This window comes from Mesoplodon densirostris, chromosome 10 (genome assembly GCF_025265405.1).
Source record: "Mesoplodon densirostris isolate mMesDen1 chromosome 10, mMesDen1 primary haplotype, whole genome shotgun sequence".
Taxonomy (NCBI): domain Eukaryota; kingdom Metazoa; phylum Chordata; class Mammalia; order Artiodactyla; family Ziphiidae; genus Mesoplodon; species Mesoplodon densirostris.
This window is the reverse complement of record NC_082670.1, coordinates 14,411,472-14,681,960: the sequence shown is the minus strand read 5'-3', so window position 1 is coordinate 14,681,960 and position 270,489 is coordinate 14,411,472. Positions and strand designations below refer to the sequence as shown.

At 41.0% G+C, this 270,489-nt stretch overlaps 1 protein-coding gene and 1 pseudogene across 1 annotated transcript; one reads left to right on the top strand and one right to left on the bottom strand.

Moving 5' to 3' along the window:
• The first annotated feature begins 43,555 nt into the window (after positions 1-43,555).
• KIF13A (kinesin family member 13A) lies at positions 43,556-257,493 on the top strand. Its single transcript, XM_060111361.1, is given in 40 exon segments — positions 43,556-43,660; positions 43,928-44,018; positions 127,499-127,511; positions 151,117-151,177; positions 167,077-167,169; positions 168,022-168,202; positions 171,105-171,192; positions 179,211-179,345; positions 180,027-180,139; positions 190,888-190,999; positions 191,374-191,586; positions 193,676-193,786; positions 195,397-195,531; positions 204,076-204,206; positions 213,781-213,867; positions 213,966-214,132; positions 219,500-219,713; positions 221,363-221,525; positions 222,768-222,908; positions 223,676-223,825; positions 226,788-226,949; positions 227,467-227,640; positions 230,225-230,376; positions 231,416-231,548; positions 231,743-231,889; positions 235,156-235,194; positions 236,822-236,921; positions 238,445-238,571; positions 239,373-239,428; positions 241,270-241,394; positions 241,894-242,070; positions 242,792-242,884; positions 243,273-243,429; positions 244,382-244,455; positions 246,252-246,299; positions 247,399-247,504; positions 249,215-249,366; positions 249,881-249,985; positions 256,261-257,058; positions 257,060-257,493. Coding segments are annotated over 40 exon segments (5,499 nt in total). The 5' UTR covers positions 43,556-43,605; the 3' UTR covers positions 257,180-257,493.
• Positions 240,523-240,664, bottom strand: LOC132498072 (U2 spliceosomal RNA; annotated as a pseudogene).
• Positions 257,494-270,489: the final 12,996 nt, after the last annotated feature.

Genomic DNA, 270,489 nt, shown 5'->3' with positions numbered 1-270,489 from the left:
AGATGCACAGTTAATTGTTAAACAAATAGGCTAAAATGTTAACAGTAGAATCTAGGGGACAGGTATATAGAGATTAACTGTAAAGTCTTTCAATTTGCCTATACTTTTGAAAATTTTTCACAATCAAATGTCGGGAGGGGGCTTACTTAAAGACTGAGACTCATAATGGAATACAGGTAGCAAGTTAGCAGGAATCATGTTACCACAGTGTTAAAGCAACCTGCAAAGTAATGTGAGAATTAACTACACACATGGACTAATAAGTCTGTTTATACATTGCCGTCATCTAAAGACTTTATTGAGTGCTTATCCAACATGACCTTTGCTTTAATTTCTGACAGGAAATGATTAGAGTGTGCCAACCAAAAAACAGCAATCAATTGCTACTGAGTACAGGTTAAATTCTGTGCAGTGAAGACAAAAAAGAGCTTGTATTGCAAATTTTTCCCCCCAAGCCCAGGATAGTGGTCACAGGAAAAAGGTTTGGATTATAATTGGAAAGTATTCAATAATCTTAGATTGCAAGTGCTTTCTGTGGTCACTCAATCATTTAATTAATTGGACAGCTATTTATTGGAAGTCCACGATGGGTTTGCACTGTTCAAGGTGCTGAGGATTTTTTAAAAAGCAGTGAATAAACGAGTAAAATAAGACTAGCCCTTATGGAGCTTAGATTCCAGTGAAGAGACAAAGACCAAACAAATAAATAAAATATATATTACCTGGTGGTAAGCATGATGGAGAAGAATAAAGACGGGACGGGTTAGTGGGTGCTGGGGTGGAGATGGACCGGGGTGCGATTCCACGGATGGTTAGGAAAGGGCATTTCCAGAAGGGAGCTTTTGATCAAAGGCCTGAAGGAGGTCAGGTAGTGAGCCAGGTGGGAATCTGAGAGAGGAACATTCCAGGCAGAGGAGTCAGCCCATTGTAAAGGCCCTAAAGGGAGGACATGCCCAGTGGGTCAGGGAACAGTCAGGAAGCCAGGAGGCTGGTGTGGACTGACTGAGAGGAAAGTGAAAGGAGAGGACAGCGAAGTGGGAACGCAGACTGGGGAGACAATGCCCGTCCTCTGAAGCCCTCGTAAAAGTCACTGTGGCCACTGGAAGATTCTCAGCAGAACAGTGACGTGACCTGCCTGACATTAAACACTTGTTGACTACCGGTGCTGTTCTAAAAGGTTTGGACCTTACAGGCTTGGGAAACCATCAGACTCTATAAGTATAGAGCTTAGTCATGAGTATAAGGTTAATCTGAGCAGTGAGGTTTCATTTAGGTTTTTCTTTTCTTTTTCTTAAAATAATGTTTTATTTTTAATTGTCTTAAAAACACGTAACACATAAATGTTACTGTCTTCATCATTTTTAAGTGTGCAGCTCAGCAGTGTTAGGCCTATTCACACTGTTGTTCAACAGATCACAACTTTTTCGTTCTGCAAAACTAAAACTTTGTACCCAGTAAACAACAACTCCCTATCACTCCTTCCTTCCAGTCCTTGTCAACCACCATTCTACTCTCTGTCTCTATGAATTTGACTGCTCTAGGTACAGTCAAATTCAAGTGGGATCATACAGTATTTGTCTTTTTTCTTCTTATTATTCTTAATAAGCCAGTGAAACTGGCTTATTTCACTTAGCATAATGTCATCAAGGTTCATCAATGTTATAACATGTGACAGGATTTCCTTCCTTTTTAAGGCTGAATAATATTCCATTGTACGTATCTAGCATATATTTTGTTTCTCATTCATCCATTGATGGACACTGGGTTGCTTCTACCTCTTGGCTATTGTGAATAGTGCTGCTGTGAACATAGGTGTGCAAACATCTCTTTGAGTTCCTGTTTTCAGTTCTTTGGATATATGCCCAGAAGTGGGATTGCTGGATCATATGGTATTCTATTTTTAAATATTTGAGGAATCATCATACTATTTCCATAGGACTGGCATCATTTTACATTCCCACCAACAATGCACAATGGTTCCAGATTCTCCACATCCTCTCCAACACTTGCTATTTTCTGTTTTTTTGTTTGTTTGTTTGTTTGTTTGTTTTTTGTGGTACGCGGGCCTCTCACTGTTGTGGCCTCTCCCATTGCGGAGCACAGGCTCCAGATGCGCAGGCTCAGCGGCCACGGCTCACGGGCCCAACTGCTCCGCGGCATGTGGGATCTTCCCGGACCGGGGCACGAACCCATGTCCCCTGCATCGGCAGGCGGACTCTCAACCACTGCGCCACCAGGGAAGCCCTATTTTCTGGTTTTTTGATAGTAGCCGTCCTAATGGGTCTGAGATTTTCTTCTTTGTGTGTGTTTTTTAAAAAAATATTTATTTATTTATTTATTTGGCTGCATTGGGTCTTAGTTGTAGCACATGGGTACCTTAGTTGCAGCACACGCGATCCTTAGTTGCAGCACACGCGATCCTCATTGCAGCATGCGGGATCCTTCGTTGCGGTGTGCAGACTCTTCATTGCAGCTCATGGACTTCTCTCTAGTTGTGGTGCATGGGCTCAGTAGTTGCCCCACGGACTGTGGGATCTTACTTCCCTGACCAGGGATCAAACCCGCGTCTCCTGCATTGGAAGATGGATTCTTAACCACTGGACTACCAGGGAAGTCCCTCGTCTTTGTTTTTAATTGAAGTAATGTTTTCCAATTCTCTTCACTACTTCTCATTTTATCTCTTACACCAAGCAAACTTCCACTAACCTCTCTATTTCTACTTTTCTGGAACCAGTTGTAACACACAGGAGTCAAGCTGGAAAAATGAGGAGTGGCTGCAGTCCTTTCTTTCCCCCACTTCACTGCATTCCCTTTTGCTTGCTGGTTCATGTCAGGGGAACTAAGCATAAACTTTGCTTCTTTTTAGGTTCTGTGAACAAAATGCCATTTTTAGCACTGAATTTTAGCCAGATTTAACCACAAAACACTTCAGAAATCTGGGAGAGAAGGAATTTGATTTATAGTTCCCTTAAAGTGAAAGTGGAGTCTACTGCCCTCTGGGCATGACGATAGCTACCTGACCAGAATATGTTTTGGCCTCTGTCATGATTCATACTTAAACTACATCCCATTTTTATTGTTTGACTGTTAAGATTTATGTCTCCAGTTGATTAGATAAGGAATTCTAAGCAAGGGTGGAGGAGGAAGATGATAACATTACAGACTTTTCTCTTTCAGTTCCTGCTCTCTGAAGCTTGCCTTCATGCTCTGAATTTCCCTCAAGGAGAGCCACTTAGTAACCATGTCCTTGGCTGGTGTTGACTCTTGTTTGAAAGTTTTCTGCTTTGAATAAAAAGTCTTTGATTTTTTTCCTTCTGCCCTTAAAATAAAAATGCTGTAGTTAAGTGCCCTGGGTCAAATTCAGCCCTTAGTTACTATTTCTATGGCATTTGTATTGTACACATAAGCAAACCCTGAAGTTGATTCCATTACAAAGTTTTAATAACAACTTACGTCTGTGGATCATTTTAGATTGTAGAAAATGATTGCATGTACATTTGTTCATCTGATATATACACACACACAACTATGCAGTAGGTAAGGCAGAAATATTTAGTCCTATTTGACAGGCAAAGTAACTGAGATTCAGAGAGGTTAAGTGGCTGATTCAAGGCTACACAGGCATGGATGGGGCTCAAACCCAGACCTCCCAATTCTTAAAACTGTGCTAAGGAGGGTTTTGGTTTGCTCTGGTTTCTGATGATTATGGAATTACAAATACATATCCAAAGATAGATTATTATATTATTCCCATACAGTGCTTCCAAAAGATGTGAAAAGTGAGGAAGAAAACACAATTGAGTGAAAGTAACCAAATTTGTGACATGCAGGACACAGGTAAGAATCTTGAAGGAACTGTTTGGAAGGAATATGGTAGATTGCAAACTACTAAGGAGCAATGACTGAGGCTTATTTATTTTTGCATTTTGGATAATCCCCAACACAGCATCTTGCACCCACTGAGTACTGAATGTATAAAGGAATGAATGAGTACAATTACCTAAAGTCCTGGAGGAAGCTTGCCAAGGAATTGAGGTGGCTGGGAGAACTTATTGGAAGTTTAATGAAAAAAAAAGTTTAATGAAAATTTCATTAAGTTCTTCAGGAAAAAAAGGCCCAACTAGCTAACTGGAGCTTCTGCTTCCATGCAGCCAGAGAACAGGAAGACGGGAAGAAATAGATAAAAAGCTGGCCTTGATTTGCTGTGACTTTCATTCCATCCACCTGAGAATTGTATGGTTGATAATAGATGCAAAATAGAGCGAACAACTTGTGCTGAGAATTTCCTTTTTTTTTTTGAGAATTTCCATTTTTTAAAAACCTATCATCGGGCTTCCCTGGTGGTGCAGTGGTTGAGAGTCTGCCTGCCGATGCAGGGGGCACGGGTTCGTGCCCCGGTCCGGGAAGATCCCACATGCTGCGGAGCGGCTGGGCCCGTGAGCCATGGCCGCTGAGCCTGCGCGTCCGGAGCCTGTGCTCCGCAATGGGAGAGGCCACGACAGTGAGAGCCCTGCGTACCGCAAAAAAAAAATAATAACAAAGAAAACAAACAAACAAACAAAAAAACCTGTCATCATTTTGCTGTATATAATGACATTAATGACCCACCAATTGATCTGAATGTCTGGGGTCAGTTGGGGCAGCGCCTGGCCCAGAGCAGGTGCTCAGTAAATGTTATTGGAAGAATGAATGAAGGTCAGGTGTTAACCAGACAAAAGCAGCCTGGCAAGCAGGGAGGCCCTGGAGAAGGACCGGCCTAAGCACTCTCTTCCCTAATTGCCACTAAAGAGTGGGACTTCCAGGTTAGAGGAACAGCACCCCTCTGTCACTCTCTCCTTCAGACTTAGGAAGGGGAAAACCCCACAAATTACAAGGAGCTCTTTTGGCAAGAGCTGCTTAGGAGGTTGTATTCTGGTCACATCACCAGTGACATCCACTGGTGCTTCTGAGGTCAACTTTTCCAATTATCTATAGGGGGTTATGATGATTTATTTCACAATTTGATAAGGTAAACTGGAAATTTCTAAATGGATTCATAATTTAAATGTTTAAAGGAAAGCTGTAAAAATTATTAGGTGCAATAAAGAATAGACATACATACTTCAGTAAATTGAAGAATTCTTTTGTATATTTTGCACCTAAACTTACTGGTTTCCTAATTGTTTCTTTCATATTTCCAATTTTGTTTAAAGTCAGGTTACCTATATTTTGTAAATGTCAGTTAGGTTCAGTTGATTAATGGTGCTGTTCAGGTCAGCTATGTCCTTACTGATGTTCAGCCTGCTGGGTCTGCTAACTACTGATGGAAGGGTGTTGATGCCTCCAGCTATAATAGTGGACTTGTCTATGTCTCTTGGCAGTTTTTGCCTCATGTATTTTGATTCTCTGTTGTCAGGCACATATACAGTAAGGATTGTTATGCCTTCTTAAAGAAGTGACCCCCCCTTATCATTATGTAATACCTCTCTTTATCCATGATAATTTTCCTTATTCTCCAGTCTGAAATTCATATGCTACCCCAGCTTTCTTTTGGTGAGTGTTGGCATGGGTCTGTCTTTCTCCAACCCTTTACTTTTCACTTGTCTCTGTGTTTATACTTAAAGTGGGTTTCTTGGATCTTATTTTTTAATTCACTCTGAGAATCTATATCTTTTAATTGGTGTTATTTAGACCATTCATGTATAAAGTGATTATTGATACAGTTGGATTAATATCTACCATGTTTGTCACTGTTTTCTGTTTGTTGCATTTGTTCTTTTTAAAAATCTTATCCTATTTTTCTGCCTTCTCTAGTTTTAATTGAGCATTTTATGTGATTCCATTTCCTCTTCTCTCTCAGCATATCAATTATATTTTCTCAAAAAAAAATTTTTTTTGGTGGATGCCCTAGAATTTGCAATACATATTTGCAACTAACTTAAGTCCTCTTTCAAATAATGATTCATGGATAGTGTGGGTAGCTCTTTATAGAACAGCGGTTCCCAAACTTTTTGGCACCAGGGACCAGTTTCATGGAAGACAGTTTTTCCACAGACGGGGATTGGGGGGTGGGGGATGGTTTGGGGATGATTCAAGCGCATTACATTTACAATTGTGCGCTTTATTTCTTTTATTATTACATTGTAATATATAATGAAATAATTATGCAACTCACCGTAATGCTCATAGGAGGTGGAGCTCAGGTGGTCATGTGAGCGATGGGGAGCGGCTATAAATACAGATGAAGCTTTGCTCACTTGCCTGCCTCTCACCTCCTGCTGTGTGGCCCGGTTCCTAACAGGTTGGAGACCCCATTTGTAGAGTATTCCTGATTCCCTCCTCCCATCGCTTATAACATTACTGTCATTGATTTCACTGACCTATATGCTATAATCAGCTAATACATTGTTACTATCATTACTTTGCATGGGTAGATAAATTAAGAATAAGAAAAATAAAAGATCTTATTTTACTTTCATTTATTCCTCCCCAACATTCTTCCTTTCTTTATGTGGATCTGAGTTTCTGACCTGTATCGTTTTCTTTCTCTCTAAAGAACTACTTTTAGGGCTTCCCTGGTGGCACAGTGGTTGTGAGTCTGCCTGCCGATGCAGGGGACACGGGTTTGTGCCCCGGTCTGGGAAGGTCCCACATGCCATGGAGCGGCTAGGCCCGTGAGCCATGGCTGCTGAGCCTGTGCATCTGGAGCCTGTGCTCCGCAACGGGAGAGGCCACAACAGAGAGAGGCCCGCGTACCACAAAAAAAAAAAAAAAAAAGCACTACGTTTAGTATCTCTTATAGGCAGTTCTACTGTGAGGAATTCCCTCATTTTTTGTTTGTCTGAATAAGTGGTTTTTCTCCTTCACTTTCGAAGGATAATTTCACTGGATATGGAATTATAGGTTGGTGGGGTTTTTCTTTCAACACTTTAAATATTTCACTCCACTCTCTTTTTGCTTACACGGTTTCTGATGAAAAGTCAGATATACTTCCTATCTTTGCTTCTCTATAAGTGAGACTTTTTTCCCACTCTGGCTTCTTTTTTTTCTTGTTGTAAGGACAGGAGGGATGCCTTCCAAGCATTTTACATGTGGCACTGAAACTGGACCTCCCTATATTTAGAAAGACGTCTACTGATCTGTTTTTCCCTTCCTTCTTGGTAGAGTGTTGAGAACACACTAAAGCAGAAGGTTACCAAGGATGGGAGACGAGTGATGGGATTCAAGCTGCATCATTCTTAGTTCCTAACCCTTTATGCTATAAACTGTGTGCTTGTCAGATACACTCCTCCTTCCTCTTGACTGGGTTATGATAGAAGAAAGTACTATCAGGAAAAGAGATTTGAACAAGCTCTTCTGCTCTGCCAAGGGTTTCATTTAAACACAAACAAGTCGCATAAATCAAAGGGCTTCAAAGTCTAGAGGAGGGAGGTGTAGTTGCCTTGTTGAAAGAAAGCCATTCATGGAATACATGTGAGTGGAGACAAGGGAGGGGGAGTCACTTGGCTAGATCTCAAGGTCTGACCAAACCCACTTCAGATGACGAAGTTCCACTGTTTTCAGACAGAAAAAGTTAAACTCAGCAATTACCCTGATGGCCAAGTCAGCCTTGAGCCCAGGACATGGAGCTTGAAGGGAGAACAATGGGAGAAGAATCTGGAGGGTTTTATCTCTGGAATTCTCACACGTTTCTCTTATCCAGGCTGCCTTTCTCTACTTCTTGTGACACAACCCTCTCTTCTATCTCCCTGAAATATTCAGTACCCAATTTTTGAAAGTCTAACTCAGCTAGTGGTCAGCCACAGTAATCTTGACCTTCTTGCTTGCATCTTAGAACATGCAAAGGTATGACCTTCCCAAAGAGTATGCAAATTTTGACAAGGGGTACCTTAGCATGAAGAAACTTTTAAGATAGTAACCCAGGTTATAGAGAGTATATTTTTCAGGCAAAGGATCCTACCTGTACCTCTCATACCATACCCCCTAAATGGTTGTGTGTCTTCTCTTTTCATAAAAATTATTTACCCGTAATCCCTTTTATTAGTGGGCAGAGGAAAAGTTTAATAATCTCTTTAGAAAAAAACGTCATTTTAGGAACACAGGAAAAGTGCCAAACCAGTGCACCTCTATAAGAGAAAACACTGGAATACAGCCCATTAGTACCATACTTCTCCTTGAAAGGACAGCCAAATGCCATTATTCAGAGCATAAAAGTTTCATTTTGAAACTGATGGAGAAGTTTTTCAGAGAAAAGAGAAACTTGTGAAAAAAAATATTTAAAATCCAATGTAGAGTAACTTCCTAGTTTTCACCTTTTTCTTTTTCCCTTATTTCATTTTTCAAAGCAATACTCTTCTATATTTTGGGGAAAATATTAGAATCCAGATTACTTTTCTCCATCATGACTTTATTCTTGTCCACCTCCAATATGACTCTGAAGTGGAACTTCTGAATGTCAATCCTGGACAAAAGCTCATATTGTAAATGAAAAAAAAAATTTATTTTTAACAAGAGAAAAAATTCCAGGAATTTTTCATCATTGAGTAGGGAAGAACACCATGCATCTACAAGCCAAAACCTGTAATAATGCATTTAATCCTAGGCAATTCTTTTCTAGAAAGATAGATAGAAAAAAAAGGGTAATTCAAAGAGGAATAATGTCTAACAATATTTCAGTGATCGAGTTAAAGGAACATATTAAAAGACATTTTGGATACCATGGACTTATTTTTAGTTATTTAGTTGCTTTTTAGTTAGTTAGTTATAATAGCATTGTGGTTAAATTTTAAAATGTCCATAAATTCTGAGATGTATCCTAAAGTATATAGGGGTGAAAGGACATGATATTTGGAATTTGCTTTAACACACTTCAGAAGAAAGAGAGAGAGCGCAAAAGAAAGGAAGAAAGAGAATAGAAAAATCAAACATGAAAAAGTTGTGATTTTGAATCTGCATGATGGGTATATCAGGTGTGCTCATTTCCTGAGGCTGCCGTAAAAAATTAAACTTGGGGGCTTAAAACAACAGAAACTTATATGTTACAATTCTGGAGGCTGGAAGTCTGAAATCAAGGTGTCAGCAGGACCACATTCCTTCTGGAGGCTCTAGGGGAGAATCCTTCCTTGCCTCTTCCAGCTTCTGGTGGCTCCAGGCATTCCTTGGCTTATGGCTGCATCACTCCAATCTCTGTTTCCATGGTCACATGGCCTCTTTCCTGTGTCTGTGTCTTCTCTTCTCTTCTGTTTCTTATGAGAATACTTGTCATTTGATATAGGGCCTCCTGGATAATCCAGGATGATCTCTTCTCGAGATCCTTAATTACATCTGCAAAGACTCTTTTTCCAAATAAGGTCACATTCATAGATTCCCAGGGTTAGAGCATAGACATACCTTTGGGGAACATGGAGGCAGGGGCACCCCAAATGGAATGAGGCAGTCATATTTTCCACCGGCCTCTCCTGGACATGGCTGGTAGGACCAGGAAGGGGTGCCTGACCCAAACAGGTATAGGCTGTTCCTGGGCTGGCCATGACTTTTAGCCTGAACATGGCCAGGCAGATGCTCTCTGCCAGCAATTTGAACTAAAAAGCAGCAAGAAAAGGAGTTGGCAGCTGGAAGGACAGAAGCCAAAAAATGCAGAGACTGATACCCAAGGTAGCTTTGTGGCCATGAGGCCAAGCCAGAGATAAGAAGGACCGAGTGTCCCCTGAGAGACTACAGGAGGCTCAGGTCCCTGGAACAGCCCCCATTCCTGGCTCCTTTTCAGGTTTAGGGACAGTGCCTATGAATTGTTATAATAGCTCCCATTTTTCCCAAGGTAATTTTACTTTCTTGCATCCAAACTATCTAACCCAGAATAATATAATCTTCCCTTAACCTCATAGTATGCTGGATTGTACTTGCTTTTTCCAGCCTAAATTCCTGGCCGATTTCAGTAACATACAGTCTGTGTTCACTGGAGAGCATTTGAGACACATTGACTTATACCAGAAACAGGAGGTGTGCATGGCAGCCCACCCTTCTGGAAAATTACTGAGCTTCTCAAACTATACAGAACACCTAACCTCAAATCCTAACGCCTGGAGATCAAGACTGGCAGTGGCAAGCTGTGCAGGGCACCGGTCTGGTAGGTGTAGAGAAGCAGGAGCACCTCCCCTACCTGCAGCCCCACTTCCTCATATCCTTTGCCATCTTTTCCTTGTTTCCAGCCAAAACTCGCTGTCACTCACTAGCCCACCTTTTAGATCTTCTCTGTTACTCTTCTCCATGCTAAACGTGCAAGTGACACGTTTCACATTCTCTCCTCTTCAATGTTGTATCAACATTGAAATGACTGATAATTCCTTAATTCTTGGTTTTCAGACTGGAGGGAGAGGGAGAACAAACAAGGGAAAAGTAAGAGAAATAGTCTCTCTGTTATGAGGCTGCAGAGGCAGGGGTTGATTGCTGTTTGAAAGGCATATTAAATTTTTTTTAAAGTGACATGTCACTTTTTTTAATATAAATTTATTTTATTTATTTATTTTTGGCTGCATTGGGTCTTCGTTGCCGTGCGCAAGCTTTCTCTAGTTGCAACGAGCGGGGGCTACTCTTCATTGCGGTGCATGGGCTTCTCTTGTTGCAGAGCACGGGCTCTAGGCATGCGGGCTTCAGTAGTTGTAGCACACAGGCTCAGTAGTTGTGGCTCACAGGCTCTAGAGCACGGGCTCAGTAGTTGTGGCGCAGGGGCTTAGTTGCTCTGCGGCATGTGGGATCTTCCCGGACCAGGGCTCAAAGCCGTGTCCCCTGCATTGGCAGGTGGATTCTTAACCACTGCACCACCAAGGAAGCACGGCATATTAAATATTATAACAAACATTTATACTGGAAAAAATTTTAAGTAATACAAAGTCCCAGTGGTGAAGTTCAATTAATCTTGGCTGGTGGCAAAGCACTGAGTATGATAAACCCCAGGAGTCTATGTGAGAATCTCAGCTGCTACAGGATGGAGATGGTGAGAAATGGAAGTGGAGTTTTATCTAAGAGAGCAGAGGCTTGAAACGATCGAGAAACCCTACCTTAACCTAAGTGGTATAACTTAGATGTCGCAATGTCAAGTTTCAGTACAGTCCCAGGTCTTTCTGGCCTCTCCAAATACCCTCACATGGTGGACGCTTACTTCAGTTACTTCTGTGTGATGCTTTCTCTACACTTTCTTCTCATCTTGTCAGTTCTCTGAATCCTGACCCTTATTTTCCCGTATGGATGCCTTTCTCTTTGGCTGATATTGGGAAGCAAAATTAGGGCATCTGCACGATCTTTCTTATATTTTAATGACATTGATTAGTCTAGGAATGAAGTATTTGTCCAAAATTGCTTGTGAAGGTTAATAACAGAAGTTGGTTGTGACACACCCAAAGAGGCAGTAAAAACCCAGCATCTAGAGAGAACAGATAGTTTCAGCTGTCAGAGAAACAAGAACTGCGTCTCTCACCCACTGAACGAAGGAGTTGTCCTCTAAGTTCTAACATTTAGTGACTGGAAATGTCAGAACTCAACAAGTGATGATTCTCTTGTTTTCTTTTTTCACGTATGAATGCTAAAATCTAATTTATTTTCTTCCATGGTGAAAAGTTCCTCATCTTAGTCAAAATCAGGCTCCAAATGTGTGCACATTCATCTTTTTGCCTTAAAAGCCAAAGATGTACCTCAATTTATTTTTTAAAAAACTGGTTTTATCTTCTGAAAAAATCTTCTTTTTTTTAAATTAAAAAAAAAATTTTAATTGAGGTACAGTTGATTAAAATGTTGTGTTAGTTTCTGGTGTACAGCGAAGCGATTCAGTCATACATACGTATATATCTATTTTTTTCAAATTCTTTTCCCTTATAGGTTATTACAAAATATTGAGTAGAGTTCCCTGGGTTATACAGTAGGTCCTTGTTGGTTATCTATTTTATACATAGTAATGTGTAAATATTAATCCCAAACTCCTAATTTATCCCTCCCCTCCCAAATGTTATCTTCTTAAATGCAAATTCATGATGTTAATTAAAATCTTCAGGTATAGTAAAGAGACTTACTGGCTGTTTGGTTTGGGAAATTTTAATTTAATAACTTTTGATCCTCAAGTTTTTAATGAAATGTTTAGAGTATGACTTAGTCACAGGGCTTTGGTGAGACATAAGTGAATTTTCTTTGGTAGTAAATAGCACTGCTGTCCTTTCAGTTGTTCAGGCGAGAAACTTATGAATCATTCCCAATGCTGCCTGCTCTCTCACTCTCCACATTCAATCCAAAAACAAATCTAATAGGTTCAACCTTCAAAGTATATCTCAAGCTTTTCTACTTGTCTCCCTTGCTACAGCTATTATCGTTTTAGACACCTTAGTTTCTTACTGACTATTGCTCGAATCTCCTGACTGGTTTCTCCACTTTTACTCTTACATCCCCATTCTCCTTACCACATAGATGCATGGTTTTTAAAAGCGCAAGTTATGCCATTCTCCTGCTTAAACCTTTCTGATGATGGCTTTTCACTGTATTTTATTTATTTATTTATTTTTAATGAATTTTTATTGGAGGTTAGTTGCTTTACAATGTTGTGTTAGTTTCTGCTGTACAGCAAAATGAGTCAGCTATACATATATTTATATCCCCTCTTTTTTGGATTTCCTTCCCATTTAGGTCACCACAGTGCACTAAGCAGAGTTCCCTGTGCTATACAGTATGTTCTCATTAGTTATCTATTTTATACATAGTATCAGTAGTGTATATATGTCAATCCCAGTGTCCCAATTCCTCCCACCCACCCTTCCCCCTTGGTATCCATACATTTGTTTTCTACGTCTGTGTCTCTATTTCTGCTTTGCAAATAAGATCATCTCTACCATTTTTCTAGGTTCCACATATATGCGTTAATATATGATATTTGTTTTTCTCTTTCTGACTTACTTCACTCGGTATGACACTCTCTAGGTCCATCCACGTCTCTACAAACGATCCAATTTCATTCCTTTTTATGGCTGAGTAATATTCCATTGTATATAGATGCCACATCTTCTCTATCCATTCATCTGTCGAGGGACACTAAGGTTGCCTCCATGACCTGGCTATTGTAAATAGTGCTGCTATGAACACTGGGGTGCACGTGGCTTTTTGAATTATGGTTTTGTCATGGTATGTGCTCAGTAGTGGGATTGCTAGGTCATATGTAGTTATATTTTTAGTTTTTTAAGGAACCTCCATACTGTTCTCTATAGTGGCTGTATCAATTTACATTCCCCCCATTGTATTTTTAAAATGACGTCTTTCTTTTTTTTTTTTTTTTTGTGGTACGCGGGCCTCTCACTGTTGTGGCCTGTCCTGTTCCGGAGCACAGGCTCCGGACGCGCAGGCTCAGCGGCCATGGCTCATGGGCCCAGCCACTCTGCAGCATGTGGGATCTTCCCGGTCCGGGACACGAACCCGTGTCCCCTGTGTCGGCAGGCGGACTCTCAACCACTGCGCCACCAGGGAAGCCCGACATCTTTCTTAAGATTTGATTCACATACCATAAAATTCACCGTTTTAAAAGTATACAAATTAAAGTTGCAATGTGTTTTTTAGCATATTCACAATGTTGTTCACAATCACCACTGTCTAATTCCAGAACATTTCCACCACCCTGAGAAGAAAACCAGTACCCATTAGTAGTCACTTCCTGTTCCCTCCCTACCCAGCCCCTGACAACCACCAATCTACTTTCTGTCTCTATGGATTGATTTGCCTATTCTGGACATTTTATATAAATTGAATCATAAGACACAGGACTTTTTATGTCTGGCTTCTTTCACTTAGCATAATGTTTTTAAGGTTCATGTATCAGTAATTCATTCCTTTTTATTGCCCAACAATATTCCATTGTATAAATATAGCTTCATTTTATTTACCCATTCATCAGCTGATGGACATTTGGGTTGTTTCCACTTTTGGAATATTATGAATAATGCTGCTATGAACATTCATGTACAAACCTTTGTGTGGACATATGTTTTCAGTTTTCTCCAGTATATACCTAGAATTAAAATTGCCAGATTATATGGTAACTCTATGTTTAACCTTCTAAGGAACTGCCAAGCTGTCTCCAAAGTGGCTGCACTATTTTACAATTCTACCAGCAATGTATGAGGGTTCCAGTTTCTCCACATCCTCATCAACACATTATTATCTGCCTTTTTTATAATAGCCACAAATGAAGTGGTATCACTGTGGTCTTGATTTGCATTTTCCTGATGACTAATACTGTTGAACATCTTTTCATGTGCATATTAACTGTATACCCAACATTTAACACAATGCCTTGCTCAAAATGGTAATTCAATAAATGTATTATTGTATGGAATTAAAAGAAGGGATAAAATCAGAACTTAGAATGTATAAAATACATTTAATATATTTAAAATATAAAATATATTTAAAATATATAAATATATATATATAATATATTTTATACATTTTTATATTTTAAATATATATATATAATATATTTAAAATATAAAAATGTATAAAATATAGAAATATAACACATTTTATTATTATTATTAATTGCACAATACTATTTATGAATTTATTATTAGAAATCAGATAATGTCACTGTTTTAAAAACGTTGGATTTCTTTAATGTGGGCAAAAATGATGATGGTAGATAGAAGCCCAAAGAAAAAGTGCATCCTACTTAATGCATAACATTTTCATTTGGCTATTGTTTAGTTTTTAAGTATCTTGCAGTATTCTGGAGGACCTTCAGGCCCAAATGGCTTCGAATGTCAAAGACATTATTTCTTAAAAGGTACTTAACTCTGGCGTAGTACTTTGTACACAATGGGTGCTCATGAAATAAGTAAATGTTTATTTACTTGCATATTTATTGACATTTATTGAGTAGTTGGTATATGCCAGGCATTTGTGAAGCCCTTAAGATTCAGAGCTAAATATAAAAGCTCTTGACTTAGGGGTTTAGAGAATGCATCAGGGTTTTCAATAGACAGCAATGAGGACAGGGAGAGAGGTATGTATATAGGTGGTGCCAGGAAAGGAACAACAGGACAGATGAAAGATGACAATAGTCTAAACCAGGAGTTGCAAACTCAGTGCCTCAGGAGCCAGGTGGGCTTGGTGTGAGATATTAAATGTAGTGGAGTCTGTGGCCAGGGAAGATGGCATACTCGGTTTGAAGACATTTACATTCAAATTAAAAACAAAAATACTGTGGCAGCCAAACAAAATACTTCTTTAGGCTTCTTCTTTGGCCAACAGTCTGAGCCTAAGCAAAGCCAGTAGCAGAGGGAAAGGAGAAGAGTCAGAACCATGCTGCTGAGCTGGAGTCGGCTAGTACTAGCTCAAGAGGACTGGCTGGGCACGTCGCTTCCCAGCTCTGTTCTGTAACTTGGAATCAGTCATGACGGTGAGAGTATTTACACCACGGAAATAGGCAAATGCTGCACATCAGGACTTTTTCCCAACCCCCTTTGGAATAGGAGAGAAGGGGTGGTGGGGAATCAAAGCTGACTCCCAGGGGTGTCAGTTACTCTTACTCCTGTTAACGTCCCTAACTCTTAGAAACATAAATGATAAGAATGGATCAGCTGTAATTCCTTTACTTTTTTTTTTTTTACATCTTTATTGGAGTATAATTGCTTTACAATGGTGTGTTAGTTTCTGCTTTATAACAAAGTGAATCAGTTATACATATACATATGTTCCCATATCTCTTCCCTCTTGTGTCTCCCTCCCTCCCACCCTCCCTATCCCACCCCTCTAGGTGGTCACAAAGCACTGAGCTGATCTCCCTGTGCTATGCGTCTGCTTCCCACTAGCTATCTGTTTTACGTTTGGTAGTGTATACATGTCCATGCCACTCTCTCACTTTGTCACAGCTTACCCTTTCTCCTCCCCATATCCTCAAGTCCATTCTCTAGTAGGTCTGTGTCTTTATTCCCGTCTTACCCCTAGGTTCTTCATGACATTTTTTTTCTTATATTCCATATATATGTGTTAGCATATGTCCTTTACTTTTATTAGGCTATTGATAACCAACACTGAAAACAGTTACTTAAATGTTAAAAAAAAACCTAGAAATGTACTCCTATTTGAAGAAAGAATAATATTTTCACCTAAGTTTTAGAAACTGCTTCCTTCTTCCTTTAAAAATACTGTTATAAGCACAGTGTTCTTTATTTTGTTTGACTTGTGAGTGTATAGACCATTCTGATTCTAACTCTGGCCCTGTAGACAAGCTATACCTGGACTTTCTTTTAGTTAAAAAAAAGTTTGGGAGAAGGTGTAAGGAATGTTGAGGGAATTGAGAATAAATAGAATTGGAGAGAACCTCTAGGCTTCAAATGACCCCCAGAATTCAGGGCCCCAAATTCCTAAATCCTCTCCAGTTGAGCAGCTGTCCTCCCATTTGAGTTTTTCGAGGGACATATATGCACAGGTTCAGGAACACTTTATGAAAACGACTTTGGGTCCTGAACGTCAGTATTGTGTCCTAGTGAGCTAAACTGGACCTTGTTTGTTGCATTGTCTTATCTTGCTCCTCTGGCTAAGGCTCTTCCCTAGGCCAGAACGACAAATATCTCTCACATGCATAGCCACTCCCACTTCCGTGGCTGTAGTGGATACTGTGGTATGCTACCCAGATCTCCCTTTCAGGACCCATGCATGTATTCTCCCAAGTGCTAGGAGTGTTGGCCGCTGATGGCTTACAATTGCATCCTTCTCCAAGAATGGCCTTACCCAAGGTTACAGCCCTCCAGGGTCAGTGTTAGGGAGGGTTGGAGAAAGGGAGTAGTGTTCAAGCCTGTCACTTTGCCTGATTTGGGACAACCTAGGTCCAGAGATCCCCCCATGAAACTGGCTAAGACCTTTGTTGCCACTGCAACGTCTCATATTGCTTCCCTTATTTCCTTACAAGTGTTGTTCTCGAAGATGCTTCCTGCAAGCAACTCTCTGAATCTCAGACTTAGTTTCTGAGGAATCCACCTAGAACAGTGGCCATTTCGGAATATGTTACTAATCAATCATGTTGCTTGCTTTTTCTTGCTGAGCAGGGATAAATCTTAAGAGTCCTCAAAATAGCCCTCTACGTAACTACAAAAAAATGACTGGATGATAAACAAGTTGAAACCCGTTTATCATCCCTGCCCCAAGCCCTCATTTTAATATCAGTTCTCTAAATCTTAGTGTTATAGTGGCAAGAAGAGACAAGGAGAGACAAGCCTAAGGAAAGTGCATCAGTGAAAGAAGAGAGCTACTTGAATCTAAAGCCTTGAGCAAAACCAATCTAAATTGTTTTCCCCCAATTATCCATTGGGTCCCCCAGGTGGGAGACAGCCTCGAGCCAGTCAGCTATTTAGGGGAAACCAATCCAAATGGGTCAATCCTAGAAAAGGACCTGCCACTTACTTTCAACAGCTCTACTGTCTGTCCCACCAAACTTCCACTCCCTCACACCAGAGCCATAAAATAACCTTGGCCTTGACCATTCATACCAGGATCCAAGAACTCTCCCTTGAGGTCAACATGGACTAAAAATCCGGTGACCTGTGATCTATTCCCAACACTTCCAAGAAAAGCTGCTTATATTAGACTAAGACACTGGGTGCTAGCTTGCTCAATTTTAAAATATCTTGGTTAGACAATAAGAACCTAAATACTTGCTTCATTATAGGACCTTAGTCAAATCCTTTGGTATCTCTGAACATTGTTTCTGAATCTATCAAATGGACTGTATTTGTCAGAATGTTTTCATTGTGATGTCAGAAACACAACAGAAAATAACTTATACAGCCACCCCAGGCTCACATCTTTCTAGCTTAACAACTCCAGAGTGAAACAAGCTTCTGTCTCCAGGAGAGACTCTGAGTAGTGAAGCTGGGGTCACAAACCATCCCTGAGACAGTCACTGTGGCTGGATGGAGTCCATATACCCTTATAGTCAGGCAGGAGGGGACACGACCGCTAGTACTACACAGAGTAGAGTAGGGTGGTTTTCTTCAAGGAAAGATACTGGTAAATAAAAACATGTTTACTGTACTACAAATGTCCAACATAATAATGAAGATGATGATGAGGGTGATAATAATAATAAGGCCCACACTAAGGCACTTATTCATGAATCTTCTGAAAACTGGGGATAAAGGGAGGATTTAGTTAATTTTGGATAATTATCTTCAAATATGCTCTTTGCTGAGGATTGAGATGATTATGGTATGTTTTCTGCAAATGCTCTCTTCTCTTACTGAAAGCCATTATTATTTTCCTTCCTTTTGCCCTTTGCATTCTGCTCACCATAAAATAATAAGCCAAATCTCTTTTTATTTGCCAGCAGAAAATTGTCAAATATACGGGGGACTCATTCACAGAGCAGAATTCTCAAAGGAAAGGTCTGGAGTCCTGTTGCATGTTAGGTTGACTAAAGCAGGTAACAAACCTCAGCCACGTGATGCTTTTAAATTCATAACTCAATTGGAATATTTCTTCTTTTTTTTTTAAGGCGTCTTTTTTTTGAAAGGCTATTTTTCAAACCCTCTGATGAAAAAGCTGGGGAATATTACTATCAATTCTTCCCTTCCTCCCCAAGCAAATAGCATTCCTCTGCCTTGAACAGATGGGGCTCTGTGTGATAAATAACCCAGTGTTTCAGTCCAGCAGCGGATGGCACTGACATCTTGTCCCCAGTGTTTATAAGCTAGGCTGTCCCTCTGCTTTCATTTCCTCTGACTAGACTGGAGCAGTGTTTAAGAACTCATAAATGGCAGGGGTTAGTTCCAGCCACCCTCGCATGCCAGCCATTCTTTAGGATAATGATGAGAAGGGTGAGTGCCTTCTAGGAAGGATTCTGGAGAGGGTGGGAGGTGCGGAGGAGGAAAGCGAGTAGAGCCTCTCACGCCTGCACCGCCTTAGTGCTCACTATATTAATAGCTCAGGCACTGACTGTTGCTGTTAATTGCTATTCCCAGAGGGTTCAGCTGAGTTTCCATTTACAGAGGCAGCTCTAACAAAGAGGGCACACACATATGTACACCAGACACACACACACACACTGTACACACTACACACACACATGCCACCATTCCTGGTCCTCCAACTCTCTCCTGATTGGCTTCCTTGGAAGCCCTCAGACTCCCCGTCATTACTATAAAGAATGTCAATCATTACTGAGTGAGAAAATCACCCATCTCTTCAGGAACATCAGACAGAGTGTTTGCTGTTCTAATGATTTCACCTGCACTGGATGGAGCTTAGAATATGATTAATGTGACATCAAAGTCCCCTTTGTCATGCTCTTGCAGATAAGGGCAGCCTGCAGCAGCTACCTTCCAAAGGAGAAGGGATAGACTATGTAACAGTAAACGATGGAAAGAGAAAATAAATTCGGGAGCAAAGGGATAAGTTTACATTTCCAAACCTGCAATTTGTTCCTATGTTGTTGAATGTTCTTCAGAAGTATTGTGGGTTGGTTCAAAACCAATGATGTTTACATATTTCTGCGTATAAATACCTTTGGGTGCAATTTTCCTTTCTGCCTCTGTTTGACACTCATTTTAAAAAAACTCCATGTAATTAGGACCAGTTGCCAAATGCTTAATGCACATGATCTCTAAACAGTCAACCTCAACAAATCTTTCTTGATAGGCTCTGAGTGCTGGGTACAGGGGATTCTTGCCCTCATGGAGCCCTCTGGTCATTTAACAGCCTCATGAGTGTGGAATCCAAGTTGCTTGGGGTCAGAAGTGGGAGGAGCAGCTCTTTAAGAAAGAGAATATGGGGGGAATTCCCTGGCAGTCCAGTGGTTAGGACTTGGCTTGTTCACTGCCAAGGGTGCAGGTTCAATCCCTGGTCAGGGAACTAAGATTCCGCAAGCCGCACTGCGCAGCCAAAAAAAAAAAAGAAAGAAAGAGAATATAAATTTACTATGCCAAATATTTATTTAGAATGAATATAGAAATTATAAAAAAATGTAAACAGGCCTATCTGAGTGAAAAACCCATCTCAAATGTTTCATAGTAAATCCTCTGATGGGGAGGTAGGTAGTGTCTTATCTCAGTTTTACAGGTACAAAAAACTGATGTTGCATGAGCCAATGTCTGATTTGGGGTCCGTAAGATTAAGCATTCCACTGCTCCTCAATCCAAGGAAGTATAATCAAGGCCCGGAGGGTATCCAGGTGGAAACAGCTTTTCCTCAGCCAAGGCGCAGCTCAGATTCTGCTGGCAGGAAAAACAAGATACTGCCCAGACATCTCTGCTTCCATCCAAACCAGGGGACAGTATGACCCCTTGAAACATTTATTACGATCTTAGGTCTTGTTTTTCTTGGGGTTCAGGTCCTTGCAGTTTGGACATTTCTGACTTTCTCTGCGGTTGGGCCTGGTTTAAAATTCCATATCTGATGTTCTGTGACTTGCCTGTAGAATAAAGAGGATGACCCAGGTTATCTTTTCCCAAACTTTTCCTCAGAGCATTAGACCCACAGGATGTGTACAAGCATTGTGACAAAGAGGCACGTGGACACATTAGCTTGGAAATGCTGGATGAATGAAAGTGAAAACTGATTTCTTTAGTACTGGTCTCTTCGGGGGCTTTATTTCACCAACGTGCACCATTGCCCTCCAAGAGGGAAATATAGCATGCAGCTTTTCCTGAACTTACTCTATTTAACAATTATTTATTGAGTGCTTACTATGTGCCAGGCACTGTTCTAGATGCTGGGGACACAGCAGTGAGTGAATGACATGATACAGAACCTCTTCTCCCCCAGAGTAGCATACAAGACCAGGGTTTCATGACTCCATGTTGGGGAAGACTAGGCTGAATATTCTCTGAGTCCCTTCCGTTTCTAACATTCTGTGAACAGCGATAAGCAGCCATTTGGTCACCCCAATTTTGGACAGTGTTTCACCTACAGTCTCAGCCCCACCCAGTTCTTGAGCCTTAATTTAGGAGGTGCCTATTTCCTCAAAATAAAGCCCCCATACCCCTTTCGCTTTTGGCCTCCACCCACATTTCCAGTCTCATCTCCTCCTATGTCCTGTGTGTTCCAGCCACACTATTGTTTTTCGTGTTTCCAAACAATCCATGCTTCCTTGTGCCTCTGGGCCTTAGCATATGGTATGAACCTCCTTCACCTTGTTCACTCGGCAAATCTCTGTTCATTTTTTATTGGAGTAAAATTCACGTAACATAAAATTAACCATTGAAAACTATACAATTTGATGGCATTTAGTACATTCACAATGTTGTGAAACCACTACCTTTATGTAGTTCCAGAACTTTTTCATCACCCCAAAAGAAACCTCATACATATTAAGCAGCCATTCTACTTTCCCACCTCCCCTCAGCCCCTAGAACCACTAATCTACTTTCTGTCTCTATTTTGGATATTTCATGTAAATGAAATCATATAATATGTGACATTGTTGACTAGCTTCTGTCAATTAGCATAATTTCAGTACTTCATTCCTTTTATGGCTGAGTAATAGTCCATTGTATGGATAGACCACATTTTGTTCAGCTATTCATTAGTTTATAAACATTTGGGTTGTTTTCACTTTCCGGCTATTATGAATAATGCTGCTAGAAACATTCACATACAAGTTTTTGTGTAGACATCAATTCTCTTTGGTGTATACCTAGGAATGGAATTTCTGGGTCATATGATAATTCTGTTTAACTTTTTTGAGGACCTGACAAACTGTTTTCTACAATGGCTGCACCATTTTACATTCCTACCAGCAGTGTAAGAGGTTTCTAGTTTCTTTCTGTTCTATTTTTTCTTTTTTTTTTAAGACTCAGCTCAAGCTTCATCTCCATTGTAAAGCTCACCATAGCATCTTTTTTTTCTTGTAACAAGATGAGTTTAATAGTTATTTCATATCAAAAAATAGCCAGAAAGAGTATATAACACAAATATAGTGAGATCCATAATAAGTTTCCCTTACTTTTTAAGTTCACCATAGCATCTTTTGTGTCCTTGCACTGGTCACTCTGTATTTCTATATCTGTCTCGCACGCCAGAGATCTCCTTAAATGTGATACAATTACTTCCTCATATTTATATTCCCAGTATTAAGCCTTCAATCAAAACTTGTTGAAGAAATGAATGAATGAACTAGCAAATAATGTCTGAAATTAGTTTTTCAGTGTTTAACCAGTGTGTTGTGTGGGGCAATGCCTTGGTATCCTCTTGCTTAGGACCTGCTACTTCTCCCTAATCCCTATCTTTGTTATCCAGTCTGTAAACCTGGGTATTTTTGCCCTAGCCTCCTAACTAATTCCCCAGTTTCCTCTTGAGACTGAAGTCTGCCTGAATTTCAGTCCCCTTGTCTGATTCCTGAAAATGTAATGGATTTATCCAGCCACCACGATCCACTCTGGGGAGCGAGCCCTATCCCCATGCTTCCAGTCACTGTCTGGGATCCTGCTGTAACCCTCACGGGTCACCACACATGCAGACCTGTCAGTTATTAGAAATCCCTGTCACATTCGTCACACTGGCTCAAGATTATTCTCCCCACATTAGACATTACACGACACTGAACTCAAATGGCCACAACTTTTAGAACACCCTCTGCAGGGCTATGAGCGGAGGGCTATCACAAAGAACAAACCTTAGAGCCCAGTTCATTGGCTTATCTTCACCCCATTCCAGATCATCGTTCTTCTTCCTTCTCTTCTGCTTCCTCTTCTGCTTCCTCTTCTACTTCCTCCTCTTCCATCTTTTTTATTCCTCCTCTTCCTTCAATTCCTTCTCTCCTTCTACCTTCCATTCCTCCACCTCCTTCTCTCCTCCTTTTTCTGTCTCATCCTTTTTTTCTTCCTCTTCATCTCCTCATCCTCCACAGCCCTTTGTATGCTTTACGATCTTATAATCAAAGTTGTGACAATCTCTAGATTGTTCCATCTTCTACCGCTAACAAGGTCAGACTGTTCTTGATGATGATGTTGATGATGACACTTATCAGATGTTTCGTCTTCACGTATACCATCTGTCATCCTTACAAAGCTCTCTGTGAGCCTGACAAAGGATGTGTATCTTGCCCAAGGCCATACAATTAAAAAAATGGATCTGGGATTTCAGGCTATGTCTGTCTGGATCTAAAACCCATCCTTGTTACACTCCACTGCTCTAATTCCCCTGATATGAATTTCCTTGCTACGACTACCACAACCTTCTCCCAATTCCAATCGAACCGTGATCTTTTTCAAAAGGAAACTGCCAACAGCCTGGTTAATACCTCACACATGACATTCTTATCCCCAGAGCCTCCTCAGTCAAGACACAGCAGCCCGCTCCAAGCCTTTTGCCTGTCCTATGTGTTGCTCAAGTCTTGCTAATTTGAACTACTCATTGGCAGTTTATTACATTCTGCTTTATACTTGATAGCAACAAATATTTATTTATTTATTATTATTATTATTTTTTGCGGTACGCGGGCCTCTCACTATTGTGGCCTCTCCTGTTGTGGAGCACAGGCTCCAGATGCGCAGGCTCAGTGGCCACAGCCCATCCTCCCAGACCGGGGCACGAACTCTGTCCCCTGCATCGGCAGGCGGACTCTCAACCACTGTGCCACCAGGGAAGCCCTGATTTATTTTTTTAAATATATGTCATATGCTATTCATACTAATAGACTTGTAAACCTATTGTATTTTTTGGAGGACTGTTTGTCTACCTCTCAAAAGTCATTAAAATATTTACATTCTTTGATTCACTAGTACTATTTCTGCGAGTTGATCAAAAGGGAAATATGTTTTGAAAAAGTGACGTATAATGATGTTTATAGTGGCATTAATAGAATATATATTTTTTTAATGTTTCTTTTTAAAAAAACAGGGTCTTTATTTATTTATTTATTTATTTTGGCTGTGTTGGATCTTCGTTGATTTGCACAGGCTTTCTCTAGTTGTGGCAAGCGAGGACTTCTCTTCGCTGAGGTGTGCAAGCTTCTCATTGCGGTGGCTTCTCTTGTTGCGGAGCACAGGCTGTAGGCGCGTAGGCTTCAGTCGTTGTGGCACGCGGGCTTAGTTGCTCCACGGCATGTGGGATCTTCCCGGACCAGGGCTTGAACCCGTGTCCCCTGCATTGGCAGGCAGATTCTTAACCACTGCCCCACCAGGGAAGTCCAATAGGATATTTAAAAAATCAAAGACACCCCCCCCCCTACCAAAACCCTAGATGTTTAACAGTTCAGAGTGATGAAGTAAATTACATATGAATGATGGGATATTATGTAGCCCCTGAAAAGAATAAATGTGATGGTTATGTCTTAACACTGAAACTAGTAAAAGATGCAGGTTACAATTCTGTATACACTATGATCCAACTATTTGAAAGCGACATGCGTATATCAATACAGGTTGGAATGGATTTCATAGTTAGAAAATAGACGCAAAGTTAAAGTGGTGTGAGAATGGGTGGGGATTTTTTCTCTTTTTTTTTTATCAGAATTTCTTCTTTGCAACATTTTAAAATTGGCGAAATGGTGGACTGTTAAAGTTCTGAGACAGTTCTAGATGGTGGGTCTCTTCATTAATACTCAAGTTCATCTATAGGTGGCAATGGATCTTCACCCCAGTGAGCAGTGCTAGTCTTGGGCATGACAGCTCTGGCTTCTCAAGAGGTCTCATTCGGGGCCTCCCTGGTGGCGCAGTGGTTGAGAGTCCGCCTGCCGATGCAGGGGATACGGGTTCGTGCCCCGGTCTGGGAGGATCCCATATGCCGCGGAGCGGCTGGGCCCGTGAGCCATGGCCTCTGGGCCTGCGCATCCGGAGCCTGTGCTCCGCAACGGGAGAGGCCACAACAGTGAGAGGCCCGCATACCGCAAAAAGAAAAAAAAAAAAAAAAGAAAAAAGAGGATTAAGAGGTCTCATTCATGTCAAGAGTAACCTGCCAGAGAATTTTTTTTTTTAACATCTTTATTGGAGTATAATTGCTTTACCATGGTGTGTTAGTTTCTGCTTTATAACAAAGTGAATCAGTTATACATATACATATATCCCCATATCTCTTCCCATTTGCATCTCCCTCCCTCCCACCCTCCCTATCCCACCCCTCTAGGTGGTCACAAAGCACTGAGCTGATCTCCCTGTGCTATGCGCCTGCCAGAGAATTTAATTTGGGATGAATACATCCCATGGACATTGGAGTGTGAAGCGCCAGGAAACAAGAAAATGGGATTGATTTGCACATCATTTCAGCTAGAGTACCAAACTGGGATGGTCTATAAACAGATAGGAACCTTGGAGGCAAACTTAGTAAAAATTAGCAAAGTAGCCTAGTAAAAATTCAGGCTCTCCCCCCAAATTGGAGATTGTGTAATTTTCTCCTCCTTAAATGCTTTCTCAGATTAACCCCACCCATATGTTGCTTAGATACATTCTTCTCTGCACAGTGAAAGAGACAGGAATTTTAATGGTGATAAATTAAATGTCTATAACCAACACACTAGGATGCAAATAGTAAATGTTAATCAGAGCCGTTTAGTAAACCATTAAAAAATTCTTTTTCATACCAACACTTCATCAGCAATGAAATGGACATGACCAATCTAGCCCCAAAGACACTCAGAGGGAAGACTCACCTGCAGAAGTCATCTCAGAGACATTCCAAAATGATTGTGCATCATACAGGCCACAACGTGAAAGGATTTGGTCAGGCTTGGAGTCAGCAGTTCTTCTGGGAAGCATTTCATGCTTAAAAACTAATAACATTATCCTGGAACTCAGAGAAGGGATTAATAATGGAGGTTTAACCTTCAGATAACACTTTGTTTCTCCAGAATATCCAAATCCTTGAAGACAAAAAAGAAGAAGAATGTTTGCAGTCAAATCATAGCTTTGGAAACACTGAACTTCCTTAAAAAGGGCAGATGGGTGGATGTTGAACTAAATTCAAGGGTGTGTCTATTCATTGGGTGGATCAAGATAATGCATTAGTGCTGCTTCACCTACAGACAACAGGGTGATCTCAGACCCTAGGAACAGCTCTGTCCTCTGGGTACAGCCCCTGTGAAGCCCAGGTTGAAACTACTTCTTTGTATTATTAGTCAGCTACCAATTGTTTTTAAGATGAGTATTCCATTCATCCTTACTATGTGACCACTAAAGTCTGAAAGCCCTAACTTACTGCCATACAGATTTAATGATCTCTGTAGTTCAGAGGCAGGATGATGTGCTCAACTGAGAAAAGGAGTGATTCCTAATGCAAAACCAGAGACCAAAGCAGGAGGCCAGGAGACAAGGATCCAACATACAGCTACAGTTATAATGGGTATGGAGGGAAAGTACCAATACATACATTTCATGGCTATAAGAACAGGAAGCTCGTGTTAGTACAGGTGCTCCAAGAGTCACAGGTCAAATGGGGATTAAATATGCAAGGAGTTTAGCAGGAAAAATTCCTATGTGAGAGAAAATGAGGAGGAAGCCATGCAAGGCTCGTAGGACCATCAGACCATCACGCAAATCGAACCTTAAGGGAAGGCGAGAGGGAAGGGAGATCGGGTAGAAGTGTCCTCAACTGCTGTGCAATTAAAGGAAGGCTCAGCAAGCCATTGGGTAGCCCCAAACCACAGTCAGCTGTAGAGGCGTCCCCTGTATTGCAGAATGGCCTGCCTTAGCATCTTTGCTTCCCTCAGTCCCCGGCAGCCCTTGGGGGGCATCCCCTCAGCATACACACTTCAGTGGATTTCAGAGCACAGGGCTGGGGTACTTGCTCAGTTACACTCCCCAAAACCAGAAGTCTAGAAAGCCTAGTCTCAGAGCTCTCTCCAAGTTGCCTACAAATCAAAACCCCACTAGTACTGACGAAAGGGTGGTTTGGGTAAGGATACAGATTGTGAATATAGGCAGCTGATGGAAAACAAAAACAAAACAAAACAAGAAAACCAAGAACCAAGCTTTGGGAGAAAGTAAAAGGCGAGCAGAGAAATGGCAGGATCAATTTCTTACCTTAACTATGAGCATAGCCTACTAACCTGCTAACTTTACCCACAAAAACAAACAAAACTGACACTAGCCAGCTATTTTGCTATAGAAAAGTCAACATTCATTGACTAATACAGACAGTTGTTATGGTTTGGACTTTAGCCTCAAAAGACAAAGCAGATTGGATTTAACCAGATGTTGGATTTTAGAATATTTTCCCCAAAGAACAACTGATCTGTTGAATATATTGCTCTGGATAGAGTTGGAATAAATTTATACCAGAATCTTGGATATCTGCCTGTTTATTTTGAATAATACTAGACTAATAAAATACAGGCCAAAGCATCTCTCTGAGACAGATCAGTCAAATCAAATTAAATACATGGAAAAAGACCCAAGTGCAAATGAAAATTTACTACATGGTTAAGTTGGCATTTCTAATTAACAGGAAAAAGATAATTTGATAAATTGTGTTGGAACAACTGGTAGCCATCTGGAAAAAAGAATTTTGAATTCTTACTTCATATGTTATACCAGAATAAACTCAAGAAGGATTAAACATTTAAATGTTAAGATAAAATAAAAGTACTCTTGGGAGAATTTTAAAATCCTCTCTGAGTGGCAAAGGACTTTCAAAATGTGAAACAGTACCCACTTGCCGTGAAAAAATAGAAATATTAATCTGACAAAAAAAAGTAGTTTTTGCATGGGGAAAAACACCTTAAACAAAAATGGAAGACATAAGCTATAAAAATACTTTTGCAATTTATATTATACAAAGGCCCAATTTCCCTAAAATATAAAGAGATCCTATAAGTCAGTAAGAAAGACCATCAACCAATAGAAAAATGGGCAAAGCAGATGAAGAGCTATCTCATGAAAAAAATATATAAATGGTTCTTCAATATATAAACATGTAACTTCATTCATAATAAGAAAAATGGAAGTTAAAATTATGCTAAAAAGCGAAAAAGCAGAAGTTTTCTGAGATGCTAGTTTTTTACTGTCATACTGGCAGAGAGGAATAGCATGCTGCCTTAGCTTTGGTCTCCTGAGAAGCAGGGACCAAGATGGGATTAGATATGCAAGAGGTGGATTAGGGGCCTTCCAGTGAAGGCAAAAGAGAGTCTTAGCCCATGATGATGATCTGACACCTGGGAAGGTGAGAAGGAAGGAGGAGAGAGGGTTGGATAGGGAGAGTCTCAGGCTTCAGCAGTTCTAAGAGAGTTTGCCCAGGCTGATAGAGAGTCCTTGAGCTGAAGTCATCTACAGAGGAATCCCACATCTTGCAGGAATGGACCTTCCTTAAAGTCCTGGCTGCGCTTAGCCACCAGCTGGGAGGAGCCTATGGGAAGCCTGGCTTCACTGCACATGCAGTGGTGGATTCCAAACACTGCAGTAATAATTACATTTTCTGCAGCACGAAGTCTGAGTGGTGCATTTTCAAGGCCATCATGCATGCTTTGTTAGCAAAGGTAGAGGGAAACAGGCATTCTACACTGCTGATGGGAGTGTAACTTGGTATAAACTCTATAGAGGGCAATGAGCAGCACCTCTCAAAATTTTAAATGTACAAGCCACTTGAGCCTGCAATCCCACTTCTACGAATTTTTCTTAGAGACATATGTATGTTTGAGAACATTTGCTTTGGCATGGTCTGTAATAGCAGAAGATTGGTAACAACCTAAATGTGCATTCAGTAAGGAACTAATTCAATAAATTATAAAACACCATGCAGCTATAACCAAAGAAGAAGGAAGCTCTTCCTGGACTGATATGAAACAATCCTTAAGATACACTATTAAGTGACAAAGGCAAGGTGACGAACAGTACAAATAGTATGTGAAAATTTGGGTTCAGAATTTCTGGGGGGGGGTATAGATGTACAAATTTGCTTATAAATGCAGAGAATATCTCTGGAGAACACAAGAAACAGGAAACATTCCTTGTCTGGAGGAGAGGAACCCGGCTACTGGGGGCCATAGATGGGAGGGACAATTTTCACTGATTATCATGTTTTCCTTTTGAGTTTTGAATCATGTGAATTCAAAAAATAAACACAAATTTATTTGCATAAATACAAATTTAAAAAGAATGTGTCTTCCTGAGGATGCATGCTGTTGCTATCCTCAATAAATGAGAAGTGGATACTGTGTCCCTAGGGGATAATTACTCAGCATAAATTACCTTGGGTCAGCCTCCCAGCTACTGACATAGAAACTCCCCTCACAAAGTCTAAATACTTACAATTTACAAATCAATATAAAAAACTTAAATAAAACGTGTTTTAGGGCCTCCCTGGTGGCGCAGTGGTTGAGAGTCCGCCTGCCGATGTAGGGGACACGGGTTCGTGCCCCGGTCCGGGAAGATCCCACATGCCGCGGAGCGGCTGGGCCCGTGAGCCATGGCCTCTGGGCCTGCGCGTCCGGAGCCTGTGCTCCACAATGGGAGAGGCCACAACAGTGAGAGGCCCGCATACCGCAAAAAGAAAAACAAACAAACAAACAAAAAAAAACAAAAAAAAAGTGTTTTATCCATCAGCCTTGACAAATATGCCTTCACAATGGTCTGCAGTGTTCACATTTCAGAGTTTTGCATCCTTCAGGATTTCACTCAGGAATGTAATATTGGGAGTGACCTGTCCGGGGACCTCCCCCTTCTCTTGCCATGTCCCACTCCATCCTGAATCATGACCGCCCTCCCCCGCACACATGTGGACCAGTCTGCATATTCACAGTTCATTTACACCTCTGAAAACATTCATCCTTTGACCACCCCTCAGGGCAGCAGCATGGGCAGCCCAAAGAAAGATGGAGCCCGGAAAGGGATGCATATAGATTCTGGAAGCAGCATTGAGGCCATCTGGGAATTTCAAGGTATCAGGTATCTGGAGAGCAGACAACAACTGGGGTGGTGGATTTCTAATGTGTCAGGTTGGCTGGGCTGGATGCTATTTCTCAGAAGTCCCTTACCTGGGTGTCTTGTGGGAGACTTGGTAGGTGAAAGGAACAGCAGCCATTGTGTAAGTGACTTGCACTGTTGCTAGTCAGCTGCCTCAACTCATGCCCATGGGGCAGGAGCCTACAAATGCTGCATCTCCCCCTGGGTCCTCCTCAAGCTTCTCTGACTCCTAGTGCAGGTGTGTGTGTGTGTTTTAGCTCCGTGACAGGGGCCCTGGCTTTTGCAGGACACCCATACCATTAAGGTCAGAGTCAACAAGAACTGACATGGGTTTCAGTCTATCTTCATGGGGCTCCTGGGCTCCAGTTTGTCCTTGATCTTCCCACTTATGTCCTATCTTCCCTTCCCACTGCCTGCCCTGTGGACTTCAAGCAACAGCATCAGACATGATGACAACAGCCTTACAGAGGCTGCTTAATCACTCCCATTACTGTGCAAGGTCAAAGCCCTACAACAACTCTCTCTCCCTGCAACCCTCCCAACAAATGTGTGTGTGTGTGTGTGTGTGTGTGTGTGTGTGTAGATATGTACATCCCCTAGTCATTCTGCTGCTCAGGTTGAACCCTAATTCAAAGGTGGGGGCTCAGTGGTCACATCCCCTTGGCCCTGTGGACTTCTTGCCCTATGAGAATGGGCATGGCTGGAGCAGGGCCATCCTTTAAAGCAGAGCACGCAGGTCAGGGGTCTCAGGTGCCCAGGAATAAGGGGACACATCCCAGGGTAAGAGGACAGAAGGTGCCTGGAGAAAGGTAACTGTTTAAGGCAGATGGTCAGGGGTTATTGTGAAACATTTTGTATTGTTTTAACCTTCTGATTTCTTTATCATGGTCATGCTCCTGTGTTCAATACCATCATTGTGTCTGATCATGAATTATTGACAAAGTTCATTTAAAAACCTAATTTGCTTTGCACTAGGTTTGCAAATGACCTATTTTAGGTTCATTATTATCTCCATTTGCAAAATGCATCTACTTGTTTTGTGAGAAGTTACCTGTTTCTAGTATTAGAGGCTTTCTTTAGAAATTTTTTATTTGTATCTATTTTTATTTTTAGACTACTTTATTATGAAATATTCTTAAACATTATAAATCAAGAGAATATTATAATAAACCCCAACATAACAAGCACCTATATTAACTGACGTTAAGCCACTTCTGCATCATCTGTGATACATATTTGATAAAGTATTTAAAGCAAATCCCAGACATCATGATATTTGCCTTTAACTAGTTCAGCATACATCTTTTTAAAAAATGACATTAATTACATAACCAAATACTATTATCACTTCACAAAAGTAACAATTTTAAGCACATTTTACTTAATTATCTTCTAATATCCAATCCATATTGAAATTTCACTGACTGGCCCCAAAATATCTGTTCATAGTTGATTTGTTTGAATCAGGATCAAATGCTCCATACAGTGGATTTGGTTGCTCTGTTTAAAGGCTTTTACTGGAAAATTTATTGTTACTCCTTTCTCCTTTCGTCAAACATATGAAGATACTTGACCTTTCATAATAATGATTTCATAGACTGTGGAGGCAATAAATACATATGTATCCAGAGCCTTTTCAAGGTCAATAGATGCTTGAACTTCACTCAGCTCTTGTGGAGAAAGCATTCACATAACCAGCGAGGGTCTCAACAGCCTTACAAGTGTTGCCTTACAATCTATTTTTGGAAACACATCTGTCCACGGCCACTACAGTGCATTAGTTCCTCCACAGAAATGTGGGGTTTTCTTATTCAAAAGGGAACAGTCATTTTTAGAGCCATATTTCTTCCATTTGTCTCAGAATTTTGGCAAAGTCTTTAGGAAATGCTTTCTAAAATTACAAAGCTGTACCAGCAGCACTACCTGGAAAGCAGAGCAAGGGAGTAGGAAATAAACCATCCCTCAGCAAGGGCTTTGTATGGAAACCTGAAGTCCTCCAAGCTCCCATGAAAGCACCTTCCCTGGAGAAAGATTTTGCAGGTTATTCTTTTCTTTCCATCTTAAAAACCTTCTGGAGACAACTACAATCCCTGCCAGCAAAGATCTATAGAAGTGTTTAAGAGGCCCTAGGAGGTTAGAAATTATAGCCAAAGGAACAGACACATATTCTGCATCTTTCAGTGAAGGAAAAAGGGTTTTTTCACTTCCACAGGGAGGGAAATATTATTTCATTTACAGCTGCCTTTAATTGACTCCAAACAAGATTAGTTTGTGACTTTCCCATGGAATTTTCACTCATCTGTCTTTTTTTTTTTTTTTTGCGGTACGCGGGCCTCTCACTGTTGTGGCCTCTCCCGTTGCAGAGCACAGGCTCCGGACGCGCAGGCTCAGCGGCCATGGCTCACAGGCCCAGCCGCTCCGCGGCATGTGGGATCTTCCTGGACCGGGGCACAAACCCGTGTCCCCTGCATCGGCAGGCGGACTCTCAACCACTGCGCCACCAGGGAAGCCCTGTCTTTTTTTTTAATATGAAAAACTTGTATTAATTTACTCAAATATATAATTGTCACAATTCTAGAACAATTATTTTTTATTGATTTATAAAACCCCCTTATTATACATATTATATTTTAGTTTATATTTGACTCTGTTTCTTGCATTTCTATTCTGATCTGTTTTCCCATTCTGTTGGTTTCAGTGTACATGAATTATTGAATTTATAATACATATTTTAAATAATTACTATTATAATAAATATTATTTTATTATTTTAAATCACTACCAATACTTTATGTTTTAATATTTACTATGTATTAGGCACAATGCTAAGTGTTTTAAATGGATTATAACACAAGTTACTCAGGCCTCTACAAAGGGCATATTACATCTATCTTAATCAGTTGAAGTAATAACGGTTCAGAGAATGTAACTAAATTGTCTAGAATTGCATAGCTAACAACTAGTTGTCTGTCTTGATATTAACGTGACTAAAAGAAAACTTTTTTTTTTTAAACAAATATATCAGTGCTTGTTCATTGCCAAGAGCATCGTCTTTACTGAACATCCCAAGGAGGCAGGGGTTTGGGGGAGTTGGGGCCGGGGACAGGGTGAATTAGTATCTTTGGTGGCATAAGGCAAAGACACTGGAGTCTGACACATTACGGGAATTACAAAAGCCAATAGGAACCCTTTCTTCACTGGGTTCTGCAAGCGAATTAAGCCCAAGGCCCCAAGGCATCCACTGTGTGTACTGAATTAACTTTTCTCCCAGGCATCTAGAGCAGGGCTAGTTCTGTGCTAACCTTGGGAGAAATGATTAAAGAGTCACTGGAATCATTTTCTGTGTTCTGTGGTTCAGAGGAGGAACCTGGGTTGATGAAAGTCTACAAAGCATCAAGTTAAAAGGCGTGGGCAGAGCGCCAGGCAGAGGCTTGAAACAACGTCTGGAGTTGAGGTCAAGTAAGACCTTACACTCTCCAGGCCTGCAGCTTCACAGAAAAGGAGTTTTGAATGGAAAACCTGCGACTTGGCCAAGCGTTAACATCCTGAACGGTGTTAGAGAGTGCGTGGAGCCGGGGTGGACAGTCCCCTTCAAAGCAAGTTCACACATTCCAGTGATGACATGTTAGCACTCTGGGGTCTCATCTCTTGGAATTGCCATCACTTTCATGAGAGCAAGCAGACTAGTTTATTTTCACTTATACTTTGGTTTTGTACCAACCAGTATTACCCAGCAGATTCATGCATTTTACCTCTAGACTTAACTACAAATGACCTTAAGCTGTTTATGAACTGAAAAGACAACCTATGGAATGGGAAAAATATTTGCAAATCATATTTGATAACTGGTTAATATCCAAAACATAGAAAGAACTCATATAACTCAATAGCAAAAAACCAAATAACACAATTTAAAAACAGGCAAAGAAGCTACATTGGTACTTCTCCAAAGATATAAGAAAGGCCAACAGGCACATGAAAACATGCACAACATCACTAGTCATTAAGGAAATGCAAATTAAAACCACAATGTGATATCACTTTACACCTGTTGGAATGGCCATCATCAAAGCAAGATGAGAGAAAAACTGCTGACGTGGATGTGGAGAAAAGGGAACCCTTGGGCATTGTTGCTGGGATTGTAAATTGGTGCAACCATTATGGAAAACAGTATGGAGAATCCTCAAAAAATTGAAAATAGGGCTATTGTGTGATCCAGCAATTCCACTTCTGGGAATATAACCAAAGGTAACTAAAACACTAAACTGGAAAGATATTTGCACCCCTATGTTCTTAGCAGCATTATTTATAATAGCCAAGATGTGGAAATAACCTAAGTGTCCATCAATGGATGAATGAATAGAGAAGTTGTGGTGTATATACATATATATATATATATATATATATATATATGTATATACACACAATGGAATATTATTTAGCCATAAAAAATTAGGAAATCCTTCCATTTGTGACAACATGGATAGACATTGAAGGCATTATCCTGTGAAATAACTCAGAGAAAAACAAATAGTGTATGATCTCACTTATATGTGGGATTTAAGAAACGAAAACAAAAAACAACAACAGAGACTGCCCTGTTGGCGCAGTGGTTAAGAATTCACCTGCCAATGCAGGGGAAATGGGATCAATCCCTGGTCTGGGAAGATCCCACATGCCACGGAGCAACTAAGCCCGTGCGCCACAACTACTGAGCCTGCGCTCTAGAGCCCACAAGCCACAACTACTGGAGCCCGTGTGCCTAGAGCCCGTGCTCTGCAACAAGAGAAGCCGCCGCAATGAGAAGCCTGCACGCCGCCATGAAGAGTAGCCCCCGCTTGCCGCATCTAGAGAAAGCACGCCTGTAGCAAAGAAGACCCAATGCAGCCAAAAATAAATAAATAAACAAACAAAAAATAAATAAATGTATTAAAAACAACAAACTCATAGAAAAATAAATCAGACTTGTGGCTACCAGAGGCGGGGGTGGGGGGAGCGGGAACTGGAGGATGGTGGTCAAAACATCCAAACTTTCAGTTATAAGATGAATCAGCATTAGGGATGCAAAATGATGTACAACATGATGACTATAGCTAACACTACTGTATGCTATATAGGTAAGTTGTTAAGAGTAGATTCCAGGAGTTCTCATCACAAGGAGAAAATTTTGTTTCCTTCTTTCTTTTTTTAAGATTGTATTTATATGAGAAGATGGACGTTCGCAGAAACTATTGTGATAATCATTTCACAATACATGTAAACCAAACCATCATGCTGTATGCCTTAAACTTATACAGTGATGTATGTCAATTATTTCTCAATAGAACTGGAAAAAAAAAAATCAAGCCCATCTTCCTGGCTTTGTTACTGACCGGCTGTGTGACTTCAGTCACACCACCTAATGTCTCAGGTGCCAGTTTTTCCTAAGGCAATAATTGGATTAAATGATCTCTCAGATCCTTTCCAGCTGGAAAATCCCAGGACCAGGTGACAAATGAAGACCTGACAGCACTGAGAATGTTCACAAGAATGTGTCACAGCCTCTGAAGGGAAAAGAATTTAAAAACATCGCGATAACCTGTGCATTTACTTCCATGCTATTTTGCAAAGGACAGAGATCCCACTACTCAATTCATTCATTCAATGGACACCCCTGAGAAGATACTGGGTGTCAGGTTCTGTGCCATGGGCTAGCCATATTCAGATGAGCAGGGCAAGTTTTCTACCATCTTGAACAACAGTAAGAATAAAAATATCTACCTTTTACGGGGTTCCTTTGAAGTGCCCATCACCTCATAGATTCTAATTCCTTAAGGAGCTCACAATCCAAGAGGGAGACAAACAATCAAAGCAATGGATTGCAGATGCCTTTAACTGACTCCAGACAAGATTAGTTTGCTAATTTCCCATAGAATTCTCACTGCCTTCAGTCTGTCTTGATATTAATTTGACTAAAAGAAAATTGTTGCTTTTTTTTCAAACAAATGTATCAGTGCTTGTTCATTGACAAGAGCATTGTACTGACTGAACATTATTACTGATAATGTTACTAATAATGCCCCACCATAGCCCACTTTTCTATCTCCCATAGTATTTTATGACTTTTATGGAAGCTGCATAACGCATTAAACTGTAAAGCATAATAGTAACAGACTATTATTTATATTGCCTATCTTATTTTTTTGTGCCAGAAAAATATAGGTGAGTCAGGGCAAATCTATTATCCTTCTTAGGAAAATCACTCACATGCATGTTCCAATTTGTATGTGCATTGAAATCCCAAGGCCACCACTTCCCAGATATTTGACCTTGAACAAGTTACCTAAACTTTCTCTTTATTTTATTATTTTATTTTTTTCTTTTTTTTGTGGTATGCGGGCCTCTCACTGTTGTGGCCTCTCCCGTTGCGGAGCACAGGCTCCGGACGCGCAGGCCCAGCAGCCATGGCTCACGGGCCCAGCCGCTCCGCGGCATATGGGATCTTCCCAGACCGGGGCACGAACCCGTATCCCCTGCATCGGCAGGCAGACTCTCAACCACTGCGCCACCAGGGAGGTCCTTCTCTTTATTTTTTACCTATCATATAATGAAGGATAATAATAATAGTGTGTACCTCAGAGAGTTATTGCGAGAATTAAATAATATAACTGTGCTTGGGAAGTAGTCAATGCTGAATAAATATTCGTTACTGTGAGCTATTGTGAGATATAAATATTATTGTGGTAGATGGTTTGGAGCCCTTCTCTAAAGGAAGAAACTCACTTTGTTTTCCATCTACTCACTAGTCACTGAATCTGTCTGTACTCCAAATGTGTGGGGTTTTCCCCCTTACCAAGCAGTTCTCTAATTTTCAGGAGACACCAACTGTGTTTCCTAAAATTTAACTCATTTCTGACACTATCCACCTGGACGTAGCCTCAGATCCCACAGGTTAAGGGCTCAGTCCAACAAGACTGCTCTCCCTTCCCACCTCAGATATCAATACCAAGTCCAGGTCATCCTACATGTTCCCATGACCCCCTCCTCTGTTTAATAATTTGGAGAGGGGCTTCCCTGGTGGTGCAGTGGTTGAGAGCCCGCCTGCCGATGCAGGGGAAACGGGTTCGTGCCCCGGTCTGGGAAGATCCCACATGCCGCGGAGCGGCTGGGCCCGTGAGCCATGGCCGCTGAGCCTGCACGTCCGGAGCCTGTGCTCCGCGACGGGAGAGGCCACAACAGTGAGAGGCCCGCGTACCGCAAAAAAAAAAAAAAAAAAAAAAAAAATAATAATAATAATAATAATTTGGAGAGCAGCTCACAAAACTCAGGAAAACAGCTTACGTAACAGATTACTTGTTGATTATAAAAGGATACAACTCAGTTAGCCAGGTGGAAGGGAGGTGTGTGGGGAGCGGCACAGAGCTTCCATGCCCTCCACAGGTACACTACGCTCCCAGCGCCTCTATGTGTTCATAATCCTGGAAGCTTCCCAAACCGCATCTTCGTGTTTGATTCAACCTCCAGCCCCTCTCCCCTCCTCTGAGATAGGGGTGGTGGGGGTAGGTGAGCTTTAAGTTCCAACCTTGTAAGCACATGGTCAGTTTCCCTGGCAACCAGACCTCATCCTGTGGTTATCTTTACACAAATCACCTCATTTCCCCTTTAATGCTCTGGAGCTATTTCAGGAATGAAGGATTAAAACCAAATATTATAGTGAAAGATGCTCCTATGCTCTGATCACTTACATAATTACAAGAGTTTTAGGAGCTGTGAGTCAGGAACCACGATGAACACCAAAATATATATTTCTTTTTAAAAAAATCATTTTGCATTTTTGATAGAAAACGATAACACAAAAGATGCATTAGAATGGCCACACTTTTATATTGATGGCAATACATTTTTTATAAATTTCTTTTGGGAAGCAATTTTTCCCCAGGTATAAATACATTCCTATCTGGTAATCAACATTCTGGGAATCCTTCCTGGGTTTAATAATACAAAATGCAGGAGAAGGTGCATGAATGGAGATGTTAATTTATGTGTTTTTTATAAGTTGCATATATAGTTCTTATTATATGACAACATCACACCCGCCTTGGGGGAGAATTACTCCCCTGCCCCATCAATGCTAGCCTTGACCATGTGACTTGCTTTGGCCAATGAAAATTGAGAAGTGATATGCATCATTTCTGAGCAAAAGCTTGAAGAGCCATTGTGTGGTCTGCCGTCTTTTCCTTTCCTTCTGCCACAAAACTGGCATTGTCCCGGCTCAGGGCTGTTTCATTGGCCTGGGAGTGGACATGAAAATGACTGGGGCAGAGCCACAGCCGGGCTGTGGTGGACAAGTCACAGGAGTGAGGCATAAAGCCTTGTTTTTATAATTCACTGAGATTCGAAGGTTGTTGGGTTACCATGGCGTAACTTAGCCTAGGCTGACGGATACCGTTGTTAAAGTAGATTTATAGAAAGCTTCTTATTTAAATATTTGCCTGCACCATCATTACTCTTTGATCCTCTGTAGACTTAAGCCATTAGCAGTTTTTACATCGGCCTGGAAGCCCCCTTCTGGCTGAAATAGCTTGAAATCAGATGATTCCAGAGTCTGGGATGTTTGTTGATCAGGTGTCTGTCGGATCTTCAGAACCCATGGCATTTCCGGTTTCTAGAGTAAAGCTCTATTAACCAGCTCTTCCTAAAGAAGAGCATATGTGTAAAGTGCACAGACCAGAGTGGGTGGGGGTGGGCGTCTAGTGGCTCGTGGGTGCAGCAGCTGCATTCGTTGCTTAAGCTGAACTTTGGGGATTGTAGAGATGGTTGAAAAGAACATCCGGCCGCGCTGTGCTGTCAGGGAAGCCCTCCCAGCCTGTCCATAGCTCAGGCCCACGACCAGGATCTTCTCAGTCTAGGTCAGCTCTCTGATGAGGCTTTACTTCTACGCAGCAGGCCCGTGACCTCAACAAGCTTCCTTGTTCCCCTGAGCTTCTTTTTCCTCAGACTAACTCCAGAATGCCACACTGTCTGTCCGGTTCCCAGAACTCCTCTTGCTGCTGCTGGAGAAAAAGCACGTCCATCCTTTTATTAGCTTTTTTTTTTTTTTTTTTCCTGCTTACTTCAATTTAGTAGAGAGAGATAAGAAAAACAAAACAAAACAAAAAACTGAGCCTGGGTGCCTTAGAAGTGTCCAGATTCTTCTTAAGAAGTCCATCCAGTTAAAATCCCTGGTCTATGGCCTGTGGCGCCTTCTTAGATGGATAACCACTGGGGTTTCTGCTTGCCGAATGTCTGAAGTTGGGGTTCCCACAAGGTCCCCTCCCACCCTTTGGGACCTTCTTTCCATAGCAGGGCCCTGGGGATGCTCCCCCCCACCATCCCTTCATAGCAAATCAGCCTGAAGAGCCAACAGTGGCAGGACAACAGGTTCCCTGTGTGGACCTGAGTGGGTAATTTGTACTTTTGAGGGATTGCCACTTGCACGTGGCAGAGCTGGACTTTGAACCCGGGTTGCATGACCCCAGAGTGCGTGCTTTCACTCCCTGCACTGTGCTGCCTTTCATTCTTCATCGTGTTTATAATCTATGTCCAACTCTACATATTGCCCTTCTAAAGGGACTCGTGGATGAAGGGCAATGTCAGCAGTATTTTGCGTCATTTATCAACATTCTCCAAGCTGACAAAATACCATTGCTACTGCTCTATGAGCATCTTCTTGTCTTTTCAGTCCCACTGGCACTTTTCCCAGGTTAATTCTATTCTCACTGTGGAAGCTAGGAGCAGGAATGGAGCTCAGCCTTGATAGAGACTAGAAGCAGAACCTGGAAAGTTTTCAAAAACCTGAAAACCCAAACCCAAACAGTTCTCACTTCCCTAAGTATCCTTCACAGTGGCTTCTTAATTCTTCTTTTTCAGAGCAGTGTTCCAGGCCTCCCTGTGAGCATGAAGAATACAGCCTCTCCACAGCCCTCAGGTTGACTTCAGGGGGTGCCAGCTTCCACTTACAATGCTGTGATGAGAGTTTTGCTGGTATTAACTCACGTTATCCTCATAGCAACCCTATGAAGTAGGGACTTTTTCCATCATCAATCACCACCATCCTATTTCACAAATAAGGAAACTGATGTCCAGAATAGTTAATACAGATTTTCTTGCTCAGGAAAGGAAGGTTCAGGATTCAAACCAGATAGTTTGATTCCAAGGGTCACACCCTCAGTCACAACCCTATGAATCCCAAGCCCAGATTTCCAGGGGGAAGAATCTGATAGATCCAGCTTGTGGCAGGAATAGCCCTTGGGGTCCAGTGAACTGTATCAGGAATGTGGGGCTATGTATTACAAACATGGTAGCTGAGGCCCAGAAGCCAAGGGGTAGGGTGTCAGGGGAGAGGGAACAGTAGTTCTCAGAAAAAGTGGAACATTGTATGCTAGGCATTTACTCAGAAAGGTGTCTACTACATCCTGTGGGGTAGAAGTTCAGATTCCCCATTTACTCATGAACCAGCTGAAGATGGGGGGTGGGGTGCAGTGGGGAGTTCCAAACTTGTTCCAGGCTACGCATGAGTCAAATTCAAATACAGCCCATCTAATTCCTAAGCCTTACTTTATCATAATACACTTTTATAGGAGGATACCCAGGACAGTTGAGAGAATGCATTATGTGGCAAAGTGTATTTTCCAAAAAGGGCTGCAACAGATATCTCCCACCTCACATGATCTTACAAGATTAACTGTGACATTTGCCCCACTGAGATAAGGGGACTATAGTTCTCTCCTGGGATTGGAGAGGGCTAGTGAGACTACAGAAGTGACACTACAGAATTTCTAAGGTAAGGTCATAAAAGCTGAAAGAGCTTACATTGGTGCTCTTAAAATGCTCATGCTTAGAACCTAACCACCAGGCTGTGAGGAAGCTCAAGCCCGCCCATGCAGAAAGACCATATAGTACCTGAGAAAGAGAAACACCTGTCCTGCTCCAGCTGTTCCAACTCCCCATGCTCCGCCCCTGCCAATTCCAGCTCCCATCTGACTGCAATCTCTGCAATCTCATGATTGAACCAGATGAGCCCTTCCCAAATTGTTTTAAGCTGCTGATTTGGGGGGGAGGATGTGTTATATAACCAGAACAGCATATTCTTCTTCTGAGCAGAGGTCTTCACAAGAATGTGAGAGCCATCTTCACGTATCTGAAGGACTGTCATGTAGAAGAGGCGGTTGACTTGGAGTGGGGAAGCTCTAGGTGGCGGCACTAAAATCAACAGTTGGAATTTACAGGGAGGCCAATTTGATTCTTCACAGAGCCCTTCCCTAACTGTGGAATTTTAGAGCCATCCACTAGTGAGCACTCTGCCAGCAAACATACCCAAGCAGAGGGATGACCACTTTGGGGGAGGTTGTAGAAGGGTCCAGAAGACCCCCAAAAGGCACATTCCCAGCCTAAAAAGATGTAATTTCAAATGAGTTAAGGCTAAAACTGTTTTGAAGAAGAAACAGTTCTTCTTAGAAGAGGAGAGGACTAATCTGGGTCTTTAAAGTTGGAGAGGGTTGGGAAAGGTGAAAAGCAGAAGGACCACTCAGCAAAAAAAATAAAATAAAATAAAAATGGGGGACTTCCCTGTTGGCACAGTACTTAAGACTCCTTACTCCCAATGCAGGGGGCTGGGGTTCGATCCCGGGTCAGTGAACTAGATCCCACGTGCACGCTGCAACTAAGAGTTTGCACACCACAACTAAGGAGTCCACCTGCCACAACTAAGACCCAGCGAAACCAAAAAACAAACAAAACAAAAAACAATGGAGGGCTTCCCTGGTGGCATAGTGGTTGAGAGTCTGCCTGCCGATGCAGGGAACACGGGTTCGTGCCCCGGTCCGGGAAGATCCCACATGCCGCGAAGCGGCTGGGCCCGTGAGCCATGGCCGCTGAGCCTGCGCGTCCGGAGCCTGTGCTCTGCAACGGGAGAGGCCGCAGCACTGAGAGGCCCTCGAACCCAAAAGGGGGAAAAAAAAAACAATGGAAACTATTTAACCGGCAACACCAAGTTAATCATGGCCCTCTCACCTTAAGACCTATTCTTACCTGTGTATGGTGTGTTATGGGTCATCCTCCTCCCAGACCCTCTCCAGTCAGCTGCAACCCTCAATTCTCACATCCCAGTGGTTGCTAAGTCTTTCACTCTTATCTCCACAGTAAGTCCTGCCTCTGCTCTTAGCGTTCCATCTGCACTACCACTGGCTTTGCTCTAGTCATCATCACCTCTTATCTAGATGATATTCTTTTAAGAGTCAGGCCTAGGAATTCCCTGGCGATCCAGTGGTTAGGACTCCCCACTTTCACTGCCGAGGGCAAGTGTGCTGCGAAGCTAAAAACAAACCAAACCAACCAAACAAAAAAACACCCCAAAGAGGCAGTCTTGGGCTCCAAGACCAAAGCCTTCATTCAGTTCCCATTGCCTTTGGAATAAAGTTGACATTTCTTAGGTATTCAAGGCTTTCATGATATGACAGAGAAGGTGATGGTGTCAAGCCCATACTTGGCACCTGTTGGAGACAGAATTAAACCTCACAGCACCTGCCAGCAGTCTAGTCGTATCAGACACGGGGCTGTTTTTCCTGCCACAGAGTGTGTGTCTGTAGCACAGGATGCATGACTTTATTCGTTTTTGTGTTCTCCACAGCACTTTGCACACAGTTGGCCCCCAATACAACTTCCAGTGACCTTGTGAATGATTGAATTTCTACACTTAAGCAAATTGGGAAGATTTCCCCAGATCTAAACTTGGGATTTTAGACTTGGGTACGCTTCAACATGCCCGGCTCCCCGTAAGCGCCCAAGAAGCACTTGTTGAACCGCATAGAAGAAATCAGATTCCCCCGGTTCCGCCCTGGCAGGGAGGTGGGCCTTTGGCAGGACGACGGAATCCATGGCTATTAAATTCTTATGTAAGAGTGAATGACCCTCCAGCCCACTTGACAGCTCTCCCGCAAGAAAAGTGCAAGGGCAAGGGAAGGAAGCGAGAGCAGTCTTTGCAAACACACACTCTTTCGGTGGCAGAGGCACAGATTGATTTCCAGCCTCGGTTCACCACACGCATCTGAAAATGCAGCTGCGCGCTCCGTGCGGTGCCGGGCGGGCGGAGGGGGCGGCGTGCCGGCATTTCGGTTTGAGGCGTATTTCATTCCGTGGGTAAGGCCTGCCCACCCGGCACGCCCAAGAGCTCTGGGGCTGCGGTGACAGCGGCCCCACAAGGTGACTCGAGTTCAAGGCGGTGCCCGTGGGGTCCCCGCCGGCGCGGGTGCAGGCCGGGCCCGGAGAAACCGGGCGCCCCGCCCCGCACTGCAGCGGCCCCCAGCGCCGCGCCGCTCGCCGTCCCCTCCGGGTTCCGCTGGGCGCCGCGCGCCACCGGGCCGGGCCTCCCCGAGCCGCGGGGGCGCGGGCGCGGCGAGGCGCGGAAGATGGCGGCGCGGCCGGGCCCGGGGCGGCCGCGAGGGGCCGCGGCGCTCTGCGGTCGGCTGGGCCGGCGCGGCTAGAGCGGCGCCTGGGCCCGGGCGGCGCGGCCTCCTCCCCGCCCGCCGCCGCCGCCGCCGCCGCGCCCCGCCCCGCGCGCCCGCCCGCGCGCCCGCCCCTCCCCGGGCCGCGGCCGTGCCCCGCGTCGCGCTCCCCCGGGATGGCCCGCGCGCCTCGGCGCTGCCTTACGGAGCACACGGCGGAGCAGCGGCGGCGGCCGCGCTCGGGGGGCGCGCGGCTGCGGCTGCGGCGGCGCCGCGCGTGAGGGGCCGCCTGGGGCCGAGCGGGCGCCGCCAACATGTCGGATACCAAGGTAAAAGTTGCCGTCCGGGTCCGGCCCCTGAACCGACGAGGTGAGGAGCTTTCCGCTCATTTTCGTTTGTAGTCGGGATGAGGGCGGGGGCAACTTTGGAAACTGCGGGGCCGCGGGGCTGGAGCGCCGGGAGCGGAGCCGGAGCGCCGGGGCGGAGGCGGCGCCCGCACCGGCCGCGGGGACCCGGTGCGCCGGCTCCCGTCTCCGGGCTCGGCCGCCTCCCGGGGGAGTCCCGCGCGGCGTGCAGAGGAGGGCTGCGGGCACGGATGCTCGGCTTGGCAACGTTCGTTTTCCCTTTTGCTTTCAGAACTGGAACTGAACACCAAGTGCGTGGTGGAGATGGAAGGGAATCAAACGGTCCTGCACCCTCCTCCTTCTAACACCAAACAGGGAGAAAGGTAAAGCGGGTGCCGAGAGGGCGGGCAGGAGGGTGCAGCCCCGCCGCCTCCTGCAAGTTTGAGCCAGGAAAATGGGAGTGCTCTTGCCTATTGTTAGGAGGACAGCTTCAAGTTTGTCGCACGCTCCTGTCTGAAGCTGTTGCAAGTCCAAGTTCCTCTCTCTCCTCCCTCTGCCCCCCTCCCCCTTGTCCCCTCCCATCTAGAGCGGCATCAGGCAGGGCACCCCGGCCTGAACCAGGACCAGTCCGCTGTGTCCCCGGCCGGCTTCGAGGGGGGCCGGATGGGACCCTAGAGATGATTAGTCCAATAGCCACATTTTACAGATGAGAAAACTGAGGCCTGAGGTGAGCAAGTGACCACCCCAAGGCCTGGTTCGTGGAACCCAGTGCCCCTGGTTCTTTCCACCACTGTACTGTTTGCTTTATTTGGTAGAATGTTAAGGAACTTTGTGTGTAAAATGGGGGGTGGGAGGGAACACCCCCCCCACAATAAAGCAGAACAGTTTTGTACGATGCAGGCTCAGGCCTGGACCATTTAAGATCTATTTTTTTGTTGGTGCTGGGTTGAGATAATGCCTGAATGTAATGCGCGAATTTCGATTTTCAAGGAAACAAAAGTAGTGCCCGGAGCTGTGTAGACACTGGGGGGATGTTTAAAAGGGGCTGCATTTACTAGATGGCAACATTTGCATTTGAAAAGTGGTAACTGTTGGATCCTTATTAATTCTGCTCTATTCCACGCAACAGTATGGGAAAATGCCCTAAAATAATTTGAATATTTGGCATTTTTTTGGTAAGCCCCTGAGAAGAAAACGGTTGGAATTCATTTAGTATAGCAATGCAGTAGCTTGTAAAAATAGGAAAGAGAAATCAGGGAGATCTGACAAAATTAATTCCTCTCTGATGAGAGTTTGTGTTTCTAAAAGTCACCTGTTGATTGATGTGTTACAATTTAGTGATTTTGTTGTTGTTGTTGTTCTTCAGAGATTTTTTTCACTAAAGAGAGACTCTGAAGTAGGGTTTGTTACTTTATTGCTAAAGGAAACAACTGCCTTCATTCTATAATCATGTGGTGTTCAGGCATAGTTTTACTAAATTTGGGGGGGAGAAATTATCATGAGGTAAGTTTGGGGATTCTTTGCTTTTTGTGCTGAGGCTAGAAATATTTATCCAATGTGCAAACATTCTGCTTCCTGTAGCAGATTGTTATGGTGATTGTAAATAGCTAAGTTGTATTTAAATATGTCAAATACTTTTCAGTAATGGATGTATCTTTGAATAATATTTTTAGATACATTTTAGATATTTATAGGATTTTAGATACATTTATAGCAATGTAGTTGTGTATTTCTTAGTGATAGTAAGTAAACTCATTGAGTAAATTAAGATATTTACAGCTTAAATTAGTCACCCACATCACCAACATTTCCCTCCCCCACCAACCTGAATATTGTTTGAGAAAAAAATTCTGCTGGGTCTGAGTCTTCAAAGCAGTCTAGGAAGCAGGTAGAATGTTAACTCCTTTTATGTAGCTGTGGCTTCTGTTTCCCTTGCTGGTTTGACACCTGCTCCTTGTCACTCTTAACCGTCAGGAGTGTTACTGTTAGCTACTATTTAATGAAATGAAGCTTTGTCATTTGTGGGCAGACACAGATTTAGTGTTGTGGAATTTGGATAGAAATTACAACTGTAGACAGTTGGTTGGAACTACTAAATAATCAATTGATCATTTTTAGGGCCACCACTGCGGTTACTGATCAGCATCTTTTAAGTAATGATTTGAAGGGTGACTTGGGGATTTATCCATCTGCTTGCTTCTTGGAATAGCCCCTTATCTGGAACTATAAGAATAGCACTGAAACATGGGTGTTCTCTTGTTCTGACCTCCTGACAGATATGATTCTTTGAGTGGTGTATGGCCCCTTTCTGTGGGATTCTGCCTGGGTACCTGTCATTCAGTTTACAGACAAACTGGGAGGAGTGAACACAGCAGTGCTGCTTGCAGGTTAGGATTACTGTCTTTGCAAGGAGGGAGACACCAAATGCATTTTGATTTTCATTATGCAGCTTGGTTTTATGTTTCTCCAGTGGGTCTTCCCTTAAAGCAACAGTGCATTTAAAAATAGAAACAGTTCCTCCCTTGGGTTCTGGGTTGATTAATTGCAACGATGCTTCATGTTACCTTTGCAATTCATTTCTATCATTTGTTTTGGATAGAGCTCAGAGCAAGGCAAGACTATTATTTTTCTTACCTAGAAGTCCAAGGTTTGAAATGTAAGAAGTTTAAAATTAATATTGGCAAACCTGTGTCAGATTGAAAATCACTTTTTTTCCTGAATATTGCAAGAAATTACTAATGTATTAATCATGGTTGGAATTTTAAGTTACTGGGTGAAAGCTTCCACTCCTACCAGTAAAAACAAACAAGAGTGCATTGGTTTCCAGGAAAAGAAACAGATAGGCTTAGTTTTCATAATTTTCCCCCTTTATGGAATCAAAGCCAAAACTACATGTTAAGGACTAAAAGATCACAGGTCTTCTGAGGTTAAAGATGTTTGTTTTCGTTCTGAAATTCTAAGATTATAATACACCACAGAGGTCCAGGTTAATAGTTGATGTGTTTATCAATCACCATTCTGAAACATTAAGACATATATGAATGTATTTCTTAAAATACCATTGCATTACCATGCAGGAGACATTTATGAAGTTCAGATCATGTGGCTACCATGCTTATCTCAGGGGATCCAAAGATCACTACGGACCCATTGCCTGTGCCAGAGACTCTCACCTTTGAGAGAGGTGGGAAAACAGGGGAAAAAAATAATTAAAATATAATGTGGTGGATTATGTAGATTACACTTTCCCACTATATATACCCTATCATTTGGAAATTACCTGTTTGCTCTTCTGTCTCCTCTCCTCTCCTTGAGGCTTTGAGATCTGTGAAGGCAGGTACCTTGTCCTACTGACTTTTGTGTCCCATGTTTCCAAACAGCATCTGGCACATAGCAGGCCCTCAGCAAATGTCTGCAGTGTGATGGTTTGCAGTGTGATGGGCGTGCTGAGGAGGGGCTGTGGATGTGACCCGGGGTCCTGGCATCCTGCAAAGACAGGTGGCATTTGTGCCTGTCACGTGGGTGCTAAGAGTACAGGTTCACTTTTTCAAGATCGGGAGAAAGTCTTTTGTCAAAGTGAAAGGCATACCTGCCTCAAATTACTTCTGGGTGACTGTGTGTGCGTGCGTGCAGGATGTGGAATAGGGTGCGGAAGCCAGGCAATTCATGAAGGGGGAAGAGAATGAGAAACCCTAATTTGCCAAAATAGGTAATAGTTTTAAAATCAAAGATGTGCAGTGCAAAGCCTTCCTCTCACCCTGGTTGTCATCTCTACTCTTCCCATCCCCTCACCTGTCCAAAAAAAGGTAACCACAGTCATTAACTTCTCATGCATATTTTCAAATACACACACTTTATATATATATATATATATTTCCACAAATATCTTTTCTATAATTAAATACCAGTATATTGACTCCTTCATTTTTTATTTTTATTTTTTTTAATATCCTGTGTGGGTGGTAGTAGTAGTGGTTTTAAAAATATACATACCGGGCCTCCCTGGTGGCGCAGTGGTTGAGAGTCCGCCTGCCGATGCAGGGGATACCGGTTCGTGCCCTGGTCCGGGAGGATCCCATATGCCGCGGAGCGGCTGGGCCCGTGAGCCATGGCCGCTGAGCCTGTGCGTCCGGAGCCTGTGCTCCACAACGGGAGAGGCCACAGCAATGAGAGGCCTGCATACCGCAAAAAAAAAAAAAAAAAAAAATACATACCCATGTGTATATGAATCTGATCTTTATAACTTTTAAGAAGTGAAGCTTTATCATGAGAGTATAATGGAACTTGCTTTCTGCAGAAATTTTTGTTCTTATTTTAAATCATTTTAAAGTAAGTGAATTGTAGGGTAAGCATCCAAAGCAATGTGCATATATCAATATAACCTAGCTAAGTTAAAAGAAAAATTGGACTAAATTTAGCGTTTTAGTAAAAGAGCATCAAAGTTTTAACTTGCCCAATTTTTCCATACTGCACGGTGGGCAGTGTAGCTTTTAAAGTATATGAGGGTGGGTCAGTGGAAGAAAACTATACCTTGGTCGACTGCATCTGTACTTTATAGTTTATGCATTATATGTTGCAAGTTTTTTATTGTTTATTCCACCAGGCTGGCTTCCACTGCTATTCCAAAGTCTTCTAGGATGGTTCCTTCTGCTCGAGTATATCCGTAGACCGGAAATTTAAAAATTAGTTAAAATCATATAAAATGAGAAAGATCCATCACCTAAGAAGCAGTAATATTCCACATTATCTGATTGACTTTGAGTTTTATTGTGTTTTCTGTGTTGTTACTCTTCTCTCTGGCTCAAATATTACAAAGTTGATTGTAAGAAAGCAGAGTATTTAGATTTCAGTAATATAGGAGTGAGCATTCTTCATGCATGATATCAGTGGCATTTTAAAGAGTGTTATAATGGAATATTTTCATTAGCTGTCAACATTTTCCATTTCTTTGCTTTACAATAAAGATAGATTGTCATCTCTCACTTTAAAAAAAACAGGACTAAAAGTAATTATAATGCTGTGTAGATAGTAATTTAAAAATTATTTTGTTCACAGTTAAACATACATTTTACATTATGCACAGTTGTGTGTACGTATATGAAGGTTCATGAAAAAATTTACTATGTGCAATGTCTCTGTTATTTTCTACCACCTTCTTTTTTTTTTTAAAGGGAACTTTATTTTCATTTATTTATTTTTGGCTGCGTTGGGTCTTTGTTGCTGTGCAGGCTTTCTCTAGTTGTGGCTACTCTTCATTGCGCCGTATGGGCTTCTCATTGCGGTGGCTTTTCTCATTGTGGAGCACCGGCTCGTGGCGTGCAGTCTTCAGTAGTTGTGGCTCGAGGGCTCTAGAGTGCAGGCTCAGTAGTTGTGGCACACGGGCTTACTTGCTCCGCGGCATGTGGGATCCTCCCAGACCGGGGCACGAACGCGTGTCCCCTGAATCGGCAGGTGGACTCTCAACCACTGCACCACCAGGGAAGCCGGGCAGGCGGATTCTTAACCACTGCGCCACCAGGGAAGCCCTACCTGCTTTTGTTTTAATTCATTTTAGAAATGATGGTTGTGACTTACAGAATTAATTTCACAACCCGCTAAATGGTCATAGGTTTATAATTTGAAAAATACAAGTTTAGTGGCTAAGAGGTTGGGTTCTGCATACATATATTTGTATATATATTTTAAAATCAGTGTAATAGTTTGAAGTGTGAAGTAGTTTTATAATTTATAAAGGCTATGGTTTAAAAAGAAGAATCCTCTTTATTTTTAGTCCCAGAGGCAGCCACATATAGTGATTTTAGCTTATTCTTTTGGAATTTCCCTCCATATTTCTGAGTAACATGCTGGTAGTGCTAGTTTTTAATTCGTTCTCTCTGTTCTCTTTCTGTGCCTTATTTTCACCCCATCCCCGAATTCTCCCCATCCCCCATTTTCCCAATATAGTTATATAATGTATCAGTATTTAGTATTTCCATTACTTAAATGACTGTATAGAACATTATTTACAGTTGAGCCTTGTACTTTTCCATGATTTCTCCTATCATACAAAACTTTTTGTTTTCCCTGGAGTTAATAATTGTTTTTATTTTTTTCCTTTCTCTCTAATTTGCTTCTTTTTTATGTACTTACCCTTAATTCAACATTTAAATTATCTGTCCCTTGCCCACATCTCCTTTCAAGACATTCAGATATATGAAGTGCTCTCTTGATTTCATCTTCTTAGAGACATTTCTCCTTGACCCTTCTAACATGTTCCTTTATGAACTGGTAACCCTCTCTGCCTGATGTAGCTGTCATCCTGGGGGTTCCTGTCCCATCATTCTGAGAATTCCTTTTATTTCTCTTCTGTGTGGGATCTGTTTTTCTGTTTCCTTTTTCTTTCTTGGTTTACTGCCTCAGTTTTGTAGAGCATATCCTTTGGTAGCTTCCTGAGAAGGAATGTTTGGGAAGTAAGGGTTTTTGAAACCATGAAAATATCTTCATTCCACCTACTTACCTCGTTAATAGTTTGGATGGGTATCAAATTCTATTTTGAAGATATTGTTGCTTTAATGTCCTCTAGCTTCCAGTGTTTCTCTTGAGAAGTCCAAAGCTATTTGGATTTCTAATCCTTTAGACGTGACCTAGATTTTCCCTTTCTGTAATCCTATAGAATATTTTCTTCCCCATTTTTGTGAAATCACAATGGTGGGCCTTTTGGACCTGGAAACTTGCATCCTTCAGTTCTGAAAAAAAAATTATTGAATTAATTCATTAGCAAACACTTTTTAAAATTTACTCAGTTCTTTTCTGGAACACTTATTTGGACATGGGTTTTCCTGAACTGGTCCTCTATATAGTCGGTCTTTTTTTTTTTTTTTAGTGCATAGTTTTGTTGGTGTTGGTGTCTTTTATGTTAAATCTCAAATGTATAGATTTTGGACTTTCTCTAGGACAAGGGCTATATATGATTTATCTTTGTGTTCTTAGGGCCTACATTCAAGAATGCCCAGCACACAGAAAGCATTTTGTAAATTCTCTTTGTTGTTTTAAAAAAATTATTATTATTAAACGGTTCTGTCAACTCCCTTTTCTTTTTAGCTTCCAACAATAGAAATAAAAATGCTTTTCTTTTTCTTAAGAGCACATGTAAATGCTAGAATTAAAGGTAGTAGCTGCCTTATACAACTCTTAGCTACCCACATTAATGAAGATAATCAGTGTAATCAGTACAAAAGCTGGAAAAATTAGAAAAATCCTGTTTTTGTATCACTATTGCAAAAATTTTAGTTAGATTTTTTTTTGGTCATCATTAATTTTAAAATATGTATGCTTGTTGGGTTGGGGAAATTTTTCAAAATGATACCAAACTGGCCAGTTTATCATCCTACCACTTGGCTACTTCTGGCAAAATCTAGTTAGAAATAAGTGGATAACTTGGATTGTTTCCAATTTTCAATAAAATTACACATGCTGTGCACTCATATTTTAAAGAAATTTATAGGCCTTCCCTGGTGGCACAGTGGTTAAGAATCCACCTGCAAGTGTAGGGGACACAGGTTCAAGCCCTGGTCTGGCAAGATCCCACATGCTGTGGAGCACCTAAGCCCATGTGCTGCAACTACTGAGCCTGTACTCTAGAGCCTGCGAGCCACAACTACTGAGCCCACGCACCACAACTACTGAAGCCCGCACGCCTGGAGCCTGTGCTTCATAACAAGAGAAGCCACCACAGTGAGAAGCTTGTGCACCGCAGCAAAGAGTAGCCCCTGCTCACTGCAACTAGAGAAAGCCCGTGTGTAGCAATGAAGACCCAACACAGACAAAAATAATAATAATAATAAAAAAGAAATTTATAAGAAAAAGTCTTCCACAGATAGTAAGCTTTCTGAAGACATCAAGGTCTCTCAGTTATTCAACCACAGTTACCCTTTCTCAAATCTTCCCTGGAGCTATTGAGAGTTTAAAGGAGTTTGGAGAACATTACTGGCAAATGAAACGGAGAAACCAACAAGACGTATAGAAACGCTCAGAAAGAGAATTTTGTACCTTCACAACATAGGAAATGAAGTTTACTAACAACACAGCTGTCAATAAAGGAAGTATGCTAAAATTCACATTAAAACAATCAAGAGTTGATTTATATGGGATTCAAGAGCTATCTTTTCAAAGATTACACAATATTTCTGGGAATTTAGATTTGCAAATATAAGAAGAAAATATGAGAAATTCTTCCTTGGAAATTAGTTTATTTGGCATTTTACCACCCAACAACTATGTGGAAACTAAATAAGCATGGGAAAAATGTCAAGTTTTCACGTCTCTAAAATTTTATTGTAAAAATGGATAATTCTTATATTTGACTGTAAGATCTAAGGTTAAAAAAAGAAAAGTAGAGAGGAGAAATTCTTGTAGACTCTCAGAATTAGGAGGACAACAAGTCCAAGCCTCATCATTTGCTTGAATGCAGTCTTGATTTCATTTTACTATGAGATGAACAATTCAGTGAATCATTGATGAAGCAGTAGAACTGTTTTACCAAATCATTCTTGAAATGAACTTTTCACGTCAAAGCACAATTGTATCTTTTAAAAAGATTGCTTCCTTAGATACTCTAAAATGTTTTATAAGAAGCATGACAGAAATTTAAAAGGGGGGTTGGGGGCAGGCGGAAGGTGTCATTGTCTGGGCAAACCTAACAAATCCATTATTCTTATTTTTCTCCTTCCTTCATTTTGTCCTTGTCCATATAATATAAATATTTATAATTACAATTTTGTGTTTTGCTTTTCTTGCATTTATTTTTGTCATGCAACATAGTTTTCATAATTATAATTTTAATAATTGAGTAGTTTGTTGAGTTTCATAATTTTAAACCATATTTCTATATTTCTGGACCTGAAACTTGTTCTAACTGAGAGCATCTTCAAGGAACTTTTTAAGAATCCTTTGCTAATTGCAAGGCATTTCTTCCCAAGTAAGCTTGCTACCACAAAAATACATCTTTGAAATTGCATGACAGCATGAACTATTCCCTTATATTACAATGGAGTTAAAAGTTGATAATTTTCAGATTTAAGTATGAGCTAGGTCATGGAAAAAAATGATATTGTGTGGACAGTAACAACCCAGGGGTTCTCACACTTAAGAGTGTATCAGGGGACTTCCCTGGTGGTCCAGTGGTTAAGAATCTACATTCCAGTGAAGGGGATGCGGGTTCAATCCCTGGTCAGGGAACTAAGATCTCACATGGCATGGGGCAACTAAGCTCACATGCCACAACTACTGAGCCCTCCCGCCGCAACTACTGAGCCCGTGTACCACAACTAGAGAAAAAGCCCGCATGCCACAATGAAGAGCCCATGTGCTGCAACTAAGATCCAATGCAGCCAAATAAATAAATACCAAAAAAAGAAAAACACAGTCCCACCCAGAAGGTTCTGATCCAGTAGCTTGGCTTGAGAATTTGCATTTCTAACAAGTTCCCAGGTGATACTGATGCTGTTAGCTCCGGACCGAGCTTTGAGAATCACTGCTTTAGGCCAGGACTGTCCAATAGAATTTTCTGTGATGATGGAAATGTTCTACACATCTGCTGTCCAATATGGTAACCACTGGCCATTCATGATTACTGAGCACTTGAAATGTGGCTAGTGCAACCAAAGAACTGAATTTTAAATTTTATTTCATTTTCATTAATTTAAATTTAAACTGCAGGTGGCTACTGTATTGGACAGTAGGGACATGGTTCTAAACCTTGGTTGCACATTAGAATCACCTGGGGGGTTTTAAAAATCGATGCCTGGGTCCTACCCCCAGAGTTTCTGGCTTAACTGGGCTGTAGTGCACCTTAGGCACTGGGATTTTTAAACGCTTTCCAGATGTCCCAGTTACGATTGTTGTTTAACAAATCATCCCTAAAGTTAGTGGTCTGAAACCACCATTTTTTAATGCCCCTGGACTCTGTGGGTCAGGAATTTGGACAAAGTAGATATGACTTGTCTCTGCTTCTCAGCGTCTGGGGTCTCATCTTGAAGACTAGAAGTCTGAGGGTGTAGTCATCAGAGGGCTGGACCGGGTTGGATGTCAGAGGTGGTTAACGCAAATGGTTGGTAGTTGATTCTCGTGTAGTGAAGGTTGACAAACACTGATCTAGTTTAATAAAGCAGGTTTTAAAGCCCAGTTTCACAGCTTGTCCTTTGGTTTATTTTACCATTCTGATTGTGATCATGTATGCAAATTCTCATAACCATTAACGTTCTCAAAACTAAAGTCTGAAAGCCTCATAAAATCAGCCTAAATATTTACCTTATTAAGGTGACTTATGGAACTTTAATAGGGTCTTCGTATTATTATGAAAGTTAAGCCTCACAAAGTTAAATAAATTCTCTCCCATTTGAGAAAAGCCTCCTATTCTCTAGCCAGGTGTATTTAATCAAAATACCTCTTCTTATTTGTTTTTACTTAAATTGTGGCAGAGGGGGCTTCCCTGGTGGCGCAGTGGTTGAGAGTCCGCCTGCTGATGCAGGGGACATGGGTTCGTGGTCCGGGAAGGTCCCACATGCCGCGGAGCCTGCGTGTCCAGAGCCTGTGCTCCGTCCGCAACGGGAGAAGCCACAACAGTGAGAGGCCCGTGTACTGCAAAAAAAAAAAAAAAATTGTGGCCGGGGGAAGGAATTACCTCGATTATCTAGATGCAGGGTACTTGACTAGCCTTCAGCTGACTCCTCCACCTGACTTCTTGGGAAGCACAGGTTTCTCAGCTTTCTAATGGCCTGTGGACCACAGTTCTCTGCTTCAGGCCCTGGAACTATGTGGCAGTCCCAACCTCAACTCCTGTACCTTTGCAGAGCCCTAGGGACCCCATCTGTGTGGAGGCTCAGGACAGTGTGATGACTGGATGGGAAGTCTGGATGCTGCAGGGTCCTGCCACTAACGTGGTCTGTATCCTTGAGCTAGCCATTAACACTTCGTCTGTCAAACTGCGGGCTAAACTAGGTAACCGGTAAGGTTTTTTAAGCTCTAAAATTTAGATTTATCCCAACTATACTTACATGTAGAGTTGAATCAAATAGAGTAATAGGTAACATTTACAGGGGCTGAAATGGGTTGGGTTGTACTTTACTTCTTGTCAGAGTGTAAGGAAAACTGGGGAGGAAGGGTCACTGTTCTTGGGAGGCTCTGTTTGCCTGCAGTAGCTGATGCGAGAATTGAAGGTGTCAAGTGAAATAAGACAGCCACTAGCTCCAGATAGCTGAAGCCATTATCAGCTAGCCGGGGAGCCTGGGTTCCTTACAGACATTTCTACACGCCTCCTGTCTCAGCTAGGACAGCAGCTTTTATACGTGCCTACAGGGCATTATAAATCTTCTGATTTGGTCCTTTCAATTAGTTTTTATCTTGTACAGTTGTGTTCTTTTGGGGAACCAGTGATTTTTAAGCTGTTCTTGCAGGCATACAGCTGTTTTATGTGATAAGTCTGTATGGGGGTGGAGAAATGACATTTCCAGAGCTGTTAGGCTAAAACTTACTTGGGCAGTTTGTTTTGTTTCTGAGGGTTCTGTTATAACGTAACCAAAAGTATGGTTAATTTCCAATATTTCTTATCTTCAACTGTGAGATGAATTCTGTTTAGTGGGAAAGAGAGAGAGAGAGAGAGAGAGAGAGAGAGAGAGAGAGAGAGAGAGAGAGAGAGAGAAAGGGTGAAAGAGAGAAGGGGGAGAGAGAGAGAGTGAGAGTGTTTCCTTTCGGGTTTGTGTCCTCTTACCCATTCTTTTGAAAGCAGAGTGGTTATTGATTCTCTCTGACCCTTTAGAGTCTGGTCTGTAGGTGTGATGAGCTTTGCTACTGTTAGAAGAGGTGTGAGGAAAGCATCTGTGTGCAGTTGCCTTGAGGGAAGAAGTTCGGAGCCTTGTTTTTTAAAGGACAGGGAACAGGAAGGAAGGCTTTGAGGAAAAGGAAGCTTTACCCTTTGTTGTTGGCTCTTTGTGTTGTCTTGAAGAGACACTCCCTAGATTGTACACCCACCATGAATGACCACAACTATTCATGTTTCCCAAGCTGGGAGCCTCAGGGGAAAATCAGAAAGGGCAAAACCATGATGAACTGCTCAGGCATTCTGTTGCAGTATTGAGTAGATTTATCCCCAATTTTGGAAGGGCCATGCAGTAAACCCTCATGTAGTTTGTAGAGCAGATTAATAAGCCTTTAAATATACTTACATTTCATAGTTTAATAAAACAAGTCCTCAGAATTGATGCTTGGTGTGCCCACCTATCTATAATCCCAGCTCAGTAGAGAATGTGTCAAGATGTGTAGCTGAACTTGTAACTGTTCTTTTTTAAATTGGATAACAAACTGTTAGCGTTTTTTGTTTTTTGTCTTTTGTTCTCTATCTTTAATGACTTCTATTTATATTGTTAATTAAAGTTTAGTATTCCCTGTACAACTTGTAACAGGGGATGGTTACATTATTGTGTTAAGAAAGAGCCTTAAAATTACTTGTTTCAAGGGTCATGCTTTGAGTGAGGAGGAAGGAGTATGGTAGGGAAAGCTTATCAAGATAATGGTGTTAAATTTGAGCAGCCTTATCCAGTTTTAAACATCTGCCTTTTTGATCTAGAGTTACTGTAACAAACAGGTAACATTAGCATGGTAATGTAACTAAGTTTGTTTTGTTTTTGTTTTTGAAGCCTTTAAGTTTTGCTGGCTTTGATAGTTATCAATAGAATAGTATTCCCCTCTCTGCAATGACAGCTTAGTCTGCAGTTTTTGTGATGAATTCTGCAGTGGAAATAATTTTTCCCAATTTTTTTTCTTTTAAATACTGAACAAAGAGTCTTCCTTATTTGTGTGTATAAATGAATTTTTCTGAATGGCAGGGTACCTCTTTGCTTTTGTAGTTTGATACATTGAAATAACCTCACCCATCTATTTAAAAGTTAGCCCAGATAAAGTTTAAATGTTCATAAGTATGTGAATTACTTTGTATTTGAGCCAGAGCTTTTACTCAATGAAAGGAAATCTTTTATTTGCCTTTTGTGTGGCCATCCCTTGGGTGTAAATATCTAGTTTTGTAAAACACTATCAAGTATTGTGACAGAATGATGCAGTGGTGGAGAGCCCCTCAGAGGACTTGGGAGGCCAACTGCTTATATTTGAAACTGATTATGCAACTGACTAGCTGCAGAGTGTCCCGGCAAGTCCCTTAACCCTCTGTGCTAGTACTTCCTCATCAGTAAAATGGGAATAATAAAATTACAGACCCATAGCGGTTGTGAGGATTACCTGAAAAACTGGGTTCATCTCTTGGTGGGTGTCAGAGAGGGAGAAGGAGGATTTATTCCCTGTAGCAAGTAAGGAAAACACCGGGGATCTTTCTCAAAGCTGTGGCTCCCCAGCAGCAGAATTGGGGACGTTTTAAGCTAAGGGTACGTGCATATTCATGAAGGGGCTTGAGCCCAGGGGAATTCAGCATAGAATTGGGGCAAAGGTCAACAGAGTCCAGGCTTTAGTTGATTGAAGTCACAAAAGGTCAACTTCATCCTTCCGTCCTCCACCAGGGTGGGGACCTTATTTCCTACAGACTCAAAAATATGTATCCGATTACTAGGTATACCCCTTGAGGAGGAACTAGGACTCTGTTTTATCGCTGAACTGTGTTTCTTGACTGCTTTCCCTTTGTTCCTGCATCCCCTCGCTTCATTTAAGAGCATTAATTACTGAGACCTGTGCAAGGGCAAGCATTGTGGCCAGGCTTAGATCCCAAAATGGCTTAGGTCAAAATGGCTTCTCTTCTGTCAAGGAAGCCATGCCTGGTTCACTTCCTCCAGGGACCCCCTACCCCATCTGTTTATAATAGCAGGGTACCTTGCACAGAGCACACATTAAGTGTTGACAATTTAATGTTTTTATTAACACGGAACACTTAAAGCTTGTTGACCTACGCTTTGCTTCTCATTCCAAGTTTAATAAATGAAGTTTTTTTTTAACACCTAAGAAGAGCAATTAAAGAGGGACGTCTCAAAATTTTTGCTTTTAATTGTTGTGAATTTTCTGATTACTTCTGATTTAAATGTGGACACTTCATGCAGTATGTGGTGACACTTTGTGGTGTTACATCAGACACTTGCCATGTCTCAGCTGACAGACCACAGGAACACTGCTCTGTGGAGATGGATGTGTTGAATTTTGTTGAAAGGGAAATTCCTTCTATGACAGGTGTTCACCAGTCTGGTCATTTGGCAGTCATTCATTTGGGTAAAGAATATATGCCCATAAATTGTATGTGAACACATTGGGAAGTGTAATTTTTTGACAAAATTTTGACATGTTTGTAAAAGTATGTTTGGGAAGAATGGGGGGCTGGTGATGGGAGGGTGCACCAAAGCCCTGGGATAAGATCTGAGGGGGAAAACCGCAGTGCAAAGAGCTTGCCCTGGAATTTGACGCATTGCCAAACTATCTGAATAATAAGAGAGCCTGTTTGGAGACCTGCATAGGGATGGGACTGTAGCCCTAATTGTGCACCTTCAGCTCTGTGTTCCAGGTAGTGGGTGTCCCGTCCATTGTTTCCTTAGACACGGTACGTTCTCAGTAAATGTTGTGCTTGATTGTGTTTCTGTTAATTGGATATATGGTCACTAGGCTGTAGTTAGTATAGGAGATTTGTAGATGGTCAGTACTACCTAGTCATAGACTGACTTCTGAGGAAATGAACATCTGAAGCTACCGAAACATTGTATTCAGTAATATTGGGTTTCTATGCTTTTTTTTTTTTTTTCCTTTCTGAGGAACCTGACTTTGTTATCCCAGTCCCCAGGCTGGTGACTCTTGTTCCAATGTTTACCATACTGGAGACATGGACTCAGGGCCTCTCTATTAAAAATTCAAAATAGAGATATAGTTTTTCTTGTATATCTGGTTCTCTGGCACCCCTTAACTGAATATACATTATCCTGAACTCTCTTATTTATTTATCTGTTTGTTGGTAATCTTCTGGTTTTTGGTAGTCTTTCACTGACACACTAAAATTCAGAAAATATTTAGGCTATTTCACAGAAATATTTGAGTTTCCTTTGAACTTACTAGTCATTTTCTTAAACATTTTTTGCAAAAAGATATACAAATATGGAAACCTAAATGCATGCAGATTTGTGGGTTTTTTAAATAAGAGAGTGATGTACGCCTTCTCAGAAATTTTGGTCAGATTATCCAATTTCCTGTGTGCAGAAATACATGAAAACTAAAGAGGAGGATAAAGAAAAATTTTGATGTACTAAATACTTCGTACATTTACGTGAATGATCATCAAGTGTGTGCTTTGCTTTTCTCCTTTCTCCCTCTGCGTGTCAAACACCTCAGCCAACATTCCCAGCCTGTGGCTTTGTAAGTGGGGAAAATACAGGCGTGTTCCTCCCGTTTACCTCACCCTCTCTCAGCTGTGTCCTTTGATGTCTTCCAGGCTCTGAGAGTTTGGTGCTGCTGCCCTTGTCCCACCCCTGGAAGCAGAGAACTTGATGGGGCGGTGGGAGGAGGAAGAATTAAAGGAATCGAATTGGCCTGGGCCCTGACCTTCCTGGCCCTCGTCAAAGCCGTCTCAGTGATCTGGAGTCAGCATTAGGCTGAGACTGGGGAGACAGGGTCAGACTACATGCGCCCCATTCCATAGCTGGAATGTTTTAAAGTATCTGAGGTATGTATTAGGTATCTTCAATTTTCATTTGGGAAGATAAAGCCTTTTTTTACTTGATTAGTCAACCTTCATGGTTAAACGGCTGTTAATCGGCATGAATCAGAGCCTGTCAGAAAGTATCATTCCAGGTGGGACACTGAATGCAGAGGAACATTTTTATTTCAGGATTCTGAGACAGGGAATCTAATGACAACATGAAAGTGAAGCGATTTCCCATCAGTTACACGCTTACAGCAATTTGCCTGCTTCAGTTACCGGTGTGTGTCTGATTCTGATCAATTTCAATGCAGTCTTTGACTGAAAGTCTGGATCCTGGATAGGCCTGGCTCTGGGAACTCTCATTTAGTGAATTCTTTCTAGGGATGTCACTGATAGGTCCTGGTAGGAGTGTTGAGCAGAAATAGGTTATAGCCGTTAAAAGCCTTGAATCAGTTCCCCTGAGCATTCTGGTGCCCCCTCCTCCATCCATGTGGCCAAAACCTGTGGCCCTGAGTAAAGACAGAAATAAGTATTGCAGAAGGCCAGCTTGTTCACATGTGTTTGCCTACGGTCGGCTGCTGTGAACGTGCAAGCAGGTTGGCCCTTGATCTGCTTTGGAGTTGGTTAAGTAGGAGTAATGTGGTATTTGTGGTGGGGACTGAAACCTCGTTAGGATTTGAATGTGTAGAAAACCAAACCAAAGCTACCTCTTTCTGGCATCTCCTCCTTGAAATCACCAAGCCCCTGGGTAGAGTGAGGTGATTTTAGAGTATCCTCACTTGTAATGTTTGCAGTGCAAATGCTTGCCAGCCAGAGCCCCGTGGTCCCATTCTTGAAGCCACCGCTGCCCTGCTCGTCCCACAGGCGCCCCATGTCATTAGGAAGTGGCGGGCTGTCCTTTTCTGAGCAAGGTGGCATTGAGAGAAGCTGTAGTTTAGGAACTGGTGTGCATTTCGGGGCCTATACACTGGGAAAAAACAATACTGTTCATGTTTCTGGTTTTCTGAAAAGCTGCCTTTCGCGAAAGCTCTTCAGTTGCTTGTGGCTTCTCGCTTGCAGTATGTGGCCCTTTAATAAAGACTTGTGCTTTGACAGCAGGGTATCACATCAGCACACACAGCCACGTGGCACTGGCCTCCTGACTGTGAATATGTCCCTGTATGAAAATTGTCAGCGGGGGCAGAGGCCCTGGCCAGTATCTGGTGCCACCTGCTCTGGGGACTGTTGCGTGGAGGCCAGCCAGGTGGGAACTGCCTAGTGTCTCCTACACTCGCTCTGACGGGGTGCGGCAGATAGATGCTAACAGGGCTCCTTGCTGCTTTGCACAGTTTAGTGCATGATCTTTGGGGTGTGTCAGTCTTCCGAACTTGAAGCACTTGTTTCTCATTTTGGCCAGGCTCTAGCCTTGACATTGGGCTGGACTTTTGGGAAGAAGCTTGGCATTTTATATTTTAATAAACTGTCCAATCTTCTTTGTCTCTGTTGGTGGTTGGGGAGCTCTGTGGGTGGTGGAGAGGAGATAGAGCACATGTAGGCATCGTGTGGATACCTTAGTCCAAGTGCACCGACCACTTGCCACCTCCACCCCAAAGGTCAGCTGATCCCCTTGGAGGGTGAGCACATCTGGACAGGCCTGCTCTGAAGAGGCCGCCCAGGGATTCTGGTTACATGGCTCAGGAACCCTAGCTCTGTGAAGAGCTATTCCAGGCTCCTGGTCCTTCTCCACTAGCTTCTAGGGTGTTTTACAGGTTTGAGGCATGGCTTACTGTGAACATTTTGTTAGTGCATGTGTGCATGCTTGTGTACTTGCTTATTTGTTTATTTAGCTTATCTGCAAGCAGAATGATACTTGTAAAGTGCCTTGTGTTCATTTACTGACAGTTCATTATAGCTCTGTGAGTTCTGTCATGGAGTGCTGAGTAAATGTTTCCAAATACTTGAGTGGGAGATAATAATAACGAACTTCATGGCCCTGGAGAATTTGTGCAAATGGCTTATTGCCCCTTCTAGATGTAAACTAAGGGCAGAACCCCTGGTTTTATTTATCTTCAGTTTCTTTGTTCCTTTCCCCCAGTAGCCAGCACATGCCTTGTACATAGTAGGTGCTTCCTAGATGTTTATGATTGGATACCGTGAAAGATATGGATATGCATTTTACAAGAAGAGCTGTGCCTGGTACATGAGTCTATAGGTGGAGTGTTTTTATTTGATCCTCAGGCTGTGTCTGTCATGTCATTTGGGGTTTTGCCACTTCTAGTTTGGGCCCTATGAGACCTTTAATTTTTGCATTCTATTATTACATAGTTATAGGCTCTGCACTGTTACGTGATCTGTCTGTTTGTCTTTGATAATGGCAGTACAAATATGGCTCTTGAGCCTTACAGCTTTGACTACCACTGCTCGGGGCTGACAAGCGGAGGCCGTAGCTGCTTAGTATCACTTAAGTAAAGGTCGATCCAGCCAAGGAGTCACCCAGACTTTGACGAAGTTCACATTTTTGATGTCTGCTGTGTAACATATGTGGCAGCCTCAGCAGCAAGCTCTGTACAGGTAACTAGCAGGAGAGAATCCTGTCCTGGGCAAAGTCATGAGGTTAGGTATGTTTCACCTCCTATAGTGCTAGAGCTTTTGTCTGCCCCAGAGGTGGTATGCGGTCCCAGACTTGGGTGGATCCTAGAGCAAGCTGACTTGGTTGGCACTGATGTGAGTCAGTATGAGAAGAGAGGAGGTGCTATGGGGAGAGCCGGGTGGGGACACAGAACTGAGAGGAAGGGAAGATGCTGGGGTGGTGGGGAGGTGCCCATGCATCTTCCTCCCGCTTCATCTGGAGTCCGGTGCCTGTTACCCTGGGTCGGCTCCCTGGGTTTTAGGGGCTGCTGGCCCACTTACTCTTCTTCCTCCTGGTGGGTAAGGGCACCTCTCATCCTCTGGTTCCTGGGCAGTTGGGTTGATACGGCATCTTTTACTTGTTCTCGAGGCAGTGTTTTTGTTGTTGTTTTAATTCTGAAGCACACATACCAAATGATGCTCCTAAGATTGTCACTCTCCCAGGGGTTCTTTGAGGGTGGTGGGCAATTTGTAGCGTATTGTACAAGAATGCACATTGGAGTGGGAGTCATGTGAGAATGGCACTCAATAGGGATAGCTTTGAATCTGTTTTTATTTATATTTTAAAGTAAACCATTACAGACTTTATTAAGACTATACAGCCATTGCAGACTATTTAATAAGCACTTTATTGACAAGTTACTTTTGGTACATCTCACAGTGATTACCAAACATTCACTAGTAATAGTCCCATGGCTGAGCCTTGTTGGGTCCAGAAATCAGAGCAGGAAGGCAGAAGGCGCAGTGGGGAGCCAGCTGAGAGCAGGGGAGACCCCTGGCTGCAGGTCTTACCAGGGGGAGGTGAAAGGTGCGGGACAGTTTACTGGGAGTTGTTGCCAATAGTAGTTTGTATGGTAAGGTATTTCTTGACTCTGGAGAGAACCAGGCATCCAGCCTCCTAGAACCTGCAGGCTTCTAGAAAAGCTTTGGAATTTGGATAGTTTTCTCCACTTTAGGCAAGTTCAGTTTTCCCGTCCTTGAGCAACTGAGTGTGAGATGGACTCCTGCTATCTTTCCTTCTTCACAGCACTTTTAAAATGACAAAGTAACAAACAAAACAGTTCTACTTTTATTATTATTATTTTTTAACCCAGGGGTCTGTGTGGCTGACCATTTGGGAACTCAAGCTAACTTTTGCTTGGCTTAGGGCTTCCAAATGCAGGAAAGCAAGAGGCATATATCCTTCTTTCTCTTTTTGAAATCTTAAATAACTTTTTAATATAATTTTTCCTAATTATAAAAGTGATGCACATTCACTGTTAAACAATTTAGAAAATATTAGATATTAGAGAGATGTAAAATAAAATTTGCTCATCATCCTATTAATATTTTGATGCAATTCCCTTTTTCTTGCATGATATTTTATACTGCTGAACGAAGAACTTATTTCTTAAGGTTATGAAAACACAGCAGTTGCATACTGCGTCTAGGCTGTAACACTATCTAAAATTTTAATTTCTCAGAGTTATTTCATGGGAGGATGCGGTTGTCTATGCCTGATCTGTGTTGAAACAAACATTGTACCGTATTTGGATTAGGTCTAGTTTTTATTCATACCCTCCATTTATGTAAATGCTCAAATTGTCACATCTTGACCAATAAGAATCTTCTTAATTGTGTTCTTTCAGCTACTCTTCAGAACTTTTGAAAGTATTCTTGCTCACTGGCAAAATTATGTTCCAGAATCTTAAATACTTACTGTGTCAAGATATAAATCCATTTAGTGGAAAAGAACATTAGAGACAAATTCCAGTTGGTGCACCAGGTTATATCTCATATGTATTAAAGTTGCTATGTTAGGTCACTTTAGAGAGAGAATTAAAAATACACACATGCACATGTATAATTTTTATGAGTTGACATTAATAATTTTAATTTTAACCTTGCCTTTATCATACTACTTACCTATTTGAAAGTTTTTAACCCCACTGTTGTACTTCTTTTTAATTTGATGAGCTTGTGATTATTTCTTAATCTAAAATTGTGACTAAAGCTAATGTGCTCTTTATCACCACAAAGATAAACTTAAAATAAAACAACAAAGTCCATATCAATCCTGATACTAAAGCTACTAAATAAGTAACAAGATTTAACATCACAGATGTCTTCGATGGCTGTGCTCTGAAAACATCTCACTAATGAAGCACAGTTAAATTACTTTGTTTTGAGTCACTTGTAATAATTTTTTTTCCTTCCTGCTTCTAAAAGGAGAATGGAACTTTTGACTCAGTAAAAGCTATGTGAAATTTTGTAAGGACCAGGGAAAGAGTTTCTATGTCTGAACTGAGTTTCTCTCAATAACTGTTGAAATATTGACCAATAAAATGGTCTTTAGATTTGAATCAAATAGAACAAGAGCCTTATTTTTCCCCACCTATGATTTTTAATATTTGAACACTGTTCTCAGTCAAGTTTTAGATGTTTGTATGTCTAGCCTTAATGGAAACATTATCACCAAATTAAATATGTGGACAAACCATATCTAGAGATTAAACATGACCAAAACTTAAAACTATCAGAGAAAACTAATCCTGCATTTTCAGTTGGGACACCTTAGTTTCCTTTGATTTTTTTTTTTTTTATATATACCTTTCAGAATTCTAAAAACATTTATCTGGAATGAAATCAAGTCAACTTTGAAGATCTTCAGGTGGTGTTTACCTAAGTCTGTGAAAAATTTGCCAGGCTAGTATCATTTTTGTCCAATACACATTATTACCAAAAAAAACAACAAAAACAAAAACCCCAAAACCAAAAAATACCCAAAACTTTAAACTTCTGTGTTTCTTTTCAAGAAACCAGCATCAGGGTATGCTCAGCTTGACAGCATTCTACTTTTATTTTCTTCCTCCATGTAATAGAGACATTTTCTACTACTTTAATGAATTTGATTTACTTCCACTTTATTAATGATGGGCTTCAATACTTATTATCTTTGCTTTTTCTACATTTGAGGGCAATAGGGAATAAAGTACAGTTTCCAGATGTCAACTTTTGAGAACCACAGACAAGACTTATTAAAACATCCTTTTAGGCCAATGAATCATCATAGCTTCTGACAAGTAGGAAAATGGACTTATTTGAACATTATTTGCATTTTGCCTACCATTTTTCAAATGTATTTTATGAGAATTAGTGAGGTGGCTACAATATGAGCAGCTAAAAGAAGATGAAGAGAGTTAATGGAGCTGGTTTACTCTAAACTGAATGATTAGTCCCTGGATAACATTCTTTAAAATCAACTTTATTGGGGCTTCCCTGGTGGCGCAGTGGTTGAGAGTCCGCCTGCCAATGCAGGGGACACAGGTTCGTGCCCCGGTCCGGGAAGATCCCACATGCCGCGGAGTGGCTGGGCCCGTGAGCCATGGCCGCTGAGCCTGCACATCCGGAGCCTGTGCTCCGCAATGGGGGAGGCCACAACAGTGAGAGGCCCGCATACCGCAAAAAAAAACAAAACAAAAACAACTTTATTGAGGTGTTATTTACCTACAGTAAAATGCACCCATTTTAAGTGTACACGTTCTTGCGTTGTAATAACTGCATACATCTGTGTAACCACCACCATTAAGATCCAGAACATTTCCATCAAATAGTTCTCTTGGGTCCTCTTGCAGTCATTGGTAATATATTGTTCATATTGTAAAACTTTTTCTCCCCATGTGAATCCACATGCCACTCTTCCTCCTTCTCTGGATCCCACTTTTATTGGTCACAATGTTGAAAGGGAAGCAAAACCCTTTAATGTCTACACCCACTGGTCATATAATTATACTATATGGGATAAATGATTTTCCTTGTGAACTTGAAGTTTACAGTGCAGTAGGAGAGAGGACAGACAGACCTGCAGTCTAAATAATTGACTCAAATGCATAAATGTTAAGATACTTTGGGACTAGCTGAAAACATAAACTTCATCCTACTCATTGCTTTGTCATTAATAAGCCAGAACTAATTGGAGAAATCATATTTTGAGTCAAGCATGAGGAAGATTCTAAGTGAATGGAAAGATGTAGCGTGGCTGTGTTTATACCTACAACAATGGAGGCTCCAAGGACAGGGGGAGAAAGGGCCACAGGGAATTTGTCAGGTCAGATAGACGTAAGAGTCTTGAGCTCTCTGTGGCTGAGCTGTCTCAGGGTCTCATTCAGGGTACCTGGGAATGACCTCCAGACTCAGGTAAATGTTCATTCGGCTCCCACACCAGCATCAGCTTTTCCCTGAGGGCAGGGCCAGGGTACCACGGCTCCTCCGTCTGGCTCCACCTTCAGACTCTTGCCTCTTCCTGGCTCTGCGCATCTCTGTAGTCAGTGTCTTCTGTTTGTTGCCTCCATCCCCAGGTGCCTTCACAGATCTTTCCTGTACTCTTCCCCTTTATGGCCTTTGTTATGGCTTACTGCTTGCTTCTCTCCTGTGTCTCGGCCTTTGCAGGAAAAGCTTGACCTTTTACGGCTATTTCAAGCCTGTACTTAAGTTTATTACCATATTTTCTCTGAAACAAAAATGCTATCCATTGTACGACTTGTCAGTAGTGAGGTGCCACAAAAGAAAGAAAAACTGTTGCTAATTGAGCCATTAAACCTTGATTATGTGTCCCAATTCCCAAATGTTAAAATGTGGATAAAAAACAGTATCACCAACTAAACACTGAGCACTCCAGAGCACAGACTGGAACACAGGGCTTGGGGAGGATATCCAAGGTAAAAGGAGAAGAAGAGAAATAGTTTGAAACTAGGAGTAAGATGCCCAGTGTACATTGTAAAGTCTGTGTAGTTTCTGGAGGTGGACCTCATATTTGGCTGGAATATTCTAGAAGCCCATGCAAAAAGAAAAACACTATGAGTTATATGTCTAAAAGAAGAAGACAAACCAGTTGCTCAAAAGTCAAATAGCTATTGTTGTTACTAAGCCCTGGATGAAATATCTCCATCTCCTCTTTTTTTTTTAAAAAAAATATTTATTTATTTATTTATTTATTTATGTTTGGCTGCCTTGGGTCTTTGTTGCTTGGTACGGACTTTCTTTTTTAGTTGTGGTGAGCGGGGGCTACTCTTCATTGTGGTGTACGGGCTTCTCATTGTGGTGGCTTCTCTTGTTGGGCACAGGCTGTAGGCATGCAGGCTTCAGTAGTTGTGGCATGCGGGCTCAGTAGTTGTGGTACACGGGCTCAGTAGTTGTGGTGCATGGGCTCAGTAGTTGTGGCTCACGGGCTCTAGAGAGCAGGCTCAGTAGTTGTGGCACATGGGCTTAGTTGCTCCATGGCATGTGGAATCTTCCTGGACCAGGGCTTGAACCCATGTCCCCTGCATTGGCAGGCGGATTCTCAACCACTGCACCACCAGGGAAGCCCCGTATCCTCACACAGTGTCATTTAGTGAACAGTATCCTCAACAGCATCTTTACTATTAATGCAATCACGTTTCCCCCCCAGCTTTATTGAGATATAATTGACATAGGACATTGTGTAACTTTAAGGTATACAACGTGTTGATTTGATGCACTTGTATGTTGCAAAAATAATCACCACCTTAGCTTAGCTCACACCTCCATCACGCCACATAATTACCATTTCTTTTTTGTGGTGAGAGCACTTAAGATCTGGTCTCTTAGCAACTTTCAAGTATATGATATAGTATTACTAACTATAATTGCCATGCTGTGCATTAGATCCCCCAAACTTTAAATGCAGTCACTTTGACTGGACTGTTTTTGTCTGTTTAATTTACAGTAGTTGGTTGGTAAAATATTGTAAGTGCAGTTTGTCTCTCTTGGTCTGACCTAATTAAAGGATAATATAAAGGGCTTAAAATATATGTGGTGCTTGTTGGGCCAATTTTATGGTAATTTCAAGTCCCTAACTTGATTCCTGGGATTTGGTTAGGCTCATGTCTTAACTTGCTTGATTATCTCCACATCAGTTGCTACTTCCCACCTTGGTAATCTCAGCTCCTTATCAGGTCCCCCACTCCACTCCACTCCTTACCAGGTCCAGATCTTATGAAGTTGCATATTGAAATTCTTACATTCTTATCTTCTCCAGTCTGAAATGTCCTTTTAGCTTCCTCTCCACAAACTCATGTTCATTAGTTCTTCTTAGGTGATTCAAAATCCATTCTCCTTTCTCTGACCCTTGTTTTAACTTCAACCCCCCTTAACATTATTTAGATAATTTTAACTATGTTATGAACTTGTTCATTTACTTTTTTATAATTAAAAAACAAAACCCAGATTGTAAGTTCAGCTTTTCTTAGATTCCACATATGTGATATCAGATAGTATTTGTCTTTGTCTGGCTTATTGCACTTAACATAATGTCCTCAGGGTCCACCCACGTTGTCGCAAATGGCAGGATTTCCTTCTTTCTCATGACTGACTAATATTCCAGACACGCACACACCACACCACACCACACCACACATCATCTTTATCCTTTCATCCATTGACAGGCACTTAGGTTGTTTCCATTTCCATATCTTGGCTATTGTGAACAATGTTGCAATAATCGTGGGAGTGCATATTTCTCCTTGATATATTGTTATTTCCTTTGGCTATACACTCAGAAGTGGGATTGCCTGATCATATGGTAATTCTGTTTTTAATTTTTTGAGGAACCTCCATGTTGTTCTCCATAGTGGCTGCACCAATTTACATTCCCACCAACAACGTCCAAGGGTTCCCTTTTCTCCACATCCTTGGCAATGCTTGTTACCTCTTTCCTTCTTTTTTTTCTTTTTTTTTTTTTATCGTGGTGTGCGGGCCTCTCACTGTCGCGGCCTCTCCCGTTGCGGGGCACACAGGCTCCAGATGCGCAGGCTCAGTAGTTGTGGCTCACGGGGCCTAGCCGCTCCGCGGCATGTGGGATCTTCCCGGACCGGGGCACGAATCCGTGTCCCCCGCATTGGCAGGCGGATTCTTAATGGCTGCGCCACCAGGGAAGCCCTCTTTCCTTCTTGATGATAGCCATTCTAACAGGTGTGAGATGATACTTCCTTGTAGTTTTTTTTTTTTTTTTTTTTTCTTGTACGTGGGCCTCTCACTGTTGTGGCCTCTCCTGCTGCGGAGCACAGGCCCCGGACACGCAGGCCCAGCGGCCATGGCTCACGGGCCCAGCCACTCCGTGGCACGTGGGATCTTCCTGGACCGGGGCACGAACCTGTGTCCCCTGCATTGGCAGGCGGACTCTCAACCACTGCGCCACCAGGGAAGCCCTTTCTTGTAGCTTTGATATGCATTTCCCTAATGATTAGTGATGTTGGAAATCTATTTATGTACCTGTTGGTCATTGGGATACCTTCTTTGGAAAAAAATGTCTATTTCATTCCTCTGCCAATTTTTAAATCAGATGTTTGTTTTTTATTATTGAGTTATATATATGAGTTCTTTATGTATTTTGGGTATTAACTCCTTATCCCATATATGGTTTGCAAATATTTTCTCCCACTCTATTTTTGTCGTTTTCATTTTGTTGATTGTTTCTTTTGTTGTGAAGAATTTTTTATTTTTAATTTCCATTGACTCATACTCTTTTTTTATGATTCTACCATGTTGGTAACTTTTAACTCCTAACATTTCTCTACTGGTTGGGGAATCACAAATGCCATCCAGAATGAATGCATAATGCAGCTTTTCCTAGACTGTGACCACAGCCTCTTGGGGAGGGCATGTTAGTTGGTGGGAACTGAGAACTTTTAATGGCACGAGGAAACCTACCATTAGATGTCCCCAAAGTTCATATTCATTTTTGGGGTTAATGTGGCGGTTTAATAAGTATAAATTGAAAATGACCTATTTTGCCTGAAGAGGAGTCCCATCTACTTCAGGCAGTGTAGACCTCTATTTGCTGGGGAGAGATTACTGATACAAAAGGTGTTAGAATCATCTTATTTTAGGATTGTTTAGTGACTTCCTGTTTCCAGCCAGTTTATTTTTCTAAGAATACATTCTTTCCTCTCCTGCTTTCCAACTCTTGACTTGTATGTGTTCATACAGAGAAACATCTGGTATTCCGAGAATTTTATTTTTGGTGGCAACTGAATATTACTGTACTTGCATTGTATCTAGTTCCCAAGCATAATGGAGCACGGTTAATAAGGAGCAATTTGCAAATGTACATAAAATTCATGGTTCTGTATGAGTGTGGCTGAATATCCCATGCACGCTCTATGAATATAAATGAGAATGTCTCTCTAGAAGCTCTCATGAACTTCAGGCTTCATGTCAGTTTTACTTGTCATTGTGTACTTAGCACAAAGGCTTACAGTAAACATTGGAGGAATGATAAGATGTATATAGCTCCTAAACAGTGACTTGTATGCAGCGTACCAACATATTAATTTTTCATTTAGAAATAAGTAACACAAAACCGTTAGCATTGCCAAAATATGTTCATAATTGAATTTTTATCCATTCAAGAAAATAAATAGGGGATGAAAATCAGTTTAGTGTTGGGATGAATAAAACCATGACAATGGATTAGATGGAGTAAATGAAATTAAAATACAAGAATAAGTCATACACCAAGAATTAATTGAAAGTATCACATTATACATTCAAGGTGACTATGAAGCAGTTGAATAGAAGTTTGAAATTTGAAATACTGTGAGGGTAGTAGATGGGAAAAAGTAAATTGCTGTTAGAATATCCAATTGTCTTTGCCTCTCAAAATTCAAATAACAGCTGTACTACATTTATAGAGAATAGTCTTTACTATTTATAGCTTGAGAACCAATGTTATAAGCAACAAACTATGTATTAGGATATTTATAGACATTTTACTTCACAATTTTAGATACTCAGAATTCTGATGTATCTAGTTTTCACCAGATACAGGGTTAGATGTGCAGAACCCCGCTATGCAAATAAAGATTTTCTTAAAGAACAGTTGCAAGAAATTTCTCTGCTAAGCGGAGCCAGAGATAACATTTTCCAGGCAACAGTTTTTGCAAGCCACTTCAGTGGATTTAGAGTTTAGGGTGATGTGATGGATCATCTGGAGATAGTAGATGAAATCAGTATCGCTGAAGATAAATTACAGTTGATTAGAATGGGTGGTGACTGTGCTTTGGTTAAATCCCTCATTGTGCACAAGGTATAATTGTAACTAGATGAAAGCATAGCGGCTTGTAGAGGCAGGTGTCTATTATATAAAAAGCTTTCTATTTCTGTGTCAGGTTATCAGACAGAAGGCTGCTTCAATAGCAGGGTTTGGTGACATTTCATGGTTGAAAATTTTCTCTGTATTTCCTGGAGGAAGACTGTTGCAAGACTTTAGAGTGTTCTTTAAAAGCTTTTTGTAAAACTATGGGAGCCATTGTGATGGCCAGTTTCATGATAGTGTGAACGGGAAGGAAGAAACCTCTACCAGGCTGTTAGGTACTCCATACACATCATTTCTTCAAATATTGTGATAACCCTAATACTGCCTTCACTAATTATTTCATTTAGGCATAACTTGTCTCCCTAATTAGATTGTTGATTTCTTGAATATTGAGATCCTGTCTTGGATTTCATGTTTCTATCTTGGCTGTTCTTACAGTGCTAGGCAAGATGTAGATGATGGATAAGACTCTGCTAATTCATTTGCAAAGGGAGGACCACAAGCAGGTGGCACTCATAGCTGCATGGCTGACAGTCTTTGAAAGAGTGTGCACACTCTGGACTTTATGGACCTTCTTCACAATGGACCCGTAGAGCAATGGTTGTAGGCACAGACTCTGGAGCCAGACTGTCTGAGTTCAAATCCCAGCTTTTTCACGTACTGCTGTGGGACCCTGGACAAGTTACCTGACCTCTCCATGCCGCAGTTTCCTCATTTGTAAATGAGGATGACAGGACCTACTTGAGGTGGATGTAAGGATTACATGAGTTAATGCTTGAAGAGTGCTTAGAACAGTGCCTGGCAGTGAATCTACCTCAGCTTGCTTTGTTTCTCGTTTACCCTCAAATTGCTAGACCATAAGATTTAAAGTAACATTTACTTTAAAAAATTGTATTTATGATCTGAAACAGGTGGAAGTCATTTCAGGCAAATCTGTATACAAGGATAACAGTCACTATCAGTGGCATCATCTTTAACTGTAAAAGACAATAGTCGGTTGGTGTGATGAATAAATTTGCATGTATTTAAGCAATTATGTAGATGTGCAAACACCAAGTTGGTATAAATTAACTGTACAGGTTAATGCATGGAAACAAACTGTATTGATTTGGTATAACCTTTTCCTGGGACTTTGCAAGAAGTCACAGTAAACAGGGAATTGCCAGCTTATACATAGCACACAGCCTCTTTGGTTTAATAAACGTGACTTTGCTTTCAGCTGTTATCACATCCAAATGGCCACATCATTAAGATTAGTTCCACTGGTGTATTGAAGTAAGATAAGATAAATTTTGACCCAGAAATGGGTACTTTTTGTGTTACAGACAACGAGTGAGTGCCTTTTGTTGTGTTTGCTCAAGAAAGGCAGTTGTTCAAGTATATTTATGGAAATTATAGGGAAGATTTGTTTAGCCAGATGTCCAGATTGGTGTGCAGGGAGAAAAATCCACATGAAACTTTGTCCAGTCAGTTATTTATATACCTGAGTGGTTCAGAAATGAAAGAAAGCAGAGTGGCTGTTAAATGAATTGGTAGAATAGTTCTGTTATTGTAGTTGTTATGTTTAAATAAAAACAGGTGCTAGTCCTGGCTTGGCTGCTGACTGCCAGATCCTGGGCAAGTAACTTAACATCTGCAGAAACAGCCCCAGTTTGTAAATTGAGGAGGTTGGACCAGATCACACCTAAGGCTTCATCTGACTCTCATGTTCAGTGATTCTGAATTTAAAGAATTATATAAAAGTCCTTGTAAACATGCATGTAATAGCCAGTTGAACTTTGGTCATAGAATCAGTATAATTCTACCTGTTGTGAAAATGTCTTAAATGTAATGTAAAGGAAGATATAATATTGAAAAGCAGGCAAAATCAGGTAATTAGAATGAAAACTAAGAAAAGTTTTTCTGAAGAAGCCTAATACTGTATTTTAAATTATGCTGTATATTATACTTAAAATATAATACTGGTAGCATGTTTAGTAAGCTGCATTTATTGAGCAGCTGTTCCAAACCTGAGGAATGATGGGATTTGTGAAGGCCTTTGCCACCCCTCCCCCCAAAAAGGGGGGGAAGATGTTGTCCTTGAACCATAGGAGTTTATTACCTGTTCAAAAATACTGATCTAATTATTTAGTTTTAAGGAATTTTTTCAATTTCAGTTAAGTGATACCTATCATAGGGGCTTAAAAAATTTTTTTTTCCTTTCCCCCTGGTTATTAAGAGAATAAATGATAAGAAACCTCCCTCTTCCCTTTTACTTCCTAAGGGCAATCATTTTTAAAAGTTTGGATTGTATCCTTTGAGAAAGAGAGGGAAAATGGATGTGTATTCAGGCACCTATGTATATATGTATATGCATATAATTTTACCTAAATCAGATTATATGAAGCGTTCTCTAAGTTGCTTTTTAACTTAACAGAATAATGCCTTCCTTTCCCTGTGAATGCATATGAGGCTACCTCATTCTTTTTAACTGTTTCTTTTTTAACTACATTTCATTGTATGGATGAATGATACTTTATTTACTCATTCTCCTATTGAGGATACAGCTGGATAAGTTTTCACTATAAACAGTACTCCAGTGCGCATCATTTTTCCTTTTGTGGCCAAAAAATGAATTTATTTGGGGTTTGTTAGGACTGCAGCCCAGGAGACACAGATCCAAGAAGCACTTGAATTGTGTTCCACCAGACTACAAAATGGGTCAAGTTTATTCCAATGGGCATCATTATATATTTATCTTTGCCTTCTTATTTCTTTAATATAATTTTTTTTGAAATTTATATTAGGTAAAAGGATATGAGCATTTAAAATTTAAATACAGACTGTCAACTTGCTTCTAGAAAAGTTGTATATAAAATATTTTTGGAAGTTTAAAACATTGTTTAAAAATCTATTTTTAAATTAAAAAAAATTGAAGTATAGTTGAGTTACAATATTATATTAGTTTCAGGTGTACAACATAGTGATTCAAAAATTTTATAGATTATCCTCTATTTAAAGTTGTTATATAATATTGGCTATATTCCCTTATACTTAAAAAAATTTTTTTTAAGAAGGAAAAATTTGATGAAAGTGAGGCCCTGAATGTTCTACAGCTGATGACTAGATAAATAAAATGTGTTCTATCCATACAATGCAATATTATGTGGCAATAAAAAGGAATGAGGTACTGATGTGTGCTACAACATGCATGAGCCTTTAAAACATGATGCTAAGTCAAGGAAGCCCATCATAAAGGACCACATATTATATGATGCCATTTATATGAGAAGTCCAGACAGGCAAATCCACAGAGACAAAGTATGATTGGTGGTTGTCTAGGCCTGGTGGGGGGGGGGGTGTTGGGGGAAATGGGGAGACTGCAAATGGGTGAGGGATTTTCTTTTGGGGTGTTGAGAACGTTCTACAATTAATTGTGGTGATGACTGCACAACTCTGAATATACCAAAACCCACTGAATTGTACACTTTAAATGGGTGGATTGTATGGTATATGGATTATGTCTCAATAGTTATTTAAAAAAATGAAGTACATGGAGAATTGCATTAGAGCAGACATGGAAAGTAGATTCTGGCAGCGTGGAGCTCCTTTGGTGTGGGTTAGTGATAACCCACATACTTAGTTATTCACAGCCAATAGTATTCTTTTAAGATATTTGAAATTAAAAACTTGAAAGTCCTTCAGTAGTTAGAAGTTTTTCTAGGTGGATGGTTAAGGGATATTTATAATCTAAGTATTTTTTTAATGTTTCATTTGGATTTGGTTAGGTACAATTAAAAGTGTACTTGAGGATTATTAGAGGAATAAAGATGAATTCCTAAGATGGAGAGATAGCTATTGCTTGTGATTTTGCAAATGCTCAACTGTTGAATAAATAATGCTTTTGTTAAAATTCCATGGGACGCTTATCCAGAAAATAGGGTATAAGAAAGGGATGTGTTTGCCTGCATATGTTCTACTATCTGTTGGTCCTAAAGAATGTAAGAAGGTAAATTTGACCAGTGAAATCCATAATTACAGTGCTTTATTTGGTGATCCATTAATAAATTACTTTGTAACATCACATGTATTTGAGTAATTATATTTTTAATCTTCTGTTTCTCTAATCAGAAATGAGGTTTGCGCTCAGATTTGTTCAGATCCCCTCTGGTTTGTTAGAAGTGAATCAGCTTGCTCACAGCCCTTCTTTTCCTTGTACATTAGGAAGCAGAGATTTGTAATTTTGTATTTACAGAGATCAACAGAAAGGATCAGATGCCCCACACTCTGAGGCTCTGCCAGATGTAATTTACATTTGAACAAGGATTTACAAAAGAACAAGGATTAAGTTAAACAATTAGAGCAGTATGCTACAGACTATATCCTAGGAAAACTATTTGGGTCAATAGTTTTTGTTTTCAATAGGCTCTTGCATTGTGAGTGCCCAATAAATTGGTTGTAATTAATAATTGTCTTAGTGCAAGTCTTTGTTGAGGAAGAAGGGAGCTAGCTAAAATTAGTTTGTGACTGCATTTTGTAGAAATGTATCATTTTGGTTAATCAGTGAATTTTATTCAGTGAATCATTATAAAGCCATTATAATGATTACTTTAAAAGTCCACCAGTACTGTATTTGTCATTTCTTAACGGAGTTTAGTTTTGGCCTCTTAGTTTGTCATTCTTTAGGCATCCAAGCTTGAGTTGGTACTCTTTTTCCTCCCTCCCTCCCTCCCTCCCTTCCTTCCTTCCTTCCTTCCTTCCTTCCTTCATCGCAGTATTATGACAATCTGTGTTGTGCAGGGTATTTTAAACTGGGGTCAGTGAATCCCCTCCAGTTAGATGTAAAAGGGTGTGTTTATGGAGGCATGTGCAATTTCCAAGGGTGAGAGTTCATATCTTTCATCAAAATTTCAAAGATTTGCACAACTCTACAAAATTAAGAACACTGTTTTCAGGTATATTTTATGTTTGTGTTTAAAAGCATGTTTTTCTTTTCCTATCCTAACTGGTTTCCTATCCCAACTGCACTAACAACAGAATACATTTAGAGAGCCAAGGTCTCCAGACCTTGGTCACATTGTTGTTTATACAAAAGTGCTGAAATATAACAGCAGCTGCCTGTTATTTCTCTAATCTCTCAGTAGCCAGAATTAAAATGTTGTGGCTGGCTTAACTCATAGCAGGAATACCTTTGTGGTTACTTCATAAATATTAAGCAGGACTTTTTCCAAAAGCCATTGGTCACATGCTTTGTCTCACTAGTAATTAACTTATCAGTGAGCTATGGCACACTCTGGTGACTTTTCCCTAAAAGATTTATACTTAACAGCAGACCAGGGCATGATACATTTTTCTATGCAAAGTGCCTTTTTGACCCAGAGGAGGTTAATGTAAATTTCTAATGAACTATGATGTATGGTGGTAGGCGAGTTTCAGCACCTCTGTTGAGATGGCATACACCCCCATCTCATCTGGTCTTATTTTTCCTTAAGTCATGTTGTATATTGTACATTTGACTTGTGTATTCATATTGAATATAATATTGTAAAGCAAGAGGCTGTTTATCATTAGTTGAAAGGTATCTATTAGAGTATGGATTTTGCTTTCAAAGAGCTTATATTCTCTTCTGCACAGCCCTTCTGTACTGTGAAAGAGGACATGTGATTGAATATGTGTCGTTTGGGAACAGAAGCATTTCCCTTCAGTGTTTATGCAGCATACCTTATTGTACTTTAGAAAATCCACAGTGCTTGGACTTCCCTGGTGGCGCAGTGGTTAAGAATCCACCTGCCAATGCAGGGGACACGGGTTCGAGCCCTGGGCAGGGAAGATCCCACAGGCCGTGAAGCAGCTGAGCCCACGAGCCACAACTACTGAAGCCCACGTGTCTAGAGTCCGTGCTCCGCAACAAGAGAAGCCACCGCAATGAGAAGCCCGTGCACCACAACGAAGAATTGCCCCTGCTCGCCGCAACTAGAGAAAGCCCGCACACAGCAATGAAGACCCAAAGCAGCCAAAAATAAATAAATAAATAAATAAATTTAAGAAAAAAGAAAATCCACAGTGCTTGAGAGGATGAATTGATTTCTGTCACTGTTTTCAGAAGTTGGGAGACATTTGTCTTTTTGTATTTCTTAGTCCCCAAAGAAAGCAGTACTCTTTTTAAACAGAAATTTGTGAATCTACAGTGTCCTCTCGCAAAACACCAGCACTTGCGGTATCATAAGAAACCACTTTGCTACTGTATGACAGTTTTAGGCCAGGACCCTTTAATAGTGTACTATCGGATGCTTCAGTCTGGTTATTCCAGAACCTCTTCATCTGAGACCAGTGGGAGGGAGCAGGTAATGCAGTTCTGTGATTCATTACAATCCAACGTGACTAGAATAGGATAGAGGCATAAAAAGGGTGTTCTCAGTATCCAGTGCTGTTTCTTTTGCTGACTTTTTAGTCTCTCCTTGGGCAACAGTTAAAAATTTTTTTTAAATTTTGAAAAAATGTCAAGTTGCAAGAATAGCAAGCTTCCACATTTTAAGCCTTTGCTGCATTTGCTTAATCATATCTCTGTATATATATGACACATATTTTTATAAATATGTATATAAATTTTATCTTGGCGGAATTCCCTAGTGGTCCAGTGGTTACGACTCGGCGCTTTCACTGCTGTGGCCGGGGTTCAATTCCTTGTCGGGGAGCTAAGATCCCGCAAGCCGTGTGGTGCGACCAAAAAAAAAAAATTATTTTTGAGCTCTTTGAGAGTAGTTTGCATATATCATAGCCCTTTAGCCCTTAATATTTAAGGGTGTATTTTCTAAGAGGATAACCCAAATTAGAAAATTTAATCAAATTTTGGAATTTTGAAGTTAAGGAGGAACCTGGAAACAAAATAAAGTAGCTAGCCTTAATTATTATTTTTTATCACATTTTGCTAAGATAAATTTGTTCTTTTTCAGTTGAGCTCTCTAAAACAGAACTATTTACATTTCCTTTATTTAAAAAAATTTTTGAAACATTGCATATGTAACAAAGGAGTATATCATTTATATGTTTGGTTTTAACAGTTAAGAAAAAATTGAAGTACCCTGTATCACTACCCAGGTTGTACTTTTGAAGCCCCTTGTATGCCTTTCCTAACTGCTTTCATTTCCATTGCCCCTGAAAGGAAATTACTCTTCAGACTTTTGTGTACTTCTTTCTCTTAATTTTCTTTATTAACTTAACTACATTTACTTCTGTGTTTGCCTGGTGTTGATCTTTTTGTAAATGGATTGATTCTCTTTGCACTTTTTCCTCCACTTCATTTGCTCAACTTTTACGGGGGAGAACTTTATTGAGGCATAATTTGCATGTAGTAAAATTTATCCATGTAGCATACAGTTTGGTGAGCGTTGGTAAATGTATATCATCGTGCAGTCATCTCCACAATCAACTATTTTTTGGAGATATATTAGTCCATGTTGATGCATGTAGCTGCAGTTTATTCACTTTTTGCTGTTGTGCAGTATTCTATTGTATGAATATACTGCAGTTTATCCGTTTGTCATCAATGGCCATTTGGGTAGTATCTAGGTTTGGGCTTTTATAAACAGTGCTGTTATGCGCATTATTGCTGGATGTGTGCTTGTTAAACTTTACCATATATGTATAAAATTGTTTTCCAAAGTGATTATATCACCATCAGTAGTATAGGATAATGATGCTACTTGTGCTAATGATAGTGCTTAATATTATCCAACTTTAAAATTTTTATCAATTTGGGGCATGTGAAATACTATCTCAATTGTGATTTTAATTTGCGTTTCCTACATAACTAATAAGATGAACATCTTTTCATATATTTATTGGCTATTGATTTGCTTTCTGTTTAAAGTGCTTGCTCACTTTTTGCCCACTTGGCTTATTTTTTGCCTTTTTCTAATTGAGCCCTAGGAGTTATTTTCAGACTGTGCCTATTACTCTTTTGTCATATACAAATATCTTTTCCCCAGCTTGTGGTTTCTCTTTTCACTTGGTTTTAATTGCTTTTGATTTTCAGAAGTTCTAGTTTTAAAAATACTCACATCTATCCTTTATTTTTATTTAAGGTTAATATTTTACGTCTTGTTTTAAAAAGTCCTTTACTACCCGAGGGCCGTAAAATACTCTTTTGTATTTCCTTCTGCAAATTTTAAAGTTTTACATTTCACATTTAAATCTTTGATGTAACTGCTTGAAATCGATTTTTTAAAATATGGTGTGAGGTAGGGATTAATTTTCCCTCTATATAGATAACCTATTGCCCCAGCACTCTTTATTGACCAGCCCAGCTTTTCCCACTCATCTGCGATACTAGTTCTGTCATCTCAGGTTTCCAGATAACCAGGGATCACTTTCTGAGCTCTTGATTCTGTTTCAGAGCTCTGTGTGTCTTTCCCTGAGTACTCTGTCCTCTGTATTACTGACAACCATAGGGCCAGCTTCCCCTCTTTGCTCTGCTTCAGGGGTAGCTTGTTCCTTCTTATAGATTTCCATTAAGAAACTATGTTGTTGGGCTTCCCTGGTGGCGCAGTGGTTGAGAGTCCACCTGCCGATGCAGAGGACACGGGTTCGTGCCCCGGTCTGGGAAGATCCCACGTGCCGCAGAGCGGCTGGGCCCGTGAGCCATGGCTGCTGAGCCTGCGCGTCTGGAGCCTGTGCTCCGCAGCGGGAAAGGCCACAACAGTGAGAGGCCCACATACTGCCAAAAAACAAAACAAAACAAAACAAAACAACAAAAGAAACTACGTTGTTAGGTCCTTCTTATAGATTTCCATTAAGAAACTATGTTGTTAGGTCCATCTCCCAAGGCCTTGGAAATAAAAGCAAAAATAAATAAATAGGACCTAATCAAACTATAAGCTTTTGCGTAGCAAAGGAAGCCATAAACAAAGTGAAAAGACAACCTATGGACTGGAAGAACATAGTTGCAAATGATGCAACCAACAAGGGCTTAATTTCTAAAATATACAAAAAGAAATTATGTTGTGATCACCTTGGGTGTATAGCTCAATGTGGAAAGAACTGACATCTTTACCGTACTGAATTTTCTAATCCGAGAATATGGTATATCTCTGTTTCTTCTTTAACAATAGAAATTTTACATTTAAAAAGTCTTCATAAAGTTCTTACACAGCTTTTGTAAGATTTGCGCCTAGGTACTTAAAAAAATTTTTTTTTGGCTAAGTGGGTATCTTTCAAAAAACGTTTTATTGCAGTATATAATATGATATGTGCACTTTTCTATATGTATAAATGGACAGCTTGCTGAATTCTAAAGCTAAATACCAGCACCCAGATCAAAAACCAGAACATTAGCAGTTCCCTAGCAGCCATTCTCATCTTCCTTCCCCGTTACTGACATCCCCCCGAGGGCTGCCACTGTCCTGACTCCCAAAAGCATGGTTCAGTTTGGCCTGTTTATATACTTGTCATGTAAATGAATCAGAGAGTCTGTGCTCTTCTCTAACTGGCTTCTTTTGCTCAGTGTTATTTTTGTGATCATCTAGTTGTAGATTGTAGATTGTTCATTCTCATCGATGTGTAGTATTCAGTTGTGTGAATATACCACAGGTAGTCATTTTAAGTTGCATTTTCTGAGTTATTTTGTTGTAGCTTAGAACTGCTATTGACTTTAGTATATACTGATTTTTATAGGCAGTAACCTTGCTAAATTCTCCTTAATTCTTATATCTCTTGGCAGATTGTTTTGGGCTTTCTTTATAGTTGGTCATATTGTTTGCTAATAATGATGTACTGTTTCAGGTTGGTTTTTTTTTTTTCTGGTCCTCATATTTTTCTTTTGATCAAGATAAGAGACAAGCATAAAACAAGCCAGATGCAAAAAAATCATGGGATAAATATTTTATGAATAAATTAGACAGGTTTTCCTTAGATTTTGGAAGAGAAATTGATCTGGAATTTCTAGTGTATTTTTTAATGACTCTAAGGTTCTTCTACTGTCTAGTGCCTGTGCGGTTTGGACAGGGGAGTCTTGTTTGGGAGGAGTGATTCCAGGGGCAGTGTCTTCTTTGCCCTTGGCCTCTGGTTCACATGTGTGCAACTGGAAATGAATCTGTTTCATGGGATCTTGACAGGCTGTCACAATTGGTTAATCTCTTCTTGGTTTACCAGTGCAGCTGGAGAGCCAAAGGTTGTAGGGGCAGTGGTAATCTGTGTTCTAGCATATAAGTTTGTCACTTAATTGAATGAAACAGATTTGGGGCACACGGCACCCAGAAAGGCACAAGTAAGTTCTACTCTCCTGGGTCTGCATCTGAAAGACTCTAGTGTATATGGATTAATTGAAACTCCGAGAAGACAGGGTGAGGTTTTAAAAGAAAGTTAAAGTCACAAAAATCTTGAATCACAGGTTGCCATGTGATTTCTCAGAAGATGACAGTGATAAAGGCAGTAAGGCTCACCTATGAAGTCTCAACAGGGAATTTTTATACCTACAGACTAACACTGTATAGTAATATAATTATAGCTTGAGATGCTGAGTAGTGAGAAAAGTCTTTAATAAGTATGTGATGATTAGAAAAGCATATTTCTAGCTCGTGATTCTTTTCTCTTATGTGTTGAAGGTGGATGCAGGAAAGTGATAAGCCTCATCCTAATGCAGTTGAAGTTTTCTTAAGTGATCTCCATTTAACCAATTAACTGGTGTTCCCTGCTCTTTCTGTAACACAAATCAGCTGATGTCCGTGGTGGGTGGAATGTTCAAGGACATTCCAGTTGGATCCCCAGGCATTTCCATCCCTCCCAGTGGAGTTGTAAGGTACCAAGCATTAGTAGTATTTGACCTTAAGTTATGGAATTTAATTAAATATTATGTAAGTCAATGAAATACGAATGCAAAAAGATGAACTTCTATGAAATATAGAATCAGTGAAGGTGAGTTCTTAAAGTGTGGTTCCCAGATCAGCAGCATCAGCATCTTCTGGGAGCTGTTAAAAATGCAGATTCTTGGGCTTCCCTGGTGGCACAGTGGTTGAAAGTCCGCCTGCCGATGCAGGGGACACGGGTTCGTGCCCTGGTCTGGGAAGATCCCACATGCCGCAGAGCGGCTGGGCCCGTGAGCCGTGGCCGCTGAGCCTGTGCGTCCGGAGCCTGTGCTCCGCAGCGGGAGAGGCCACAACAGTGAGAGGCCTGCGTACTGCAAAAAAAAAAAAAAAAAATTGCAGATTCTTGGGCCCCACCAGATACCAAACCCTCCTGGTGATTCTGAAGCATGCTAACGTTTGAGAACCACTGTGCTAAAAAATATTGCAGTTGATCTAAGTACAGGAAGGAAGAGGGATTATAAAAATATAGGCAGCTTCTGCACTCAGATTGTGTTTCAAAGATCTTTTAGTTCTTGATTGTCTTTAAAGAAACAGAAACCAAAAATTGATAACGGGTAATGGTGTAGTTTACGTAGAAAAAACAACCAGAACTCCGTTCAGCAGACCATTTTCAAAGAAATGTCCTTTGCCTCACATCTAAAGATTGGTGAATGAATGAACATATGATATAAATTAACATAAAAGTGTTTAGAAGTACTAGTATCAGTTTTTATGATTCTCTGCTTTAATCTGTTTTTTCAACTTACTGTCCAACTGCTGAAGCGAGTCCATACGAGAGGAGAGCTTTGACTGTCTTTGATAAATCTAGTAACCAGGGCTGATAGGCATCCAGTATGTACTGGAAGAGCTGGTCAGCCAGAATTTGTTCTGAAACATATTGTGTCGTTTGATCCTTATCATAACTTTATGAAGTAGGTACCCATTTTAGAGATGGGTGGGGCTCAGATTTGAAGATTATGCAGCTAATTAAATGACAGCACCAAAATTTAAATTAGATTGTTCTGCTGGCGGCATAGTCTAAATATCAGTGAACAGAAATATGTATATTGATATAGAATACCTTGGATCTTTGAGAAGAAAGAGAACTAGTAATTTGATATCTATGGCAAGGCCTTCTAATTCTCACCATGGGCTCCCTGTGCCCCAGTGTTTCCAATAATAATGTTCATAGTGAATAGTATATACAACCCATATTTTCCTGAATCGTACATATAGGGAGTATAGTGAGTTTCTGCTGTATTTCACTCTGAATTGAGAATCAAGGCAAAAAACAAATGTGTTAGTTTGCTAGGGCTACTGTAATAAAGTGCCATAGACTGGGTGGCTTAAATAACAGAACTTTATTTTCTTACAGTGCTGGAGGCCAGAAGTCTGAAATTAAGGTGTGGGTAGGGTTGGTTTCCTCTGAAGCATCTCTCCTTGGCTTGTAGATGGCTGTCCTCTCCCTGTGTCTTCACATGGTCATCCCTCTGTGTGCGTCTGTGTCCTAATCTCCTTTTCTTATAAGGACATCAGTCATATTGGATTAGGGCCCACTGTAGTGACCTCATTTTAACTTAAAGACCCCACCTCCAAATCTACACATGTTCTGAGGTACTGGGGGTTAGGACTTCAACATAAGAATTTGGGGGAGACACAAGCCCATAACAACAACTAAGATGCTTTTGGTTAATTAGAGTTTTCCCAGAAGGTCAAGATCTTTTATTTGAGATTTGAATGTCCTTGACTTCTCTCTTTTTTTTTAAACATAATTAGACCAGAGTTCATGGAACCAGGCTAATTTGAAATCCAGGTGAGAGCAAACCAGCTTCTTAATGGGTTTTAGGAGAGTAATATATTTGGGTAGCAGGATGGATTCCATCCTTCAAAGACCAATTAAAGCTTCTTTGATGATTTAGAATCACATATGTTAATGCTAACCAATTAAAAGTTCGTCATAAAAACTGCTAACTACAGGAATTCTTGTTATGGGGAAAAAAAAACTTGTAGGACTTGAAATGTAAATAATCCTGTTTTACATCAGGTTACTTACAAAGCCATTACTACAAGTCCTGCCTTCAGCTGCATTTTACATATGTCCCTCCTGTGAGAGCTGCTTCTGAAAACATGTCAGCTTTGTCTGGTAAGGAGAAATGGGAGTTCTCGCTGAATTCTGCTGGTGCATCTTGAAAGAAGGGAAACAATCATTGGAAGGAAAAAGTATACGCAGTATATGATTGATTTTTGACCCCTAGTTAGGTTTGAATCTTAGGTTCACTAACAGTATTTTCCTCCCATGTGTAAAATCCGTTAAACAGTAATGCTTTCTTCATAGCAAATAATTTCTGTGCCCTCATCTCTCATTACTCAGTGTGATGGTTGTCAGAAATGTAGAATCTCAGCTGCCAACCCCAGGTTTAGTGAATCAAAACCTGTATTTAAATAAGATTCACAGGTAAGCTGTAGGCATATTCAAGTTTAAGAAGCACTGCTTTGGATGGTGATAACAACAGGACTTTAATGGAATTTTTTAAATAAAAGAATGTCCTACAATGTGTTTCGTCTCTGTTTCCGTTCCATTGTTATATCCAGTTGGTCTCGGCAGAATTCTGGAGGATTCTCTGGCTTGTTACCAGCTGCATAACCTTCTTTTTCCTTCCATTTCCTCATTTATAAAAGAAAATAAGACCTTAGTGTGGAAAGATTAAAGGAGTAAATGTATGTAGGGCTTTTAGAACAGTGCTGGGCACAGTGAGTTCAGTACCCAGCAACTTTTGTTGTTATCATTATTCTTACTAATTATTACTACCAGTCACTGCTACCACCACCATAACCAAATCAAACAGCAGTTATTTAGTCTAGTAAAATGCCTACTACAGAAGTAATAAATGTCACAATTATTTTATGAAGAGCAATTCCTACCATGAATACAAATGTCATACCAACCTATCAAATAATTCACCCAAACTTCTAAACCCCTCTTTGAAACAAATACAAAATGGCAACAAAATATTTAAAAGCTTGGTGGAGAAAAAGTGTGCATGAACCATCCATTTTTCTGTTGCCTGTCTACCATGAAGAAACTCAAGCTCGGTGTTTTGGTCAGGATTTCTTTGTTTTACAGAAATCGTTGTATCTTCATCAGAAAAGCTCTGGCGGCAACAGTCATTGGGCACATGTATTTGTTACAACTGGCAATCCAGAAACCTGGGCTCTGGTCCTGTCTGCCACTGACTAGCCGTGCTGACCTGAGCAAATTACATACATGTGAAATGAGGTTGGACTCCATCATCACTAGTTTTCTGATTCTGAGAATCATGTACATAACATGATTGTTACATAACATGTATGTATGTAACATTCCAGTACAGTCTGTATGAGACTCACTTCCATTTCAAATGGTTAGACTCTCAGACCCTGACAGCAAAAGAGTTGAATAAGCTTCTGCTAGAATGGCCTTGAGGAGCTATTATAAATAAAAACAAATCAAGTATAACTTGTATCTCTTTGTTATGTTATGATGAAGTATATCATCGCTGCTTTGCTGAATATTGGACTTCAGATGTACTAAAACATCTGTTACTAAGATATACACCAGAATGTCTTCCTCGCAGGAAATGTTGTTTATAGATATCTTCTGTTGTTTTAGTGTTAATACGTAGCAGATGCATGGGGACGGGGAAAGTATCCTAGAGCACCTTTGAGTTTTTCCAAGATTTAAATTTGGTTCTCTTTGAATTTTTATTCTATTGGAACAAATAATGGAGGTCTTAAAGAAGAAGGAATTTGTGCCAACTTGCTTGCGTAGCAATTGCGTATGTATTAGAGTTCAATGACTCTTGTCTTTATCATTGTGGGGTTTTTGACATGCACAACTATAAAATTTCACGTGATTGGTTGACTAAATTGAACTGGTTTTATAGAATGAGTAAATAAAAATTAACTGAGTACATCCTACATATTAAAACACTGCCTTTGCTGGTTAAAGATGTAGCCTCTGGGGCTTCCCTGGTGGCGCAGTGGTTGAGAGTCCGCCTGCCGATGCAGGGGACGTGGGTTTGTGCCCCGGTCTGGGAGGATCCCACATGCCGCGGAGCGGCTGGGCCCGTGAGCTATGGCCGCTGGGCCTGCGCATCCGGAGCCTGTGCTCCACAACGGGAGAGGCCTGCGTACTGCAAAAAAAAAAAAAAAAAAAAAAAAGATGTAGTCTCTACAGGAGTTAGGTTCCGAAGACTTTCAGTTCCAACATAATGGTTCAAGGAAGACCTACACATGGCAAGGAGATGGAGGAAAGAGATTTTTTTTTTTTTTAAGTACCATATTGAATCCAATTTAGCTCAGAAAACTAAGATACTAGTTTCTGACATTTCGGTGCAGCTAAGATACTAGTTTCTGACATTTCGGTGAGACTTAGTTGCCAGATTTCGAGGGAAAGATATTTCAGTTAGTGCTTCTTTACTCTTTGAATGGAATTTATTTTAGATCAAGTCATAAGTGTGTGTTTCAAGGCTGCCGTAATAGAATAAGCCCTATTCTTCATTAGGTGAAATGGTAGACTTACACATTCCCTCATCTTTCAGGGCCAGGGTATATATTCCATCTTCCTGAAGACCTCCATGATTTCTTCTGCTGGGAACAATGTCTCCACCCTCCAAACTTCAGGAGCACATCATCCCTTTCTTATTGCATTGATCACATCTTATGTTATTTTACCATGTTTTTTTGTATGCTTGTTTTATTATCCTTCCTTCCTTCCTTCCTTCCTTCCTTCCTTCCCCCCTTCCTTCCTTCAACAGGTCTTTGTTGAGCACCTACTATGTGTCAGGCACCCTGCTTCCTGACACATAGTAGGTGTGTCAATTGGATTGCCATCTGTTTAAAAGCAGGATAGGTTCTCATCCATTCTTACATTGTACAACTAATAGTCAAAGAAATATCAATGCTTGAGGTCCATCTCTAGAATTCTCTAATTTCACTTATCAAAAGCCTGAATAAATCACCCCAGTCCTCCACTTAAAAGGCACCATTGCTTCCCATAACTACATGAAGAGACCTTTTGTCACTTTTCCAAACAACACAATTAGACATACTGCGTCTTCAGGGCTATGGAGTAAGCTCTTGCAAGCTATGCTCAGCAGCTGCAAGAAACATCTACCAGGATGATGGAGTAAGGCAGTCAGAGGTCACTGCTACCTCGGAGGGTAATCCATACTGAGCGTGCTTTCACTAGGATTTAGGACCAGCCAGCAATAACAACTCTTGGAATTACCAGAGACTTCTAATTGCTGTTCTCGACTTTGGATTGTTGGTGGCCAGTGCAAAATCCAGACTCCTTATTCTTTTCCCCTAACAAATTTTCTAGTTGTCGCTGTTTGTTTCCCGCCCCCCCCCGGGGGAATGAGAACACATTGAAATGTAACACATAAATCTGCTTCATAGAAATTCTGCTGTGTGTCAAAATGAATGATATGTTTTTTAAAACAATACGTTAGTATTGCTCATTAATTTCACTTGTGAATACAATTGAGATTGTTGCCTTGCTGAATTTTAGGAGGTTTGTTAATTTTCAGGAGCCTCATCTATGAACTAGGGTAATAGTAGCGACATCATGGGATCACTGTGCACGGATGAAACAATATGTGTGAAATACTTGGCACCAGGCCTGGCACGTCATACCTTCAACTTAAAAAAAAATTTTTATTTGCCTTTTCTTCTTATAACATAGCTTGGGACTGTGAGGCATAGAACAGTGCGTAACACTTAAGCCTCTCAAAGATGTGAGGCTCATGTTTGGGGAGTGGGTGGGGTAGGAGGACATCTCACTGCCTTACTGAAAGTTTAGGGCAATGTGAAATAAGGAAGAATAAGAATCCGCCTGCCAATGCAGAGGACACGGGTTCGAGCCCTGGTCCGGGAAGATCCCACGTGCCGTCTAACAACTAAGCCTGTGCACAACAACTACTGAGCCTGCGCTCTAGAGCCCATGAGCCACAACTACTGAGCCTGCGAGCCACAATTGCTAAGCCTGTGCACCTAGAGCCCGTGCTCCGCAACAAGAGAAGCCACCTCAATGAGAAGCCCACGCACCACAATGAAGAGTAGCCCCCATTCGCCACAACTAGAGAAAGCCTGCGTGCAGCAACGAAGACCCAACACAGCCAAAAATAAAATAAATAAATTTATTTAAAAAAAAAGAAATACGTAAATATATTGGCCTTTGCCCAAGTTCCTGATACAGAGATCCTAAATCCCTTGGGATTTTCTAGGTGATGGGGACATCTTTTGTTGTAATGAGGCGACTCTTGGTGGGCCCCCGGTTGGGGACTGTTCACGAGAAAGACCAAACCATAAATAGAAACTTGGAACCTTCAGCCCCTTTCCCTTTTCTCCTGAATGGTGATTGGAAATGCGATTAATAATTGATCATACCTATGTGATGGAGCCGTCATAAAAAAGCCAGAAGTGTGGGGTTCAAAGGGCTCCCAGGTTGGTGAGCAAACATCCCTGTGCCAGGAGGGTGGCACATCTCAACTCCACGGGAACAGAAGCTCCCGCACTTGGGACCTTTGTGGACCTCTCCCTATGTACCTCTTTCATCTGGCTGTTCATCCATATCTTTTATCATACCCTTTATTATGTAATAAACTGGTACGTGTGTTTCCCTGAGTTCTGTGAGCTATTCTGGCAAATGACTGAACCTGAGGAGGGGGGTTGGGAACCTCTGGTGTATAGATGGTTGTTCAGAAGCACAGGTGATAACCTGGACTTGCAGCTGGCATCTGAGGTGGTGGGGGGCAGCCTTGTGGGACTGAGCCCTTAACGACGGGGTCTGATGCTCACTCCAGGTAGATGGTGTCAGAATTGCTTGGTGGGGAAACTCACAGATCTGGTGTCAGAAGTGCTGTGAGTATGAGAGTAAAGGGCAAACGGTGGTTGTTTTTCTAGACAGGCAATGAAGAGGTAGCCCAGCCCTCTCTCCTCTGCTGGCTGATGAACTGTTCTCATAGTGTCAATTCAACATGTACTTTTACATAAGTGATAAGAAGTCACGATTAGTTATTCATATTCATTTGAGTTGGTTGTGTAGGGTCTTCTGTGTAATTCTCACTGAAGGAAATTTCTGTTTTCATTTTAAAAACAACCTCTGCACAGTCAGTGCCCTAAGATGAAAGGTGGTGAGGTTTAAAAAATAAGAGTCATTGTGGTTTTAAGATCTCTTTAAAGCCAAGTAAAGCAGCAGATTCTGTCTTAACTCAAGAATCGGGTTGGGGCTTCCCTGGTTGCGCAGTGGTTAGGAATCCGTCTGCCAATGCAGGGGAGCCGGGTTTGAGCCCTGTGCCGGGAAGATCTCACATGCCGGGGAGCAGCCAAGCCCGTGCGCCACAGTTCCTGAAGCCCGCATGCCTGGAGCCCGTGCTCCGCAACGGGAGAAGCCCACGCACCGCAACGAAAAGTAGCCCCTGCTCGCCGCAGCTAGAGAGGGGCCGCGTGCAGTAACGAAGACCCAAGGCAGCCAAGGATAGATAAATAAATAAATATATTAAAAAAGAAAAAAGAATCGGGTTGGAAATGAGTAATTTATCTTTTTAAAAACCTCATTTATACTAATCGGTGTAGTAGAAACCAACTTTTGAATTTTGAAATGAGCCAGTTTTTTGTTATATTACCTGCATAAATCTAAGAAGATAAACATTTTTGTTTACAAGATAGTCTTATAAAACTGTCAGGGGTAGTCTTCCATCTCTCCCCCTTCCCCTCTTCTATAGATTAGGGCGAGAGTCCTGAATTTTGAGAGAATTGAAATGTCTTCTCCTTTTGGGGCTTGGTACTTGGAGGTTCATGGACCTGCTAAGGTAGTAATGCTCCATACCTGGCTACATGTTAAAATCACTTGGGTGCTTTTAAAAAAATATTCTGCATGGCCCATCCCCAGAGCTTCTGATCACTTGATGAAGACAGAAAGATACATGGCCAGGCGCCCTGAGGACCCAGCTTCCGGCGGGATTGTATGCCCAGGTTTCCCTGCACCCACTCCCCCCAACAGAGTTGCAGCTGAGCCAGGGGTCAGGGGCACTGAACTGCCCTCATTGAGCCCCTGAGCACTCGGGGTTTTTCTGCTTCCTACTGCCTTGGGTCTCAAACTGGCTGTCCTTAGCAGGAAATGTCTGCGAAAGACAGGAGGAGGTCAAGCAGGAACCTTTTTTTTTTTTTTTAACCTAAAGAGAATAAATGTTTCTTCAGCATCTGCTTGTGACATTTATTCAGGAGAGTGACTAATTTAAAAGGAAAGATTACTAAGGCGTTAAAACGCTCATTGTAGAAAATTTGAGAACTGTGGAAAAGCACAAACAAGAAAAGAAAAAAATATCTGCAATCCTACCTCCATGAAGGAGAACCACTGTTAACGTTTTGGCCTTTTAATTGCCCCTTCATCTTGCCCAGGTAAATTAGGAAAATGACAAAAATAGCCAAAATTAAACTTTCATTTATTGAATATCCATTTTGGGCCAACAAATGAAGTTGCTGTTGCCCTTAGAGTGGTAAGAGACCTGTAGTTCAAGGTGTAAAGAAATTTGCTTCAGGTGTTGGAGCTGATAAGCCAATACAGGATCTACCTGGTTGCAAGGTGAGGGGTTCTAATCCCTGGGAGATGGAAATATTTATATTTGTGTATTGCTTAAAAAAAATTGGGTCACATTCTACATTGGCCATTGGCCATATTTATGACATGCAGTTAGCACAAGAGTATTATTTTTAGGTGTTGTCTTTCCATTATGACATTACTGGGGAGTCTGTGTTTATGATATTAGAATATTGCCAGAATATCTCATTTGACTTTCTAGCCGCGGAAGCATGTTAGCATGGGAAGAGTTCAGGGTTCCTAAATTAGGAATGGGGCGGTGTTCAGCCTCCTTTTTCACTAGTAAGCAGCTGGCTGATGTTTCTCCCATGACCACCTGCCAGGGAGTGAGAGCCAAAGCCTGGGCTCTGCTCTGACCCCACCAGGGTCACCTAAGGATTTGAAGGAGGCCAGCACCCTTTGGCCATTAGGCAGTCATGACCAAAATATAGCCTCCTTTGTAATTACAATGAAAATCTGTCCTGGATTTTATAAAAAATTTTTTCCCTCTTTTTATTCTTTTCCACTTATATGCTTGTTTCCTCCATTCTTTAAAAAATAAAATAAAATTGACCCTAAATGGCATAATTTACATGGAACTCAGTTATAAAAAGCAGCTCTTTTTGTTTATAAGAGAAAGTATAACTCTAAGTCCTATGTTTCCATAGTTACATTGCATGGTAATAAGATAAAAGTCAGACTGAAAGAGAGATCCGAAAGGCACTCCATGCGTTGACTGAGACAAATGTGGTTATAAAGCAGCTGTACCAGGTTTTTAGTCAGGAGCTCGGCAGGCAGGTTGAACTGCCTGAAATCTCCCATTGGACGAAGGGCATTTCTAATGCTTTGTGTTTAAGGTAAAAATGGATCAAGGAAAGTTGGACGGTTGCTTCTGTGTTGGGGGTTTGTATTTTACCAATACTTAGAAACATGATTTACTAACTTTGTTCCTTTTGGAACTGTACATGGTATTTTTCCCCCATGCAGGAAATCAGTAAAATCAAAAATTAGAAGTCTAAGTTGCCAGCTTGATCATTCTGGTTTCTACTCCTTTTTAGCTCCCATTCATTTCATTGTTTTCTTTATTCCAAGAATCCTGGAGACTTTAGGCTGAGTATATATTTTACTGGGTTCAAACTTTTGATTTCTTTTATTCTGCCTATTTAAACGGCATTACCAACAAGGACCTACTGTATAGCATGGGGAACTATACTCAGTATCTTATAATAACCTATAATAGAAAAGAATCTAAAAAAGAATAGAGATATACATACATATATATAACCGAATCACTTTGCTGTACACCTGAAACTAACACATTGTAAATCAACAATATTTCAATAAAAGTTTAAAAAATAAATGGCATTAATTTTTTTTAAAAATGTTGTTTAATGTGCTTTTTTGTGATTAGATTACTTGATGAGACCCGGAGTGGGAGAGGGGTGAGGAAATGGTACATGGTCCAAAAAATCCATCAATAATGTTCTCTATTTGAAGCGTTTATTATTGTTTTTTAACAGTAAAACTAGTGTGAAGTCATCCAAGTTGTTTGACTTTTACTTCATTTTCTAAATTTAATAGGAACTGAAAAAGGGTAGATTCAAGATTAGGTATAAAAATTTCAGTAGTGATTAATAGTCTCCACTGTAGAGTTGTAAATTGCCTTTAACTCACTGTTTAATGGACCAGTGCAAATACACTGCTCTGAGAGTTGGTAATGCTCATTTGCATGGCTCTCAGTAGCTTATAGATTAGCTTATGCTGCTTTCTGAGATTCATAGAATCTCCTTCTGTTTGACGTATCACAGTTCAGCCTGCTGTGTTCAGTATATAAGAACGTAAAAAACTCTGAAGATGCTTTTGGAACTTGGAGCAGAACTTTAGATAGGCCATTAGTGGAATTTTACCATTCATGACGTTTCTGATCTCATCGGTTGTCATTTCCTTAAAAATCTGCTCGGTAGGAGAATAGTTATTCTAATTCACAAGAAAACAGACCCTGCTGTTTTTAAACATCCCTCTCCCCTAAGCCGGGGAAGGATACCATTTATTATCCATGTCATCAAGTTAAAAGGACATTTTAATAACATAAAATGTCTAAAGGTAAAAAATGAGGTTGAAAAACCTGATTGAATTACTCTCTTTAGAAGAAGACTATAAAATTTCTTCCATCCCCCCCCCTTTTTTTTCTGTGATTAATTTCAGGAAGTAGCTGCTTGGAGTTAAAACCAGAACTTTTCATCTTTTTCACATAAAATGTATTATAAACCTGGTTTTATTTTCAGGGCAAGGGCCTAATTACTATGGTTCCATTCCTTTTAACTTTCTGTCATTCTTTTAAAGCAGTTCTCCCTGTGGCCAATCTTGTTAGCTTTCTGCCCTTTTAACTGTGCTTGTGTTACCAGGGATTGCTACTGAAGGTTGTTTTCAGGAGCCCTCCTCTTGTGAACTGTGTATGTCATTTGTCTACTGCAGGAAAAACAGCCATTAGAAAAACGATTTTATTGCAGAATCAAATAAGATGGCTTTCCATGAATGAAACTTTTTTTTTTTTTTTGAATGAAACTCTTATGTCACATCACTTCCTGGTAAGAAAAGCAACCAAATTATGGATGGGGCAAACATTCATGAGAGAAGTTGTGTTCTGTCTTATGTTTCCTAGTTCCTTGATATGAGAAGTGATGGCTTCATTAGTTTTGGCCCCAGCATATAGATGCTGATACTACAAATTGCTATTATTATTAATACAGGTGACATGGTTAATTTTTAAAGAAACAAAGTCTGTAATTAAAGCAAAACAAAACATTTAAGACAGAAGAAGCAGAGCTATTTTTGTAACCCAAAGACAAAACATATTTTGGTGCATGGTTTTTGTTTTCAAGGAGGGTGACCTCTGAGCAAATCTGTGAATTCTGGGGTTTAGCCTGGGTCTGGTCAGTACCTCTCTGCCTCCTTTGGGTCATCTCTGCCTAATGTAGGGTGCTTTCACCCTCCTGGTGCCTGCAGATCGTACCTACACTCTTCCTACATCAAAATGGAAAAAGGGTGGATGATCTGATTCACTGTTTTTCCTCCTTCACAGTCATTGCACTTTCACTGGACCTTTTTTTTTTTTTTTTTTTTTGCGGTACGCGGGCCTCTCACTGTTGTGGCCTCTCCTGTTGCGGAGCACAGGCTCCGGACACGCAGGCTCAGTGGCCATGGCTCACGGGCCCAGACGCTTCACGGCATGTGGGATCTTCCCGGACCGGGGTACGAACCCGTGTCCCCTGCATCGGCAGGCGGACTCTCAACCACTGTGCCACCAAGGAAGCCCTGGACCTTTTATTTGAGGTATTTCCTCCCCTTTTAAGACAGCACCATTATTACTAACATTTATCGATCGCTTGTTGCACGGCTGTTCCTGTGCTAGGTGTATAACCGTCTTGTAGGGTGGATGAAAGTATATCATTTTATGAGATGAGGGCCATAAATCTCAGTTTAACAATTTGTTGGAAGCCACATAGCTCAGGAGTGGAGGTGCTGGGGTTTGAACTCGATTCCCTTCTGACCCGTAGCCTTGAGTCTTTTCTCTGAGCTACTTTGATCTCTACCTGTGGGTTGAAAAGTTGCCCTTTGAAAGATACGGCTGTAGTAAACGACAGGGTAGGTAGTCTCCGCGATTTAGGACTAACATGCTCACTTACCTGACCCAATCCATCATCAGCCTTTTTGGTGGCCCCAGGTCATCTAGGTACATATTTTATGGTTTCTGGCACACATGTTACATTTCAGTGGTACTTCCAGACCGTAGCTACTTCGTAGCTTCTACCTCTTAATAACAGCCAGTATGACTAACAATATTATTGATCATAATAATAGCTAAAACATACAGATAAGAAATTGTTTTATGCACTTTGCACAATCATTTAATCCTCACAAAACTCTGTTAATCCCATTTTCTAAATGAGCGAACAGAGGCTCAGTGGTGGGTGATTTGGGCAAGTCACCCAGCTGGTAAGTGGTGAACCTGGCACTCGGGCCTGGGCATTCTGGCTTCAGTCTGCAGGTTAACTGTTTCTTCACAACACCTTTCATCCTGTGCCTGTGATACCTTGTCTAGCTCTACTTGTGAAGTTTCTAACAAGAAGAATGTATTTGGAATGTATTCTTTTCTTTGCTGTTGAGGGGAGAGAGGGCAAGCCAAAAAATCTTTTACGGATGCTGCAAAATCTTATACTCGCACTGTCTTGGGTTTCCTTTGTTGCCATCACTTGACAACTCTTAAGGTCACCTCCTCCAATCGTATCACTCTTATAGAAGAGGAAACTGAGGCCCAGAAAGATTTAACAATGTGCCTAAGGTCACAAAGCTTATCTGTTTTATAAAGTAACAATGATATATTGCAGATATTCTTATCTTACCATGAACTGATTTTTTTTCCAGTTAAGTTTTTGGATAACCTTGAGCAAATAAAAAGCTTGACTTTTCCTCTGCTTTACTCTATCATGGTTTCCCTGGAGCTGGCAAAGATTTTCGAAATGTATATGTTCCAGGACTCGAGAAATAACTTGGTGAAACTAAGCAAGATCTTCGTGGGATGTTGGAGCTGCTTACTCCAGTTTTCTTCTCTTCCTATTCTCACAGACTTCCTCCTTGCTTCAACCCCGTTATCCCACTCAAGGCCCCTGGCCTGTACATAGGCTTCCAGCTTGCATTGCTCTTCTGGAATTTGTGCCGTAGTGGTCTGCTGTGGTAGGCAGGGGTGACACAAGCAAGGGTGTTTGGGTGACAGTTCCAGTGTGTGCAGACTGGTGGGTCAGGGAACTTGTTTCTGGCCCTGGTATGTTGGAAAACAAAAGCAAGGTTTCTAAGTAACCCCCAAATAGATTCATGGACAGGATAGAGAAGCTATTACAGATGTTCCTTATTTCTTAAAAAAAGATCTAAAAACCTTATGAAACTACTTAGGGATTTTTTTAAAGTGGCTTTTGATAGGTTCCCACGTTGCTAACTGACTTGTTTATTACTCAGCCATCAGTGTTTTAGTCTGGCTGACTCTGATGTTTAATTGCATTTGTTATATGAACCATTTTGTGATATTTTTCACTTTTACAGAAGACATTCAGGCATACAATAGAGTATGCAATATTTAGTTAATTTACAAAATATAAGCTTGGTGCCCGATATGAGTTTAAAATTTTAAACAATGTGTATGTCATGACCCCATTTTGGGGAGAGAAGTGTGTGTGTGTGTGTGTGTGTGTGTGTGTAGCATATGTCAGAGGTTCTGAAACTTTGTCACACATCAGAATCATCTACAGGTCTCGTTAAGGTACAGGTTGCTGTACCTTAGAATTTCTTATTCAGTAGGTCTGGGTTAGGGCCTGAGAATTGGCTTTTCTAACAAGTTTCCAGATACTGATGCTCTTAATTGGGGACCACATTGTGAGAACCATTGTGGGAAAGAGAGGCATAGAAAAAAGTCTACAAGTATACTGCACCATAGTGTTAACAGTAGTTACCTCATTTCTGGGTAATGGGATTACAAGGGCTTTTATTTTTACCTTTATGCTTTTCTGTATTTCCCCCCGCCCTGCAATGACTGAGTATTACAGATATCATCAGAAGAAACAGCATTTAAAAATTTTTTGGAAGTTCTAGTATTTCTCTTCTCATGAGCACATATAGTTTCTGTTCTCCATTGTCTAGTCTTATACTACTGTCATTATTTTAAAAAAGTTTTGAGAACTCAGTGTTTTGTGTCCCTTGTTTTTATTTTGTCTTCCCAAGATGTGAACATTTAGCAGGGTATATTTGTTACATGGAGTCTTATTTCTGTTGTGGTGCTAAACGTGATGTGTAGGTTCAGTAGGTTCTCAGTAGCTCAGTTAGTTAGAATATCGGATTCTTTTATGCCACATCACTTCTCTTGAGACCCCACGGGATCCTATTTCATGAATACAGATTGTATTTGATATGCCTTTGATAGAGGAAGGTCTCCTCAGAATCGGAAAGAAGAGTAAAGAATTTGTCTAAGGCAACCAAAGTAAGTCAAGACCAAAATGACAATCTAACTCTCTTGACCTCAGAATAAATCAACCAGCCACCAACCAAAAAAATCTCAGCACTGAACTATCACTTCATCATAAAGGCTCTCCAGAGTTCACCCCTTACAGTTTTAAAAATAATATGTGCATAACACCAAACATGAAAAATAAAACCTCAAGAATGCAGTGCTTTCCCATGAAAGAATAGCAAGGGTATTATGCATATATGTGAGTTTCATTAATATTTTAGGAAGGGCCTCTCTTAACTGAAAGTATGTTTAGATGTTGACTAGCTGAGAAACCACAGGACTTAGAATCCAGAGAACTAGTTTATAGGTCTATTAAATTTTAGGCATATTACTTAGCCCCTTGGATTAAGCCCTAGTGTGTCAATGGTAATATTGGCCCTCTGAACGCCGTGGGTTGTTACCGTGATCAAGTGAGTCAACTCTCAGAAAACCTGGTTAGAAATGTTTTACGGCTCTCAGGCAGTGGTGTGATCTGAGCAGTGATTTCATCAGTGCCCCTTTCTCTTCCCCAACCCTGTGGTCTCTTGTGGAAATTTACGTCACTCCTGGTCCTTGGGCTGTAGAGAACGTTGAGGCAATGTTTGGCAGGTCCAGGCTCTTCTTGTCCACCTTCCATCCTGCCCAGCCAATTTGGCAGGAACATGGATTAGCCTTTGTATGACCTCTGAAGTCAGACAGCTTTAGGAAAAGCAAGGCCTTTTCTGAAGGGTGTTTTTCCTGGTAACACCATTAAGTTCCTTTCCAATTAGGATGTCTCTCGGAAGTTAAAGTAGTTACAGTCTCTATGGAAATCCATAAATCTGTTATATAAAAAAAATGATCTCTCACCTGAGGAATTTGCTTAGTCACTTCATTGTTCACTGCCTCTCTTAGGGAGCTAAGGAACTAGGCCTTTGTAACCTCCCTTATAAGTTCTTATTGTTCTTCACAGTTCCAGCTAAGCTTACACTTAATCTGTCTACTTCCTAAGTAAATACCCGAGAATGGTTTGATGTGTACTGACGAAGATTTCAAAATAACTTGTGAATTCCTAAGAAAGGGGTGATTTTGTTCTGCATTCTGGTTCCCATAGCACCCGGACGAGTTTGGGGTACCTCTTACTTCATTTTACCCTTCGAAGAGTAGAAGGATAATACACTTCAGGAATGGTACCATCTTTTTAAGCATTGCAAGCAAACCGTAACCCCATGTATAGTTCCTTTTCTTTGCCTTAAGGGTTAGTGAGTCTCATGTAACAGTCTCCCCACTTGTCCGCTGTCCTTCAACTATATGCCGTTGACTGTTGTCTGTGGTCGTGGGATTGGTACTCTCATGAAGGTTGGCTAAGACATGCATGTGTAGTGCTTCATTCCTGCTGGAGAAGGAGGTCAAAAAGGTAAAACCAGGTGACTGGAATATGGTTTTTAGCCCAAAACATACTTTATTCTAATCTCTACAAAGCAGTTAATGATTTAGAAAATTAATTATGGGTGTCTTGCACCTTTTTCTTGAAGAGCTGCTCTGTTTGTTGGAGACATTCTTTTTGAGTTACTGCTTATGACTTCAGCTCGTTCTGGAATGCTCACATGATCAAATTATTTGTAATCTTGTGTTTAGGTTTTACCTTTATTTATAGTGTCTGTCATCTTACCTTAAATTCTGCCTCAACATTTCCATTGCATACTGGTCTTTCTAAAGCTCACCTTTAAAATATTAGTGTGACCCAAATTATTCTGAAGTTGAAGTTTAGGATTTGATGTGACCTCTATTATGTGTTTTTGCTAATGTCTTTTTAAACATTATAACTTTTTGGATGGTTATCTTATGATGACATTTAACACAGTAGGGGAGGAAAAATAATTCTCCCTCTACCCTCTTGAGTTCATGGCTGAGACCCCTGTAATAAAATATTAACAAGAGAAAAATACACAAGTTTATTAACATGTATACATGAGAAAGACCCAAGCAAAAATGAGTAACTCCCTGAGGGGGCCTAAGCCACCACCTTAAGTATCATCTTCAGCTAAAGACAAAAGAAAGGTAGGGGTGTGTGTGTGTGTGTGTGTGTGTGTATGTGTGTGTGTGTGTGTGTGGTGGGGCAGTTACATGAATTTACCAGGGAAAGAACAAGAACAGTATAAACAGGGGTAAGCGTTGTTAGATTGAAGTCCGTGCCATCTCCATTGAGTTTCTTGTGATTTAGAGTCATCCTTCCCTTCCTGGTACAGAGAGGGATGATATTACAATGGTTATTTCCTTTATAAATGTAGATGTCCCTTAAAAAAGAGTAACTTCTCTGTTTTCTGAGCTTCTCCAATATCTTCTATTTCTCAAATAATCCTTGCGCCGAAGAAACATATTTCCGGGTGGCATAATCTGCTATCCTTCAGCACACATGGCCTTACTTGGAGCAGGGAAATATTTCTTGCTTTGTACTGTTGTAATAGTAAGATGTCTTGGACAGCATGATACAGAGCAGCAAGGGAGAGGTATTTATAGTGAGGCTTTTACTGCTTTACAGTCTACTTGAATCATACGGATATGGAGGCCTGATTGTACTATGCCATTTTATATAAGGGACTTGAGCATCTGCAGAGTCTGGTATCTGTAGGGCGTCCTGGAACCAATCCCCCGAGGATACCAAGGGATGATTGTATATAGCAGAATAAGATGAACTCTGAACTGTCTTCTCCCTTGTGGTCAGTGAAGTAGAACTAATGGTGGCCTCTGTTTCCCAAAGTGTCCTTTGGGGGCGGCCTCTGATGTAGCAAGCAAATTGGTGTTGCCAGGTTCTAATTTGTTTCACCCAAATCCCCAGGTGTTTAGCTACCTGGACCTAGTGTCACCACCACCCCAGGCTTCCTAAGAGCATCCAGATTCCTGTCACCTATGCTGACTGGTGGGAAAAGATTCCTATGAACTTCATCCAAGACTGGTTTGGAGTACTTCAAACGTTTTGAAGAATAAGAAACTCCAAGGCGGGGAGGGGCAGTATGGGGGATTAAGAGGTACAAACTCGTACGTATAAGATAGCCTACAAGGATATATTGTACAACACAGGGAATAGAGCCAATATTTTATAATAACTATAAATGGAGTATAAACCTTTAAACCTTGTGAATCACTATTTTGTACACCTGTAACTTATATAATATTTTACAGCAACTATACTTCAATTTAAAAATATGAAACTCCAAGAGTACGTTTACATGAAATACCCAAGCTGCATATAGTATATACCTGAGGGGTGTTCATTTTGGTTCATCAAACCATATTTTGCCAAGTCTGAGAGTGAGATGAGTTGGCCCAGCTCAGTCGCTCCCTGATCTTGGTTTATTTTCATACTTAAACCAGCCTGGGAAATAGAAACCTCAACTTCGGCAGGAGATTTACAGCTTTCATATATTGTATTTTCTCACAGCCTGCACTTTTACCCAGTATACCTAATAGGACGATTCTGAATGGCTTTTCTCTTTAAAGTCTGACTTTCACATATCACCTGGCTGTTGATTATGAATAGTTAAGGTGTTGTCTCTCCTCTGCCAGGGTCTGCCCCCAGGGTGTTTGGGGGCTGGAGCTCCAGCACTGCAGGGGCGCACACTGCTTGTTGATACCAAGAGTCTTCTTGCCTGGGCCAGCCTCCCCTGGATTATCACCACCCTGTTCCTTCTAGGAGAAATCTTGCTTTTTTATCTGTCTCTGAACTCAGTGATGATGAAAGTAGGGAATTATCTAGACTCAGATTGTTTATTGTGGTGAAATAGACATAACATACCATTTATCATTTAACTATTCTCAGTGCGGTGATAGGTACATTCACAGTGTTGTGCAACCATCATCATTTTCAGAACTTTTTCATCATCCCAAACAGAAGCTTAGTACCCATTAAACAATAACTTCCCCATTACTCCTTCTACTTTATGTCTGTATGAATTTAAGTATTCTTAGTCCCTCATATAAGTGGAATCTTTCAATATTTGTCTTTTTGTTTTTGGTTTATTTCACTTAGCATAATGCCTTCAAGGTTCATCCATGTTGTAGCATGCATCAGAATTTCCTCCTTAAGGCTGAATAATATTTCCTGTGTGTATATATCTCATTTTGTTTATCCAGTTCATCTGTTGATGGACATTTGGGTTGTTTCCATATTTTGGCTGTTGCTAATAATGCTGCTATGCACATGGATATACAAATATCTTTTTGGGTCCTTACTTTCAGTTCTTTTGGGTAGATACCCAGAAGTGGAATTGCTGGATTCTGATTACATTTTAAGGCACCACTTTCAGATCTGACTATAAGGTAGTCTTCATCTGCATATACCCTATGTTACTTAAGCATTCTCCAGTTATTACACACCTAAATTATAAGTAATTTTTACATCAAAGAAAGTTTCAATCTCCTTCTTATTAGTCCTCTGCTTTCTCAGTGAGTATGGAATTGGGGATATTGTCTAGTCAAGAAGCAGCTAGCTAAACTTTGTTTTGAATCCCAGGAAAACCATCTAAATGTGTTCTCAAATACACAAGGAGATAGATAAATTTAGGAACTCATGGAACATTATAAGAACTGAATTTCTTGGCAGGCTTATATTTTAACAAAAGATAAACAATGCTTTTCTTTTCAGAATTAACAGATACTTGGATGTAATGACCACTTCCATTACATGTGTGTCGGACATCTTCACCGTAAGATGAGCGGTTAACCTGAGAATGTCATCAATATGCTTGCCTCTTCGGTGCTATGGGCACAGCAGATTCTCATAAGAGTTGGGTTAGGGGCAGGGTAGAAATAACTGACATCTTTAGTAAATGTCACTATTTATACTACCAAACAATTTTCCTTCTGATTTGCCTCTCTCCTATCCAAATATTCTCTTTATTTTAAGTAAGTAATTTCCAGAGCCAGCTGACAGCTAAGTGTCTCTTTACTAAGTGTCCCTTTTCCCTTCTAAGAGATAACACTGTCTTCGTCATCATTCTCATGGCCACTCTCCGTGAATGACTGCAGTTCACTGAACCTACTTCTTAATTAAGCGTTGAGGTGAGGAACTTCACTGGAATGCAGTGGGCACATATGCACGCACTATGGACAATCTGCCCCTCCCCACAGGGGTGTGTTGTTTCTGGGCTCTCCTAAGTTCAGTGCATGGGAAGTGTTCTGCTTTCTGTCGTGCAGCTATCTCTTTAAAGTGATGGAAAAACCATCTACCCAAGATAGAATATCATGTCATCTAGGTACGTAGCTTGAAGCATCATCTTTATTCTGACCTCTTGTGTATCTAGACTGCCTACTTGCCTTCTCCACTTGGATGTCTAATTGGCCTCTCAAAGTTAGCATGTTTAAAACCAAACTCCTGATTTCCCCCCCGCCCAAACTCGTCCTTCTCACAGTCTTACTGTTTTAGTAGAAGGTGATTCCAGTCTTCCTCTTGAACAGTTGGCTTTCTCATTGGTTCCTCTCTTACCCGCACACCTCACATCAGTTCACGAGCACGCTGAACATTAAAGTTAAAATGAGAAATGGTATGTTATGTCTATTTCACCACAATAAACAATCTGAGTCTAGATAATTACCTACTTTCATAATCACTGGGTTCTGAGATAAGAGGGCAAGATTTCTCCTGGAAGGATTAACACCAAGATTTCTCCTGGTGATAATCCAGGGGAGGCTGGCCCAGGCAAGAAGACTCTGCTCTAACTTCAGAACATGTCCTGAAGAAGACCTCTTAACATCTCGGTCCCCAGGCACACACTTGCCTCAGTGTTTTTCCTCTTGTTAGTCCCCCCACCTTGAATCTTCTCCCAGGTACCTGATGGGTGGATTTGAAGTATTTGTTGATTTGTTGTTTCTTTTGGAAAGCAGGTTTAGAGGGAGGGGTAAATTTGATTTGATTCTAATATGGAGATCCTGTGTAAAGATAATGCATCTTCTTAAAGGGTATATCCAAATCTATCTCCTGTCTTAGCTATTGTACATCATAAGGTGTAGGGGAGGTCAGTTAACCCATGTTTTATAGGCATTTGTTGCTGTCACTTCTGAACCAGCCCAGTGTTCATTTCATACCCACCTACAACCAGCAACAAGAGAAGAAAATTGTGCGTGGAACATAATAGTTATAGTAAGTATATTTCCATCTACATGTGGGAGACTTCGCTGCTTAATAGTCTTCTTTGAAGATTCCTTTTTCTCTGCCTTGCCCTTTCTGATCCACATCTTCTCAGCTCAGAGTGCTGTCCTTCCTATAACTCTTTGTCCTTGTTCTATTCTCTGTAAGGGAGACAAATTTTTTCTTTGGGCAAAGAAAGAATATTTAGTCCAACCTAAATGCAAGCTTTATTTAAGAGAGTCTGTCCTCAGTAGAAATGTGTTTATTGCTTATAGACTTTTCATTTCACCTGCCAAGTCCTATTACTCGAGTAACTAAGAAAATCTGCAGTTTATTTATAAAAGTACTTTTATCGATTAATCCAAGAAGAAATTTAAACGTTTAAATCAGACAAAAGGAGAACGAGGCACACTAACACATTGAACTGTAAATTAACAGCATGGAGAGCATCCTGTGGGCACATAGCATAACTTATTTCAAGTCCAAGACTGGAAGTTGTGCAGAAAACCCCTAAAATGTCTGTCGTAAGCAGCTCTAACAAGCACTGTAGCTAATAGCAGGAAAATATTCCAAATCAAATACAGGTCCTGCTGGAACCTACGGATGTGACTTTTCTAAGCATGTTAATATCTCAAATATTATGTAACTGGAAATATAATCTGCTCACTATGGTATCTTTCAGTTTTAACAAATATTCAGTGATCATGGTTTTTTTTTTCCAAAAGTTTTAAATAGAATTAATTTTTAAATTCTGGAATCTTATTTTGAAGTAAAAGATTTTCTTTATTGAAGTATAGGTGATTTACAATGTGTTAATTTCTGCTGTACAGCAAAGCGATTCAGTTATACATATATATATATATATATATATATATATATATATATATATATATATATACATTCTTTTTTTAAATATTCTTTTCCATTATGGTTTATCATAGGATATTGAATATGGTTCTCTGTGCTATACAGTAGGAACTTGTTGTTTCTCCAGTCTATATATAATAGCTTACATCTGCTAACCCCAATCTCCCACGCCATCCCTCCCCCAACCCTCTCCCCCTTGGCAACCACCAGTCTGTTCTCTATGTCCGTGAGTCTGTTTCTGTTTCATAGATGGATTCATTTGTGTCATATTTTAGATTGCACATATAAGTGATATCATATGGTATTTTTCTTTCTCTTTCTGACTTACTGAAGTGAAAGATTTTTGAGCAACTCCACATATTAGCTATTGAACTAGGTGCAGAAGATATTACAGGATGAGACATGGCTGACCTGACGAGCTTACTGTGTACATACCGGTGACTGTCCTCCTGGGGCTGCTATGCTCGATGACTCTTAGGGAAAGATTTTTGAGAGTTTTGCCCTCCCTGCCACCTGAGATCAGACACGAAGACTGCTGGCATATTCCCAGCTGCGATGTTGGTAAAAGGTGACTGGAGAATTGGGGGAAGTTGGGAAGGGGTTAAAGAGCTTTTATGTGAACCTTCAAGTGCAGCTCGTGGAGGATTTGGGTCTGCTGCCTTTTTGCTGTCCCTTGTCATTTGTCTAAGTGGTTCATTTGAAAATTTGTGTCCATTAGTGCAGTAATTGTGTGAGGAGGGTCACTCCTAATCACCGTGTATTGTCTTTCCACAAGCATGAAAAAAACCTAGACTGCCAACTACCAAAAAAATGCAGGGGCTTGCGTCTGGCAGCCTCCAAGTCTCTGGAACAAGGAAGATGTCATGGAATTTCCTGTTTTAATTGCAAAGACCAGTTGACTTCCAGGGGCATTCTTGACCTTACCATTGTTGATTAGTCTCTCCTAATAGAAGTCTCCTGATTCATCCACTTTATTTAAAAAAAAATTTTTTTTTAAGTCTTAAGGAGAGTCACTGTTTTTTTGTGTTTTTTTATTTTGAAATATACCATATATACAAAAGTGTATAAAACATACATAAAGACTAATAATAATAAAAGTGAACACCCACATACTCTCCATTCAGCTGAAGAAACAGATTACCTGTGCTTAAGAAAAGGAGAGTGGACGGAAGGCAGTATTGCTTTCAAAATAACCTCACTTTCCTGATTTTTGTGTTCAATATATCCCTTAGCTTTTTTCTTTCTTTCCTTCTTATTTTTAAAAACAGTTTTACATTTAACTGTGCATCCCCAAACAATATTTTGTTTAGTTTTGCGCTTATTGGGGAACTTTACAGAAATGGAACCATACTCAATATATTATTTGGGGACTTGCTTCTTTCTCTCAGCATTTATGTTTTTGAGATTCATCCACATTGATGTGTAGCATTAATAACTGTAGTTCATGTTCTTGCACTGCTATAAAGGATTGCATTGTGTGGATCGCCACCATGTCTTTTTCCATTCTCCAGGTTTATTTCTTTATTGGTATTTGGAAAGCAATATGGACCCCAAATTCAGCAAGTCAACTTGCCATTTAAAGCTTCAGAGTTTGGCCCCTTTTGGTCAAATTCCCTGAGTCTGCATTGGGAATTTCCAAGTGGTTTGCTCTCATTTGTGGGAATACTGACTGTCCTCATTTCTGGAGACCTTCTAGAGAATGGACTTGCTTTGCCTTCTCCAGGGGTTGTTAGTTCTTGACCTGATTCTCCTAGGTCTGGAATCACAGCCCTATTTCTGCAGGATCTTGTGTATGAGTCCTTCCCTGTGAGAACCACACTCCCTTTAAGGGCTGATGTTTTGTGGAGGTGGAGAGACAGCTAGAAACCCAGATGCTCTAGCTAGAAGCAGGCTACTCTTCAGAGCACAGGAAGATACTGAGACGTATTCTTCTTCCTGTGCTCGGCTTTCCAAGGGCATTCTCCTCCCTTCCGCCCCCCTCCCCACCTTGTTTCTCCTCAGGAATTGGCAGGTGTTCTGTTCCATTGTGCCCCCTACCGAGGGAGCCACTTTAGGGGCACTCCCATTGTTTAGTTTCAGATACCTCTGTGAAAATGACCAAAAGCTCTAATAAAAAGCTCAGCCGGTTATATTTATTTTCAAATTTAGAAACATTTTCTGGAAGGATTGTTCTAAGGGGTTACAGGTGTTATCATTATGGTCCTATGACACTTTTGAAGGTAGGTCTCAGAGTAAGTGAGTAGGTTTTTCCTCTTTCATAAAGTGGAGCCTGGGAGTGTGTTTTTCTATATTAACTGGGTTTTGTTACTTGAGATTTGTTCAGCTTTCCTTGAAGTGTGATCTCCTGAACTGATATTAACGGTTGACACGTAGGGAAAAGTAATTCTGCAGTAAAATAAAGTTAAATCAGTTTCTTTGCTACAGGAGTTCTCAGAGCCTTCAATACACTATTGTGCTTTGTGAATATTTACATGGGGAGCTAGTAGAGACAGGAGTTCAAAAACACGTTTGGTTATAGAATCCCCCCCCTTAGTGTATCTCGCAGTAATAATCCTCCCCTGAATACTCTTTGGGAAAGGCATCATTAATATATTTTCCATCATTTACATTGGCTCCTTTTACCTAGATCTCAGGATTGCAGTGGAATCTTCTAGTACCTTAAGATATGTCCATTTGTCTTGAGGGAGGATGTGAACCTTTAAGGGCAAACTTATTTTCAGTTCACTTTCGATTTAGAAAGTGTTATATATGCAGTGTTTATAGGCCAAACGATCAAATGTGTGTGTGTGTGTGTGTGTGTGAGAGTGAATAAGAGTAGGACAAAGAAGGAGTTTTGTAAATTGACGAGAAGAATAAGGTCTCAGCTTTTAAAGGATATTCATTGCCCTTGGAATTATATTCTACGAAAGTAGCAGAGTAACAAAAAGGGCCCAAACCAAAATTATCTTTTTGTAAATGTCTCCAGGCAAAGAAAGATTTTGTGTATGAAAACACTGATGAAAATGATTGATCTTCCCAATGATTGTAAACAAAAAAGTTCCCTCCCTCCCTCCCTCCCTTCCTTTTTGGTGAGTGGGGAGAAGTGAAGATGATGATGCGAAGGACACTGAGTTATCTTTTGTTCTATGACAGGTACAAGGTCTGCTGATTTGGGCACATTAGATAGATTTTATTTGGGGCCTTGTCAGGAGTATGTTTTCTTCTGTTGGTTACTGTTCTATGTTCTCTTGGCCTTGAACATATAAAAGAGACGGAGACTGAAATGAAAACTGCATCTAATTATACCTCTTCTACCAAAATACTAAAACCAAAAGCAGAGAAGCTAGCTCAGTTCTTATACATTTTATTTATTTATTTGTTTGTTTATGGCTGCATTGGGTCTTCATTGCTGCCCGCGGGCTTTCTCTAGTTGCGGCGAGCGGGGGCTACTCTTCGTTGCCGTGCATGGGCTCCTCATTGCAGTGGCTTCTCTTGATGGGGAGCACGGGCTCTAGGCGTGTGGGCTTCAGTAGTTGTGGCTCACGGGCTTCAGTAGTTGTGGCTCATGGGCTTCAGTAGTTGTGGCTCACAGGTTCTAGAGCACAGGCTCAGTAGTTGTGGTGCACGGGCTTAGTTGCTCCGTGGCATGTGGGATCTTCCCGGACCAGGGATAGAACCCGTGTGCCCTGCATTGGCAGGTGGATTCTTAAGCACCGTGCCACCAGGGAAGCCCAGAGAAGCTCAATTCTGAATAACTGAAAATTGGGTATAATCCTTATCTAAAATATTTCTTATTCTGATAAAAAAAATTTTCAGCTCTCCCTGCTGCTTAGAATTTCCCACTCATAAGTATTTTAATGTAAGTAAAATTTCCAGATAACTGACACTTATTCCTTCAAATGCCAGACCTTAACCATTTTGCTCTGTTTTCCCGTCTGTCTTAAGCAGAGGCCAGAGGTGACTGGACGTGATCATGAGAGGCTATTATTGTCCCTGTGATGAAAGGAGCTTGGGTTGCTCTGAGCTTCCCATCTCTTGTCACAGTGTTGGGTTGTCAGGAGACCAATCCTGCTGTCGCCTCCCTTCTTAGCCTTGGATGGTGGCTGTCCTGCCTGCTGTGTGCTGGAAGACTAGATAACAGAGCAGGTTGAATGGGAGTGAGTACAGCAGCCCCAGAATGAACGCCGAGTCCTCTACAGCAGGAGTAGAGGTGTGGCTGACCCCTTGGGGCTGTCGAACATCTCTTTCTGGTGCTCACAGGCTTTCATCTGGATACAGGAGGACTGATACTTCCTATCCTTAGTACCGTGTAAAACCTAGATGAGCCCTTTGGAAGTTTATAATCTACTTGTTTGTTTCCCAAAACTGAATATGAATCCACCTTGGCTCGGACATTAATATAACTTTTGAAATTCTCTAATAGCCTTATCTCAGGAGCATTAGCTATTCCTTATCTGCACAAGGCTGGCCATGTATGGATACTTGTTGAGGATGGGTTCATTGTATTCTCTTGTTACACGTTGGATGTGGTGTGATGTTGCGTGATGCTGTATTATACTGTTCCCTCTGCATTTGTATGTGTTTGAAATTTCCCCTAATAAAGCATTTGTAAAAACATAACACTACATATATATTTGATTGGCTTTCAGACAAACCTCAAAGAGTGGAGTTACTCAGGGAAACATCACGTTGTCTCAAATGGTACTAGTAACCTAGTGATGAGAGCCACGGACTTCATATATCCATTCATTCACTTAACAGATATTTATTAATCTAGTGCCTGACAATGGTCTAGGCACTAGGAACAAGAGAGAGGGAAGCCCTTATTTCCATGTTAGATTCAGGGGAGAAGGTCTGTAGATAAGTAACCAGGTAAAGGAGATGGTCTAAAATAGTGAAAGGGGGCTTCCCTGGTGGCGCAGTGGTTGAGCGTCCGCCTGCCGATGCAGGGGACACGGGTTCGTGCCCCGGTCCGGGAAGATCCCACATGCCGCGGAGCGGCTGGGCCCGTGAGCCATGGCCGCTGAGCCTGCGCGTCCGGAGCCTGTGCTCCACAACGGGAGAGGCCACAGCAGTGAGAGGCCCGCGTACCGCAAAAAAAAAATGGTGAAAGGTACTGTGAGGAAAAGAGCCGAGTAGTATGAGGCAGCCTAGGTGAGGTGATGCAGGCAGCAGCAGCAGTAACACGAGAGTGAAAGAAGGCCCCCCCCCGCGGGGAGCAGGCCGTGCGGAGGGAGGCACCCCAGGCAGAGGGGGCTCCTGTGCAGATGCCCTGGGACGCGAATGCTTTCTTTGGGGGGCGCCTCTCACCTTTAGGAAAGCGGCCCCAGAGATCGTGCAGTCCAGCCAGTTTATCTGACACACATGCCCACTGACACCCAGAATCAATACCTGCAACTCTAAGAGCTGTCCAGTAATCCAATAAATAAGCCAGTAAACATACCCTTATTAAGAGAACTTTCAAATTAGTCATTAACCAAAACAAAGCAGTCACTTTTCTGCAGTAGTAAAATAAATGTACCCAGTTACTTGTATAAACATAGACTGCCTTTCGAGTATGACCCTCATCAGTGGCCTTGTGGGATATCTGCGTCCTTTTGGCATGTAGTTCTGAGGTTATTTTTTATGCGTGTGTCTGTTTCTTCGGTAAACGTGTATTCTGTCCTGTGTAGCAAGCACTGTGCACACTGGACAGGACAGAACCAGGATGATTGTGACCTAGCCTCTGCCTGGGAGGCACTCAGAGCGGGAAGAGACAGGTGTATGTGACCAGGCCAAATGCTTATCAAGTGCCAGGTGTGGGGTAGGTGGTCATGAGCAAAGCAGACCCGGGTGCGGTCCTGGTGTAGCTCAGCTTTTTTTTTTTTTTTTTTTTTTTGCGGTACGCGGGCCTCTCACCGCTGTGGCCTCTCTCGTTGTGGAGCCCAGGCTCCGGACACACAGGCTCAGCGGCCATGGCTCATGGGCCCAGCTGCTCGGCGGCATGTGGGATCCTCCCGGACAGGGGCACGAACCCGTATCCCCTGCATCGGCAGGCGGACTCTCAACCACTGCGCCACCAGGGAAGCCCCGGTGGCTCAGCTTTAAGTGGACAAGACAGACAATAAAGCACAACACTGACAAAGTATGCTGGGTGCCATGAGGAAAACTGACAGTGAATAGCAAGGGAGTTCAAGGTGGGGCAGTCAGGGAAGGCCTCCCTGGGGAGGTGGCAGTCAAGTCTCATATGAAAAAGCACCAGGGGAGAGGACATTCCTGGCAGAGCAGCATGGGTGGTGGCTCTGAGGCAGAGAAGAGTTTTATGAGTTCACGGTGGTTAGAAAGGAGGAGATGGAAGGTGGGAAAGGTGAACAGAGGCCAAATCCTATAGATGACATTAAGGAATTTGTTGACATTCCAAGTGCAACAGGGAGTTATTGCAGGGTATTAAACCAGGAGAATGGTAGGAAATTTATTTTCAGAAGATCATTCTGGTTGCAAGGTTAGATGTGGGGTTAAAGGAATACACCAAAAAGATCCTAATCCTAGTTTTGCCTGGTCTTAATCCTAGCTTTGCCATTTGCTTAGTCTTGTAGACTGTTTACTCATCTGAGAAATGGGGCTAATAAATTCCCCCTCTTGTTGTGGGGAGGATTGAGTGAATAAGATAAGGTGTCAAGAATCGTGTAATGGCCAGAATATGCTCAATAACATCATTACCCTCCTTGTACTCCCTCCTTCTCATAGAGTAAAATACAGGAGGAAAGTGCTCTGGAATCAGCCTCTGGTGGCCTTGGGGACAGCATCACTGGGCCCAGTGGCAGCTCTGTGAGGGGATGGGTCCCGTGTCCAGCTGTGGAGCATTTTGTCTTTCTGTTTGAGGTTGATCTGACCCATTCAAGAACTGGATTAGTAGGGCTTCCCTGGTGGCGCAGTGGTTGGGAGTCCGCCTGCCGATGCAGGGGACACGGGTTCGTGCCCCGGTCCGGGGGGATCCCACATGCCGCGGAGCGGCTGGGCCCGTGAGCCATGGCCGCGGAGCCTGTGCTCCACAATGGGAGAGGCCACAACAGTGAGAGGCCCGCGTACTGCAAAAAAAAACAAAAAACAAACAAACAAAAAAAAAGAACTGGATTAGTAATAACGGCTTTATTAATGGCATGTTCCAATTGAGATGATGAGTTTAGTCTAACAGATTTCCCCCTTTTTTCTCGATGCCTTCTGAAGGAGAGAAGTAAGTTGTGAATGCAGTACTACTATCACTCCTTTACTGATAATTCTCAGAGTTCTATCAGGAGGATCTGCGAACCTTAATGCTTCTTGTTTGTATCTCGCATGCTCATGTAGGCTAAAGACATGTTCTTCACTTAATTTACTTGGACTTTCTTGTTGTCTGGAATCTCTAACCATCTTCCACAAATGAGTTTATTTTTACGGTTTGGAGGAGAACGTTTAATTCTCAAGAATTCCATCATAATGGTCTTCACTGGGTTCATGTGTGAGTTTGCCTAGTGGGTAAAAGATTTGTTTTTTAAACCATGTAAATAGTACATGCAAAGAAAAATGCTGTTCAATGGTGTGGGCATAATACATATAATACAGGAAAGCAGCAGCTGTCCTCAGAGAGTCGGTAGTATGATTACAGCCTTGTGTTAATAATCCTAAACTTTCATGAATTGGTCTCAGACTTGCCTGTAGTCGATTCTGCTCTGGGATGGTGACCGGCATTGTAGGGAGATTACATGCGGAGTGTGGTTAAGTGGTATTATTTTGTCTTCTGTTTTGTTTTGTTTTTGAGAGGGTTTATTTATGTTTTGCTTAGCTTAAAAAAATCTTTTTTAATAAAAACTTTCATTAGAGCCACTTGAGGTTCCCAGCAAAACTGAGAGGAAGGTAGAGATTTCCTATATACCCACTGCCTCTACTCATACAGAGCCTCCCCCGTGATCAACATCCTGCACTAGAACAGTACATTTGTTATAGCTGATCAACCTACACTGACACATCATAATTACCCAAAGTCCGTAGTTTACATTAGGTAGGGTTCACTCTTGGTGCTGTACATTGTATGTATTTGGACAAATGTATAATGACATATATCCATTATTGTATATATGTATATCCTGTATCCTGTATATATTGTATATATACAGGATATTTTCATTGCCCTAAAAATCCTCTGTGCTCTGCCTGTTCATCCCTTCCCATCCTCCCAAACTCAGGCACCTACCCATCTTTTTACTGTGTCCATAGTTTTGCCTTTTCCAGAAGGTCATACAGTTGAAATTATACAGTATGGAGCCTTTTCAGGTTGGCTTCTTTCACTTAGTAATATGCATTTAAGTTTCCTCCATGTCTTTTCCTGGCTTGATAGGTCATTTCTTTTTAGTGCTGTGGTTGGATATAATTTAATATCGATCCATGGTTCCTGCCTTGAATGTTTTTAGATATACCTGGGTTCTAGAATCAAACTGTTCCTAGTTTGCCGTCCACAATGAAGGTTGAATTGTAATTTTCCTGCCTTCATGATTCAACTCAGTGTGACTTTGAAGTTTAATGACTCTGCACAGACGTCTTACAGCCCATGTGGGCTGCTGAGTCAGCGTGTCTTGACCTGACAGCCCTCAGGGAGGTGGGTGCTGCAGGCTCTCAAAGTCCACAAGCACCTGGCGTCAGCATCACAGCTATTTCTATGGCGGATGGAAAGAAGGAGATTATAGGTAACATAAACAGCTGAAAGTGGGAGCATTCCATTACTAGAAAGTGGTGGAGGCAAGAACAGAACCCCCGCAGTCTGGTTTCTGCATCCCTGCTCTTAGCCACGATGCTGGACTGGCTCTCTCTCTCTCTTTTTTTTTTTAAACATCTTTATTAGAGTATAATTGCTTTACAATGGTGTGTTAGTTTGTGCTTTATAACAAAGTGAATCAGTTATACATATACATATGTCCCCATATCTCTTCCCTATTGCATCTCCCTCCAATCCTCCCTATCCCACCCCTCTAGGTAGTCACAAAGCACTGAGGTGATCTCCCTGTGCTATGCGGCTGCTTCCCACTAGCTATCTATTTTACGTTTGGTGGTGTATATATGTCCATGCCACTCTCTCACTTTGTCCCAGCTTACCCTTCCCCCTCCCTGTGTCCTCAAGTCCATTCTCTAGTAGGTCTGTGTCTTTATTCACATCTTATCCCTAGGTTCTTCTGACCATTTCTTTCTTTTTTTTTTTTTTAGATTCCATATATATGTGTTAGCATACAGTATTTGTTTTCCTCTTTCTGACTTACTTCACTCTGTATGACAGTCTCTAGATCCCTCCACCTCACTACAGATAACTCAGTTTCATTCCTTTCTAATGTCTGAGTAATATTCCATTGTATATATGTGCCGCGTCTTCTTTATCCATTCATCTGTTGATGGACACTTAGGTTGCTTCCATGTCCTGGCTGTTGTAAATAGAGCTGCAATGAACATTTGGTACATGACTCTTTTTGAATTATGGTTTTCTCAGGGTATATGCCCAGTAGTGGGATTGCTGGGTTGTATGGTAGTTCTATTTTTAGTTTTTTCAGGAACCTCCATACTGTTCTCCATAGTGGCTGTATCAATTTACATTCCCATCAACAGTGCAAGAGGGTTCCCTTTTCTCCACACCCTCTCCAGCATTTATTGTTTGTAGATGTTTTGATGATGGCCATTCTGACCAGTGTGAGATGATATCTCATTGTAGTATTGATTTGCATTTCTCTAATGATTAATGATGTTGAGCATTCTTTCATGTGTTTGTTGGCAATCTGTATGTCTTCTTTGGAGAAATGTCTGTTTAGGTCTTCTGCCCATTTTTGGATTGGGTTGTTTGTTTTTTTGATATTGAGCTGCTTGAGCTGCTTGTAAATTTTGGAGATTAATCCTTTGTCAGTTGCTTCATTTGCAAATATTTTCTCCCATTCTGAGGGTTGACTTTTCATCTTGTTTATGGTATCCTTTGCTGTGCAAAAGCTTTTAAGTTTCATTAGGTCTCATTTGTTGACTTTTGTTTTTATTTCCATTTCTCTAGGAGGTGGGTCAGAAAGGATCTTGCTCTGATCTATGTCATAGAGTGTTCTGCCTATGTTTTCCTCTAAGGGTTTGATGGTGTCTGGCCTTACATTTAGGTCTTTAATCCATTTTGAGTTTATTTTTGTGTTTGGTGTTAGGGAGTGTTCTAATTTCATTCTTTTACATGTAGCTGTCCAGTTTTCCCAGCACCAATTATTGAAGAGGCTGTCTTTTCTCCACTGTATATTCTTGCCTCCTTTATCAAAGATAAGGTGACCATATGTGCATGGGTTTATCTCTGGGCTTTCTATCCTGTTCCATTGATCTATATTTCTGTTTCTGTGCCAGTACCATACTGTCTTGATTACTGTAGCTTTGTAGTATAGTCTGAAGTCAGGGAGCCTGATTCCTCCAGCTCCATTTTTCGTTCTCAAGATTGCTTTGGCTATTCGGGGTCTTTTGTGTTTCCATACAAATTGTGAAATTTTTTGTTCTAGTCCTGTGAAAAATGCCATTCATAGTTTGATAGGGATTGAATTGAATCTGTAGATTGCTTTGGATAGTGTAGTCATTTTCACAATGTTGATTCTTCCAATCCAAGAACATGGTATATCTCTCCATCTCTATGTTTCATCTTTAATTTCTTTCATCAGTGTCTTATAATTTTCTGCATATAGGTCTTTTGTCTCCTTAGGTAGGTTTATACCTAGATATTTTATTCTTTTTGTTGAAGTGGTAAATGGGAGTGTCTTCTTAATTTCACTTTCAGATTTTTCATCATTAGTGTATAGGAATGCAAGAGATTTATGTGCATTAATTTTGTATCCTGCTACTTTACCAAATTCATTGATTCATCAATTCATTGATGGAACCCTGACCAGGGCATGAACCCGCATCCCCTGCATCGGCAGGTGGACTCTCAACCACTGCGCCACCAGGGAAGCCCCCCATCCCTATTCTTTTGTCTCTGTTTTTTCTTTTTTCTTTTTTTTTTTTTTTTTTCTTTTTTTGCAGTATGCGGGCCTCTCACTGTTGTGGCCTCTCCCGTTGCGGAGCACAGGCTCTGGATGCGCAGGCCCAGCGGCCATGGCTCACGGGCCCAGCCGCTCCGCGGCATATGGGATCCTCCCAGACTGGGGCACGAACCCGTATCCCCTGCATCGGCAGGCGGACTCTCAACCACTGCGCCACCAGGGAGGCCCAGTTTTTTCTTTTTTCTTTTGCCCTACCCAGGTACGTGGGGAGTTTCTTGCCTTTTGGTAGGTCTGAGGTCTTCTGCCAGCGTTCAGTGGTGTTCTGTAGGAGTTATTCCACGTGTAGATGTATTTCTGATGTATTTGTGGGGAGGAAGGTGATCTCCGCGTCTTACTCTTCCGCAATCTTGAAGCTCCTCCTTGGACTGGCTCTCATAAAAGGCTGTTATCTGTCCCTACTGTGCAGCTGATACTGCTGCTTTCGTGAAGCTGTTGCATGTAGTGTGATGTTTGGTTTTGACTCCCTCATGTAGAAAATGTAAATATTGTTTATGTAATTATAAGCATGGTATCATAAGTATATGCCATCAAGGTACAGACTCTCACATAAGTGGAAAATTAATCCTGGAAATACAAGTAAAACCAGGTAGTTAAATGTATGGTTCTTCCAAACAGCATATTAATTGGGGTCTTGTCTAGTAGTAGCAGCTGAGAACTAGCCTGAGAATGGCCTAACAGAGGTGCTTAATTCTAGATTTAAAATCAAGCATTGGTGCTTACTGCTGCTTTGCTTTTTTTTTTTTTTTTTTTTTTTTTTTTTTGTGGGAGCTTTGCTGCATGGTATTTCTGAAGACACAGCAAGAAAATTGCACAAGAGCCATGTTTTCTCTGCTTAACTTTGTTTTGGTTCATCTAGTATGAGTTCTTGCCAGGCTCCCCTGTGCCACTGGGAATTGCATCCGTGGCGTTGAGAGACTGGAGCTCCGTGCAGTGGCCTGGAGGACGCTCCACAGAGACCACCAGGGGCTTCTCAGAGGCCTGACACCCACAGCTGTAGTTGGCTATTTTTCCTTAGGGGGAGAAGTTCAGGTATTTTCCTTGACAATATTAGGGAAAGAAAAGGCAGGGAAGCTATTCTCAGTGGATAGTAATTACGTAAAATAATGCCACATAGCTTGCTAAACATTCTGTTTGCTTTGTGTACCCATTTTAATTTTGGAAATATATATATACTGAACAAACATCATTATGTTGGGTTAATAGTTATTGAGGATATGCTCATGTATTCCACTCAAGTTTTGCATTTTACTGTAGCAGTCTTTTTTTATTAACCAGTTCATTATGTAGAAATGAAAGTTTCTTACAAAACTTCTACTTGGCTTCTGGGCAGCAATGCTAAAAAAAAAAACACTTTCAGAAGGATCGTTTCTTTTTCATTTTTAATTCCAATCCATCCTAGATGGATACTTTTGTAAATGTTGGAGGAGGGAGGCATTGTGGCATTTTACCTCTAAAGGAAGGTGAGACTGGCCAGGACCTTGGAACAGATTCTTACCTCCTCCAGGACCAGTAACAAACTGGTCTGCCACCATTTGTAACATGGACTGCCTGTCACCAACCCTCAAACTACAATGTAAGGAGTGAGGGGCTGGGTGATATTTCCAGATTTCGTCCAGATAGTAACCACTGTAAAGGGGAAAATCTGTTTCACTACTTTCAATACTTCTGGCCACCAAATGTGCAGGGGTTTTCCCACACCAACCACTTCTCCAGTTCTCTGCAGACACCAGCGGGATGTCCTACAGTTCAGTCCAATTCTGACACTGTCTGCCAGGAGTTCGCATCACATCCCACAAGTTAAGGGCTCAGTCCCACAAGGCTGCCCCCCCGCCAACTGCCCTTGGATGCCATTTACAGTTCCCAGGTTGTTACTTTTGCTTTTGACTGCTGGGCTATAAATATGAGGTTCCCACAGCCCCCTCCTTGGGTTTGATAATTGGCTACAGTGGCTCACAGAACTCAGGAAAACAGTTTACTTATTAGATTATTGGTTTATTGTAAAAGGGTACAATTCAGGAACAGCCTGATGGAGAAGATGCACGGGATGAGGTGTGTGGGAAGTGGTACAGAGCTTCTGTGCCCTCTCTGGGTACCACACCCTCCCAGCACCTCCAGGTGTTCAGCAGCCCCGAAGCTCTCTGAAACTCATCTTTTAGCATTTTTATGAAATTTTCATTATGTAGGCATGAGTGATTAAATCATTGGTCATTGGTTATTGGTTCAACCTCCAATCCCTCTCCCCACCTCTGAGGTTGGGGTATTTAGAGTTCAGGCTCAACCTGAATGACATTAAATTTTTTATTAAGAAAAATAATTTTAGCATACAAAATTTTTATTAGAAGTATATTTGTAGTTATTAGTGTCATCATAGAATAAACCTGATATTAGGAGAGATTGGTAACTCACTGATTGGCTGATTGGGTCCTTTAACCAGAGCTCACTGAATACAAATTATTTGCAAGCCATTTGATGCACACCAAGAGGGCTTCAGTCAGTTTCAAGTAGACAGTCATCACTGTGTCTCCCTGCCTAGTCAGTGGAGATGGTATGGCCTATGTCTTTAAAACTTGAGTCTTGCTGGGTGGCAGAGAGATTGTATATCTGTGCAGAAAAAAAATGATGATTTAAAAAAATGGAATTTTATTGTATTATATTTATACATTCTTACAACCCTAGAACATTTTTGGGGGATCATTAGAGTTGTAAAATTATAAAATTAATTTATAAAACTTGAAGTGATTAGAAAACCTCCAGTGGGAATTCTAAGACTTTGCTCTTATTCACTTTATTTCAGAAGTTTCTTGCTTCTATAATAAAGTTGATACATCTTTATTGCAGAAAAATATTTTTGTAATTAAAAATTTTTATTACTGCTATTCATATATTTTTAAAACGCAGGTTTTTTAAATTGAGGTTTAGTTGATGTATAATATTATTTAAATTTCAGGTGTACAACATAGTGATTCACAATTTTTAGAGGTTGTGTTTCATTTATAGTTGTTTTAAAATATTGGCTATATTCCCTGTGTTGTAAAATATATCCTTGTAGCTTATTTATTTTATACATAGTAGTTTGTACCTCTTAATCCCTACCCCCCTCTTGCCCTTTCCCGCTTTCCCTCTCCCCACTGGAAACCACTAGTTTGTTCTCTATATCTGTGACTGTTTCTTTTTAGTTATATTCACTAGTATGTTTATTTTTTAGATTCCACATATGAGTGATATCATACAGTATTTGTCTTTCTCTGTCTGACTTACTTCACTTAGCATAATACCCTCCAAGTCCATCCATGTTGTTGCAAATGGCAACATTTCATTCTTTTTTATGGCTGAGTAGCAGTTCATTGTATATATAGCACCACATCTTTATCCATTCGTCTGTTGATGGTCACTTAGGTTGCTTCCTCATCTTGGCAATTGTAAATAATGCCATTAACATTGGGGTGCATGAATCTTTCTGAATTAGTGTTTTTGTTTTTTTTCAGACATATACCCAGGAGTGGAATTGCTGGGTTATAAGGTAGTACTATTTTTAGTTTTTTGAGAAACCTCCATACTGTTTTCCACAGTGACTGCACCAGTTTAATTCCCACCAACAGTGTTGGAGGGTTCCCTTTTCTCCACACCTTTGCCAGCATTTTTTAATTGTGTTCTTTTTGATGATAGCAGAAAATGTTTTTGACAAAAACTAACAAAATGACACTTTTTTTTTTTTTTTAAATCACCTTGTCTCGCTGTTCATTTCAGTGGACTACAGTAGTGAAGCTTTCAAACTATAAATGTTCTTTGTGGCCTATAGGGCATATCTTACTTGGGTAATGCAGTTCTGTGCTTTGGTACTCAGCTGAAAATTCAAGGTGTTATTTTGGGAAAGGGCCAAAAACTGTTTGCTCCTTTGGGTTCTGTTTCTAATGCTGACCCCTGACCTTTTTTTTTTTTTTTTTAACATCTTTATTGGAGTATAATCTCTTTACAATGTTGTGTTAGTTTCTGCTGTATAACAAAGTGAATCAGCTATATGCATATATATATCCCCATATCCCCTCCTTCTTGCGTCTCCCTCCCACCCTCCCTATCCCACCCCTCTAGGAGGTCACAAAGCACCAAGCTTATCTCCCTGTGCTATGCAGCTGCTGCTCACTAGCTATCTACCTTACGTTTGGTAATGTATATATGTCAGTGCTCCTCTCTCACTTCATCCCAGCGTCCCCTTCCCCCTCCCCGTGTCCTCAAGTCCATTTTCTACATCTGCGTCTTTATTCCTGCCCTGACCTTTTTTAATGCCAGATTTCCAAGTCCTGAAATAGTACTTCTAGATTCTTCAGCTTCAGACTGAGAAAATAAGTGACAAATTTAAAAATACTAGGTCATTTAAAAATAAAGGCTACCTTTAAAATTAAATCACTATCCCTGTGGTCACTTTGTCAGCTGTCATGGGTGTAGCAGTGCATGGGGCCAGATGTCAAGTGAGATCAGCTCGATGATGTATGCTGAAGTGTTGGCCATTATGCACCTGCTCTTGGCTCTTTGCTAACAAAAAAATTAATATCCTAGTTTAGTTCTTATAAGGGTGTTCAACTTCATATATGTTTATCTAATTATTTCCAAGGTTTATTTTTTCTCTCTTATTCTTTTCCTTCCTTTATCATACGTGTTTTCTTAAAAACCTTTTTTTTTTTCTTAAGGGGAAAAAAAAAACCCTGTTTTAGAAGTGCTGTCATAGCCAGAAATCACTGTGTCATTGACAACATAGTGAGCGTTTTTTCCCTCACGAGTTTACTATTATACATCCCTTTAAGGTATGCCATACCTGAAGGAAGTAGAATGCAAGGCACCTTTCTGGGCCTGCGGTCTCCTCCTGGTCCTGGGCTGCCGCTCGGTTGCTCCCAGGTGGTCCTCATTGCTGCTGACCCCCTCAGTCATTCCTGTCTTCCCAGCAAGGACACTCGAGACTCAGAATATTTTGTATTCACTTTTATGCTGGCGTATTCTTTTTTTCCTCTAAAACTCATTTCTGAACATCAAAACATTTTGAACATCTTGAACTTTTTTTTTAAAATAAATAAATTTATTTATTTATTTATTATTGGCTGTATTGGGTCTTCGTTTCTGTGTGAGGGCTTTCTCTAGTTGGCGGCGAGCGGGGGCCACTCTTCATCGCGGTGCGCAGGCCTCTCTTGTTGCGGAGCACAGGCTCCAGATGCGCAGGCTCAGTAGTTGTGGCTCATGGGCCCAGTTGCTCCGCGGCATGTGGGATCTTCCCAGACCAGGGCTCGAACCCGTGTCCCCTACATTGGCAGGCAGATTCTCAACCACTGCGCCACAAGGGAAGCCCCTTGAACTTTTTTTAAAGAGTATAACACCATCCATATATCCGTTGGCGGTATTCCAAAAGTGGTCGACATTCAGCTGTCCTTGTTTGAAGAGCGTATTTTAAACGTCATGTTTCTCTTCATTTTTATGAACATAAATTTTCTCTATTGCCAAAAGAAAGTGCTCTTGTTCTTCAGCTCCCAGTAAGTTTTTCCTAGATAAAATTAGTTGGAGCTATGTTAACATTTTACATTCATTATCCAGGAGGGCTGTTTGTTGTAGCACCAACAATAGCATGTGACATTTATTGAACAATAACTATGCACCAGTGGTGTGTAGCATTATCCTGGCCACTGAGTGTGGTCCGGAAGGGGTGCTTTTCTAGCCTCATTTTATTTTTTTAAATTTATTTTTATTTATTTTTTATATTTTGGCCATGCTGCATGGCATGCAGGATGGTTCCCCAACCAGGAATCGAACCCAGACCTCCACAGTGAAAGCACCAAACCCTAACCACTAGGCCACCAGGGAACTCCCTTCTTTCCCCATTTTATAAACACAGAAACTGAGGCTCAGAGGGGTTACATAAATGTGCCCCAAGTCAACATGGCTAGCTGATGGCAGAGCTAGAGTTGTTTGGCTCCAAATCCTTAAATCTTCACCACTATCCTGTCTTACTTCTTGCAGAAATTCCAGCCAAATGTAGTTATGCCAGAAAGATGTAGTCCAAAATATACAGACACACCCCAAAATTAAGCCACAAGTCTTTCCACTCTGGTATCAATTTAGTTCAGTTTTTCTTTTTGAGTTTTATTGAAAATGAGAGCAAGTTAAATGGAGTGGTAAATTTTTAAAGAAGCAGTTCACACTGAAGGAATATTGGGATGACTGGGTTTTTTAATTGCAGATGCATTTGGCATTTTTAAACTCAACAACATATAAAATATGAAGATAATTGAAGCCATTTGTCCCTTCATTCATGTCATCAGGGTGGCTCCAAGGTCTGCAATGGAAGGACCATAAGAAGTCATTCCACACCACGCAGCAGTGGTTCCATCCTTGCAGATGTAGAGGGGAGGTCAGGTGGTGGGGCACGTCAGTCAACACATTTTACAGAATCTTCCTTCAAATCATCTGTTTGCTCTCTCCTTTCCATCCTACTTTTTCTCTTGCCTTTGCCTCTGTGCCAACTTACACACCACACAGGCTGCGGTCGTTGCCAAGTAGAGGGTCGCCAGTACATCTCACTGCTGACTCTGTAGATGGTATGGCCTCGATCACACGCTCTTAAAACACATCTGGCCATGTTACACTCATTGCATAAACCATCCATAACAGTTGCTTCTGGGAGAAGTCAAAGTCTGAGTGGCACTCAGTGCCCTCTGTACTTTGGTTGCTGTCTATTATTTCTACTTGATTGTTCTCAATCCCCTCTGTGTACCTGCTGCTCCCTGAGCATACCCTGTACTCTCCAACTTTGTTTCTGCTCTCCTCTGCTGGCACATCTACATATGCATTTTTGTGGCTTTATTCATAGCCCTCTCCAGGGGTCCTCAATTTTCTGCTGCCCCAGGGAAGGTGGTAGTTTGCCACCTTCTTCTGACTCTACACTGCCATGGAGCAGCCATTCCTCTCTTGCATGTAAGAGCCATTCCTCCTTTGAGATTCTCCTACACATTCCTGAAGGACCTCGACACAGAGCTAATTGATGCCATTAACCAGGTGGATGACCCATGTGGACACAGATGAGCCATATCATTGAACATTCACATAGATTGCTATCCAGGACCCTAGCCTAGGCTCAAAGAGCTTTCACTAAGATCTTCTAGACTCAAAAGAGGCAATATACTGTCGCTGTTATGAGTGGGGGTGGAGGGGAGGGGGCTCTACAGCCAGAGACAACCTGGGCTTGAATCACGGCGCTGCTGCCAATTAACTGTGTGACTTTGAGTAAGTCATTGCCATCTCTGTACCTTACACCCAGTATTTTTCATCTGAAAAAAAATAATAAAGGGAACTTCATAGGGTTATCAAATATGTTAAATGAGTAAAATCAGGCAGAACTAACAGAAAAATATAGTTAGAGCTCCATAAGTGTTAGTTATTAATTAAAGTGATGATCGTCCATTCCATTTCACAGACTTACTGCTATGACCAGCTTAGAGTTTACCGTTCTGAAATATTACACCTCAGTCATTGACTGCAGCATCTTCTCTTGCTACCACTACACCATCTTTGCTCTTTCACTTTATCCAGACCACGAGTTTCTTGCTTGCTGTTTTCTCCCAGTCTGTCATCCTCCTCCTGACTTGACTTCCTTCTCGACCCAACCTGTGCTCTATTGGATCTTCCCTTTGGACCGTATCAGCCTCTGTCCAATCACAGGGACTTGAGTTCTTGGAAAGCACCACCGTCAGAAAAATTCATAGGTAGAAAAATCAAAGTCTTCTAGAAAATAGGAGGTTAGGAGGAAAACAATATTAAACATACCTTAAACCCAGTAGATTCCAGAGGACATACTCTTCCAAGCAAACCAGATATATTGGTGTTAAAAGTCTGCTCTGGTTGGTAACATTTCCCCTTAAATGAATCAGCTTCCTATTTAAAAAGGATAACCAACAAAGACCTACTGTATAGCCCAGGGAACTCTGCTAAGTGTTACGGGGCAGCGTGGATGGGAGGGGAGTCTGGGGAAGAATGGATACATGTATATGTATGGCTGAGTCGCTTTGCTGTGCACCTGAAAAATCATAACATTGTTAATCGGCTATACTCCAATATAAAATAAAAAGTTTAAAAAAGAATCAGCTTCATCAGTGTTCAGAAAATTTTGCTGTAACTTCATATAAGCTTTATAACCTGCTGACTCTAATACCTCTTTTTTAAGGGTTTAAAACCAGGCTTTGTCATGGAATTTAATGCTTTTGGCATTTGCATTCTTCTTGTAGTTGGTTTCAGAGGCTCTTCAAAATATGTAACCCCATCTGCTTTTTATAACTCATAGAAGTGCTTGAATATGTTCATTTGTTGGTATACAAGTATATAAACTTATCTTCAAACTAAAGTTAATCAACTGTCATTGAAGATGAACCTTTATACCCACCTGTCCAACCAAATCCCAACCCTGTATCATCCGGTGTCCCACTGTCTCTTTCTGTGGACAAAGTACTGAGCTCGGTGACAGAACAGTCCGATGATGCTCTGGTCCTCAAGCGAGCTGTGTACTCTGATGCTTTTTGCACACACGGTTCTCCCTATTGGGATGCCATTTCTTCACCCTGTCAGCTGGGTGCCTCTATTCAGCCTTCTAGATTTCCCTCTCTGAGAAACTTCTCTTCTTTCCCAGTTTATATTTCCCTCTTTGGGGCGTCTCTGCACATCACAGAATGTGTATAAGTTCCATTTATTGTTTTCTGAAAGGCAGCATGTCTAATTTATTTTTGTACCTCAACAAAGTAGCACACAGTATGTGTTTAACTATTTGTTGACTGAATATAGCTCTTTGTTTCTATCTGTGCTTTGACACTCATCACAGTCCACTTGATATTAGTTATTCACGTATGTATCTGTCTCTGTTACAAGGTGTTAAGCTTCTTGAGGTCAGAGATCATGCCTCATTCCTCTAACGTCCCTCAAAGCACCTATGATGTGCAGTGTAGGAATTGGTACTCGTTCAATGCTTGCTGGTTAACAGGATTACTTGGACGCTGTTGTGACCCAATGTTTAGCTCTCCAAGTGGGAAGTGAAAATCAAGGGCTTTACAAAGTGTATGTCCTTAGAGTAATGTCCGGGAGTCAAATGTCATTTAGCTCTGTATCTTTCTGATATGGGTTGTGGCAGTTTCCAGCCATCAATCAATGACATCATTAGCACATGGAAGAGAACTTTCTGTTTCAGACGAAGTCACTGATCACTCATGTCTCTTGAAGCACTGACTGGGGTTAGGGCTTGTGGACATCAGGGTCTTTGGCCATCTAACTTGTAAGTAGCTCACTGTAGTCAATAGGCTGCAAATAATGGACAAAAGACTCCTTGTCCCAGAAATCTTTCAGTGTGAGGTGTGAGGAAAGGACAACAGCTATATAGGACTGCTGTCCTTGTAATATGCTATTTATACTGCCTTATTTATCTCACTCTCTTGTTAAACCTTTCAGATTTGTACTATCTACTAAATTAAGTACTGACGGCTCATTTCAAGACCTGGCCCAGTATAGATCCAGCTTACCTTTACGGCCCCATTTCCATGTGTGTGTGTCTCCTCTCATCTCATCAGACTGAACCCACATTTCTGAACCTAGTTGACCTACGAAGGTTTTGAGGGCTTGACCCCTGTTGGCATCCCTTTGAACTTCTCTGTATGAATGCTCATCTAGAGAAATAATTATTTTAAATCAAGACCTTGGAAACAGTCTACATTTTCTGACAATCCTTGACATCGTCTCTGCTATTAAATGCAAGCAATCTTGCCCCCGTGGGAATTCCTAGGTTTGATCCTTGGTTGGGGAACTAAGATCCCACAAGCCACGTGGCATGGCCAAAAATAAATAAATAAAATCTTGCCCCCAAATTTTGGAATTGTGGGATTGAGGTGTTGGTGGAAGAAAATCCTCACATCTAGATTATGTTTAACCCATTAATGTAAAAAATTACTTCTGAGTTCTTACAATGATTTCAGTTCTACATAAATATGTGGCATCGGGGACTGAGATCATGCAAGCCTCTGCTTTCAAGGGGTTTAGGTCTTAAGGATACATGAGATTCCAATTCAGACAGAATCACTGAAGGCTACAGGACTTGATGTGTGCTCGTGAGTGTTAAGCTGTTTTGTTGACCATAGGAATCCTAGGGTATCAGAGGTAGTGAAGGCCAAGGTGCTCTCAAACAATTGATGAGGAATTGAGCGAGTGGAGCCTTGAGCTGGATGTTGGAGAGGAGAAAATTCTAGTGGGCAGAAGGGGGTGAAAGGCACGGAAATTACATGAGTTGCATGAGAAATGCACACAGTGTGGGTGACCTTGAAGAGATCCATCAACTTGCTTGTCCTGGGAGAGGAAGGAACCTTTGGTGTTTTGCAAAAGGATGTTCTTTGTAGTTCATTGGATGTTTGTTAGCCAGGAATATTGCCTCTTTCTCTAAGTGAGCCACGCAGGTATCAGCAATAGGCTGGACCTAACAGAGTTAGATGGAACTCTTTGTTGATAAGACTTCATTGATATAATCAACAAAGGCTGTAACTTTAAAAAAAGTATTTAATATTGATTATGTTTCTGATCAATTTTTATATTATTTATTTTCTTTCATAGATACATGTGTGAGAATTTTTATCTTTACATTGCAATATCACATTAGTTGTTTTTTTTCCCAAAGGATAGCATGCCGTATTTGGTTGTAGTATCAGTATTACTCATGTTGGAAAAATTTTTCTTCACAGGCCCCCAAAAATGATATATAGCCTCTGGGGATTGGGGCAGTAAACTGTGGTTCTGAATTAGGATAACTTAGTTGCTTATCACCTAATTCAACCCTCAAGAAATGTTTGTTTACCAATTAATGAAGTACAGTTGTGATCAACTAAATGACCCACTTCTCCTTCTGTAGCCAGGATCCTTGTTCTAAACTCAACGATGAGTAATTTGGGTAGTGGCCGTTTCACTTAGTGGCTTGCCTTTTTCCCATGCCTCCCAGTCTCCCTTTATTCTTAACAAACCATCCTTAGAAACACAAAAGAAGGTAGCAGAATTACATTGGCATTCCCATATTATGTGCTATCTTTCTAAGAAAGAGGGATACACTTACAAAGTACTTAAAATGTTGAAATAGGACTGGTTTCCTGATAGGAATAAAGAAAACTGTATTGAAATGTCAATAAGGAAAGGATAACTATTATTGGACAGCGGAGGAGGTCAGTGTACTACTGGCTACAAACCAGCACTTGTTCTGTGCCGCTGGTGACGGTTATTGTACAGTCCTGAAGCACATGAGAACCCTGGAGAAATCCCTGGGATTTCTGTTAGCATGTTCTACCCCCATTAGATTACTTGGTTCATTGTAGCCTAAATGCGAAGCATATATTTTATCAATTTGGCCCATGCTGTTTCATATGGTTGCCTTATCGCAAGCCAAGTCAAGTGGCTTTTCTTTACCCTGTTGAATAAAGCCGTGATTTAAATGGCTTTTAAAAAATCAAGCAAGCAAAATAAGAGGAGGCGTTGTCAAAAGTACTGTGCATGAGGTTTTCATCATTGTTCTACCTGCTCAGAACAGATGCCTTCTGGAGCAGTTGTTCCACTTAAGGACATTTTCTTGGCAGAAACCTCAAGTTTTATGCACAGAGCAGAGACCCATGGCTTTCTTAGAATTAAAAACACTCATGCAGTGTTATAACAACATCTATAAATGTTTATCTTGTTTTAAAGGACAGACACACACAATGTTGAGACTTGCTTAATAGCAGCCAGAGATAACAGTTTTTCTAGAAAGTTTCTCTCTTAAAACCTGAAGACAAAAATCACATTCCTGTTGTGCCTTCCTGGGGTCATAACATAAGGACTCATTTACTTATTAGCTAATTTATGGAATTTTAAGAAGATAATTTTTTATCTTCATCATTATAAGAAATGTCATGATTTTCTTTCCCTAGATTTAAAGGTTAGAGTTACCTACCTGATTGTGGAATCCATGGAGTTCCTTTCCTTGATTCTGAGCTCTGGGTTTTATTTGGGGCCCTCAAAGTTCTGTGGGGAGTGTTAGACACAATGATGGAGAAAGAGCACCATGCAGTTTTTGCCTGTACCTTTTGGTTTCCATGCCCTCTGCCCTGGAAAATCCATTTCTTATTCTCATGATTCTATCCCCTGTGAAGAAGGATTAAAGCCACTGGAAAAATTACCCCATTTCTATTTAACAATAATTTTGCAGTTTCTGAATTGATGATATTGGAAATTGATTAAGAATAACCACATCAAGAAGACCAAGACCCTGTGATAGGATCACATACCATAAAAAATCATAGTTCAGCTCAGTTTTGTATACGATCAAAACATTTACAAAGCAAGTAAGCCTAATGGTTTGTTACTTTGAAAACTATTTCCTTTTCCAAGTTTTTTCTGGATGTAGTTTCAGTCATTTTTGAATGCAAAAAATTAATGATAAAAAATGCATGTGTTGTTGGTGATAAGGAAGGATGTAACTTGCTTTCAAATTTTTATTCTGGGTTGAAATATGTGAAAATTGTCATTTAAACCATGGTTTTTAATTGGGAGAAAAAACCCCATATTGATTAGAGTATTTTTCAAAGGAAATATACATATATATTAAGGCGAATTTAAGAAAAATTTAAATGTGAAAATTGATTTTAAAGTATTTGACCGCATGCAGTATGATTGCAGCATCTTTCTTTATTCTGATGCTCTTTTTGTTGGCTTTTTTAGAATCGTTAAAAATACCTCTGAATGACTGGATACATTCTATTAAACCAGGAAAGAAACTGACACCCACACTATATTTTTGAACAAATAAAAAAAGTTTATCACCTCAGGCAGTGAAGTGAATATGGCTCCTGATCTTTGTGAAGTAGAATATCTTTCAGATCATGTAATCAAGATGCTGAGTTTCCCTTGTTTTTTTTCTCTTTTCATTGCTTCCTTCTGACGTGTGGCTGCTGTGTTGACAACCCTCTCTACTTCTGCTGCTGAATGTTTTGTTTCCATCATTCAGGAAACCTCCCAAGGTAAGCACCGATATGGAATTTGGCATGCATGCTGGCCAGGTGTGCTAAAATCCTGAATTTTATCCATCACAATAACCCATGTGAAGCACCTCTGCTTTTGAGAAGACAAATTGGCATTCTAATGTAAAACTTAAACCGAGAGCAAACAATTAATGTTGGTAATGATATAAAATACGAATGGTCCTCTACATTTACAAAACACTTTCATACGTTATTTCATTCTTGGAATTAATGCCTGGGTCAGAATAAACCTGTTTGGTTACTGTTTCTGTTTTATTGATGATGAAATGAGGCTCAGAGAGATGAAATAAAATGTCCTAATTCACAGATTGGGTAAGCGGAGAACTAGATAATATCACCACCTAGAAAATGGAAAAACAAAAATGGTAACATAATGATAGGTTAGTAACTATGGTTATTGACTGGACAAACTATCTTTTCTGGGTCCTACTAAGAATAATTGATATCATCAGAAAAATTCTCCAAACTTTTAGGGTTTCAACCATCTACCAACTTTATGTGCTTTTTTTGGAGTTTCTAGCCAATCACAAAGTCCACTAATTAGAGCTAGCCCCCTTGTTCTGGCCAGCCTTTGATGGCATGTGTGCCAGTGAGAAGCCCAAAAGTTAGAGAGTAGGTAGGAAAAGAAGAAAATGAGAAGCAGGGCATCTGAATGACCAACTCCTAAATAATTGAAGGCTGATTTTATTACTGGTGGCTATTTTATTGGGTATCCAAGGGACACTTAGTGCCAAAAGGAAGGAGAAATGCAACAAGCCTCTGACCAATGATGCTGGTTATAGCTTTGTTTTTTGAGATGGGATCAAGTCAGACTACACCCACACACATTACCTGGTCAGAATCTAAGGCATGTTGGGTGAGGGGAAGAAATCCAGAATAGATTAGGTTTACTTACCTCTGGGATTATGAAGGAAAATCTAACTTAGCTTTTGAAGTATTGAAAGCCACTAAATTGCTAAATGTTAGCCTTTATGTTTATTGAAGGCAGTGTAGGAATGGTCTTTGGCACTAAGAGTTCCAGCTCCAAGAAGGAAGGCGTACATTGAACAAATAATACGAAATCTTCTAAGAAAGAGGGAATATATGATGTTTAGAAGTATAAGCACTGGCATCCTGGCCAAATCTGGGGGATGGGAAGGTTCTCCCTGAGCAATTATTGATGTGGATATATCCCTAAAATTTGCAACCAAAAATGTCTCTGCTCCTCAGAAAGATGGGAGCTCCCCTTAAGTAGCTCTTCCTTCCCTTACTGTTGGTTCCTAGAGGTTTCAGAACAGACAGTCAACCTTGTGATATATTTCATTCTTTCCCTACAGAAAAAGGCAATGAAATCCTGAGCAGTTCCACATATGGTTACTTAATGAAGGAGAAACAGTAAAATGAAAAAGAGGCACAAAAACACATTTTCTAAAAAAATCACTAATTGCTTTATACACAGAAAATGTTCTGGTTATTTTCTATCCAGTATCTATAGTATGGTGGTTTCACTAGGTATCCTACTGATAGTTCCTAAGAAGTGTCATGAAATTATCAAAATAAAATGAATGTTAAATCACCACATTTAAATATGTATGTGCATGCCATAAGACACATCTGGAAAGTGTAAAGATCATCTTGAAATAAAATAAATGACATAATAGAGTCAGATTTTTTTAAAAGACACTAAAATAGATAAGGTCTTTTCTTGCAGAAACTGTAAATATTGAAAGCAAATGGGGAATGGAAAGATATTTTTAATGATGATTATATAAGTATGAAATTTTATTGATTTAAAACAAAGAGATTTTGAACATGAATAATTAGCAAAAGCATCAAAGAAGACAGGTTTCGATTTAGCAAATATTCTGGGTAGGGGCCAAGTGCTGCATGAATCAGACCTGATCCTAGCATTCTAAAACGGTTGGGGTAGGGAACATACGCACAATATAAAATCAGTTGTGTTAAAGGCCACAAGAGGAAAATATTTGTGGAACTCATAGGATGAAGAGTCCTGTTCTGACTTCTGCAGAACTGGCAGCTAAGACTGGACAAAATAGTAAAAACCTATACTTGTAGGCACTGGAAAAAGATCCAAGAGGAGGTGGATACGTAGGGAGGTGAATCTGGTATTTGGGTGTTTGCCATTCAGACAAAATTAGCTTAAAGGCAGAGCTGTGTTTCTGACAGTCTTGTAGGGTCTAGGGGACCTAGGGGGAAAAAGTGTTGGAATTCAGGGTCTTCCAGAGGTGGAATCCTTAGCAAACTTCTTATGGTTTTGGTTGGCAACATGGTTTGCAACCCAGCCTTGGGTGGAGTGTAAGGGTGAAACAGAAGTAAACCAGTCCTCACATGGATTGCTGTGTGATTGCAAGTTTCTTTGTGTGATCCAGGAAGTCTTGAGCACTAAAAATGGATCAAAGTGATCCTAGAATGCAGGTCCCCATCTCACCTGGCAGGAAAGCAAATGTAATCCTGTCTCTAATGATTCTACAAGGCATTTAAATAATATAATGTGCAGCATCCAATCAAAGATAGAGGTGCATTGCAAGATAAGGCAACATGAACAAGAACTATGCTAACGTATATATATGGAATCTAAAAAAATGGTACTGATGGACCTAGTGCCAGGGCAGAGATAAAGACGCAGATGTAGAGAATGGACTTGAGGACACGGAGGGGAAAGGGAAGCTGGGACTCAGTGAGAGAGTAGCACTGACATATATACACTACCAAATGTAAAATAGATAGCTAGTGGGAAGCTGCTGCATAACACAGGGAGATCAGCTTGATGCTTTGTGATGACCTACAGGGGTGGGATAGGGAGGGTGGGAGGGAGGCTTAAGAGGGAGGGAATATGGGGATATATGTATGCATACAGCTGATTCACTTTGTTGTACAGCAGAAACTAACACAACATTGTAAAGCAATTATACTCCAATAAAGATTAAAAAAAAAAAAGAACTGACAGCAATAATAAAGAAGTAGAATCACAGATACTTCAGATATTCAAATTGTTAGGCATGAACTTTAAAATAACTATGGTTATTATATTCAAAGAGATAAAAGACAAGATTTTAAAATGTTAGAGAGGACTGGAAATTATATAAAGTGACAAATCAAATTTGGAAAATTACCCAACAGAAATTCTTACCCTGACAAACCCCAAACCAAAATTAAGAACTTAGGGTTTAGCAGCAGAATAGATCCAGCTGAAGAGAGAGTTAAATAATTAGAAGATAGGTTAGCAGAAAATATCAAAATGAAGTACAGAGGAGACAAATGGTTCTGGAACAACTGGACATCCACATGCACAGAAATGAACTTAAACCTTATACCCTTCACAAAAATTAACTCAAAATGGATCATAGAGCTAAATATAAAATGCAAAACCATAGAACTTCTAGAAAATAACATAAGGGAAATCTTGGAAAACGTGGGGTTGGTGATCAGTTTTTAGATACAACATCGAAAGCCTATCCATAAAAATAAAATTGATTAATGGGACTTCATTAAAAGTAAAAACTTTGGCTCTGCAAAGACACTCTTTAGAGAATAAAAAGAAAGCTACAGACTAGGAGAAAATATTTGTAAAACTAATCTGATAAAGGACAATTATCCAAAATATACAAAGAACTCTTAAAACTCAACAGTAAGAAAGTGAACTACCCAATGGAAAAAAATGGGCAAAAGACCAGAAAAGACCCTTCATCAAAGAAGATACACAAATGGCAAATACACACATGAAAAAATGCTCAACATCATATGTCATAAGGAAATTACACATTAAAACAACACTGAGATACCACTACACACCTATTAGAATGGCTAAAATCCAAAAATCTGTCAAGACCAAAGCTTGTGAGGATGTGGAACTCTCTGTTGCTGGTGAGAATGGAAAGTGGTGTAGAAAGTGTAGAAAGACAACATGGAAGTTTCATGTAATGCTGAACATATTCTTATCATACAACCAAGCAATCATGCTTCTAGGTATTTACTCAAATGAGTTGAAAATTTCTGTCTATACAGAAACCTGCACATGAGTGTTTACAGAAGCTTCATTCAAAATTGCCAAAAACTGGAAGCATCCAAGATGTCCTTCAGTAAGGGAATGGATAAGCAAACTGTGGTCATGATCCTGATGCTTCTCTCAGGCCTGACCCCAAAGGGAAAGTGCCCACTGGACCTTACAAATCTCTCCACCAACTTGGATTCTCTTGTCATTAATATGTGTTTTCCTAAGGAATATCTTTTCATTATTCTCTGTGTGGGCAGTTATTGAAATTATGTCTAATTATATGATGATGGTAAATAATCATCACCTAACTGCAATATTTACTGTTTCCATTATGTGTAAGGATTTTGTACATTTTACTAAAAAATATTCTAAGGTAGAAGTGCTGATTAGGAGAAAGGAGGGGCTGTCATTTTGAATATTTGGTTGAGTTATCACTATTCCTACCCAACTGTTATGAAGGAAAAAAATCTCACATTCTTTATATCCATCCCTGGAACTGTACTCTTAGAATGCTGTTTTCATTGTTACAATTAATAATAGCTATCTTTAATTCAGCATTTACAATATGCCAGGTCCACTTTATTTTTTATTTTATTTATTTATTTTTTTGGCTGCGTCGAGTCTTAGTTTTGGCACACGGGATTTTTTTATTTTTGCGGTATGCGGGCCTCTCACTGCTGTGGCCTCTCCCGTTGCGGAGCACAGGCTCCGGACGTGCAGTCTTAGTGGCCATGGCTCATGGGCCCAGCCGCTCCACGGCATGTGGGATCCGCCGGACCAAGGCATGAACCCGCATCCCCTGCATCGGCAGGTGGACTCTCAACCACCGTGCCACCAGGGAAGCCCCGGCACATGGGATCTTTGTTGAGGCATGCAGGAACTTTCTCATTATGGCGCATGGTCTGCTTGGGTTTCTCTCTAGTTATGGTGCGTGGGCTTCTCTCTAGTTGTGGCGTGTGGGTTTTCTCTCTCTAGTTGTGGCGTGCGGGCTCCAGGGCACGTGGGCTCTGTAGTTTGCAGCACGGGCTTAGTTGCCCCGCGGCATGTGGGATCTTAGTTCCCCAACCAGGGTTCAAACCTGCGTCCCCTGCATTGGAAGGCAGACTCTTTACCACTGGATCACCTGAGGAGTCCCTGCCAGATCCACTTTAAATCCAAATTAAAATTCAGTGCAAACTTGGATGCCTTCAGAGAGGAAGGGAGGAAATCAGTAGTTGCCAGGAGGAGCGAGGGGAGAGGAGAGATGAGTAAATAGGTGAATTACAGGATTTTTAGGGCAGTGAAAGTATTCTGTATGATACTTTAAGGGTGGATTATGACATTATGCATTTATCAAAACTCATAGGACTGTACAGCTCAAAAGAGTGAACCTTAATGTATGGAGTTTAGTTATGAATAATGTATCAATATTGGTTTATCTATTTATAACAAATACAACACACTAATGCAAGTTATTAGTAATGGGAAACTGCCAAGGGGGTATTCAAGAAGAGGGAGTATATGGAAACTCTTTTCACTAGCTGCTCAATTTTTCTGTAAACCTAAACTCCTTTAAAAAATTATTATGAAAAATAAATGTAATTCATACTCACAGAAGAAAAAAGAAAAGCCATGTGATCATCTCAGTAGATGCAGAAAAAAGCATTTGACAAAGTTCAACACTTATTTATGATATAAACTTGCAACAAGCTAGTAGTAGACAGAAATCTCCTTAAAATGGTAAAGGGCGGGCCTCCCTGGTGGCGCAGTGGTTGAGAGTCCGCCTGCCGATGCAGGGGATACGGGTTCGTGCCCCGGTCTGGGAGGATCCCATATGCCGCGGAGCGGCTGGGCCCGTGAGCCATGGCCGCTGAGCCTGCGCATCCGGAGCCTGTGCTCTGCAACGGGAGAGGCCACAGCAGTGAGAGGCCCGCATACCGCAAAAAAAAAAAAAAAAAAAAAAAAAAAAATGGTAAAGGGCATCCATTACACATCTTCAGCTGTCATCGTATTTAACTTTCCATCCAAGATGGGGAATAAGGCGAGGATATTGCTCTAGTAGCTAGAGCAATATCAACATTGACTGGAGTTCTTAGCCAGTGTAATTAGGGAAGAAAAAAAATAAAAGAAATTCACCAATAAAGATTTAAAAAAAAAAGAAATTCAGATTGGGAAGGAGGAAGCAAAAGCATCTTTATTTGTAGATAATAAGGTCATATATTTGAAAAAAATTAAGAAATCTCTAAATAAACTTCTAGACCTTAACAAGTGTCAACGTAGCAAGAAAAAGGTGAAAATACAAATTGTACTTCTTTACACTAGCATGAACAATTAGAAAATAAAAATTTAAAACAACCCAATAAATTACAGTAGCTTCAAGAACATTAAATACTTATGGATATACTTAGTGAAAAATGCACAAGACCTTTTTATTAACATCCCACATACATTTGGTCATTGGACTGTAGACAGATGTGCCGAGAGATGGAGAAAATATCAACTGTATTCAGAGAATAACATAGCATAGAGATGGACTACTGGTACATGAAGGGGAGTCCTGGGTGACACATCCAGAAGGAGGTTGAGGAAATTCCCTGGCGGTCCAGTGGTTAGGACTCTGCACTTCACTGCCAAGGGCCCAGGTTCGATCCCTGGTCGGGGAACTAAGATCCAACAAGCTATGTGGTGTGGCCAAAAAAAAAGGGCTTCCCTGGTGGCGCAGTGGTTGAGAGTCCGCCTGCCGATGCAGGGGACATGGGTTCGTGCCCTGGTCTGGGAAGATCCCACATGCCGCAGAGCGGCTAGGCCTGTGAGCCATGGCCGCTGAGCCTGCGCATCCAGAGCCTGTGCTCCGCAATGGGAGAGGCCACAACAGTGAGAGACCCGCGTACCGCAGAAAAAAAAAAAGAAAAAAAGAAAAAAAGAAGGAGGTTGAAACCAAATCCAGCTGTGGAAGACCTTGATGCCAGGGTTGGACCTTGATACATTCAGTGTCTCTGTTGCCTGTTTTGAGCAAGGCAATGGCATAGTTCAGGCTCCCTTTCAGAAGATTAATCTGAAAGCAGAGCATAAAATAAATTGGGTTTGGTCAGTGGGTGGGCTCGGGATGGTATTCAATAAAATGTGCCAGGAAAGAGGTAATGAGGGCCTGCACTGGCACGGTGCCATGAGAGTGGAGAAGAGGAAGGGAAGAATGATCAAAACATCACAGAACTAAAGTATCCAGGACTTGGGTGCTTATAGCATGTGGGAGAAGACAGTACGGCAAGAGGAGTCAGAGTTCAGGTTTAGAGTGGGTTGAATTGGAAATGATGACGAGGCATCTGATAGAGATAACTAGGTTGTACAAGGTTTGTAGTCTGCCCTAGAAAGGTCAGGTAAATTCTTGTGGGAAGGAGAGCAGAGATAAAGGAAGAGGTATTGATTATGTTGTCAAGGAAGAAAGGATTAAATGGAATAGAAGACCTGAGAGTAGAGGCTAATACCCTGGGACCCATCCTGCTCTAGGGAATGGAAAGATGGGGAAGAACCAATGAAAACTCAGAAGAGAAAGCAGGTACTCATGTGGTACTGCTGCTCGTGATGGCATTGAGGACACATACTTACACTCGCCAAATGGTGTTTCTTTTGTTCTTAAAAGTTATTTTTTCTAGTGTTGTATTAGGACAAGGAAAAAATATTCTTCTGGTTGACATTTAAAAGTGAGATTAAACATTTTTTTTATATTGCATAGGTATGTAGCATATTAGAATAGAAAGGAAAATTTACACAAATTTATCCTTGTATAAATTGTTTTGTACTATACATTTGGATTTTTCTCTTTGGTGTTACATTTTGTAAATTTGTACTCCAGAGTGGAGAAACATTTATTTTAGCTTGGGCTGAGTGCATACCTATTAATCCTTTTACCAGTAGCATATTATGCAGTGTTTATTGGAGTGTGTTCTACTTCCCTTAAAAAAGAAAAATAAGCTTTAGACAGACATGGAGACACCTGCTTTATGCCTCCTCGTTAGTTTAAAACAAAGAGCCTTGGGACTTCCCTCGTGGTGCAGTGGTTAAGCATCCACCTGCCAGTGCAGGGGACACTGGTTCGAGCCCGGTCCGGGAAGATCCCACACGCCACGGAGCAACTAAGCCCATGCGCCACAACTACTGAGCCTGCACTCTAGAGCCCCTGAGCCACAACTACTGAGTCCCTGTGCTGCAACTACTGAAGCCTGCATGCCTAGAGCCTGTGCTCTGCAACAAGAGAAGCCACTGCAGTAAGAAGCCCGTGCACTGCAACGAAGAGTAGGCCCCGCTCACTGCAACTAGAGAAAGCCTGCACGCAGCAACGAAGACCCAATGCAGCCAAAAATAAATAAATAAATAAAACAGAGCCTTTGTCTTATAATTTTCAGAGTTGAAATAGGTGTGTTTTTCCTTATTGGTCTGACTGTAGTGTTGAGGTTTTTGTCTTAGAGGTATTGCAGATGGAGGTAAAAGGGGACATTGCTTGTTTGGTTAGCCACCTTCTCACAAACATTGGATTTTGGCAGAGAGGTGGTACAGAGGGAGAAGACACATGTGTAAGGTCTCTATCTAATTATGTGTTACGCATGCTTTATTGATGGAAAACAGGAAAATGTCCCAGTCTCAGTAGCTTTGCCTTCAGAAGCCCAGTTCTGGATCTCCCCGATGGCCCTCAGAATATCAGGCATGTTCTAGGACCCTTCACTTTTCCTGCTTTTGTCATTTCTGGCACAAGTGTCTTACTTTCCCCCAGAGCCACACTGAAATACATGCAGAGAAAAACAAATGAATTCTTCCTCCTTTTTCTGTTTTCTTCTTCATCCCTCAGTGTTTACTGAGCACCTTCCATGTGCCAAGTGAGCACTTTGGAGCTGGAAGAAATTTCTGAACTCAAGAGTGTTCAGACCCTCTTCTTTAACACCAAGGAGATTGAGGCTTAAGGAATGAATCGGCCAAGACTATTCAGTGAGAGAGCTTTTTGGCCCCAATTCTAGGCCTTCTGATTGCTGCTACTATCTGTACACGGTTGTAAAGTGTCTTTTCTATTTGTTGGGTTTTATGCAGTAAAGAAAATGGAAAAGAGTAAGAAGGAAGAGTTTGGGGAAAATGCAAATATCTGCAACATCACTTTGTTAAGGGTCATATTCTTTTTTACTCAGTTTGCTCATTTTTAAAGTCATGATCATCGTTCTAACATCTCCATAAGTTAGGGTAAGAGTCATCTGAACAATTTGGTCTTGTTAATTAATTAAACTCACTTTAAATGTTTTTTATTTTATTTACAAGCATTGTTAGGAACTGCTGAACTTCAAGGTGTTTAATCCCTCTTCTAGTTACATAAATTTGTTGGCAAAATTGTGAGCAGGAGAAAATGACATCATAACAAAATAAAATTGTTACTTTTTGAAGGCAGTTTCCTTTAAAGAGTCATGCTGCCATACCAAAAACCTGCCTTTACAAAAATTACTCAGAAAAAAGTAGGGGGAAGTCTTACTCTGTACAGCCTCTGCCATCTGAAGTGCAGTTTCATTCAGACTTGTTTTACAGTGTGTGACCACCATCATTTTCATCGTTCACTTTGTGCATTTCTGAAAACTAAGTGTTGGCCTCCAAGGAGATGAGTTCTAGACCTGCGCTGTCCAATACAGCAGCCTCTTAGCCACATGTGGCTTTCAAGCATGTGCTAGGTGGCTGGTCAAAATTGAGATTTTTCTAAGTTTAAAATACACACCAGATGTCAAAGAATTAGTATGAGAAAAAAAAAAGATAAATTTTTTAGATATATTAGGGTACATTAAAATATTATTAAAATTGCTTTATCTCTTTACTTTGTAATGTGCCTATAGACACAATTTAAATGACATATGTAGCTTGGATCATATTTCCGTCAGACAGCAGTGTTTCAGGCCAAACACATGGCTGAGTACGGAATGTCTTTTCGGCATCCGTCCTGAGGCTTTTGTTTATTTCTTTTACCCTGTTAAATACAGCCGCTCTGCTGTCACCCCTTACATTTCTGCCTTTATATCTGGGTCCGTGAGTGTTGCAGCTGCATGAATTGAATGGCAACATAGCCTTCCTGCTATGCGTTTTCCCTAGGAAGCATTTTTACTTTATTCATTCACAGGTCATTAATTAGATAATTATTAATTGAGAACGTTTGCAGGAAGTATTGTGGGGCTCAAGAGGTGATTCAACTGGTGGTTCCTGCTCTCTGGAATTCACAGTGTGGTGAGGAAGATTAAACATATACAGCACTGTAAGTAGTGGAAAATAGATTATGATAAACATCAGCATTCATTGTTCCAATATTTTGTGACTCTGGAGGAAGAAAAGCTTCCTAGCTAAAAGTGGATCTTGAGGAGGGCCTTCAAGTATGGGGAAGGTTTCAAAAGGCAGAAATATGGTATAGGAATCAAGATGTATGCGAGGAACAGAAACAAAGTAATTGATGGTAAAGGAAAACTTTCTCTGTTCATAACACATCTGACTCCATATGTACGGGTTTTCCACACCAAACAATTCTCTTTGGATACCAACTGGGTAGCCTACAAGTCACTTCAGTTCTGACAATAACTTCCCAGAGCTGGCACAGACGCCATAGATAAAGGGCTCAGTCCTCCAAGACTGCGCTTCCTCAGACATTCATCGCAAGTAGTGGGTCTCCAGGTTAAACGCTTCTATCTGACTTTGCTACAAATCAGGGCTTCCCAAGACCCCCTCCTCAGGTTTGATAATTTGCTAGAATGGCTTACAAATCTCAAGAAAACACTTACTTAGGTTTACTGGTTTATGATAAAGGGTACAAGTGAGCAGTCAGAGGAAGAGGTATGTATGGTGAAGTCCAGAAGTGTCCCGAACACAGGAGCTCCTGTCCTTGTGGAGTCACGTCACCCTCCTGGCACATGGATGTGTTCACCAACCCGGAGGCTCTCTGAACCTTGTCACTGAGGGGATTTTTTTTTTTTAACATCTTTATTAGAGTATAATTGCTTTACAGTGTTGTCTAAGCTTCTGCTGTATAACAAAGTGAGTCACCTATATGCATATGTATATCCCCACATCCCCTCCCTCTTGTCTCCCTCCCACCCTCCCTATCCCACCCCTCTAGGTGGTCGCAAAGCACCGAGCTGATCTCCCTGTGCTATGCGGCTGCTTCCCACTAGCTATTTCACATTTGGTAGTGTATATATGTCAATGTTACTCTCTCACTTTTGACGTGACATGAAATGTAGGACTTTAGTTCTTTTTGGTCTGGTTCAGTTCTCATAATACAGTGTGGGGACACATGATCACATTTGGCATATGTCTTTCATGTTAATTGTACTCTTTCAAATGGACAAAATTGAAAAGTAACCACCAACATGACATTGGCTCGCTGATATTTATAAAACCAGAGAAATAGGGTTTGTGGAGAGATCTCAGGCGCAGTTTCCAAAATCAGTAGTGGCCAGAACAGGCAGTTAGTTGCAGCTGAGTCTGCAGATGTGAACAGTGGATTAATTGTATCCAGAGAGGAGGATGACAGGATAGCATGAGTGCAGAGAGACACACGCCTTCGTGCAAAGCAAAGCCAGCCCACATAGAGTGGACTTTTCTCCCCCACGGGAAGCCCTTTTGATTCTGGATTTGGGGGCTAGGAAGTACACAGTGTGTTTTGTATTGATCCTTTTGACACAGAACTCAATGGACTATAGCAACTCTCTTGTCAAGGCCATATAAACCTTTTCGCCTTTTCATTTTTCTTTCTTCATTTGATTCAGCAAATACTGAGCACGTATCTACTGTGTCTATGCCTGTAATGATTAAAGAAATGAATTAGCACAGGCCCTGACTCAGGAAACCTCCCAGCTTGAGCAGACTGTAACACACTTAGGATGGTGCCTGGTACATAATAAACACTCTATAAATGGCAGCTGTACTGTTAACTGGGGAGAGGACCCCCTCAGTAGATACCATCAAAACTGATAACAGTAGCTGCCGCATACTGAGGTTTACTGTGCACCAAGCGTCGTATCAGTAGACACTTTGCTAAAATGCCCACAGTTCTAATTTAATATAAAATGTGTGATTACTTATGTAGAGTGTGTATTTGAGAGGAGAAGCTATCGACTGCGGCAGCACAGAGGAGGGAAGTCAAGGAAGCATTGGAGGAGGTGACATTGAGGCAGGTCTTGAAGAATGGCCAGTGAGGTGAAGAGAAGCAGGGGACTGCAGCAAGGGGAGACTTCCTTAGACTTCTACATTTTCTTTTCTTTTTTCCCCGGACTTCCCACCAGAGGATTTCTTGGTCATTGGTGGAAGCTCTCAGAGCTGAAGAGATGGTTGACTCGTGACATAATATGTAGGTGAATAGGGGAGTTTGCTCCTGTCTTTTGGGAAAGGGGTGGGAATCCAGTAAACACACAAATAATGTCTGTATGGTGACACCTGTCTTGTCACTTCCACAGTTGAGTGGAAACAGGCTTTGACCAAGGACTTTTGTGTTATCTACTACCCTGCAGCAGTGTGGGAGGATTCACACTCACCCGTGTGGGCTATTTTAAGCAGCCATCGTGTGGGATAACACAGATTTACAAGGTTGTTTCAGTGAACGGTCATTCACCACGACGTTGCTTTAAAAAGTAAATTCTCAGAGTATTTTTAGTTTGGTGGAATTATGGGCAATAAAACCATTAGGAAAACCAAGGTCTTGACCTCTCAGAATTAATTATATAGAACAAAGGGAGTCTGTCTATCTCTTTCTCATACACATACACACACAATCTGGTCAGCTAGGTATGAAATTCAGAATAAGAAGTAGTGTCCTTAAGAAAGGTTTCATAAGGGAGTGACATGTGAGATGATGCTGAAATAGTTTAATAAGAAATTTGAAAGGGAGTAGTCTTTGACTCACTTTGCAAAAACTCTGGTGTGTATGTTTGTAGATATTTCTTTGCCTAAAATTAAATTATCTTGAGAAAAGTATTGGGTTAATGACTTTCTGCCTGGAGAGGAGTTGAAGGGTATGAAAATGATTTTGGAAAAAAACGTGCTTTTTTAATTTTCAAGAATAATGCTTTTATGTTTTCTCTTTGTGACTAGACCAAAAGTGACTAGAGGACAAAAATGCATGCCTAATGCATATTTGAGTTCCCTGTAGTACCTAAAACTGAGAGGGGTGGCAACGGTATTGGTTGAATGTTTTCTGGATGAAATGTTTTTGTTTTTTTTTTTTTTCTTTTTGCGGTATGCGGGCCTCTCACTGTTGTGGCCTCTCCCGTTGTGGAGCACAGGCTCCGGATGCGCAGGCCCAGCGGCCATGGCTCACGGGCCCAGCCGCTCCGCGGCATATGGGATCCTCCCAGACCGGGGCACGAACCCGTATCCCCTGCATCGGCAGGCGGACTCTCAACCACTGCGCCACCAGGGAGGCCCCATGGATGAAATGTTTTATAACTGGAGAACATGTTAGTGAAAGTGTGCAAGTGGAAAGGACGAATGAAAGGAAACAGAGGTAATGCAATTGAAAGTACCTTTACATTTGTTTTTTATGGATCAGGAAAATGATTACAGATCACATTTCTTAGAACACCAATGCCCTCTTATTCTTCAAGGAATATAGAAGATGCTTTCTTTCTTTCTTTTTCTAAAATGGCAAGTTGAATTTTGCTGAAATGCCAATGAGATGGGTCTTTTCGATAAGAGTGGACTTTCACTGTGCTGCATCCTGCTCCTAAGTCCTGAGGCTCATTTGCCTCAGAGTGTATATCACTCAGCACATTTGCCTTATTAAAAACAGCTTGTGATAATTTTACAGGATGTTCAGCAGTTCACAGAGATGCAAAGCTAACATTTTAAAGAGTGTGTGGAAGGTGGGACAGATATGTACGGCAAGCTGCAAGGAATTAAATGCTGGTCTGAATTTTACAAGTTGGAAACTGAGAGAAAGGAATGGGATTCTGAGAAGGTGGAGTCACATTTTATTGAAAACAGTGAAGACAATGACTTTCAGATTTTAAAAACAACTGGGGAGCATCTGTACCTTTGGCTCTTTTTCTAGTTGAAGGATCTTAGAAGTTGTGGGTCTCTTTACAAAAAAAGTTCTCATGATGTTGATTGGCATTGATGAAATATGAAAAATACTTGGTTTCCAAATTTGATTTATTTTTTTGCTCAGTTGTATGCATTAAGAAGTCCCCCGCCCCCACCCTTGCCATTTGCAGGTCTGCGGGACCAAGCGTCATGGTGGCACACTCGTGGCAAGAATCGGAGGAGCAGGAGACAGCGAGGATAGGCTCAGGACCCAAGTCCCTCAGATTCCCCTCAGTTGTCGGAAGTAGCATCCAGAATGAGTTTCAAAAGCCACTCCATTCTTCTGCTGTGGTGAGCCACCTCCACCCTCCATCATTACAGATTTCTCTAGACACCTCAGTGTCTAGAGAAACAACCAGCAAGCTACAGTGCTGGACACCCTGTGCCAAAAAACTAGCAAGACAGGAACACAACCCCACCCATTAGCACAGAAGCTGCCTAAAATCATAAGGTCACAGACACCCCAAAACCCACCATCAGATGTGGTCCTGCCCACCAGAAAGACAAGATCCAGCCTCATACACCAGACACAACTCAGATGTGGTCCTGCCCACCAGAAAGACAAGATCCAGCCTCATACACCAGACACAACTCATACACAACCCACTGAACCAACCTTAGCCACTGGGGGCAGACACCAAAAACAGCAGGAACTACGAACCTGCAGCCTGTGAAAAGGAGACCCCAAACTTAACAGTAAGTTAAGCAAAATGAGAAGACAGAGAAACACACAGCAAATGAAGGAGCAAGGTAAAAACCCACCAGACCTAAAAAATGAAGAGGAAATAGTCAATCTACCTGAAAAAAGAATTCAGAGTAATGATAGTAAAGATGACCCAACATCTTGGAAATAGAATGGAGAAAATACAAGAAACATTTAACAAGGACCTAGAAGAACTAAAGAGCAAACAAACAATGATGAACAACACAATAAAGTTTAAAATTATCTAGAAGGAATCAATAGCAGAATAACTGACACAGAAGAACGGATAAGTGACGTGGAAGATAAAATAGTGGAAATAACTACTGCAGAGCAGAATAAAGAACAAAGAATGAAAAGAACTGAGGACACTCTCAGAGACCTCTGGGACAACGTTAAATGCACCAATATTTGAATTATAGGGGTCCCAGAAGAAGAAGAGAAAAAGAAAGGGACTGAGAACAAATTGAAGAGATTATAGTTGAAAACTTCCCTAATGTGGGAAAGGAAATAGTTAATCAATTCCAGGAAGCACAGAGATTCCCATACAGGATAAATCCAAGGAGAAACACACCAAGACACATATTAATCAAATTATCAAACATTTAATACAAAGAAAAAATGTTAAAAGCAGCAAGGGAAAAACAACAAATAACATACAGGGAAATCCCCATAAGGTTAACAGCTGATCTTTCATCAGAAACTCTGCAAGCCAGAAGGGAGTGGCAGGACATATTTAAAGTGATGAAAAGGAAAAACCTACAGCCAAGATTACCCAGCAAGGATCTCATTCAGATTTGACGGAGAAATTAAAACCTTTACAGACAAGCAAAAGCTAAGAGAATTCAGCACCACCAAACCAGCTTTGCAATAAATGCTAAAGGAACTTCTCTAGGCAGAAAACACGAGAAGAAAAAGACATACAACAACAAACCCAAAACAATTAAGAAAATGGTAATAGGAACATACATATTGATAATTACCTTAAATGTAAATGGATTAAATGCTCCCACCAAAAGACATAGACTGGCTGAATGGATACAGAAACATGACCCATATATATGCTGTCTACAAGAGACCCACTTCAGACCTAGGGACACATACAGACTGAAGGTAAGGGGATGGAAAAAGATATTCCATGCAAATGGAAATCAAAAGAAAGCTGGAGTAGCAATTCTCATATCAGAAAAAATAGACTCTAAAATAAAGACTATTACAAGAGACAAAGAAGGACTCTACATGATGTTCAAGGGATCCATCCAAGAAGAAGATAATAACAGTTGTAAACATTTATGCACCCAACATAGGAGCACCTCAATACATAAGGCAAATGCTAACAGCCATAAAAGGGGAAATTGACAGTAACACAATCATAGTAGGGGACTTTAACACCCCACTTTCACCAATGGACAGATCATCCACAATAAAAACCAATAAGGAAACACAAGCTTAAAATGATACATTAAACAGGATGGACTTAATTGATATTTATAGGACATTCCATCCAAAAACAACAGAATACACTTTCTTCTCAAGTGCTCATGGAACATTCTCCAGGATAGATCGTATCTTGGGTCACAAGTCAAGCCTTTGTAAATTTAAGAAAACTGAAATCATATCAAGTATCTTTTCCAACCACAACGCTATGAGACTAGATATCAATTACAGGAAAAAACCTGTAAAAAATAGAAACACATGGAGGCTAAACAGTACACTACTAAGTAACCAAGAGATCACTGAAGAAATCAAAGAGGAAATCAAAAAATATCTAGAAACAAATGACAAGGAAAACACGATGACCCAAAACCTATGGGATGCAGCCAAAGCAGTACTAAGAGGGAAGTCTATAGCAATACAATCCCACCTCAAGAAACAAGAAAAAGCTCAAATAAACAACCTAACCGTACACCTAAAGCAATTAGAGAAAGAAGAACAAAAAACCCCCAAAGTTAGCAGAAGGAAAGAAATCATAAAGATCAGATCAGAAATAAATGGAAAAGAAATGAAGGAAACGATCGCAAAGATCAATAAAACTTAAAGCTGGTTCTTTGAGAAGATAAACAAAATTGATAAACCATTAGCCAGATTTATCAAGAAACAAAGGGAGAAGACTCAAATGAATAGAATTAGAAATGAAAAAGGAGAAGTAACAACTGACACTGCAGAAATACAAAGGATCATGAGAGATTACTACAAGCAACTATATGCCAATAAAATGGACAACATGGAAGAAATGGACAAATTCTTAGAAAAGCACAACTTTCTGAGACTGAAACAGGAAGAAATAGAAAATATAAACAGATCAATCACAAGCACTGAAATTGAGACTGTGATTAAAAATCTTGCAACAAACAAAAGCCCAGGACCAGATGGCTTCACAGGCGAATTCTATCAAACATTTAGAGAAGAGCTAACACCTATTCTTCTCAAACTCTTCCAAAGTATAACAGAGGGAGGAATACTCCCCAGCTCATTCTACGAGACCAGCATCCTCCTGACACCAACAACAGACAAAGATGTCACAAAGAAAGAAAACTACAGGCCAAAATCACTGATGAACATAGATTTAAAAATCCTCAACAAAGTACTAGCAAACAGAATCCAACAGCACATTAAAAGGATCATGCACCATGATCAAGTGGGGTTTATCCCAGGAATGCAAGGATTCTTCAATATATGCAAATCAATCAATGTGATACACCATATTACCAGATTGAAGGATAAAAACCACATGATTATCTCAATGGATGCAGAAAAAGCTTTCAACAAAATTCAACACCCACTTATGATAAAAACCCTCCAGAAAGTAGGCATAGAGGGAACCTACCTTAACATAATAAAGGCCATATATGACAGACCCACAGCCAACATCGTCCTCAATGGTGAAAAACTGAAACCATTTCCACTAAGATCAGGAACAAGACAAGGTTGCCCACTCTCACCACTGTTATTCAACATAGTTTTGGAAGTTTTAGCTACAGCAATCAGAGAAGGAAAAGAAATAAAAGGAATCCAAGTCGGAAAAGAAGCAGTAAAGCGGTCACTGTTTGCAGATGACATAATGCTATACATAGAGAATCCTAAAGGCTCTACCAGAAAACTACTAGAGCTAATCAATGAATTTGGTAAAGTAGCAGGATAGAAAATTAATGCACATAAATCTCTTGCATTCCTATACACTAATGATGAAAAATCTGAAAGAGAAATTAAGGAAACACTGCTATTTATCACTTCAACAAAAAGAATATAATGCCTAGGAATAAACCTACCTAAGGAGACAAAAGACTTGTATGCAGAAAAGTATAAGACACTAATGAAAGCAATTAAAGATGATACAAACAGATGGAGAGATATACCATGTTCTTGGATTGGAAGAATCAACATTATGAAAATGACTATACTACCCAATGCAATATACAGATTCAATGCAATCCCTATCAAACTACGAATGGCATTTTTCACAGAACTACAACAAAAAATTTCACAATTTGTTTGGAGCCACAAAAGACCCAAATAGCCAAAGCAATCTTGAGAAAGAAAAACAGAGCTGGAGGAGTCAGGCTCCCTGGCTTCAGACTATACTACAAAGCTACAGTAATCAATACAGTATGGTACTGGGACAAAAACAGAAATATAGATCTGTGGAACAGTAATGAAAGCACAGAGATAAACCCACGCACATATGGTCACCTTATGTTTGATAAAGGAGGCAAGAATATACAATGGAGAAAAGACAGCCTCTTCAATAAGTGGTGCTGGGAAAAATGGACAGCTATGTGTAAAAGAATGAACTTAGAACACTCCCGAACACCATACACAAAAATAAACTCAAAATGGATTAGAGACCTAAATGTAAGGCCAGACAGTATAAAACTCTTAGAGGAAAACATAGGCAGAACATTCTATGACATAAATCACAGCAAGATACTTTTTGACCCACCTCCTAGAGAAATGGAAATAAAAACAAAAATCAACAAATGGGACCTAATGAAACTTAAAAGCTTTTGCACAGCAAAGGAAAACATAAACAAGACGAAAAGACAGCCCTCAGAATGGGAGAAAATATTTGCAAATGAAGCAACTGACAGAGGATTAATGTCCAAAATTTACAAGCAGCTCATGCAGGTCAATATCAAAAAAACCAACAACTCAATCCAAAAATGGGCAACAGACCTAAATAGACATTTCTCCAAAGAATATATACAGATTGCCAACAAACAGACATGAAAGAATGCTCAACATCACTAATCATTAGAGTAATGCAAATCAAAACCACAATGAGATATCATCTCACACCAGTCAGAATGGCCATCATCAAAACATCTACAAACAATAAATGCTAGAGAGGGTGTGGAGAAAAGGGAACCCTCTTGCACTGTTGGTGGGAATGTAAATTGATACGGCCACTATGGAGAACAGTATGGAGGTCCGTTAGTAAAAATAGAACTACCATACGACCCAGCAATCCCACTACTGGGCATATACCCTGAGAAAATCATAATTCCAAAAGAGTCATGTACCACAATGTTCATTGCAGCTCTGTTCTACAATAGCCAGGACATGGAAGCAACCTAGGTGTCCATCCACAGATAAATGGATAAAGAAGATGTGGCACACATATACAATGGAATATTACTGAGCCATAAAAAGAAATGAAATTGAGTTATTTGTAGTGAGGTGGATGGACCTAGAGTCTGTCATACAGAGTGAAGTAAGTCAGAAAGAGAAAAACAAATACCGTATCCTAACACATATAATTGGAATCTAAAAAAAAAAAAAAAAAAAAGGTTCTAATGAACCTAGGGGCAGGACAGGAATAAAGACGCAGACGTAGAGAATGGATTTGAGGACACGGGGAGGGGCAAGTGTAAGGTGGGACGAAGTGAGAGAGTGGCATGGACTTATATACACCACCAAATGTAAAATAGATAGCTAGTGGGAAGCAGCTGCATAGCACAGGGAGATCAGCTCAGTGCTTTGTGACCCCCAGAGGGGTGGAATAGGGAGGGGGGGAGAGAGATGCAAGAGTATATGTGTAGCTGATTCACTTTGTTATACAGCAGAAACTAACACACCATTGTAAAGCAGTGATACTCCAAGAAAGATGTGTTAAAAAAAAAAAAAAAAAAGTCCCCTGTCTGCCACAGTCTAATTAAGATACTAGTGACTTCATAATGAATAGGTGAAATAAACATTTAGGAATTCTAATGAAATTAGTTAGAAGTCTTGAGTAAATATATTTCTCTAGTATAATGTGCTGGCTTTGAAAAAAATTATTTTATTTGAAGTGGTTAGTTTCTAAAGAATAACTCAAGAAAATGGTTTTGTTATCTCTTTTGAAATGTCAATGATTTTGTATTAGAAAATAAGAAAATCATGTCCTCTTTTGTTACAAACCTTTGTAATTAAATTTTTAGCTGTGAAAAGAAAGATAATAGTTTGTGAATACTAGTTTGTTTATAGTACTAAGAAGATTGCAAGGGAAATGATTGGCTACCTAAGACAAAGAAATTATTTTAAACATCTTATCACTGTTTTCATAACAGTCATACCAAATAATTATTCTAGCAACAAATAATTGTTCTAATTCTGTGCAAACTACAAATTATACTTGATGTGGCCACTCTTGTTTATCCACGTGAACCCTGGAATGATGGTGCTGAAGAGGACTCATCTAGTGACCAAATTTGTATTTGACCCTTGAAGGAACCAGGTTCCCTGAAAATGTGCGTCTGAAAGGAATGCAACACTAAAAATCTATCTTGCAGTTTGAACTTCTACATTTCCATAACAGTTTCTCATGTTCCTTCTGTGTTCTTATCTGCATTCCAACTTCTTCTCCTGGTATTATGTTTATTTATTGAAAAAATATTACATACAGTGGCTGCTCTATATGAAGTACTGACCCAGGCACTAGCATGAGACAAAGCCCCTGCCCCCAACGGGTTCACCTTTGAGTGGAGGTGAGACCCACACCAGTTGAACTAAGCCATAAAACAGGAGCACATGTGAACTAGTGCCACGGGAGCTATAGAGTGCTGTGGAATTTCATAGGAGGAGGGGGGATCTCTGGTAACCTGCCTTAAATAAAAAAATGATAACAAGAATCTTTTCAGTTGCTTTGAGTTTTTAGGGAAATCCTTCAGATTTCTGGGCTTCAACTTTCTTACTGATAAATGTTGAGTAAAAGCATAACCTGTACTCCATGACTGGTTTGAGGGAGATGACCATTCTAAAATGCTTGTGATCAAAGGTTTGAAATTCGAGACATAGTTCAGGGAGAGGCCAGTTTTTGGCAAGAAAAGAACAATTAAGTCTGCCAGTACTATCAGGACCCTTTCTCCTCTGCAGAGTTTTAACGTTTGTCTGAATTCGGGAGGGTGAATGCCTAAAATGAAAAATAGTTATCTTCCTTTTTATGAGCAAAAACAACTTTAGACTATTAACCGTCTGTTAGAAATGAAAGTTGGCACAGAATTTGGAATGATTATTACTAAGGGTAGACCCCCCAGTTTTGGGGTGGATTTCATTTTATTTCAAGTAACATTACTGTGAATATAAATCTCTAGCTTTCTAAGCTTGTATGCAAAATAGCAAGCTGTTAAATACAAGTTTTAGGTAGGTATGAAAAATGAACATACAGGAAATAAATTATTATTTCACTGTATGTAGCAACTACTAAGAGGAATTCATTGAGACTTTAGAGGGAAACAATGAACATACCTAGAAATTGGAAGGTAGCCTCTGTTGGCCATTTAAAGTAAGGAGAGTTGATTTAGGTCAAAAGGAAAGGAAAATGTCCTGGGATTGAAAGTTAAGTGTTATAAGATGCCATTAAAGGGAGGTTGTAGAATCTCCTTTTCTGGAAATGTTTAAAAACAAGACAGATCTTCCTCTCTCAGAAGTGTTGAAGTTCAGTCCTGCCTTGAGGCAGGAAGATTAACTGGATTATGCCTGTGTGGTCCCTCAAGTCTTTGGAAGAGCCCTTGAATGCAGTAAATATTTCACACTCTGTTGGCTGAAACTATTGTTTCATAGCTGTTCGTTTTAACCTTGGTTGTCATAAGACCAGAGTGAATGTTTGTATAAATAACAAAACTGAATTTGGATTTGAGGTTGATGATGTAAGTTGTGTGTGTACCTGAATCAGTTTTAAAAACATTAAAGTACATGTAGTGCTGAAACTATTCAGAGCATAACTTAGTCTTTTGATGATGTGGAAAGTACCTTCTTTCTTGCAAGTTCTCAATGACAGTAATCATTTAATAAATAATTACAAAGCAACTACTATGGACAGTGCAGGATACAAATATGAATTAGGTATGGTTCCTGCTTTTAAGGATCTTTGTCTACCAGGGGAGATAAAACATATGCACACATCATATACATGATAAGTGAAAAATAAAATAATTGGGATAGGAGTCACACCAAAAAAGGATTAAAACAGTGTTGTGAGAGTTCAGAGAAGAGAAAGCAAATCCATTTGGGTTTAACCAAGGAATACTTCCTGGAAGAAAAATATATTGAACTGGGCCTTAAGGAGTATGAAGCATTCTGAAGGGTGGAAATAAAGAAAATGACAGAGGTGGAATTGTACTTAGCAACTCCAAGGTACGGAAAGTTCAGCTGAAGCTTAAGGAAGTTGGGGGACACAGGCTGGAAGGGTCTCATATGGCCAGTCTCAAGTGCCAGGTCAAAGTGCTTGGGTTCTGATTGCTCAGTGCTTACGATCCCTTGACAATGATTAAGCATTAAAGGGTCTCTGCCCCTTTAGGATTGTAATTTACCATTAGAGTTGCAAGGCGGGGGGAGGCTGTAACAAGGAGCCTGTGAAAGTCACTTCTTAGTCACCTGAGCCAGTTTGCTTGAGGACTATGCTGAGAAACACTAGTTTCAAGGCGTGTTAATAGGTGTTACTCTCCTCACCAAAAGTAATTGAGAAATAAAAAAGTTACACAACTAAATGGGTTTATTTGCTGGAGGACTTTTCAGAGACTTTAATATTGAGAATTGCATAGAAAATCTTAAGCAGGGTAAAATATCTACCATTTCTGGATGATGTAATCTTTATTTCATGGACTGTCTCATGAAACTGCTGTTCCTTGGTGCGCACTTTGGGGAACGTTGCCCAACGCATTTGCTAATGATGGCTGGAACATGAGTGGTGGTCATACGCGTGGAAAACATTGATAAGATGTGTGTCCTTATGGAAGCAGCATCAGCCATTCCTAGTACACAGTAGGCATTCAGTAACTATGCAGAAAACTAAAGCATGCGAGAGTGAATTATTGATTTATTAACAGTACTTGGCCCAAGACCGGGAGTCCAAGATTTCCGGGAACGTGGGGAGTTTTGACAAAGCTTTGGCTGCGCTAGAAATGGTAGCGTCATGGAAAGTTAGAAGGAATTGGTTTCAGTGAAACTTGATCACTTTAGTGTTTCTTGTGAAGCCATGGAAGGTCTGGCTGGAGAGTTTCAGCAGACGCTGGAACCATGGACTTGGGAGGGAAGCCACTGTTCTTTCTCACTAAATGTATCATTTAAAAAAATTTGGCTAAGGTGTCTCCTTGTTTGAATTATGGATAAGTAGCAATTTCTATATGCAACTTAGTCTAATACAAGAAAATAACCATCAATTTAGTCTGTAAGAAACTTCAGGGTTAATAAAGCATCAAACCTATGGTGTTTTTTCGTTTTTTGGTTTTTTTTTTTAATAAGACAGTAGCAGGCACCCTCATCTTCATCAGCGAAATTTTTTTCAGTCTGATTTACTCATGGAAGTTAATTAATTTTTAAGTTTAATGTTTTGTTCTTTCATTCAGGTATTTGCGTTTGATTATTGCTTTTGGTCCATGGATGAATCTAACACTACAAAATATGCTGGTAAGTTGGCTGTCTCTCTGCACTTGACGGTTGGGCCTCTGGCCTCTTCTTCCATTATGTCTGTTTTCTTTAATTATTCTGGAGTTCTGTTTTTCCCATAAAATTCGAACTCATTCTTTCCAATTCTGGCACGTGGGCTTTGAAGTCAGTAAGATTTGGTTTGAGGATCTGGTTCAGCCATTTACTTGCTGAGAAGCCTCGGACAGGTTTTTTTCCCAAATTCATTAAGCTTCAGGTTCTTTACCTGTAAAGGGGGTATGAAGTGTCCTCAGAGGTGTTGCAAGGATTAGAGCTAACGAAAACCACCTCAGGCCGTCAGTGGAAGCTGTTGTGGTTCTTACACGAAGAGGAGGTTTAATGTGCTGTGCCTTTCCTTGCCTCTAACTTTCAGGGAAGGCACTGCTCCGTTTAAGCAAGCAAAGCACAGATGCTGTTGGCTTCCAGGGCCCCCTGGCATCCTGAGTGTTCTAAAGTAGTCAGTGGTGATATGAACTAACACTGTACATCCCTCGGGGAAACATTGCCTCAAGGCCCCACATTTATGAACAATTTGCTCTTGTTCCTTCCTTGAGGCATTTTATCCCTACTCCATTAAATACAGATGACTGCTAATTTTATTTGTGATCACAGGTGAATCTTCGCCTTTCCTAGGAGTTAAAATTACCTTAACTCAAGAGGGAAGCATTTGTTTTAGTGGAGGAAGTCTTTGTTCCTTCCCTTCTGACTGTGACCCCTTTTTCTTAGATATATAGTCTTAATGAGCATTTTCTCCTTATTTCTACTTATAAGGATGTCAGCTGAATGACTTTCCCATTTACAAAAGAAAGAAAGAGAGAAAGAAATATTGAAAGGAAGAGGAAGGAAGGAAGGAAGGAAGAAAAGAAAGAAAGAAAAACAGTGAGGGGATGATGGAGAGGATGTAGATCTTAAAAGATTAGAGGGTAAAAGAAGTTACTTGCTTATAGGAAATTTTGTTTATTAATAGCCTTTTCCTTGCCGCGTAAAGCAAATCTGTTGAGAAATTATTTGATGTATAATTTTGTCAAAAGTTAATGGCTGGAACTAGGAAAATTCCTTCCATTGCTCACATTGGGTAAATTAGCCTTTCTTTCCAAACATCATTCCTGCATCTTCAGCAATGTATTTTATTAATGTGAGTAAATAGTTCTTAATATTGGTTGTAATTAATTTGTCTTTTTATCAGTCCTTTGGGAGTCTATATAATAAATTCTACAGAGTCTAGGAGAGTCGGCCTTGACTGTTAGCACAGTATAATTTTGTGCCGGGTGTGTGCTTTTGGATTTAAATAAACAAAAGTAAAACACTTCACACTGTGACAGAAACAGATGAGGACAAATGCTATGGCTATACACAGTCCAATCTCTCACTCTGTGCAGTTGATATTATTCAGGATATAGTCAGATGTAGCTCCCTGTATTAGAACTCTTATGCAATTGTCAAATACTTTAGAGGACTCCTCATCACTTATAGATAAAAATCTGTACTCTTTGGATGACATTTAAGATCCTTTATTTTATAGCCCCGTCTACCTTCCCCACCCTCTGCTCTCTGACTCCCTACCACCCCTTCTATGCTCCAGCCCAGTGTTTCTTCTTATTTAAGCTAGGAAGCCAGAAAGTCTCAGAATAGTTGCTTAAGTATTCATGAAACTTCTACTGTGTGTGCAGCCTAGGAAGCCCTTGAGAAATTATAACCTAAGTTGGAAAGCAAAAGAATGCATAACAAACAACAGTAAACATTTTGAGATAGTATTTAAACTCTAAGTTTTACAGGTTTTAAGTACTATAGAAAACCCAAAGAGAGGCAAAATGTGGAAAGACTGAAGTTGCCTGGGAAGGCATCATAGAGGAGATGGGACTGAAACTGGACATAAAAGTTGAGCATAGATTTAGCCACGGGGCAGTATGGAGGGCATCCAGACGAGAGGAAGCAATACGGTGTCAAGGAAAGCACACGGACTCTGAACTCCACCCTGGGTTTAAGTCTCAGAAAGCTTGCTTTGGTTCTCTTAGATAATTTAATCTCTCTGAGTTACAATTTCTTTTCTTTAAAATGGGAAACATGGCAGTGGTAATACCTATCTTATGTGTTGTTACAAGGGTTCAGTAGGTAACTTAATGAGCTGACCAAAGGAAGGTGCCCATAAATGATACTTCGTTTGGCTTTTCTGTAAGTGAGGATGCAGAAGTGGGAGGGAGCATGGTGTATAACACTGGTCTGAGCAAAAGATGCATTTTGGGGGGGAATCAGTGGGAAACCTACTTGTACATGTTAAGTGAGGCCAGATAATAGGAAAGTTTAAAAGCTAGACTAAGAAATGTAGATGATATGGTGAAAAATAGGGGAGGGGCTATTGGAGTGATGGGGTTAAAATAATGCTTTAGGAAGATTGTTTTTCTCTTTTTTTTCCGTATCTCTACAATCACATCCTCCATTACTGCCCATAGAGACCGTTCTAGCTTTCTGCAGTGTATCACTCCTACCTCTGAATGTAGGACAAACTTTTTTTTTTTTACTAGAGATAATTTTATTAAGTACAGATGATAAAATTAACATGTGAAACTCAAGATTTCTGTAGCTCTTCATTACAAATAGTATGTGCCGAAGTATTTTAAAAGATAAAAATGATTTTTAAACATTTTGATGGCTTAAACTTTACTAAATTTTAGCTTGCATGATCACATCTAATACCGTGTTCCTGGTATTAGCCCTGAAATAGGATTCTCTTGGTCGATGGAGCAGTCTATTTACAAATATGAGGAGACAGTTTCTTATTCTTTAGGTATCCCCATTATTGTACAAATTCTGTGACCACCTCAGCAAAAAGTAAACTTCTTGCTTACTATTCTTTCAGGGTTTTTTGCACTCATTGTAAATAATTTGCCTAGTGAATATATTACTAATAGATTAGTTGTACTAATATGATTTCCTTTCTCTTTTTAAATTTAATTTTTATTTTATATTGGAGTATAGTTTGATTTCCCTTCTCTTTAATTAAAAAAAAGCAATTCCTTCTTAATTGTGAATAGAAACATTAAGATAGAAGCATTCATTCTCTGATGGGACATAGAAGACACGGAGAAGGGGAAGCACATAGTTCCTGAAACTGACCTATTTGTCAGACTCCATGAATAATGGCATCATTGATACTGAATCAGAGCTCTTGAAGCAGCTCTCAAAACTTCGGGGGCAGAGAGGAGGAGGGAGAGGGGAGAGAGATAGATGAGTGCATGGACTGAAAGAGCAAAGAGAGGCTCTCCGTTTCATGGGGTGTGTCAAATGTTAAATTCTCAATTATGTTTTATGTTACTCTACTCATTAAAAGCTATAGCAAGCAAGAGCTTCCGCTCTCAGACTGATTTAGAAACCCATAATTCAATAGTAGGTATAATGGCACTGCAGTGGGTTGGGTGGAGTGGTGGAAGCATGTGGGCTTTTAAATCGAACTGCCTGGGTTCCAGTCCTGCCTCCCCCACCTTTTATCTATGTAATGTCGGGTGAGTTCTGTTTCCTCTTAGGTTAAATAAGGCTGATAATAGTTCTGATCTCATAGGGTTGATTTGAGGACTAAATGACCTGTTCATGTAAAGTACTTAAACCACAGGAAATGCTCACTTAATATTTATCATCGGGGCTTCCCTGGTGGCGCAGTGGTTAAGAATCCGCCTGCCAATGCAGGGGACACGGGTTCAAGCCCTGGTCCGGGAAGATCCCACATGCCGCGGAGCAACTAAGCCCGTGCATCACAACTACTGAGCCTGCGCTCTAGAGCCCGGGAGCCACCACTGCTGAGCCCGCGTGCCACAGCTACTGAGCCTGCACTCTAGAGCCTGTGCTCCACAGCAAGAGAAGCCACTGCAATGAGAAGCCCGCGCCCCGCAGCGAAGAGTAGCCCCCACTCACTGCAACTAGAGAAAGCCTGCGCGCAGCAACGAAGACCCAATGCAGCCAAAAATAAATAAATAAATAAATTTAAGAAATATTTATCATCATCTTTATCACTGTCACGTTGTAGCAGTAGTAAGGATAGTAGCATCAGTCCTTTGGAGAGAAAATGCGTTGTGTGTGCTGGTATTTATGAGACCTGGTTTTGCCACAAACTGCTAAACTTTGGGGATGTCTGTTTCTTCATCTGTGAAAGGAGGATATATAGCCTAGAATGATCTCAGATCTCTTCCAGCTCTCAGATTAAACGTGAATCAGACATTTTATGCTGGCCACACAGCTGTTGCAGTGGACTTTTCAGAGTCAAATCAAAGGCTTGTTTGTTAAGCCATTTGAATTGCATTGAATCATGCTTTGAGACATTTCACAATTTAAATATATTATCTCTTATTACCACCTTTTGGTTAGCGAGTCTGCACATAATTCTGAATCTTTAAGCAAAAACCCTTGTGCCAGGGCTAAGAAAAAACAGAAGTAACCTGCAAAATTAGGCACCCACAGCATGGGATTTCTACATAAATCCATTTCCTCTCCCCAAGCCCATATATACATACACATAAACATAGATCAACATTTAGGATTATAATGTTATTATAGTGAATACTGATAAACTTGAGAGCATCATAACAGATAATAGGCCTTTTTAAGTGTTTAAATCACTACTAATTTCATTTAAGGGCTTCTCGATAATAAATCAATACATTTTTTATCACTGTCTAAAATGTGTCATGTTGGTTAAATAACAGTGACTTCCAGTAACCTTGGTTTTGCTTTTCTTCCTAGCAGGAGAATATTTTTCATAAACCTGTTTTTCTATAAATCTTCATACCCAAAATAAAAATCAGTCTAGTGGTGGCATATCTGGGTATCTATATGGACAAGAACATTTCCTGACCTGAGAGATTCTAAACTGTTGACTTAGAAATTATATGACAGTTCTGAGCATATGGTATGTTGCTCAGATTTGCTGAAACCTGTGTTTTCAGGCATTGTAATACCCTGCAATTCAGGAGAAATGTTCTACGTCTGATTCTTGTTCTGCTAACGTTGCTTTGTACCGTGAGGGGACAGCTGAGTGCCTCCTAGCTATGGCTATTGCCGTGGGGAGAATAGCCATGTTTGATTCTGTGCCTCTGATGGGAGAGTTTATGGGCTCAGAGGTAGAAATGATTTCTGTTTCATATTGTTTAACTGTGCCTCAAAATTTACATTCTAAAAGTTGACAGCAGCCAAAATAGAACCAATTTTTTACGCAGACTTCCAAAATATTTGTTATAGCGTATTGTATTGATTCATTATTTTACTATTCAAGTGTATATGAAGACTTCAGCAAGTGTCTTGTGTAGAATAAATACTCAATAATTGTTAGCTGTTAAGTTTATCAAAACTGTGGAAGTTTTCCCTGTGGTTATGAGAAGCAGTAGTAGTTGACTATGTGAAAAGTTTGTTAGAGATTCACTATAAATGGTGCTTGCCATCTTAAAAGACATTTATGAAACACTGACTGCAGAATCCTTCTAGATTTTTCTTTCTCTTTTACAGTCTTACAAATTCTTACCCATACCTAATCTGACAGTTCTTTTAGGGGCTCACCTTTATCAAGTTGTTCCTAAGCATCCAAACTAGTTTTCTTAGAACCAGCAACTCTCTTTTTGCATTTGTTAATTATGTAATTACAGAGAAGTGTAACTGACACAAACCAGTTCAGGAGCAAACACAACTGACCCTTTGTGAGAACATAACTCAGCTGTTGGGAGTCCAGAGAGTTGTCTACCAGTTGGGTGATTTAGTGTGCAGTAAGCATGCATCAGTGTATTTTACAGATGGAAGAGAGAATGTTAATTGACAGAATCGGGTAAGTGAAGGTCAGTTAAGAAAAATTTCTGAGATAAGTAAGCTAGGCTGATACTGTTAAATTTTTTACAAGAGTGTGTGTGTATGCTTCTCTTTCTTCTCACCTCTACTCCCAGATTTTTTTTTTTTTTTTGCGGTATGCGGGCCTCTCACTGCTGTGGCCTCTCCCGTTGCGGAGCACAGGCTCCGGACGCGCTGGCTCAGCGGCCATGGCTCATGGGCCCAGCCGCTGCATGGCATGTGGGATCTTCCCGGACCGGGGCACGAACCCGTGTCCCCCGCATCGGCAGGCGGACTGTCAACCACCGCGCCACCAGGGAAGCCCTACTCCCAGATTTTTTAATCCCACCCAACCCTGCCTTCTTCCACTTTCCTTTCTTTGTCAACATCTATTCCTTAGAGTATTTCTTGGCGCCCAGAGACATCACTTAACTTAGTTAAGTGTGTTTAGAGGGGTGGATAATAATAACAACAGTAGACAATAGAGTTCTGAGCACTAGTTTCCCAGCACTGTGCTCATCCCTTTACCTGCAGCAGGTCATTTAATTGTCAAAACACCAAATCAGTAGAAACTGATATTGCCCCCATTTTACAGACGAGGAAACTAAGGTTCAGAGAGGCCCTGCTACTTGTAAGAGAGCTGAAAGCAGTGGTAAATGTGGATTTGGGTCAATGACAGTTATGTGTGAAGATTTTATGGATTCTACTGCAATCCCAGGCTCTCCTCTCTTCTCTCTCATCCCAACAAGAGGCTGTGCCTAGGGAATCATGTTATTGGAGTTCTCTGGCTTGGAACTTAGCCAGGAATAATGCTATTAACATTCTCCCTCCTGTCAGAAGTTCTCCAGAGTCCTGAATGCCTGTGTTTGGTTTGGGCTTTGTTCTCACCTCCCCTCAGGGCTGTCAGTCTTGTGCACCCCACAGTCCAGAAGAGATACTGAGTCAGGTCTGCCTCTGTGTCAGAGGGACACAGTGGCAAACACTGTCGAGCAGGTAGAGGTGAAGAACAGCTCCTTTTTCAGCAGTTGTTATATGTGAAAGTACCCTCCTGGATCCCTCCAAAATGCATTCTCTGAGACAGTCCTCACAGCTCTTTCATCCGGGTCCCCGACGCCTGACCCCTCCTCTGTGACCCACCCACTTTATACGGCAACAAAAAACGGAGCTGAGGTTCACTGCCAGCTCATGACTGGCCCCAGCGCTGTCAGGGGGTGGAAACATCCGTCTGGGCGAGTCACCCAGGCCGTGCTGCAAGGAAAGCTCCTGGGGACTGCCGTGCTGATAGCTCCCAGATGCCACTGTGGAAAATGGCCCCGTGTCTCCCTTTACCCTCCAGGCCCAGATCCTCAGGGTCCTTTTACCAAGCCCCTTAATGGCAATCTTCTGCAGCTTATTAAAACTTAAGTCTCCTGTCATCAAGTCAAGCCTTTAAAGCCCCAGCTCCTTTATCTAAGCTCTGTAGTTTTTGGTCATTTAACTTAAACCAGGTTGAAAGTCACCAGATGTGACAGTTTCTGAGAGCTGCACTGTTTGATGGAGAGATGACCTGAAACCTTGTCCAAGTTCAGCATTCCTCACCCCTTCGGGTATGGGTGAGGTGCCTGACGGGCCTTGCGCTGTCCAGGTGCTCCGATGTAGAGCTGGGCCACCTGCCAAGTCCAGACTCATCAGTCGCCAGTGCTGTCGGCCTGGTTAGGAGTGGAAAAACACCCCCACAGACGCACAGGCCCATGAACTCCAGATCATAAATATTGAGCTTGACCATTTTTTTTTTCACTCTTAACTCAGTGAAAAAAGAGATGGGGAAAAGAAGGAAAACTGGGGATTCCATTTAAAATGATAGAATCGTGTTAAAATCCTGGCTGCTCTTCCACGCCACTACCTTAGAAATATTCTGTGCACATGTCATGTCCAGCCTTGTATCTCCATACTTAGTGCTTTGGTCAGCTGTGATCTATGTGAGACTGCCTTGGTTCATGCAGTTTGTGAATAAAACAAGGTTATGCCCTCTTATTTTGTTCTCCCATTTCCTAGAGCATAGCCCACTGTGATGTTTCACCCTGTTCCTCGTAAGCAGTCAAGTGTCAGCATACGCATGATATGCACTTTCCCTCCCATCCCTAGTTTCTCTTCTTCTGTGCTTTGCTATCAGGGCCCTGCTGCAGGGAGAGAATTACCTTGGTTACTCAGCTCCCAGTGCACACGCCTGGTAGCTTTGAGGCCATTGCTGCTATTCCCAGGAGGGACAGGTTACGCACAAGTGTGGAGACTCCGGGTGTTAGCTTTTCAGAGCTGTATCATGTGTGACTCAGGGTTGGGTGGGTCAGGTCTGTGACTTTGCTTGCAGAAATTCCACACAGGAACCTTCTCTACTGTTCTGACATTGTGTTGTGGTTGCTTTGGGCATGCCTGGGTTTTAAGACTTGTCCACACAGCTATAGGAGTCTAATCATAAACCCCACAGAGGAAATTGGCATCTTGGTCATGGTTATGAACAAGTGAGGTCAGGTTTGCCCTGTGGATTCCCTGTGCCAGGCACGCGGAGCTGACTTCTGTAGAGTGGCCATCTCCTCTCTGGCCGGGGTCCTGCGGAAAAGTCACAGGCTCTTGGGTTGGACTGTGTTGTGCCTTTGTGTGGTTTGTCTGGGGTAGAAACAGATTCTCATAGGTCCTCTTGCTTCCCTCAGGACTTCTGAACTTGCCTTTCTGTCTCCCTTCTGGGCTGGTACATATTTCCCTAGACAAGTGGCACTTCATTCCATTTGAGTGTGAACTGGAGTCGGGAAACATTTAGGGTAGGGATAGTGCATCTTTTATGGGTTCCCTGATTCCCACTATCCAGCATAAATAGCTCTTTTTGTGTGTGTGTATGAACAAAGCTTCTAAAAGCAGTTGACACATTGCTTTTTTTCTATGCTGAGAAAAAGGGACTGCTGTGTTTAAAAAATAAGAAGGAACAAAGTAAAAAGAAACAAATAAACAAACAAAAACACCTTCAGTCTTTTGGATAAACCAGACTCTCCTTAATAGACTGTATAAGGGTCTTTGATGGTTAATATTTTCTGTCCATCACAGAGTGAAGTGTAGCCACTGTTCATGTTTCATGGAAAACGGGTTATGCTGAGGAGGACAGAAGACTGTATAGAGGCTACAGGGCATTTTTAGGCTTTGTTGACAGTCTTCACTGTTCTTAAATAATCGTTTGTTTTACCAGTGGTGGCTGAAAGTCACCAAACCAAAGAATTGATTAAGTATAACCCCAGCCAGGGATTCATAGAGCTACAAAGGCACCAGAATAAAAAAATAAGGGGAGCTCTATAGAGTCTGTTTGTATTCAGTTTTATTGATATGATTTATTTAGTTGTTTTTTTCCCTCTACCTTTCTGAGATATCTTAATGTTATAAAAAAATGGTAAATATTTTTCCTCCACTGGACAACATGGGTTGGCGTATTCTGGCCCAGATAATAATTAATGATACTGTTCCTTCTTCCTCTCCTCATCATGACCCCACACACATACACACACATTCACACACCCCCTTCTTTCTGTCACGCGTGAGTATACCACCATTACATTTGGTCAGTGGAATTTTAAAGGTGGGACCACTAGAGGTGCTAGAAAAATAGCAATAAATGATTCCTTTAATGTTTTTTTGTAAGAGTAAGTGTCTTTTATCTTTAAAATTGGATTGCCTCACAGAATTGTTGCAAAGATAGAGGAACTATTGAAGGAAAAATAATTAGATGATTATCTCCTTTTCTGCACCAAAATAAATTATAGTTGATTAAAGATTTAAGAGATGGTATTAATTATGGATATTAGCTAAAATATATTCTAGACTTTTAATGGCCACGCACTATGGCAAGTGCTTTACTGTACTGCCTTATTTAATCATACCAGCAACCCAGTAAGAGAGCAACTATTATTCCTGTTTTACTAGTGAAGGAGATCTTGCCCAAGGTTACATAGCTGATAAGAAGTAGAATTCAGATTTGGATATAAAACTGGAAAAACCAAAAACAAAACTAGAAGAAAATATGGGTGAATAACTATGTAATTTGGGGTAATAATAATCTAGAAAGATTTTGGAAGCATAACATACACCATAGATGAAAATCATAAAGGAAAAGATGAGAGATTTGAATATGAAAGACCAAAAGCTTTTGTATGACAACGAACAACATAAGACTGAAAGGTAAATGACAGATTGGGGAAAAATATGTACAATATATATAACAGACCAAAGGTTAATATCCTTAATATATGATGGATATTTTAAAATTAATACTTAATCAATTACTAAACCAATTGATTTATAAACATAAACATAGCACCCAAATAGTCAGTTTACTAAAGAGTAAATACAAATGGACAATAACCTAAGGAAAGAAAAATTTTAATTTAACAAAACAAAAGGCTTTTTTTTTTTTTTTTCTATTAGTCAAAGCCAGGAAGAATGATAATAGCCAGTGTTGTTGAAGGTGTAGAAAAAAAGGTTCATGCATTGCTAGGAGAGTTAGTAATTTGATTTTTTTTTTTTTTGGAGTTTTGCCTAGTAAAGTCAATAGAAAAGTGTACAAAGATAAATATGTAAGGATAAATATTGCAGAAAAAAAGAAAAAGGAAATAATCTAAGTATCTATAATAGGTTGTATCAGTTAATAGATTGCATGTTAAATATACAGTGGAAATTAAGCAGAGCTATTAAAAAATGTTAATGTTGATGAATCTTTGTAGAGGTGGGAAAGTATTCATTATTTCTTAAAAGATAATAAATTTCCCTTGAGACATCAAGTCATAGTGACAAAATGGATTCCATTCTCTCTAGAATCCAGTCTTGCTTAGATTTGTAAAAATACATGAACTTTACAATATAATTCTTTGTATTTTCCCTTTTATAAATCGTGTTTTGGGATAGCTATTTAAGGATGGAAAGGAGAAAAATTCTTTCCAGAAACACAGTATAATTATTTTCTACTTTTTCATATTCCATTTTGTGTTTCCCAGAATGTTTTCCTTTCCTAGTTATAACTAAAACTTTATTAAATACAGTAAATCTCAATTATATTCTGTCTGTCAAATGTAACCGTAAATATCTAACTAAAAGAACTTGACTTTTTGGAAAGCATATTTGTACATTTAGTGGAAATCAAAGAGACTGGTTTATTTTTTTCAGTCATATATATTTTGTTTCAATGTCTAGGAGGTAACTATGGGTGTCAGTAAAAGTGTAATCTGTAATTTTTATCAAAATTATTCGATTAGTTGTTACATATTATGTTGACACGTCTGTTCACACCCCAGGGCCTTATTTAACAAAGACTGTTGTCATCTTGAGGGGCTCATTAGAATTTCAAAAACAGCCATACTTTAACGAAAGTGTAAACCCTACAATTAACTTTTTAAGTTCAACCAACAATATTTTGATGCCTCCGTCATCCCTAATGAGGAAAGGGACGCCCAATTAAATACACTGTAAGATTCTAAGAACAGTAATGTCACCAGAACAACTCAGTAAATAAGAGTGTGTACTGTGTGCCAGGTACTCTGCTAAGATGCAACAGCTCCTGTTTTCAAAGGAGTTCACAATTCAGTGGTAGAGACAGACATGGGGGAAAAAAAATACTGCAGTGTGTTGACTACTGGGAGTTTGTTTTTAAAAAAAAAAAAACGTACCACGGAGACCTGAGGTGGGAATAACTGATTCCCAATGTCATGAAGCCTGAGTCACTGATTATGGATGGGCCTCAGTCCATCTGGGAGTCAACACCCACAGGCCCTGCCACTCGCTGGTGGCCCCATTTGGGCAAATGACTTACTCTTTCAGAGTGCTGCCCTCACCACCCCCCCAGCTCCTTATTGATCACAATCCATATCAAGGTATTGCAAGGATTCAGCAGTATAGAATATGGAAAGTGCACTGCAAACGGGGCAGTTGACAAAAAAATACTATTTTTCTTCTTAGCAGCATAAATAATAAAAGTATACAGGTTAAATAGGTTAATTCGTATCCTATTCAGTATCTGCAATAATTTGGAAATAGGCCAAGCTGAAATTCATTCTTGTATTTTTTATATCCTGGAGGATTCTTTGATCATTTTTTGTTTTTAGTGCAATTTTAGTATACACACTCTGGCTGGTGGTGGTGTTGGTTTTTTCACCTGACACATCATAAACCTATTTCACATAGCTCTATAGCATTCATTCTTGTTTTTTTCAGTTAATGATCTTTGGTTTTAAAAGATGATTCCTACCAAGGAAAAAGACTTGTGATTTGCCCTTGCAAAAACATTGAGAAAATAATTCCTCATAATTCCAGCCTACTCAGCATCAGAAGCAGAAACCAGAAAGTAATCCATTTCACTACCTGATAAAAGAACAGATATAAATCCTTGATTGGTTAATGACTTCAGGCTCTGTGAAGCCAGGGTGAAAAGCTCTTTGACCACAGTGCTTCTCCGCAGTTGAGTCCTTTCATCAACTCAAGCTCTCGCTTTTTTCCAAGTTACTAAATATGAATCAAAATCATGAATTACAGTCAGGATGTTTGACCTAGCCAAGTCTTAAAGCATCTTGTCCCCATCCTCACCCTACTCCCTTTATGGGGGCTGGTTAACCAGCGTGGAAGATCAAACGAGATTGCTCCATTCATCTGTTTGTGCCAAGAAAGCGGTGCTTTTTCAGTGCCTTTGATGGCACTTGGGTCCTGGCTGAGGACCACCATCAATTCTCACAAGCCTGAGCACAGGCTGTGTTTAATTCCCCATCTTCTGCACTACAGGGCTTAGGTCCAGATTTAAGCCTGTGTTTTGGCATAGGCCTTGGGAATACACGTGGAATAAGGAAGGTCCTTTGAGAAAACACGTGAGAAAAGAATACTGATGTGTATGAAAGATCAGCAACAGGATGGGTCAGGTATTTTCTTAGCACAAGACTCTATCATACTTAACTATAACATAGAAGCATCTTTTTATTGGACTGTAGTTGATTTACAATGTTGTACTAGTTTCAGGTGTACAGCAAAGTCATTCAGTTATACATATACATATATCTATTCTTTTTCAGATTCCTTTCCCATATAGGTTACTACAGAGTATTGAGTAAAGTTCCCTGTGCTATACAACAGGTTCTTATTAGTTATCTGTTTTATATGTTGTAGTGTGTATATGTCAGTTCCAGTCTCCCTAATCCCTCACCCTGCTTTATCCCCTGGTAACCATAAGTTTGTTTTCTACGTCCATGACTCTACTTCTGTTCTGTAAATAAGTTCATTTATACCCCCTTTTTTAGATTCCACATATAAGTAATAATCATATGATATTTGTCTTTCTGCATCTGACTTACTTCACTCAGTATGACAATCTAGGTCCATCCATGTTGCTGCAAATGGCATTATTTTGTTCTTTTTTATGGCTGAATAATATTCCATTGTATATATGTACCACATCTTCTTTATCCATTCTTCTGTTGATAGACATTTAGGCTGCTTCCATGTCCTGGCTATTGTAAATAGTGCTGCAGTGAACATTGTGATGCATCTTTTCGAATTATGGTTTCTCTGGGTATATGCCCAGGACAGGGATTGCTGGGTCATATGGTAGTTCTGTTTTTAGTTTTTTTAAGGAACCCACATACTGTTCTCCTTAGTGGCTGTACCAATTTACATTCCCACCACATAAAAGCATTTTTGAAAGTGTGTCTTCAGTGGATAAGAATTTTGACAATATTTTATTATCCTCCGAGTTTATGTGTGTGTGCACATACACACACATCTTTAGGTAGTCTTCACAACAAACTGTATTTTTAGGAAGCCTCTTACAGTTATACCCTTTTAAAAAAATCCACATATTCCACTAACATGTTTTAAATGCCTCTTTGGTAGAAGTCCATAGTTGAGAAATAAGGTTATATAAATTTGGTATATTTTCTTCTGATCCAGTTTTTTCTTTTTTTTTACTTTAGCACACATAGATATTACACATACTATTTGACATAAATTTTTACATTATATGTACAGTCTGAACATGACTTTTTTTTAAAACTCAACAATGTTTCTGAATTCTAACATTGTTTACACACATAGATTTGTTTTGCTTGTTTTTTTAAACATGTTGTGTAATATTCCATCATATAAAATACATTTTACTTATCTACTCCCTTACTAATGGGCATTTAACTTGATTCCAGCTTTCAGTATTATAAATAATGCTGCCATGAACATCCTTTTACAGGGGTCTCTTGTGGGAGTGGGTCTCTAGGGCAGATGCCTCACAGTGGATCAGAGAGCCTGGGCATATTCCTTTTTCTTGGTGCTGTGTGGTTTTCCTTGGAACGGCTGCATTTGTTTATTCTCCCACCAGCAGCTTATGAAAATACCTATTTCTTTTTTTTTTTTTTTTTTTCCTTTTTGCGGTATGCGGGCCTCTCACTGTTGTGGCCTCTCCCGTTGCGGAGCACAGGCTCCGGATGCGCAGGCCCAGCGGCCATGGCTCACGGGCCCAGCCGCTCCGCGGCATATGGGATCCTCCCAGATCGGGGCACGAACCCGTATCCCCTACATCGGCAGGCGGACTCTCAACCACTGCGCCACCAGGGAGGCCCTGAAAATACCTATTTCTTTAATCCAGCTATATTTGATACTGTCAAGGTTTTTTTTTTTTGCCAACCTAATGATTGGAAATATTATTTCTTTTTCTTTTAAATTAATTGATTAATTAATTTATTTTTGGCTGTGTTGGGTCTTCGTTGCTGAGCCTGGGCTTTCTTTTCTTTTTTTTTTTTTTTCAGTACGTGGGCCTCTCACTGTTGTGGCCTCTCCCGTTGCGGAGCACAGGCTCCAGACGCGCAGGCTCAGCGGCCATGGCTCACGGGCCCAGCCGCTCTGCGGCATGTGGGATCCTCCCGGACCGGGGCACAAACCCGTGTCCCCTGCATCAGCAGGTGGACTCTCAACCACTGCACCACCAGGGAAGCCCAGAAATATTATTACTTGTTTCATGTTTACACTTTTAAGAGTCCCATTCTGCAACCATGATATGTCATAATATAACAAGAGACTGCTAAAATCAGATGCATCAAAGAAAAACATATACCCAAAAGCTTATGTTCTATTGCTTTATTTCCAAACGTAAAAGGAATTGTCATTTGGATAAAAAGATTAAACTGATTCATTCTTGGACAAACATTTATTAAGCATTTTGTACTAGGCACTAGGATTACAAAGATAAACAGATTATAGTCTGACATCAATCAGGGGCTTCTCATTCCAGTAGAGGAAAGAGGTACTTAAACCAGTAGTTTCTGCACAGAGGAAGGAGAAAATCACTTTAATTGTCTTAATGGTGGGGACTGAATGTTAGAAAGGCACCAATTTCAAAGAGTAGTAAATACCTTGTTAAGTATTTTAAAAGATTTTCACACCTTAATTTTTAGCTGGGCACTACCGTAGTATAGATGGTACATGACAGAACTCCCCCAAGAGCCACAGTGAGCTGTAGACAGGCTCACAGACGGGAACCTGTCCCCAAATCCCTGCTGGGAACACAGGTTAGAGGTGCCTGTGCTCAGCACATCCCCTCCACCAGCAGTGAACAGTTGCTCAGCATCTGGCACGTACTTAGCACCGTGCTAGGGGCAGAGGTGCACACACATACCAAGATGTGGATGATGAGGTTCCTGCTCATCAGAAGCTCAGAATCCAGATGAGGAGATAAGACAATTTGTGTTGATGACACTTTCATACTAACTCAGGAAAAGAAACTAAATCAAATTTAAATGATGCTTCCATATGGCCCACAGACAATGGACCGGAAACTTGAATGCCTAGAGAAATGTCTTAGAGGGAAACAGTGAGTAGAATCATAAACTGATCCGGGTACTGAGCTATAGTGTAGAAGAGTAGATAAGTAAAATTGTTATACAATAAGTTCTTTAATCCACAGCCCTACACACAGAAGATATGCAATACATTTAACATCTTTTTGGATTGAGAGAATGTGTTAATGACTGGGGCTCGGTTATTACTACAAATATGTCAAGAAAAATCAGTCTTTTTAGTTTTTTTGTTTTGTTTTTTAGGTCAAGAAGTGGTTTTCAAGTGCCTTGGGGAAGGAATTCTTGAGAAAGCCTTTCAGGGGTATAATGCTTGCATTTTTGCATATGGACAGACAGGTAAGTAGCCACTTACAGTCAGTGATACTAACTGTGCATTTCTTAAAACATAGATATAGAAAACACTTTGGGAAACCATAGAAAAATGCTTCTGACTTCACGGGTTTGGCTGAATTAGATGATCAAAAGTAATCCTCATTTTGAAGGTTTGACAGTTGTGGTAACTCAGTAATTTTAGTGTTAATGAGCAAAGCTAGTTTTAAACTATTAAGTGTCATTTTCCTAAATTATAGTTTTAACCTGTATTTGAACTAGGAAAATAATTACCAGTTTCTCGGTATAAATGTTATAGTGAAAAACTAGAAAAACTCTTCGTATCGTCCTCTCAGTATCATCTAGAGGGCTTCACCAGGATATTAAACAAAAACAGGCTAGTGGCTCAGCCATTAGCACTCTGAGCCACCATCATTCCAATTATAAAGCCGGAATAAATCAATAAATCATAACAATACTGCCTATTGTCACATCACTGGACAATTAGGGGAATATATATCAAAGCACTTTCACAAATGTGAAATATTGATATTTTGTGGGTAAAATACTGTTAATGTTACTTGATGTTGATATTTACCATGTGTACTTTTAAGGATTACATATTTGTAGTGCTTACATTTGTATATATCCATCTGTAAGAGAGGTGCCCTCTGGGTCTCACAGTGAAAGTCAAACTGGAGGCCGTGAGTATAATAGAAAAAATAGTAGCCTTGGTGTCCAAGGGACTGGCCTTTGGGGGCCAAATTGTCTACTTCTGCTGTGTGGCCTTGGCTGCTGTGTATGAAACACTTGTGTAGTTGAAGCGTTACAATTTGCTTCCTCTTCCATCCTCCTTTCTTTCTGCTTGCCCTTCTCCAGGCTCAGGAAAATCCTTCTCCATGATGGGCAATGCTGAGCAGCGGGGCCTCATTCCAAGGCTCTGCTGTGCTTTATTTCAAAGGATCTCTCTGGAGCAAAATGAGTCACAGACCTTTAAAGTCGAAGTATCCTATATGGAAATTTATAATGAGAAAGTTCGGGATCTTTTAGACCCCAAAGGGTAAGTTAATGGTTGAAATTAACCTTGTAGTAGGGGTAATAATTTTAAGTGATCCTGAAGTTAAAGTTGCAGGTGAGTATATGTATTTGTGCCCTTGGTCAGTACTCTAGTTTCAGTTCATTTACTGAGAAATCATCAGCTTCTCAAAGCCTGTTGGTATATCTAGTATTCATAGTTTATCCTATATTCATGTATAAAGTTGCTTACATATGCCATTTAAAAGGATGTTTTTACTATTTTGTTATTTTTGCCACTATGGTTTATTCATAAAAATTGAGTTAAAAACGACACATTGGCCCTTCCATTTATGTTGGAAAGTAGCACCTCTAAATTGGAGGCAAAGTGGTTGAAGGTTTCAAATGACCCAGCCTAAGCAAGTCATTCTTTTCTGGGGATGTACACTGGAATCACTTGGGAGGCTTTTTAAGGATACACTGGCCTGAGCCCCTGCTCTAGAGCCTATGTATGATTCAGTAGACCCAGGGAGAAACCCAGGCATCTGTATTTTTTAAAAACTAGGTGATAAAAACCAGATGAGTTTGTTTCATAGAGGAAGGAGAGGGCCATTTACCTTTTTATTAATTAAAATTTTTATTGATTTAAAAATAATATATATAAAAATTTAGAAAGTAGGTAAATGTAAGAAGAAATTAAAATGACATATAATTCCATCACTCAGAAATAACTGCTATTAACACTTTGGTGCATTTTGATCCTGTGTTTCAAATCTATGGGGTGGATGTGTGGTATGCGTGTTTAGGTTATTCTCTAAATACAATTCAATATTTTGAATTTTTTATATAACATGAAAATATTTTTAAATGTTTTAGCAGCTGTATAATCAAGGGTATAATTAGAGGCATAAGATAAAAATTATGGATGGAAAGGAAGTGACCCAATCATCAGAAATAGTTTTAGTTATTAACTGTTTAATGCATATGAAAGAACATTTACAATATATGTAAGGTTTAAAGAATAATAAAATCAATGACTGTCCTACTCACCGTTTGGCTTAATAAATGGAACATGACCGATATTTTTGAAGCCACCTGTATGCTCCTCTTTGATACTATTTCAATTCCTACCATTCCTACTATTACGAATTTTATGTTTCTCATTATCTTCCTCCTCTTTAAGAGTTTACATGTAATTTTGCACAATTTTTAACTGTGTGTAAGTGGCGTCATAATACATGCGTCCTTCGGTGACTTGCTACTTTTCCCCTCAATGATTCATTCGTTCTGATAGATGAAGTAATAACTTATTAATTTTTACTGCTCTTTAGTATTCCATTGTATAATTATACCATAATTTATTTATTCTATCTCCTGTCATTTGTGTGGTTTCCACTTTTTACCACTACTGTGCTGCTCTGAGCATTCTTGTACATTCCTCCTGGTGTACAAATGCAGGAGTTTCTAGGGAATACATCTAGAAGTGGAATTGTGGGTCAGAAGCTATAGAATCTTCAACTTTGGTACTGCAAACCTGTTTTCCGAAATGGTTGTACCAGTTTTCACTCCCACCAGCAGTGTACAAGAATCCCAGATGTTAGACACCATCAGAAGCACTTGATATTGTGCTAGATTTATTTTTTCTTGCTCATGAATAGCATTAAAGCACCTCTGGTTGTGCAAACAGACTGAGCCGAGTTCTGAATCCATGGGCATTCAAAGCAGCTCTCTTGAAACTGTGCACTTGGTCTGCCCTTGTTTAGAGTACAGCAGAATTGCTTGTTGTCACATTGCATTCTTCATCCTTAAAATAAAGTTAGTAAAACCCACTTTGTGGAATTGTGAGATTAAGATTAAGTGAGGGGCTTCCCTGGTGGCGCAGTGGTTGAGAGTCCGCCTGCCAATGCAGGGGACACGGGTTCGTGCCCCGATCCCGGAAGATCCCACATGCCGCGGAGAGGCTGGGCCCGCGAGCCATGGCCGCGGAGCCTGTGTGTCCGGAGCCTGTGCTCCGCAATGGGAGAGGCCACAGCAGTGAGAGGCCCGCGTACAGCAAAAAAAAAAAAAAAAAAAAATTAAGTGAGATAACTGAGAGGTTCTTAGGGAACAATGTCAAGACTTCAGGAAGTGCTCATTCTTAGTTTCTTTTTTCCACACTTGAGTGATGCCAAGCATTGACTCTTGATTTGAAAAGTGATTAGTATCTGATGAAAAAGGTGTCATATACAACATGGCTATAATATATATTATAGCTTTGCTTTTCATCTCAATTATCTATTGATAAGCTCTTCAAATGGGTCCCAAACCAGGATTGCCATTTAAAAATTCAAAAGAGCCCTAAAATCTTCACCAGCAGAGCCAATTCTAAATATAGGATAAATATCAGTAACTACAAACAACTACTATACTATAACATTACTTTCTGTATAAAATGGTCAGCACAGAAGCAGCGTAAATCAATGCTGCTGATCTGAAAAGGTAAATTAAAACACTTTAATATTGTTCACTACTTGCTCAAAACTTTAAGACATTACTTACTGAGAATATGCTTATTTATAGAATAGCCTGAAGGTTAAATTCAATTCTGGCATGTTCTTTGCTTCATTTCCTTTTTTTCCCTCCTCCCACATGAAATTGAAGTTCATCTACTAAAGCAAGTTGGCCTAACGTAGTATTCTGTGTACTGGCTGTTTAGTTTGGGAGTAGAGATAGAATTTTTTAAATAGTATGTTACTTTAAATAGAAATCAGAGTATAAAAGACATTCCTCATAAGGAATGCTGTTTTTTTAATCCAAATAAAATAGCTTTTAGAATACTTTTTGATTGTTAAAAAAATTCCTTTGAAATTGCAATCTTAGTTTCTGAGTACTTTTAAAAGTACTTCTTTTGAGAAAGAAAAGCTCAAGTTGGGTCTGACTCATTCATTCCTTTTTCCTTTCTCTCGAAGGAGTAGACAGTCTCTTAAAGTTCGAGAGCATAAAGTTTTGGGACCATATGTAGATGGTTTATCCCAACTGGCTGTCACTAGTTTTGAGGTAAGTGCCATTAAAAAAAAAAGTCTTTTAAAAACTGACAGTAAATTGAAGTATATAGGTGATGTTGAATATATTTTTATGTGAATGCTTTATAGCATATTGATGCCGTTCATGGTCTCAGAAACCCAGTATTAACCACCCAAACAGAAAGAAAGAGCTTTAATCACACTCTTCAGCCTGCTTGGTTGTGAGGGGTTTGCAGTATTGTTGGGAGGCCCAGTGTTTTGAGATTGCTGAATATTTTCACTAATAACACTCTGCTGAAACAGTTCTCCCTGAAGTTTCCAGTGATGTCCTTCTGGACAAATCTGGACAAATGTAAACAGTATTTGGTAGTTATTTCAACCCTTTCTCTTTGACAGGGTCTCCTGCCTTAGTTTCCATTACTTTTCACTCTTTGGGTTCTTCTGTTTTTCTGAATCGATCCTTCCTCCATTGACCCATTTCCTTTTCCTACTCCTTGACTTTCATGCCTTCTCATGTCCTGGCTCTATGTTTTGTCCCTATTTTTATTGTCATTACTTTGGAAATCCCATAAAAGAAACTGCTGTCTATTGCTGAAGAATACCGATAAATAAATGAATGAGCAAATATATCCTTCCACTTAGAAGTGCCATCTATGTGTTGTGTTTGTCTTTGCATCATTTCAGACTCAGTAGGACTAAAATTAATATGCAAGATAACTCTCTCCAGCCATTTAAACATAGACAGTTCTATCATTGCTTAGATCAGAAATAAAGTGCAGTCATTACTGAGATCCTGAAATGAATGAAGACCCCCCTGGCATGAAGGTGCTAAGTCAGCACTTTTGCTAAGGTGCTAAGGTGCCTGGCTCGTAGCTCAGTGTTAAAAGGATCAGTGTCCATCTCCTCCTGTTACTCATTAGTAAGAGCTGGGGAATTTGTGATTTGCATTCAGCTCTACCTCTTATTAGGTGTGGGAAGAGTTATTTGACCTCCATGAACTTCAGTGTCCTTGTGTGTAAAATCAGGAAAATACTTCTTTTATAAAGTTCATTCATCAAAAATTGTTTAAGAGCCATAGGTTCTGGGTGTCCTAAAGCAGGTGTACAGAGTCAAAGAAGGAAAGTTTCCTGTCCTGGGAGAGCCACGGTGTTGGAGGAGGGAGGCAAATAATCAAGCAGTAGAGAGCTGTGCAGGAGAGTTAGAATAAAACAAGGTAACTACCATTATTGAGTATCTGGAATGCTCAATAAATACTAGCTCTTTTCTCCTTAGTAACTTGCAAAGGGAAAAATAGGTACTTAACAGAGAAAGAAGACAATTGCAGGATAGAAAGAATGGGGGAGCGGCAGAGTCAAGATGGTGGTGTGGGAAGACGCGGAGTTAGCATCTCCCCACAACTTGGGTGCCTGTGTGCCACTGGTGGGGGACTCTGATGCACAAGGAGATGGGAGGAACCCCAGAGTGAACCAGTAGGATGTAGGGGGACTGAGGGGGGAGGAGAAGTGGAGGCCAGACAGGATCGGCACCCCTGAGGCCAGGGAGATCAGGAGAGGCAGGCAGGAGGGACTCTCTGGGAAGAGCAGGAGAGGAGCAGAGGGCGAATACCTGGCCCACTTGGGCCGGGGAGCCTACTGAGCTCCCAAGCTGATACCCCCTGGCCCAAAGCCCTATCTGGACCGCGTGGGTCCTGGGAGCAAGGAGGGAGGCCCAGGAGGTCAGGAGAGACAGGCGGGAGGAGCCATCCAGGAGGAGTGCGAGAGGAGTGGAGGGCGATTGCCCCGCCCCCTCGGGCACAGGGAGCCTGTTGGTCTCCCAGGTGAGGTCCCCTGCCCTCTGAGACCAGGGGTGGGGGGCACGCCTGGGACCCTTCTGTTCCTTGAGCCTAAGCCCCACCCCCACCCCTGCCAGCTCCCAGGGCCTTTTCCAGCCCTGTGGGTCCTGAGCATTGGCTCCACCCACCACCCAAACCTTGCCCTTGCTTAGGCCCCACCCTCCACAGCCAAGGCCTTCCTCCCCGCCTGCCACCCCCCTTTTTTTTGCCACCCTAGGTGGCTTGCGGGATCTTGGTTCACGAGCCTGGGTTCAGGCCAGAGCTCCTATGGTGGGAGCTCCAAATCTGAACCACTGGACTAACAGAGAACCTCAGACCCCAGGCAATATTCATTGGAGTGAGGTCTCATGGAGTTCCTCATCTTAGCACCAAGACCCAGCTCTACCCAACAGCCTACAAACGCCAGTGTTGAAAGCCTCAGGCCAAACAACCAGTAAGACAGGAACATAATCCCACTCATAAAAAGCAAAACCAAAACCAAAACCAAAATGAGATGGCAAAAAAATGTGTCACAGATGAAGAAGCAAGGTAAAAACCTACAAGACCAAATAAATGAGGAGAATATAGGCAATCTACCTGAAAAATAATTCAGAGTAACGATAGTAAAGATGATCCAGAATCTTGGAAATAAAATGGAGGCACAGATTCAGAAAACACAAGAAATGTTTAACAAAGATCTAGAAGAACTAAAGAACAAACAAACAGAGATAAACAACACAATAACTGAAATGAAAAATACACTAGAAGGAATCAATAACAGAATAACTGAGGTAGAAGAACGAATAAGTGAGCTGGAAGACAAAATGATGGAAATAACTGCCGAGGAGCAGAATAAAGAAAAAAGAATGAAAAGAATTGAAGACGCTCTCAGAGAACTCTTGGACAACACTAGACGCAGCAACATTTGAATTATAGGGATCCCAGAAGAAGAAGAGAAAAAGAAAGGGACTGAGAAAATATTTGAAGAGATTATAGTTGAAAACTTCCCTAACATGGGAAAGGAAATAGTCACCCAAGTCCAGGAAACACAGAGAGTCCCATACAGGATAAACCCTAGGAAAAACACCAAGATACATATTAATCAAACTAACAAAAATTAAATTCAAAGAAAAAATATTAAAAGCAGCAAGGGAAAAACAAAAAATAACGTACAAAGGACTCCCCATAGGTTCCAGCTGATGTTTCAGCAGAAACTCTCCAGGCCAGAAGAGAGTGGCAGGATATACTTAGAGGGATGAAAGGGAAGAACCTACAACCAAGATTACTCTGCCCAGCAAGGATCTCATTCAAATTCGATGGAGAAATCAAAAGCTTTTCAGACAAGCAAAAGCTAAGAGAATTCAACACCACCACACCAGCTTTACAACAAATGTTAAAGAAACTTCTCTAAGCAGGAAACACAAGAGAAGAAAAAGACCCACAAAAACAAACCCAAAACAATTAAGAAAATGGTAATAGGAGCATGGTACTGATAATAACCTTGAATGTAAATGGATTAAATACCCCAACCAAAAGACACAGACTGGCTGAATGGATACAAAAACAGGACCCATATATATAGTGTCTGCAAGAGACCCACTTCAGACCTAGGGATACATATAGACCGAAAGTGAAGGGATGGAAAAGGATATTCTATGCAAATGGAAATCAGAAGAAAGCTGGAGTAGCAATACTCGTATCAGATAAAATAGACTTTAAAATAAAGACTGTTACAAGAGGTAAGGAGGGACACTACATAATAATCAAAGGATCAATCCAAGAAAAAGATATAACAGTTATAAATGTTTATGCACCCAACATAGGAGCACCTTAATACATAAGGCAAATGCTAACAACCGTGAAAGGAGAAATCGACAGTAACACAATAATAGAAGGGGACGTTAACACTCCACTTACACCAATGGACAGATCATCCAAACAGAACATAAAGAAACACAAGCTTTAAATGACACAATAGACCAGATAGATCTAATTGATGTCTACAGAACATTCCACCCAAAAGTGGTACAATACACTTTCTTCTAAAGTGCACATGAAACATTCTCCAGGATAGATCACATCTTGGGTCACAAATCAAGCCTCGGAAAATTTAAGAAAATTGAAGTCGTATCAAGCATCTTTTCCGACCACAATGCTATGAGATTGGAAATCGATTAAAGGAAAAAAACTGTAAGAAACACAAATACATGGAGGCTAAACAGTGCACTACTAAATAACCAAGAGATTACTGAAGAAATCAAAGAAGAAATTAAAAAATTCATAGAAACAAATGACGATGAAAACATGCCAACCCAAAACCTATGGGACACAGCAAAAGCAGTTCTAAGAGGGAAGCTTATAGCAATACAGTTTCACCTCAAGGAACAAGAAACATCTCAAATAAACAATCTAACCCTACACTTAAAACAACTAGAGAAAGAAGAACAAAGAAACCCAAAGTCAGTAGAAGGAAAGAAATCATGAAGATCAGAGCAGAATTAAATGAAATAGAAACGAAGAAAACAATAGCAAAGATCAATAAAACTAAAAGCTAGTTCTTTGAGAAGATAAATAAAATTGATAAACCCTTAGCCAGACTCATTAAGAAAAAAGGGAGAGGACGCAAATCAATAAAATTAGAAATGAAAAGGGAGAAATCACAACTGACACTGCAGAAATACAAAGGATGATAAGAGACTACTACAGACAACTATATGCCAATAAAATGGACAACCACGAAGAAATGGACAGTCTTGGAAAGGTACAATTTTCCAAGACTGAACCAGGAAGAATTAGAAAATACAAACAGACCTATCACAAGTAGTTAAATTGAAACTGTAATTAAAAATCTTCCAACAAAAGTCCAGGACCAGACGGCTTCACAGGTGAATTCTGTCAAACATTTAGAGAAGAGCTAACACCTATCCTTCTCAAACTCTTCCAAAAAATTGCAGAGGGAGAAACACTCCCAAATTCATTCTACAAAGCCACCATCACCCTGATACTAAAACCAGAAAAAGATATCCCCAAAAAAGAAAATTATAGACCAGTATCACTGATGAACATAGATGCAAAAATCCTGAACAAAATACTAGCAAACAGAATCCAACAGCACATTAAAAGTATCATAAATCATGATCAACTGGGATTTATCCCAGGAATTCAAGGATTGTTCAGTATACGCAAATCAATACAACACATTAACAAGTTAAGGAATAAAAACCATATGATCATCTCAATAGATGCAGAAAAAGCTTTTGACAAAATTCAACACCCATTTATGATTAAAAAACTCTCCAGAAAATGGGCATAGAAGGAACCTTCCTCAACATAGTAAAGGCCATATATGACAAACCCACAGCAAACATCATACTCAATGGTGAAAAACTGAAAGCACTTCCACTAAGATCAGGAACAAGACAAGGATGTCCACTCTCACCACTCTTATTCAACATAGTTTGGAAGTCCTAGCCTCAGCAGTCAGAGAAGAAAAAGAAATTAAAGGAATACAAATTGGAAAAGAAGAATTAAAATGTCATTCTTTGCCGATGACATGATACTATACATAGAAAATCCTAAAGGTGCCACCAGAAAACTACTAGAACTAATCAATGAATTTGGTAAGGTTGCAGGATACAAAATTAATGCACAGAAATCTCTGGCATTCCTATACACCAACAACAAAAAATAAGAAAGAAAAATTAAGGAAACACTCTCATTTACCATTGCAACAAAAAGAATAAAATACCTAGGAATAAACCTGCCTAAGGAGGTGAAAGGCTTGCACTCAGAAAACTATAAAACACTGATGAAAGAAATCAAAGATGACATAAACAGATGGAGAAATATACCATGTTCTTGTATTAGAAGAATCAATAATTGTGGAAATGACTGTACTGCCCAAAGCAATCTACAGATTCAATGTAATCCCTATCAAACTACCAATAGCATTCTTCACAGAATTAGAACAAAAAATTTTGCAATGCGTATGGAAACACAAAAGACCCCGAATAGCCAAAGCAATCTTGAGAAAGAAAAACGGAGTTGGAGGAATCAGGCTCCCTGACTTCAAATTATACCACAAAGCTACAGTAATCAAGACAGTATGGTACTGGCACAGAAACAGAAATATAGATCAATGGTGCAGGATAGAATGCCCAGAGATAAACCCATGCACATATGGGCACTTAATTTATGACAGAGGAGGCAAGAACATACAGTGGAGAAAAGTCAGCCTCTTCAATAAGTGGTGCTGGGAAAACTACCGCTACATGTAAAAGCATGAAATTAGAACACTACCTAACACCATACACAGAAATATACTCCAAATGGATTAAAGACTTAAATGTAAGATCAGACACTATAAAACTCTTAGAAGAAAACGTAGGAAAACACTCTTTGACATAAACCACAGCAAGATCTTTTGTGACCCACTTCCTAGAGTAATGGAAATAAAAACAAAAATAAACAAATGGGGGGCTTCCCTGGTGGCACAGTGGTTGAGAGTCCGCCTGCTGATGCAGGGGACACGGGTTCGTGCCCTGGTCCGGGAAGATCCCACATGCCGTGGAGCGGCTAGGCCCGTGAGCCATGGCCGCTGAGCCTGCGCGTCCGGAGCCTGTGCTCTGCGACGGGAGAGGCCACAACAATGAGAGGCCCGTGTACTGCAAAAGAAATAAAAATAAAATAAACAAATAATGGGACTTAATTAAACTTAAAAGCTTTTGCACAACAAAAGAAACCATAAACAAGACAAAAAGACAACCCTCAGAATGGGAGAATATATTTGCAAATGAAACAACAGACAACAGATTAGCCTACAAAATATACAAACAGCTCATGGAGCTCAATATCAGAAAAACAAACAATCCAGTTAAAAAATGGGTGGAAGACCTAAATAGACATTTCACCAAGGAAGACATACAGATGGCCAAGAGGCACATGAAAAGATGCTCAGCATCACTAATTATTAGAGAAATGCAAATCAAAACTACAATGAGGTATCACCTCACGCCACTCAGAATGGCCATTATCAAAAAATCTAGAAACAATAAATGCTAGAAAGGGTGTGGTGAAAAGGGAACCCTCCTGCACTGTTGGTGGGAATGTAAATTGATACAACCACTATCAAAATGGTATGGAGGTTCCTTAAAAAACTAAAAATAGAATTACCATATGACCCAGCTGTCCCACTACTGGACATATACCCTGAGAAAACCACAATTCAGAAAGAGACATGTACTACAATGTTCATTGCAGCACTATTTACAATAGCCAGGACATGGAAGCAACCTAAGTGTCCATCGACAGATGAATGGATAAAGAAGATGTGGCACATATATACAATGGAATATTACTCAGCCATAAAAAGAAACGAAAACTGTAGTTATCTGTAGTGAGGTGGATGGCCCTAGAGTCTGTCATACAGAGTGAAGTAAGTCAGAAAGAGAAAAACAAATACCGTATGCTAATGCATATATATGGAATTAAAAAAAGAAAAAAAAACTGGTGGTGATGAACCTAGTTGCAGGGCAGGAGTAAAGAAGTAGACATAGAAAATGGACTTGAGGACATAGGGTGGGAGGGCAAAGCTCGGGTGAAGTGAGAGTAGCATCGATGTATATACACTACCGAATGTAAAATAGTTGGCTGGTGGGAAGCAGCAACATAGCACAGGGAGATCAGCTCAGTCCTCTGCGATGACCTAGCCAGTGGGATAGGGAGGATGGGAGGGAGGCTGAAGAGGGAGGGGATATGGGGATATGTATATGCATATGGATGATTCGCTTTGTTGTGCAACAGAAACTAACACAGTATTGTGAAGCAATTATACTCCAATAAAGATCTATTAAAAAATAAAGTAAAATAAAACCTCTGCTGAGCACAGGGAACTCTACTCAATACTCTGTAATGACCTCTCTGGGGAAAGAATCTAAAAAATGAGCGGATGTATGTATATGTATAACCGAATCACTTTTCTGTACAGCAAAAACTAACACAACATTGTAAATCAACTATACTCCAATAGAAATTTAAAAAAATAAACAAAAAGAATGGGGGAAACATTTCATGCACTAGAAAGCACTGAGGGAGTGGAAGCTCAAAACAGGCCCTGTGGAGGAGAAGCAGGTTTATATGGAAGGGTGGTGACACATGCATCATAATTAACACATACGCTTGATGGGCAGGATGCTGTTCTTGGGTCTTGTGCTTCTAATATTCTCCTTCTGCTTTTTCTCTAGGATATCGAGTCATTGATGTCTGAGGGAAATAAGTCTCGGACGGTAGCTGCGACCAACATGAATGAAGAAAGTAGCCGCTCCCATGCTGTGTTCAACATCATCATCACACAGACGCTGTATGACCTACAGTCTGGGGTGAGGGATCAGGGTAGAACCTTCGGTGGCAGTGAAAGAACTCTCCCTGCATGAGTGAACTGTTTCATGACTGGATTCAGTTCCTGAGAACTGTATGCCAGCTCTCCTACTTACTAGATGAGCTACTTTGCTTACATCATTTAATTTGTTAGGTCTTACTTTATATATAACATTTAAAAAAAAATTGGATTCCTTGTATAAACTCCCTAAAGGACGTGATGATGTCACCGTACAGCTTTTAATATGTATCGTTTCATACTGAAATTCCCCTAAAAACAACTGGGTTTACTTCATAGTCACTAAGGGATATTAAAGAGGAAACCGCAACATTTAGCCTAAAGAAAGCTTGTTCAAAAAAAGAAGGATTTGACCTGAATACGGAGGAATCCTCGTGTCCTGGTATGTTCTCATAGGTGCCTAAAAGCTCCAGCTTTCTGACTGTATTCTGGAAAGCCCAGTGCACTTGCTTCCCAACTACAAAACAAAATGCCACAGTGCTACGCCAACCTAAATTTTGCCCGTGAAACTGCTAGTCTAAGAACTCTTCTTACAATTTAAAATCTTCTTGAGGAGTATGCCTTGTTGCAGCGGGATGGCTTTAGTTGTGGTGCTGAGATATATGTAGATGTCTGTGTGGTTTCTGCACTCACGCGTGTCGTTTCTCTCGTTTCTCACGACTAGAATTCGGGAGAGAAAGTGAGCAAGGTCAGCTTGGTGGACCTGGCGGGTAGCGAGAGAGTGTCTAAAACGGGAGCCGCGGGAGAGCGACTGAAAGAAGGCAGCAACATTAACAAGTAAGAGGCTGGTGCAACTCCTGCGTTGAACTGGAACGCCCCACCCAGCTTCTTGTGTGCCTGGGGGACTTGCCGCATTATCAGGGGTCAGATGGCTCTGATCACAGATGGTTCAGAGTCTGTGTAGCTTTAGTGAACTGGGTTGAAGAAAAACATCCACCTGCCTCTATTGAGATGCATGAGGTTTAGTAAAACGCCTCAAACATTGTACAAACACCCAGTGTATCTGTATAATATAGTCTTAGGTGAACGCAAGTTGCAATTTTGTAAATCAAATCATATCTTAAATTTAACTCGAGGAGCTTATTCTGAAGAGAAAATCTGCTTCGAATCCCTTTGTAAGGCTAATACTGTTTAAACATCAATACCTCCCCCCAAAAAAGTGACATTTATTGATGAACTGCCATCCTGAAATCTCACTCTTTGCCTTGAGTGTCTGCAGCATGCCTAGGGATGTGGTGAAGGCTGAAGGAGAGCCGAGGTGCTGGGTGTGTAGGAGTTGGCCCAGTGGACAAGGAGATGAAGGCATTTCACTCAGAGGGTACAGCACAGGCACAGTAAATGCCCATAATGTGCTTAGAACAAAGCCCGGCACATAGTATACGCTGAATAAATATTAATGGTTGTAGCTATTATTTTTATAAGCTGTATAAACAGCGTGAGTAGAAAGTAGCTTAGTTTGTACTTGAATTTTTCTGTTGAGACACAGAAGGTGACAAGAGAATGTAGTCAGGAACATGTTTGTGCAGCTTGCATTTCAAAATGGTACTGGCACATTGTAATTTTACAGAAGTTTACAAAAGTTTAAAATTAGCAGTGAAGTATCACCCCCTCTATCAGATGGACAGAGCCGTTCTCACTGCGCAGACTGCTTCTTTACGGGGTTAACTCCCAGTCATTCTGTCTCCTGCTCTCATAACAAAGGATTTTGCTCTGTTTCATGACAAAGCATTGTAGGAGCCCAGGCGGGCACACAGCTCTGCATTCCAAAATGAGTGCAAGAACCAGGATGGGGAAGCAGAAATGAGGGTGTGAGGATGCAGGTACCAAAGAAAAGACTGTCACCCCTCCTAGACCTTTGTTTACTGGTGCTAAGCCATGCCAACCCTTTGCCTGTGTCTACACTTGTGGGAAGCCACTGGGAATTCTGTGCTGTGAATTTATGGAAATTTTAAGTATGGCTGGCCTTCATGTGTAACGATCACTAGTTTCTGTTGACCTCTTACTACATGCCAGGCACTGTTCTGAATGCTCTATATGTAATAAGTCACATCAGCATTGTGAGATGGGTCTATTATACCCATTTTACAGATGAGGAGACCAAGGCAGAGAGCAGTGGAATAATATATCCAGGGTCACAAAACTCTAAACGTGGATCCTAGATTTGGTTTTAGGCAGTTTGGCTCGAGAGCCCAGGCTTACCCCACTCCTGTAAGTGGGGTACCCAAGTGTTCTGTTTGCCGGAAACAGTCCTGATTGATACTTTTGTCCCAGAGGAAATATTAATAGTGCCCCCTTCAATTTGGACACTAAATTATGTAGTGTCTCAAACTGGACTATCTCAAGGCCACACGATAACATGATTTAGGTACTCCAGCTACTGGCTCTTTTCCATTATGACTTAATGGATTGAATGGCATTCTCTTAGCTTCCTACTATCTTTCCTTAGTTATATACTGGCTCTTTCACAAATGGATATATGTATTCCTTACTACTAGTCTGTGAGATATCTACATTTTTATGGTTCTTTTTAGTTTTGGGTTTTTTTTGTTTGTTTGTTTGTTTTGCGGTACGCGGGCCTCTCACTGTTGCGGCCTCTCCCGTTGCGGAGCACAGGCTCCGGACGCGCAGGCTCAGCGGCCATGGCTCACGGGCCCAGCCGCTCCGTGGCATGTGGGATCTTCCCAGACCGGGGCACGAACCCGTGTCCCCTGCATCGGCAGGAGGACTCTCAACCACTGCGCCACCAGGGAAGCCCAGTTCTTTTTAGTTTTCGGAGCACTTTCATATGCATTATTTCATGTGAGGTTCATTATATGTATCTTTTCCTCTGTTTAAAGATGAGGTTGGAGATATTTAAGTAGTATGAATAAAAGCTGAGCAGACGTTTATTAAGCCTCTGCTATGTGTCTGGCACTGCATTAGATGTGGGAATGCAAGAGGAACTTAGATATTGTTGTAGACAGAATATTGCTTGCCTGTCCTCCAAATGTGTCTTGGTCCTAATTCCCAAAACATGTGCATATTTTACCTCACAAAGGGATTTTGCAGATGTGATTAAGTTAAAGATTTTGAGATGAGAAGATTATTCGGGTGGGTCTGATGTAATCAGAAAGCTCCTTATAAGTGAAAGAAGGAAATGGCAGAGCCAGCTTCAGGGTGACATGGGTGAGAAAGACTTCACAGTCCATTGCTCGCATGAGGACGGAGGAAGGGGCCACGAGCTGAGAGACGTGGGCACCTGTAGAAGGTGGAAAAGGCGAGGAAACGGTTCTCCCCTCGAGCCTCCAGAAGGCACGTAGCACTGTCGGCACCTTGGTTTTAGCTCAGGGAAGCACATTCTGGACTTCTGGCCTCCAGAACTGTAAGACGATACAGTTGTGTTGTTTTAGGCCACTGTGTCTGTGGTTATTTGTTACAGCATGATTGCTGCCCTCGAGGAGCACATAGGTTAAGATACAGTAAGTTACTTCATCCAAAAAAGCAAAAGAAGGTGGGGGGATTTTCTTGAGCAGGTAATGTTGAGAAGTGCTACATCACCCAGCATTGAAGCATGTTTTTTTAGGACACATTTACCAGCCTGTGGATGTTTGCCAAGTTGGTCTTGTGCTTTTCCCAAAATAGCTGGCTCGAAGGGAGTGGAGCCGTCTCTGAACCCTTTCCCTTGAACCTTAGTCCAGGGCTTTTTTCTTTACCCCACACATCTCTCTCAGCTCCCTGAGTTGGTGCATATGTGCCGGGAGCCCACTGTGGGTCCAGGTCTCCACCAGGTGTCCTCCAGGTTCTCAGCATGGTCATTGGTACTTAGTCACTGAATTGATGGGACATCTTCTCACAGTAGGACCATGCCATGGTCTGCACAGCTGTCTTAGAGACCTTTGTAGAAAGAGAGGCCCATAGTCCTTTACCTGCAGTTCCAAAATCCAAAGTGCTCTGAAAACCAAGTGCTTTTCTGATTTTCTTCATAGCTTACTTGTTGGTGAACCCTCACCTGAACTCTGATGAGGTCTTTATCTTCATGTATGGTCTTTATTTTTTTTTTATTTTTTATTTTTTTGCAGTACGCGGGCCTCTCACTATTGTGGCCTCTCCCGCTGCGGAGCACAGGCTCCGGACACGCAGGCTCAGCGGCCACGGCCCACGGGCCCAGCCGCTCCGCGGCATGTGGGATCCTCCCAGACCGGGGCCCGAACCCGCGTCCCCTGCATCGGCAGGCGGACCCTCAACCACTGCGCCACCAGGGAAGCCCTGTATGGTCTTTATTTACTCATTTAGTGTGGCCATTCTTAAGTTTAGCTGCAGAAATGTTAATGAATTTTACTATGGGCTGCTGTCCCAGATCCCACAGTGGTCATGGGTAAGTGTATGCACTGAACTTCCTCAAATCCAAAATATTCTGAATTTCAAAGCACATGTAGCCCCAAGGATATCCAATGAGAGATAAATGGACCTGCACTATTTTGTTCCGTTTAGCAAATATGTGTTGAACACCGACTGGTCATAAGAAGAAAGGGGTGAGTAAGATCAGACCCTGGCCTCAGGAAGTTCAAGGTCCAGTGGGGAAGGAGACCTTTGGAGGGGTGATATTAATACATTAACTGCCATAGAAACTTACACACAGGGTGCTGGCAGGTTTGTGGGAGGCTTCCCAGAGGAGACACGGGAGCTCCTTAGTTACAGAAACTAGGGGTGTGACCTTTCTGTGCCTCAGTTTCCACACCTGTAAAATGTGGATGAGCAAACACTATGAGTAAGGCTGTTGTGAGGATTAAATTAGTGGCTACTTGTAGCATGCTTAGAACAGGCCTACCCGTAGTAAGCTCTATGTAAGTGTGTACTAGTAAAATAAATAGTATATTGAAACTGCTGCCTGATAGTTCCACAAATGGTTTTTTAAGCCTTAAAATCAGTGCCCAGTGGAGGGCTAAAATTAAAGAAATCTCTGACATGTTTCCTAAGCTTTTTCTCAGCCTCCTACTGGGGCTTCTTTATATGGAACATTAATAATCCTCTTAAGCAGACCTGCCAGGGACTTCACACAGACATTAGTGTCTGCTTAATGGGCTATGGATTTAGGGGCTTCATCTCTCCTTAAGCCCTTAAGAGCTTTACAGCACACGTTATTCCTTCACACGGAGAGCTAAGGCACTGTATGGCTGTACCGCCAAGGCCTGTGCAGGGCCAGGGAGGGATAGGTCATCTGTAGACCATCTTCACAGGGGACGCGTCTGGGAGTCCATCTGCTGCTCCTCTGTCTACTGAGGGCGGAAGGACGAAGCCTTTCCCTGCTTCTGGAGACTGGCTGGATCAACTTCTCTGAGAACTCACTTAGATCATGGAACACTCTCTAATACCCCTGGGAATGCCATTGAAAACGGTTCTGTTTTATTCTCAGCAATGGCCAACCATTAAATGCCAACAGTATTCAGCTAATGAGTATCTTCCCCAGTCTCCTTTCCATTTCAATTACTGTGGTTAATAATAAAGTATAGGGCTTCCCTGGTGGCGCAGTGGTTGAGAGTCCGCCTGCCGATGCAGGGGACACGGGTTCGTGCCCCGGTCCGGGAAGATCCCACATGCCGCAGAGCGGCTGGGCCTGTGAGCCATGGCCACTGGGCCTGCGCATCCGGAGCCTGTGCTCCACAACGGGAGAGGCCACGGCAGTGAGAGGCCTGCGTACCGCAAAAATAAATAAATAAATAAAAATAAATAAAATAAAATAAAGTATATACTAAACATTTCCAAAAATGGGCTCTACTGAACAGTTGTTTGAGGGATAGTAATATATGTTACTCCTAGGATTCTGTCATATAATTTGTTTTAATAACTTATAAGCACAATGTTTCTAATGTTTCATGTGACTCAATCCTTTTTTTCTTCTTGAGCACCCTCCATGACTCTTGTTCATTTCCCCTCGGAAACCTCATTTCAGTGGGTTTTGCCTGCAGAACTAAACATGAACTTGTACCAGGGAATAAAAGTGGCCTGCCTTCTGTCCATTATTCAGGGGCGGGTTGGGGTCCTTGTTAATTTACCACTTGTGCATTGCAGGGTCCACATATGTGAAGAAAGAAATCTGAAGAAATGTCTCTGTATTTAACACAAGAGACCCACAAGGGACAGAGCAAACATTTGCTCCTGAGGGTGCAGTAGCCACATCTTTTGGGACATGTGCCTTTGTTACTTCAGTGTTTCCCAAAACATTCTTGTGAAATACTAGTTCCTCAAGTGGCTCTGGGGAGAAAAAGACCCCTGGATAAATAATTTTGAGAAAGGCTACTTATAAAGCCTTCCTTTGGTGATTCCCAGTGCTAAAAGCGCTCAGAAATCCTGCAGTCATGAATCCCGTATAACTTCATGATTCCCTGAGCTTACTTGATGACAGAATTCTAGGTATAACATATATTAATGTCTCCAGAACAAATGTGCAAAAGAACTTTTTTTTTTGAAATGTTCGTATATGCTTTTTTATTACACCACAGCAATTAAAATGGAAATGAGATTGGGAATGATACTCATTAGATGAACATTTGGGTTTAATGATTTGCATTAGTCACTGGAAAACAGTGGTGAGTGGAAATGAGGCCCATACTGTAGATATAACTGTTTTCTTTCCTCTCCTGTCATGTGATGGTGCTGTCCTTTCCCCATAATTTTCCACATAAATTGACACTTTGCATTTCTCCTTTCCTGTAAGGAGTGGGGACTTCCTGGGGAAGAGGGCTAAACTCAGTTCCACTAGCTTCATCATCTTTTGACTAATTCTGTAAAAGCCAAGGATTGCATTGTGCTGTAAGCAACAGAAACCACTGCAATGACAACCAAGTGATGAGTTCATCTTTCTCACTTAACAAGAAGTCAGGCAGGTCCAGCACCTCAGAAATGCTATCAGGCACACAGCTGTATGGACTAACCTTAGTATGCGTTCATGTGGTTCTCATGACCTCAAGACAGCTCTACCATTCCAGGCATTGTATCCATATCTGTGTTCCAAACAAGATGGGGAAATGACCACCAGCTTCTGTCAGCTGACTATGTACCTTTTCCATCAGGAGAACCATAGCCTGCTTGGAAGCCCCTCCCAGGAATAGCTCCCTACATCTCATTGGCCAGAACTGTGTTTCATGGCTTCTCCAAGCTGCAGAGGACTCTAGAGATTTTAGCTCGGTTCACCCTTCCCAGCAAAATCAGGTGTCCGTTGGCAAGTAAGAAGGGGAAAATGGATATTGGGCCAGCACCCACAGAGTGTACCCAAACCGTCATTGAATTAGTCCTTTGTAGAAAGAGGTTCGTCTTCTGTTCTTCACTGTATTCTAGACTCAGCGTAGTAACTTGGCAGATATTGACGGAGTGCTTTCTGTAAGCCAGGCATAGCAGTCTCTGTTGCCACGGTGATCACAGTCTAAGTAGAAAGAGCAGTGCATACACAGCTGACTCTGACAAAGTTTAGAGCCCTACACTTATGATCTTAGAAAAAGATCGCTGGAAACATAGGTAAAATAGATTTGAAATCCATCCTAGACATTATAGTTAACTCACATCACATCGTATCTACTCCTAAGGGAAGGAATCTGGTGATTGGAGTTTAAAGGGAAACTAGGTAGGTTTAAGGAAGGTATAGAAAAGCAAAAAAAAAAAAAGTTGAATTATGACAGTTTTTTAAATTGGGGTATAGTTGCTTTACAACGTTGTGTTGGTTTCTGCTGTACAGTGAAGTGAATCAGCTGTATGTATACATATATCTGACAAACTTTTTTTAGCGAGCCACTTTTATTTTTGATCCTCCTGAGTTTTATTTACTTTCTTTCTGATCCCGAATTCTCCCTTGCTATAGTTGGCTGTCTGGTTTTTTTTGTTTGTTTGTTTGTTTTTTTGCGGTACGCGGACCTCTCACTGTTGTGGCCTCTCCTGTTGCGGAGCACAGGCTCCGGACGCGCAGGCTCAGCGGACCGCGGCACGAATCCATGTCCCCTGCATCGGCAGTAGGACTCTCAACCACTGCGCCACCAGGGAAGCCCCTGGCTGTCTGCTTATAGATGTTATCACCTGGCCTAAGTCTTCCTTCCTCCGCAGCCAGCCCCTCCCCCTTCTCCTCCCCCCCCCCCGCCCCCCCAAGGACTTGTGGTGAGAGATTTAACTGTTAGGAACTTCCTCACTGTCTCTACCTCCAGCAGGTTCGGGAAAGGAGCTGAGCTTTCCTAGACTGAGCAAGATTCCTGGAGTAACGTTTTCAGCCCCTAAAATTGGCAAAACACTCCCACCCTGTTCTGACACCCATGAGCTGCCTTTTTGCCTCCAGGCTGAAACAGCAGGGCTAGCAGGGTCCATAATTAGTTATTTTATTATATTTTTAAGGTCCCTGGAAATAAAATTCCCATTAAAATATGTAAGCCTGGTGATCAACTTTCAGACATTGAACTTTCAAATGGTTTTTAGGATCCTAGATGCCCCTGGATCACTGCTTCTGGGGGGAACCCAGAAAGGGGGGGTGGCATGGACCCCTCGTCACTGGGTAACCTTGTGACCTCTCAGTCATCACTGAGTCCCACTCATTCTGCAGTTTATTTATTTTTGTTCCAAGAGGACCATATTAGGTTCAGATGAAGTTCTTGTTTTGAATGTATGCACACCGTTAGGTAAAGAGCATGGCTTCTACAAGTGTTAAGCTTCTCTAACTGAATAAGTTATAGAGCTGTAGGACTACTGTTAACCTCAGAATTGCCGATATTGACCCTTGAGTCGCTGAGCTCTTTGTAGTTGGTATGAATTAAAGTAATTTCTGCTGCATTTGGGTATGAAAAATTGGGGATAGTCCAAAGAGTTGCTTCCAAATGAAAATTTCATTTCAATAGTAGCAAAATGTGAAAAATACCCAGTATTCTATATCTAAAGCAGAAATGTGTTTTTGCCTTATATTGAACTCCTTTTTCCCTCTATTTCATATATAAAGTGTACAATTCGGTAGCTTTATGATATTCATAGAGTTGTGTAACCATTACCACAATCTAATTTTAAAACATTTTCATCATCCCCAAAAGAAACCTGGTGTCCAAATCATTCCCCCTTCCCCCGACCTCCCCAGCCCCAGGCAATCATGACTGCCATCTCTATAGGTTTGCCTCTTCTGGATATTTCATATATAAATGGAATCAAACAATATATGGCTGTATCAGTTTCCTAGTGTTATAACAGATTACCACAAACTGGATGGGTTAAAACAACAGTAATATATTTTCTCACAGTTCTGAAAGCCAGAGGTCCAAAATCAAGGGATTAGCAGGGTTGGTTCCTTCTTGGGGACTCAGAGGGAAAACCTCTTCCATGACTCTCTCCTACCTTCTAGTGGTTGCCGGCACTCCTTGGCTTGTGGATGCATCACTCCAGTCTCTGCCTCCATTTGCACCTGTTGTTTTTCCCTGTGTGTCTTTGTGTCTTCTCATGGCTTTATTTTAAGGACACCAGTCATTGGATCAGAGCCCTCCCTAAGCCAGTATGATCTCATCTTAACTATTTACATCTGCAAGGACCTTATTTCCAAATGAGGTCACATCTAAGGTTCTGGTGAACATGAATTTGGGGGTGGGGAGTAGGCACTATACAACCCAGCACAGTGGCTTTTTGTGTTTGTCTTCTTTCTCTTGTACGTTTTCAAGGTTCATCCATGTTGTAGCATGTATCAGAACTTCATTCCTCTCATAGGGCTGAATAATACTCCTTCGCAAGGACATGCCACATTTTATTCTTCCCTTCATCATTCGGTGGACATTTGGGCTGGTTCCACATTTTGGCTGTTGTGAATATTGCTGCTATGAAAATTGTTATACAAGTTTTTGTTTGGACATATGTTTTCATTTCTCTTGGGGTGGATTTGTTTAACTTTTAAATTTGTCAATTACGATACACATATTTATGTCACTTGGCAGTAATGGTTGTTGATTATTAAAATTCTGACTCATTTTTGCCTCTTGGAATTGCTTTGTATTTCAATGACTTTTCCAGTGACTCACCTTTGGAGAATTATATTGTGTGGTGGGAAATATACTTTTACTCCTTTCAACTTATTTAATGGAAATCTATTGTTAACATTAGAAAGAAAGCTATGTAGTCTTTCAGTTGCTAAGCTCTAGTCACATGCTGATTTGTGTCCTTCCTTGTTTTTTATAAATAGTAGTAGCTTTTAATTTTTTAATCATTTACAAAGGGTTTTGTCTTTATGATACCATGTAACCTTCCTTGCAGTCCCGGGAGATGTCCTGAGACTGCTCTTTTCTGGCTGCTAAACTTGGAATTCAGTTGATTTCTTTTAAAAGAGCAATTGGTACTTAACTGTGATACAAGGATGTCCTTCATCCCTCAATACCACAAATCTGTTGTTTCTATGGTGATCTTTTCTCCAAGTGCAGAGAACATGTATTAACCACCACGGGACACTCATTAGCCTAGACTAGTGGTTCTCAAACTCTACCAGCATCAGAATCACCTGGAAGGCTTGTGAAAGCTCAGGTTCCTGAGTCCCACCATGAATGTTTGATTCATTAGGTCTGTGGTGGGGCATGAGAATGTGCATTTCTAACAAGGCTGCAAGTTGCACTGGTGCTTCTGGTCCCAGGACCACTTTTGAGACTCATAGCCCTGGCACCTGAATGTATGTATCACTTTGGGGACTGTTCAGCCAGGTCTTCTCAAAATTTAATGTGCATGTGAATCACCTGGAGATACCTTTAACTGGTTCTGAGTCAGTAGGCCTGGGAAGGCTTCCAAGATTCTGCTTGGGTAGTTCTTTGTTTTTGTTAAACTGTAGCAACTCCACATTGAAATAAGCTTGCCAGCTTTAAGCAGATGAACAGGATGTACCTTGTAACTGTAGTGGAAGGGTGCTTTGCGAGATACATTGTTACTATGGGAAAATCAGGGGCCAGAGTGGTCCAAGTTAGACTCAAAGAGTAAATGGTTGAGACTTTAAACATAATATTTGAAGTAAGTTATAATTCTCTAGTGTGATCTTTTAAATGTATGTTTCCAGGTTCTGAAATGAATGTTTCACAGGTCCTGTGATTGAACGGAATAAACTCTACAGGGATTCTAAATTCATTCTTTTAAATTAATGGGGTTACTTTTTGTTTTCCTTTTTCTCAGCTTCTTGACAAATGAATGTAGACTTGATGATATCAGCTTTAGGGACTTATAATTTTATTATTTTATTTTATTTTGTTTTGTTTATTTATTTATTTATTTTGCGGTACGCGGGCCTCTCTCTGTTGTGGCCTCTCCCGCTGCGGAGCACAGGCTCCAGACGCGCAGGCTCAGTGGCCATGGCTCACGGGCCCAGCCGCTCCGCGGCATGTGGGATCCTCCTGGACCAGGGCACGAACCCGTGTCCCCTGCATCAGCAGGCAGACTCTCAACCACTGCGCCACCAGGGAAGCCCAGGACTTTTAATTTTATACTTATTACCTAGAAGGATTATTATCTTACGAAAACTCAATAAATACTCCATAAAACTAATTTTTTCATTTTTCTCTTGGCAGATCACTTACAACCTTGGGGTTGGTTATCTCATCGCTGGCTGACCAGGCAGCTGGCAAGGGTAAAAACAAATTTGTGCCTTATCGCGATTCAGTCCTCACTTGGCTTCTTAAGGTAATTCATTGTTCTCGTGTTCTTTTCCAACTAGAAATTGGCCGTTTCAGTGGTGACAGATGAGAAGTGTGTGCAAAATACTATACAACGAACTCCTGACAATACTGTTATCCTGATTCCTAAACATGCAGGATGAAAACTCATTACTGTTGCCTTTTTTCCATTAATAATGCTGTTTGACAGGCATTGTGCATTGATGTGAATAGAAAGAGACCACATTTCATCTGTCATAAACTTACTTGTGAAATACAAACCCATTTCCACACTGAGTTTTCTTCACCGCGAAGGTCCTCCATGCACGTTTGCTGCTTGCCTCATGCGTTGTGCATGAAATGGGCCTCGTTTCCTAAGATGCTATTTGAAATATTTTGCAGGACAATCTGGGGGGCAACAGCCAGACCTCTATGATCGCCACCATTAGCCCAGCAGCAGACAACTACGAAGAGACCCTCTCCACACTAAGATATGCCGATCGAGCCAAAAGGATCGTCAACCATGCCATTGTGAATGAGGATCCCAACGCAAAAGTCATCCGGGAGCTGCGGGAGGAAGTGGAGAAACTGCGAGAGCAGCTCTCGCAGGCAGAGGTATGGTCAGCCCAGTGCTCCTGTGATCCAAGCTCCCCGGCTTGTGGTGTCTGAGTGGCGAGGCAAGGTTGAGCTCGCTTGCACTTCCGGGTCACCTCATGTGGTTCAGCAGTTCTGAGTTGATGGGCATCTTCTCCGTGCTAAGCACTGTGAAGACACAGGCGTATAATGCAAGGCTCCGTCCCGTGAACTGACAGTCGAGGAAGCAGACAATTAAAAGAGAGGTGCTGCTATTGCCTGTTTGCTTCAGTCAATCAGTTGGCACTTGAGCCCAGATCTCTTCCAATGTGAAATCCTAAGACCCAAATATGCTGCTTTGATTAACATTGTAGATTACATTCCCACACAGCCTTGCCATTTTCAGAGAAATTAGTTCTGTATCGTCTCCTCATTAAGTCATGGAGGGCAAGGTGGTCAAGAATCGTTAGCATTAGGAAAAATTCAGAAATCTCCTTTTATTTTATCTTTTTTTATCACCTCCTGACAGGGAACAAAATCATTTTGCGTTGTTACCATCTTTCCTTGGCTTTACCCAGACTTTAATAACCATAACCCTTTCCAAATAGCTGTTGCCAGAGAGGCACTGTCCCACTGACATAGTAACAGGACTGAGATGAAGATCAAGTGCCTTAACTTCAGTCACATGCTTCCACATGCCAGGATTCCGATGTGCACCTAAGGCTTCTAAGTTCACATCCCTTCATACTACTCTCTTCTGACCCCACAAAGAAAAGGAAGTCAAAGCCAGGGATCTGAATATTCCATCTGTTGGTGATCGTGGAGTTGCATTATAACTATTTGTTTACATGTCTTTCTCTTCTTCTTGGCCACGGGCTCCTGAAGTGCAAGAGGCGTGTTTTATTAATTTTTTTATCGCTAACCCTTAGTACAACATTGATACTGGAAAGCACTTAGCACAATGACTTGCCCATGGTAAGTGCTCGATAAATGTTGCTCTTTTTGTGATTATCATCATAATCATCATTGAGTGCATCAAGCATAAATTTTTTAAATCGATGCCAAGAAGGGTAGCAGAACACCTGAAAAATCAAAATGCTGATAAACTTTGATGAGAGTCATGATCCTAGGAGGAGAGTATAACGGCTCTGGAATTCGTCTGTAGGTGGATGATCTCCATCCTCCCTCTTTTCCGTGAATCTGCATCTCCACTGTGACCATATAATCTAGGGCGGGTAGCTAGAACAATGCCTGGCCAAAGGGCAGAGCAGAGGAACCACAGCAGGTTCATGTAGAATTTTCATGTGTGTCCCCTTGGACCCAGCACTAAATATCACTCCCAGGCTCTGTTAACAGAGTGAGACTCAAGCATCCTCAGCCGGCCTCCACATCATCGCCACCTCAGCTTCCTGTCCGAGCTCTGCCATCTTTCTTGGTCATAGGGTTATACTCTGCAGAAGCTCATGTTACTATAGGGTGTCAAAAAAGCATATGTGGTGGCCAAGTAAAGGCCCCCCAAATAAGCTGCATATAGCTATATTTAGATCCCTTAATTATTCTCACTGAGCAAACACAGAGGGAAATTACTGCCTTTTTAACCAGAAGTCCTATTTCCAAGTGAGTAATAAATATGCTAAGTTTATTACCATCAATAAGAAAAGTAGTTCCAATGGCCCAGACTCAAATTTTAAAATAAATGAGAATTGCCACCTTTCCTAGTAGGTTAATATAACTGGAATGTGTTTATTAGTGATGTGTGTTGATCTCTGTCTTATTGAAAAAGAAGTCTACTTAAGTAATTTGTTCTCATACTTTTCTATTTTGAAGATGAACTTTAGCATCTTTTAGGTCTTTAAATGTGAAATTTAAGTACGATGGATAAAATTACTCTGGGATGATTTGTATCAATTTAATTCAGAGCACTGGAATTTCTCTTTCTCCCTCAAAGAGTAGCAGCCATTTACTCTTCCACTTCATTTGATTAATAAAGGTCTAAAACCCCCTGACAGTATGTGGCTTAATTGCTTCCAGCAGACAGTTGATAACCGCTTAAGAAGGACAATAAGGGATTGTCTTGTACACAATGGTGGAAAAAATTAGAAAATCAGATTTCTCTGCTTTCATTTTAAAGGCTATGAAGGCCCCTGAACTGAAAGAGAAGCTCGAAGAGTCTGAAAAGCTGATAAGAGAACTAACAGTGACTTGGGAAGAGAAGCTGAGGAAAACAGAAGAAATTGCACAGGTAGCTTGATAACTTGGGCCTACAATATTGTGATTTTTTTTTAATTTTATTTTTTAATTGAAGTAGAGTTGATTTACAATGCTGTGCCAATCTCTGCTGTACAGCAAAGTGACTCAGTTATACACATGTAGACATTCTTTATATATATATATATATATATATATATTCTTTTCCATTGTGTTTTATCACAGGATATTGAATATATTTCCCTGTGCTGTAGTGATTCTTTTTCATTGGCTGTCTTTTCTGTATAGCCACTTATCATCTCAAAAAGTCCTTTAAGGACCTCTTTCTGCTGAACTAGAACCTGCAAAGATCCGTTTTAGACACTGACTTCATTGTTTTTTACTAACTACCGTTTGGTCCCTGTATTTGCTAGAAGTGTTGCAGAGTACTGAATTTGTACAGGCGTGGTTCAGGAAACATCCTTACTACGTTCTGCTTTTCACATTTAACCAGAAACCTGTTCTGTGGTGTTAGATCACCTGGCAAAGCATGCAGCTACCTGATTGGCAGAGAATTCACAACATGCAGCACATCAGTAGTTTTTTCAGTGTGCTTGATTCTTCAGCTTGTTAGCAAATGCTGTTATGAACTTTACTTGAGAAAATAAAAAGGACTAATCATGTGAGTGTGTGTGTATGAGAGAGAGATGAACCTCTACACTATGCATTTCATGAACCGTTTAATCTCATTGACCACTTGTAAGTATTGGACCCTCCCAATCAGGTAGCTTGAAATCAGTAACTGGAACCTAGTCCAGCCTGCTGCTTATATGTGTCTTGTAGATATCACAAACATATACCTAACTTTCTGTAACTCCTACATTGCTTGATTTTTCTTCATAGCCCATATCACCTTTGGAAATTCTGTATTTTACTTGTTTGTTTTGTCATGGTCTCTCTCCTTCCATTAGAATATAAGTTTTCATGAAAGGAGTAGCTTTGGTTTGTTTGCTTTTATATGCGCAGCCCTAGATCTGTACCTAACACATAAATATTTCTTGAATAACTTGAATGAATTTGAGGCCCTCTGCAAAAGGGACCCAGCCTGCTCTTCCAGACCCATCCCCCACTACTTTCCCACGTTGACTTTCCCACCTGAAATCATCCAGTGCGCCCAGAGTCTTTACCTTGCTTTCCTCTGACCTTCCCCTAGAACACTCTGCCCTTACCTTGCTGCTCTCCCATTTCTTCCTACTGAAATTCTTCTTGTGCTTCAAGAACCATCTCAAATGCATTCTCTTCCTGAAGCCTTTCCTGGACTCTTAACCCATCATGATTTCCCTCCTTTGAAGCCCCGCAGCACATTGTTCCTCTCCAATGGCACAGGGCCCTCCTCTTTTACTTCTAGTTGTGTGGTCTTATCACCTCCACTGGACAGGAAGCCCCTTAAGGGCAGGATGGTGCCTGGTTCATCCTTGGTGCCCCTAAAACACCGACACAAGATGTCATGCACTTTAGGATCTCAGTAAGCTTGGTTGAGCTGAGTAGAATGTGTAATTTCACTGGCCTTGTCCCCAGCAATAGTGACTTAAGCTTTCCACAGATACATCTCATGACTAGAGCAACAAATAGAGCTTCCCTGCTTTTGTCTGTGTCTGTGCACAGGAGAGGCAACGACAACTTGAAAGTATGGGGATTTCCCTGGAGACGTCTGGTATCAAGGTGGGGGATGACAAGTGCTACTTAGTCAACCTGAATGCAGACCCTGCTCTCAACGAACTTCTGGTTTATTATTTAAAGGTAAGACAGTATATTAATAGATAGTTGCAATCCCGATTCCGTCACGTACGGTTCCCACTTGAGTCTGGGTGCGTGTCCCCATGATTTTGCTTTTTGTATCCAGCTTAGCTCTCATTAAAAGTAAGAGGGTCTGCTGCTTACGGTGGAGTGTTGCTCCAGGATCTTTCTTCAGACATGGAAGCCCCGGCCCCATCCGCTAAACCACTGATGTCTCTGTTGCTGACTCTGGGCTCTTTCTTCAGTCTTAAAGCTGGGCAAGTGCAGGCCTTATAGGCCTGCGGGGTGCAGCCCAGCATTAGGAGTAAGACGCGGAGATCACCTTCCTCCCCACAGATAGACCAGAAATACAGCTACACGTGCAACAACTCCTACAGAACAACTACTGAACGCTGGCAGAAGACCCCAGACCTCCCAAAAGGCAAGAAACTCCCCACATACCTGGGTAGGGCAAAGCAGAGAGATTCCCGCAGAGAGGAGCGGTGCCGAGCGGCACTCACCAGCCCGAGAGGCTTGTCTGCTCCCCCGCCAGGGCGGGCGGCGCTGGAGCTGAGGCTCGGGCTTCGGTCAGAGCGCAGGGAGAGGACTGGGACTGGCGGCGAGAACTCAGCCTGAAGGGGGCTAATGTGCCACAGCTAGCCGGGAGGGAGTCCGGGAAAACTCTGGAGCTGCCGAAGAGGCAGGAGACTTTTTCTTCCCTCTTGGTTTCCTGGTGCGCGAGGAGAGGGGATTAAGAGCGCCGCGTAAAGGAGCTCCAGAGACGGGCGCGAGTCGCGGCTGAAAGCGCGGAGCCCAGAGACGGGCGTGGGACGCTGGGGCTGCTGCTGCCGCCGCCAAGAAGCCTGTGTGCAAGCGCAAGACACTGTCCACACCGCCCTTCCGGGAGCCTGTGCAGCCTGCCACTGCCGGGGTCCCGGGATCCAGGGGCGGCTTCCCTGGGAGAACGCACGGCGCGCCCCGGGCTGGTGCAACATCACGCCGACCTCTGCCGCTGCAGGCACGCCCCGCACTCCGTGCCCCTCCCTCCCGCCCGGCCTGAGTGAGCCAGAGTCCCCGAAGAGGCTGCTCCTTTAACCCTGTCCTGTCTGAGCGAAGAACAGACGCCCTCCGGCGACCTACACGCAGAGGCGGGGCCAAATCCAAAGCTGAGACCCAGGAGCTGTGAGAACAAAGAAGAGAAAGGGAAACCTCTCCCAGCAGCCTCAGAAGCAGCGGATTAAAGCTCCACAATCAACTTGATGTACCCTGCATCTGTGGAATACATGAATAGACAACAAATCATCCCAAATTGAGGAGCCAGGAGTCAGTGCTGTGCCTCTGAGGTGGGAGAGCGAACTTCAGGACACTGGTCCACAAGAGACCTCCCAGCTCCACATAATATCAAACGGCGAAAATCTTCCAGAGATCTCCATCTCAACACCAGCACCCAGCTTCACTCAACGACCAGCAAGCTACAGTGCTGGACACCCTATGCCAAACAACTAGCAAGACAGGAACACAACACCACCCATTAGCAGAGAGGCTGCCTCAAATCATAAAAAGTCCGCAAACACCCCAAAACACACCACCAGACGTGGACCTGCCCACCAGAAAGACAAGATCCAGCCTCATCCACCAGAACACAGGCAGTAGTCCCCTCCACCAAGAAGCCTACACAACCCACTAAACCAACCTTAGCCACTGGGGACAGACACCAAAAACAACGGGAACTGCGAACCTGCAGCCTGCAAAGAGGAGACCCCAAACACAGTAACATAAGCAAAATGAGAAGACAGAAAAACACACAGCAGGAGAAGGAGCAAGATAAAAACCCACCAGACCTAACAAATGAAGAGGTAATAGGCAGTCTATCTGAAAAAGAATTCAGAATAATGATGGTAAAGATGATCCAAAATCTTGGAAATAGAATAGACAAAATGCAAGAAACAGTTAACAAGGACCTAGAAGAACTAAAGACGAATCAAGCATCGATTAAAAACACAATAAATGAAATAAAAAATACTCTAGATGGGATCAATAGCAGAATAACTGAGGCAGAAGAACGGATAAGTGAGGTGGAAGATAAAATAGTGGAAATAACTGCTGCAGAGCAAAATAAAGAAAAAAGAATGAAAAGAACAGAGGACAGTCTCAGAGACCTCTGGGACAACATTAAACACACCAACATTCGAATTATAGGGGTTCCAGAAGAAGAAGAGAAAAAGAAAGGGACTGAGAAAATATTTGAAGAGATTCTAGTTGAAAACTTCCCTAATATGGGAAAGGAAATAGTTAATCAAGTCCAGGAGGCACAGAGAGTCCCATACAGAATAAATCCAAGGAGAAATACACCAAGACACATATTAATCAAACTGTCAAAAATTAAACACAAAGAAATCATATTAAAAGCAGCAAGGCAAAAACAACAAATAACACACAAGGGAATCCCCATCAGGATAACAGCTGATCTCTCAGCAGAAACTCTACAAGCCAGAAGGGAGTGGCAGGACATACTTAAAGTGATGAAGGAGAAAAACCTGCAACCAAGATTACTCTACCCAGCAAGGATCTCATTCAGATTTGATGGAGAAATTAAAACCTTTACAGACAAGCAAAAGCTGAGAGAGTTCAGCACCACCAAACCAGCTTTACAACAAATGCTAAAGGAACTTCTCTAGGCAAGAAACACAACAGAAGGAAAAGAACTACAATAACGAACCCAAAACAATTAAGAAAATGGGAATAGGAACATACATATCAATAATTACCTTAAATGTAAATGGACTAAATGCTCCCACCAAAAGACACAGACTGGCTGAATGGATACAAAAACAAGACCCATATATATGCTGTCTACAAGAGACCCACTTCAGACCTAGAGATACATACAGACTGAAAGTAAGGGGATGGAAAAAGATATTCCATGCAAATGGAAACCAAAAGAAAGCTGGAGTAGCAATTCTCATATCAGACAAAATAGACTTTAAAATAAAGACTACTAGAAGAGACAAAGAAGGACACTACATAATGATCAAGGGATCAATCCAAGAAGAAGATATAACAATTGTAAATATTTATGCACCAAACATAGGAGCACCCCAATACATAAGGGAAATATTAACAGCCATAAAAGGAGAAATCGACAGTAACACAATCATAGTAGGGGACTTTAACACCCCACTTTCACCAATGGACAGGTCATCCCAAATGAAAATAAATAAGGAAACACAAGCTTTAAATGATACATTAAACAAGATGGACTTAATTGATATTTATAGGACATTCCATCCAAAAACAACAGAATACACATTTTTCTCAAGTGCTCATGGAACATTCTCCAGGATAGATCATATCTTGGGTCACAAATCAAGCCTTGGTAAATTTAAGAAAATTGAAATTGTATCAAGTATCTTTTCCGACCACAATGCTATGAGACTAGATATCAATTACAGGAAAAAAGCTGTAAAACATACAAACACATGGAGGCTAAACAATACACTACTTAATAACGAAGTGATCACTGAAGAAATCAAAGAGGAAATTAAAAAATACCTAGAAACAAATGACAATGGAGACACGACGACCCAAAACCTATGGGATGCAGCAAAAGCAGTTCTAAGAGGGAAGTTTATGGCAATACAATCCCACCTTAAGAAACAGGAAATATATCGAATAAACAACCTAACCTTGCACCTAAAGCAATTAGAGAAAGAAGAACAAAAACATCCCAAAGTTAGCAGAAGGAAAGAAATCATAAAAATCAGATCAGAAATAAATGAAAAAGAAATGAAGGAAACGATAGCAAAGATCAATAAAACTAAAAGCTGGTTCTTTGAGAAGATAAACAAAATTGATAAACCATTAGCCAGACTCATCAAGAAAAAAAGGGAGAAGACTCAAATCAATAGAATTAGAAATGAAAAAGGAGAAGTAACAACTGACACTGCAGAAATACAAAAGATCATGAGAGATTACTATAAGCAACTCTATGCCAATAAAATGGACAACCTGGAAGAAATGGACAAATTCTTAGAAATGCACAACCTGCCAAGACTGACTCAGGAAGAAATAGAAAATATGAATAGACCAATCACAAGCACTGAAATTGAAACTGTGATTAAAAATCTTCCAACAAACAAAAGCCCAGGACCAGATGGCTTCACAGGCGAATTCTATCAAGCATTTAGAGAAGAGCTAACACCTATCCTTCTCAAACTCTTCCAAAATATAGCAGAGGGAGGAACACTCCCAAACTCATTCTACGAGGCCACCATCACCTTGATACCAAAACCAGACAAGGATGTCACAAAGAAAGAAAACTACAGGCCAATATCACTGATGAACATAGATGCAAAAATCCTCAACAAAATACTAGCAAACAGAATCCAACAGCACATTAAAAGGATCATACACCATGATCAAGTGGGGTTTATTCCAGGAATGCAAGGATTCTTCAATATACGCAAATCAATCAATGTGATACACCATATTAACAAGTTGAAGGAGAAAAACCATATGATCATCTCAATAGATGCAGAGAAAGCTTTTGACAAAATTCAACACCCATTTATGATAAAAACCCTGCAGAAAGTAGGCATAGAGGGAACTTTCCTCAACATAATAAAGGCCATATATGACAAACCCACAGCCAGCATCGTCCTCAATGGTGAAAAACTGAAACCATTTCCACTAAGATCAGGAACAAGACAAGGTTGCCCACTCTCACCACTCTTATTCAACATAGTTTTGGAAGTTTTAGCCACAGCAATCAGAGAAGAAAAGGAAATAAAAGGAATCCAAATGGGAAAAGAAGAAGTAAAGCTGTCACTGTTTGCAGATGACATGATACTATACATAGAGAATCCTAAAGATGCTACCAGAAAACTACTAGAGCTAATCAATGAATTTGGTAAAGTTGCAGGATACAAAATTAATGCACAGAAATCTCTGGCATTCCTATATACTAATGATGAAAAATCTGAAAGTGAAATCAAGGAAACACTCCCATTTACCATTGCAACAAAAAGAATAAAATATCTAGGAATAAACCTACCTAAGGAGACAAAAGACCTGTATGCAGAAAATTATAAGACACTGATGAAAGAAATTAAAGATGATACAAATAGATGGAGAGATGTACCATGTTCTTGGATTGGAAGAATCAACATTGTGAAAATGACTCTACTACCCAAAGCAATCTACAGATTCAATGCAATACCTATCAAACTACCAATGGCATTTTTCACAGAACTAGAACAAAAAATTTCACAATTTGTATGGAAACACAAAAGACCCCGAATAGCCAAAGCAATCTTGAGAACGAAAAATGGAGCTGGAGGAATCAGGCTCCCTGACTTCAGACTATACTACAAAGCTACAGTAATCAAGACAGTATGGTACTGGCACAAAAACAGAAAGATAGATCAATGGAACAGGATAGAAAGCCCAGAGATAAACCCACGGACATATGGTCACCTTATCTTTGATAAAGGAGGCAGGAATGTACAGTGGAGAAAGGACAGTCTCTTCAATAAGTGGTGCTGGGAAAACTGGACAGGGACATGTAAAAGTATGAGATTAGATCACTCCCTAACACCATACACAAAAATTAGCTCAAAATGGATTAAAGACCTAAATGTAAGGCCAGACACTATCAAACTCCTAGAGGAAAACATAGGCAGAACACTCTATGACATAAATCACAGCAAGATCCTTTTTGACCCATCTCCTAGAGAAATGGAAATAAAGACAAAAATAAACACATGGGACCTAATGAAACTTCAAAGCTTTTGCACAGCAAAGGAAACCATAAACAAGACCAAAAGACAACCCTCAGAATGGGAGAAAATATTTGCAAATGAAGCAACTGACAAAGGATTAATCTCCAAAATTTATAAGCAGCTCATGCAGCTCAATAGCAAAAAAACAAACAACCCAATCCAAAAATGGGCAGAAGACCTAAATAGACATTTCTCCACAGAAGATATACAGACAGCCAACAAACACATGAAAGGATGCTCAACATCTTTACTCATTAGAGAAATGCAAATCAAAACTACAATGAGATATCATCTCACACCAGTCAGAATGGCCATCATCAAAAAATCTAGAAACAATAAATGCTGGAGAGGGTGTGGAAAAAAGGGAACACTCTTGCACTGCTGGTGGGAATGTGAATTGGTACAGCCACTATGGAGAACAGTATGGAGGTTCCTTAAAAAACTACAAATAGAACTACCATATGACCCAGCAATCCCACTACTGGGCATATACCCTGAGAAAACCATAATTCAAAAAGAGTCATGTACCAAAATGTTCATAGCAGCCCTATTTACAATAGCCCGGAGATGGAAACAACCTAAGTGTCCATCATCGGATGAATGGATAAAGAAGATGTGGCACATATATACAATGGAATATTACTCAGCCATAAAAAGAAATGAAATTGAGCTATTTGTAATGAGGTGGATGGACCTAGAGTCTGTCATACAGAGTGAAGTAAGTCAGAAAGAGAAAGACAAATACTGTATGCTGACACATATATATGGAATTTAAGAAAAAAATGTCATCAAGAACATAGGGGTAAGACAGGAATAAAGACACAGACCTACTAGAGCATGGACTTGAGGATATGGGGAGGGGGAAGGGTAAGCTGTGACAAAGTGAAAGAGCGGCATGGACATATATACACTACCAAACGTAAGGTAGATAGCTAGTGGGAAGCAGCCGCATAGCACAGGGAGATCAGCTCGGTTCTTTGTGACCGCCTGGAGGGGTGGGATAGGGAGGGTGGGAGGGAGACGCAAAAGGGAGGGGATATGGGAACATATGTATATGTATAACTGATTAAATTTGTAAAATAAAAAAAAATTAAAAAAAAAATAAATAAAAAAAAAGTAAGAGGATTGGGGCTTCCCTGGTGGCGCAGTGGTTGAGAGTCCGCCTGCCGATGCAGGGGACACGGGTTCGTGCCCCGGTTTGGGAGGATCCCACATGCCGCGGAGCGGCTGGGTCCGTGCGCCATGGCCGCTGAGCCTGCGCGTCCGGAGTCTGTGCTCCGCAACGGGAGAGGCCACAGCAGTGAGAAGCCCGCCTACCACAAAAAAAAAAAAAAAAAAAAAAAGTAAGAGGATTGGATTGGTAGTTCAGTCAAGTTACCGTTAAGAGTGAAAACCAGCTCTTTTGCATGCTACTGGGGCTGTGCAGTTGGGCTGATTTCCATCAGAGGGGCACGAGTGAGCAATAGAAGGTGTCAGAGTGATCCCTGGCTATGGTGACAGGATTCTGAGAAGCTCTGGAGAGTCACCATTATGCTTCTGAGTAATTCTAAGGGGATCTCGAGATCAGCACAAGCCTAAAACAGACTCTTGTGGAAGATTAGACAGCTAGGGTTCTTCCATATCCATCCCTCCTAAGCCTGTATGCTCAGGACATAACTTTTGGTCCTATAATCACCCTCAAGTGTGGAGATGGGCGTGGCCTTTTGGGTTCGGCACTTCGGCCTCAGGGTACTGCCACTGACCAGGCTTCAGGGCTCACTGCAGCAGTTCTCAGACGGCTTCGTTAAGGATTCTGAGCTGCCTTGTGAATATACAGAAGGCAGTGGAGAATAAGCTAGAAGTGAAGAAAGGAACCTCAGTCTTCTATCATCCTTTTTATTCTACTTTTTCCAGAAATAAATATGGCACAAATAGCCCCTGACTTATTGAGAGTCCACTAATGGACTTAAGATCTATTCATTTAGGAAATGATCAAGGGGTAAGGAATTGTTTCTGAAATCTTAATTTTGAAAGACCAGGTCTTGCAGGTTCTCTATTGAATAGGGAAGTATTATTATCATAGTGACTGCATGGTTTTTAGAGCAATAGAACAAACAAAGAGGATGAGCAGTGGGCAGAGTCACCAAGGGTCACAGTCCTCACATGTCTGAGGTTTGAGGTACTTAAAAATCATGCTAATCTGTACATTGTATAATCCACAGGCTTCAGTACTCTGTAATTTGGTATTAGAAACTCAACTATTTTTTAAATCACTTTAAAAGTTACACATTTGAAAATATGACTTTCCATGAAACTATTTTCAATGATTCTTGAATTTATAGAGCTGTTTTCAAAGCACTTTCACCGTTAACTCAGGTGATCCTTGAGAAAGAATCCTGCTCATTAGATCATATTAATAATATTGTTCTGGTTGTGCAAAAAAAAAAGAAAAAGAATCTGAGGCTCAGAGAGTGAAATGCCTTGCCCACGGTCACATAGACAGTAAGTCGTCAAGTTAAAACTGGAGCTCAAGGTATTCTACTATCAAGTCTGACTTCTTTATGTTCTAAAATAATAGCTAATCACTGTTGATCAGGGTTTGTTTTTTTTTCTTTATAGTGATTAAGCATATTTTACATTTAGTGTATTAAGGTAAGCTTTTGACCTATAGTGCGCCAGATCTCACATTTTCCATCTGATTCATCTAACGTCATGCATGTGCTGTTGGGTTATTCGAATTGATTGTGATAAACTTTTGCTGAGTTACTTGTAAGGGTAGTTTTTTCTTTCTTTAATGATCTGTTGCCAGGACCATACCAGGGTAGGTGCAGATACCTCTCAGGACATCCAGCTCTTTGGGATAGGAATTCAGCCTGAGCACTGTGAGATTGATATTGCTTCTGATGGAGAGGTCACCCTCACTCCAAAAGAAAATGCAAGGTAAGAAATGTCCCTTAAAGGTAAGAAGCAGTTCCTTAACATAGCTCAAGTGCCTTATTTTCAGGAGTAGACTGACCCTTTCTGTCTGTTTGCTTAGTTATATCAGAGTTAAGGCTACACTGGCTCTTGCTTTCTGCTTGTAGAGAGCTGTGTAAGCAAGATTTCGAGCACCAGCTTCAGGGTGGCTGATTCTGCCTTGAGTGGCTGGGTGATCTTAGATAAGATACTTCTTTTATCTAATCTTCAACTTCCTCATATGATAAATGAGGCTAATAGTAGACAAAACATATAAATCACTTGGCTCAGTGCCTGACACACATAAATATTGAATAAAGTTATTTGTTATTACCGAGTGTAATGCATTGTATGAAAAGCAGTTAATCAGATAACTCCATTATATGAAAAATTCCTAAACTAGGCTATAATATGTAAGAATCTGAGAAATGACAGGATAATATATTTACTTTTTAATTTCTACTAAATGATGTCTTGAATTATTTTATAATCACGTGTAAAATGAAGTCCTAAAACAGTATTCCTTAACTCATATAATTCAGAACACACATTTTTATGAAGAAACCTATATTCATTTCAAATTATTCTGTTAATATCACCCATATACATTTCTAAGTGATGAAAAACTGAGACTAACAATAATAGCATACATGATTCATGAAATTTGTAGGCCTTCTGTTATAGTGATATATTGTTAAGATATTTAATGGTGAAATGATACCATTCCTTAATTTTTACTTATTCCAAGTTCAGGTAGAATTTAGCTTCATGCTGTATCCCCCTATTAGAAGCTCTGGATTTTTTTTTTCATACTTTTTTTTTAATTGACAGAATTATGTGTGTGTATACACACCATGATAATTTGATCATATTCTCTTTTAACACTACATCTGAAAATGATTTTATTCGGTAGATTTCCTCATACCTGATTTTACTTCCATGTCTTTTTATCCTACTTTTCGTCCTTCCCCACCCTGTCCAATCTCCTCCTTTCCTATAACCTCAGGGTAGTGGTTCATTCATTCAGTATACTTCCTCTAGGCTCTGTACTGGGAATGCCCAAGTATAGTAACTCAAAGCCTGGTGGAGGAGAATATATAGAAACAATTGTTATTATACAGGAAAATAAGTGCTCCTTCTAAAGTGATCTTTATAACCTGCAAATCTGATCACTGTAAAAGTGTGTGGGGTTTGCGGGACTGGAGGTAGGGAGAGCTGTTAGGATATTATTATGATATTGTTGTGGGAACACAGCAGTAGCAAAAGAAGTGAAGGACAAAATGTATTTCAGAATTACTTGAGAGTCAGCGAGGTTTAGCGATGTGCTTGGGGACAGGATGGGAACTCACTTAGTAAAAGAAAAGAAGTGAGCAATATTAGATTTCTGTCTTAGGAGATGAGATAAACAGTGGCACTACTAAATCAAAATAAGAAATCCAAGAGGAAGAACAGGTTTGGAGGATGATAGGCAATGAGTGTAATGAGTTCACTTTGGAATACTTTGAGTTTGAGGTGTCCTTGGGATATCATTGTGAAGATTTCCAGTTGCACATTGGATTTAGGGCAGTAGAAATACCCTAAAGATACAGACTGGGCATAATCAGTGTTGCCTGTCTTGAAAGTGGGTCTAGAGCGAATAGTGGAAGGGTTAAACCAATGTTTATGGGATGGTCTGAAGATAATCCATGAAGTAGGGTGAGACAAGGGAGTCAGAGAGGCACAGAGGCAACAGCAGGATACAGTGATGGAATCTAAGGGAAGAGAACATTTAAGAAGGTCAAAGTAGAAGCTAAAGAGCTTCTATTGGACATAGCAGTTAGGAAGACATTAACAACCATGGAATGTTTAAGTACCATGCAGTTGTGGGTATGGAAGGAAAAAATGCAAAGAAAGAAGAATAGGAGGTGAGGAAGCAGGTGGAATCTTGGTTGTGCAGATGGAAATGGGATTGGAGACACAGCAAGAGAGGGACATGGCGTGAAGGGATAGTCAGTATTTCCTCAGATCTGTCTCAAGTCCACCGGTTCTCTCGTCATGTTTTACCTGCTGCTTAACCACATTCTACTGAGTTTTAATTTCAGTGTCTCTGTTTTTCATTTGTAGGAGTTTAGGAGGTCCTTTTTTAGATATGCCTGGTCTCTATTGGTAGAGGCTTGTTTTTACTCCATTGTATGCTTTAATAATTTTACTTTTACTTATTTTATTGCCTTTATTTGGAAATTCTGTTCTCTGAAGTTGCTGGGGCTTCAATCCAACTATTTGTTGTATCTGCTGATAACTTTGATTCCTAAAGCAGTTCATGATTTTTTAGATGTGCTCCTCTTCAGCGGTTTATCTGTAGGAGTCTTGTGGCTTGGGTGAGGCTACATAAATTCCTGCAAAGAGATTTTATATTTGCTTCTTCCGAGTACCCCAGGCATGTGTTCAACTAGAAATGACTTTTTAATGCTAATTTCTTGGCTTAGGTATGATACCAAACCAGGCAGTTTCCATAACTTTTTCTTTTTTATATTATTGTAATAAGAGTGTACTATAAACGGCAAAGTGATATGTTCATATGTATGTTCAGGTGTGTGTGTGTGTGTGTGTGTGTGTGTGCACCTAGATAGGGGTCCTCTAAAGATACAGATGATCACAAAAGTAATCAGTAAGTAAGAGAGATGAAGCTTATTACATTTCTCTCTTATTTGCTCTGGAACTATTTTTAGTTTTATTTTAGAGTAACACTGCTCAATAGAACTTTCTGAGATAGTGGAAAGTTCTATATCTGCTAAGACCATTTTGGTAACCACTATTGAGATGGTGCTCTTGAGAATTAACATATGGCCAGTGAGAATGAGGAACTGAATTTTTTAAATTATAATTCAGAGTTTAAAATAATAAAGGACACTGAGTGACACATTTCTACTCTTTTTTTTTTTTGTAGTAGTTATATTCTTTTTTTTTTTTGTATTTATTTATTTATTTTTTTTATTTTACAAATTTAATCAGTTATACATATACATATGTTCCCATATCCCCTCCCTTTTGCGTCTCCCTCCCACCCTCCCTATCCCACCCCTCCAGGCGGTCACAAAGAACTGAGCTGATCTCCCTGTGCTATGCGGCTGCTTCCCACTAGCTATCTACCTTACGTTTGGTAGTGTATATATGTCCATGCCGCTCTTTCACTTTGTCACAGCTTACCCTTCCCCCTCCCCATATCCTCAAGTCCATGCTCTAGTAGGTCTGTGTCTTTATTCCTGTCTTACCCCTATGTTCTTGATGACATTTTTTTCTTAAATTCCATATATATGTGTCAGCATACAGTATTTGTCTTTCTCTTTCTGACTTACTTCACTCTGTATGACAGACTCTAGGTCCATCCACCTCATTACAAATAGCTCAATTTCATTTCTTTTTATGGCTGAGTAATATTCCATTGTATATATGTGCCACATCTTCTTTACCCATTCATCCGATGATGGACACTTAGGTTGTTTCCATCTCCGGGCTATTGTAAATAGGGCTGCTATGAACATTTTGGTACATGTCTCTTTTTGAATTATGGTTTTCTCAGGGTATATGCCCAGTAGTGGGATTGCTGGGTCATATGGTAGTTCTATTTGTAGTTTTTTAAGGAACCTCCATACCGTTCTCCATAGTGGCTGTACCAATTCACATTCCCACCAGCAGTGCAAGAGTGTTCCCTTTTTTCCACACCCTCTCCAGCATTTATTGTTTCTAGATTTTTTGATGATGGCCATTCTGACTGGTGTGAGATGATATCTCATTGTAGTTTTGATTTGCATTTCTCTAATGAGTAAAGATGTTGAGCATCCTTTCATGTGTTTGATGGCAGTCTGTATATCTTCTGTGGAGAAATGTCTATTTAGTTCTTCTGCCCATTTTTGGATTGGGTTGTTTGTTTTTTTGCTATTGAGCTGCATGAGCTGCTTATAAATTTTGGAGATTAATCCTTTGTCAGTTGCTTCATTTGCAAATATTTTCTCCCATTCTGAGGGTTGTCTTTTCGTCTTGTTTATGGTTTCCTTTGCTGTGCAAAAGCTTTTAAGTTTCAGTAGGTCCCATGTGTTTATTTTTGTCTTTATTTCCATTTCTATAGGAGGTGGGTCAAAAAGGATCTTGCTGTGATTTATGTCATAGAGTGTTCTGCCTATGTTTTCCTCTAGGAGTTTGATAGTGTCTGGCCTTACATTTAGGTCTTTAATCCATTTTGAGCTAATTTTTGTGTATGGTGTTAGGGAGTGATCTAATCTCATACTTTTACATGTCCCTGTCCAGTTTTCCCAGCACCACTTATTGAAGAGACTGTCCTTTCTCCACTGTACATTCCTGCCTCCTTTATCAAAGATAAGGTGACCATATGTCCGTGGGTTTATCTCTGGGCTTTCTATCCTGTTCCATTGATCTATCTTTCTGTTTTTGTGCCAGTACCATGCTGTCTTGATTACTGTAGCTTTGTAGTATAGTCTGAAGTCAGGGAGCCTGATTCCTCCAGCTCCGTTTTTCGTTCTCAAGATTGCTTTGGCTATTCGGGGTCTTTTGTGTTTCCATATAAATTGTGAAATTTTTTGTTCTAGTTCTGTGAAAAATGCCATTGGTAGTTTGATAGGTATTGCATTGAATCTGTAGATTGCTTTGGGTAGTATAGTCATTGTCACAATGTTGATTCTTCCAATCCAAGAACATGGTACATCTCTCCATCTATTTGTATCATCTTTAATTTCTTTCATCAGTGTCTTATAATTTTCTGCATACAGGTCTTTTGTCTCCTTAGGTAGGTTTATTCCTAGATATTTTATTCTTTTTGTTGCAATGGTAAATGGGAGTGTTTCCGTGATTTCACTTTCAGATTTTTCATCATTAGTATATAGGAATGCCAGAGATTTCTGTGCATTAATTTTGTATCCTGCAACTTTACCAAATTCATTGATTAGCTCTAGTAGTTTTCTGGTAGCATCTTTAGGATTCTCTATGTATAGTATCATGTCATCTGCAAACAGTGACAGCTTTACTTCTTCTTTTCCCATTTGGATTCCTTTTATTTCCTTTTCTTCTCTGATTGCTGTGGCTAAAACTTCCAAAACTATGTTGAATAAGAGTGGTGAGAGTGGGCAACCTTGTCTTGTTCCTGATCTTAGTGGAAATGGTTTCAGTTTTTCACCATTGAGGACGATGCTGGCTGTGGGTTTGTCATATATGGCCTTTATTATGTTGAGGAAAGTTCCCTCTATGCCTACTTTCTGCAGGGTTTTTATCATAAATGGGTGTTGAATTTTGTCAAAAGCTTTCTCTGCATCTATTGAGATGATCATATGGTTTTTCTCCTTCAGTTTGTTGATATGGTGTATCACATTGATTGATTTGCGTATATTGAAGAATCCTTGCATTCCTGGAATAAACCCCACTTGATCATGGTGTAACATTTCTACTCTTGATCATATTGCTATTCCTAGAATTTCTGGAGGGCTTTTTAGATGCCTTAATAAACAATGGGGAAATATATTTCTTAAAAACTGACTATTGAATGTCTGTTTTTTAGGTAGAGGAGATAAGTATTCTCTAAAACTTTTTTTAAAAACTCATCTTCTTGGCAAAAGTATGTATGTATGTACATATTTATATATGTATAGTGTTAGCAAATAAATTTTGAGTAAATTTGAAGATGTAATTGTATTAAATGATTTGTGAATTGGGCAGCATCTCATCAGGCAACGTGAGGGGTTACACAACATGGAAGGCTTTTATAGTAAGGAAGGTGGGACAAGGAAAGGAAGTCATCAGCAAGGAACAAAAGTGAAAGTTCACTGGAGGAAAGTAAAAGTTAGGTGACAACAGTTTCTCATTAACTGAGCTGTGGTGTTTTTTAATTGGCTGGGCTTGTTGCTGGGCGCAGAGGAAGTCTTCCTTCCTCCTGCTGGGGTAGTAAAGTAGTTGCCCTTCCTGTTGGGGGTTCAAGGTAGGTCTCTTCGTGGTGGGGTAACTGACATCTTGCTTTTTGGGATAATTGACGATGAGTGTTGGGGTATGAGAGTTCCCTTTTCAGGCCTCTTGACTCCAATTTTAGTTGAGCTTTCCTTTTATTAATTTTCACAATAGACATACATATACATATATATTCTGATCTCATTTTCCATTTTTGCAGATGAATAAATCAGTTCATATTTCCAAATAGATGGGAAACAGACTTTTGAAACTTGAGTCACAATGTTGAGAGTCATTTTGAAGAAAAAAGGGAGCATGTTAGTGTAAAACATACACACCAAAGCTTTACCGTGTTTGTGTGCAACAGATTAAAAACATTTAAGATGGTATTTCCAGGGTATTTTTTATCAATAAAAACTTAGCCACCAGACTTGAAATATTACTACAAAAGAGTGATTATTTTCATCTGTGAATTTTCCTTATTCCATAACTTTGAGCTTAAGAGTCCCCCTAAAGATTAGGAGCCAGATAATGAGAGTATATGAGAAAAGTAACTTACGGAAAAATTAAAACTCAAAATAATACTCATTATTTTTCTCCATCAAACTTCACTTGACAGCCCTTATAGCAAATTAAACTTTAATTAATTGATTAACTATCCCCCTAATATTTTGTTTTGCTTTTATTGTTTTGTTTTTTTTAAATTTTTTTTAACATCTTTATTGGAGTATATTTGCTTTACAATGGTGTGTTAGTTTCTGCTGTACAAAAAGTGAATCAGCTATACGTATACATATATCCCCATATCTCCTCCCTCTTGCATCTCCCTCCCACCCTCCCTATCCTACCCCTCTAGATGGTCACAAAGCACCGAGCTGATCTCCCTGTGCTATGCGGCTGCTTCCCACTAGCTATCTGTTTTACATTTGGTAGTGTATATATGTCCATGCCACTCTCTCACTCCGTCCCAGCTTCCCCTTCCCCCTCCACATGTCCTCAAGTCCATTCTCTACGTCTGCATCTTTATTCCTGTCCTGCCTCTAGGTTCTTCAGAACTATTTTTTTTCTTTTTAAGATTCCATATATATGCGTTAGCACACGGTATTTGTTTTTCTTTCTGACTCACTTCACTCTGTATGACAGTCTCTAGGTCCATCCATCTCACTACAAATAACTCAATTTCATTTCTTTTTATGGCTGAGTAATATTCCATTGTATATATGTGCCACATCTTCTTTATCCATTCATATGTTGATGGACACTTAGGTTGTTTCCATGTCCTGGCTATTGTAAATAGAGCTGCAATGAACATAGTGGTACATGACTCTTTGAATTATGGTTTTCTTAGGGTATATGCCCAGTAGTAGGATTGCTGAGTCGTATGGTAGTTCTATTTTTAGTTTTTTAAGGAACCTCCATACTGTTCTCCATAGTGGCTGTATCAATTTACATTCCCACCAACAGTTCAGGAGGGTTCCCTTTTCTCCACACCCTCTCTAGCATTTATTGTTTGTAGATTTTTTGATGATGGCCATTCATTCTGACTGGTGTGAGATGATATCTCATTGTGGTTTTGATTTGCATTTCTCTAATGATTAATGATATGGAGCATTCTTTCATGTGTTTGTTGGCAATCTGTATATCTTCTTTGGAGAAATGTCTATTTAGGTCTGCTGCCCATTTTTGGACTGAGTTGTTTATTTTTTTGATATTGAGCTGCCTGAGCTGCTTGTAAATTTTGGAGATTAATCCCTTGTCAGTTGCTTCATTTGCAAATATTTTCTCACATTCTGAGGGTTGTCTTTTCGTCTTGTTTATGGTTTCCTTTGCTGTGCAAAAGCTTTTAAGTTTCATTAGGTCCCATTTGTTTATTTTTGTTTTTATTTCCATTTCTCTAGGAGGTGGGTCAAAAAAGATCTTGCTGTGATTTATGTCAGAGAGTGTTCTGCCTCTGTTTTCCTCTAAGAGTTTTATAGTGTCTGGCCTGACATTTAGGCCTTTAATCCATTTTGACTTTATTTTTCTGTATGATGTTAGGGAGTATTGTTTTTAAATGCCAGCAAAATCTCTTTTTTAGGTAAAGGAGACATTTATGAGAAGACTAAAATTGTCCATGCTAAAATTTCTGGAGGACTTTTCCTTTCCCCCTAAAAAAACTCACAGTGACAGTGCTTTAACTATATCAAAGGATCAGTTGTTGAGATCTTCTAATAAGCAGGAAATCCTACAAAATCTTTTATAGTGACTTATTTAGGCTACTGACTTCACAGCCCCTTGATAGCCAGTAAGCTGTAGCAAAGTTACAATGTGAGGAAAGCTGCACTGTTGAAAGACCACCTGCAAATGTCTGCTGGACAGTTGCTTCTTCAAGATTAGTTTCAGGCAAGTCCAGGATACATAGACCAACATAAACCCACAGACACAATTTACATCATTATGGTATAATATAATATATACAGCATAACAAAGACTCTCAGAGTTTTCTTCCCCACCTCTAATTGTTTGTTTGTTTTTATTGAAGTGTACTTGACTTACAGTATTATATTAGTTTCAGGTATACAGCATATTGCTATTACATAATGGTCACCACTGTAGTTACTATATGTCACTATAACTGGGAGTTTGTGCCTCTTAATCCCTCTTAAACTTTTTCACCCATCCCCTCACCTCCCTCCCCTTGATTGATTTTACCATTTGGTTGGTAGCTGTTTAGGATTTAAACCTGGAATTCTTTTTGTTTTCCCTGAGTTTTTATTATGGGAAATTTCAAACATAAGAGTAGAAAGAATGGTATAACAAGCCTCCATACAGCCATCATCCAGCTTCAAAAATGAAAGCTCATAGACAGTTTTATTTTTTATTTGTATGTCCTCCACATCCCCTCCTCCCTCCCCTCTGGGTTATTTTAAACATATTCCAGATATTGTAACTTTGCATCCGTAAATATCTCCACTTGTGTCTCTAAAAGACCAGTATCCTTAAACACAGCTTCCGTACCATCACACCTAAAATAATAAACAATAATTCCTTACTAGTCATACATTGAGGCGCTGTTCAAATTTCCCCAGTTGTCTTATAAAGGTTCTTTTTCAGTTGTTTTCGTGAAATCAGGATCCAAATAAGATTTAACCATTGTCATTGATTGTTATGTCCTTTGGGACTCTTTTAGCCCATGGGTCCCCCTCCTTTGCTCCCCCACTTTTTTTTCCTTGCATTTTATTTGCTGCAGACACCTAGTTGCTTCCCATAGTCAGCATTTTGCTCATTGCATCCCATGGCGTCATTTAACATCTTCCGCTGCCCTCTCTATTTCCTAAATTGGTTTTAGATATAAAGGCTTGATCAGGTTCAACTCAAATATGGACAAGAATGTTCCATAGGCATTGTTGCCTGTCTCCATCAGGAGCACATCATGTCCAGTTGTCTGTCTTTGAGGGATATCAGCATCCCTTGATCATTTTTGCCTAGATTGTGTATTTTGATAGTGTTTCCAATTCTGTTATTCCTTCTTTAGGTATTAGTCGAATATGCCTATTAAGAGAAAGTTCCCCCAGTTATCTCTTTGGCTCCTGGGTCTAGGTTTATTGCTCTTTACCATCCAGCTGATGTAGCCCCCCTGGTGTTCCTTCAGGTCCTGTGTAAACGGCACCCTCGTGTGCAGCACCACCCAGCTGTGGCACGGGGACAGAATCCTGTGGGGAAATAACCACTTCTTCAGGTAACGGCTTGTGTTCACTAGTATGTTCACTCATACACCTTTTCTCTTATCTGAGTGTAAAACACGTTGATTTTCTCTAATGGTGAAAAACCCCACAGAATTAATTTACCTAAGAGGAAACGGCGAGATTGGTTGAAAGACTTTGAAAAAGAATCGGGCCCGCCAGAGCATGACCTGGATGCAGCCAGTGAGGCTTCCTCGGAACCAGACTATAACTATGAATTTGCACAGATGGAAGTTATCATGAAAACGCTGAATAGTAATGGTAAGACCCTTAAGCATTTACTTTCTCACTCTACTCTTTAAATAAACCTGAGGAGAATTTGAGCATGGCTAGAGAATTGTCCGTCTGATCTCTGGTGTATCAAATTGGGGATTCTGTTGCAGGAATAAAGATTTTGACCTTTTTATTTATCTCTATTTCTGGATTTTTAGCTTCAAATTCCCCTCTTTTTTTTTTTTTTTTTTTTTGCGGTACGCGGGCCTCTCACCGTTGTGGCTTCTCCCGTTGCGGAGCACAGGCTCCGGACGCGCAGGCTCAGTGGCCATGGCTCACGGGCCCAGCTGCTCCGCGGCATGTGGGATCCTCCCGGACCGGGGCACGAACCCGCGTCCCATGCATCGGCAGGCGGACTCTCAACCACTGCGCCACCAGGGAAGCCCAGTCCCCTCTTTTTAATTATAGAAATGAAGTATGAAGAAAAGGCCAGATGGAAAAACAAGTGTAATGTATTACTCTGAAGAGGATAGAATAACAACAAAAAAAACATTAAGATTAGGGATTAAAATTAGCTGCTGGGGCTTTTGACAGCACAGGTAAGACCACATCTGGAACTCAAACTTCATCCCACTCTGTTACTTGCCCACCAAGTTGGGAGGAATATCAACAGACATTCCAAAGTGATGCTCAGACATCAGAATCACATTAATGGGTCATTTAACAACATGGCTGAGCAACAAGTCTCCTGTGAGATGCAGGGTGTGACAGGAGGGTGGAGCTCCAAACTCCAGGTGGAGGAATGCCCATCAGAAGAGAGATGATTTCTTCAGATGAGGTTACAGAATTCTAGACATCTCTGTGCTCTAACTCTGTGGCATATTCAGGTGGTATCCATTTAATCATGTATCATCCCACATCACAGATTTCTAATTTTCTCCAATTGCTACCGTCTTACCATATATATATAAACATTTATATTTATATATATAAATACATTTATATAAATATTTATATATATATGACCCCCCCTCAATAACCAGTGAGTTATTTAGTGCTCACTAAATAACTCACTGGTTAATTTCTCCAAGCTTCTTCGCCAAAGCAGTTCATCATCAGTGCTCTGGCTCAGGGTGTTAACATGAGTATCCATTTGCGTTCCGGATCAGGCCTTGCTCTCCAGTGTTGATTTTATCCATTTAAAAGTAATGTTTCCCCTTCCTTATGCTTTACTCAATCCCACTGCTAAACGGAGCTCCCCTGTGGGGCACACAGATGTGCTCTGTTATGATGCTGAAATGCTGGTGGCCGGACAGAGTTCACGCCCTTCACCTCTACTGCTAGGTGGCTTCCCGATCATAAGCCTGTCTGCCTGGTGGTCATCCCCTTGGTGGTCCTATTTGAAGATTCTCTTCCCTCTCATGTGGTTTCAGACGAAGCTCCTCCACAAACACTGGGATAAAGGTTAACTGATTGGCTTTAGCATGAGGGAGCTTGACTGGTGTTTAGCAGTGCTGCTCATTGGTGCTTGTGCTACGTGCTTTGGCCAAATCTAACTAACATGATGGGGAAGAAGCTGAAGTTTTCTGCCTGGCCTTTTCTGCCTGAGGTGCTCTGAATTCTTGATGGAGGGATGCTCCCTTTTCAATTATGACCCTTTCCTCCCCATGTCCCAACTCCATTGCCTTCCAGTGGTTAAAATCCAGTAGCTGTTCTTTTCCCCGTGTATCCAACAGCACAAAAGTGTCACTAGTATTATTGCTACTCTTACTAACGACTTTATTTCTGTTGACAGCACAGCAGTTCAGGACATAGTACTTCTGGGTAAATAGTCACCTACATTATCCCAGTAATAGACTAGAATAAAGGATTTTCAAATCTCTAGAATAAATAATGATCCGAAACCCAATTCTTTTTTTTTTTTTTTTTTTGCCGTACGCGGGCCTCTCACTGTTGTGGCCTCTCCCGTTGCGGAGCACAGGCTCCGGACGCGCAGGCTCAGTGGCCATGGCTCACGGGCCCAGCCGCTCCGCAGCATGTGGGATCTTCCTGGACCGGGGCAACGAACCCGTGTCCCCTGCATAGGCAGGCGGACTCTCAACCACTGTGCCACCAGGGAAGCCCCCCAATTCACTTGAATTAAGAATAAAAGCAAACCTAGTATCTGTAGACCATAATATGTTCTTCCTGAGGGTTCAGAATAGGAATCAGACATTTAACTGTTTTCACAGAGTCAATGGCAGCTCTAAAGAGCAATTAAGAGGCTGGTGAAGGGTCCATAGAGCTTATTCCATCTGGGATTAAAATGTTCTCTTTTTCCCCCAAAGGATCTACTTTCCTTTGATTTAGTGCCTTGGGCATCTTGATATGAATTAATTCTAATTCTGTGGGTCACGTAAATTCCCTTCAACCTCTACACCATTACCCTCTCTCTTTTCCATTCTCGGGACAGATAAGGAAGTTTGAGCTCATTGTGTAGTTACATACCAGGCAGAGAATAAACTAAGGAAGAAGAGAGGATACTATGCCCAAAAGAAAGGGGGTCCTTTCTCTCGTCCTAAAACACCTTCCTCTTTGGTTTCTCGGCCTGAGGCTCTAGGCTTACTGAGTTTTAAAACAGTTCATACAAGAGGAAGAAAGAAGATAGGGAGGAAGAGGAAACTGTTAACATTCTCTTGAAAAGTGGATTGGTTGTTTGAGAACGGACCAGATCATCTTCGGCTTCTGTCCTATGCCATATCATAGAGTCAGAGTGACTTGCTGATTAGGATGACCTTTTTAAGTATATGTTGTATAGTGATAAAGGCTTAAAATAGGTTAATTAATTTGAAAAGAAAATGTTATCAAATATGTCTAAGAGAAAAGTGTTTCCAGACCTGTGTTGGGATCAGAGGAGAAAAAGAAACCTCAGTCCCTGTACCTCTACCAGGTTTGTGTGTAGCATAGCCAGACCCAGGGTCTCCAGGCAAGGCTTCCCAGGCTGGTCTGTGGCAGGCTTGGGGAGGGATGCTTTGAGTTGCTCTCTCTTGCATATCTGCATGTTGATTTGTGGCCACTGAGAAAGCCTGGTGAGTAGTAGGGTTGCTATGTCGTGGCAGCTGCTAAAGCAGTTTTAGAAGGCCTCAGTCACATTACCTCTGCATTGGCATGGAACCCCCTACCTCAGCCATCTGGGATCATGTGTGTTTCTACTTACCACTGACCAACAAGTAGAAATAAGAATTAAACATCTTACTCAGTGTCTTTTAGCAAAAACCCTAGGATATGATTTTATTAAAAAATTGGTGTGTTTCCCAGTTTTCTCTCTCTGGAAAAGATTCGTACACACTCAGTTAGGGCCCTAAAAATGGATGGTGAGGACCCTGTCCTTTCTTTTTTAAACCTAGAGCCTAAATAGAGCAAAAATATATGTATACTGTTTGAGAAATATGTATATTTTTTAATTCTGAGAGAACTTTTCTTCTCTAGCCCTTACGTGTAAGATTTCTTTAAACTCCCTCAAAAAAGATCACCATATTATTCCCTTCCCCCCACCCCAGAAGTTCTAGGGCTACGTTAGAAGTTCTAATCCTTTGGAGTATGTCAGTTTTCACTCTGTGGAAAAAGTCTTACCCACCCATGGTCTGCCTTTGTGTAAAAGGTTTTTTTTTAGTAGTCCATTTTCCATTGGACTTTCAAGTTAACATATTTCAGGGACTCTATGTCAGGACTCTATGAAGAAAAGTATTCAGCTTTGAAAAAATAATGAATCTCAGAATTTTATATCAGCAAAGAACAGTATTTTTTTTTCAAATCTACTCTTTAACAGAGTACTAATTCTGAGGAAAACACTGGAGGTAAGAGTACAATTTACTACTAAGTTTATTTCCTACCCCAGACAATTAGCTCTGATCTGAGTTCAAAACCCAGTCCTGTTGCTTATTAGCTGTACAATCTTAGGTCAGCTGCTTAGCCTTTCTGAGTCCCAGTTTGTCTCATCTTTGAAATGGGAATGCCATCCACCCTTAAGTTTGTTGCAAGGCTTTCATGAGATGATGCATGCAAAGCGTATAGTGCCTCTACCTGAGATATAGCCAGCAGCCAGTAGAATTATTATTGCTGCTGTGGTTGTCATTTTTCTTAAAACACCTCACCTATATTCTGTGTATCTAGTGATTTTTCAAAGTACTTTCTACTCTGTTTTGTATTATTTAACCCTGTTTTCAAAGCTAACATGCTATTTTCTTTTCCTCTTCTCATATAGAAAACTACTAAAATTTACCTGCTGATTTCACAAATTGATAGGGTCTTCCGGTAAAGTCAGTCAATAGCTATCATGAGGTGATGTAAAAATTCCTCTTAATTTCCTTCTCTTATCCTGGAAATTAAAATGAGAGTCAATATATAGAAATGCGACACGAACAGCACTGAATAATAAGCAAGTGTGTGAATCTCAGGCTAGTCTGAGAATATGAACACATCTCCTAGGTCCCATGTACTTCAGGGAAATAGTTACCATTATGGTGATTTGTTTACCATCCAGGTTGTCTAACATAGTGTTTCCCTAGAGACAGCATGACTTTCTCTTTTGTGCATGTGGTCAGTGCCTTCCTTAATCTTTCTCTATTACATCCAGGCCGTTGGTTGTTACCAGGCTAATGTCCTGCCATAGCCAATTAGCTCTTTAGGACCGAGTCCTGCCTGCACCACAGCCACCACTCATCACAGTCATGGCCCCTTTCAACAAGACCCATTAGTATTTCTAATACCTGTTCACCCACTTGTGTGTTGGTGATCTCTCAATCTGAGAACGCAAAAAATCAGAAATAGTTGCAAGTGAATTGCTTTCTTGACTATTAACACCTGAGAAATTGCCAGACCGTATGTATACTCAGTCAGTGTTTTCAGACATATGCTGTGATCTGTAAGTTTCCTCTCACATTAGAGAAATTCAGGAGTAATAAATTTGTGGCTAAAATCAGAAATGCAAACCCTTTGCCATGTGCTGAAACCAGTGCTAGAAGAGCATTAAAAAGTGACTATCAGAAAAATCACATCTCATGTGGCTCTGTCTTTGAAGTTGCCTTAGCTTTCATTGAGTTTTTCCTCTCGGTGGATAGAATCCCATCCCCCTTTCCCCTATCATCTGCTTTTCGCAATTGAGTGATCTATCTGAACGTTAGGATGAGCTCATCAAATTGAAGAAAGTCACATAGTAGATGTGGGGAATGTTTCCCCCCAGGGCATTGATCTAAAATGTTAAGGAAAAGGAAGTGGAGAGGATTTCATCCAACCGGGCCTCTCAGGCCGCTCACAGGCAGCACATTGAAAGGCTCGATTCTGGGGGCGGGGATGGTTTTCACCGAAAGGAACAGCCACGGGCTCCCTGTCGTAGCCACCGCTGAAGGCACCTCGCCTTATCTCTTGGCTCACCAGACCCAGTTCAAAATGTGGTTCAGGTCCTGGAGAAACAGTACCTGGAAGAAAAGAGGAGCGCCCTTGAGGAGCAGCGGCTCATGTACGAGCGGGAACTGGAGCAGCTCCGCCAGCAGCTGTCCCCGGAGAGGCGGCCCCAGAGCAGCGGCCCTGACCGCCTGGGCTATAGCAGCCAGACAGCTCAGCAGAAAGTGACCCAGTGGGCAGAGGAGAGGTACAAAGGGGAACGGGGGTGGAGGGGCCCAGAGTCAAGGCCCCGGGGTCCTGGGGGAGGGGGTCGTGAGGCATGTCAAAGCGGGACAGACCTGGCAAAGAGGGAAATCTTACTCCCGTGTCTGGATTGTTAGCCCTTGCCTTTCCTTTCAGAGATACTATTTATCCTAAGTATGTTTACTGTGATGTTAGTTGCTAAAGATTACACCTGCCCCCTTACCCTTTAATAAAAATGGTACCAAGTTAGAATACCACTGTTTGGTCTTAAAGTAGAGAACATTTGAATAGTTCTTCAGCATAAAACCATTTCTTGTTTTTTATTTCTGTTACTTTGGAACCCATTTAAATACAACTTTAATGTTAAGAAATCTACTAAATGTGATTTTTTTTTACCTTGTGACTTTATTTATATCAGAACTGAGGTGGTGGTGGAGGAAACGGTAACAAAAACAACCACAATAAGGACAATAAATTATTGCTGAGTTCTGCTGTGGTCTTACCACGGTCTAGGAATGCTGCTTATTTTATTTAATGCTCCCAGCAGCACCAAGCCATGGGAGCTGTGCTTTCTGTCTTGTAGCTTGGACAATCATTTTAAATATCTTCCCTCAGTCACCCATTAAGTAAATGAAAAGGCCAGGGTTTGAACCCAGGTCTGTTGATAGTCCATTATCCTGTGTTGTAATAAAAATAATGGCGCCTGACGTTTCTTGAGCGTTTATCACGTGCTGACACTCCATGCAGTCGAAAATCCAAGTATAACTTTACAGTAGGTCCTTGATACCTGCATTACACATCCACAGATTCAACCAACCATGGATCATAGTGAAAAAAATCTGTATCTCTGTGGCCCTACGCAGTTCAAACCCATGTTGTTCAAGGGTCAGCTGTACTCTTTATTTCATTCAGTGGGTAATTTTTGCATATCCTATGATGGGCCATGCACTTGGTCAGGAATTAGGTGTAGTGACAAGCGAAAAAGACATGGTCCCTGCCCTGGGGGTGCTTACAGCTTCATAGAGGAGACGGACATTATTGGTCAAATAATTACACAAATAAATGAAAAATTGTAACTATGACGGAGGCTACTGAGGCAAAAGATGTGGGGCTGGGTAAACATATAATAGGGTTCGGACCCAGTTAGGCTGTTAGAGAAGCTTTTATCAGGAAGTGCTATTGTGTAGAGTTGAGAAACGAATTTCTGCTGCCACAGAAGTCCCTACTTCTCACCTTTCACCAACTGAAGAAATCACGTAAAACACTTTCTCCTTACTGGCTCCAGATCTCCCCCACCCCAAAGCACAAAGAAGTCGTAATCATTTCTTTTTCCTAAAGGATTGCTTTATTGGGTTTTGTGTGTATGTGTGCATTACCATATCAAAATCTAGTTGTTTTCAAATGTTATATAATTTAAAACATGGTTTGAAGTTAAGTCACCCCACGTGTTTGCTCTTCATCTGTGGTTACCCGTGGAGAGCTCACAGAAACCTGGGGGGAAGAGAGGAGGATGAGAGGTGAATTGGCAAAAACAGCTTGAAAAACAATTGTTTGAGAGGAGTTTTCTACTACTTTCTAACAACATGACTCACTTGGGAACGGGACTGCCCTTTTCTTTTGGACATTCTCATGTCCTTTTCTGCTGTGCCACAGGGATGAACTCTTCCGCCAAAGCCTGGCAAAACTGCGGGAGCAGCTGGTCAAAGCTAACACCTTGGTGAGGGAGGCTAACTTCTTAGCCGAGGAGATGAGCAGACTCACCGACTACCAGGTGACTCTGCAGATCCCTGCTGCAAACCTCAGTGCCAATAGAAAGGTAAGAATGTTCTCGAAGAAGATGAGAGGGAGAGGTACAACAGTAGATACTGTAAGTGGAACGTGAACCTGGCATTTAAGACATCCTTTAGAGATCTTGGGTATATATATATGCCTTTGGATATTTTATGATCGGAATATGAGAATTTTGGGGGCTAAAAGCCTTGCTAATTTAAGTGCTTTCTTTAAAACAGTGAAACTGGGGGAAAAAAAAAAAACAGTGAAACTAAGGAATTCCCTGGCAGTCCAATGGTTAGGACTTAGTGCTTTCACTGCTGTGGTCCTGGGTTCAATCTTTGTTTGGGGAACTAAGATCCTACAAGCCGCTGGTATGGCCAAAAAATGAATGAATAAATAAATAAATAAATAAATAAATAAATAAAACATTGAAACTAGAAATATATATAAGTAATTCCTCCTGCTTTTCTCTTTCATATAAATACCTCCTGAAATGGGGGAATATGTGTATATTTTGAGATAGTACCATTCTGAGAGTGAATTCTTCGAGAAAGGAAGACTCATATGATACCTGTTTTTCATACACAGAAAGATTCTTTGCAGTCATTGGGAAGTTTCCTGTCATTTCAACTTGAAGAAATTTTCATTTAAGCAGAAACTTTGGAAGAAATAATTTTTCATCCATTCATTTTTCCCTCCAGCAAGCGAGCTAGAAACAAGTCAGAGAGTATCTCATCAGTCTTCTTGCATTTTAGTCTTTTGAATGACCAAGTAGTTCTCCTTTGAGAAATTTATTCTAAATCTGTACTTATAGACGTGTTCATAAACATTTATGTGCTTTTGTACCAGGACACTTATCACAGTGGCCTTTGTAATAGCAAAAATTTGAAGCAGCCATGATGTTGACCAAGAGAATAATTAGTCAAGTGAGTGATACATCCCTATAATGGATGGCTGTGTTGCTATGAAAAATCATGTTTATGAAAAATATTTAACTACACAAGAAGGTGAACTGTGGAGAGAGAATTGGGATAGGAAATTTGTATATTTGTTTGGTTCTGATTGTGATAAAAATAAAATGTGTGTGTATGGGTATACAAAGAAGATTGAAAATAAACCAGAATATTCCCTAGGTGATAGGGTTTCATCTTCTTTTGTATACATTATGTGTTTTTTTCCCCAAACTTTCTACTTTATGATAATACATATTGCTTCAACAATCCAAAAGAGTGATAACAAGATGTGTTATGTTTGTTTTTTGTTTTTGTTTTCACTCATTCTGCAGAGAGGAGCGATAGTGAGCGAGCCAGCTATTCAAGTGAGGAGGAAAGGAAAGAGTACCCAAGTGTGGACCATCGAGAAGCTGGAGAATAAATTAATTGATATGCGAGACCTTTATCAAGAATGGAAGGAGAAGGTTCCTGAGGTAAGAGGGACAAAATGTAAAGGAGCTTTGGTTGTGTTAAAAGGACAAGAATATAAGTGATTTAATCGTCAGAACACACATATGTGCGTCAGTGAATATCTGTAGTGCTACTTGGGACAATTATAATAGAAATGTAAAGTGAAAGTGACCTTGAAAGAATCAATTGGATTGGTCATAAAACATGTGATCCCCACACAGATAGGAACTAAATGAAGAGAACACATAGCATGTTCTTATTGGGTTGCTACTACATTTCAAGTGAAGTGAAGTAGGACAAAGTGAATTTGTGCTGTTTCGTCAATGCTGTTAAAAATCAGCTTAAATGGAGCCAGTGTGGATTTTGTATTCATTAGCATATGTTCATGCTCCCCTGGCTGTGTTCATGGCTAAGTAGATGCTAAGAATAATTTTAGAAAGCATGATCCATTTTTTCTACATTAGTAATGGAAAAAAAGATTCAGTGAAGGAAATGAGGCAAAGCACTGGGAATGAAACCTTGCAGGTTGGGTGTGATAGGGAAGAAGGGGTGTGATAGGTGGGGCTGTAACCAAAGAAGAGCTCTCCCTGCCCTTATGTCACTTAACAAGCCCCTCCCGTGGGATAGTTCTGTTTTATTCGTGTGACATGATTCTATTTTTACTTCTTTTTAATTTATTTGGATAAGTGCTTTCTTTTTAAAACGTTTTAAAATGCTGGTTTTAAATAGTATTGTTTAAGTTGATGTTTTGTTTCCTACTCGCCTTCCCCCCGCCTCTCCTACCATTCAGACAAAGCGAGTCTACGGGAAACGAGGTGACCCTTTCTATGAAGCCCAAGAGAATCACAACCTAATTGGCGTGGCTAATGTGTTCTTGGAGTGTCTGTTCTGTGATGTGAAACTTCTGTATGCAGTTCCTATCATCAGCCAGCAGGGGGAGGTAAGGACAAGCCAGCCTCTGAGAAAATGGCCATGGTTCAAGGTTGTTTTTTTTTTAACATCTGTATTGGAGTATAATTGCTTTACAATGTTGTGTTAATTTCTGCTGTACAACAAAGTGAATCAGCTACATGTATAGATGTACCACCATATCCCCTCCCTCTTTTTTTTTTTTTTTTTTTTTGCGGTACGTGGGCCTCTCACTGTTGTGGTCTCTCCCGTTGCGGAGCACAGGCTCCGGACGCGCGGGCTCAGCGGCCATGGCTCACGGGCCCAGCCGCTCCGCGGCACGTGGGATCCTCCCGGACCGGGGCACGAACCCGTGTCCCCTGCATCGGCAGGCAGAGTCTCAACCAGTGCGCCACCAGGGAAGCCGCTCCCCTCCCTCTTGAGCCTCCCTCCCACCCTCCCTATCCCACCCCTCTAGGTCATCACAAAGCACTGAGCTCAAGTTCGTTTTTTGTTTTTTAATTCCACTTAAGTTCTGTTCTTGAGGTAGATCAAGAAACTAGGGTGAAGCATCAGGATCACATTCTTCTTTCTCTACTACTATCAAAAGAAACTATCAAAATTAAGGCATGGTTTTAAAAGATTATTAGAACATGTTTCTTATTTGTGGTTCACAAGTATTTTCTTTGTTTTAATCAAATTCGAAATCTTTTGGAAACCAGATTCAGCTCTGTGCCCCATAGTGATTTCTCTCTGAATCTCTCACCTCTGTAGTACACTTTAACTCCTTCCTGGCCCTAAGTGGTCTTTACAAGATACAACTTGGGAGGATTATTTTGAAATTCTAAAATATTCAAAGAAAACAAGCTTAAGCATCCCACTGTTACCTCCTCTTTTTAAAAAAAAATGCCCCTCATATTTCATTTATTTCATTATATTGGCCTTCTGTCAGCCTGAAACATTTCAGAAAATGTTCAAGTTCAAACTTTTTTATATTATCCACTTCGTCAACTGACGTTTTCATTTTAAAGTTAGTGACATCCTTATTTCCTAGCTTATCCTTCAATAACATGCAAACTTGGAAATACTAAGTAATTTTTTGTGATTCTTAGAGTAGACTAAGAATAGGGTGCCATTCTGCCCAAAGTGAACCCAGAAAATAGACCCTAGATTCCCAGTTGTGATGTGTAAGTACACAGCTCACATTCCACATGTAGTAACCCACCTGTGGACATTATGCTCTAGGAAAATAGTGGGCTAAGTTGCTTTTTCCCATGTTAAAAATGGGCACAACTCCTATGGCAAAGAGATTTAGTGGCTGAGTCCCTAGTCAGGGTTTCTTAAGCTAGGGTCCATGGTGGGCTTTGAGTATTTCGTTAATCCCCTGAAATTATACTAAAAATGTATTAGGGTCTCAAAAAACGCTGGGGAAAAAAAGCTTAAGAGCCACTGTCTTCTAACCGTTTTCTCATATTTCCTTTCTTCCCCTTCTCTTGCTCCTTCCTCCATATTTGTCTCACTTGTCAAATACCGTCAACTAATTTCTCTCGGGTCCTGGCTGTCCGAGCCAATTGCTCTGTGGAAGTTAGATCTGAGCTACTTTTAAAAATAAGCCTCACTATGTAAGATGACACTGTAGTGCCAGAGCATGTGTTCCCTTCACAAGTCCAGTCATTATGACCTAAAACTGTGTTGCCAAAGGAAACTTGGTCAGTTACCACACTCTGAGAATGCAAAGGTCAGGGTCATTCCTATCCTTAAATCAGTTCTGTGAAACCAGCTATAAGAGAGACACTGCTAAACTAGGACCAATGCAGAGATCCACCAGGATATTCTGGAAACATAAGTTCCCCCCACCACCCCTTTTTTTTTTTTTAGAAAAACAGTCTTAAAGAAACTATTTCCTTATAACTTGGTGGCTTTGTATTTGTCGCTCCTCCTGGAGTAGGTCTCACCCCCTCACCCTTCTCCCAGCCCTAGGGTTACTTCCATTCTCATTCTCTGCTCCCAAGAGGGTAGGGGAGAGGCTCCATGAGCCCAGTGGCCATGACTGATTGGTTTACTGTTGTAAACACAGCACTTAGTACAGTTCCTGGCACACACTCGATTCTCAGTAAATATTTGAGTGGATAAATTTATCTCCTAACAACCTGCATGTATCTCTATTAGAACATCTAGTTTACACTGGGTTTTTATTTACTTATTTGTTTATTTATTTGTTTATTTATTGGCTGCTTTGGGTCTTTGTTGCTGCACGCAGACCTCCTCTAGTTGCGGCGAGCGGGAGCTACACTTCGTTGCGGTGCGTGGGCTTCTCATTGCAGTGGCTTCTCTTGTTGCAGAGCACGGGCCCTAGAGCGCACGGGCTTTAGTAGTTGCAGCACACGGGCTCAGTAGTTGTGGCTCCTGGGCTCTAGAGCACAGGCTCAGTAGTTGTGGCACACCGGCTTAGTTGCTCCGTGGCATGTGGGATCTTCCCGGACCAGGGCTCAAACCTGTGTCCCTTGCATTGGCAGGCGGATTCTTAACCACTGCACCACCAGGGAAGCCCCCTTCACTGGGTTTTTAATTCTGTGTCTTTCCCCACTTGACTGTGAGTACCCAGACAGCAGAGCCTGTGTCTTTTTATCGTGGTGTTCCCACGATGCCAGGTATTTGCTCAAATGAGTAAATGAATGAATATGTGAACGAGGGAAAGAGATAACTCCAGGTAGAATGTGATAGCTGCCTTTTTGCTGTTCCTGGGCTGTCCTGTAGAAGAAGGGTAAGAATGAAGATGACTCCGGGAGGCAAGGTACAAAGGCAAATTTGGCTCAAAGTAAGGCAGGGTGATTACAGGGCAGGCGATGGAGTGGGCTGGCTCTGGAAGTACTGAGAGCTTCCTGTTGCTGGAGGTAGCCCAGCGATAACAGCGGAGCTGCTCGCCGGAGATGTTGTAGCATGCTTTCCATCTCAGGTCAGAATTGTCCACGGGCTGTCTTTTAACCCCACGGCTCTCTGGTTCCTTGACCCAGGTTGCTGGGCGTCTCCATGTGGAAGTGATGCGAGTTACAGGCGCCGTCCCGGAGCGCGTGGTGGAGGATGACTCCTCGGAGAACTCCAGTGAAAGCGGGAGTCTTGAAGTCGTAGACTACAGCGGGGAAATCATTCACCGAGTCAAAAAACTGACGTGCCGGGTGAGAGGGCAGGGCTGGGAAGGCTCAGATAAATGCCCTTTTCAATTCAAAACAATTTTATGGAAAATCTTAGGAGTTTTTCATAGAACATGGTAAAAGTTAAACTTTCTGACAATAAATACAATAACAGACAGTACTTTTCCCAGAAGTGCAGCACACTTTCTGATGACAGTTGTATGAAATTTCAGAAGTCTATGTACGTGGCGTGCAAGGAGTGCATATTGTTTAGTGAATCGTGCTTTTCTAGTAAAGGTCACAGCTGTGTCAGAAACTCGGTCATTAGGAAAGTTTGAGAGGGATGTGTGCATTTGTCACCATGCTCACATGCTGTAGTTATGGAACTATGGTACACATTTCATTACAAGTAGGTAACCCTTGATGAAATATTTTCAGCTGTCAAATGGATGACTGATTTATTTATTTCATCACCTACTCTTAAATTTGAGCTGGATATGAAAAGAATGCATAGTTTGTTTTCTTTATGAGAGTTATGTTTGCACTTTTTTTCTCTCTCCAGGTAAAAATTAAAGAGGCAACTGGGCTGCCCTTAAACCTCTCAAATTTTGTCTTCTGTCAATACACATTCTGGGACCAATGTGAATCCACAGTGGCTGCCCCAGTAGTGGACCCAGAGGTTCCTTCCCCACAGTCCAAGGATGCCCAGTACACTGTGACCTTCTCTCACTGTAAGGTACAAATGCCATTACAAAATGAGCTACTTGGGAGACAACCGGCCGCGGCTCAGTTCAAAAGTCTACTTGTAACTTAGAGTTTTTTCCCATATGAATGTTTCATAAACATAATAGGTTTATTGAGCTTTTTAAGCTCAAAACGTACTTTAATACAAATTCAGATCGTTTCAAAGTGTTTAAAATAAAATCTGGGGACTTCCCTAGTGGCACAGTGGTTAAGAATCCGCCTGCTAATGCCGGGGACATGGGTTCGAGCCCTGGTCCGGGAAGATCCCACATGCTGTGGAGCAACTAAGCCCGTGTGCCACAACTACTGAGCCCACACGCCGCAACTACTGAAGCCCATGCACCTGGAGCCTATGCTCTGCAACAAGAGAAGCCACTGCAATAAGAACCCCAGGCACCACAATGAAGAGTATCCCCCGCTCGCCGCAACTAGAGAAAGCCCACATGCAGCAACGAAGACCCAATGCAGCCAAAAAATAAATAAAATTTAAAATAAATAAATAAAATAAACTGAAAGGCCTCTACCTGAAATCTGTGATGACCAGTGACAATTTGCTGCATATCATGTGTGTGCAAACATATGTTCATACACATAAATGGCCAGAGATACACACTCTTACTGTCATGCATGCATAACTTTAAAAAGTTTTTTACAAAAATGTGATCACATTTTACAGATTGCAGAATTACATTTTATTATTTTAATATACGTGAGCATTTAACCATATAAGTTGCTGTAGATATTTTTCATTCTTTTGAATTCTAAGCATAGCATTCTAAAGTCCTGTATGAGCTTTTAAAGATCATACAAAATGAGAGAGGCGAATATATGGTGAATATTGGTTGGACTTATTTTGTGACATCAGCTATTCTTCCTGTCTTTCATATCAGGCTGCCAACCAGTCATTTCTGACAGCCAGACTCTAGCCTCTGTGTAATTTTGTTTTTCTTTGGACAATTCTTAATAGATATTCAAGACCTCTTCTTTTCGAAATTGTACCTATTCTTTCTGGTTCTACAGTTAGAAGACAAATCCATATCACCACCTATAAAATTTCCCATATGTAAAGTCTGTCAAGGTTTTTTTTTTGAAAGGCTAGATTTCTCTTTTTTTTTTAATATTTATTTATTTGGTTGCACCAGGTCTTAGTTGTGGTAGGTGGGCTTCTTAGTTGCAGCACACAGGCTCCTTAGTAGTGGCATGCATGTGGGATCTAGTTCCCTGACCAGGGATCAAACCCAGACCCCCTGCATTGGGAGCATGGAGTCTTATCCACGGCGCCACTGGGGAAGTCCCTGTCAAGTTTTTATTTATTTGTTTTTTAAAGATCTTTTTTGATGTGGACCATTTTTAAAGTCTTTATTGAATTTATTACAATATTGCTTCTGTTTTATGTTTTGGTTTTTTGGCTCCAAGGCATGTGGGATCTTAGCTCCCCGACCAGGGATCGGACTCGCACCCCCTGCGTTGGAAGGTGAAGTCTAAACCACAGGACTGCCAGGGAAGTCCCCTGTCAAGTCTTTATTTTTATGAGAATAGCCCACTTTTTATTTTTACCTGTATTCACCAAGTCTGTTTCTTAATTCTTTATTAATCTGTTGTTGTTGTTGTTATGGTTCTCTGAATACTCTTTTAAATATTCCCCATCTTTCTTTGGATCCAAAAAGCTGCTTATTTAGAAGGATGAAACCTGGATTTTAAGTACATCCTAGTTAACAACTTGTTGAATAGATGCTAGTCTCAGAGACCTTGGACTCACTGTGTGACCTTGGGGTTTTGGGGGGGTTTTTTTAACCTCTAAAATGCGTAGTTTGTGCTAATTGGTCATGATGTTTATTTTCCTTTTAAAATTCTGGCTCTGTCTCCAAATAAAATAAGAAGTTAGGTAGTATAAGGTTAAACCACTACAGCGCAGCCCTTTCAAGAAATTAGTCACCTGAGATTCCACTGAGATGCTAGTAGGAAGGAAATCCACATGGTTCCTTGCCTGCTGCTTTGTTCCTGGTGATTGCCTCACTGCTCCATCTCTTCAGCATCCATTTCCTCATGCTCCTCTGTTTGTATTTCACAACAAAGCGTTGGAGTGGGAGGGTTGAAGAGCAAGAGTGCAGAATCTTGGAGATAATCGTATAAAATTTAATTCTGTTTTGGTCTTCTAAGCCATAGCAAGGAACAATCAGAAGTTCCCCCCCCCCTTTTTTTTTTTGCTGTGCTGATTGGTCTATTCCGGCGGAAAGTCAGAGTGGTCCCAGGGAAAAGAGAGTGAACCAGGGGGAAGGGAGGACAGGTTCAGCTCTGCAGCCAACGAGCCGTGCGACGTGGGACTGCTGCTTTCCTCAGGGTCCTCGTTTATTAAAGAAAGGAGTTCAATTAAATTACCTCAGGATATCACTTCCCATCTAATATTCTGGTTTCTTTGCGGTTTTCTGTGAAACAGCAGCGATGGTTTTAAGGTTGGGATCAGGCTAGTGTACTCTGAAATGAATCTGTATACAGCTGAAAGTTAAAAAGGAAAATTTCACAGATTCCTTTCTGCCTAACTCCTGTTGCTGTTTCGTCTCCCCCGCGTATCCCAGGACTACGTGGTGAGTGTAACGGAAGAATTCCTGGAGTTCATTTCAGACGGAGCACTGGCCATCGAAGTATGGGGCCACCGGTGCACCGGGAACGGCAGCTCTGTCTGGGAAGTCGATTCCCTTCATGCTAAGACAAGAACGTTGCATGACAGGTTTGTGCTTGCCTGAGGGCTTTAGATGCAGGGTCAAGGCTCACCCTTGGACAGTGGTTGAAGAATAAAGACTCTCTGAGCCTGTTTCCTCCTTTGTGAATGGGAATGATAAAAGGAACTACCAGGCCCTGGAAAAATTCTATGGGGGAAGGAGAGTCTTTTCAACAAATGAGACTGGAACATCTGTGTACCTTTATGGAAAAAAACAACCTTGATCTTAATTCACATGATACACAACACTTAATTTGAGATGGAGCATGACTTTAAATGTAAAAGATAAAACTATAAAGCTTATAGAAGAAAACAGAAAGGTATCTTCTTTTAAAGTTGATCATTTGCCTCTTCCGTGACCCAGCAATCCCACTCCTAAGTATTTACCCAAGAAAAATGAGAACATAAGTCCATAAGCAGCCTGGTACATGAATGTTTATGGCAGTTCTATTCATGATATCCCCCAAACTGTAAACAACCCGATGTCCTTCAGTGTGACAATGTTTGATAAACAAATTGTGTTATTAGTCATATAATAGAATATTACTCAACAATAAAAAAGAACTCCGTCCCACTCTTACATATTGTGGATGAATCTCACAAACATTGTTCTGAATCAAAGGAGCCAGGCCTAGAAGAGTACAATACTGCCTGATTCCATCTATATGAAATTCTAGAGCAGGTAAAACTAATCTGTGAGGTTACACAGCTGCTGCAGGTGGTGTGGGGATTGAGTGGGAAGGGGCCTGAGCAAACCTGCTGTGGTGATGGCAGGGTGTATGCACAGGTGTATGCATTTGTCACGGTCCCTCCAAGTCTATGCCTGAGATCTGGACAGTTCACTGCCTATAAGGTATACATCAATAAAATACGTGAAAAGAACCTATACCACAGGATTGTTTAGAGTGTTAAACAAGAAAATAATCTATGTGACACACGGAGCACAGTGCCTTATGAATAGTAAGTGCTCAGGGACTGGGGGCTTCTTCTTGTTGCTAATAATGTCCTGGACAATGACATGGTCGTTTGTTGGAATGTGTTTCTGCAGGTGGAACGAGGTTACTCGCAGAATAGAGATGTGGATCTCCATACTAGAGCTGAATGAGCTGGGGGAGTACGCTGCTGTGGAGCTTCACCAGGCAAAAGATGTCAACACAGGAGGTGTATTTCAACTCAGACAGGTACTAAGTTTGTCTTTGCTCGTTTCTCGTGTTTTCTCCCTGTCCCACTCTTACAGTTTCTGGAATTTTCTAGTTATTTGCCTCTTTGTTCCCTAATTCTTTCCCCTTCCTTGGTCCTCTTCCGCCATCCCTCCCCATTCCTCCCCATCCCCATCCCTGGCCCCCATTTCCGCATCACACCCCCGCCCCTGCAGGGTCATTCCCGGAGAGTGCAAGTCACAGTGAAGCCTGTCCAGCGTTCTGGGACACTGCCACTCATGGTCGAAGCTGTCTTGTCAATCTCCATTGGCTGCGTGACTGCCAGGTCCACCAAGCTCCAGAGAGGGCTGGACAGTTACCAGGTGAGACCAACAGATTGCAAACAGTATTTAACAAAGATTGGTTAGTGCAGAATTAAGGTGGTCAGTGGTCTGTGATGGAGACCTGTCAGGAATATAACTGAACTCCTTGCCTTAAGCATGTATCGGCTTCGGCCACCCCATCCATATTTCCATCCGTTGCCTTTTTGCTAGGTTTAAATTATTGTATTGGCTTAGTGCCGATTAATAATAATTTTATTTATAAACACACATCAGTGCTACAGTGCTCATTTACTTTAGGCAGGATTTATTTTATATCTGGCCCGAATTATGTTGGGTGTTTGATATTGCTGGCTTTGGCCTGATCCACTTTTATTAATAGAAAGTTGCCCCCATACACTGGCATACTTAACCAGCTCTCTGAAAGCTTCACTTTTTTTTTTTAATTGAAAGTTGTCCTCATGATCATTTTTGTTCATTAAATCTCCTTTTGCTAAACCTTCTTTTCTCACTTAAAAAAAATTAAAAGATGGAACCAGCTAAGAATTCATCTTATTTACCAGTCACAATAAACTTTAAGATCAGGAACTTGTCCCCAGGGGCCTGAAAGAACGCATGTGCTTCACCAAGTCCCCACTTTACTATCAGATGTAATTAGGGACTGGGAAGAATCAGACCGTTGAATTCTGGTTCCCTCACTGCCGCACATGAAGGGGAACACACTCCCTGTCATGATGGGGAGAAAACTTTTCTCTGTAGAGTCTGGGCGTAAGCCCAGCCTATCTTGAGAAGGGTTCATCTTCCATCTCAGTTTCCTTTTGGCTTCATGGCAACAAAGACTTTACTGAAACATTGGCTTGGACTGTTGGGCAGCAAGGAAGGCACAGCTGTGTCAGACACTGCTTTCCTCATCCCAGGCCAAAACTGCCTCCGACTGAAAGCCTGGGAAGAGTATGAATGGAGTTGTGAGGCTGGAGTCTGCTGTTTCCAGGGAGGCTTCTCCACCAGACTTTTTGCTGTATGTGGAGGGGAAGTTGGGTTGTCCCTCACTTGGCCATCAGCTCCGGGGGCAACTGCAGGGCCTGGTAGAAAGAGCACAGACTTGGAGTGAGGAGACATGGGTTCTTAAGTTTTGTTTGACTTAACTGAGTAATTTAAACTTCGAGTTCCCTTTTTCTTTCCTCCGAAACGATGAGGTAGACGCAATAATTCTCTGAGGTCCCTTTCTGCCGCAAAATGTTGTGGCTTAATAAATCTCTGATCTTAGATAAAACTTTGAATCTGTGTGTGTGAACTGTGACCCATGAACATGGATCATCAACTGGCTGACTATTCCTGTTTGATGAACATTGCAAGGATTGATTATTTGCACTTTTAAAAACAGCTATACCTCTTGAGTTAAAACTGATTTTTGTCAAAATTTGAGCTCTCAAATATCTGCCTTCCCCCGGTGCTGAATGCTCTTCTTATAGTATCTGTCATGCACATTTAAACTGTGACTGTCTTAAAGCTTTTATTTTTCTTTGCTGCCATGCTCAAGGTCATGTCCAGTGCCATTTTTGTTGTTGACATAGTACTTCAGAATTATTTTGATGCAATAGCTTGAGCCAATCCAGAATATGCTCATGTCACAGCAGTTCTACATCATGAAAGCTCAAGCTAGTTTTCGATGAATAGAAGTATCTTCTTAGCCTAAAAGATAATGATAAATTAGAGCTGTTTGTACTTTATTCATTAATAGGAGGAATTGATTTGAGAAAAATTATTTCTGTAATGGGCTTACTACTGAAGTTAGAGTTCTCCAGATGAAAATGATGGTTACCAAACTAAAACTAAAGTTCATTTTAAAGTCTACAGAGAGAATAATCTTAACGGTATTTTTAAAGCACTTTTAAAAGGCAGTATATTTTGAAGTATACTTAGATATGAAAATAATGTAATTATATTTTTTAAGGCATTTGAAAAAAAAGTTTGTCTTTTGTCTGACTAGGCCACTCCAGTTCCTTTTTTAATATTAACCCTCCAATAACCATAGAAAAATGAAAGAAGGTTGTTACATGGCCCAGTATTCATTTTGAGTAGAACCTGCCTCCATAGAGATGGATATTCTCTACAAATGGGGATTTCTTTATTGTTTCTTTTTCTTTTTTCTTTTTCTTTTTTTTTTTGGCTGCACAGCTTGTGGGATTTTAGTTCCCCGACTAGGGATTGAACCCAGGCCCTCGGCAGTGAGAGCACAGAGTCCCAACTACTGGACCGCCAGGGAATTCTCTCTTTATTCTTGTTTCTAAGGAAAATTGTCTCAACTAAAACCCTTTTTTTTTTTTCCACACGATGATTTTGTTTTGCAAATGTTCTGCCGAAATGCTTAGTTTATGTAAGTATTGTAAAATGTTGCCATGGGTTTAGGACAGTTCTGATGTTTCTCACCTGATTGACATGGATACTGACATATCCAACAGTGGATAATGATAGAGCCATGTATCCAAAATAGTGGGCTGTGCTCTTACTGTGGTGGTACAGTATACAGAACCTTCTACAGTCTTCCCTCGGTATCTGGGGGGATTGGTTCCAGAACCCTCCCCCCACTTGGATACTAAAATCTGAGAATGTTCAAGTCTCTTATATAAAATGGCCTAGTACACTTGGCCCTCCTATCAGGAAGGTCCTGTGTTTGGTTGAATCTGCAGATGCAGAACCTGTGGATAAGGCGGGCTGACTGTACGTGGAGTCTTAGCTTCCCGGTGGGTCTTCCCCTGTGATGATTTCACAGTGACAGTGGTGTGGTGCAGGGACAAGGGCGCAGACCTGGCCTCCAGTCCTGACCCTGCCACTATCTGTGTGAACCTTGGTTTCAGTCATTTCATCCTTCAGGCCTTAGCTGCCTCACAGCTAAAACCAGGAGGTTGAGCCAGAGACTCCCTAAAGCCCTTTCTAGTTCTGCCCATTCTAAATCTCAGTCAAATAGCTCACCCAGAAACAAATAGCAACTGTTTGCATAACAGCGCCATGAGGCCTGACCCAGCGGGGTTGTGTCCAATCCCCAGCTAAGAGAGTCTGAGAGAGTTCCCATTTTTAAATGACTGTTTTCTCTATTAAAGAAAAAATAAATAAATCTTAAATTCTTTAAGTAATTATAGACAAGTGAATTACATCCACTTTTTGAGATTCGGTTAAATGTTTTATTATGCCGACGTTGTGTGTGCTATCCATTGTAATGTGTGTGTTAAGCTTAAAGACTTATTTTCCTTGTGTGCTGTTTGAGAAAAAAAAATGCATGTCCTTTGTGTTTATTTTTTCCCTACCAGAGAGATGATGAGGATGGTGATGATATGGATAGTTATCAGGTATTACTGCTGCTGTCAATCCTGTGGCATGGGGCACAGCTGCTGCTAATTGCCAGCATTCGCAAAGCCGAGGGCAGGGAGGAGGAATGGAGGACCGTAGAGCAAGAATATGCAGTTTCCACTCGCTTTTGATTAGCTTTCAGTGTAATCAGGGATACAATACTATTTCTATAGATTTCCCTGTCAGTTCAAAATTTATAAGCAGATCCTGCATTTTTGCTATGCCATCTCAAATTGCTAGCTCGAAAAGCCTTTCTAAACAAGACCACTCTCACTGTATTAAATTGGTGATCTTAAGAATTGTCGTTATCCATCCATAATCTTTAAGTAGACCTGTCTTTCCTATGTGAACCTGCAGTTAACTCCTCATATCCAAGAGAGTAGTACTGTTCTAACATGCCATTGTATTTTTAAGACTTTTGCCGGCTAGGAAAACTGAAGACATTTTAAGCACATAGTTTCGTTTAGCCAGTTTTCTTCTCTCGTTAAGGCCAATCTTATTCATAACCTGGAGAATTCAGCTCTCAGCTTTAATCTCTTTTTGGAAATCTAGGGGAGAAAAAATACATGCAAACATGAAATTTTACCTAGTCAGGGCTGACTGGCCTACTGTCCATGGAATGTGAGATAACAGTAATGGTCAAGGTGGCAAACCAAGATGAAGTTTTCTGGGTTGGTTCCCAGTCTTTGTACTGATTCTCTACATAAATTTTAAAAACATGTTTTCCTGGTGTGCCTTCCTATAAGTAAAATGTGGGTCCATTGTAGGTAAAGCCTCAGAAGCTCTCAGGTGTCTGCTCTTAATGTAACGTCTTAAGGGTTAGGCCGGAATTAGGCAAGTCAAAGAGCATCCTGAATAGAATTGGTAGGTGTCTTTCCCACCTCATAATTTTACTAAGAAAGAAAACAAGCAAGTAAAAACAAATGGTAGGGGAGATACCAGTATCCCCTTGGATCTCAGCAACGCCATTAACTAACGTCCTGTGGCTGTCTGTGCGCTTCCTGCCATGTGGTTCACAGTTGAGTCCAGCAGCTGCTTCTGGGAGTTCTCAGCATGGCTGACTGCATGTTGGCTTCTTGCATGGGAAGTTTTCGGTTAGCCTCATGGTAGTGGTTGGAGGTAAAACCTTTGCAGCAAGTTTGAAAAGTTCTTCACTGATCTATCCTTTGCCTTTCAGAAAATACATCTTATCCAGCCATCGAGCTATGAATGATGAAAATGCTTGTTGTTTTCCATTCCATTTGCTGCTTTGTGATTTGGGCTGTGTTTCTGGTGTCCTTCTGCTTAGAATCACAAACCCTTCAAACGAATAGCTACAACTTAAATACATATACACACATACCATATAAGACATCCAACAGCTAGTGTAGTTTGAGCTTCTCTTGCTTTTAAGTATAATTATCTTTTTGGAAATCCAGGGACTCTGATTTCTGAGTCATGGGATCCTCAATCAGCATGCAGTGTTCCTGAGGCCTCTGCTTTCTTGCATATTAATCACACGGCAATGTTCAATGGCCTTTCCTAATGAAAAGTTTCCTAATCAATTTAAGCATCTTTTTTTTTTTTAAAAAAAGAAATCGTTATCTGTGCACTCTACAGGAAAATGTTTTCCCTCCCTGATGCCAGGAAGAAGACTTAAACTGTGTGAGAGAGAGGTGGTCTGATGCCCTCATTAAACGGCGAGAATACCTAGATGAACAGATTAAAAAAGTCAGCAATAAAAAAGGTATGTGAGAGTAAACTCCTGGCTGGGAGTAGTCTTTTCACTTCTAGACAGTAGTGGTAGGCTGTTTTCCTCCCTTAGCTGGACTGCTGTGTCTTAGCTTTTTGACCCCATAACAATTATAGATATTAGTGAATCATTAGTGTACAGTGTTTAAGCAGGCTCTGAATTTGAAAGTAATGTTTCATTACTTGAGTTAACTGACATTAAACGTTAAATTCAGATTTTGTTTTGATGAATGCAAATGCCATCAATATCGACATCTCCACGTGAGGTATTCCAGGCTCAGAACCTGGGACTGACAGCAGCTAAAGGGTCACTTCTGAAGCCACGACACTTGGCAGGTGGGCTGCGGCTACCGTTGGGCGGTAGCCATGCTCTTGGCTCCTTCGGGGTGGCCTGAAGCTGGCCTGCAGGTCCACTCGCCACCACCCAGCTCCGAGGATTCAGTTTGCTTACGCTGGCAATGGCCACTTGGATTCTAGAGCAGAAATCTGCTCTTAAAACCCTGGTTTCAGGCTTCCCTGGTGATGCAGTGGTTGAGAATCCACCTGCCAATGCAGGGGACACAGGTTCGTGCCCTGGTCCGGAAAGATCCCACATGCCGCAGAGCGGCCAAGCCCGTGCGCCACAACTACTGAGCCCGCGCTCCTAGAGCTGTGCTCCACAACAAGAGAAGCCACTGCAATGAGAGGGCCGCGCAGCTCAACGAAGACCCAACACAGCCAAAAATAAATAAATAAAAATGAGTTAAAAAAAAAAAAAAAAAAACCCGGTTTCTCATCCTGAGTGAACGATTCACTCAGTGTGGTTGGTTCTCCACCAAAGGACATGTTCTGAATGTGAATCTGCTTCATGCAGAAGTCGGCGAAAGTCCTTCCCCAGTAAAACATCTTGCCTCTGTGTTCTGCTCTTGGCCTCAGTGTGTGTATGTGTGTGCTCAATCTGCTAATGAAAACTCACTTTGCCTATGCCCAGGTAACTCCAGAGTTGAACTAGGCTAAGAGGATTGCAAAATAGATCAAATAAAATCCCTTTCATAACGAGCATGAAGGAAAACAAGTTAGTTTTGCAGAGTGCAACATACGGTGTTTTTTAATCCTCTATCCTTATAAAATGATGTTTGGTTTTATAAAGCAATGTCACATCCATTATTGCACTTGATCCTTCTGACAGGCGTGTGAAGTAGACATGACTTGTATTAACCCTATTTGACAAATTAGGAAACTTAGACTCATCTGTTGAACGACCTTCCAAAATTACAGAACTAGTAAAATAACCCACGTCTTCTAAGCCCTGTTCCAACGCTCCTTCCACTCTTCCTGGGTTTGTGATCTGTTAGGCTAGTGTCCTAGCCTCTCTGAGCTCGTCTGGGTCCTCCGTCTTAAACTTCAAAGCCTCAGTTCCCTATTTGGGACACCGTGGATGTTTAAGGCACTTGTGGGTACCACTGAGTGCAAATAGATTTAAATTTAGAAACTGTCCTTTCTCCCTCTTGGCGCTCATGCCCTCGTATTGTCCCGCAGAGAAGACAGAGGACGATGTGGAACGGGAAGCCCGTCTGGTGGAGCAGTGGGTGGGGCTGACGGAAGAGAGGAATGCCGTGCTGGTGCCTGCGCCGGGCAGTGGGATCCCCGGGGCGCCTGCCGACTGGTGAGTCCACCCTTCCTTCGGGGCAGGCCTGACGATGGTGCCGTGGTCTGTGGCGGGTCATGCGAGTGACCTGCCAGGATTGTCACAGAAAATGTTAAGTACCGTGAGCTGTCCAGGGAAGGGCCACCCAGCCCTAGGGCTCCCTTCCCCCTTCTTCTTGCCCACTGCAACCATCTTCCACTCACAGGAAGCCAGCGAGCACTTATCACCGGCCAGGAGTCAGATAGACAGTCCTCCAGCCCTTGGCATGAGCACCTTGGACATGATTACCTGATCTCCAGACATTCTCATATCTTGGGTCGAAAGAAGGGTGTTTCCAGAGCATACTTGAAAAGGGCAGAAAATAAGTCTTCTTATTTGCCCTCCTGCCTGTTTATTTTGACTCAACAGAGAGTCAGCACTTAAGCACTACATCCACAATGATCAGTCAGTCCTAATGCCCAGAAGAAACAGCATGGGATCCTGGGCTCTGGAGGCAAATCGATCCTGTCCCCTGTTCCTCCTCTAACCATAGCCACTTTCCTTCTTCCCATCACTAGAATTATTCTCAGAAAGGCTTCAAATAATCTGCTTCAATTAATTACATGTAATTCATATGACTGTAGTTCTTTATATAAGTCACGTAATTCCCATGATTTGTGTTAAGAAGGGTGACAAGATCTGTGAAAATATCTCATTTGTAGAACCTGTATCTGACTCCACAGTGGTTCTCTTCTGCTTTCATGCCTCTGTCGCGTTTGGTTATTTAACAAGATGTAAAACACATATTTTGTTATGATTAAATATTGTTATTAAATTTAGGATCCCACCACCTGGAATGGAAACCCACATACCTGTTCTCTTCCTTGATTTGAACGGTAAGTTTGAACCTGACGTTCCAAGACTTATCGCATTGAATTAGGTTTGTAATCTAATCAGACCCGCAGTATTTTGACCCTTAAATCACCTGCCTAATCAGGCACATGCCATATTTAGGTGACATTTTTACTCCAACCAAATATATAAAGCCATGACATGTCGAATCACTATAAGACAGATGTGGAAATTTATTCTTAAAAAGACAGCACTTGGGCCTCCCTGGTGGCGCAAGTGGTTGAGAGTCCGCCTGCCGATGCAGGGGATACGGGTTCGTGCCCCGGTCTGGGAGGATCCCATATGCCGCGGAGCGGCTGGGCCCGTGAGCCATGGCCGCTGAGCCTGCGCGTCCGGAGCCTGCGCGTCCGGAGCCTGTGCTCCGCAACGGGGGAGGCCACAACAGTGAGAGGCCCGCATACCGCAAAAAAAAAAAAAAAAAAAAAAAAAAAAAAAAAAAAAAGACAGCACTTGAGAGATTGAGAACTGCATACAAAGGCATGAGAGCAGTTATTGCTCTGAAACAGTAACGGACATGGAAATTACCTGAGAAGGTAATCACCCTTAGAGAACTGAACCTTTATGCATTGCAGGTGCCCAGGAATCTGCATTTCTGACTGGTGCCCTTTACTCCCCACCCGACCCCCATTTGTTTTGTTTCTAAAACACGATCATCTGTAACCCTGCATGAAGGGTTGTCCTTTACTGTAGAAATTAGATTGAACCTAGGCGAATACAGAACAAGGGTTTTCAATGTGTTTTAGCAGTAAAATCCATTTTCAGTATGAACTTGTGAATGGAACCCCATGTGTGGAATACGAAAGCAGAGTTGCTGAGTTTGGGGATGGGCAGGCTCTGGCAGGCCTTTCTGCAGGGCCCTTGGGATCCTCAAAGCACAGCCTGAAAACCTGTCTTCTGGAGGGAAGACAAGTAATGGATGAATGGAAGACACAGGAGGTTGGCTTTGGCTCTTCATATGAACAGTTTTTTTTTAAAGCCTAGAAATAGACCGTTGCCTCATGAAGTGGTGAGTTCCCCATTATTGGAGGTTCCCCATTATACAAACAAAGACTGGATGACTATATACAGAGATTTGTGAAGGGTGAATCCTACACTGGGTAGGACATTGGAAAAAGATGGTCTTCACATTTCTCCCAAGTGCTCAGAACTTTGTTTCTAAATTGATAATTTAACCACCCAAATCTCTACACTTGATCTTAGCCAAAAGGCCGAGAAGCGATAACCACTCAGATCTCTAATTTAGTGTAAGTTATGTAAGTAGGACCACAAACTTAACACTACGTTATAGGAGGAATTGACAGAAAGCAGCAAAATTCTAAGGTGTGTTTATGTAGTGAAAAATATTTGCTCCCAGGGCTACATATAGAATATATTCAGGGGCTTCCCTAGTGGCGCAGTGGTTGAGAGTCCGCCTGCCGATGCAGGGGACCCACGTGCCCCGGTCCGGGAAGATCCCACACGCCGCGGAGTGGCTGGGCCCGTGAGCCATGGCCGCTGAGCCTGCGCGTCCGGAGCCTGTTCTCTGCAACGGGAGAGGCCACAACAGTGAGAGGCCTGCGTACCGCAAAAAAAAAAAAAAAAGAATGTATTCAGTCCATTTATAGGAGAGTCACAAAGGCACCTTTTTGGCTCCTGGAGTTGTTTCTGTAAAGGATAGAAGCTGTTGTAGTTAGTGGAGTTGCTGTTTCAACTGCAGGAATGAAAAACTAAATAAAATTGCATTACATGTAAACTTCATCTGTAAAAAGCATATTTAAAAATTTTGGATGCTTGCTTAAAAAATCTGTTTCCCCCACTTTTGCTTCTGTGCCCTGGACTTGGTCAGCGGATGACCTCAGTGCCAATGAGCAGCTTGTGGGCCCCCATGCATCGGGCGTGAACTCCATCCTCCCCAAGGAGCATGGCAGCCAGTTTTTCTACCTGCCCATCATAAAGCACAGTGATGAGGAGGTAACTGACCTTTAAGAATCTCTTAAAGGGTTTCAGATTAATGCACATGCCTGTGGGCCTCTCTGCCCATTAAACTGCTGTGGTCTGGACTTTGGGGAAGAGGACTGGGAACTTTAAAAAATAGAATGTGTGTGTTGTCCAAAAGGCAAGAAGGGACTTACCTGGTGGTCCAATGGGTAGGACTCCGTGCTCCCAATGCAGGGGACCTGGGTTCGATACCTGGTTGGGGAACTAGATCCCGCATGCATGCCGCAACTAAGAAACCCGTGTGCCACAGCTAAAGATCCCGCATGCCGCAACTAAAGATCCCGCATGCTGCAACTAAGACCCCTCGCAGCCGAAATAAATAATAAATAAATAAATATATTTTTTAAAGGGCGAGGAAAAACGTCTATGATTCAATGTAGAGTTGCATTTATTTTCTTTCTAGTGCATAACGTAAAACTGCTACACCTGAGTTGTCTTGTTTTCCATGTCCCCATCCTTCCCCCATCCCTAGGTTTCAGCCACAGCCTCCTGGGACTCCTCGGTGCATGATTCCGTTCACTTGAATAGGGTCACCCCACAAAATGAACGGATTTACCTGATAGTGAAGACCACAGTCCAGCTCAGCCACCCGGCTGCTATGGAGCTGGTATTACGAAAACGGATTGCAGCCAATATTTACAACAAACAGGTAGTAACGGGGCCTGATTGTGCCGTTTCATACATGAGCACAAAGTTTTTTCCTTCTCTCTATCACAAAGTAGTGTTTTGGGGTGTTAATACAGTGGCTGTGCAAATCGCTACCAGGTTATAATCTGATTCTCATTTATCCAAGATAACAGGGTATGAGGATAGCAGAGGTAAATGTCATCCACCAAAGGACTTTTCCACCTTGACCGATTTGAGGCCCATAATCTTAGGAAGCAGTGGAGTTATGACATTTTACTGTTTGAAAAAGGTTAAGCGCCTGGTCCGAGAGGGTTAGTGACAAAACCAGGACAAAGGCAGGCTCCAAACTGTCCTAATGCTTCCCCAGATCTCATCTCAGAGGTGCTATCAGCAAAACTGATCCTCTGAGTTGACTTCTGACTGTGCCAGGATAGATTCATTAAACCCTGACAAGATCAAGTAGAAAGACGGCAAGGGGGAAAAAGGAGCAACCACAGAAAAACCCTGGATGGGCTGCAGATTCTGCCGTCTAAATAACAGTCTAAATAAATCCCTAAATAATAGCTGGGTGTTATTGTCCTTCGGGATTGCAGATGAGGATTTTTCCATTCAGTTTTTTTCTGTTTTACTAAGTGTTGTGTGTAAATCAAAAACATAGTAATCGATGATGCTTTTACAATTTGTAAAATACTAAATAACTTATATTTTCCACATCGCTTAATTCAGCTTTCCTTTTCTACCAGAGTTTCACCCAGAGTTTAAAGAGGAGAATATCACTGAAGCATATATTTTATTCCTGTGGTGTAACCTATGAAATAGTATCCAACATACCAAAGGTAAAGTATGTATTACTTTTTAAAAATATCAAAATGTGGGACCTCCCTGGTGGCGCAGTGGTTGAGAGTCCGCCTGCCGATGCAGGGGACACGGGTTCGTGCCCCGGTCTGGGAAGATCCCACATGCCATGGAGCGGCTGGGCCCGTGAGCCATGGCCGCTGGGCCTGCGCATCCGGAGCCTGTGCTCCGCAACGGGAGAGGCCACAGCAGTGAGAGGCCTGCATACCACAAAAAGAAAAAAAAATAAAAAAATAAAAATAAAAATATCAAAATGTGAGTATTGGAGAATGCGTTAAATCTCAAAACTTTCAAATCATTGTCTCACCACAGTTTTGAGAAAAATGTTGTTCAGGTAAAAGTATTCTAATGGCCTTCTCGTCTCGTTAGGCGACAGAAGAGATTGAGGACCGGGAGACTCTAGCTCTCCTGGCAGCGAGGAGTGAGAACGAAGGCACGGCCGACGGGGAGACGTACATGGAGAAGTACACGCGAGGCGTGCTGCAGGTGGAGAACATCCTGAGCCTGGAACGGCTCCGGCAGGCAAGTAACTGCAGCATCTGGACCAGAGGGTGAGATCACCAGCCTTCACCCCAAATGGACAAAGATGAATGTATTTCCCAAACACCTTCTCTCTCAATCTGTTAGAGAAGAAAGACTTGAGTAGCTCTCTCATTAGACAAAACAGTTACTTTGACAAAATAGTAACACAAATTCAAATGACTACCTTTTATTGAACACCGCCTCAGTAATATTGATACATTATTTCACTTAATCTTCAAGATAACCCTGCAAGGTAAATACTGTCCTAATTCCCATTTGTAAATGAGAAAACTGAGGCTGACAGAAGTGAGCCAACCTGCCCAAGGTGACCCAGCTAAGAAGGGGCACAAAGTTGGACGTAAACCCAGAAAGCTTGACTCCGAAGCCCACGTGCTTAACCACATATTCTCTCCCTAATTTCTGGACCCAGATTAACTTCTGTGGCAAAAGCAGGATATTCAGGTGACTAGGTAGTGGAACTGCACAGGAGATGTCATTCAATCGAGGCAGTGGCCGACGTTATGGAAAGTGTGCTTTGAACAACAAGAGGACTAAGATTGGCATTTGTCCGAAGAATCTTCCTTCAGTCCCACCTAAACTGCTGCACGAGTGAAACACAAGCAGCATAAAAGTTGATTGTAATTTCCCAAGTGAGATATATAGTTAGTGGTATTTCATCCGTGTTTTCTCTGCCCACATGTATAAAAATCTACAACATAAATGTCTTTAGTTCTGCGGTTTTCCTGGTTTTATTTATGAGGAATGTTTTTGATAAATTAAGCAAAAAAAGAAAAAATGGATACAATACAGTTACAGTTTTGTAAATATGGGGAGAGAGGGAGTGTAGGATTGAAATGATCTTTATTTCTATACTTTCTAAATCCTCCACAATAAACGTATATTACTTCTGTCATCAGAGGAAGAAAAATAAATGTCCTTTTCAAATTTGCAGGCAGTCACGGTCAAAGAAGCGCTTTCCACCAAAGCTCGGCACCTGCGGCGAAGCCTCAGCACACCAAATGTTCATAATGTGAGCTCACCCGCGAGGGGCTGCCGCCCGCATGACGCATCTCAGGGTTTGGGGTGCAGCAAGTCAGGGGACCTCCGGTCGGGGTTTACAGGTGGGGATAGAACATTCGGCACCAGTGTGGGCATCCCAAGGTGCCAGGCCTGCTCCTCTTTTCTAGCGAAGCTTACCAGAGAGCCGTTACATGTAACGTGCCTGAGCTTTTAGTGGAATCTTAGAAATTTCTCTCCATAAAGTTATGTCCTTGAAAGAACTTTTTTGAGATGTAAATAGAATGTAGTTGGCTTAAGGATGGTCGAGTCAGGTAGAAATCCTGCTGCTAGAGCTGCTGAGTGCTGCTCTTGAGTCTGTTTACGTTCCCCGTTCCAGCTGCCCCGATGGATCTTACCGTGCTTCCCATCAGAGTGACAGGGCACCAGACTCCTCCGTAGAGACTCTTCCATAGTGCCTGGTCTTTATTTTGATTACCTTCCTCAACCATTCCATCGAGGAAATCCAGTTGACAGAAACTACGTCCAGTGGAGGGGAGCGTTGTCGTGGGAAGAAAGGACAGAGCAGTACGCGAGCACTGCACAGTAGCCTCTTTCCAGGAGCAGCAGAGAGAAAGTCAGATCCTCTCGAGGAAAACTGATATTTGCCTTCCCATTCTCAAGGACTGTCAGATAATGATGAAAAACACAGTAAACGTTTATGAAAGCTGTCTTACAGTGGTCTGAAAAGCAAATCCCTGTAATCACTTGCATGCAGATGACTTCTTCTGACCACAGTTCAGTTCTTAAACTTGATAATAGGAGACTCATATAGTTGTAAATTGAAAAAAGTCTTCTAATTAATTTAGGTGTCAAAGAAGAGATCATAATGGAAATTAGGATGTATTTAGAACTGAATGATAATAAAAAATGGTATGTATATCAGTAGTTGAGAGATGCAGCTAAAGTGGTACTTAGAGGGAAATCCTTAGCCCTGAGTTTCCTATTATTCCATTTATACTGCAGAATACTAGATGGTAGAGAAAATGAAAGAGCTAGAGCTATTGTTAGGAAATTTATAGATCTTATATTATAAATGTTATTAAAATATTAATTATATTAAAAATAATGAGGAAAACATATATCTTTAAAAGTAAGGAAAGACCACCTATGAAGTATTCTACCCCCCCAAAAAACATTGAACCTAAGTATGGTCAAGACTGTAGATCTAACTACTAATGTTTACAGGGGACAGAGGAAAATGTTAAATGATACCACAGGGATTCATTTAACAAAATCCAGACCGTGGGAAACGTTACAGGAAAAAAATGATCTAGAGAAAAGGGAAAGCTCATAAATTAAAAAAGACTTATAAGATATATCATCCAGTTGCAGTAAATTAACTATCTTGATCCTGATTAAAAATTAGCTGTGATAATGTTTATAGACATTTGACTACTAATGGGATATCTGATGCTATTTAGGAATCACTTAATTTTTTTAAGATGTGATAATGGTATTATGGTTTTAAAAAGGGAGTAGGAAAAAAGGAGTAGGAATTTCTTATCTTTTAGAGATTCATAAAGAAATATTTATGGATAAAAATATTTTAAGTTAGAAAAAGAAAATCAGAATATTTTTAAAGAGGGTAATGATAAATATTAGAGAAGAATTATAATAAAATCAAATAAATAAGGAAATAATAAATATTAGAAGAAAGAAAGAGGGAAGGAGAAGGTCATACAGCCTTCAACTATATGTGTGATATTTTATTTAGTTAGTTATGTTAAATATATAAACCACATTGATAAAACCATTCATCCCTTACAGGTCTCTTCTAGTCGACCAGACCTTTCTGGCTTTGACGATGATGATAAGGTGTGTACCCATGGGCATGGCCAGGTTATTAGTAGAATCTAAGTCTGGAAAGTTAGGATATATTGGTGTTTTTAAAATCTCTGGACTTCCCACCTTAACCTGATGCAGATCATTGTCTCTACATGTCCATTTCCAAGTTCAAATACTTGATGTGAAATTGCTATGCACTCTGAGTGTTACATTGTTACTTAGCATGACACCTGCCATATCAGGATCATACGACACATAATTGAATAAATATCTGTGTTTATGAGTCTAACTCTAAATGACTTAAGAAGGTATTACATCCACCATAGCAAAATCAAAATTATTTCAAATGCAGAAAATTAGGAACTTGAAATTAAGGACATTTTACAGCATTATCATATTCAAATATTTCTTTAACATATATTGTATGTAAATTACTATTCTAGGGACAGTAGATGATTCAAAAAGTATAAACACAGATTATGTCTTCAAGAAGTTTAAAATCTAGTCCTTGGAGATAGACATCTCCTGAGAAGTTGAAGTAGGATTAACTAAGTTTATATGATATAAAGGAGGAGGTTTCTCCCTTTACTATACCAATATCTTATGCCAGCTTGGAACTTTTAAATGTCAAGTATATGTAGAGTAATCGTACCACCACGTTTGCCTGGGGAAGTTCAAGCTTATGCCTCCTACCCAGGAAAAATATCAGTGGAACTGTTTCACTCTCAAAAGTGTTGTTGTTTGGTCTTTAAATTATTTATTCACTCCAGGTATACCTTGGGTATGATAGCACTTGTCATATTGTTCAGTACTTTTCTACATGTTAGATCTATTTAATAATAAAAATAAATGAAGAGCACATACTGCCATTAAAAAATAGAAAAAAACCCTCAAATGAGGCTTCATTTCTCTCTCTCTCTCTCTCTCTCTCTCTCTCTCTCTCTCTCTCTCTCTCTCTCTCTCTTTGGCACACTGCGTGGCATGTGGGATCTTACTTCCCTGACCAGGTGTCGAACCTGTGTCCCCTGCATTGGGAGTGCAGAGTCTTAACCACTAGACCACCAGGAAAGCCCCCATTTCTCATTTTAGAAGGACTTAATTATGGTTAACCCATGTTTCTACCTTGTAGGGTTGGCCAGAGAACCAGTTAGACATGTCTGACTACAGCCCCAGTTACCAGGATGTATCGTGTTATGGAACTTTGCCCAGGGATTCACCTCGAAGGAGTAAAGAAGGTAGTGGTGAGATTTTTTTCTGTGTTATTTCTTTATAATTTCTTAGGAAAGGCATGGAGGGAAATTTTTTTATAGATGACATATAATATGGTAGGAAGCTGAAATTCTAGTTTGCTAGATGATCCAAAACTGTCTTCTTGAATAGAACATATCCTGTTCACTTTTTTTTCTTTGTATCCATTATATCATCCAATTAATAATAGGCTTTTTGTGCAACACTTGTAATTTTCAAATCACATTTCATGTATCATTTCCTGATTTTGAAGTCAATTTTGAGACACACATATCTTATTACATTATGGTTAGATTTCATTCTTTACCAAAAGAATATCCACCTCTGTCATGTTTTTGTGCTGGAATCAAAGTATATTTTAGGAGAACATGTCTCTGGTCCCTAAGGAAATTTCAAAGCTGATACCAGAAATGAATTTGATTGATGACAACATTATTACCTAAATATAATATATAATCTCCCAATGCCCTGAAGGAAGCAGCATTCTTAGGATATGTAAATCAGCTCTGTTACCTTACTTATCCCTTATATTTTACCTACTGTGTGCCATTGTACCAGTGAATTGAGAAAATATAGAAGGAGAAAGAGAAGACCAAAAAGGTAAGAAATGAGTAAAAGCAAGAAAGAAGAATCGTCTTTCTTTAGTCATATGGAGCAGGGTGGCTTGAGGGGAAAGTGACTTGCAAGAAGACTTACACAGTGCTCACTCACTGAATATGTATTGAGCCTGTCCTTGCTATATGCACTGACAGATGCCGAGATCTTAAAATCCAACTGTGGACATGTACATAGAAAATAATAAGTTAGGAAATGATAAAATGCCAAAATGCATGTATAGATTATAAGGGCTCTGAGAATTCAGAGAGATAGAAAATCAGCATGGGGGCTTCCCTGGTGGCACAGTGGTTGGGAATCTGCCTGCCAGTGCAGGGGACATGGGTTCGAGCCCAGGTCCGGGAAGATCCCACATGCTGCAGAGCAGCTAAGCCCATGAGCCACAACTACTGAGCCCGCGTGCCACAGCTACTGAAGCCCACACGCCTAGAGCCCGTGCTCTGCAACAAGAGAAGCCCCCGCTTGCCGCAACTAGAGAAAGCCCACGGGCAGCAACAAAGACCCAACACAGCCATAAAATAAATAAATAAATAGATAGATAGATAGATAGATAGATAGATAAATAAATAAGTAAAGTTTAAAACCAAAAGAAAATCAGCGTGAGTTGAAATTGGTCTGTTAAGTGATGCTTAAGCTGGATCTTGAAGGTAGAAAATTTGGTTTCTGATTTCTTTGCTGCTGTCCAGCCCTTTGATGACTCTTTGTAACTTTGTAGATATATCTGCATTTTTGCCTACCTCCGTTTTAATGCTCAGCCAAATACAGTCATCTCTGAGTATCCACGGGGGACTGGTTCCAGGAGCCCCTGCGTATACCAAAACAACCCGAGACTGTGGAGTGCCGACTGTATATTTATTGAAAAAAAGGAAAAGCAGAGAGAGCATTTTATTCAGAAAGCATAGCATGAACAGCATATAAGTGGACCCCCGCAGTTCAAACCTGAGATGTTCAAGGGTCAACTGTATTCACATACTGATCTCTTTGTTACGCCAGATATTCCTCTGGCTTGGTCACTGCCTTGCTTCCTGTGTGTTGGTTAAAGTGCTCTGTGCCCGTAAACCCATGCCTTTTGTCTTCCCCAGGTTGTACGTCAGAGAATCCTCATGCCTTAACAGTCAGCCCTTTTAAAGCATTCTCACCTCAGCCGCCAAAGTTTTTCAAACCCCTAATGCCTGTAAAAGAAGAGCATAAGAAAAGGATGGCGCTTGAAGCAAGGCCTCTTCTAAGCCAGGAGGTAAATGCTTGACTTGTCTGTACCATGTACAACAGAATGGACGTGTTATGCCTGTGGAGAAGGAACACTGTGCATTAACAAAGTCAGATGCCACATGTTGACATGTATGGGTTATCACTCCATGGTTCCTGTTCTGGAGTAAACATCTCTTTCTCAAGCACACAGGGTCATGGGTAGAGTGTTTTGTTTGTTGTTATTGCTGTTGTTTTCTTTGTGTTTATGGCTTTTTTCAGAGTATTTATTTCAAGTGAGAAAGAGATGTCCCCTAGGTGTTTTGAAAATATGAAAGGCATTTTTTTATTTGATAAATTTGGTTATGCTATTTGCCATAGTATTTGTGTAGTCTTGTCAGATTTCATCAGTAGTTTAACTCAAGCCTGCACAGTTGTTGGCTGCACTGCTCACATGTAATACAAGTGTTTGCATTGCTTTTCTAACGTGCACGTACTTAACGCGTATGTCGGCCGTCGTTGTCTTCTGTGTGTGATGCATCTGTGTGTCTTAACCTTTGCAGAGCATGTCTCCACCTCAGGCACATAACCCTGGCTGCATTGTGCCCTCGGGAAGCAATGGCAGCAGCATGCCTGTAGAACACAATAGCAAACGTGGGAAGAAGATTGTAAGTCCTGCAACCATTTCTGTCATATTGCCTGGTGGTGGGTGTAAGGCCCTTTCACAGACAGTCATCCAAATACTTAAGAAGAAATTAAGATCTGTATTGAGCCTTGGCTTTTTTTTTTAAAAACGTGATCTTCGGTAATGAAATTTTGCATGGATGTGGCCGTGACCTGTGATTTTTCTAAGTGTTCCTTCTATTTATTTACTTATTATTATTTTGCTTAGTATAAATTTGCTTAGAAAAAGGAAAAAGCCACTTTTAATGATTCTCATCTTTAAAAAGCATAACACAGAGATCACTTTAACTAATATTGAATCTTTCTAATGAGCCTGTGCATATTGCCCAGATTCTGAAGTTAATCTACCTAGAGGAATTGCACTTACTTGGCGTAAGTATTCTTTCATTTAGCTGTGGGTGTTTGAGAGCTCTTTGTGTGTTGCCTGATGCTATTGTCAAGATTATCCTGTAGTTTGTAGCCTCTCCACCATCTATCACTGCCCATCCTCATCATCTGTACCTCTCAGGTAGCCTCTTTTAATTTGCTGGCAAAATAGATTCCAACTCCCTCGGTGTCAGTCCTGCTTTCAGGAGGACTTACCTGTATTTTACCACTGGTAGGTTGAAACTCTACCTGAAACACCTCATTCCCTAGCACTTGGTTTTCACATTTCAAATTGGAGAAATCGTTTTTAAAACACTATGTACCAGGCACTTGGGATCATAAGCGATATCTCAGTTTAAAAATGCAAGTGTATATTCTCGTGCCTGGAAAGAATTCTCTCATTCTGTGTCTCAGCTTTCACTCTCCTGTGGTTTCCTAGCCTTTGGATGCAGCTTGGAGCTGGAGCGGGCTGCTTGATGTTCACACCTGCATGCAGTCTGCTCTGTGGGCAGAGTGTGGGCCCTTTCCTTTCCCAGCGGCACCATGTCAGACTCATTCCGAAGGGTCATCAGCATGAGGTCTTTTAACCTCTAGGTTCTAGAATATGCTGCAAACGCACACTGTGTGAAGCTGACTAGAACTTGACCCGGACATGTAGCAGGCCAGGCTCCTGCATGCTTGGAGCACTAGGGGATCTTAAGAAATGACCTTCTCACTCTTCCTGTCCATTGAGGAAAGAAAGAAAGGCATCATTTTCCCCTCCCCTCTGTCCCTCTCCCCCCCACCACTGTCTCTGTGTCCTCCCTGTCCTTCTATCCCAAAGTTCCCCTCCCCCCCAGTCCCTGCTGGAGAAGAGCCTGCACGCCAACAGCTGCCCCTCATCGCTCCCAGTCTTAGCTCTTCAGTCACATACGTGACCTCCCCCTGCTTAATTAATAAAGGCTTCAGCATGGGCTAAAAAGGCCAGGTGGCTAATTTATTACCCCTTCCATTCTCTGGCTGGTTGGTTCTGTCTGTTGATTGACGTGGTACCCATCACCATGCTGCACGGGCACTAAATTTTAACCTATTTTAACAGTACATTTTGGTAGAGCACACCATCAAGGGACTGCTGGATGGCCCTTCTGGGGCTGCCCAGCAGCTGGTTTCCCTGTTCATAATTTGCATTATAGTTATTTTCTTTACTTTCCTTTTATTACTTTAAAATAAAACCCATCTCAGGACTTTTAGCTAGCAGAGGGTAGAATGGAACCAGATTCTCTTGGAAAAACCCAGGAAGTTTTGAGCAGCAGTTAGATTCTGTGTGATCAGACGCACCATGAAACCCACTAAGCAGGGTTTGATGGAACCATTTTTCTTGCTGCGACCTTACTTGAGAGACCTGCCTCTACTCTCCTTAGAAATCTAGCTCACTGCACACTCTTCATCTCTGAAACTATTGAACTGTTTGATTTATTGCAGATAGCAGCTTTTCCAGGATGTTTTGGTAGATTATAAGAATATTACTTGCTTGATCTGAGGTTCTAGTCTCTCTTTTGGAAGATTTCATTTTATTTCTCTTCTTACAAATGGATATAAACTGCTTTATTCCTGTGTTCCCTATTCACTTTCTTTCCTTTTCCACTCTTGGAAAATTAGAGGGCGAATCAGTGGTTCAGTCTGATCAAAGGAGTTTGCAATCATTTTTGAGAAGCGATATTGGGACATTGTTCCTTTTACTTTTCAGCCCATCTAGTTACCAAAGAAACCTGTCGTTTCACATAAACTATAGTAAATATAGCTGTGCTTAATTTTTTTTTTTTTTTGGCTTAAAACTACACATATTTATTCTCATGTAGCTCTGGGGCAGATGTCTGAAAAGAGTCTTTTTTTTTTTTTTTTTCCTTTGTTGTCTCATCAATTTGGGAAGATAGACAAATGTACTTTGTGTCTTCTGTGACTAAGATAAAAGCAACAGTGTGCCTTTGGAGTCTCTCTTAAATTTTTTAAGTCATGATGCAGACAGAAGAGCAGAAAGAAGGTCAGTTCTCCCTCTCTTGGGTCTTGCATAGACAGCATATGGTTTTTGTCTCTCGTTTTACAGAAGAGGAAACACGAGACTTGTTGAGTGATTTGCCCAAGGTCTCACACTTAACGAGAGCATCAGAACAAAAACCCCGTCCCTCGGCAGAATTGGGCTGACTCCAGAGGCTCCCAAAGATAGTGCAGTTTCATCACCTGCTGCTGCTGTTTCTAGAAAGGGACTGCCCTCCCCTTAGTACCACGGACAGAAGTACTGGAGACCCTTGGCTGATGGAGTCTTTCTGAAAACAGACCATCTCTCTGAGGGACAACTGATTAGAGTGGAAGTGAAAATGACTTTAATCAGGTGAAAGTCACACAGAAAGTCACTGTTTTTTTGTTCTTTTTAATTTTTTTTAAATTTATTTATTTTATTTTTGGCTGCGTTGGGTCTGCATTGCTGTGCACGGGCTTTCTCTAGTTGTGGCGAGCGGGGGCTACTCTTCGTTGCGGAGCGCGGGCTTCTCATCGCGGTGGCTTTTCTTGTTGCAGAACACGGGCTCTAGGCGCGCGGGCTTCAGTAGTTGTGGCATGCGGGCTCAGTAGTTGTGGCTCGCGGGCTCTAGAGCACAGGCTCAGCAGTTGTGGCTCACGGGCTTAGTTGCTCCGTAGCATGTGGGATCTTCCCGGACCAGGGCTTGAACCCGTGTCCCCTGCATTGACGGGAGGACTGTTAACCACTGCGCCACCAGGGAAGTCCAGAAGGTCACTGTTTTAATGTGGGTTTTGATTCCTTCTTAAAATCAAGGTGTTTTGTCTATAGGTAAATATCAGCCACATAAACTAAATCTCAAAAATCAAATCATGAATATTGTAGCTGTAGAGAAGCTTGAGAACTTGACTCCATGTCCCACTTTTAGGAAGAGTTTTCATTCTTTTTGTCCTTAAGACACAGTAGGAAGGTTCTTAGTTTAGTATCCTTTAAAGTAAAATGATAAATAATGTTTCTGGTATAAACTGTTTATCTAATATATAAAATAGATAAACAGCAAGGTCCTACTGTATAGCACAGGGAACTATATTCAATACCTTGGGATAACCTATAATGGAAAAGAATCTGAAAAAGAGTATATACTATATAACTGAATCACTTTGCTGTACAACAGAAACTAACACAACGTTGTAAATCAACTACACTTCAATTAAAAAATAAATAAAATGGGGCTTCCCTGGTGGCGCAGTGGTTGAGAATCCACCTGCCAGTGCAGGGGACACGGATTCAAGTCCTGGTCCAGGAAGATCCCACGTGCCATGGAGCAACTAAGCCCGTGTGCCACAACTACTGAGCCTGTGCTCTAGAGCCTGCGAGCCACAACTACTGAAGCCCGCGTGCCTAGAGCCCGTGCTCCGCAACAAGAGAAGCCACCGCAATGAGAAAACCACACACTGCAACAAAGAGTAGCTCCCACTCGCCATGTGCAGCAATGAAGACCCAACACAGCCAAAAATAAATAAATAAATAAATAAATAAATTTTTTTAAAAGAAAAAAAAATTTTTAAATAATAAATAAAATGTACAGAACCAAGAGATACTATCTCCCCCCATCCCCCCAAAAAAATCTAACCAAATTCCCTTAAAATACAATTTAAGCCAATTAAGTCTTCTTTTCTCCTTGGAAGGCATAACTTCATAAACTTTCCATCTCCGTTTACATGTTAGAAAATGATTCATCTCTACTCAGTTTTCTTTCTTCTGGAACTAGTTGTCTCCACTCCTTTAGCCTTTCTCTTTAGGTCACTCCCCTAACCCTAACCCCACCCCAAGTGCATAACTAGGTACTGATCCCTATTTATTTTTGTAGACTCTTCAGTTTTACTAAGGTCATTCTAATCCTTTAGGAATAATTGTTTATCTTTGTGATTTTCATAAGTGTATACCTATTTCTACACATTAAACTCATGCTTGAACATTTCACTCAGCAAAGTTGTATTTTAGGATGACAGACCTTTCCTCAGTGTTAGGAAGAAATAACTTCAGGCATAAAAAGAGGCCCCGAATTATAAATTCTCATCTTCAAATTTGGTTTTCCTTGCAACAGCTAACTTTTTCATAATTAATTGCATCAGAGACTCTTGGGCTTGGGGATTATGTTTCTTTGCCAGCTTCAATTAGAAGGAAATATAAGAGAAACAAACACCTGAAATCCAATTTTGAGTCTAAACAAGTCAGGTAAAGAATCTAGAAAATGTAGCGCAGGTGACTGGTTCCGGCAGTTCTGTCCAATTTTTGCTCCTTTACTAAACGTTTCCTCCCAACATTAGGGAGAGATCTCTCTACCCCACCCCCTTTTTAACAGTGCTGTTTAATTAGAACACAGCTAAAGATAAGACCGAGAGGTTAGTGTTGCCAAAAATTTTGTTTTGCTGACTTCTGGAATTTTATCACTGATATTTGATAGTCACCTTTGATTAACAGACAAGGAATTAAGACTACTGATGCTTTTAAATAATTTATATTCAAGCTATTTTAAAATCTAAAAAGAGTGTTAAGCTATTTTTTAGGTATTTAGCATCTTATGAGATAGAAAAGAAAATTATTGCTATAAAATTCAGCAGATGAAATTTATGTTCATTTGTAAACTTCCATCTGCTCTATCCGTGGAGCGTGCTTTTCCTCACCCTCCCCATCCTTCTCTCTTCCTCACCTCTTCTCTCTCTTTTTCTCTCTCTCGAAATGAGTAACGTTAATGTTTTGGTTCCAGGTCTTTACAGTTACTCTGTTGTTATACTGATGGAAATTTCATCCACCCAGCAGTGTCCAGGGTTATCCTTCGAGCAAGGACCACAGTCATAACTCCCCAAGGGTAGGGACCATGCCTGTCTTTGCTCAGCATTGGTATTCCCAGTTCTTAGGACAATGACTGGCATGTAGAGGATGCTTGATGAATATTGTTGAATGAAAGTCACGTTTAAAAGAGAAAAGGAATAGTTGCAATGTTATCAGATGTATATGAGGTTAATTAGAAATGACTAGATAGTAATATCATTTACTTTTATTTGAAAATAAAATGCCCATGTGTTTTATATTGTTTTCCACCAAATTTAAAAGAATCATTCACTCAGGGAGAGAGATTGGAAGATGATAACAGCCACTCTTGCATATTTACCAATCTTTATAAACAGAATCCTAAAGCTATTTGACAAAAGAGATTTTCATTTAACTCTCACTATCTTCCTCACTTTCTAGTCAAATCCTCTTCCATGCTTCTCAAAAAAATTGTCAGATTAATTCAGTATTTTACAGACTTACAGTATTTAGTGTAATACTGAGAATGGATGTTGAAATCGTGTTCTTTTCCCTTTCGCTGTTGGGGTGTCTTTATTTACGGCCCTTCCTCCCCATAAAATAGCTCTGACATGTTTTGCAAATCATCGTATTTATCTGCACTTTGCTCCCCAAGGTGAGGATTGTAAGAACATATGAAACAGCAGCTCTTCTCTGCCTCTGGCTGTCCCTCTACTCATTTAATTAGAAAAGAGAACATCTCCAACTGAAAACTAATCATGAGGCACTAATTAAAAGTCTACTGCACTTCCTTCCATCCTTTCCTTTAAACCAGGGGAGGAAAGGTTTCTAATTATTAGTGAGTGAGCACAGAAGAAATAAATCTTTTCATCTTGGATGGTAATGGGTTCATGGTCCCAGACCTCTGAGGATAATGTACCTTTGTCCACGACAGGTGACAAGATTTAACCAAACTCAGAAAACAAAAACAAAAAACACTATAAACATGTGAAGGTGAATGCCTTTAACAGTAAAGTGTTTACAACCTGTCTCAACAATGCAGTTGCTATAAGGAGCTCGTGGCTGACGTTTGCTTCATTTCTGTAGGACTCTGAAGAGGAGGAAAACGATCTAGAAGCTCTTAACCGGAAGCTGATAAGTTCACAGCCTTACGTACCTGTGGAGTTTGCCGACTTCAGCGTTTACAATGCCAGCTTGGAGAACAGAGAGTGGTTTTCTTCTAAAGTTGATTTGACGAACTCAAAGGTCCTGGAGAAAGAAGTGTCCTGCAGTCCCACTACCAGCAGCATCACCAGTGGCTACTTTTCCCACAGTGCCTCCAATGCCACCCTGTCTGACATGGTGGTCCCTTCTAGTGACAGCTCAGATCAGCTGGCCCTTCAGACAAAGGATGCAGACTCCAGTGAGCATCCCGGAGCATCACTTGTGCATGACTTCAGACCATCCTCAAACAAAGAGTTGACAGAACTAGAAAGAGGCTTGGTAAAGGATAAGATAACTATGGTGCCACTCAAGGAAAACAGTGCCTTAGCCAAAGGGAGCCCGTCATCCCAAAGCATCCCTGAGAAAAACTCCAAAACCTGCTGTAGGACCAGCTCATGTTCAGAACAAGATGCCTGCTCCAGCAAAAATGGCCAGCCGGCCAGGGAATTCTGCCCCAGGGAGGTGACCATAGAACACACCACAAACATCCTCGAGGACCATTCTTTCACAGAGTTTATGGGTGTGTCAGATGGGAAAGATTTTGATGGTTTGACAGATCCTTCTGCTGGAGAACTTTCGAGTAGGAGGAACCTACCAAATACAGTGGACAGTAAGAGTGTCTCCGATGGGCCACAGGACCCTGGCCAGCTGTGTCCCTCGGCAGAGAGTGACCAGGTGATAAATCCCAGGGGCAGTCTTTCGGGTCCTGTGCTGTCAACGAGGGCACCTAATGGTGCCCCAACTGCCAGAGGCCTTTCATCACAGTGACTTAGTAGGAGAGCTTCATTCAGATGTTTTCTGACAGGGACAATGGGCCCACTTGGCGACCAAGTTCACATGCTGCCCAGCTGGCTGGCTATGGCGGAGCAAGTCTGCTTTCATAGTTTCCGAGTGGGGTTATGACATATGTAGGACCAGCATATGGGTTCATGTTGAATTAAGTGTTCACCTCGATAAGGATCAGTCAATCTCGTGTTCACTCCCCGAGATGTTTAATTACGGGCTCTCCCAAGGTATCCTGGTAGCATCTACCATATTTCATCACATCTGTGATTTCTTTGATTTTTAGATACGCTATTATTTTATGTATCATTAAAGCAAATACTTCCAATTAAACTATATCATATCAGCAGTTTCAGAGATGTTAAAAAGCATGGGGTGGTGGGGGGGGAGAGATGCATTGCGGATTTGATAAAATACATCCATTTGGTGCCCGTAGGATAAAAAATGCTTTGGGGAAGCATAGGTGAATTCCCTGAGCAATTTAAGTGTGGGCTTTGGAAGTTACCCAGGTTGGTTTATTACAGTGTTTAATTTTCGTATTGGAACAAAATGGGTTTTTGCTAATATTCCTAAGGAAAATAGTGAATTATATAATTAAGAGTACCACCATCTCTTCCCATTCAGGGTCACTGTTTTGATCCCACACCCCAGCCATAGCTGTGTAAGGGGTATGGGAGTGCCAGTCTTAGCAAAACAAAGAGCTGACAGAATTAGAAAGCAGCTCAGTGAAAGAGCAGATAATCAGCGTGCCCGTCTGTCTCTCTGGGGTTGTTTTTTTTTTTTTTTTTTTTTTTAACATCTTATTGGAGTATAATTGCTTTACAATGGTGTGTTAGTTTCTGCTTTATAACAAAGTGAATCAGTTATACATATACATGTGTTCCCATATCTCTTCCCTCTTGCGTCTCCCTCCCTGTTTTGCTGAGGAAGTTATCACCCCAGTTTGCTGGCTTCTTCCCCCAAGTCTTCCATACTAGCCCTTAAAATCTCAGTGTGTGGTCATTTATACAGCATATTCATAAATAAACTGCAAAAAACAAATAGTGGGGTCTCTTACAACTCAGAAAAGACTTCTTTCCCCAACATAAGAATAAAATAAAGTTACTTATTACTGTTCCTGCAAGCTAAACAGTCATTTGTTTAAAAGTCTTCAGCTTCCTTTACACTGATTTTAAGCAGAATCTGCTTTGCTGGCCTACATCAGCTTTTTAGTCCTTCTTCCAAGAAGTCCAGGAAGAATGTGGTCCAGGGGTTAATTCTTCCCCCTGGAACAGTGCTTCTCAAACCTAAATGTGCAATAGACTCACTGGGGGGTGTTGGGAGCAGATGCCTCTTAAAAATACAAATTCCCAGGCGTCACTGCCCTGCACACCTAAGGTTTTGCTTCAGTCCCCGTTGGAGCGGGGCGAGGGGTGGTGTGGGGATAAAGTTTTCACAAACCCCTCTGCTGAAGGGATACAGGGTAGGGTGTCTGAGGGCTGCCCTGTTAGAAGCACGGCCCGGCCGCAGAAGGGGGAAGAGAGGCAGCAAACTTCCCATCACCCCCGCCTTGCTTCGTTGCCTGTATTATTTAGAACCCAGTAACAGGAACACTACCTGATTTTTGCTTTCGAAAGGTTCCAGAATAGAATAGTGTGTCCCTGCCAAAGGTCTTGGTTTAAAAGTGGAATTTACAAAAAAACATTTGTTGTATCAGGGTAATGTGGGACTATGGTGAGTTTTTTCTTTTTTAAAAAATTGCTTTAGTATTTTTGTTATCTTGGTTTTAATTTGTTTTGACAGTGTTAAAGTCTGAGCACTTTTTAAGCACTCAGGTTTGACTTTTGTTCTCACCCTGGTATGACTTAGAGTGTAGACCCAGCAATAACATTTCTTTTACTTTAACTTTAGGTCTTGCTGTCTGTCATTACTTTTCTTAGAATCTTCAGCCTTGGAGCTAGGTTTGTCCCTTGTGTAGAGTACAGTCTAGAACTGGATCCCGTAGTCAGCCAGATCCTGCAGGTCCCTCTAGGAAGAGCCCCTCGTGGGGGATGGTCTCCGTGGGTGGGGAGGGCGGGGACAGGAGCTTGGACTCACCAGCCTCTGTGTTCCAGGGGAGCACGACCGCTCCGTGAGAGGCAGCAAGCCAGAGCACCAGCCCATCTTTAAAACATGCTGCGGCCCAGCCGGACCTCACACCAGCGTGGAGAAGCCGTGGCTTCGGGGGCCACCTCCTTTCTCCTCCCGAGCCGGCAGAGGCCGCGCTTTGTCACTCGGCTGAATCGGCAGCCTCTGCTTTCTTCCAGAGAACCGAAAATCCTGGCTTAATGAAATGGCAGTATTTTTGTGTGCACTCACTACACACCCACACTGTGTAGAAACCTCCACAGATTCAAACAAACTTTATTCTTGTACAATTTTAATCAGTTCTTACTGTAGAATCTGGAGTCAATGCTCTAATTTTTTTTATAAATAGTATATGTTATGTATATGAAATGGTATCTATAGTATGTCTGGAGACAGACAAGTCTGCACACTAAAATGGGGAGAAAAGTGGTTTGTAGAAAATCGGAAGGTACTGGACTTCGTTACAAAGCAGCTTGGGCGATCTCAGAACAGGAGCAGATGAAAAAGATTGTGTTGCCTGAGAATGAGGTTGTAAATCCCTCTTTGCAGCAAAGGTTACAGAATGCCGTTCTTTATAACCAAAGAACTTACATAAGACTGAATGTTTTTGCTGTCCACTCTTGTTTTATGTGTACATACGTATTTGACTGCAAGCTCGGTGCCGTACGCCCCTTGGCTCCCAGGCCACGTGCTGCCGTTCTCTGTCCTGTTTCGTAAGCACACTGAAAAGTCTCACGGCTCCATTCTCTGGTCTTCCACCTGGCCCGCCGCCTGCTGACTTGCCATGGAGTTGGAACCGTTGACGGTGACTGGGGCTCTGACCCCAGCGTTTCTGGTCCCTTGGTCCAGGCCATCCAGGCAGGTGGGATGCAGAGAGCAGTATTACTGTAAGAAAACACAGGGACAAACCAAGAGTTGGGTTGCGGGGAGGGGGTGTTGATTTCCGCCTCTTTGTGGTTTTGTTTGGGGTTGGTAGGTTTTGTTGTGGTGTGGTTTTGCCATTGTTGTTTTACTTCAGTTTTGGAAAATGCTGAAGGGATGGAATGAGCTGTAAAGTTCACAGGTGCCCACTTCACCGTGTTCGCAGGAGATGATTGAATACAGATGACCCTGCTGTCCGTGTCTTCATTTGTAAAATTCTGTTACCGATGGAGACGCTGAAGGATTATGTGTGTGGAAGTTTTTACAAAAGTACTTTCTGTACCTATTGTGTAGATGCCTGTACAGTTGGTCCGGATGTACAGCAATAAATGTGTCGTGGGAGCGAGAGAGTGTGTACAGCCTGCTGTACCTTTTCCCTTTAAGTTCTTAGCATCAGTAAATGAGTAAGATATTGGAGATTTTAATGCAAAGCTGCTGTTTGTGATTTTTGTGTATAGTGAGCTGACTGTAGTATTTTACTATTGTCTGTTTAAAAAAAAGAAAAACTGTAATTTATGTCCCTTTCAACTTTATTGTATTTAATTGGTACAGATTGTGTGTGTGTGTTTTAGAATACAGACTGTCTAATTCCGATTTTAAAACGTCTGTTGTTTGTCTTTAATTACTCTGCCACTAGTTTCGGATCAATTTTCCGTATTTGTTTGTATGCGTGTCCCTGTAACTTAAACAATAATAGTAACAGCAAACATTCATTGAGGGTTTACTGTGTACTAGGCACTGTTCCCAACTTTTGATAGAGATCTGGCTTAATCCTCACAGCAGCGGATGCCATAGGTTCTGTTGTTATTAAGTGTTGGACGAAAGGAAAACGGAGGTGGAGAGGTTGGTGACAGGCAGCAGGCGGCAGAGCCAGGATTCAGCCCACGCTTCCAAATCAGTGTCTCCTGGTGTTCTGTCTGGTGACGCATCATGGAGGGATAGGCCTCTTAAGGGAGGACCGAGCGCCTTCAGAGAGCGGAAGGCGGTGGTGAGTGTCCCACGTCCAGACCGACTGACATTAGCGGGGGCGCGTCTGCAGCAGACAGGCCGGGGCGGGTTACACGTGGTCACGACAATCAAGCGCTTCTCTAGAGGAAGCAGCAGGGCCTGCCACCCTGGAAACAGTAGCTCAAGGTAGCTTAATGTGAAAGAGTTACCTAAAAATGGTTTTCCAGAATCTTTTCAGAAAAGATTCACAAGAGCCTTTCTGATGTGGTCAGGAACTAGGTCTAGCCTGTTCTCGAAAGAGAGTGACTTACATAGACTTCCAGGAAAAAGTAGGTGGGGGAAAAACCCAAATTATTTGAATGTTATGGAATGGGAGTTCAGGAAAGCAGCTATTTAATGTTTAAATAAATCATGACAACCACAATACAGTTTAAGACAAAATGAGTAAATTGTCATTCCCTTTACTAGTATGAGATCAGTGGTGTTTGGTCATGGACATTGTCATTGGTCATTGACTATGGGAGAGCATCCTGCGTAGCTAAATACAGGCATGTGTTTACCAGTTAATTTCCGAAGTACGGTATTAGTGCTGTCATCACATTTGTTTACCGTTATTTGGACATACAGTTTATCATAGCAAAAATTTAGCCCTGCGTTTCTAGGGTACCAACTTAAGGGAAGAATAACTGTTCATAAAAAAATACCGTCAGGGTAGGTAAGGGCCAGATACGATCTTCCAAAAATCCTTCTCTAGCCAATACTTATTTTGAAAGTTACAATATTCAAGCTTTAGAACTATGTGGGGGAAAAAAAAGATAACTAATGATATGATTAATCTTTAAAAAGTAAAGCTTTCTGGTCATGTAAATTTGAAAAGTCTTGAAAGAAGATGTAATTGAATAAGAGCTCTTGCTTTCTTTTTTAGACCAAGAGCTAAAAATAGAAAAGGATGCTACCAGTACACAACCACGTAGAGAGATTTTTGTTTTCAGCCTTGAACTTACTGCATTAACACTAGCACAGGTGTCTTTCTGTAATATTGAGCCTACCTCCTCAATTAAAAAACAACAACAGGAAGTCAGTCTGTAATCCGTAGCAGTTTGTCTCAGGTTTTCTCCTAACCGGGGGGAAAGGCAGTCTGTTCTCATGCCCAGACATCTGGGGGTGGACAGCATCCTGTTGGCGGTGGAACCTGGAATAGGGAAGACTCCTCTAGAATGCCAGGAGACAAGTTCTCCCCTTTAATGCATTATGAACTGGAGCTGACAGGAGTGGAAAAACCCCACCGTCTTCCATTTAACCTGCTTGTCATTTGTTTCTAATCCCCTGAGCTGAGGGGAAAGATGATTGTAGATTTGAGGGCCACTTAATGGTCTTTTTTTTTTTCTCGGACACTGTGAGTTAATTTAAGTTGAAATAAAACTCGGTCTTCATCTTTCTGATGTTCTGGGACACACACTCACTGCTGTGTATTTTTGGAAAAACAATTCTCTCCTTTGTGAGGGGTGCCTGTATCATTGCATTCAGTTCTTAGAAGGCTGTAGCTCGAGAAGATGCTTGGGGTGCCTCAGTCACTGTAACCTGAGCCCAGTTGGCAACAGCCGCCATCTTCAAGCTTATTATTGTAGGTTTCTCGTTGCCAGATTGTGTCCCTGAGAAAGGAACTCTCGAATCTTTGTGGGACCCTATTTATGAAGGCATTGAGAGGCTGATTAATAGAACAATGAATGTTTCACAAAGAAAAAGGTAAGTTAGCATTGGAGTCTGTGGAAGAAGATCAACTCAGAAAGGGGAAGAACGCCCAGTTTGGTTTGGGGAAGAGTAGTACAAACCAACTTGACCCTTTCCCGATACCTCAAACACTTGTAACTATTTACATTTTAAAACCAGAAGACACTGGTGTTTATAACAACTTTCTCTGCCTGAACCAAATCATATAGAGATGTTCTTAGGTATCTTTGTTATTGTTTGTCTTTTCTTAGTCTAGCGTGCCACACCTTCATGTGATTGATTAGTCACACTTGTTGAATCAGCATAATCTTTACCAAGCATATGGTTAACCACAAATAAGCCACTTAGAAACAAGCTACTTAGAAACACCAGAGTTAAAGTACTTAGTCACAGCATCAGCCAAGAAAAGAGCAATTCACCGAGAATGATGATTTAAGATCTAACCTCAGTACCACTGGCATCCAAGCGTGTCTTAATGATGATATGAGAATGCCGAGTCACCAACGTTTATTTCCTAGTCCTCTTATATGTAGCGGTCTATATTTGTGAGAAAGCCAGTGCATTAATATTAGTTACCTATTGCAAAATAAACTACCCTTAAACTCAGCAGCTTAAAGCAACAATAAACATTTATTATCTCACAGTTTCTGCAGGTCCAGGATTCCGGCGTGGACAGTTCTAGGCGGTTCTGCCTCCAGCTGCTCATGGGGCTGCAGTCCAGGTACCAGCCAGAGCCGCAGTTATCTGGAGGCTGGACTGGAGCTGGAGGACCCACTTTTCGGGTGGTCCAGTCACACAGCTGGTGAGCTGGTGCTTCCTTGCCATGCAGACCTCTCTGTGCTGCTTGAGTGTCCTCATGACATGATGGTTGGCTTCCCCCGGGTGAGCGGCTCTGGAGAGTAAACACAAGCCACAAAGCCTTGTATGACCTCATCTCAGACGTCACACTTTGTCACTTCCACCGTGTTCTATTCATTAGAAGTGAGTCAGGAATGCAGGGGAGGGAATTGGGCTCTTCCTTTTGAAAAGAGAACATCTAAGAATTTGTAGACATATTTTAAAACGACTGTAATTTGTTAGGAGTTACAGGCCTGAGGCCATGGGCCACAGCAAAGCTAACTGGAACCTATGAGTGAATGTGGAAATCCAACTCAAACAGTAAGGTCAAAAGGAAAGCCACATTTCCATGGAATAAAAAGTGAAAATACTAGGATTATCTGAATAGGTGAGTTATAGCCAATAATCATACTGCACTAATATTTCTGGTAGAGGCAAATGATCGGGAACTATTAACTATGCTTCTATTTATAGTTATATTTTCACATTTGATTCTTTTCAGATTTGCTTCATTAGAGGTACAATGAATAGATTTGATGGCTTCGTGCAAAATAGAAAATGAATCTTAGGAAATTCAAACACATCATTTCTTATTAAGGCAAGCAATATTAATGAGTAGCTTTAGAAATGAAACTGCCAACAAAAGAAGAGTTTATGAATATAGGATTTTTTTTAACGAAGACACTGACAAAGGTAGGATTATTTTACTATTAAAATGTCATACACATCCAAATGTTTGGAAATATGCAAAAGGGTTGGTTCATGACTCTTGAAGCTTGTAAAATAAAACTCTAAATCCAAAAGAGGATGACTGGAAAAAACTTTTAAAGGGATTTTTTAAAATAGTTTAAAAGAGAAAAACAGGTTAAAAAATAAAGTAAAAGTAGGTGAACAAAAAATGGTGCAGATATATAGAAAAGGATTCCTGGGTTGTTTCTTCCTGTTTAAAATTAGACTTGGGGGGCTTCCCTGGTGGCACAGTGGTTGAGAATCTGCCTGCCAATGCAGGGCACAAGGGTTCAAGCCCTGGTCCAGGAAGATCCCACATGCCACGGAGCAACTAAGCTCATGCGCTACAACTACTGAGCCTGCGCTCTAGAGCCAGTGAGCCACAACTACTGAAGCCTGCGTGCCACAGCTACTGAAGCCCGCACGCCTAGAGCCCGTGCTCTGCAACAAGAGAAACCACCGCAACGAGAAGCCTGCGCACCGCAACGAAGAGTAGCCCCTGCTCGCCGCAACTAGAGAAAAGCCGGCACGCAGCAACGAAGATCCAACGCAGCCAAAAATAAAATAAATATGGGCTTCCCTGGCGGCGCAGTGGTTGAGAGTCTGCCTGCCGATGCAGGGGACATGGGTTCGTGCCCCGGTCCGGGAAGATCCCACATGCCGCGGAGCGGCTGGGCCCGTGAGCCATGGCCGCTGAGCCTGCACGTCCGGAGCCTGTGCTCCGCAACGGGAGAGGCCACAACAGTGAGAGGCCCGCGTACCACAAAATAAAAATAAAAAGAAAATAAGTAAAAATAAAATAAATTAAAAAATAATTAGACTCAGGTAAATATTCAGTCAACTCAAACTCAGCGTTGGGGCGCTCTCCCCCTCTCTGTTCCTGCTCGCCTCCCAGGATGGGTCTAGAAGGCACCTTTAGTTGTCCTGTCAGCCAGGAGACGTGCCCGTAATCTGTTGCCCTCTGCTGCCTCCTGCGGACCCCGGTTGAGGAGTAGCTTTTCTCATCTCATTTTTGGGCACAGACTTCTGTCTTCATCCACCACCGATGTCAGTGATGGTCTGTCCTCTGAGAAACTTTTTGAGGACAGCTGCTCCCAGGAAACCTGGCAAGCGTCCTCTGCTGACCACCTTTCCCTGCTGGCCTTGCACTGGTACTTGGGAGGCTCAGCTCTTCCTGCTGCAGATCTGGGCCGTCCGCAGTGCAGCCCCTGCCGTAGCACTCCGTATAGGAGTGCCCATGCATGGCAAACCCTGGACAGTCACGGTGACTTAATTCTCAGCTGTTAATTCTTCTGCATCATTCATGGTGTCTTTCAGAAACTTATCCGTGCCACAAGAGGGACAAGGTGGATGCTTTCTGGAGCCCATCCCTTCCCTCCATCCTACAAAGCAAGCCTGGGAGGATGTCGACAGGGAGAAGCAGACCTCAGCCTAGGCAGTCTCAAATTCCCTCTCAAGCTGTCTGAGCTTCTAATCGTTTTCCCAACATCTTATCCCAAAGATATGGTGGACTAGGTCTCCTCTTACAGACCAGGAAGCATCCCCACCATGGTCTCAACCTCTGAATGTCTCTGTCTCTTCTCTCATCCCCTTTCTTTTTCTTTGTGGTACGAGGGGCCTCTCACTGCTGTGGCCTCTCCCGTTGCAGAGCACAGGCTCCGGACGCGCAGGCTCAGCGGCCATGGCTCACGGGCCCAGCCGCTCCGTGGCATGCGGGATCTTCCTGGACCGGGGCACGAACGCGCGTCCCCTGCATCGGCAGGTGGACTCTCAACCACTGCGCCACCAGGGAAGCCCTCATCCCCTTTCTTGATTCCATCTTTCTCCTTCCCTTCCTGTCTCACAGGAACCATCTTTATACCATAGAGCCGGTCTCTCTATACTCTGACTCTTAACAAAATGCTCAGACCTCCAAACTTTGCTTGAATATGTAAAGGAAGGCTCTTGGAATGAAAACAACCCTTTTCTCATTCAACAAAACATGGCTCTCAAGGTTACTTTTTACCTAGATGAGGTCTGAAAGCTAAGCTGTGCTCTAGATAGTACCCACCACTCTGTGACGGAAGATGTGGAACTGACACAAAGAGTGGAGAACCAGAGCGTAACATGATTTGCAGGCAAAATGATACATCTGTTTAATATTAACAAATACCCCATTGCATCATTAGTGGGTGTAAAGGATTTCGTATGCACTGTCTCCTGAAATCATTTCAACAACGCTGTGAGGTAGATACTGCCATTACCCCCTCTGTAGATGAAAAAACACAGTCTTAGTTTAAGGATTGTCAAGATCATAAGGGCCAGAAAATGATGGAGCTGAGCTTCAAATCCAGCAAGATGATCATAATCAGTCTGTCAGTCTCAAACTCCTGTTCAGAAGAACTGTAGAGTGGTTGCAGCTGTTGCACTTGACTCCTAGTTTCTTTGGATTTCCAGCAGAGAAGGGAAAGCTGCGGAGGCATTCCTCCTTTCTCCTAGCTCAGAGACTTTGCTGTCTGTACTGCCTTCATTTGGGGATCTCCAGCCTCTAAGGAAATGAAATATAGCCCTTAACTAAAGGTTGGGGCATCCCTGATATGGATTCTGTAAAGGGATAGGTTGGATCATTCTTCAAAATAAAAAAAATAAAAATAAACAAAAATTTTAAAAAATTAAAAATAAATAAAAATAAAAATAAATAAAAAGATTAAAAAAACAACTTAAAAAAAAAACTTGAAGTAACAAGCTTATTCTAGTTTAAAATCGCTCAAGGTCAGACAGCAGGTGAACGGCAGCTCCAGGCCTGACATCTGTTTCATGCCAAAGCCCCCCTCTTTCTATTGAACCAGGTTAATCCTGCTGACCTGACTCCAAGCACCTTTCCAGGTTTACTTCTCACTGGTCATACCCTTGCTCCAGGATCCCTGTACTGTGTTTAACATCTATCCGAACCATGCTTATCTGTATCTCCAAGACGCATGCTCTCCCATCAGGAGGCCAATGGAAGAGTTCCAAAATTCTGAGAGAAAGTCCATCTGTACTTCAGTGTCTGGTTTGTTACTAATTCAAGAATGAGGGCAAATAACATTTTAGGCAGAGACTTTACCACCAGTAGACTATCCCACTAAAAGACTCTTAAAAGAAGTACTTCAAGAAGAAGAAAATTAAATGCAGATGGAAGGAATAAAAGCCAAGAAAGAGTGGTGAGCAAAGAAATCCGTCGATATATGGTTAAATCTAAACAAGCATCAACAGAACAAAACGTGTGTAAGTGTGAAAATGATGGGACAAAAATATGGTCAACAGTTGAGAGGAGGAGGGATTGGACTAGAAAGCATTCTGTAGAGCTTGTGTCGTTCTGGAAGAGGAGAGAGGCTGATCGATTTCAGACGATTCATGTTAAAATGGAAGGAAGGAAGAAAGGAAGTGTTACAGCTTCATAACCAACAGAAAGGGCGGAAAGGCAGGGACAACAAAACCATGAACCATTAGTAGGCAAGAAAGGAAGGGGAAGGCAACATAGGAAAAAACAGGGTAGGACTTCCCTGGCGGTCCAGTGGTTAAGACTCCGCGCTTCCACTGCAGGAGGAATGTGTCCGATCCCTGGTCGGGGAACTAAGATCCTGCAAGCTGCAAGGCACGGCCAAAAAAACAAACAAAAAACAGGGTGGACAGAATTAACAAAATAAGATAAAAGCAAATCTAGGGCTTCCCTGGTGGTGCAGTGGTTGAGGGTCCGCCTGCCGATGCAGGGGACACGGGTTCGTGCCCCGGTCCGGGAGGATCCCACATGCCGCGGAGCGGCTGGGCCTGTGAGCCATGGCTGCTGAGCCTGCGCGTCTGGAGCTTGTGCTCCGCAGCGGGAGAGGCCACAACAGTGAGAGGCCCGCATACCACAAAAAAAAAAAAAAAAAAAAAAAAAAAAGCAAATCTAAGTAAATCCATAACCATGATACTTGTAAATAGTCTAAACCTACCGATGCTGTCAATGAAAACAAAGAACACATCCCAAACAGGGTAAGACTCACCGGAATTTGAGTCAGGAGATATCTGTTCTATTACTGTCACAAAGTTGTGACTTTGAGTATATAGCCTAAGCACTCTGGACTTCAGTTTCCTATAATGAAACACAACAGTAACAATAAAAATTTATTAAATGAACGAATTAGTAACAAATGGAAAAAAATGCTTCACAATCTGACAAACCATCACAAAGAGCAAGGTTATTATCTAAAGTACAAATACATAAAACAACACAAGTATTGAGAGAAAATCAGCTTTCGGCCAAGAGAGCACTTATTGGCAAGACTCTCTGATGAAGTCTCCCCGGGGATTAGGTCCATCCAGGCTGAGTCCCAGAGCAGGTCCCGGAGATAACAGCTGTCACCTGCCAGGACCACTCTCCACCCCTCAGGAAGCATGGATCTTCATTTCTGTAGACAACAAAGCCCCAACACAATGGATACTTACAAAGTTGAAAAAGTCACTCATGCGTTAGTTGTGGGACTGACTTAGCAGAACTTCATATTTCATTTCAACCTGTGAAGTCTGAATTTTTGGTTCTCAACTCCATGCCTGTGTCAACCTTTCAGGAAAAAAGGACACTCTGTGCAGGAAAACTAGTTTTCTTTATTTACAGCATCTAGCAGAGTGCTCTATGGACGGTCAGCATCTGTTATAATATTTCCTGATCAATCAGCTTTGAATAGATACTGCTGTGTAATCAACATTTTTCCTTCCAATTTTATTGAGTTATAATTGATATACAGTACTGTCTAAGTTTAAGGTGTACAGCATGATTTGACTTACATACTCATGAAATGATTATCACAATAAGTTTAGTGAACATCCATCATTTCATATAGATACAAAAATCAAGAAATAGAAAAAAAATTGTGTGCGTGTGATGACAATTCTTAGGATTTACTCTCTTAACTTTCATATGTAACATAGAGCCATGTTATCTATATTTATCATGTTGTACACTACATCCCTAGGACTTATTTATCTTGTAACTGGAAGTTTAGGGTATCCTTTGACCACCTTAATCCAATTACCCCTCCCTCCATTCCCCCATCCTTTAGTGACTACAAATCTGATCCCTTTTTCTATGAGTTTGTATGTATATTTGTTTTTGAAGTATGATTGACCTACAATACTATGTTAGTTCCTGTTACACAATATAGTGATTTTTTTCTGTACATGTCAAAATGGTCACCACCGTAAGTCTGCTTATAATATGTCACCATACAAAGATATTACTTAGTTATTGACTATATTCCCCACACTGTACATGTCATACCCTGGACTCACATGTTTTGCAACTGGAAGTTTTTCCTTCTTAATCTCCTCCATCTATTTCTGTCTTCCCCCCACCTCCCTCCCCTCCGGCAACCACCTATTTGTTCTCTGTTATATAAAACTCTGTTTCTGTTTTGTTATATTCATTTGTTTTATGTTTTAGATTACACTTGAAATTGAAATCATACAATATTTGTCTTTCTCTGTCACTGCTTAATCAACTTCAAAGAGAAAGATATATTTCTCAATAATTAAGCCTGGAGTGAGATATTCAGTGTAAATTTACTTTCCTAAGAAAAAAAGGGACTTCCCTGGCAGGCCAGTGGTTAAGACTCTGTGCTCCCAATGCAGGGGGCACGGGTTTGAACCCTGGTCGGGAAACTAGATCCCACAAGCCGCGAGGTGCGGCCAAGAAAAAGAAAGAAAGAAAAAGGAATTATTGGAAGCTTCCCTGCTCCTGTTCAGCCTGCCCACTCCCTAATTTTTCAGGCCCTTTGCCCTGTTATTTACTATGGAGTAGTATTCTGATGTCATAATAATAATACATGACTTTTTGTTGAGTCAAGTCAATAAGCATAGCTGACTTTTATAAATACCAACTACCATCCCAGGGGGTGAGTCTTTCCAATCATTACTTGCGAATGATTTTCATCACTCCCTAGGACGTAATCCTTTAAAAGCCCCAATTTAGCTCAGTACTCCTAACCTCATTTTAGAATAAAATAGGCCAATGGTATTGCCAGCCTGACATGTCCTACCTAGCCATATTCACTTTTA